At 45.5% G+C, this 281,231-nt stretch overlaps 4 protein-coding genes across 7 annotated transcripts; 1 reads left to right on the top strand and 3 right to left on the bottom strand.

Annotated features, from left to right (window-relative positions):
* Positions 1-13,030: 13,030 nt before the first annotated feature.
* On the top strand, positions 13,031-52,148 carry Stau1 (staufen double-stranded RNA binding protein 1). Of its 2 annotated transcripts, none has more exons than XM_057781806.1 (12): positions 13,031-13,272; positions 36,283-36,421; positions 37,286-37,451; positions 40,301-40,399; positions 43,202-43,432; positions 45,090-45,233; positions 45,932-46,078; positions 46,962-47,037; positions 47,194-47,513; positions 48,026-48,148; positions 48,969-49,054; positions 49,641-52,148. In XM_057781806.1, the coding sequence occupies exons 2-12, from the start codon at positions 36,342-36,344 to the stop codon at positions 49,654-49,656; spliced, it is 1,488 nt and encodes a 495-aa protein (XP_057637789.1). In that variant the 5' UTR covers positions 13,031-13,272; positions 36,283-36,341; the 3' UTR covers positions 49,657-52,148. The 2 variants fall into 2 exon arrangements, with proteins under 2 accessions (XP_057637789.1, XP_057637790.1); XM_057781807.1 differs by having other exon boundaries at positions 43,220-43,432.
* Positions 52,149-54,608: 2,460 nt separating this feature from the next.
* On the bottom strand, positions 54,609-104,571 carry Cse1l (chromosome segregation 1 like). Its single transcript, XM_057781805.1, has 25 exons — positions 104,453-104,571; positions 93,074-93,168; positions 87,368-87,510; positions 81,726-81,827; positions 81,499-81,644; positions 80,950-81,040; positions 78,414-78,521; positions 76,504-76,596; positions 73,598-73,765; positions 73,366-73,495; positions 72,581-72,646; positions 71,727-71,929; positions 70,966-71,050; positions 69,170-69,231; positions 66,435-66,571; positions 65,363-65,466; positions 63,941-64,038; positions 60,563-60,713; positions 60,240-60,448; positions 59,671-59,768; positions 59,485-59,570; positions 59,035-59,116; positions 57,649-57,795; positions 56,156-56,387; positions 54,609-55,135 (listed from the first exon to the last, which is right to left on the bottom strand). Exons 2-25 carry the CDS (start codon positions 93,156-93,158, stop codon positions 55,046-55,048), a joined length of 2,916 nt encoding a protein of 971 aa, XP_057637788.1. The 5' UTR covers positions 93,159-93,168; positions 104,453-104,571; the 3' UTR covers positions 54,609-55,045.
* A 7,584-nt stretch (positions 104,572-112,155) lies between these two features.
* Positions 112,156-192,912, bottom strand: Arfgef2 (ADP ribosylation factor guanine nucleotide exchange factor 2). Of its 3 annotated transcripts, none has more exons than XM_057780218.1 (39): positions 192,628-192,912; positions 178,607-178,637; positions 177,901-178,024; positions 171,920-172,066; positions 170,580-170,759; positions 169,948-170,203; positions 166,119-166,187; positions 163,108-163,256; positions 159,392-159,522; positions 156,433-156,667; positions 155,654-155,753; positions 153,966-154,105; positions 152,198-152,306; positions 151,190-151,373; positions 148,462-148,573; positions 147,802-148,007; positions 145,548-145,632; positions 145,273-145,444; positions 144,260-144,411; positions 142,470-142,598; positions 141,302-141,460; positions 140,229-140,376; positions 138,869-138,968; positions 138,673-138,713; positions 138,410-138,579; positions 136,808-136,959; positions 135,829-136,001; positions 134,860-135,020; positions 133,909-134,039; positions 133,649-133,778; positions 132,955-133,090; positions 131,775-131,913; positions 131,618-131,672; positions 128,920-129,034; positions 125,318-125,448; positions 121,109-121,277; positions 118,952-119,090; positions 116,427-116,544; positions 112,156-115,620 (listed from the first exon to the last, which is right to left on the bottom strand). In XM_057780218.1, exons 1-39 carry the CDS (start codon positions 192,746-192,748, stop codon positions 115,444-115,446), a joined length of 5,376 nt encoding a protein of 1,791 aa, XP_057636201.1. In that variant the 5' UTR covers positions 192,749-192,912; the 3' UTR covers positions 112,156-115,443. The 3 variants fall into 3 exon arrangements, with proteins under 3 accessions (XP_057636201.1, XP_057636200.1, XP_057636202.1); XM_057780217.1 differs by having other exon boundaries at positions 163,108-163,259; XM_057780219.1 differs by lacking the exons at positions 112,156-115,620; positions 116,427-116,544; positions 118,952-119,090; ... (2 more) ...; positions 128,920-129,034; positions 131,618-131,672 and having other exon boundaries at positions 131,800-131,913; positions 132,969-133,090; positions 163,108-163,259.
* A 9,208-nt stretch (positions 192,913-202,120) lies between these two features.
* On the bottom strand, positions 202,121-205,605 carry LOC130880926 (EKC/KEOPS complex subunit Tp53rkb-like; the record flags this gene model as incomplete). Its single annotated transcript, XM_057780105.1, has 1 exon — positions 202,121-205,605. A coding segment is annotated over one exon (537 nt), but the record flags the coding sequence as incomplete, so codon positions are not given.
* Between the last annotated feature and the right edge of the window lie 75,626 nt (positions 205,606-281,231).

The raw sequence follows: 281,231 nt of genomic DNA on the forward strand, positions 1-281,231 counted from the left end.
AGAGAACACGCCCCTCTACACGCACAATAATAGTAATGAACGGGGCTGGAGACCTAGAGGGCTGGTTCGGAAGTTAAGAACCCTGGCTACTCTTGCAAAGGACGCTAGTTCGACGGCTAGTACTCACATGGTGACTCACAGCCATCTGTAATCCCAAATCTAATGCCCTCTTCTGGCCTCCGTGGACGCTAAATGCACCTAAATGCACCTGGTACACAGGCATGCAGACAAAAATACCCGTACATAAAAATGTACATAATAGATAATATTTTTTTTACTTTTTTTTTTTTTCGAGACAGGGTTTCTCTGTGGTTTTGGAGCCTGTCCTGGAACTAGCTCTTGTAGACCAGGCTGGTCTCGAACTCACAGAGATCCGCCTGCCTCTGCCTCCCGAGTGCTGGGATTAAAGGCATGGGCCACCACCGATAATATTTTTTAAATAACTTTTTTTTTTGGTATTTGAGACAGGGTTTCTCTGTGTGGCTCTGGTTATCGTGGCATACACTCTGTAGACCAGGCTGGCCTAGAACTCCCAGAGATCGTCTACTTCTGCCTCCCAAGTGTTAAAATTAAAAACCTGCACCACCACCACCCTGCTGTATTTTAAATTTTTTAAATAATTGCCGCAGAAAACACAGGAACAAATAATTGTCTTGGAGTGGTTGAATTGTAAGAAATTTTTATTTGCTTAAGTTCTTAGATTTTTCTTTCCCACAACAAGAACACCTTGGGTTTTTTTGTGATTGTTTTCAATCACATCCTTTTTGTTTGTTTTTGTTTTATGAGACAAGATTTCTCTGTGTAGCCTTGAAATTGGCTCTGTAGACCAAGTTGGCCTCGAATTCACAGAGACGCATCTGTCTCTGCCTCCAGAGTGCTGGAAATAAAAATAAAATGCTTTATAAGATTTTTTGTTGTTGTTGTTGTTATTTTGAGACAGGGTTATACTATGTAGCCTGTAGCTTGCTACATAGACCAGGCTACCCTGGAACTCACAGAGATCCTCCTGCCTCTACTTTCAATTTGATTAAAGGCTTATCTACCACCAAGCCCAGCCAGATACCATTTACTTTTTGTTTTGGTTGTTGTTGTTTGGGTTTTTTGTTGTTGTTGTTGTTGTTGTTGTTCATTTGTTTGTGGGGGATTTTTTTGGTTTTTGTTTTGTTTTGGTTTGGTTTGGTTTTTTGTTTGTTTTGAAACATGGTATCTCTACATAAACTAGGCTATCCTGGATCAGGCTGGTCAAGAACTCACAGAAATTCACCTCTGCCTCCTGAGTACTAGGATTAAAGGCATGCACCACCAAACCCTGACACCTTTAGTTCATTCTTTACAGACTAGGGATATCTTTTTAAAAATCTTAGCCAGATGGTACAAAAAGCTACAGAGAAACCCTGTCTCAAAAAATAAAATAAAACAAAACAAAAACAAATAAAAACCTGAACCAGGGGTTTAGCACCTATAATCTACACTCTGAGACAGGAAAATCCACAAGACTTCCTGGCCAGCCAGTCTAGCCAACAACAAGCAACAAACTCCTGGTTCAGTGAGAGACAGTCTCAAAATATAAGGTGAAAAGAGAGAGAAAGATATCTGCCATGGGTGCTGGAGAGATGGCTCAGCGGTTAAGAGCAGTGACTGTTCTTCCGGAGTACCTGAGTTCAATTCCCAGCAACCACATGGTGGCTCACAGCCATCTGTAATGAGATCTGGCGCCCTCTGGCCTGCAGGCATCCATGGAGGCAGAGTGTTGTATACATAATAAATAAATAAAATCTTAAAAAAAAAAAAAAAGATACCTGCCATGGACCTCTATCATCCACACATACCTGGGTACACACACACACACAATCTGAAGCCTGGTTGGACTTAGTTGGTAGGTTGCATGCCTAGCGTGAATTCAGTTCCAGAATCACAGTATGTGTTAGTATGCTGTGAGCATGTGTTACTCTTATTGGTTGATAAATAAAGCTGCTTTGGCCTATGGCATGGCAAGATAGAGCCAGGTAGGAAATCCAGGAAAGCCAGGCAGGAGAAGAAGGGCAAAGTCCAAGAGACGCCAGTCAGCTGCTAAGGAAGCAAAACGTGTAGAAAGTGAGAAAAGAGGAGGGCAGTGGTGGCGCATGCCTTTAATCCCAGCACTTGGGAGCTAGAGGCAGGTGGATCTCGGTAAGTTTGAGGCCAGCCTGGTCTACAGAGTGAGTTCTTGCCCACCTCCCATCTCTCTCTCTCCCCCTCTCTTCCTCCTCTTTCTCTTCTGCCACTTTTGTCCCCAGGGACTGATCTCTATCCCCTTCTCTTCCCCCTTCTCTGTCCCTTTTTCTGTCCCTTCTCTTTCCTCTTCCAATAAACCTCCCATGTGAGCCCTGTTGTATGATGTGACTCCTCTCCTCCCTGCTAATTTTCTTTTTTAGTTACCTTATATTGTATTATGGAAGTTTCTAAGTTTTTTATTTTATTTTTTTTTAAATATCTCTTTCACTTTATATACCGCTCCCAGTTCTTGCTCCCTCCCCCACTCCCATTCCCTCCACCTTCCCTCCCACTCCACCCCATCCACTCCTCAGACAGGATAAGGCACATTGCTTTGAGGATGGACCAAGGCCCTCCCTACTATATCTAGGCTGAGCAGGTATCCCTCAAAGAGAATGGGTTCCAAAAAACCAGTACAAGCAGCAGGGATAAATCCTGGTCCCACTGCCAGTGGGTCTGCACTCTGCCCCAGCCATGCAATTGTCACCCACATTTAGAGGGCCTAGTTTGCTCCTCTGCTGGTTCCTTCCCTATCTGGCCAGAGCTGGTGAGCTCCCATTAGCTCAGGTAAGCTGTTGCAGTGGGTGAACCCATCATGGCCTTGACCTCTTTGCTCATATTCTCACTCCTTCCACTCTTCAACTGAACTTCGGGAGCCCAGCCCAGTTCTCCTCTGTGGATCTCCGCTTCTGCTTCCATCAGTTGCTGGATGAAGGATCTATGGTGACATTTAAGATAGTCATCAAAGCCGGATCTTTGTGAGTTCGAGGCCAGCCTGGTCTACAAGAGCTAGTTCCAGGACAGGCACCAAAAACTACAGAGAAACCTTTCTCAATCCCTTCCCCCAAAAAGATAGTCATCAATCTGACTACAGCACTAGGGCAGGTCGGGCACCCCCTCTATTCCCACCAGTTTTTAAATAAATTATAGCATTGGTGCCAGAAGACTCTGCAGGCCCTCCTGGTGCTTCCTCCTGCCTGCCAGAGGCGTGCCAGGACCCTGAAACTTGGTCTACATATGACAGCCTTACTTCTCCAACTAAAGGATCATGGTCCCTCCATCCAACATCAGCATGATTGGTGAGCCCCCTCTTCTCCACCTCTGGCCATTTCCCATGAGTGAAGGCTCATCTCTCGAGCCTGGTTTCTCGTCTTTTGGCTTCATCAAGTACCAGGCAACCACAGCTCTCTTGGGCTCAGAGCTCTTGGCCCCTGTTCTTTACATGATGACAATCAGGATAGCCTGTGTCTACTTAATCCGATTTTCTCTGAATTCCTGGGACACTAGGAATTGCAGACTCTTGGGTCTCACTTTTCTGCCTCACTCATGGGAACTGCAACCACCTTTGTAGTCAGACATGGTCTTAATACCCCTTAGATATCAATCAAAATGGCTGCTTCTTGGCACCCTATATCCTGATATTTTACAGGACCTTGCAATATTCTCCCAATGATCTGGAAGATGGAAGGAGATATCACTCTTTCACTCTTCTGCTTCCCCCTCCCCCAATAAACCTCTTACACTAATTCTGTTGTGTGCGGTATATTTGCTTAGTGGCACGACCCACTGAAAGACAATAACTTTGTGCCGCGACCCTACCTACCTGCTCCACCCTCAAAAGATCTGCTTTCTTCCACCTGCAACAAATCTGCTTTCTCATTCACTGGCGGCTCTGCCTCCCGTTCAATACTGGTAATTGGGTCTCTGGCAGGGCTACCCACCTCTGACCAGTCCCCTGGATGTGAGGCTTCATTTCTTTTTTTTTTTTTTTTTTTTTTCGAGACAGGGTTTCTCTAGCTTTGGAGCCTGTCCTGGAATTCCCTTTGTAGACCAGGCTTGCCTCGAACTCACAGAGATCCGCCTGCCTCTGCCTCCCGAGTGCTGGGATTAAAGGCGTGCGCCACCACCGCCCGGCTTGAGGCTTCTTTTTTTTTTTTTTTTTTTTGGTTTTTCGAGACAGGGTTTCTCTATGGTTTTGGAGCCTGTCCTGGAACTAGCTCTGTAGACCAGGCTGGTCTCGAACTCACAGAGATCCGCCTGCCTCTGCCTCCCAAGTGCTGGGATTAAAGCCGTGCGCCACCACCGCCTGGCCGAGGCTTCATTTCTTGAGCACAATCCTCTCCTCACCTTCTGGCTTTTCTTGAAGTCCTGGTACCAGGCTTCTACATCTCTCTTGGGCTCAGAGCCCTCGGCCCCCAGTCTTGTATGATGATGCACAGGACAGCCTGTGCCTACTTAATGTGATCCTCTCTGAATTCCCGGGATGCTAGGAATTGCAGACCCTTGGGTCTCACTTTTCTGCCTCACTCATGGGCTGTGTCATCGTCCATATCTCCTCGTTCCCATTGGGGTGTCTTTTGGAGACCACTGACCACTCATTTCAAATTAAATCTGGCCTCAGTATTCCTTGGACCAAACAGTCATGGGACCAAGAAAGAATTCTCCATTTTCTTTTTTTTTTTTTTTTTTTTTTTGGTTTTTTTTCGAGACAGGGTTTCTCTGTAGCTTTGGTGCCTGTCCTGGAACTAGCTCTTGTAGACCAGGCTGGCCTCGAACTCACAGAGATCCGCCTGCCTCTGCCTCCCAAGTGCTGGGATTAAAGGCGTGCGCCACCACCGCCCGGCTCCATTTTCTTTCTTTTTCATTGTTCCAAACCTGCTTGTGTCTGTCTGCTCTCTTTCTCTAAATTGTGTTTGTTTGCTGCAATATGTGGGTCAGATGGATAAGCCATCTTCCTGTTGCTCAGCACACACTGGTTCTCCCTCCACCACCACCCCCCCTTTTTTTTAACTCAACTCCTGTTTCCATTTGACCCTGGTGATCTTTCCCATTGCTTTTCCTTGTCTTCTCAGGAGACAGCCTTACCAGTGTGGTACAGATTGTTCTGTTTCACTTTTTACTATTGACTGCCCTCAGTGATCAACCACCTGCGTCTCCTGGTGAATTGGAGAGAAAGAGTTCAGGTGATGCTGTAGTGATGGGAATGGGAGAGGTGCTTTAAGTTCCTGTGAGCTCCGGGGAGTCGATTGGATCCACCTCAAACAGGTCCAAGAGGCACCGAACGGCCCCACACAGCATGGACAGTGAATTGAAACCACCAGCTACCTCAGGACATGGCCAGCACCTCAGCTTTCTCAAGCTCCCCCAAAGATAGTCGGTGCCCCCAGGTCAGCAGGAAGCAGTCTTGAGAACATGGCATCCTCATCCCTGCCTCACCTGCTACCCCTTTCTAACTCCTCACCTTTTTATGATAAGCAAACGGGAGGATTGTTAGTTAGTACTCAGGCATCTACACAGGCCTGCCCTCGGGGTCCTGACAGGATACATCCATCCTCAGCTACAGCCACTAAGAGCACCCCCTGTGCACATTTGCTACATTCCCTTATAAAAGGCGGGCCTTGCTCACCTCCCCCTCTCTCTTCAGCCACTCTTGTCCCCAGACCGATATCTGCTCCCCTCTATTCCCCTTCTCTCTCCTCTTCCAGTAACCCTCCCGTGTGAGTCCTGTTGTATGGCATGACTTCTCTTCCCACCACTTTCTAAAATTATAACAATATTAGGCCTCTGAGCGGATATTTGGGAACTGGCGGGTGGGAGAGAAACCTCCGATTACATTAGTGCACACCTGCAGTTCCGACATTTAAGAGGTAAGGCAACAAGAGGATAGGAAGTTCAAGGCTATCCTTTGGAATTCAAAGCCAAAATGGGCTTTAGGAGACCATATCTAAACAACAACATGACCTGGGCTCAGGGGATGGTTCAGTAGAGAGAAAGTGCTGGTTTTTCGTTCCTCCCTCAAGAATGAAGGACAGAATCCATGTAGTATTTGAGCAGGCATAAAAGTCATCTGTAGCTGGGCAGCTGGGCGCACACCTTTCATCCCAGCATTCAGGAGGCAGAGGCAGACAGATGTTTGAGTTTGAAGCCAGACTGCTCTACAGAGCAACTTCCAGGACAGCCAGAAGCACACACAGAGAAACTCTGTCTTGAAAAACCAAAAAAAAAAAAACCAAAAAAAAACAAACAAAAAAAACCTGTCACCTGTAGTCCCAACACTTGAGAGACAGAAACACAGGATCCTGAGTCCAAGCTAGTCAACTAAACTAACCAGAGTCAGAGAGGTCTAGGTTTTGTGTGAGACTCTGCCTCAATATATAAGGTGACACCCAGTGTCAACCTGTGTCCTTTACACACGTGGACCCCTGTGGTGGTTTGAGTAGGATTGGCTCCCATAGGATCATTGCTTTGAATGCCTGATCACCAAGACTTGGCCCAATTTTAAAGGTTTAGGAGGTGTGGCCTTTTGGAGTAGGTGTGGCCTTATTGGAGGAAGTATGTCACTGGGAGTGGGCTTTGAGGTTTAAAGGACTCAAGCCAACCACAAAGTCCATCTCCTTCTGCTGCCAATGGATCAAGATGTAGAATTCTCAGTTCCTTCTCCAGCACCATGACTTCGTGCATGCTGCCTTGCTTCCCACTATGACAATGGACTAAACCTCTGAAGCTGTAAACTTTGGAACTTGTCCTGGAACTTGCTCTGTAGACCAGGTGAACTCACAGAGATCCCTCTGCCCCCCAAGTGCTGGGTGGGATTAAAGGTGTGTGCCACCACCGCCCAGCTAAATGCTTTCTATAAGAGCTGCCATGTTCCTAATGTCTCTTCACAGCAATAGAACAGAGATGTGGTAGTTTGAATTTAATTGGTCCCCATAAGCTCCTAGGGAGTATCACTATTAGAAGGTGTGGCTTTGTTGAAAGAAGTGTGTCACTGTGGAGGTGGGCTTTGAGGTCTCATATGTGCTCAAGCCACACCCACTGTTTTAGTTAATTTCCTGTTGCCTGTCATTCAAAATGCAGGACTCTCAGCTCCAGCACCTTATCTACTTGCATGTTGCCATGTCCCACCATCATGGTGGGATACAATAATGGACTAAACCCCTGAATTGTCAGCGGGCCACCACAATGAAATGTTTTCCTTTATAAGAGTTGCTGAGGGGCTGGAGAGATGGCTCAGAGGTTAAGAGCACTGCCTGCTCTTCCAAAGGTCCTGAGTTCAATTCCCAGCAACCACATGGTGGCTCACAACCATCTGTAATGGGGTCTGGTGCCCTCTTCTGGCCTGTAGGCATATACACAGACAGAATATTGTATACATAATAAATAAATATTTAAAAAAAAAAAGAGTTGCTGAGCAGGGCGGTGGTGGCATATGCCTTTAATCCCAGCACTCAGGAGGCAGAGGCAGGCGGATCTCTGTGAGTTTGAGGCCAGCATGGTCTGCATAGTGAGTTCCAGGACAGGCTCCAAAAAAGCTACAGAGAAATCCTGTCTCAAAAGAAAAAAAAAATTTTCTGTAGAAATCCTAAGACAAGAGAAACCCTGTCTCGAAAAACCAAAAAAAAAAAAGAAATCCTAAGACAGTGACCAAGACACACCCACATCCATGATGTGCATGTGCATACACAAATGCATATGTATACACACACACACTACACATGCATACAATTAACCAAATAAATGGAAGAAAAACACTGACTAGTGCCGTGGCCCCTGCACACTACACATAGAACATAATCCCAATCCAGGCAGCAGGCTTTACCCACCCGCCCCTCCAGCTTTAACTTCTGTCTCTCATGTGTGCCCCCTACACTCACACAAACCAGTCTTATTATTCCCAAAGCCTTTGCATAGTCTGTTCCCTCTGTCTAAAATACTGCTTCCCATGTTTAATACAGGGTTGGCTCCTTTTCATGGTAAAGGTTCTGTTCCCATGATGCCTCCTTGGGGTGCTGTGCTCCGAGTACTTGTATACTTCTGTTCTATGTGAGCTGTGAGGCAGCCTCCACAGGAAGGCCAGGCGTAGAGATGGAGTGCTGGTATGTGGCTGTAACCACATGCCGGGAGGAGGGAAGCCGGGCAGAGAAAGGTGGATGAGTGGAGCTCACTGGCCATCCATCCGGTCTAGTCAGTCAGTAAACGTTGTTTTTTGTGAGAGTTCATGCTGCAAAAAATAGGTGGAGAGCCGGGCGTGGTGGCGCACGCCTTTAATCCCAGCACTCGGGAGGCAGAGGCAGGCGGATCTCTGTGAGTTCGAGACCAGCCTGGTCTACAAGAGCTAGTTCCAGGACAGGCTCCAAAGCCACAGAGAAACCCTGTCTCGAAAAACCAAAAAAAAAAAAAAAAAAAAATAGGTGGAGAGCAATGGAATAAGAGTCTTTTCTTTACACACCCGTGCATGGGTGAACACCCAAAGATATACTTACAGAAACACACATACATGCACACACCCCACAACAAAAACAAATAATATGCCAGGCAGTGGTAGCGCACGCCTTTAATCCTTCCACTCCAGAAGCAGAGACAGACAGGTCTCTGTGAGTTGAAGGCCAGCCTGGTCTACGGAGCTAGTTTCAGGACAGCCAGGGCTGCACAGAGAAACACTGTCTCTAAAAGCCAAGAGTAAATAAACATATACATACATGGTAGGATTTGGTGACAAGGCTTAGCAGCTGTAAGCACTGTCTGTTCTTGCAAAGGACTGGGTTTGGTTCCCAGCACCCAGACCTGGATCACAATCACCTGTAATGTCAGCTCGAGGGGATCCAACACCCTCTTCTGAACTCTGAGGACACAAAGCACGTGCATGGTGCACATACGCACCTGCGGGCAAAACATTCATACACATAAAATAACCAAAATAATTACAACGAAGATTTTTCTCCATCTTAGCACCTTTGACATTTGTGGCTGGTGGGAGCCTGTCTCTTGTGAGGTGCTTGGAGCATTTTCTACCCATTAATAATGTCAGTGGTACCCCCTTCTCCCCTGCTCTGAATATCAACCAAGGGTTCAGATTGTGGCCCACAGCCTATAATCTACTGCTTGGAGCGGAGTCAGCATTTTCACATCCCCCAGGTTTTGTTTTTGTTTTTGTTTTTTTGTTTGTTTGTTTGTTTTTTTTTTTTGGTTTTTCGAGGCAGGGTTTCTCTGTGGTTTTGGAGCCTGTCCTGGAACTAGCTCTTGTAGACCAGGTTGGTTTTGAACTCACAGAGATCCGCCTGCCTCTGCCTCCTGAGTGCTGGGATTAAAGGTGTGCGTCACCACCGCCCGGCTATCCCCCAGGTTTTTGTACCAGGATTGCCCATGTGTGACCTGGTTATTTGGCCTGCTGGTACTAGAAACAGTTTTATTTCTGTGTTCAGCCTGGACTCTGGTCTCAAAAGAACAAAACAAAAACCCAAACAAACAACACAACAAAGAAAGAAAGTTTTGTGCTGGGCAGTGTGGGCACACACATTTAATTCCAGCACTCAAGAGGCAGAGGCAGGCGGATCTCTGTGAATTTGAGGCCAGCCTGGTCTACAAGAGCTAGTTCCAGGACAGGCACCAAAGCTAAAGAGAAACTTTGTATTGAAAGAAAGAAAGAAAGAAAGAAAGAAAGAAAGAAAGAAAGAAAGAGAGTTTTACATCATTGTCATTACCATCATCAACAATAACAACAGAAAACATGTTTACAGGTTACTTGTTTTTAATCTTTTAAGCGAGTTTCCCATTTTGTTCTGGGATTTCATAGTGGGAGTTAGGACAAACACATTGGGCAACTAAGTGTAGCCAACTTGATGAACAGATGGGCCCCAAGTAGTGTAAGTGGAGAGTGCTCGTTCCCTGCCCACCCAGACCCAAAACAATCACACAAAAACTGTTTTATTACAACACTGCTTGGCCCATTAGCTCTCGTTTCTTACTGGCTAGTTCTTACATCTTAAATTAACCCATTTCTATTAATCTGTGAATCACCATGTGGTTGTGGCCTACCAGTAAGCTTCTGTCCAACGCCCCGTGTCGGTCTCCTGTGGTGGCTATGTGAGTTCTTTTTTACTCCACCTGCTCTCTCTTTACATCTATCTGCCTGGAATTCCTGCCTTGCCCTATTCTGCACTGCAATAGGCCCCAAACAGCTTCTTTATTAACCAAAGATATTCCCAGCATACAGAGGGGAATCCCACATCAATGCAGTAGGCCGAAGAGGAGTTTATTCTCAGATACAAAGTTTATTCTTTATTCTTGGCACTTTGTAACAAGTCTTTCTCTGTCCTGCCAGCTCCAAAATAATTACATGAGACTTACTATGAAAGCTTGGCCTATAGCTTAGGCTTGTCCCACTAGCTCCTAAATGTAATTGGAAGTCTCTCTTCCACCCACCAGTTTCCAAATAAGCATTCAGAGGCCTAATATTAATTACAAACTGGCCTATTAGCTCAGGCTTATCAACTAGCTCTCATAACTTAAACTAACCCATTTCTATTATTCTACATTTTACCACGAGATTCGTGGTTTGTTACTTCACATCTTGCTTCCCCTGTAGCTGCTGGTGTCTCCCAGATTCTGCCTTCTTTCTCCCTTTATTCGGTTTGCCTTTCTGACCTAGCTCTATTCTGCCTTGTCATAGGCCAAAGCAGCTTTATTCATCAACCAATAAAAGCAACACATATTCGCAGCATACAGAAGGGCATCCCACATCACTTACAATTTAAATGAAGCCATTTATATTAATCTACATTCTGCCACATGGCTAGTGGCTGTTACCTCTCTTCCTGCACATTCTTGCTCTGTCTCCTGGCATCTCCCCCTTTCTTCTTCCCAGAGTCCTCTCTGTCCCTGGAAGTTGCACCTATACCTCCTGCCTATCTAATGGCTATTCAGCTCTTTATCACGCCAATCACAGCAATGCATCTTCACACAATGTACAAATATCCCACAGCAGCAGTTTGCTTTGTCTTTAAGAAGACACTCTTTTCCGGGACCCTTGAAGGAAGTTGGGGACACAACAGGGCATTTTCAGTCATTACGGGTATTATATTCTTTTTAAAAAAAATATTTATTTATTTATTATGTATACAATATTCTGTCTACATGTATGGCTGCAGGCCAGAAGAGGGCACCAGACCTCATTACAGATGGTTGTGAGCCACCACGTGGTTGCTGGGAATTGAACTCAGGACCTTTGGAAGAGCAGTCAATGCTCTTAACTGCTAAGCCATCTCTCCAGCCCCAGGTATTATATTCTTTTGATCAGTATTGTGCAACAGTTCCTTTTGAAGTTGAAACATTCTATCGTGCAGGGAGCTCCTTAGGCAGGAAGGTAAGGAACTCAAAATAGATTCAGGAAGCCCCTGAACCTGAGAAGATCTACTAGGCCCCACCCTGCCAAAATAATCAGTAAAAGCTTCAAAGAAGAGTCTCAGACAAGCCAAGCTACAAAGACTGAAACCTGACAGAACAGCTACCAGAAAGAAGCAGAAACCAGTCCAGTTGCTCTAAGAGGTTTAGACTGACGGAGGCACCTGGAAAGAAGACTCTCCAACCTATGCAGTGTGCGCCAGGTTCTCAGCTTTTGTGAGTTGTCGCCCATGCTGTGGTGGGCCCTGTTGATGGAGCTGCGTTTGAGTCATTTCTGCTCCTGTAAGTGACCCCAATAAAATCCATTGGTTTACCAAGTTGACTTTGGTGGTATCTTAGCTCTGTGGCGGATTCCTTACTAGGGTGAGTGGACATGTGTGTTGTGTTGCCCCAGGAAAAGTTTTCCACGTGATAATCAGGGCAGTTACAGTGGCACACGCCTTTCATTCCAGCACTTGAGAGTGTGAGGCAGGAGGAACTCTGTGAATATGGGACCAGCCTGGTCTATAGTGAGTTTCAGGACATCAAGGACTATACAGAGAATTCCTGTCTTGAAAAACAAAATAAAACACTTTCTCTTTATTACTGGACTGTCCCAGGCAGTCTTAGTCCGGCAATTTTATTTTTATTTTTTTGTTTGTTTGTTTTTCTTTTTTCTTTTTTTTTGGGGGGTTTTTTTCGAGACAGGGTTTCTCTGTGGTTTTGGAGCCTGTCCTGGAACTAGCTCTTGTAGACCAGGCTGGTCTCGAACTCACAGAACGCAGACCTGGAGATGGGAAGCAGACGGGAGAATCTTGTAAGCTTGTGGGCCAGGTAGCCTGGTGTACTCAGCGGGAAGAAGCAGAGATGCTGTTGGCCAGACTAGATGTCTTTATCCCAAAGCATCTGCTGCCAAACTTTTTTTTTGTTTGTTTGTTTTTTGTTTTTCGAGACAGGGTTTCTCTGTGGTTTTGGAGCCTGTCCTGGAACTAACTCTTGTAGACCAGGCTGGTCTCGAACTCAGAGAGATCTGCCTGCCTCTGCCTCCCGAGTGCTGGGATTAAAGGCGTGCGACACCACCGCCCGGCAATAAAACAAAACAAAAACCTACATGGTGAGCGGGTGATAGAACTCAGTGGTAGAAGTTTGGTCCAATCCCCAGGACCACATCAAATAAAACCGCACCAGCCTCTTGTCCACGGAATCTCACTCTGTTTAGAGTCCTGTGCCAGCAACCAGTAAACACCTGTTCTGCACTAGAATGTAAACTCCACGAGAGCACGGACCTGTGCACTCTCGCCGTTTTCTCGGCTTCTGACCTTACACACGGCAGCAGGTTCACAAATGTTGACATAAAGGAGTGTCTGCATAGAAGGAAACACAAAGCCGAGAGAGAAAGGAAGATAGGCCTGCTTTCCCGGCCCAGCTTGAGCTCCTGCAAAACTACAACTCCCAGCATGCCCCGACAAGACGGAACCATGCCGGCCCCTGACGCACCAGCATGTCTAGAGGGCGCAGGCAGGCTGCGGCGCCCGCCGGGACTTGTGGTCCCGGCCGCGGTGGGGGTGGGGCCGGTATGGAGGCGGGCGGGGGCTGGGGGCGGGCGCGGCCCCTCCCCCGTCACTTCCTGCCGGGCTGCGGGCGCCGGAGCCGCTCTTCAGCGTTTGCGCTGGCGGTCGTCGCATCTGTGTCGTCTCCCCCTTCTTCCGATCCCCGGCCTGGCGGCTCCTGCCTCCTCCGCGGCTACACTGCCTCTTTCCTCCCCGGTCCCTTCTTCCTCGCCCTCCTCTTTTGCTCCTTCTCTTCCTCGCCGCCGCCCAGGACCGCCGGCCCGGGTACGAGCTCCGGGGAAGCAGCCAGGTGAGGCGGCCGGGCCGGGCCTCGGTAGGGCCCCGTAGGCACGGCGGCAGCGGGAGGTGGGCGGCGGGTGGGCGAGGCCTCGCGGGCGCGCGAGCTGCGGCCCAGGCCGGTCTCCGCCCGCGGGGCCTTCCCGGAGGAGGCGGGCCTTCCGCGGCGCTCGTGGGCCCGGTGCCCGAGTTAGGCGGGGGTGCGGGCAGGGGCTGGGTCGATCCGGAGCCCCCCAGGTCTCGGCGCCGTGCACAGTGCACAGTGCTGCGGCCACTGCCGAGCCGTGGGACATGGTGCCAATTCCCGGCTCTGCCCCCTTCCCAAGTCACTTCATACTCTTTTGTGTTTCAGTTGTGAGGGAAAACGGGGGGAGGTAGAAGACTAATCCCGTCCCAATCCTGTCCCTGCCTCTTCAGAATGTGAAGGTGCAGTGAAATGGGGCGTGTAAAGAGCTTATCAGCGTGCCAGACCCACACCGTGTCCCAATAAACGGTTTGCATAAATTATTAGCGTGATATGAAGGTATAATTTAGGGTGCAGACTGGACAGAAGTTGACCTACCTTCCCATTTGGGTTTCTTCCGAGGCAGAACTCGCGTGCCCACTGCCAGCGCCTGGGCATTGTGCTTGCCTAGCATCAGAAAGGGGCGCGCGCTTAATGGGGGACACGGTAGCGGGCAAAGTATGGATGTAGACATAGCTGTCCTTTCTGGAGAACCAGCTGTGGGGACTTCGTCGGTTCCCCCAAGCTCAACAATCTGTCCCATGTTTCCCAGTCACCATTCAGAACCTTGTGATTTCTTTTTCTGTGGAAGTTGCTGGCACAAGCGCCCGTTGGGTTCAGCAGACCTTTCTGGAGTCCTCCTGTGTGTTAGGCTCTGGAGATGGAGTGTGCAAAGGTGTGAAAGCCCTGCCTTCCTGGTCGCATCCACAGCTCTTCACGTTCTTTGACTGAACTTCTCTTTCACTCCGGGGTCGCATTTAGCAGTTTCCCGGAAGCCCTGGCCGCACCTCCCTCCCTGTGCCAACACTGCTGGCTCTTGTGGAAGCTTTATTTTGTTCCGTTTTACCCGGCGTGATGTGGGGGCCCATTTTCAGGTCCGTCTGTTTTCATCTGCTGGCAACTTTAATTCTTGAGAAGGTGTTAGCAGAGATAGAAACAAGGATCTTGGTCTTTTAGGCATCTCTGCCTACCAAATGTAAATTATGAACGACTTCGTTACTTGTTGAAGGGAAAACTAAAAACTGTAGTTGGTGCGTGTGGACGGACCAGTCTCGGCGTTCTAGTGAGTTTTAGAGGACCATCTTTCTCTTCTGACTCAGCCTTTCTCTCTTTTAGTAAGATGAAATTCTTTTGTTTTTATTTTTGAGTGTAATAGCAGCAGCAGCTGTGTGGACTTCGGAAGACAACTTTTGGGGTTCAGTAGGTTGTTGGGGCGCCTTGCTGTGCAAGCACTTTATATGCTGAGCTGTCTCAAAGTGTCTGCTTTTTGTTTGCTTGTTTTAAATCTGCTTAGTGACATTGGCGTATCCTTCCTTAAAGACAGGCACATGCAGATTTACGGAAGTAATATGGTGTGTTTGCTGTGCTCAACGACTTTTCTATACCTTAGGATTATTTTGTGTATGTTAGTGTGTGTGTGTGTGTTTTACCTTTGTGTTTGTGATAGAGTGTACACATGTGCATGACCCTGTGTGCCTGTGGAGACCAGAGGTCAACCTCTGGTGTCTTGCTGCTCTTCCGTGGTGGCTCTCTACCTTATTTTCAGAGACAGTATCTCTGTGTATGATGCTTCTCCTGACCTGCCCATCTCTTCAGCCCCTCTGCCACCAGATTGTTTGGGGCAGTCAATTTCCTTAGTAATTGGAGATGGTTATATCATAGCCATCTCAATAATGCAAGGCAGCCTCTGTGTTTTCCTTTTGACTCTTCCTAAAATTTGTAACAGTTGGGAAATAGTTTCTAGCATAAATTGTTGAGTACAATAGCTTTTTTTTTGGTTGCTTGGTTGTTGTTTTTTTTCAAGACAGGGTTTCTCTGTGTAGCTTTATAGCCTGTCCTGGCACTCGTTCTGTAGACCAGGCTGGCCTCAAACTCAAGAGATCCACCTGCCTCTGCCTCCCGAGTGCTGGGATTAAAGGTGTGCGCCACCATGGGCCCTGGCGAGTGTAATGACTTTTTAACAGCCCCTAAGCAAACGATTCTGCAAGTAGCTCTGAGCATATCCTTTACTACGTCAACAATTAAGGCAGTTCCAGGAAAGGGATATGCTGTGGTGGAGAACCTGAAGTTATTTTGTTTAGCTTTTTTTTTTTTTTTTTTTTTTGACGGTACGACGTCTAGTTTAGGCTGACCTTGAACTATCAGTCCTCCTGTCTCATCCAAGTGGTGCAGAGATTACAGGTGTGAGCTATCAAGCCTGGCTTCTGAAGTTATTTTTTTTTTTTTTTTTTTTTTGGTTTTTCGAGACAGGGTTTCTCTGTGGCTTTGGAGCCTGTCCTGGAACTAGCTCTGTAGACCAGGCTGGTCTCGAACTCACAGAGATCCGCCTGCCTCTGCCTCCCGAGTGCTGGGATTAAAGGCGTGCGCCACCACCGCCCGGCTCTGAAGTTATTTTTAAGTATGAAAATTGAACACTATACAGGGCGCTGTAAGTTGGTTGCCCAGTTTTGGCAATTATCAACTCCTAGCTAAGATCAGTCTCCTATTTTCTTGAACTCCGTCCTTTAAGATGACTTATTTTGAAACAAACCCTAAACCTACCTATAATCTTACTCATTTTGACTTTAACCAGATCACCTTAGGTTAACTGTTAAACTGTTAATAAAATGCCATTTCTCAGTATATTGGAACTGACAGTCCGTCCCCCTTCCCCCCCCCAAGACAGGGTTTCTCTGAAGTTTTGGTGCCTATCCTTGAACCACCAGCTCTTGTAGACCAGGCTGGCCTCTTAAGCTCACAGATCCACCTGCCTCTGCCTCCTGAGTGCTGGGTTAAAGGCGTGTGCCACCACCCTCTTTCTTTTGTCTGGCTTCTTTGTTGACCTGTGCTTTATGCACAGCAGGGAAGCAGCTGTAGAGTTAGCAGATTCCCCTCCTCAAGGTAGGGCCCAGATTTCAGTCTTTCTGTTGATGACTAATTGAAATGCTGAGCCGTGGTGAATGCCTTGGATCCTAGCACTTGGGAGACCAAGGTGGGCAGAGAGACCCTGTCTCAGAAGTAAAAAGAAAAGGGTTTGGGGGCTGTAGCTCAGTGGTGGGATACTTGCTTAGCACGCACAAGGCTCCAGGATTAATCTCTAGTATTGCAAAACTCCAAACCATTGTTGAATTGCTGTCTGAAGGGCCCCTGCAGTGTTTACAAACAACGCATTGGCTGAGTGTTAAGGTCCTTAGCTTTGTGAGCAGTGTGCAACCCCAGGTTAGGGATTGGTATTTCCCTTGTCTAAAAGCAGATCTTTTCCAACGTTGAGGTTGACCAGAATGTTGTGAATGTTTGCTGCTGTTACTCAGTTTCCCTGTGACTGTTACTTCTGAGCTGCACGTGTCCATCAGAGTTTGGTCAGTGCCAGTGCTCTGCCGCTCCAGTTGTCCCAGCCTGAGTGGCGAAGAGGGGCTGCCTCTTCACATCAATTTAAGAGCCTGTTATTTATTTATTTTTTTATTTTTATTTTTTGGTTTTTCGAGACAGGGTTTCTCTGTGGTTTTGGAGCCTGTCCTGGAACTAGCTCTTGTAGACCGGGCTGGTCTCGAACTCACAGAGATCCGCCTGCCTCTGCCTCCCAAGTGCTGGGATTAAAGGCATGCGCCACCACCGCCCGGCTCAGAGCCTGTTTTTAAAAATAATTTATTTATTATTATTTTATGTACATTGGTGTTTTGCCTGCAAGTATATCCATGAGAGGAAGTCAGATTCCCTTGAATGGAGTCACAGATGGTTGTGAGCTGTCATGTGGGTGCTGGGAATTGGACCCAGGTCCTCTGAAAGAGCAGCCAGTGCTCTTAACTGCTAAACCATCTCTCCAGCCCCTAGGACCCTCTTCTTAATCCCTGAATTCCATGTCTAAGAAGGAAGAAAATATTTAAAAACACTTGGTCTACCAAGCATTTGGGAGGCAGAGGCTGGTATATCTTTGTGAGTTTGAGGCTAGCCTGGTTTACAGAGTGAGATCCAGGACAGCCAAGTCTACACAGAGAAACCCTCTCTCAAAAAACCAAAACAAAACCTGTTGCAGTATGAAAATGTTTTCAGTAGCCCAGAATGGAGTATAATAAAAGTGTATTTATTAGGGGTAAACTCACAGAATTTATTAGGGGATAAACTCACAGAAAGAGTAGTGATCTGCAGTCCTCTGTGTGTGTGCTGGGGGGGGCTGGATTCGACTTCAGCAGTCAAGCCCCCCTTTTTGTCTGCATATGTAGTACATAAGACCATGCCCAAAGTAGGCCAGTATCGTAAAGGTTTTTGGTTGAAGGAGTTCCCACAGCAAAATCCCAAACCCACTTGGTCTTTCCCATTAGACTTAAAGTAAAACTTTGGTGTACTTATAATTTTTACTGTAGTCAAAGTACATGTTCTTATGTTTCAGCCATAAAACATTTATATATAAATTATTTTAAGTTTAGCCATGAACTTGATTCCTGGATCCCCTGGCTCGTTGTTTAAACCAGAGCATCATTTCTGTTGTAGTCATGGCAGCTCAGACAGCAGGAACCAGTGTGGGCACCTTTCTGGAGGCTCTTTACCCAGCCTCGGGGGAACAGGTGTCTTCAGAGTTGACCTGCCTGGTTTTCCAGGCTGCAGGTTTTTGAAAACCATAGAACTTTTACTAGTTTTCTTCTTTGGTATTTTGTGTGCGCTGCAGTCTGACTGCTCTCCTCACGGGTCCCTCCCAGGGGTGTTATGACCTCCATGCTGTATGGGGCCATATTAAGTGATACTGTTGCTCCCTCAGTTAACAGCTTTTGGAGTTGCTTGCAAGGCCTTCTCTTAGCCTGGAGTTTTAGAGACTTCAGAACTGTCAGTGGGGACCTGGAGAGATGGCTCAGGAGCACCAGAGGACCCAGGTTCAATTCCCAGCACTCACATGGCAGTTCACAACTGTCTGTAACTCCAGTTTTCTGGGATCTGATGTCTTCACACCAATGCACTTAAAATAAAGTTAAATAAATTATTTAAAAAAACTATTGACAGGATTTTCTTGACTTGTTTCACAGTAGACCTGTTAATGGATAACGTCTGTGGAATTTTCCGTGGGTTTTTTTTTTTTTTAAATACAAAAGCAAAAACTCCTTACTAGACTCAAAGCTGTCGTGTTGTGTGGCTCTAAAGTACAGAAACTGCAAACTAAAGGACTGAACATGAGAAGACCTGTGAGTTGCTATGGTTACTTTCTCCCAACATTTTATTAGAAAGTTTCCAACACATACCGAAGTTTCTAAAATTTTAGTCTTGGCGCTTTAGGTCCTTCCTACTGTACCATTATCACCGACCCCACTTGCACTAACATGCTTGTCTGTCTCGCGGCAGTTGGTGCAGCAGCACAGGATACGCTTCAGATGATGGTCACTGGGATTTGTGGGTTTCGCTGTGCTGAGGGTGGGCCTAGCCAAATGCCCACCGCTTAGCTCCATCTCAGCTGTTAAGGTTGATTTTATTTTATTTATTTTTTAGTTTTCTCTTTTCGAGATAGAGTCTTCCTTTGTAGCCCTGGCTGTCCTGGAACTTGCCATGTCAATCAGGCTGGCCTCTAACTCACAGAGCTCCACCTGCCTCTGCCTCCTGGGTGCTAGGATTTAAAGGTGTGCCCAACTATGCCCAGCCTTCATCTTTTTTAAAAGTCAAGAGCTTCGTTGATTTTTACTTCCAATTAGGTTTTGACTGAAAAATCTCTGTTTTTAAGGCTAATTGTTTGTTGAACTTTTGCACCAGAAAAATGTTGACCAAATCTTTTGTTCTCACCCTCAGGAAATGGTAGGGTTAGAAGTAGCTCATGGGGGCTTGTCAAAGGGTCCAGGTGAGGGCTCGAATAGCTCCTGCTGGCAGCTCAGTGCTCTGAACTAAAAACCACTGAACTGTTTTCAAGGGAGTTAAAGGAAATTCGTGCCAGTACCTAATATTAATATTTTCATTCTCACACTAGTGACAGGTTGATTTATTTACTTATTTTGGGCAGACTGATTTAAAACTGATGTCACCTTATAAGTGGAGGTGACAAACCCCAGGGGTCTTGTGTTCATTTCTTTAATAAAAGTACACCCCAAAAGCACAGATGGGAGGCATTTGCATCTCACTACCACGCGTGGTGGCACACATTTTTATTTCAGCACTTGGGAGGCAGAGGCAGGCAGATCTCTGAGTTCGAGGCCAGCTTGGTCTATTAAGTGAGTTCCAGGACAGCCAGGGCTACACAGAGAAACCCTGCCTCAGACAAAACAAACCAACCAACCAAAGAAGTGCGCACTCAGAAACAACATTCTTGTGTTCTGTTTGTTCAGTGCTTCATCCTCAGCACACAGGCGCTGTCTAAACACTGCCGCAGTGACGTTTACTCTGCAGCGAACTAAAAGGACCTTATCTCCCTGACTACTTGCCTGTCACCCAGGTAAAGGGTCATGGTGCGTCAGGGGGTGGAGTTGGTAAATTGGGCAACAGAACTGTAGGCTTCAAATCTAATCTGCCTTCGCTGGGTATGTTAGCCTCTGACAGAGAGGGCTGCCCAGCATTCTGTACATTACAGCATCAGCAAGCAGTATTCCCATTTCTATCAGGGAATTCTGTAAAACATAAAACTTCATAAAAATTCTACTTATGGAAAGCATGGATTTCAGGCAAGTCTAGTAACCTAAGCTTGTAATCCTGGCGTCTGGAAGGTGGGGTAGGAACATCAGGAATCCAAGGCCAATTGTGACTGCATACCTTGGGTGAGATTGTTCCAGTTTCCATGAGACCTGTCTCTCTCACTCCTCCAAAAAAGATGTTGTGGAGCTGTGCAGGGGCGCACACCTCTAATCCCAGCACTCGGGAGGCAGAGGCAGGGGGATCTCTGTGAGTTCCAGGCCAGCCTGGTTTACTGAGTGAGTTCCAGGACAGCCAGGGCTATTACACATAGAAACCCTGTCTTGAATCCCCACCCCCTCCACAAAAAAAAGACATGGAAAAATAAGGCAAGACCTGCGATCACAAGACATGTTCCCGAGGGAAGGAGTTGGTAGCAGTATTGTACACACACTTCATTTGAGAAGAGAACACCTTCTGTTGGGTGAGGCACACTCATCCCTTGTGATTTCACTGTAGCCTCTGAAACGTCACCCATCACCACCTCAGTGGCAGCACAAGGCCAAAGGTGGTAAGTGTCACTGATCCAGACGACTGACTGGATATGACTGCCACAAGTCCTAAGACAGCCAGGGCTACACAGTGAGACCTTGTCTCAAAAAAAAGTCATGTGGTGCCCACCTTTAATTCCAGCCAGCATTCAGGAGGCAGAGGCAGGTGGATCTCTGTAAGTTTGAGACCAGCCTGGTCTACAAGAGCTAGTTCCAGGGCAGGCTCCAAAGCTACAGAGAAACTCTGCCTCAAAACAAAACAAAACAAAAAAACAGAAAAACTTTCTTTTGAATTGTAATATTCTGCTTTATTGGAAAAAGCACTAAGATTCTAATTAACTTTTGAAGGTTGCTACTTTTTTTTTTTTTGGTTTTTCGAGACAGGGTTTCTCTGTAGCTTTGGTGCCTGTCCCGGAACTAGCTCTTGTAGACCAGGCTGGCCTCGAACTCCCAGAGATCCGCCTGCCTCTGCCTCCCGAGTGCTGGGATTAAAGGCGTGCGCCACCACTGCCCGGCTGCTACTTTTTTTTTTGTGATGATACTGAGGAATGAATTCCAATTAACTTTTTTCTTGGGGGGGGCACCTCGGTTTTCCAAGTACAACGAATTTTCCAGGGTCAGTATCTATTGCTATCTTTCCCACCTGCTCTAAGAGCCCGGCTGATGTAGTAGTTTAGTGTTCACGGGTAAGCTGCTTTTTGGACCATTTCTCTCCCACTTCCTTTTGAATCGCTCATCTCCTGAACTACAAGCCTCTCTGGCTCCCCTTGAATTTACAGAGATCTGCCTGTCTGCCTCCCAAAAATTAAAGGTATGTACCACCATGCCCAGCTGAAAGTAAGTTTTTTTAGCAAGAAATAAGTCTATAGGCAATGTATCACTTTTAGTAAAGTCCAGTGGCAGATGACAGCTCAGGAGATAGCTGGTGTTCTTTTTTTCTTTGTTTTTCAAGACAAGTTTCTCTGTGTAACAGCCCTGGCTGTCCTGGAACTCATAGATATCCCCCTGCCTCTGCATCTCAAGTACTGGGATTAAAGGCGTGCGCCACCACCACCACCCAAGTGGTGTTCTTCAAGAAAGGGTATAACATAGGCTTCTCCCTATTTAGCGTTGTTGTCTATCCTGAGCCCTTACCCTGGGTCAGCAGTTCACAGCCACGGCAGCTTTTCTGTTCCATGTGTCTCTTTCAGTAACCAGGTAATGTTTATTATGAGTGATTTATTATTTTTCATTTTTCACACACACACACACACACACACACACACACACACATATATTTTATAATTTTCGAGACAGGGTTTCTATGTAGTTTTTGGAGCCTGTCCTGGAACTAACTCTTGTAGACCAGGCTGGCCTTTAACTCACGGAGATCTGCCTGCCTCTGCCTCCTGAGTGCTGGGATTAAAGGCGTGCGCCACCACCGCCCGGCTACTGCTATAGTTCTTAGACTTTAGTGATAGCTTGCCATGCTGGTCACTGCTGTAGTTCTTGGACTTCACAGTGGGATGGAACTGTTGGTTTTTTCCCCCTCCCTTGACAGCTTGTACAGCACCTTCCCAGACTGTTGGGTTAAAGGTGTGCGCCCCTGGTGATGCCTAGCTTTAGAATTAAATTATTTTTTTTAAACTTTTGTTTGAGGTAAATGGTTTTTCTGGGAGGAACAATTAACGATGACTTCTCATTTATGATATGTATTTTTATGTAGATGTATTTATTTTATTTGTATGAGTGATGTATACATGTGTGCACCACATGCTTGCCTGGTTCTTGTGGGGACCAGGAGACAGCATTAGATCTCCTGAAAATGTGACATACCATGTGCGTGCTAAACATCTAACCTGGTTCCTCTGTGAGAGCAACACGTGCCATCTTGTTGTGAGCCATCTCTCTAGCCCAGCGACTCAGCCTGTGTGGTGTGACCCCATTCACAGGGGTCACCTAAGACCTTTGGAAAACATATTTACACTACAATTCATAACAGCAAAATTATAGTTACAAAGTAGCAATGAAAATAATTTTATGGTTGGGGGTCACCACAATATGAGGAACAGATTAGCACCTTGCCAGTTTGTAGCATATTACGTGCAATTAAAAAACAAAGAAACAAGGTTTTTGTGAGGTTTATATGCTCATGTACTTTTCTCCATACCAGAAAAGGTGCTTTACACTGTAAAGTGGTATCTTTCAATTAAGGTGTGGCTCTACTCTTGTTTTTATTATTATTTCTTTGCATGTGTGTTTGTATGTGTGTATATATGTATATATGTATGTATGTGTGTATAAATCTATTTATTTTAGCTAAGACCTCACTGTGGAGTTCAGGTTGTCATCAAATGAGTCTCTTGTCTCAGCTGTGTTGTAGGAGGCCGCTTGTTTGTTCCTAACTGCTTAGCCCCAAAATAACCACACAGAAACCATATTATTTGCAATACTGTTTGGCCAATAGCTTACACGTATTTCTGGCTAACTCTTAAATTAACCCATCTCCATTAATCTGCATATTGCTAGGAGGTTGTGGCTACTGTGTAAAGTTCCGGCATCTGTCTCTAGCAGGATTACATGGTGTCTCTCTGACTCAGCCTTCTTTCTCCCATAGTCATTTCTCTGTGGGTCTGCATGTCCAGTTCATACAGCATAACATTAAGCAGTCCAGGCAAGAGTAGTTTCCTGCCGAAATGGCTAGCAAACTCCATAAGGAGCCTCTTCGATGCCCATCATCATTTTGATGTATTGGTGCTGCCAGGAGCAGATGTGTCTCATTGTCGTGAAAAGCCCTAAATTCTTTTTTTTTTTTTTTTTTTTTGGATTTTCGAGACAGGGTTTCTCTGTGGTTTTGGAGCCTGTCCTGGAACTAGCTCTTGTAGACCAGACTGGCCTCAAACTCACAGAGATTTGCCTGCCTCTGCCTCCCAAGTGCTGGGATTAAAGGCGTGCGTCACCACCGCCTGACTCCTAAATTCTTAAGCATTTTAAATGCCATATTCTGTAGTCTTTGAAAGGTTTGAAGAATGCCATCTGAAATATATCTCTGTACACTTAGAAAATCTGACATGACTACAAGCTTGACTATTATAGATGACTATTAACCTACATTTCTTAATTATATTTTACATTTTTAAATGAACTGCACAAACAAACTACCTTAATCAAGAGCAGAAATATACAGATAACAAAATTGACCTGAAATTAGTGTCAATAAACCTAGATCTATACCAGTGCAAAGTATTGATCTCTATATCATATCCCCCTTTAAATGTAAAAAAAAAAAAAAAAATTATAAACAACCATTTAGGGAATTTGGGCATAGTTCTCTCCAAACTGCTTCCTTCTTTTTGTTGGGCAAAGTATTTTTTGGGGTGTCACAGAGACCTTTTGGGTGGTCTTCGTTCATCAAACCACATTAGTCTGGAAGGATTCTATATGTTTTCATCTTCTGTGGAAACAAAAGAACAACCTCTTTTCCAAAGCAACATATCCTTAGACTCAAATTCTGAAGTCAAGATGCCTTTATGTTAGTTTAACTTATCCATACAGTGAAATGTCTCTCATTACATAGCTCTTTAGCAGTCAAAAAATTCAAAGAAAACACAATAATATACATAATCCAGACTCTCTGTGAATTTTCCATCTTTAAGTGGCTTGTTTTTACTCTATTACTTTAATATTTATTTTATTATCTTTATTTCTTTAATCTATGACTAACTGTACTCTGTCTCTTTAAAGACTTTGTTTTATTGTTTTAAAACCATTTACTTCTTTTTATAACTCTCTATACTCTTTTTCTTCTTTCCCAAGCCTACGTACATTTTTTAAAACACACTGTGAGCCATTTAGAGGTCTTTTTCATTTGAATCTGCCTTTATTGTATATCTGTAATCCTTTTCTGACCAGAACTACTTTTTTCTTCTTTAATTAAATGCTAAGCAGGCATGGCTAGTGCCAACATGGCCCTGGCTGTTGGCTCCACCTGGTCTAACATGGAGGAAGCATGTTTACTGCCTCTGAGACTGCCCGGTGGGAGCCATCCTCACCACCTCAACTCTGGTAACCAGTGGGCCCATGCTGCCCACAAATCCTATTTAAATGCTTGTCCTCTTGAAAGAGCCAGAGTTCGCACTGGCAGCATGGCCCAGAAAGCTGTTGTTTCAAAAAGGCACGGCTTTTTTTCTGCTACCACTGCATCAGAAAAACCTCTCTTAAAGGAGCTGTGGTGTTAAGCTGTGTTTAACTCTTTTTTAAAGTTATTATTTAAATCACTGCTTGGCCCATTAGCTCTAGCTTCTTATTGGCTCTTACATCTTAATTTAACCCATTTCTATTAATCTTTGTATTGCCATGAGACTGTGGTTTACCAGGTAAAGTTCCTGCGTCTGTCTCCAGCAGGGCTACATGGCTTCCTTCTGACTCTGCCTCCTTTCTCCCAGCATTCAGTTTAGTTTCCCCTGCCTAGCTCTGCTCTACCCTATCACAGGCCCAAAACAGCTTCTTTATTAACCAATGGTATTCACAGCATACAGAGGGGAATCTGCTCTACCCTGTCATAGCTGAGTCCTAAGACTATGGATGCCTGTCATTTTTCCCAGTGAGACTGTATGAGGCTTTTTTTTTTGTTTTTGTTTGTTTGTTTGTTTTGAGACAGGGTCTCTGTGTAGCCCTGACTGGCCTCAGTGCTCAGATGAAAGATACATGTTTTTGTGATACTCTGTTGTCAGCAAGTTCATGTGAGGCCCGGGTGTTCGGCAGATGAAGATCTTTTGAAAGAAGTGCTCTAAGCTCTTCCGTGTCATTCTTCTGTGTTGCGGTGCTTGTGTGTAAGTAAATGTTGGCCTGAAAGGAAGACTAGCATATTCTCCAGCTGGGCTCTGAGGCCCTTCAGTAGATGATGCGGGACAATGGAGGAAGTTGGACTCTTACAGTCAGGTGCCCAGTGAGTCCTAAGGATACTCGTGTTCCAAGCTTCTAGCCTCCTTTGTCTATGAGTGACAGTTTGATCTCTCATAAGGCCCTCATGTACTGGATAGGAAACAACCCTGAAAGGCAGGTTTAAAGGAAGGTGGTTTGTGTGAAGGGTTATAGGTGCAGCGGTGGAGATGCTAAGATGCTAACAGCAATTGGAATGCCATGGTCCTCAGGACTGCTTTGAACTCGACAGTGGAAAGCTTTGTTCTCTGAGCGGCTGACTGACTACATGGCATATTTTCCCATTTACAGCTGTGGCGTTGTACTGGTGCTCCGGTTCCTCTACCCTCTAAATATATGAGGTCACTTTTACATTGATCAGATGTGACAATCAGAAATACCCAGCCATTGCCAGATGTTCCTGGAGGAACAGAGTTGTTCTCTTTTTTTTTTTTTTTTTTTTTTTTTTTTTTATTTTCAAGACAGGGTTTCTCTCAAGTTTTTGGTGCCTGTCCTGGAACTAGCTCTTGTATACCAAGCTGGCCTCGAACTCCCAGAGATCCGCCTGCCTCTGCCTCCCGAGTGCTGGGATTAAAGGCGTGCGCCACCACCGCCCGGCTCAGAGTTGTTCTCTTAACAGCATTGCCTCTCATTCTCTCTTCAGGCTCAAACATGATACCCAGGGTTACATTAGTAAGTAATTAAAGAGTGGCAAATGAGTATTGCTTGGTGTCTTTTATTATTATTATTATTATTATTATTATTATTATTATTATTATTATTATTTTTGCCTGGGTGTGTGACTGAATCTAGAGATCTCCTTATGTATGCACAGTAAGTGCAGCTTCACCAGCCTCCACCCCAGCCTCTTGCCTGGTGAGTTTTAGTGCTGACTGTGTGAGAATTTAAAGCTTATAGAGTTGTTGTATATTATGGTTTTTTATTTTGTGTTTTTGTTTTTTGAGACAGTGTTTCTCTGTGACACAGTCCTGGCTGTCGTGAAACTCACTTTGTAGACCAGGCTAGCTTTGAACTCATAGAGATCTGCATGCCTCTGCCCCAAATGCTGGGATTAAAGGTGTCCGCCACCACCGCCCAGCTGTATATTATATTTTAACTGCCCCCGTCCCATGTGTTATGAGAGGCAGTGGTGGCCAGGCCAGAGCTTGACACTTGGTGTCTTCCTTTTTGTTTTGATTCTGGAGTTTGCTGATTGGCTAGACTGTCTGGGCAGCAAACCCAGGGTTCTTCCCCAGCACTGGGATGAGTAGCTGTGTTCTGCCACTGGTCTTGACTTTTTGAGTTCTGGGGATCAGATTCAGGTCCTCATGCTCATGTGGCACGCACCGCTCGCTGAGCCACCCGTACTTTTTTTTTTTTTTTTTTTTTTGGTTTTTTTTTTTTTTGGTTTTTTGAGACAGGGTTTCTCTGTGGTTTTGGAGTCTGTCCTGGAACTAGCTCTTGTAGACCAGGCTGGTCTCGAACTCACAGAGATCCGCCTGTCTCTGCCTCCCGAGTGCTGGGATTAAAGGCGTGCGCCACCACCGCCCGGCCCCCCGTACTTTTTAGCTGCTTATTTCAACCAGTCGTTAACTCTGTGAGGTGTATTTGAGACTAGCATTTTGGGGGCAGTCTCATTGAAAGCCTGTTTGTTCTGAGCTTCTAAAATCCTCACGTATTTATGACTGGAGCTGGAAATGTTGTCATTGGGCCTGCTTTATATAGTAGGAGCCAAAAAGGCTTCCTTTGGGCCCCACCCTTTCTAAGTTTAGGCATTCATTCAGTCTAAGTTCTGCCACAGGTTGGGATGATCCTGTTGGGACGGGCTTTGTTTTAGTTCATTTTCTGCTCTTGACTCTGGTTGGTGTTTACGATAGGAGTAAACTGATTGGCTCCTGCCAGTGAGTAAAGCTTTCAAGAAAGACTTTAGGGAGACTAGGAGTGAGCCAGGGAAAGAGAGGGAGCTCTTTCTCCAGAACAAGGGCACACTCGTGAGTCAACACTTGGAGCTTGTCTGCATCTTGGATGGGTGGGTAACTTTTTTGTTCCACTCCCGGAGTAAACTGGTGCGGTGCAGCAGCACTGGGGACTGAGGGCGCGAGGTCGTTTGAGCTAGGCCCTGTGGCGCTTCTCTGGGGGTTTGCTTCAAGTAACTTACTTGCTCTGGTTTATCTGTGGGAGAGGCATGGTGGTAAAAGTCATTGTGTGGTTTTTCTGCCAGAGCACGGCTAGTTAGTTGGTATGTGCTGGAGGCCTGCCTGGCTGCCTGTTTCCATAAAATCCTAGCACTTTCAGCTCCCTTCAAACTTCCTCTGCTTTGTGAAAAATGGTCATAAGTGTGTATGGAATTGTTCCTACGCTTACATTTTTATTTTATATGTCTATGTCTTACTTGCATGTATGTTTGTGCATGATGTGTGTGCAGTGCCCACGGCAGTCAGAAGAACTGGAGTTATACGTGGTTGTGAGCCACCATGTGGGGCGCTGGCCACAAACCGGACCTCTTAATCACTGAGCCAACTCTCCAAACCCCCCAATTTTTGTTTTATTTTGTTTTGGGGATAGGGTCTCTGTAGGCTTGTTAGTCTAGAACTCATTGTGTATACCAGCTGGCCTCCAACTCAGAGATCCACTTGCCTGTGCTTCCTGAGTGCTGGGATTGAGGGTGTGAGCCTGACTTTTTATTTTTGAAATTATTTTATTGTATTTTGCCTATAGATTGATGTCTGTGCCAGCTATGTGAGCATGGTAGCTGTGGAGGCCAGAAGGGATGTTGGACTTCCTGGAGCTGGAGTTAGAGCAGATGTGAGCCTCAATGTGGGTGCTAGGAATAGAACCTGAGTCCTCAGCAAGAGCAGCCACTGCTGAGCAACTCTTCAGCCCACCCCAGCCTCTATTTCCTGCAATCTTGCCATCCTGCAGTCCCCTGGGCTCCCATCCTCTTCATTCAGGGCAGCACAGGGTCTATTCAAGTCACTCCAGGATTGTGAGCCTTAAGGTTGGTGCAGTGATTTTCTGGCTTAGAATCTATAATTAGATGAACCTCCTAATAAAGAGAAAGAACCAGCAACAGTGAGAAATGCCTCCTCTAAGTCAAATGATGGAAGACAACAGCAGTTCCTAGTGACCTGCTAATGGTGTCAGTACCCAGGTTGCTTTCAATTTCTCACAGGTTTGAGACAAGGAAGTCTTTCCATATCCTATAAATATTAAGCACTACACATCGCCAATTCTCTTTACAATATGACCATACATTGCATGGGTATGGCAAACCACCTTAAATCACTGCAGGAAATGCAAACCAGGATGCAGCAGCATGAGAAGGAGCTGTAGACTTTTTTTTTTTTTTTTTGCTTTTTCGAGACAGGGTTTCTCTGTGGTTTTGGAGCCTGTCCTGGAACTAGCTCTTGTAGACCAGGTTGGTCTTGAACTCACAGAGATCTGCCTGCCTCTGCCTCCCAAGTGCTGGGATTAAAGGTGTGCGCCACCACCGCCCGGCGGAGCTGTAGACTTCTAACTGATCAGCATAGCTACATGTTGCATGGACTGTTTTGTTTTTTTTTTTAAAGATTTATTTATTATGTATACAACATTCTGCCTCCATGTATGCCCGCACGCCAGAAGAGGGCGCCAAATCTCATTACAGATGGCTGTGAGCCATCATATGGTTGCTGGGAATTGAACTCCGGACCTTTGGAAGAGCAGCCAGTGCTCTTAACCGCTGAGCCATCTCTCCAGCCCCTGCATGAACTGTTTTTGTAACTGAGGTAATGCCAGGATTGACTGGCATTTCAGCAATTACTCTTCTGCCTCTGTAATTTAGCTTTTTATTTTCTTTCCCTCGCTACTTTCATGTAGAGATTTAGATTCCATTGCTCTGGCTTAACTGCATCGAAAGCTGTTAGTTTTTGCATGTTGTTCATTTTGCTGAGAGTGGCCTGTCTCATCGTGAAGTTCTAATTCAGACTGTCTGCTGCTCTTTCTGGGAGCCAGACACTGAACAAGGACAGGCATCTTCTCGCTGCAGGCTTTCTGCTAGCTGCCTGCTCACCACACCTGCACTTAGACCAGCTCACAGCCCTGCAGCATGTCCTCCAGCACAACAAAGAAGAGCTCGGCCCCTCCTCATCTGGGTTCCCATCTGACAGGCAGCTTCCAGAGGGAGTGCTGAGGTGCTCCACTTTCCTTTTAGGAAGCAGAAGGAGGTATTGCTGTCTACACTTCTGTGTCCAGATAGGGAACCTTGGATGGATGTGGGGTAGACAGCCATGTAACTGCTCCAACCCAAACCTCCTCTGTTTCAGAGTCTTGGAAGCTGGCAGAAAGACATGAACAGGAAATACCACTTGGAATGGTCATTGTTCTATCAAAATTTTGCCTTTTGAATGACTTCTCAGAACTAATGAACTCTTTTTCTGTCTGAGTCACTTTTCAGGGCATCAGCAAAGTTTTCACCAAGAAAAAGGGGTGGCCAGATTTACTACAAGACCAGAGTCATTAACATTTATTAATTTTTTTTTTTTTTCGAGACAGGGTTTCTCTGTGGTTTTGGAGCCTGTCCTGGAACTAGCTCTTGTAGACCAGACTGGCCTCGAACTCCCAGAGATCCTCCTGCCTCTGCCTCCCAAGTGCTGGGATTAAAGGCTTAATTTTTCTTGAAATCTATCTATCCGTCTGTTTGTCTGTCTATCTATCTATCTATCTATCTATCTATCTATCTATCTATCTATCTATATCTAATTTATTTGAGACAGGGTTTCTCTGTGTAGCCTTGGCTGTCCTGGAGCTTGCTCTGTAGACCAGGCTGACCTCAAACTCAGAGATCTGTCAGCCTCTGCCTCTGAGTGCTGAGATTAAAAGGCATGCACCACTAGTGCCCAGCAAATATAAATATATATATATGTTTGCTTGCGTGTATTTACGTGTGTGAATATATATTGTGGCATGCATTTGGCGGTCAGAGGGCGACTTGGTGTCTCGTTTGGGTTAGTGTTGCTGTGATGAAATAACATGGCCAGAGCTGGGCGGTGGTGGCGCACTCCTTTAATGCCAGCACTTGGGAGGCAGAGGCAGGAGGATTTCTGTGAGTTCACAGCCAACCTGGTTTACTAAGCTAATGCTAGGATAGCTAGGGCTACACAGAAAAACCCTGTCTCAAAAGCAAGCCAACCAAACACAAAAACACATTAATTGATTGATTGATTAAATAATTCATTAATTAATTGAAGTACCATGACCAAAGCAACGTGGAAAGGAAAGGGTTTATTTGGCTTACACTTTCATAGTTACTGTTTCTCACTGAAGGAGGTCAGGGCAGGAACTCTAAACATGACAGGAACCTGGGGGCAGGAGCTGATGCAGAGGCCATGGAAGGGTGCTGCTTACTGGCTTGCTCAGCTTGCTTTCTTATGGAAGCCAGGACTACCAGGATGGTACCACCTGCAGTGTGCGGCCCCGCTCCCCATCAATCACTAATTAAGAAAATGCCCCACAGGCCTGCCTACAGCCCAATCTTATGGAAGCATTTTCTCAAGTGAGGATCCCTCTTCTCCTGTGTCATGTGACTCTAGCTTTTGTGGTGTGGGAGGTCCTCCTGTCTATGTGTTGCTTTTATTGGTTAATGAATAAAGAACTGGCTTGGACTATAGCATGGGAGAAAGAAGGCAGAGTTAGAGATGCCATGGAGCCACCAGAGACAGATGTGCTGCAACTTTGCTGGTAGGCCATGACCTCGTGATATACAGATTAATAAAAATGGGTTAAATTAATATATAAGAGTTAGCCAATAAGAAGCTAGAGCTAATGGGCCACGGAGTGATTTAATTAATACAGTTTCTGTGTGATTATTTTGGGTCTAAGCAGTGGGGTGGCCCTTTCCTCCAGCACTTTGTTAAGTTGTGTCAAGTGTCAACCAGGACACTTGATGAGGCTCTGTTCTCTCTTATCGTGTTGTTCCAGGCTTGGCGTCCAAAGCTTTTGTTCACCGAGTTGTCATGTATGTAGGCCCTTAATTTTTATTTTGAATTAAAGTGAGTTTAAGTCAGGAAAATTGTAGGGTAGTTCAGAGCCCGTAAGGAGGGCTGGTTAGAAACTAAAGAAAGAAACAGATTTCTTTTGAAAAGGGATGCATTTAAAGGTTTTCAGATCTGGTCACTAGGAAATGAAAAATAACTAAAGATGTCATGAGTTAGGAAAGTCTTGACACACTTGGAGGAAGAACGTACAGGTGGTTCCTTCTTCCCTGGTGTGACGAGATCATTGCACACATGCGTGTGAGTTTGGGTGCTTCCACACCGGGGTACCTGTAACAGACTTTACAGTCCTGCCTGGGTAGCTGCCCTTCTGTGGACACCGTTCTTGCTTGTCTCATTTTTTTTTAAATTTTATTTTATAAATCTGTCCGTTAAAAAACATTGTTTTACTTTAATAAATCATGTGTGTGCGTGAGTGGACACTTGTGTGAGTGTGGAGGTCAAAGGACAATTTAAGACTGGGGAACAGAACTCAGCTCATCTGGTTTTATTGGCAAAGGTCTTTACTCTCTGAACGTATTTGCCTGCTGTGTAAATCTGTTCTTCATTTTTTTAATCTGTGTAGCCCTGGCTGTCCTGGAACTCACTTTGTAGGCCAGACAGGCCTCAAATTCAGAACTTCACCTGCCTCTGCCTTTGCCTCCTGAGTACTGGGATTAAAGGCGTGCAGATCTGTAAAGATCCTGGCTCTTTTTTGCTTAGCTATTCCACAATTTGATCTGCTCCATCAGAATCCTTTAGCCTGCCTCCCAGGCTAAATGGCCGATTATCACCTTACTTCTCTCCAGATGTGTTTGACTGTCCTAAGGGAAAAGCACAGACCGCTGTACTCCCCTGGGATTTACTGCTTTTTCTTTTCTTTGTTTTTTGAGATAGGATCCCTTTATGTAGCTCTGACTATCCAGGAAATATGTAGACCAGGTTGGCCTCAAACTCATTGAGACCCATCTGCCTCTATTTCCCAGGTGGGATTGAAGGTGTGCATCACCATACCTTTCCGCCAAGTCTTTGCTTGCCTGGAGAAGTGCCTTATCACAAAGCCCAGGTTGACTTGAACTCTAGGTAACTTAGGCTGTCCTTGAACTCAAAGCAGTTCTCCTGAGTCAGCCTCCTGAATGTTGGGATTACAGTTGGGTTTTGTTTTGTTTTCTTTCTTTTTTGAGATAGGGTCTCATTATGCAGTTCTGGCTACACTGTAACTCACTGGGCAGAACAGGCTGGTCACAAATTTACAAAGCTATGCCTGTCTTTGCCTCCCATTTGCCAGATTAAATGCCTACATCTCTATGCCTGGCTACAGGTATAGTTTTAAAGATCTAAATTATTTATTGTGTATCCTACATGCATACACCTATGCCATACCTTGCACGTGGAGGTGAGAGGACAGCTCTGTAGAGTCAGCTCTCTTCCTGCCTTCCAGGCCTCAAACTCAGCCTTCAGCCTCACTGAGCTACCTTGCCATCCGTGTGTGTGCTGTTCCCTTTGCATGTGGTTCACTTTGTTTTTGTTTGTTTGTTTTTGTTTTTGTTTTCAAGACCGGGATTCTCTGTGGACAGCTTTGGGGCCTGTCCTGAAACTCACTCTGTAGACCAGGCTGGCATACGTGGTTCACTTTGTAAGACTCCCACAAGGGCCATGACATTTTACTTAGTAATTGTCAAAAGTAGATCACAGTGGAGAACAGCAGTCTTAAGAATGTTCAAGGAGGGCTGGAGAGATGGCTCAGTGGTTAAGAGCATTGCCTGCTCTTCCAATGGTCCTGAGTTCAATTCCCGGCAACCACATGGTGGCTCACAATCATCTGTAATGAAGTCTGGTGCCCTCTTGTGGCCTGTAGACATACACACAGACAGAATATTGTATACATAATAAATAAATAAATATTTAAAAAAAAAAAAAGAATGTTCAAGGAATGAGAAGCCAGGTTTGAGAATGGCAGTCATGACTGGGAGATAGCTGAGCTTTGGCATGGCAGCCTGCTCAGGGGCCCTGCTTGTGGGCTTTCAGGCTGCTCCAACAGCAGTGCCTTGTCAGGCTCCGGTTGTGCCCGTCCTAGGTGTGTGCTCTCTCCTCTCTCCGTTGTTGTTAGTTTGCAGTGCTGGGTATGGCACCTAGCACTTAATGTATGCTAGGTCAGGGCTGTTTCAGTGAACGGTAGCTCTAGCCCTATGAAGACACAGTACTCACTCATTTTCCTAGGTTTCTCGGCTATAGGTGGTTCAGGAATGATTCTGATTTTGTCTTCTCTAAGCATACACTCCCAGCATGCTTTGCAGTTTTCCATCCCTGGGAAACTAGAAGTCATACTGCTGCTAATGTCCATGAATTTGGTTAATTTTCAGTCTCTTCCACCACGGAAAATCCAAGGAGAAGAAAAATCCAAATTTATCTTGTGAATGAGTCAGCTGTCAGCATGGTTTAGCCCGAATCAAGTTTGTGTCTGAACAAGGCCTACCTCTCTGGGGTAAATGATTGTCCAACGTTCTCTGATGACTTATACAGACAAGGTTGTCTGGTTTCTGTGCTACTGCACACGGGACTGTGGCTCAAAATACAAAATTTCAAACTGCTAAGAATAAGGGATACAAGCTCACAGTTTTTTTTTTTTTTTTTTTTTTGGTTTTTCGAGACAGGGTTTCTCTGTGGTTTTGGAGCCTGTCCTGGAAGGAACTAGCTCTTGTAGACCAGGCTGGTCTCGAACTCACAGAGATCCGTTTGCCTCTGCCTCCCAAGTGCTGGGATTAAAGGCGTGCGCCACCACCGTCCGGCCAAGCTCACATGTGCACCACTATGCCTGGCTCACTGAGAATTGCCTCCTTTTTTTTTTTTGTTTTTTTGAGACAGGGTTTCTCTGTAGCTTTGGAGCCTCTCCTGGAACTAGCTCTTGTAGACCAGGCTGGCCTTGAACTCACAGAGATCCACCTGTGCCTGTCTCCCAAGTGCTGGGATTAAAGGAGTGTGCCACCATTGCCCAATGAATTGCCTCTACTTTTACCCTTGCAAGGTAGATCAAGAAAACACATGCTCTCTTGGAGTATTTGGCTCTTCCTTTTCCTTCCGTCTTTCCTCCCTCCCTCCCTCCCTCCCTTCCTCCCCCGCTCCCTCCCTCCGTCCCCCCCTCCCAGATTTATTTATTTGATGTATGAGTGCTCTATTTGTGTGTACACTTTTACGACAGACGAGGTCATCCGATCCCACTGTAGATGGTTGTGAGCCACCATGTGGTTGCTGGGAATTGAATTTAAATCTCTGGAAGAGCAGCCGGTGCTATTAACCACTGAGCCATCTCTCCAGCCCGGAGTATTTGGCTTTTAAAACTCTAAATCACATGAGATTGTGTAGGATTTGGAGTAAACAATTTCCAAGTGCTATGATTGATTTGCCATAAATGTTCTAACCCTTGGGACCTCTTGTCTGCAGCCTTCCTCAGGTCTTTCCTGCTTGCTTCCCTTCTGGGGAAGGAGAGAAGGTGGGAAGTCAGTGAGGCTGCTTGTCAGCAGTCTGGGTGGGGGGCTGATGATACACGGGGAACCTTTGTCTCTAAGGAAGATTGGGCTTTCTCAGTTATCTTTGTTTTCTTTTTCAACCTTGGAGAATAAAAGACTATCATGCAAAACAGTTGTTACAGATTTAATATTTCATGTTTGTATGTGTGTACATGCATGAGTTTATGTGCACCATGTGGGGACCAGAGGGCACACATGGGGTTAGAGACAGTTGTGAGCTGCCTGGTGTGAGTGCTTAGAACTGAGTCTAGGTCTTGTGCACGAGCAGCAGGTGCTCTCAGTCTGAGCCAGCTCTCATCCCTTGCTTGAGTTGTCACTGCCTTTAGTTCTTGCAGTCTATCTGATACCTGATTAAAATCAGGAGCGAGAGCAGTGGCTTAGTGGTTAAAAGCAGTCACTGTTCTTCCAGAGGACATGGGTTCAGTTCCCAGCACCATATGGCAGTTCTCAACTGTTTGTCACCCCAGTTAGGGGATACTACACATTCTTTGGTCTCCTCGGGCACTAGGCACACGTGTGGTATGCATATAGGCAAAACATCCATACACATAAAATAAAAATCAGTCTTTACAAACAAGCATAATTGTATTTGAAGGGTCTCTCTGTTGGTTCATTACAATAATGTGAGATTGTCTCACAACGAGAAGTGGAAAACATCTTTCTACGTTGATGGGCGGTCCTTTTATTTTTTTTCTTTTTTTTTCGAGACAGGGTTTCTCTGTAGCTTTGGAGCCTGTCCTGGAACTCCCTTTGTAGACCAGGCTGGTCTCGAACTCACAGAGATCCGCCTGCCTCTGCCTCCCGAGTGCTGAGATTACAGTCGTGCGCCACCACTGCCCAGCTGGGCAATCCTTTTAAACCACACCCACCAGAAGTGCCCAGGGTCCAGGTTGGCAGCCGTCCGCAGCGCAGTGGGCTGCTCGCCTCAGCCCTGGAGGTGGTTTGTGCTTGTTCTCAGTACAGCTGCTGCCACGGCTGGGGAAAGGAAGGACTTTCTTTCTTTTTTATTTTTTTTTAATATTTATTTATTTACTATGTATACAATATTCTGTCTGTGTATATGTCTGCAGGCCAGAAGAGGGCACCAGACCTCATTACAGATGGTTGTGAGCCACCATGTGGTTGTTGGGAATTGAACTCAGGACCTCTGGAAGAGCAGCCAGTGCTCTTTGCAGTACATTCTCTGAGTCTGATTTACAGGCACACTCATCAGTGTCCAGGGCCTGAAACTGTTCTTTATATGATTTTGTGTTGCAGAAAGTATAGCTCCTACCACTGAGCTCAATGCACTTTGCGTGAAACTGGAAAGAAAACCAATGTATAAGCCCGTGGACCCTCACTCTCGGATGCAGTCCACCTATAGCTACGGCATGCGTGGAGGTGCCTATCCCCCCAGGTATGTGCTGGCGTGGAAATAGCTGGGATGTCTGTAAATTGTGACAGGAGTCATGATTTGACCTGACTGGGGTTAGGGTGTGCCATTGGTGCTGTCTTGGCAGATGGCCGGAGCAGGTTCCTCGGGAGCAGCTGCTCACACTCACCGTCCGGCCACCCTGGGCCCTGCAACACGTGCTTCCTGCCTGCTGTTTGTTGACTGTTGTACTTTGTCAGACACTAAGACTGATGAACACTGAGAAGTACTGAAACCTAGTGTGCTTCCAGAATGCCTGTAATCCCAGCGTCAAGAGGTGGAGGCAAAAAGATCACCTGCTGCATAGTAGCCTGGCCAGCCTGGGCTACATGAGATCCTGATGTGTTGCTGCAAGTCTTTGTTGTAAGGAGTGAGATGTTAGTGAATAGACGTTTTATTTTCCTCCCTTCCTCTGATGAAGTGGGAAGTAGCAAAACCTCAAAAATACAGACTTTGAAGTTGAAGGAACCGACTCTTGAATTTGGTGTTACTGAAATTTCAGAAATGAGGGTCCTTTCTAAAAGGCTTCACCCTTAAAATCCCCAGATTGCTTGGGAGATGTGCGAGTGCATAAAGTGAGCTGAGTTTCTCTGAGCACACGCAGTCCATCCTGGACCCTGTCAGTACAGCCGCATGGAGAGTCAGCCACGAGCTTGACGTCAGTGTGACTTGTCCCCTGCTTGTCTGTCTTTCCTCTGCAGCAGCTGCAGTTCAGTGTGAGCCTTGAGGCAGCCTCCACTGTGCTGCAAACACAGTGATGAGACCACAGTACAGGAAATGTGGGATTTGCTGAAGAAGGCATGGGTGACTTACCAACCGGAGACTGAAACCTCCACCCTCTATTTGTAGGTACTTTTACCCATTTCCAGTTCCGCCGTTACTCTACCAAGTTGAGCTTTCTGTGGGAGGACAGCAGTTTAACGGGAAAGGAAAGACGAGACAAGCTGTGAAACACGATGCTACCGCCAGAGCACTGAGGACTCTGCAGAATGAGCCTCCACCAGAGAGGCTGGAGGTGGGTGGACACAGGCCTGGGACAGCCTGCTGCTGCTGACGCTGTCTGTAGTCATAGGCTGACAGCCATTGACATTCTGTGGCCTGGAGAGGTCTCCTAAATGTCTCCGCAGGAAAGCTGAGCAGCCTTTCCTTTCTTTCTACTCTGGCACAGCCTGAGTGATGTGGACATGACGGGAGTGTGCTGAGAAGGCTGGGGGCTCTTTCTCAATGCTGACACCCGAGCTGTTGGAGCTGCTGATTGATGTGCGCGCTCTCTTTCTCTCTCTCTCCTTTCTTTCACTGTGTAGCTCTGGTTGGTCAGAACTGGCAATGTAGACCAGGCTGGCCTCAGACTCACAGAGCTCTGCCTGCCTCTGCCTCCCAAGTGCTGAAATCAAAGCTGTGAAGCCAGCACACCAGCTAGACCCCACTGATTTGTGGTATTAAGTTAGAGAATTGCTGTCTTTCTAGCACACTGTCCCAGAACACGGTACAGGTTTTTGCTCACCCTGCAGCTTGGCAGGGCTATAGGTGTGGCAACTTGTCCGCTCTGCTTAGTTTTGGCACAGGAAGTTCACCAGCAGTTGGGAGGGCCTAGTGACAAAATGACTCCCTCTGCAGGGACCTTAGTTCCTGTTTAGTTCCCTCTGCTGGGACTGTTTGCACTTCCTCACAGTTTGGTGACTGAAGAATGCGTGTCCTGGGGCTGGAGAGACGGGCTCAGTGGTTAAGAGCACTGACAGCTCTTCCAGAGGACTTGGGTTCCGTTCCCAGCACCCACATGGTGACTGTAACTTCAGTTCCAGAAAATCTAACACCTTCACAGACATATGCACAGGCAAAATACAGTGCAAAAGAGCATCCTTGAAGACAGGAAATGGAAACTGGTTCTTAAGGCTCATTCCCAGAAATCACAGCCTGGCTCCTGCCATGTTTTATAGGCTAGGCAGGCCTGGAGCCTCATGTTTTATGTTGTTTTTATTAAAGATCACATTAGATAAACTCACAGCTTAATTCTTGTACATGTATAATCCAACTGCTTCTCGGGCATTCTCAGTGTGGAGAAGCCACTTCTGGAAGAGAGGAGTGTTTATGAATTTGGGGCCTTTCTTTGTCTTGTTTTCCTATTGTGGAAGGTTGATGCTAATCATACACTGAGCTATGTTATCAGCCCTGGGCTGCAGTTTAAGACTTCCATTGTTAGGAAAAGAATCTGAATGGTTTTTCTTTTCTGTGACTGAAGAGTCATCCTTTTTTTTTTTTGGTTTATTTGAGACAGTGTTTCTCTCTGTAGCCTTCTCTGCCTTGGAACTCACTAGACCAGGCTGGCCTCCAACTCAGAGCTTTGCCTGCCTTTGCCTCCCAAGTGCTGGGACTAAAGGTGTGTGCCACCTCTGCCTGGCAAGAAGAGTAATTCTTAAATTGTCAGTCAGTAGCTGCTTGAGCAGCTCTATGCTAGTGAGAGAGTGTCTCGAAGGGTGGGGCCTTGGGTGATGTCTGAGGTGGCCTGGTTCCCTCACACAAAGTTAAATTTCAAACTAAACCTTTTAGATGCTCAGGTTTCTATGGCACTTGGTTGTAAAATGGGCTTTAAGAAGTGCCCTATAAGAAGCAAGCACAAGGCCAGGGAGTGATGTACCCCTCTGTTCCCAGCTGATTAGGAGGTTGAGGCAGGAGTGTCCCTCGAGTCCAGCTTGAGCAATATGGCCAGCCCATAAGCAAAAGAAGGCCAGGGCCCTTCCTGTTGAGGAGTTAGGACCCATCCAGGCACTGGGCACACGATGCTGATGAGGCTGCAATGAAAGGGCCCTCGCTAGGAAGGAAGCGAACACATTGTGGAGGAGCAGGAGAAAGCACTGATGTGGATCTGGAATAAACGTGTTGCTGTGGGTCTGCCTGGATGGTGTCTGTGGGTCAGTGGTCAGTGCCCAGGAGCTCTGCTTCTCTTATGACCTTTACGGCTCGCTCACTCTCTTGTGGGCGGGTCTGCTTGATGAACTGACCCACACAGCAAAGCCTGTTAGCAAGTTCAGCCAGGAGTTCCTCTTAGGGCTAATCCTGGAAACAGAAGTTGACAAATTTGGCAAAAGAAAGCTACAGTGCCAAGCTAGCAGCTCTGGCCAGGTCCGGATCTGCTGGTGCTGTGTTGAGCTAGCTGTCCAGAGTCTGCTAAACTCTGTAGAACCCATATTCCCAGCTAAAGAGAGGTGGCCTGGGCCCCTCTGAGCCCTCCTGCCAGGAATGAGGACTGGTGAACCTTGGTACCAAGGTGGACTCTACCCTGGTTGAGGATACTTTATTGGTTTGTGCCTTGGCTGTTTGCCTGCTGCACTGTGTGAGCCAGCGCTATTGGGCATTCTGGTCCTCTGCATTATTTACAGACATGGTTTCCAGGGCCTCTATAGTATGCCTGTGCGCCTACCACGGAGGGATTTTCCTCCGACTGACTCTGGCTTGTGGACTTGGCCATTCTTATTCTCCCTAGAAGCATTGGTGCCTTCTATAGCACCGCCAGGCCCATTGTACCCCAAGGCACTGCTGTGGCTTATTATAATGGGTTTACTAGCTGAATTTGGACAGTATTTGACATGAGGCTGAAGGTTCAGTTCTCCATCTCTGGTTCATTGCTAACTCTGTAAAACTGAGGTTCAGTTACTATAGATGGATTAACTGAAAATTGAGTATTTTTTTATGTTTTAATTTTTTTGAGACTATAAAGTTCTGGCTATCTTAGAACTCATCCTGTAAACCAGGCTGGCCTTGAACTCAGGGATACACCTGCCTCTGACTCCTGATTACTGGGATTAAAGGTGTATATCACCATACTTGGCTCCTCAAAGTTGACTCCTAACAATTATTTTTCTGTAGATGAATGGAAGAGAATCAGAAGAAGAAAACCTCAATAAATCAGAAATAAGCCAAGTGTTTGAGATTGCACTGAAGCGGAATTTGCCTGTGAATTTTGAGGTAAGACATGCACAACATTGTCTTTACCAGATCCTGTCAGGATTCATGATGGGATCCGCGTGCTCCTAAATCCTGGAGTAGTGCTCAGCTAAGGTGGCCCTTCACATTGATGGGCTAGACGGTCCCCTCAGAGCAGGGGTTACTGTGTCTTCCTGCGAGTGTCTGTGGGTCTCTGTCCCTAGGAAAGTGAACTGTGCCATACTCGTCTTCACACTTGCACACAGGCCCTGTCCCTCCCCTTGCTCTGGAAAGCAATGTTCCCTCCCAGATCCTGTCTCTTTAGGTGGAGGCTTAGTCAGACTGGCTGCGGGACATTGTACCCAACAGGAATAGCCTGAAGGAGGATTGTTGGTTTTTTGTTTTTTTGTTTCCTCTGACGGGGTTTCTCTATAGCTTTGGTGCCTGTCCTGGAACTAGCTCTTGTAGACCAGGCTGGCCTTGAACTCACAGAGATCTGTCTGCCTCTGCCTCCCCGAGTGTTGGCGGCGTGAAGCTGTTATCTTGTAGAATATTTTAATTCTGCATTTATAATGATCCCCTCATTTTATTTCATAAAATGCATATCTTCTCCTGATGCATGTTTCCCATTTACCCTTCATCCCATAGCCAGGTCAGAGTAACTGTCCTATGATCTGGCAGGTGATGTCCACTTCCCACCATGGGGCAGAGGCAGGGTGATCTGTGCTTGCCTCCCAGACCAGCCTGTGTGAGAACTGTCCTTGTTCCCTGCTTCAGAAATCAGATACTCCTGTCTTATATGCTGTCTTCCCTTGGGGAGGCACCATGTGGCTGGCTAGGGTAGGAAGGAGACATGGCATAGAGTGACAGGGCTAGTTAGTTGCTGGGTGGAAGCTGTATCCCAGACTCTCCCTGAGCGTTCCCTGTAAGGAAAGGAAAATCTGCCCTTTCTTAGGGTAGTATTGCACGAGAGTGCAGCTTTAGAGACAGGAGAGAGGATGGCCAATATGAAGGTGTCCGGCTCCCCAGATCACCCTTCAATTCTTGATAAGTTTGTCAGCCATTTTTACTGGTCACTGGCCTGAGTCTCAGAGCTTTTTGGAGCCTTTTATTGTGGTGGATCTGGGGATTAGGTTACCCCCCTTTTCCACGTTCACAACTTGCTTTTAGGAGTAGGTAGCATTCCAGAGACATGTCAAGCAGCCACCAAAGAGAAACCGTCAGGGTGCCCCCTAGTGATGGTCTTGTAAGGTGTACTACTTTTTTCTTTCTTTCTTTTTTTTAAAGATTTTATTTATTATGTGTACAACATTCTTCCTTTATGTATGCCTGCATGCCAGACGTGGGCGCCAGATCTCATTACAGATGGTTGTGAGCCACCATGTGGTTGCTGGGAATTGAACTCAGGACCTCTGGAAGAACAGTCAGTGCTCTTAACCTCTGAGCCATCTCTCCAGCCCCTACTACTTTTTTTTTTTTTTTTCCTACTACTTTTTTCTTGCTGTACTAAGATACTACAACCAAGGCAGAGTCTGTTTTGGCTTCTGCATCCAGAGCAGTAAGAGTCCATCCATCATGGCAGCAAGTGGGTAGGCGGGGCTGAAAGAGCAGGTGCTGAGTCTGTGTCTTCAGTGGCAAACATGAAACAGAGAAGTGGAATAGGATGAGACTCTGTATTCGCAATGCTTATCCATGGTGATGTGCTACTTTCTTAGCACCTCCTTGACCTCTTCAGACAGTGCCACCAACTGGGTACCAAGTGTGTTCTAGTGCTTAGGGCTGTGGAGATATTTTCATGCAAATAAGTACATGAGGTAATGATGTGGAACCATCGTGGTTCATCTCTAGGTGGTGCTGGTTGAAATATTCCTGATGAGTGACTGTCAGGTCAGAAGGGTCACAGCGGCATCTGTTGGTGGATTGAGCAGGGCCTGCCTTTTCTGATGCTTGTGGCAGATTGTATGGCCCATACTGGATTCTCAGAAAGTATTGTTGAATAAATGAACACAATAGTTAATTTCCAGTCAGGTTCAGTGTGGGCTGTGAGGTCAGAGTAAGCCAACATATATTTGATCTGAGGACGTGTGCACCTGTGGGCTCCTCTCCCATGGACAGCTGTTTCTTTGACAAACTTTGTTTCCTGGGCATTTCTTTCAACTGCTTTCAAAACTGTCAGATTTGACAGGACAGCCTGAAGCAGGACAGATGTGTGACTGGAGGGACTTTAAGCTCATGCCGTGGTCGTACAGGAAGCTGAGCTCTGCTGTCACCTCACACACCCCCTCTTCCTGCACTCCCCACTGTTCTTGGGGGTGTTTTTACTGTTCTGCTGTGCAGCCCAGGGCCTCCTTTCAGTCTTATCTTTGTGGTCACCTTTCATCTCTGACAGTCCTCAGCCTTCGTGAGCTTGGTGAGTTGGTAGTTGAGTGCTCTCATTCTGAGGGACTAGATTCAGGATGTGCATCTTTTCAAAGGTAGAGTCCTTCTCAGAGCCCCGTGCACCACCACTGTCCCACTGGTGCATTGGGTCAGGGCTCTACAATGGATGGGGTTCTTGCAGAGAGTCTCTTTCTTCCCTTGGGATGTGGGACCTTTTGAGGACACCCTTGAGTCTGGGAATTAGTGAGCATTCCCATTGTCATCTGTGGGGTTGTCCCTGACAACCGTCTGAATTTCTAAGCCTCTGCTCTGCTATCAATTAAACCTGTCCTTTCTCTCCCCTCTGATATTCTGCATGTGTTCACAGATGGTTATTAGATCCCTCCACATGCATTTCTTTGAAACACGTGTGCCAAGCAATGTGCCTTACCACTTTTAACAAGTGTCTGTCACGCTTTCACTCAGTCTTTCCCTCTGACACAGGTGGCCCGGGAGAGTGGCCCACCCCACATGAAGAACTTTGTGACCAGGGTTTCAGTCGGGGAGTTTGTAGGGGAAGGAGAGGGCAAAAGCAAGAAGATCTCCAAGAAGAATGCAGCAAGGGCCGTGCTGGAGCAGCTGAGGAGGCTGCCACCTCTGCCTGCTGTGGAGCGAGTGAAGCCCAGAATCAAGAAGAAAAGTCAGCCCACATGCAAGGTGAGAGCCTGTATGGCAGGCAGGGCTGCAGTGTTGCAGTGGTTGGGGTAGAAGCCTGGCTGCTGTCCAGCACCACAGTTTGCAGTAGATGCTTCCCAGGCAGCACATGAGCCGCAGGTGGAGTAGAGATGGTTGAGAACAAACATATCCAAGTGTCAGGTTAACATGGGGGTGGGCATCAAAGCCTGTTGGTCTCTGTGGAATGGGTGGGGCAGTAGACCACCTGTGGATTGTCTTGAGCCACCTCTAGTTCAGGGCTCAAGGTGGAATTGGCACACACAGGGCTGGGTCTTGGGTAGCAGAGCCCTTAGAGACTGTTCTGGAAGAGTTTTGGATATTTGAATGAAACAAAACAATGATCAAGCCCATGTCTGGGGGCGGGAGGGAGACAACATTGACCAGCTGGGTAGTGGTGGTGCCCTCCTTTAATCCCAGCACTCGGGAGGCAGAGGCAGGTGGATCTCTGAGTTCAGGGCCAGCCTGGTCTACAAAGTGAGTTCCAGGACAGCCAGGGCTGTTACACAGAGAAACCCTATCTCTGAAAAAACAAACAAACACAATGAAAAACATTGACCCAGGGGGCTGGAGCAGCAGTTAAATGGCTCAGCAGTTAAAAGCACGGCTGCTCTAGCAGAGGACCCTATCTCGGCTCAGTGCCACACGGTGACTCACAACTGTCTGTAACTGCAATTCTAGGGAATGTGACTCCTTCCGTCCGTGGACACCAGGCATACATGTGGTAATACATGCAAACCAGACATTCATACACATAAGATAAAAATAAATTTTTATTAAAAACAAAAAGAAAATGTTGACCCCTGTTCAGCACTTGAAGACAGGACTTGGGTCATCCAGTGCCCATTTTCTTAATTTACCATGCCTCTGCCACTTACCAGTTCTCACCTGCGGTGTCAAGTCACTTAGTCACCTGACAAGTGCTTTGGGGAAGGAGCCTCCTTTCCCAGGCTTTTCAGCTGGCGTGTGTTTAATTCATAATATTGTTTTGTTTTTGCAGTACTGGGGATTGAATGAGGGCCACAGGTTTGCTGGCTGTGCCCTCTACCACTGAACTGCATCTTCCAGTTAAGGGCTTACACAAGTTTCAGTGGTTTCTAGGTTTTAGTGACTGAGAAAGCTAGATTGTGGGCCCTCTGCCTATTCAGCCAAACATGGGTAATGGCCCTGACTCCGTCTACCCTTTCTGTCATTCTCGACCAAACACTGTGGTCCCATAGCCCTTTACATGGCAAATCCCAGTAGGTGAATGTCCCAGTCATGAGGAGTCCTCTTCATCGTGCAGGACACGTGTGAACACTGCATTTGTGCCGGGTTGGGGCATGCAAAGGAATTTTGTCCTTGGGGGATCCTGGAAGTTTTCTGAGCAAATTTTGGGGGAATATATATATTCGTTTTCATTTACAGTGAAGTCATGAGTGCTTTCCCCTCACAGTGAAATGGTTGAAGTCCATTTTCTATGACACAAAAATTGTTTTAGTATGACTATAAAGCACATTCAATTTTTAAAGGGTTTGGTTCTGAGCCATTACACCAACACTGAGATTTTTGTCTCCTGTCAACTGCTGACTCTGGGTGGCTGATTTCTTGTGAAATAGAAACTATAACGTAGCACACTGTGTCTGCACTGTTTGCTCTTCAGCTACAGACAGCCCCGGATTATGGCCAGGGGATGAATCCTATTAGCAGACTGGCACAGATTCAGCAGGCCAAAAAGGAAAAGGAGCCGGAGTACGTGCTCCTTACAGAGCGAGGCCTTCCACGTCGCAGGGAGTTTGTGATGCAGGTGGGTTGGTGCAGCTGTGGACAGCCCTTCCCCAACCAGATCAGTCCCTGATGGTCCATACTCTACCAGCACACACTGTCAGTAAGGCCATGTTGCAGTTCATTGGGCCTGGCGATGCATGCATTTAATCTCAGTACTCTCCAGGCAGGTGGGTCTGAGTTTGAGGCTGGCCTGGTCTACACAGCAAGACCCTACCTCAAAAACCAAACAGAAACAAAGGCAAGAAAATGAGGATCCACATGGTAAGAGAAAGTTAGACTGGCAATTTGTCTGAAGTGACTGGTCTAGGCCACTCTGCCTACCTAGGCCAGAGGAGTCCCTGTTAACCCTCTCAGTGTTCTGGCAGATTTTTATTTTAGCAGCCAGATACCTGTGGTTGGAACAGCTTTAAAAGAATATGCTGGAACTTGTCCAATAGCCAGCCCTCAGGAGAGTGGAGGAGGTTTCACTGTGGTTAGATCTAGACACATACCTGTCTTTGTAAATATGCTGTTGGAAGGCATTGTGGCACACATTTCCATATAGTACTCTTTAGAATAGATTTTAAACATTTCTAACTTGATTGTGGCCATCACAGGAATAGTTTCAGAGTACACGAAACATGTAGCAAAGTCATCCTCAGGGGCTTTTGGCAGCAACCAACCAGTTCCTGTTGTGTCTTAGAAGGTTTAGTCACAGGTCTTTGATGTTTTCTACAGGTAAAGGTTGGGAATCACACTGCAGAAGGAGCGGGTACCAATAAGAAGGTGGCCAAGCGCAATGCTGCCGAGAACATGCTGGAGATCCTGGGGTTCAAAGTTCCCCAGGCGCAGCCTGCCAAGCCAGCACTCAAATCAGAAGAGAAGGTGACTGCTGGGACTCTCACTGCCAGGTGGCCTAGCTCCCTGCATGGGCAAGCCTGGGGCAAGGCTTCATCTTCCCTGCAGTAAGCAGCCTGCCCCCTGGGGTTCGTCCGTTGATAGTGTTTGCAGGAGGGAAGGTTCCTGTCCAGTTCACCGTGTCCCACGCGTGGTTTGAAGTCTGTTTAGTGTCCCTGTGGGGTGGATGTGCATTTCTGGAGGATGTCCTGCTCTCTCCTGACGGGTAGTTGGGATTGGAATGAACAAGTATGGCTGTCATTTGTGCTTCACAGGGGTCTGCATGATCTAGTCTTCTGCTCTTGTGGATCTGGTTTTGGTTTTTCTGGGACTAGATAGCGTGGTTAATAACAGGCCAGATCTATAGTTTGGCTCCAGCCATTGTCCTGTTGGGGTTGACTAAAGTAGGACTGAGTCTCTTCTGAGCTCTGCCATTTCGTGACCAAGAAATAGCTCCCACTGTGCCTGTGAAGTCAGTACCTGGGACCCAGACATTCCATATGGAATTTGCATAGACCTGGATTTGGCCTTCAGATTTCTCATTTGAAAGCCTTGTAGAGTAAGCACCCTTGCCTTGTGTCTGACAGTTATGCACTAAATGCCTGTGTCCTTTGTGGAAGTACTGTTTCTGGATGTTAGTTCTGGGTAATGTAAGATATACACACTTCTTAGCACCAGTGTAGACCCTACTGGGCTGAGCACTTTGAAGCCAGCATTCTCTGGTCCTTGGCAGAGTCAGCTCTGCATTCATGATCTGCTCCATGTGATTGCCATCATGGGCAGACATGAGAGTTTGTGTGGTGGGGGACATGAGAGACTGCACACAGACCCCAGTGCTTGTCTATGCTCACTGCCATTTTTCTTTCTTAAGACCCCAGTAAAGAAACCAGGAGACGGAAGGAAAGTAACGTTTTTTGAACCTAGCCATGGGGATGAAAATGGAACTAGTAAGTGTAACCCTCTTGGTCCAATGTGCTCTGGGTTTGCATGGTTCTTGTATGACAGTGTGAAGCACCAGTAGGCACCACCTTCCTAGTACTGGGATGGTGGGAAGGGTGGCACTGAAACTTCTTAGGTGGCTGTGACCTCTATGTCCCTTATAGGTAATAAGGAGGACGAGTTCAGGATGCCTTATCTTAGCCATCAGCAGCTGCCAGCTGGAATCCTCCCCATGGTGCCGGAGGTTGCCCAGGCTGTTGGGGTTAGTCAAGGACACCACACCAAAGATTTCACCAGGGCAGCTCCGAATCCTGCCAAGGCCACGGTAACTGCCATGATAGCTCGCGAGTTGTTGTACGGGGGCACCTCGCCCACAGCCGAGACCATTTTAAAGAGTAACATCTCTTCAGGCCACGTATCCCATGGACCTCGCACAAGACCCTCTGAGCAACTATACTACCTTTCCAGAGCCCAGGGATTCCAGGTGACTGTTTGTCTTTTTAATAGCATCTTTAAGTTAGGTTCTCTCTGCATAAGATCACTTTTGTAGTGTTTGCAAGATCCTGGGTTCTGTCCCCAGCACCACAGAAACCAGAGAAAGTGAGATCATACGCTTTGTCTAAAAGATCAGAAGTACAGTATGGTTTTGCACAGAAGTAAAACAACAGGAATAGTTGTGGCGTATGACAAAGTGGCTCATCATGTAAAGGCGCATCATCAAACCTTGAGTTTGGGGGCTGGAGAGATGGCTCAGAGGTTAAGAGCGCTGGCTGCTCTTCCTAGAGGATCTTAGTTCAATTCCCAACAACCACATGGTGGCTCACAACCATCTGTAATGAGATTTGCTTTAAAAACAAAACAAAAACCAACTCCAGCAAGTTGTCCTTTAGGTCTACAGGGAGAGAAGATATTTTTCCTTAGGAAGCAGCATTTAAAACCTAAGTAGGCTCCTGAAGGACTCTGGGCTGTGTCCCACATGGTGCTCTTTCTCCTTAGGTTGAATACAAAGACTTCCCCAAGAACAACAAGAACGAATGTGTCTCTCTCATCAATTGCTCCTCGCAGCCGCCCCTCATCAGCCATGGCATCGGCAAGGATGTGGAGTCTTGTCATGATATGGTACGTGGGCCCCAGAGGTGCCTCAAGAAGCTGACTGGGGGGGGGCTGGAGAGATGGCTCAGAGGTTAAGAGCATTGCCTGCTCTTCCAAAGGTCCTGAGTTCAATTCCCAGCAACCACATGGTGGCTCACAACCATCTGTAATGAGGTCTGGTGCCCTCTTCTGGCCTGCAGGCATACACACAGACAGAATATTGTATACATAATAAATAATTAAAAAAAAAAAAAAAAAGAAGCTGACTGGGCACCTGGCACATTCCTTCTTTGGGCTGTTAGGTCTCAGGAAGAGAGACAAAGTTCTGTAATCTTACTTAAGCCCCTTTTTTAGGGAGTCTGTTCAGATAAAGCTAAACCCTAAGAGAAGAGCCTGCACACATGCGCTTTGTCACTTACTGGATGATAATGCTGCATGGAGCGGACGCCTCTGATTTAGAGGGAAACATGGGAGTTTTTTGTTGAGAGCATGGTAGGTCACTGTCAGGTGAAAAGCCAAAAGTAAATATGTGGTACCTGGGTAAAACAGTAGTTTGGTGCCTTATCTTAAAAATTCAAACATTTTATCTGGGCACGCATGCCTTTAATCCCAGCACTCGGTGGTGGATCTCTGTGAGTTGAGTTCAAGGCCAGTCTGGTCTACAAAGTGACTTCCAGGTCAGCCAGGGATACAGAGAAACCCTGTCTTGGTTGTTTGGGGTAGGGGACTTAAATATTTTATTGGGAAGAAAAAAGTTCTAAGAAGTTGCTAGCAGTTTGTTGACGTCCCCTTTCCATGTGAGTTTAGCCTGTGTTCTGTGATTTGACTGTTCCTTCCCCTCTCTTAGGCTGCATTGAACATTTTAAAGTTGCTGTCTGAGCTGGACCAACAGAGCACAGAGATGCCGAGAACAGGAAATGGACCAGTGTCAGCGTGAGTGAGCATATGCACAAATTTCTGCCACTGTTGGTTGACTCCGAGGAAGTATTTGCCAGAACTGCATTCTGGCTTTAACACCTGCAGGGCCCCAGAAGTACCCTTCTTTATCTGACTCTCAATAGTCACATGATCACATGATTTTAATGGTACATGGTGACACACCTTGCCCTCATTCAGTCCTTTCTCCAAGGGTCACCTCTTCTTTTTATTTACTTTTTAATGTGTAAGGGTATTTTGTTGGCACAGGCCAGAAAGGGTATTGGAGTTATAGATTGTTGAGATGCCATGCTCTGTGCTTTTGACCAGTGAAGAGACTCCAGCCTTTCCTATGTTTATGTAAATAACCCTTTCAACTAAATATTTTTCTTTATGGAGATGGTGGGGACTAAACCCAGAGTCCTTGGTCATGTCAGACAAGTGTCCCCAGAGCACTGTCTCTTTCCTCAGACACAGAATACATTCCTTCCTCCCTCCAGCTCTAGGATGACTATTCTCAGCTCCTACAAATGGGAGCTACATGTAGTTAGCCTTAGTTCTCATTTCAACATTCTTGCCATTGTCATTTTTCTCTTCCTTAAAGGTGTGGGAGGTGCTGAACCTTTTCTGGCCACAAACCATTATAAATCCCAACATGTATACTGAAAATACTGAGAACTGCTTTCAAAATTTGGAATTTCTGATAACTCCAGTGGGCTGAGACACGAATATAGAAGGTGGCAGCAGTAGCAAAGAAGACACAGACTCCAGGTGGTGTGGCGTTGGTTGTGCTGGGCTGCCAGTGACAATGCTGTGCTTTGCCAGCCATCAAGAGAGACCAGCCCCATCACCTTCAATTTTTATATTGTGATAAAAGAGAAACAGAAAGCATGGCCTATTCTCGTGCTGGCTTATTCAGATACTTCGGACAACCCTGGACAGCCACACCAGAGAGGCCCCAGAGCTAAAAGCACCAGAGAAAAGCCAGTTCTTCCTGTTCTGCACAACAGACGCAGCGTGCTCAGCGTGCCACGTGTAGTGCCCACCCACTGGAACCACTGCTTTCTCAACAGTGACGCTGGCTCATTATTTCCTTTGGTTGATATGACACTATATAATTTTCTTTTCAGTTTCTCAGTTGCATCTACTTACCTAGCACAGTTTAGAAACCGATGCTATCAGTCTAGCAAAGATCACAGGCCTGTTTGATGCGTCTGTCTCTCAGGCTGGCTAAACAGATTTTACCAGAATCCTTTACAGCCCCACCAATCTCCTGTATAAATTGGACAGCTTAGGAAATTTAAACTTTAGGTGGTCTTTTTATTTTATTTTAAGCAGCAGACTTAAATGAGCCCAGACCTTTAAAGATTATTACATAAATCATCAGTGGGCATGTCTTTTAAGGAGGTAGCTTTTTACCACACTACAGGACATTACCTGTGGGTCCAGACCCTGCAGGCTGGTGTCCCTGGAGTGCCTAATGCAGTCAATTCCAACCTCCTTGGAGGGGAAAGGTTTCTTGGTGCTGTGCTGCTGTGCACAGATGCAGGTAGGTGAGCTGGCCCTGGTGGAGAGCATTGCAACCTCAGACTCAGCACTGCTTCCACATTTGGTTTAGCTGGAACCTTTTCACCCATGGAATGTAAGTAGTCTTTGTCAACAATAAATGGTAATACTAAATTTTTTTTTTTTTACTTTGGTTAATTTATTTTCAAACACCACTACTTCTAGATCAAACCTCTTCTGGTTCATTACCCATCCCACTTTTTTTAAAACAAAAAGAGAAGGAGAATATTTGTAATGCTTGTGATTCTGTCTGGGCAAAAATCTGAAGACCTAAAAATCTCTTTATATTAAACTATTGATCAATAAACAGCTACTAAGAAAGTCTTTTCCCAATTGAACAGTAACTGAAGAAGGCTGTGAGGAAGGGATGTGGCAGCTGGGAAAGTCAGGTTGGCAGTGACTGAAGATTAAAATAAGGGATTACTTTTTTTGTGTGTGGTTATTTGAGACAGGGTTTCTCAGCCTTGGTTTACTGTCCCGAAACTATCTTTGAAAACCAGACTGATTTCAGAGATCTACCTTCCTTCTGAGTGCTGGGATTGAAGTCCTGCCGGAATTTACTTTTAAAGGCTACATGTACACGTGCCTGTAGAGTATATGAAAAATTAATGGCACATATTCAACATGAATGCAGCAAAATGAGACATCTTCAAAATAAAAATCTGCCATAAGCCAGTAGTTCGCACACAGACTGTTAGGCAAATCACACTCAAATATTTTCACCAACTGGGGACCAAGTATTCAAATACATGAGCATGTGGAAGCCATTCTGATTCATACCCACATGGCTTACAGGGACACAGGTACCTTGCCAACTCAAGAATATGGCTAAACCACTGATGAAAATCGTCCTTCCTTCAGTAACCACTACCTGCCTATCCTTCTGCAGCCAGACAGCACGCCAGCCCAGCCTTCCTGCAGACCTCATTCTCTGTGGCCTATGCTGTCATGTTCTCTGAACTCTTTCCATGTCTCCATGAGTATTTATATGTCATATAAAACTAAACATGTGTTTTACCCACGGACATGCTTCATGGCTCCTGATGGGCTAGAGAGCACTAGAGGTTACATTTTTAAGACACTACACAGTATTTATGAGTCAGGGTCTCTGAGCTTCAGACACCAAGGCACAATGGCTACACAGGCCCCTTTACCTCTTTAGGCTAGGGATGGTTTTTTCTCCCTGCCCTTGCATGTTTTATTGTCCTATAAAGGTTATTTCACTGAACTGCCTCGGACACTTTTGACCTTGTCCTCACAGGATCTTTGTTGATACTTAAAACTCAACATGCTCACTTATTCAGAAGTATTCAGGTGTCCTTTAGAAACTTCGGTAATACTTAAAAATGGGGGGAAGGGGGACCCAAGAAGATAAAATGCCAGTTGACAAGTAAATGGATATTTGAATATTGTGGTGTATTTCCCAATATAACATACAAAATAAGAGCAAACTGATTATTGCCACAGTCAACAACAGATATGCTTGGGTAAGCAATGTTAAACCCACTTAAGCAAAAAAGTTTGTGTGTGTATGAAAATAACTCAGGCACGGCTTTGACACTCTTAACAGCAATAAAGTCAATACAAATGGAGTCTAAAATGTGACCTCATCTGCTAAATTTCCATGCTGGGAGAAGCTAGTATCAACACAATAAAGATGAGATGAAGAGAGCAGCATTAAAGCTAGCTCTAGTCCTACCCCTGGGTGTTCCTGGAGCAGCTGTTATGAAAGGAGGCTTTATCAAGAGGACTGGCATCAGGCAAGAAATACTATCACCAACAAACACTTATCAGCAAAGAATGACAGGAGCTCCGAAGACCCGATTTCCTATAAACTGTGACCTGGTCAGTTTTGGTCCCTTACTTATTTTTTGAGGCAGGCTTTCTGTGTATAGCCCTGGGTGTCCTGGAACTTGCTCTATAGACCAGGCTGACCTTAAACTCAGATCCATCTGTCTCTGCTTCCCACGTGCTGAGATTAAGAGATTAAAGGTGTGTGCCACCAATGCCCAGCTCCCTGTTTAGTTTTTTAACTAAAGAAATAAGTATAAGAGAGAAGAGCAAAGAAAGAACACAGAAAAGCTTAGTACACTGTGGGTTTTGGGCTGAGGATGCATTTTTATACCAATGGGCACAGAAAGGGAGGCTGCCAGCAATACATGCTTCTAGCATGAAAGTGGATAGGCAGCCCAGGACAGTGGAAGGAGTCATGGGGGAATCCCAGCAACTGAACCATTTAACTGAGAAAAGTGTGTCACCAACACCCAGCAAAAAGATAAATTTTAAGGCATAATTTTTACAGGGTACCGGCAGGGCACACTTAATCCCAGAACTCAGGAGGCAGAGGCATCTCTAAGTTTTGAGGTCAACCTGTTCTGCAGAGCTAGTTCCAGTACAGTCAGGGCTGTTGTACAGAGAAACCCTGTCTCAAAAACAAAGGCAAATGAAGAAAGGACTTTCAGTATCATAGAAAAAGACAAAAGGTAAGAACGAACCAAAAAAAGCCAAAGGGAGAATTTCTCATGATTGCAATGTTATGAGGGTACACCTGAATTCTGATCAGGGGGTACAGACAGGATCAGCCATTCAGAAAATGCCCAACTCCAGGTTTAGTGGGAAAACTGTGCTTCAGTAACATTATACAAAGATAAATATTTTGAAATTAGTTATTTTAAAAGTTCCTTTGTGTTTGGCAGTTTAATCCCAACATTTGGGGGGTAGACACAGATGGATCTCTGAGTTCAAGGCCAGCCTGAATTACAGAGCTAGTCCTAGGACAACCAAAGCTACACAGACACCCCATCTCAAAAAAAAAAACAAACAAAAAACAAAACAACACAGCAGTCTGTTTGCTAAAAAACACAGGATCACATTATCAGAGAAAGAATGGACCCAGAGGCAGCTATGAGGGACACTGACATTATTCTGTAAAGTAAGGAAGGCCCTCATTTGATGCACTTGTCGGCCGTGGTATCATCAGAAAGATGGGGTAGTAGTGGTCAGCAAGCTCAGTGAGAATGAGCCTCTGCTCACAACCTGTCCCTGGCCTCCACCAACAGATCATGGACCAGCAGCCTTCAGTGCTGGTTCTCCATAGGTTTGCTGCTTTCACCGCTGTATGCAGTATATGTCTCTCAGCCTGAAGGTGGCTATTGACACCTGCTTCTCAGTAAAGCACAAATAATTAAGAGGCCAAGTCAACTGTTACAGCTGACAGCTGTAGTGATATTTCATTTGTATTTTAATAAAGCTTTTCTAAAGTTCAGAAAATAAAACAGCTACAATGATCAACCTTACAGACCAGGCAGTGGTGATACACACCTTTAATCCCAGCCCTAAAGAAGAATGTAAGATTGGAGGACACAGTCTCATTCTGAGATTCCTGGAGGCAGGATTGGACTGAGGTAGAGGTAAGAACCTCTTTGCTTTTCTGACCTTCAGGTTGAGCTCCAAAATTCTGTCTCTGGGTTTTTATTAATCGTGCCACAGACAGCCAATGCAGACTTAACTTAAACCTCCTCTACCATCTGTCAGTGCACCTCACCACCTGACATGTTAGTGAGTCTGCTCACTGCATCTGGTATAAAAATGACGTGGCACAGTCCCTGAAGCTGTCTTAACTCCACAGGACCTCCAATGGTCAGCACACGGACACAGAAGCAGCAGTCTCCCTTCCACAAACAACCCCCAGACACACTTCCTCTGTGTCTACAGATGAACTGAGGAAGAAAAATCTGAATTGTCAGTTAGTTCTGGGTGCACCCGATGTCTCCCATGTTACTGCTCCACCTGTGCGAGTTGTACTCCATGATTTGCCAAGAGCTAATTACACAAAGGACTCTGAGCTACACTCAACAAAGCCCAGAGGGAAAAGTGGAAAGATTTAAAGAAATTCTTCATTTTTATGAAAGCACCAAAACCCTGTACTGAAGATGCTCTTAGATACACATTTTTGTGTTTTTAATTGCTGATTTTAGACTTCAACTATGAAATGTGCACAGCTTGGTAAGTCAACAAGTGATCCTTTACTTTTTCGCATTTCCAATAAAAGCTTAAAGAAACAGACAACAGTACAAATGACGAGAGAAATACGAGCTTTAAAAGAAAGGGCTTAGTTAGAAACAAGTAAGTGTCCACAGGGAAGGTCTGCCAAAAATCTGAAATAATCCAAACCGTGCAAATGCTCAACATAGACCCATGGCCATACATGGCATTGTAAATACTTGTCCCATGAAGCCACAAACCAGACAAGATACCAGTTATGTTGATGTTCAACACAAACAGCCTCGTTTACTTAGAGCAGTATTTACTGTCCTCTGTAAGATGGAGTTTGTCACAAATTCAAGAGGTTGAAAACCTGTACTGTTTCACCAGAGCTGTGCTGAGGAGTCCACATGGTTCCTAAGGAACCATCCTGGGCCCATGGGGTCAGGAAGAAGCTGTTCACAGCAGGGTAACGCTGGCTGCCTGCAGGTAGCCTTGAAGGTACTGCAATGCTTCTGCATTGAGGCTGGTGCTCACCATGGAGGGAACCTGTGAGGGAAGGAAGCACATGGTGTTGGAGGCTCTTGTGTCACACAGACTGGCACCTGAATGAATGCTTGCCGCCAGGTGGGTCCACAGGAGGTAGAAATAATTCAACTGACTTCATTCCTTCAAAACGGCTGGGCTTAGGGCAGGTGAGAAAAGGTACTGTATGGGTAGATGAAGTCTCATCCTTCAGTCGTTAAGTGACCTCTACAAACATCTCAAAAACTAAGGTAGACGGCCTTTGAAAAATCCAAGATTGCCCTCTGGCCTATACATACACACATATACATGGTAGACCCATAAAGAATTACTGTTAGGGGTGCTATGGTTGATAAGAGATTTTTGTTGTTTTTGTTTAAACGGGTTCTCTGTAACAGCTCTAGACGTCCCGCAACCAGGCTGTCCTGAACTTCTGCCTCTGCCTCCTAAGTGCTGAGATTAAAGGCTTGTACCACTAACACCTGATAAGGTTTTTATGTTCTTTTAGTTTACAGACAAATTATGTATCCCAGGTTAGTCTAAAACTCACAGCTATCCACTCAACTCAGCTGGGATTGCATGTTTGGCAAAAAAAAAAAAAAAATTAGTTAAAGCCTAATTAAGTACTTCTGTGTACTTATAAAACAAATAATTTACAAAATGTTGGTAATTATTTTAGCTGGGTTTGTCATGCTGTTTCTATAGGTGAAAAAGAAACTATAATATAGTAGAAAAATGCTGAAAGACTAGCTAATGCAGCTAAAAGGCCAGGATTAGATTGAATCCATGATTTCTTACCTAATTTCTGAGTATGTTGTAGGTTTTTTGTTTGTTTTTATTTTTTGGAACAGGGTTTTCTGTGTAGCCCTGACTGTCCTGGAACTCTGCCTTCTGAGTGCTGGGATTATGGGTGGTGTGAGCCACCATGCATAGCACGTTATAGTTTTTAAAGTTAAAGTTTCCTTAGAATCCCAAGGTGCAAGAGCTACTGATGTCCTGCCTGGCCAGTCTTGCCCCCAAGAATGAGACAGCACAGACACTCACCCTTCCCGGACAAGCCGTAGACAGTTTGTGAAGTGACTGTGCCAGGTGGATTTTGGGGTTGTTCACCATCTGACCTACAGGGTCATGTTCTTTTTTACCAGCAAATGCTAATTGTGAGAAGGCAGTCTGGTATCCTGGCGTATCTTCTATGTCGATAAAATGCTCTTCATCAGGAATGGTATCATCTTCAGGTAACTCAAAAAGGCCAATGAGAGATTGTAACAAAGGAGTCCTGGATGGTAAAAAAGAAAGAAAAGCACAGAAAATTATGTATTTATTTTTATTTTTTGTGTAATAGCCCTAGCTGACCTAGAGCTAGCTCTTGTAGACCAGGCTGGCCTCGAATTCAAGGAGATCACCTGCCTCTGACTCCTGACTGGGATTAAAGGCGTGCGCCACTACCACCCAGACAGATAGATGGCTTATGTACAAAATTCCAGAAATAAAAGAAATGAAGGCAAGCTGGGCAGTGGTGGCACACGCCTTTAATCCCAGCAATCAGAGGCAGGCAGAGCTCTGTGAGTTCAAGACCAGCCTGGCCTACAAGAGCTAGTTCCAGGACAGGCTCCAAAGCCACAGAGAAACCCTGTTTGGGGGTGGGGGGAGGGGAGGAGAAGCAGAGTCCAATTACTATAGCAATTCGGGTTGGTAAGGGCAGCCTCGGTGGCATCAGCAAGCTTCTGCTTGAACAAGAGACCAAGCCTCAAAAAAGTGTGAGTGTGGACAATATGCAAGAGAACCCAGACAGGTGTGTTCCTACACACAAGAACACATCTATAAACATACCCCTCCAAATAAAGAACTAAGGCCATTGGCTGGGGCTGAAAGATAGCTAACTGGTTAAGAGCAATGGCTGATCTTCCAGAGGTCCTGGGTTCAGTTCACAGCACCTACCTAGCACCTAACTATCTGTAATGGGATCTGATGAGTTCTTCTATAGAGTGCTCATCTACATAAGTAAATAAATCTTAAAAACAAAAAAATCAAGGTCCTAGTCAGAAGGTGGGGGTGCACTCCTTTAATCCCAGCATTTGGGAGGCAGAGGTTCGAAGCCAGCCTGGTGTACAGAGTAAGTTCTACAACAGCAAAACCTGTCTAAAAAAACAAATTAAGAACCAAAACCAGCCGGGCGGTGGTGGCGCACGCCTTTAATCCCAGCACTCGGGAGGCAGAGGCAAGCGGATCTTTGTGAGTTCGAGGCCAGCCTGGTCTACAAGAGCTAGTTCCAGGACAGGCTCCAAAGCCACAGAGAAACCCTGTCTCAAAAAAAAACAAACAAAACAAAACAAACCAAAAAAAAAAAGAACCAAAACTACCAGATCTACCACTAGCACTAGGAGCTGTAGGTAGGAGAACTGCTTAGATTGTAGTATGAGACACTGACACCAATAAAGTGTCTACACGTGGTGTTAAAACTGACTAGATCAGAACAGTCTACAGCCACAGACATTGGAACACTTCACTTTCCCCTGCTCTCAGAAGGGAATACTCACCACAGCTTGGTGTACTCAGTGTCCATCATTGGTGGACATTCGGTAAGTAATTTGGTTATGCCAACTGCACAGATTTTTTTCTCCACATTTCCAGATACTTTCTGAATCTCTGGAATAATGATTTTTTCCAAAACCATTCCAAACATTCTGTTAATAAAAGCAAAACACATCACTCAGTATCAGACAAGCACTAAGTGAAATAATTAGATGTTGTTTCTATTCAGTAGTTTTAAATGAATGAAATAAAGTACTACTGTCTCAACTGACTGCCACGGTATCTTGATTAACACAGTTACTAGAAGCCTTCCCTTAAGCAAAACCTTTGCAGCTTTTGTGGGCAGGGCAGGTGGGAAGAATTACTCAAAAATTGCCAATTTTTTTTTTGAAAAGCTACTCAAGAAATTTTTGAAAAATTAAGGACACAGCTAAGATACAAAAGCCAGAGCACCTACCACTGGCAAGGACCAGTGTGCCAGTTCTGGATTAAGAAGTTTCTGTCTTTCTTTGCTTAAACACCGATAAGCACATAAATGCTGACAGTGCATTTAATCAGTCCTTGAATATACTTTTGATAACATTCTGGAAGTAAAACTTCTCACATTCTAATTAATGCAAAATCCTTATTTTGTAGGTTTCAAATTATCTTAAGTCCAGAAATACAGAAAATAGATCAAAGGTGGGGGGGTCTTTACTGCCCTATATCAAGAGGACATGTTTTTGTTTTTAAAAAAGATTTATTATGTATAAAATGGTCTGTCTGCATGTATCCCTGCAGACAGAAGTTGGCACCAGATCTTATTACTGGTGGTTGTGAGCCACATATGGTTGCTGGGAACTGAACTCAGGACCTCTGGAAGAGCAGTCAATGCTCTTAACCACTGAGTAGCCATCTCTTCAGCCCCAAGAGGACATGTTTTGCTCTGTGTAAAAGGGTCTCAAAGGGCAGTGGATAAGCTTCAGACAATTCCCTACTATTAGAAATTGTATTTTCTTATACTACTTTCCAAGATAATTGATTTTAAAGTCAATCTGCACAGTTTTGGGATATTTTCTCACATGATTTTCCTCTTAACAGCTGTCCTCGATCTCTTCTCTGTTAGTCTCCTAGTTCCCTATAGGTCACAATATCAAACACACTCTGTGAAGTCAGAACCAAGCTTCACCAACTGCAAGGTTCTATCATTGCCACAAGCTGCTGCCCTTGAACAGTGCATCTCTTAGTAGATGCTAAGCTGTGTGAAGAATGTCAGAAACTTGGGAAATGAGGCCTTTCTATGTCCAAAACCTATCCCCAAACCAGAACAAAGTCACCATCAACACACACACAACTAGTTTATACTAAAGAGGTCAAATAATTTTCTTCTTATAAACAAAGCAGTAACTCACTTTGGTTGTATGCCATCAAATATTTCTTGTAATGCTAACGCTCCATACTTAATGCAATATAAATTAATAAACACTAAGAAACCTGTTGAAAAAAGACAAAATATTATTATTAGTGGAATTAACTGAAATTTTAAGAAATTTTTCTTTACCTGTCATGGGAATATATATAAATCAGTTCAGCACTTGCTCCCAAGACACCGCAGAGTGGCCTCCTTGTCAGGATCACAGTCTTATGCATCTCCACATCACTATTTCTACTGAAAAGGGTTTTTCTCCCTACACTTATACAAACCAAACGCCAAACTTTGGAACATAATACATTTCAAACTAAGCAATTGTTTGGGAAACAAACATTTTCCCAGATATTTCTATGTAATATTTATGACTGATAAAAGGTTTGCCCACCACCAAGAGTCTCAAAATCCTCAGTTTTCCAAATGATTTGCTTACTCTTGATAAACTTGGTGGTCTTGGAACTCTGCAGTCTCTGGAACAGTAGAATAAAGATCTGCTTCCTGTACTGGTCAACTGACTCACTAAATACCCGAAGAGAAGAACATAGATCATCAGGTCAGTCCTATGAGCATCTAACAACACAATCTTTAGTTCAATACACAGAGGGTTAATATGACTCACGGAGGCATGTGCTCTATTATGCTGTTGAGAAGATAGAAGCCTTGGTGATCATTTGCTTTGGATGCAATTAGCTTTTGGAAAACACCCAGTAACCCAGGCTGCAACAAATCAAATAAAAAAATGAGAACCCAAAGAAGTGGAGACTGATTCTACAAGTTCCATAGGCTGTTGTTTTGGAAAGTGGCTACCACTGAACAATGCAACCAGCCTCATTCTCTTGCTCTTACTAGTGGACTGAGAATCATGTAGCATTGGTTACATGGAGCCAAAGATAACTTTGAACTTTTAATCCCCCTGCTCCATCTACCCAGAACTGGGATTCTATGTGTGCAACCATTCCCAGCCTTTCCTAGCTCTTATTTTTGAACTGTAAAGGGGTGAAGATGACACACCCTCTTACCATAATAACCCATTCAAGGTAAACCTTTGAAATTTACCTACTGGCTTATTTTTCCACTACAGATACAATAACCAAATAATAGTTGATATCAACAAAGTATACATTACCATTCCTATTAATCACATCTCATTTTATTGAATTTAATTATTTTAAGGAAATCCCGACTCACAATTTTGTCAGCTGCAGCACTTGCTATGGTACTTGAGCCTCGTTCTAAGAATGCCTGGAGCAGCCTCACTAGAGCAGGAATGTTTCCTGTTCTTTCCCAGAGCACTGGCTGAAGGAGGTGCGGAAACAAGCCCATATATGAAGATGGGATATCATTTTTGTGTGTTTCCAGAAGCAAAGACATCACTTGAAAGACGTAGGGAATAAATTCTGTTGATGAAATTCAAAGAGAATCGTTACTGGCAGCCTGCACAGCTGTGGTATAAAGGGCAGCACTGTATAACCACAGTCTCATCCCATAAGAAGAGACTTCTGCTAGCTTACCTTGTACATCATTTTGTAAGATTTCAGTGAACACTAAGAACAGAGCCTCCTCAAAATTCACAACAGCAGCAGGGTTAGCTTTGCAGGTTATTCTTATAGACAAGCATATTGCTTCAAACATGTAGTGATTAAAATGAGGTTTGCTGGGATTCTGAAATAATAAAACCAAGGAAATACCATCTGAAAAATCCAAGTGACTATAGTACCTAGATAGAGCAGAACACACTTGACTCTCCTAAAAATAGGTAAAATAGATGTTAGCTCCTTTTAAAATGGCATCAAAGGGGGGGCATGAACACACCTTTAATCCTAGCACAAGGGAGGCTGAGACTGGCAGAATTCTCTGAGCTCTGGGCCAACTACATAGGTAGTTCCAGGCTAGCCATGGATACACAGTGAGACCCTGTCTTAATGAAATAAAAAAGTAGAACTCGAGCTATGACTCAGTGGTTCCGAACACTGGCTTTTACAGAGGACCTGGTTTTGTTCCCACCACTCGGAGTGTGGTGGCTCACATCCATCTGTAAAATTCAGTTCTGAGGAATCTGACACACCCCTCTTTTGAATTTGGTGGGTACCAAGTATGCACACAGTACAAACACTCATACACAGAAAAACAAGTAAATTACCAGTAAGAACAAAGGAAAAAGAAGAACTAAACCAGTGTTTGTTTCTTGTTTATTTCGGGAGTGTTAATGCTGGGAATGAAACCCACGGCTTGGCACACTCTAGGGAAGTGCTCTACCACTTAGCTAGCTAGGTCTTTCACAGCTCCATTTGGATTAGGTAAGCTGTAGTCCCCAGGTCTGTAAGCGTTATCTTAAAGCCAATTGTCCTCAGAGACCCACACTACAGGCAGTGGGAACACCCACTCTGGCCCTGCCCGGCCTGGACACCCGTGTGTTGGGGTTGCAGACTCAACAATAGCAGTCCGATCTTCTCAAGCGCTCTTGCAAAGTCACCATGAGCTGGCTAGAGCAGAAGGGAGCACACACAAGGTCTGTGTGTGCTCACACAACCCTGCCTTGTTCTCCCTCCATTCCCGAAGTCCCAAAGCAGTTCTACACTAAGAAAGGAGGCAAAAGATAATCAGTCTGCTGTCTAACTAATACTCTCTCACTTTTTTTTTTAAATATTTATTTATTATGTATACAATATTCTGTCTGTGTCTATGCCTGCAGACCAGAAGAGGGCACCAGACCCCATTACAGATGGTTGTGAGCCACCATGTGGTTGCTGGGAATTGAACTCAGGACCTTTGGAAGAGCAGGCAATGCTCTTAACCTCTGAGCCTTCTCTCCAGCCCTACTCTCTCATTTTTTTTGTTTTTTTGTTTTTTTGGTTTTTCGAGACAGGGTTTCTCTGTACCTTTGGAGCCTGTCCTGGAACTAGCTCTTGTCGACCAGGCTGGCCTCGAACTCCCAGAGATCCGCCTGCCTCTGCCTCCCAAGTGCTGGGATTAAAGGCATGCGCCACCACCGCCCGGCTACTCTCTCACTTTTTAAGAGAAAAGGTCTCACTACGCAATCTTGGCTGGCCTTAACCTTAGAGACCCTCCTGCCTCTGCCTCCTGAGTGCTGGCATGAAAGGTGTGAGCTATCATACCTCACCAACTCTACTATTTATGAATTCAAATACTTTTTCAGAGCATATCATGTGTGTGTCCCCATACTTTCATAAAAGCATGCCAGCATGAGGCCAGAAGAATGCTCAGACCTCCTTGTTTGAGCTGCTGCAGGCCATGATGCAAATACTGCAGATGGCAACTGATAATTCAGATGTCAACCCACCAGATGAATAATTCTCTGATTGAAGAGAACCCAGTTCAAGCAAAGCTTACAGGACTGTAGACTCTGAAAACTGGCTGCTTTTGTCTATAAATTCACATGTGCAAAAACAACTGTGGAATCTCTCCATTATTGTGCATTTTCATGTAATTTGTACATGTAATTTCATGACTACACCTCAATCTTATGGGCACATATATCTGTATATGAGTAGGAAGATAACTTCCTAAGCTGTATAATTCAGATAAACAGAAATACACTAAGATATGCTTCATAACTAGATCTATTGTTCCACGAGGACTGGAAAACACTTAGAAGCCTGTTTTGTTTCTTTACTCAGATTAATGTAAGAAAACCATTTCTCCCCAGTCCAAAACAAGCTACATACATTTAGCTGATTTAAAACCTCAAAATCAGTCGGGCGGTGGTGGCACACGCCTTTAATACTAGCACTTGGGAGGCAGAGATTAAGGCCAGCCTTGTCTACAGAGTTCCAGGACACGTTACAAAGCTACAGTGAAGCCGGGCGATGGTGGCGCACGCCTTTAACCCCAGCACTTGGGAGGCAGAGGCAGGCGGATCTCTGTGAGTTCGAGACCAGCCTGGTCTACAAGAGCTAGTTCCAGGACAGGCTCCAAAGCCACAGAGAAACCCTGTCTCGAAAAACCAAAAAAAAAAAACAACCAACCAAACAAACAAACAAAAACAAACAAACAAACAAACAAAAAAAAGCTACAGTGAAACCTAGTCTCTTAAAACAAACAAAAAACAGATAAATGAACAAACAAAACAAAACATTGAGGAGCAAATTCAAACTAGCCTGTCTCTGTAAACAGATCTTAAATTAAAAACTTTGCAGATATACACAAAGACAGAGTTACAGGTGTCTAACCAAGGTTATTAGCACAAGCAACCTAAAATACCATGCCTGCTTCTCTTGCCAAGTCTGACTTGTAAAGACCCACTCCCTATGCAAATTCCTCAGCAGGTTGTCTTGTCGGGCACACCCCCCCCCTCAGGTCACAGCCTACACACCAGAAACTCAGAAGCCAGGTGTTACCATAGTTACTCCCCTCAGACGTTGCTTTTGTAACCTTTTTTTTTTTTATTATTGAAAATAGTTTGTTGTTGAATGTGTACATAGGAGAGAATTGTACCTAGAAAACAAGATCTGGGAATAAAGAGCATGACCCTCAGAGATAAACGTGAGTCTCCTTCCCTCAGATAGACAGGACATTTTTGTAAGCCCTGCTGCTCTGAAGGCATTCTTTCTGCAACCGTGGTGTAACTCAGGGAGCTGGTCTCAGGCTGCAGGACCTCCTACTACACCTGGCCTGGTGCCCAAGGGCACTGAGCTCAAACAATTCACAGGAAATTTAAAAGCAATCCCATGGGCTGGCAAGGATGCCCAGCAGGGTGAAGGCACTTTCTGACAAGCCTGACAGTATGAGTTCAATATCGAGAATCAACATGGCGTAAGGAGAGAACTTCTGCAAGTTGTCCTCTCACCTCCACACACATCACAGCATCAGTGTGCCCACATACACAGTCAGTGTTTTTAAAATGCAATCTTATTCTTAAGGGTTGTTACCTTACTAACAGCTAACAGTTTCTGTGTGAGCTGAGTGATGAGAGTAGCGATATAGGGGATTATGGCTTCTTGCAGGAGGGAGAAACTTCTCATGATAGCTGTAAAATATAAAAACAGCACAAACGGTTTAGTTAATCATTAAAATAAAAGTGAATGGAGGAAAAGGCCACTACTTAATCAAATAAAAATCTAAGATGCTTAAATATTCCCTATATACCCTCCTCCATATAAAAATGTCTCCCTTCTTTTATATCAGGCTAAAGGTTGGCAACATTTAGGTGGAGAATATTAAAGCACATCTATGAGACCAAGGTTTAAATAATTCAACAGGGAACAATAAAAACATTACTAGATAAGTAAAGAAGCAGATAAAGGAGGAGGAAGGCACAGTGGGGTGGCAAGGACAGCAAACCAGAGCATTCAGTAACAGACCTCAATCTCATGATTTTCAATTAGAAACCACTGGAAGAACTATTAACCAAGATCTAAAATAAACAATCTCAGCTCACAGGAAAGTAGAAGAAAATACTGGCTACTGATCTCCTTAAAGACATTAAAAAGCTAAATACAGAGTCCATACTATATAAAAACTCTGCACATCAACAGGTGCCTAAAAACACGTGGCATAGGAAAGGCATACACTGGTAAGCTAAATATGACTATTACCATCACATAGACTAATTTTCAGATTCAGTGTTTACTAAAAAGCCCTGCTACGACATGCTAGTCCCAAGCAACAGAATCTATTATCTCTTGGTTCCAAGTTGTGCACAAGGTGTTTCCTCTACCTGAACATACACACACATCAACACAGCCTAAGTTAAGGCAGTCAAAGGATGTGACACTATTTTTTGAAAAGGTAATGTACCATGCACACTAGGAACATAGCAACAAAGACCACAGATCCCTTTGTTGTCCTCATGGTGTTGAAGCCCACATATATACAGTCCCAAAATCCTGATGGGAGCTGGAAGATCAGGGAGTCCCTTTGGCAAGCAAATGCCATGATCTAAGAGCACTAAGGCCTTTGAGGTGTGACAATGAGAAACACAGATTGTTCCCAGAAGATAAAGCTGGTACCAAGAAACTTTCCTAAGGCAGTGCATGGCAGATCACTACTGCTGCCACCATTCCCACTCAGCAGAACACAGCTGATCTTTGCCCTCTGAAAGTAACTCTAGGAAAGGAAAAATGAAATTTTGCTCCATTTTTTACACAAGGAGTAGCACTTTATCAACCTAAAGTAAAACATTTTTGAAAAACTGTTAGTTAATAAAGTAACAGGAAAAAAGAACAACAACTTTTTTTGGACAAACAGTACCTGGTTCTTGAAGTATGAAACCTAATGTATAACTAAAGTGTTTACCTTGTAATCTGAGGTTAGATACTTAGTTATGGTCTGTACACCAGGGAAATGCCTACCTTTCATAATATATTCATTTTCTGAAGAGCCAGGAAGTGTGAGAGCTTTGAAAAGGTTTGTTAGCAGAATCTCAACAAACGGTGCGATTTCTGCAGCTGTAAAACTATAGATGAAAAAACAGCTTTCAGTCACTGCCAACTGTCGAGCTTTTCAGTGCGGAGCTCTGGGCACCTACTGCAGCACACTCCTTGGCATAAACAAGCATCTCTAACCAGTGAGAACTGGTGCACCACACTGCTCACATGCACACGTCACATTCCTAATCCGGCATACCTGAGTAACTGAACACACACACCAGGTGAACTCAGTATCTTCTCAACCTGCAGTCTTCTTGGTTCCTATCTACCACCATGGAGAACAGCACCCACAATCAAGAGGGTTTCAGGCACCCTCTTTTCTTGGAGGTGCGGCACGTGCTCTCTGCATGCATATCTGGGCCTGAAGATGCCACACAGGGCAACCTATCATCCTGAGTGGTAACTGAGAGTGTCTGTGCTCAAGGCTGGGTGAAGAACAGGGCCTAAGACTGTGTTCCATGTCTTACCTAGAACTTGATTTCAAGAAATAACACTTGAAAAATGGCGTGAAAGATCAGAGAACCCCTCCTCTGCATTTCATCCTCATCAGGCCACAAGAGCTATTTTCTTGGCACCTACCGAATGACTCACTCAACTGATCTGTAAGTCTCAGCTGAGATCAAGGAGACACTGCAGAGACAGGCTGCTACACACACTGAGCTGCCCTCTGCTTTAGTCTCAATCTCATGGACATTGAATACTCAAGTCTTCCTCCAGCCACTTCATTGTTTAAGGCCCTCTGACATACCAGTTTCCATTAACCGCACTACTTTTATTTTCCTTTGCTCTAATCCATTATCACAATGAGTCTTTTTGACAAGTTGTGTTACATCCTTTTAGAATGAAAGAAGGTAAACAAACAAAAATTACACATATACATTTTTCTGAAGACTAATGACATTATGAACACATCCAAAGACATTTCAAAGCAGTAAGGTATACCATTGGCCCTAAGCTAGAAAGTATGGGGATGAATCAGAAATCAAATACTTACAGAGTGGCATTATTTGGACCTCTCATAGTAAACAGCCTTTCGAGAGCATGTGCAGCGTAAGTATGGACAACAATGCTTTCAGCCTGCAGATGACTAATCAACAAAGGAATAGAAACTAAAAGGTGCTCTTTTGGTACCTGAAAAACACATTAACAAATCTTCTAAATCCAATTATTATTTTTTAATAAAAGACAATGGAAAAATGGGGTGTACTGACATTAAAAACAGCACCCCCCCCAACTCTGCTGTACTGTAGAACGATATATTGTTAAAAACATGAAACATGAATGGTTTGAAACCCAGTAATTTTTAAAAAGTTTTTTTTTTTGGAGGGGAGAGTTCTGACAGGGTTTCTCTGTATAGCCCTGACTGTTCTGGAACTCACAGAGAACGACCTGCCTCTGCCTTCCCAGTAGCTGGGATTAAAGGCATGCACTATCACCACCCAGCTGAATAGATTAATTCATGTGTATGAGTGCATACTACATGCACACAGGAGTCCATTTGTCAGAAGAGGGAGTAAGATCTCTACGAACTGGAGTTACATAAACAGTTGTAAACCACTTCTCTAGCTACTAACCTCACTGAATTTTTTTCCTCTCCAATTCTTTTTTTTTTTTTAAGATTCATTTATTCGTGCGTTTTATGTATATGAGTGCTGATTCTGGTCCCATTATGGATGGTTGTGAGCCACCATGTGGTTGCTGGGAATTGAACTCAGTATCTCTGGAAGAGCAATCAAGTGCTCTTAACCACTGAGCCATCTCTCCAGCCCTCCAATTCTTTTCTGAAATCATAAAGGCAAAATCTAATAGATAAGTGAATACACCAAAATATGGAAAAACAGCTTTCAACAATTTGAAGAACTGGGTGCCTAGCTTGGTCACAGGTGCATGTCTTTATGCTTGAAGCATCTAATAATCTGCTAAGGGTATAATAAACACCACATATAAAAGCTAGAAATATGGCTTCCATAGGACTTGGGTTTAGTTTCCAGCATCCATATGGTGGCTCACAACCATTTATAACACCAGTACCAGAGAAGCTGATACCCCATTTCTGACCGCCAAGGGTAATAGGCATATATGGTCTACACATAAAATGGTGCATATTTATAATTCTTGGAAGGAGTATGTGGAATTTAAGGACAACCTGGTCTCATAGTCAGTCCTAGGCCAGTCTGGAAAATAGTAGGACAATGTTGTGAAGACAAAACAAAAAATATCAAAACAAGGGGAAAAATTATCTTATGGTGAATTTATTTCCTTTCCAATTCTCCCTATGAAAAAGCCTCGATCCAATGACATCTCACTGGCAATATCCCTGGAGCCACTGGGTGGTCTTCTCCAAGTTGCTGTTTGATTGAGACAAAATATCCCTAAGGAGCCTTGGCTGATATGAGCCTTACTCATGGAGATCCATGCTGCTTTTGCTTCTCAGATATGGGTAACCTGGCTTCAGATGGTGGTCTTTAATAAAATTATAACCTTTGAGAGGCGTTCTAGGAAGGAAATGTACAAGAGGAGCCTGGAACATTTTGTTATTTGAGAAAAACTCTCTCAGAGATTATAGAGTCTATATCAAGACACAGAAACCTTGTTGGCCAAAAATAGGCAGCTAAAACACCCTAAAGCCTGCATGTGCAACCCTACAAGAGTGTGTTCTTCTGTAGAGACTGATAATTATATTATCCATTGACGCAATAATGGTGATGTTAAGATAGAGTAAAAATCACAAGGGTACATGTTTTCAAAGAGTAAATTAAGATTACTCAAAACATATCTGGATTAAAATGTTATTAAAAATGAATTGGCAATAGCAATTTTTCTTCACATGAACCAACTGATAAATGTTATTTCTAAAAGTGGACAGCTGTGATTGTGTCTGCTCCGATGGAATGAAACAAAACGTATCTAATACATTTCTCTTCTCTTGGGAGGCTACATCCAATCCAACTACCAACAAGATCAAAATACAGATCAATTTTTGGGTAAAGGTGCTTGCAGCCATGCCTGATGTTTCATACACATGGCAGGAAGAGGGACCACTCCATCCAGTACCCCTCCGATCTCTGTATCTGTGCTGTGGCATGCCTACCTACCCAAAATAAATTTATTACTTCAAAATAGCAATACAGAGACTAGAGGAATACAATACTACCATAAGGATGCAATCAGCAAAGGCAGAATGTACGACTCTGCGATTTCAGTGACTATTCTCTGAAAGATACGGTAAGTAGAGCAGGTCTGTGACAAAGCAGGCGATATCAGAATTGTCAAATACAAACAACCTAGTTTGGGTCAATTTTGTTTTGTTTTGTTTTCGAAACTGGGTTTCTTTGTGTGGTCCTGGCTGTCCTGGAACTAGCTCTGTAGACCAAGGTAGCCTTGAACTCAGAGATCTGCCTGACTCAGCCTCCTGAGTGCTGAGATTAAAGGTGTGCGCCACCACCACCCAGCCAAATTTTTAATAAAACTGTTATAATACTAAGGTGGGTTATAGAGATCAACACATGAGAACGCTTGCTTGTTATCATGTGTGAATCCATGAGTTTTCAGGGTAAGAAGTAGAAAAACAAGACATTTAAGGGAAATTAAGCATCATCTGGAATCACAGGTTATTAAAGAGGATTTTTTTTTAGTTAGATGCAGATGTCAAATACTGATTACACAGGAGACTGGAGAAGTTGCTGCATAAAACTATTAAATGCCAGGTGGGGAAAAAGCACTACTTACTTGATTCCTAAAAATCATAATATATTTGATACCATCAGCTTTAAGAACAGGAAACTCATTCACTATTAAAAAAAAACAAAAAACAAAAACACAATTACATAAGATTACTCACAAATCAGTGACATCAGAGCTTAAACAATGGAGCTACTACTGGTCAAGTGACTGGAGTTTGGCTGCTGCGCAATGTATGTCAGTGTCCCAACAATTAAGCTGTTCTGAACTCACATCATTCAGTTGGGATTTGCTTTCAATTCCTCTAGTGAAAGAAAAACAAATTGGTGATAATAAAATACCAGCCAGCTGTTGCTAATCATAAAGCCAGCTGGACAATGGAGGCATAAAAGCTTATCGAACTACTGTTGACCCCTGTGTGTATATATACTTTCATTGTGTAACTCTGCCTAGTCTGCAATTTGATATGTGTGTATGTACGTGTGTATATATATATATATATATATATATATATATAGAGAGAGAGAGAGAGAGAGAGAGAGAGAGAACGAGCGAGCATGTGCGTGAGCAGGCTGTCCACAAACTCATAGAAAGTTGGCTGCCTTTTGGTAAGGGGATTAAATACATACTCCAGAGATATCCTGAGTTTGTGCATGGCACTGTACTTCCTATCATGGTTGCCATGGGAAAACAGCAGCCATGGCCTTGTACTACCCAATGGCCATGGGCCTCAGCAAGGACACTAAGGGGACAAAGAACATGAGCATGCCAACACACAGCCAGCGATAAGGGCACCTCACTAAGCACCCAAGTTCTTGCGGGACATGAGGCTTTGTAGCCTATGAGTGGTGTGCCATGGAGCTGTTCAAGTTGTCCAAGGACAAACTTGGGTATGCACATCTGTGCCAAGAGGAAGCAGGAAGAGCTAAGCAATGTGCTAGTGGCCATGGGAAGGTGGTAGCCAAAGACTGATGACTCTCACCCCTATAAATGCTGATGACACACCCATAAAAACAAAAAGGTATGCTCCAGAATGCCTGGCTACATACATTCCTCTTACCAAGAAAGTTTAAGGAATTATCTCAATTTACATCAGCATATTCATAAACATTGGAAACTTTTCTTACCAATTTCACATACTTTGAAACTAATTTTGACTTCTTTCCTTGTTTTTTCAAGGACAATATGATCCATCACCATATGGCCTTGAACTTGTCCTGTTGCTTTTGAAGTCTATGAACTCCTTAGTCTTCTTGCCTCAGCTTTGAAAATGCTGGGATTACAGACATATCCCACACCCACCTACCCACCTACCCACCTATCTATCTATCTATCTATCTATCTATCTATCTATCTATCTATCTATCTATCTACCTACCTACCTACCTACCTACCTACCTACCTACCTACCTACCTATCTATCTATCTATCTATCTATCTATCTATCTATCTATCTATCTATCTATCTATCTATCTATCTGTGACAGGGTCTCACTATGTAGCTGCAGTTAAATGTGTGCTGGAATTAAAGATGTTCACCACCACAACCATCTTAGAACTTTTAATTTACTTTCTTTTCCTTCCTATATGAAAAACACAATAAAAATGTAGCAGGATAACAAAGCCGAGTTTCAGTCTGTCTCCTTACTCCTAGTTTCTTCTAAAACAAAAAAAAAAGTATTGTCAGGTTAATTTTACATAGACAGGAGCTAAGGAAACCACGTCATTACTGCCTCTGAAAATTCCGGTGACAAGGAGCCCTGAACTTCTGCCATATTATTGTGGCAAAAACTGAAGGTACAACATTATAAGTTATAGAAAAGAAACAATTTCACAAAACTCACCATTATTTGACTTTAAATCAGGAAGTATGTGATTCACAAAAAATTCAGTTAGGTTTACAAGTTCATTGGCTTGTGTGATTCCATGCTGAAAAAAAATACATAACAGTAAAATAACACAAAATATCCGCATACAATAGCACAAACTTAGGAGATGAGCGCTTCATTTAACCCTCTATTGTTGCGTATAAATGCTTTACTTCATCTATGTCTATGCCCCACATTTTATGTCAGGTGCCTGAGGAGGCCAGAAGAGGATATCCGGTCCCATGCAATTTAAGTTACAGAAGGCATGAACCATGTAGATGCTGGGATTTGAACCAGGTCTTCTGGAAAAATAGACAGTACACTTAACCAAAAAGCTATCTCTTCATTGTTTTTCCTTTTTCTTTCATGAGCCAGGATCTCACTAAGTAGCACTGAGGGTCTTGAGCTCATGGTTCTCCTCTAGCCTCTTGTGTGCTGGTATTATCTTTTCAGCCCAGAGATGAACACTTCAATACCCAAATTTTTAGATATAAAACAAAACTGTCTTAAGATAATAAATGTTCCTAAACCAATTAGTTTAGCTAAATTAATTATGTTTTATACAGTGAAGTAAGAATGGGCAGTGTGGATCAAGAGGCAAGTACGCAGTTCATCCACATGAAGCTGTGCTGAGAGTATATTAAGAGCAAGATGCTGCATTAGCAGATAGACATTTCTTTTTGAGTCCTGTGGTTGCTAAGCTGTTTCAGAAACAAAACCAACAAGAAAAGATTTACCTTCTGTGTTTGGGCTTTGGATGCCAAAGACGTGACAAGGTAAATGGCTGCATCTTTGTGTTTCCAGTTGACAGAAGGATTTTTTGCATATTCCTGGAGCATAGAATTAACATAACCAGAGAAGATTCCTGTCACAGGACCTTCAAAAAATTTGCATAATCCTCGTACAAGATCACAAGCAGCCCTGCGTCTAGTATCAATATCTATAAAATCGAAAGAAAATGTATCTTGGGACAAAGAAGCAATCAACCAGTCCAATTTTTAAGAAACTGTCAGCAACACAAAGAACGTACTTTTTCCCTAAAAAAAAAACCCACAGTTTAGAATGAAACTAAAGTCGTTATAATATCATAAATTCTACAAAAAATAATTTGAAAAGACAAAAGATTTAAGACTTTTATTTTTACTTTTTGATAATGACTGAACCCAAGTAATCAATGTAGCAATGTAATAAATATAAGGGCTCTACTATGAGCTATATCCCCAGTCTATATCAATTGGATCTTTTGAGACAGGGTCTCATATAGCATACGATGGCTTTAGCTGAGGATGACATTGAACTTTTGTATGTGGTGTGTACATATACTTATGTGCCTGTGCACGCACAGGCATTTTTAGTGTGTACAGGCTAGAGGTCAATGTTGAATGTCTTCCTTGATCACTTTATACTTTTTTGTGTGTATGAGTGTGAAAGCAGATGAGGGGACAAAAGAGAGGAAGGAGACAGACAGACACAAGGGTCAGAGTTAGAGAAGGAAAAGACTATACTTATTAGCTATTTCCCACATTTATTAGAAAAAAGCCTTAAAATTGGCTTGCTAGGTGACTATTAACTAAAAAAACCAAATACATACCAGAGCCTTCTAAATCCCTTCTTATGTACTCCTCAGAATTATCTTCAAATGCCTCTTCATCAGCAGCTACAGAGAAAGTTGATTAATTTAAGGCAGCCTCCAGAGAACATGTCATCACAATCTACATCTGAACTGCTGTTCTAAAAGTATTCTTTCACTGTGACTTTAGCAGCAAACACCCCAAAAAGTGAGTAATCAACAAATCATGACTGCAATAAATATTCTTTATTTATTATTTATTATTCCTAAAACCCACCTTCATCTCCAACATTCAAAAGTTTAGGCATCATTCTGGGAATGCCTTCTATTTTGCCAGTAAGTACATTAAAACAAAACGCAACTGTATTCACTATTATTTGATAAAATATTTCATGGATAAACACAAGTAGCACAGACATTATCAGAATAAGGATCTGTCCTTCAGATGTACCTTGAAAACTCACAATTGAAACAACAATAGCTGTATGGTGGTGGCGCACACCTTTAATCCAGCATTTTAGGAGGCAGAGGCAAGAGAATCTCTGTGAGTTCAAGGCCAGTCTGGTCTACAGAATGAGCTCCAGGACAGGCTTCAAAGCTACAGAGAAACCCTTCTCAAAATACCAAAAGAAAAAAGAATATCCACACACAAAATCATTGCAATCAGAAGAAGACATCTTATTAAATTGATGTTAAGCACCTTTAAACAATAGGGGAGGAGGGGGATCTCATGCCTGGCTCACCAGCTTGTACTTTAAAGAACAGCTTTTAATCCCCTGAAAACCTTTCCACTTTCCCATAATTACCTCTAAATTCCATGTTAGGCACAATAACCTTTTCACAGATACTTGTCAGCGTGTTCTGGTCCTCAAAAAGATTCTTATAATGAGGTCTTTCGCAAACTGAAGCCAGAAATTGAATTGCATTGCTTACCAACTGAAACAAAAGACAAAAATAAGAATATATTTAAAAGCAAAAGTAATTTTTTAAATGAAATTAACAGGGAAGGAATATTTCTTGTCTCTAATATCATCTTACCAAATCGTATTTAACCTCTTGACCTGTTGTAACTAGTAAATTCCAAATGGCTGTGACAAAGCGAGGCAGGTACCGCTGAAACTCCTCATCATACTTTTGTGCATAGAGTGCAGCATTATCACAAATCTGAGACTTTAAAAGCTCCAATAAGCCTGCTTCCTCTTCATCCTCACATGAGAGAAAAGATAAAACTCAAAAACATACAACTTTTAGGTTGATATAAAGGAAGGAAAGAAGCTGTAATTCAGGCATAGGCATCTTTAAAACGTAATTAAATCCAAATCAACTATTGTACTGTATTTGTGCTGGCATCACATATGCAAGGTTTTCAAAGAAACAAGTGATAAAACCATTATTTACTAATCACTGACAGTAACTCTTAACACCTCCCACCTTTTGATTTTTTAAAATATTTATTTATTACACAATATTCTGTCTGTGTGCATACCTGCAGGCCAGAAGAGGGCACAGACCCTATTACATGTAGATGATTGTAAGCCACCATGTGGTTGCTGGAAATTGAACTCAGGACCTTTGGAAGAGCAGGCAATGCTCTTAACCTCTGAGCCATCTCTCCAGCCCCTACCTTTTCATTTCTTAAGACAAGGTTTCTCCATGTAGCCCTGGCTAACCTGGAACTAGCTCTGTAGGCCAGGCAGTCCTCAAATTCACATAACTCTGCCTCCTAAAGGCAAGCGCCACCACTGCCTATACCCCCCCTTAAAAAGTCTTTCAATATGTACTAGGCTAGCCTCAAACTAATGATTCTTTGACTTCAACATGCCAAGTACTTGAATTATAGGTGAGCATCACAACACCTAGACCCTCACGTATTTGAGCTGAGTTAAGCCTTTTTCTCCTTGTTGTTGATAATGAAGCATTTCACATATGAGACTGAAAAATATGTGGAGACTAGAGAAACATCTCAGTGTTGAAGAGCACTTCCCATTCCTGCTGAGGACCCAGGTCAATTCCTAGAAGCCAACTGTTAGTTCATGACCAACGAAAACTTCAGTTCCAAGATGTGATATACATTTGCATGTGTGAGGAAAACACACATACACAAAAAATAAAATTTAAAAATCTAAAACAGAAAAAATAATACTATAGAAGCTTGAAGAGTAATTATATATACTTTCTGTAGCATGGGTTTTTAAAAACTACATCATTTTCAAGTTCTATGTGCATGGGTGTTTTGCCTATATGTATGCCTGTGCTTCATGTATGCCTGATGCCAGTGGAGATCAGAAGAGAGCATTGAATTCCCCTAGAACTGGAATTACAGATGGCTGTGAGCCAGTATGTGGGTACTGGGAACTAAACACAGGTCCTCTGTGTCAGAGCTGCTGGTGCTTTTAACCATTAGGCAATCACATCAGTGCACTCCCATTTTACTATTATGTTGCTACTCCATAGAGGGTTATCATTTTATTACTAAGTATACGAATATGTGCCATGCCCTACCTCCAAACAAAGTAACACTATAAGGTTTGTATGAACACTTTGCTATAAAATATTTAACAGCTGGGGGAACACAATAGGAAGCTAGGAGCACTTGCTCCTCTTGCAGCCCTGGGTTCACTTGCCAGTATCCAAACAGAAGTTCATAACCACTAGCAACTCCAGTTCCAGGGGATCAAACATCCTCTTCTGGCCTCTGCAGGCATGGCACTAACACACATAAAATATTTTTAAAATAGCAGCCTTTAATTAATATAACTTTAAGTAGGGTTCACCAACTGCATTGAAACTGATTAGTGCAGTCTCTCCTTGTGCCCCTCACGCTTTGAGTCCAAACCTGAGTACTCTGGCACATTTTTGATTAGCTGTATGGACCAGTTTCTCCTCCACATACTATCTCCTTCACAGAGTTGGACATTTCTCAACTCTTATGAACTTTGCAAATATATGCTAGAAAACAAATTAACAATAAACTAAATATTGAGTTGGGAATGGTGAAGCATGCCTTTAATAACCTAACTTAGGAGGCAGAGGCCAATGCATGTGAGTTCAAGGCTAGCCAGGTCTACAAGTGAGTTCCAGGAAAGCCGGGCTACCCAGAAGAACCCTGCCTCAAAGAAAGAGAAAATAAATAAAAAAAAGTCACCAAGCATGGCAACAAATGCTATTATCTGCTGAGCTATCTTACAAGCTCCCCAACCCACTTTTTTTGTTTCATAAGGCAGGGTCTTGTAGACGAAAATAGGAACATATTCAATATAATTTAAGTTTGTATCAATATACAAAAATCTAAAATCAATGTAAATTGCCTATAAATAATAGCCCACAAGTATTCACTCTATTACTCGCTATTATTAGTATAGGCTCAGGGATCTCTTTAAAAAGGGGGGGGGATTGGATGGGATAATAGATTAGTGCGAGCTTACTCACATTAATAATAATAGTGAGTAATAGAATGTATGCGTTCTCTCTCTCTTCCAGCTGTGGGATTTGGTTGCTGTTCCCCATTGAGCAGAGGACTGTGATCTGTGAGTCTATCCCTAAATAAATAACCCTTTATTACACTCAATTCTGAGCTAGTGTGGGATTTCTTTTTAGCATCTGTCTTCAGGATCTCATAATCCAGGGTGTCCTCAAACCTGAGAATGACACTGAATAATTCCAAATCTTCTGACGCCGACGGTGCGGAGGTTATAGGAAAGTAGGCCCAATTACATTAAAAAATTTCCTACATATTACATAGTCAAATTTCTTACATTTGTGGAATTTTATCTAGTAATAATCCACGAGTAAGCAAGTCTTCAGACTAATTTTTTTCCTTTACTGCTGTTTTGAACCCAGTGCCCACTCATGCCAAGCAAACATTTCAACACTGCATTTCATCTATACACCAAGATAATTCTTAATGAAGGAAAAAAAACTTTGACAATATTTTAAATACTTACATCAGTCTGTAGGAGCTTATTATCCAACGTCAAGAGGGTATGAAAGTTGTTCATCCAAGTTTCCATATTATCTTCAAAGAATTCAGGGAGATCCTAAAAAATAATCGTGGACTTGAAACTTTTGATAAAATGGAGAAAGTAACCTATTTCCCCACTACGATAAAACATCTGGCCATGCCTTTGGTCCATCTGTGACTGTGGCAGCTGATATCTGTCCTGCAGCCCCAGGCCTCTGAAAATCACACCACTGTACCTACTATGTTTCTCCAGTCTATATCCACGTATTTCTTAAGAGATTCGACAAGGACTAGCATGAAGCCCATGTTCACAAAGTATACTCATTACCAACACAACCTCTTTCCCTCCCAACTAGTGAGTTTATTGTAAGATGACCACATCCAGACTCTGGTTTCTTGTACAACTGCTGATTTTCTCTAGCATAGATAGTACAGTACAGTCTTCTGAAAAAACGGGCTTCCTACCTGTGACAACTCAAGCTTATTTTTCCTGATTTTTCAGATAAACAAAACAAAACGACAACAAAAACTCAGTAGTACTCACTTAAAAATTTTGCTAGCCAGTTTAACACATACATTGTTTGAAGACATTTGTCACCTTCACCTAATAAAAATGGAATTTCTTTGGCGAAGGCTCCCTGACCACTGCAAATACTACCATGTTCTGAATGTTAAGAACAGGCAGAGACTACACAGTACAAAGGACAAATTCAGTTCCCTCTATCTTGGTGCATGAATGTGCACCAGTTAATACCCCTTCCTTGTCCTGAAGTTCTGATTCAAGAATCCCTGCATCAAGAACAGGCATACAGCATGTGCATGCATGCACACAGAAAAACAAACCTAAAGAAAGAAAGAAAGCTTAAGAGAAGCTCAGGTTAAGAGCACATCCTGATCTTAGAAGGGTCAGAGTCTGGGTCCCAACACCATGTGGTTGAGTCCCAAACACCTGCAACTCATTTTGGAATCCAAATCCAGTCCTGACTTCTAAAGACATCGCACTTGGCACATACTCAGACGCACAATAAATAAAAATAAAAAATAGGTAATTTTTAAAAAGCCCGAAAGGAATAACTGGAGATGGTATCCTGATAACAAGCACGACAGACATTTCTTGCTGTAGTGCAGTGGTCACCAGCGCTCCCTCTGACATATCTGTAGTTCTTATTCCTGTCAGAGCTCTTCCCCTCTCTCACAAGCCTACAATGAGATGGTTCAGTGGTTAAGATCGCTAGCACCCACATGGTGACTCACCACTACCTGTAACTCCAGCCCACTTCTGGCCTCCTCAGGCACCCATACACACACGGCATACTTCACACATACAAATAAACTCAAAAATCACATTGATTTATTAATTTTTGTCTCTGCCATGCTTTTAAAATTTAGGGCAGAGGTGTGAGGTGGAGGGAGGAGATGCTGAAGGGATTGTTAAGTGATTTTTGGTTCCCAGAATCCACAAAGGAACTCACAATTGTCTCTAATTCCAGTTCTGATGTCAAGTCATTTCTCCAACCCCTAACGTTAAAATGATGTTAAAATTTTTGAGGACTTTCTCTTGTTCACTGATATAAATATACAGTTTCTTAGAATTATCTTTATAGCTTGTTCAAAGTAGACCCGCTGTAGAGAGAAAAGGTCCTGACAGCAGTTTCACAGAAAAACAAAGCTGTTCCCCGTCACCACCCCCAAGAACTATTAACAAAATAGAGAAAAAAAAAAAAAAAAAAGGAAAGAAAGAAAGAAAAGAAAAAGGCTTAGGGGTGGGGGCTACAGAGATGGTTCAGTGGTAAGGAGCACTGGGGTAGACTGTATATTTAAAGTTGAAAGAGAGAGAATGAGAGTGAGAGAGGAAAAACGAGAACCCAAAGCAAAAAATCAAATGAAACTTACCTGAAAGTTTAAACTATAGAACAATTTTGAGATCAAGATCAAAGAAGAAAAAAGAATCCTCAGGGCAGAGGCATCATTTGCATGGGTGCTGCACAGTTCAATGGTAGCCTTGGAAGGGAATTTAGGAACATGGTTTTAGTGTATCATAAAATCAGCATGCTGAGCTTAATGAAATAGCTTTATACTATGCTGAAACTACATAAATTTCTTCTCCAAATGAGGCCTTTAAATAGCATATATTCACTTAAGAGATTCTGAAAAACAAGTTAGAAGTATGTATTTTTAATTTGACTGTAAGTGTTCAAATTGTAACACTCTGAGCATCTTTCCATCAGCTATGGGCACATATATAAATACTAAGCAAAAAAAGTTTCTACATGCTCTTATTAAGAAACTTTTACTGTTTGGCATTTAGATCATTTCCAGCTGAGCATTATCCTAATGCAGCAATGCGTTTATCTATACAATGTTCTGCATGCCTCTACTTCTGAGTCTGAGATTCTACATGAGTAGTGCAAAGCAGCACATAAACAGCACAGGAGGGTTTGGGAGGCCAAGAGATCTGCATAGAACCTAGACTCCATTACTCATAAGGAATATTACTCTAGTAGTGCGATACAGCTGGGTGTGGTGAGGCAAGTCAAATCCAAGTACAAGCAGAAAGATTCCAAGGTTCAAGGGACATTTGGTATATGATGAGGGTAAAACAGCCAAGACATGCATGACGCCAAGGGTTTGAGCTTCAGCACCACACAACCTTGTTGGGGTAGTGCATGCATGCAATCTAGCTACTTGGGAAGTGAAGACAGAATCTTCAGATGTTCAAGGTCATCACTGATTACACAATAAGTTCAAGGAGAGCCTGAACTAAAAGAGACTATCTTAAAAACAACAACAACAACAACAACAAAAAACCAATAGCCAGGTGTACCTCACACCTTTAATGCCAGCACTAAAAGTACAGGTAGGACACTGAGTTCGAGGCCAACTTGGTATACAGCAAGTCTAAGTTCTAGGCCTGCTGGGGCTACATAGTGAGATCCTGGGAGGAAAAACTGTGGTGGCACCCAACTTCTACTTCCTGAACTCAAAGACTGGAAGATCTCTTCTGTTTGAGGCCACAATGGTCTACAGAGTGAGTTTCAGGCTAACCAGAGCTACATAGAGTAGAGAGGAGGGCTAGAGAGACAACTCTGTGGTTAAAAGTACCACAGTGGATAAGAACCTACAGTTCCAGAGAATCCTACAGGCTTACACACAGTGCAGATACATGCAGGCAGGCAAAACATTCATGTACAAATAGAAAAATAATCTAAAAAAGGAGACAACCCGTCTCAAAGCCACTGAAAGAATGCCTATTGTGTAGAGAATGTATAAACATTAAACAACAGGATTTTTATATGCTAAAAATTCCTGTACTTTGCACATATATTCTATGTGTTACTTGCTTTATTCTGGAATGCAGAATTTAAAGTATTAAGGTTTTCTCAATGAACTGCAACACCCAAGAAAAGGGGCAACATTTCTAACAGAATATGCAGAACAATGTGTTCATTTTATACACTGTAATCTGGATAAAGCTTTTTTCTTTTCCAGACAGTCTCACCATAGAAACCAAACTGATGGGGAGGGAACCTGCTCATATAGCCCAGATGGCCTAAAATTTCCAATCCCCCTGCATCTGCTTCCCATGCACTGGGATTACAGACATGTGAACTATACTCAGTCCTTGACTAAGACTTTTTACATTGTTAGTAAATAAAAATCTTTACCAATCTAAAGTTGGAAAACTGATCATACTGCCTTAATTTTTGAAAAAAAAATTATTCAAACACTAAAAACCCTTATATATATAAGTTCTGTATCTGAGTACTGACTACGACACAACTATTCTCTGTGAAGGTAAGAAATGAAAAGCATTTCTGTCATCAAAAAAGTCAGACTTAAGCCGATGGGCTTAAGTTTCCTTTTACCAACAGTATTTGTGCGATCTTGTCTGAAAAAAAAAAAGGTTAAATTTCCTTTCAATTTTATAGGATTCTTATAAACACTAAGAACATTCTAAAGAAAGTACCCTGTGCTCTGTAAAATAACATAATTAATTCCATATATGTCAAAAATATCAATCTCTCTTTACAGATATAAATTCCTTACTTGGGTGAAATGATAGGATGCTTGGTTTTGTTTTTAAGTATCCCTACAAAAATAAGGGAGCAGACTAAAAAAGTGTCAGTAACATAATACTTGTACAACATGGAAGCTCACTCCTTACCATATCCATTTCTGCACAGGGTTGCAATTTTTCTAAAGGAAATACTTTAGCACTTGGGAGTCAGAGACAGGCAGACCTATGTAAGTTCAGGCCAGACTGGTCTACAGAGCAAGTTTCAGGACAGACTCCAAAGATACAAAAATCACTATCTTAAAAAAAAGGGGGGGGGGCACTATCAACCAAGCTTTAAAAAGAAAATCTCTAAAATGTATACAAATATTTCACCAATTTAAAATACTAGGTAATTTTCAAGACATACCATACCTTAAACAGATTAGTCAAAGGCAAAGCAAAGGCATCCAAAACAAGTTTAATTTCAGTCCATAACTCGTTTGACTTAAACTCATGCCGGTATCTAGAAAAGGAAGAGGAAGTATAGGAGTACAACTTTCTGTTAATTTAGATGACCAAGGACAGACGACTAGACACCTTCAACCAGACAGCCTTCTGAATTCAACGTACAAATATCTAATTACCTAATAGAAAATAGGGCAGTGTGAGATAAATGTCCTTTTTTGTTTGTTTGTTTGTTTTGGTTTTTCAAGACAGGGTCTCTCTGTAGCTTTCAAGCCTGTCCTGGAACTTGCTCTACAGACCAAGCTGGCCTTGAACTCACAGAGATCCACCTGCCTCTGCCTCCCAAGTGCTGGGATTAAAGGCACACAGGCACCAACCACTGCCTGTTGAGATGAAGATCCTTAAGAAGAAGCAAACACAATAATGCTTTACCACTCAAGGATGTTCATACTCATAGGAAGTTATACTAATGTAACAGAAAGAGTATACTAAAAGAATAAATTTGCATATTAATACCTTTTAAAAAGTGAATGTGCTGTGCGAAGGACTCCATTAATAACATGGAAATCTCCACTCTGAAAGCGATTCACCATTTCTGTCAACAAGTCAGGCCATTTCTGAGGGAAATCTTCTCTCCCTATGATGCTAATAGCGTCACTCAGCTAGGGAAGGAAAGGTTTAATTAGCAGAGAGCCTCAGAAAAGCGCACCCACCTTCATGGGCCTACAAGTAAGAAACATCACCTGCTTCTGAATCTGCTCTGGGCTGCTCAGCATCAGATGTACTATATTGGCTTTAATAGCCACTCGATCAGCCTCACAAATTTTATTTGGTTCATCTTCAACCTAAAAGAGAAACATCAACAAGTAAGTGATGCAGGATCCACATTCACATTCATCTGAGTTCACAGGTAAAAGACAATTTTTTTTTTTTTTTTGATTTTTCGAGACAGGGTTTCTCTGTAGCTTTTGCTTCCTGTCCTGGAACTAGCTCTTCTAGACCAGGCTGGCCTCGAACTCACAGAGATCCACCTGCCTCTGCCTCCCAAGTGCTGGGATTAAAGGCGTACGCCACCACCGCCCGGCAAGACAACTAATTTTTATTATCTCAGTTTACCAAGGAAAATGGAGAATGTGGCCATTCCTCAGACTCCTCCTTCAGGAATAACAAGATTTTAATAATCTGGCAAAAGCATGAACTCTTTCCTTAGAGAAATGTATATTTTGATGATACCAGAGAAGTCTATGCTGAGGGTCTATCTTTCCAAGTATCTCTTTTTCTCTTAAGCTTCATGCTTAAATTCTACATTAATTTTTTTTTCCTTTTTGGTGTTTTGAAACAGGGTTTCTCTGCGTAACAGCCCTGGCTGCCCTGGAACCTGCTCTGTAGACCACGCTGATCTTGAACTCAGAGATCTGCCTGTCTCTGCCTCCCTAGTGCTGGGATTAACGGTATGTGCCACTACCACCTGTCTTAAAATATCTTAAACTGTTTCAAAAAGAAAGAGAGGGAGGGAGGAAGAAAGGAAGGAACCAAACGTATATTCTTTTCTAAATGTAATATCTGGCATAAAAACTACTGGGCTCTCTGACTCCCTAATGACAATTAAGAATTCTGTTTCTTGCCAGGCATGGTGAATCCCAGCACTTGGGAAGTGGAGGCAGAGGCAGGTAGAACTCTGTGAGTTCGAGGTCATCTTGGTCTACAATGCAAGTTCCAGGACAGCCAAAGTTACACAGAGAAACCCTGCCTTGAAAACAAAACAAACCGAGGGCTAGAGAGATGGCTCAGAGGTTAAGAGCACTGACTGCTCTTCCAGAGGTCCTGAGTTCAATTCCCCGTGACCACATGGTGGCTCACAACCACCTGTAATAAGACTGGTGCTCTCGTATGGCTAGCAAGGAGACAGACAGAACACTGTATACACAATAAATAAATAAATCTTAAAAAAAAACCAAAAAAAACAAAAAATAATACTGGTTCTGAGCTGGAGATTGTTGAGCAGGTAAAAGCATGTACTATTCTTGCACAGTACACAGCCTTGGTTCTCAACATCCACAGTGGCTTACAACCATCTATAAATCTAGTTCCAGGGATCTGATACCCTTCTTCTGGCCTCCTTGGGTACCAAGTAGGCAAGAGGTATGCAGACATACATGCAGGAAAAACATCCACATTTTTTTTTTTTTTTTAAGAATTTTACTTCTGGGCTGGAGAGATGGCTCAGTGGTTAAGAGCACTGACTGCTCTTCCAGAGGTCCTCAGTTCAAATCCCAACAACCACATGGTGGCTCACAGCCACCTGTAATGAGATCTGGTGTCCCCTTCTGGCTTGCGGGCACACATGGAAGGAATGCTGTACACATAATATTTTTTTTAAAAAGAATTTTACTTCTTAGATGAAACATAAAAATGGACATCTGTAATTTCAGCATATAAAGGGTGACAGGTACTGCTTCACCGAAGAGTGAGTTTAAAGTCTATACTGTCCCTAAATAAAAAAATGGATGGATGGATGGAGATCGTTCAGTGAGATGGTACTGCTAACATAACAGTGAGTTTAAGGGTTAGGTTGTCCCTAAATAAATGGATGTATGGATGGAGATAGTTCAATGGGTATAAATGCTTGCCAGTCAAATGTGAGGACCTGAGTTCAATCAAGAAAATCCCCCAAATCTATGTAAGTCCAGATCTACAGCATGAACATCGATTATCCTAGTGCTACCCAGAGATGAGAGGCAGAAGCAGAAGCCCTAGAAGCCCAGGGCCAGTAGAACATGCGGAAGAAAACCAACAAAATGAACATAGAAGGTAAGGACCAAACTCAGATGCTATTCTCTGACCTCCAAATGTGTACTGTGGCCCTCTTGCACATGCACTTACACTAAGTGGCCAAGTGTGCTTGCATGTGCACGCTTGAGCCCACAGCATATGAACACGAGCGCGCATACACACACAGAGAGAGAGAGAGAGAGAGAGAGAGAGAGAGAGAGAGAGAGAGAGAGAGAGAGAGAGAAGGCTGAGAGCACGGATAATAGGAAGAATGCTTGCATAGCACACACAAAGTTCTAGGTTCAGTTTAGAGGACTAAATAAATTAGGCATGGTGATACATGCCTGGAATCCTAGCACTTAGGAAGTACAGGCAGATGGGTTAGGAATTTAAGGTTATTCTTAGGGACACAACATATTTTGAGGCCACTCTGGGCTATGTGAGACCTGGTATTAAAAAAAAAAAAAAAAAAAAGAGCTGGGCAGTGATGGTGCACGTCTTTAATTCCAGCACTCGGGAGTAGAAACAGGAAGTTCAAGGCCAGCCTGGTCTACAGAGATAGTTCCAGGACAGCCAGGGCTACACAGAGAAAGCCTGTTTTGAGGGGGGAAAAAATAGAGAGAAAGAAAGGAACATTCAGAAAATAATTTGAGGTCTAGGGTGTGGGTATATTCTGGAAAACATGACTAGGATGCATAAAACCTTAGGGTTGATCCCTAGTAACACCAAAAAGAAGGGAAGGAAGAGAGAAGGGGGGGGGGGAAAGAAGGTAAGTAGGCAGGAAGTAAGGATGATGTGGGATGCCCTTCTTTACGCTGTGATCATGTCTTATTACCACTGGCTAATAAAGAAACTGATTTGGCCAATAGGCAGAATATAGATAGGTAGGAAATCCAAACAGAGGCAGAGGGAGAAAGAAGGCAGGGTTGGGGGCTGGAGAGATGGCTCAAAGGTTAAGAGCACTGACTGCTCTGCCAGAGGTCCTGAGTTCAATTCTCAACAACCACATGGTGGCTCACAGCCATCTATAATGAGATCTGGTGCCCTCCTCTGGCATGCAAGCATACATGGAAGGAATGTTGTATACATAATAAATAAATCTTTAAAAAAAAAAAGGCAGGGTTGGGGAGAGACACCACCAGCTGGCAGGGAAACAACATGTAAGGGAACAAAATACAAGCCCAGGAGCCTCATGATAAAATATAAACTAACAGAAATGAGTTAATTTAAGAAGTAAAAGCTAGCTGGGAATATTCCTAAACCACTGGCCAAATAGTTGGTAATTAATTTAAGTTTCTGTGTGATTACTTGGGACTGGATGGCTGAGAAAGCACAGTCTCCAATTACAGAAGGAAGATTTCAGTTTACATGTAAGCTAATCAGCATGTGATTAAAATCTATAGATTTGTCAATGCATGTTAAGTAGTCATCTTGTGTTGTTGGGGGGTTTACTTGTTTTTTGAGATAGGGTCTCTATGTAGCTCTGGCTGGTCTTGAATTAAAAAGAGTTTCACCTGCCTGTCTCCCATGGATGCAATAAAAGGCACATGCCATCATGCTTGGTCTATCAAGAGTTACCTTTAAAAGCAACAATTTGATTCTCATCTTAAAGATCTGTCCTATGAAAACTATGAAAACTGTCTGTTACTAGTTAAGAGTATACTCAGAGGTACACCTCTTAAAGATTACCATAGGGGTTGGAGAGACGGTTCAGTTCCCAGCAACCAACCACAAGGTAGCTCACAACCATCAATAATGAGATCTTAATATAATGAGATCTGGTGCCCTCTTCTGGTGTGCAGGCACAACACTATACATAATAAATAAATAAATCTTAAAAAAGATATTATAGACACTCTTGTGGTTTTACAGACAGAGACAAACACTAAGGATGCTGAGGCACAAGGAATCCTCATGAGTTTGAGGACTGCCTATGCTACAAAAAGAGACAGCCTCAAAAAGTCCTTCCATCCCTCCTACCCTATAGAAAAGCTAGCATGCCTGCAAACTGCATTGTCTTTCTAAGATTCAAAATTATTTCTTCACTACACAGAACAATATTTAATGAATAATATAAACTTTAATTGCATCCAAAATGGGGCATGTATTCCCACATAGAACCTGAGAAAGCTTAAAAGAAAAAGTTCCAAACACACAAATATAGTGATATTCTGTTTATAATTTATATATATTTATAACATTAAGAGCTTGCCTCAAGATCAGAGTGCAAAGCTAGCCTCACTAGTCAGTTATACAGGCCAGACAGTGGTGGTGCACACTTTTAATCCCAGCACTAGAGAGGAATATAAAGTGGCATGAAACAGGAAGGTGCTCTTCTCAGTCTAAAGATTTCATAGAGGGGCTGGAGAGATGGCTCAGAGGTTAAGAGCACTGGCTGCTCTTCCAGAGGTCCTGAGCTCAATTCCCAGCAACCACATGGTGGCTCACAACCATCTAAAATGATATCTGGTGCCCTCTTCTGGGGTGCAGGTACATATGCAGGCAGAATGCTGTACACATAATAAATAAATCTTAAAAGATTTCGTAGAGGTAAGAGCTCTCTAGTGTTTGGCTGCTTTGCTTCTCTGGGTTCTCTGTAAGAGCAGTAAGTATTCTTAAACTGCCAGGCCATCTTTACAGACCTGTTTTATAAATTATTATGTCATCAACCCAAAAGACTGTAAATAAGAATTTTATCTTTTTTTTTTTAAAGATTTTATTTATTTATTATGTATACAACATTCTGCCTCCATGTATGTCTACAGGCCAGAAGAGGGCACCAGATCTCATTACAGATGGTTGTGAGCCACCATGTGGTTGCTGGGAATTGAACTCAGGACCTCTGGAAGAGCAGCCAGTGCTCTTAACCACTGAGCCATCACTCCAGCCCCAAGAATTTTATCTTTAGACAACACACACTATAAACAAATATTTAGGTAGGTAGGTAGGTAGGTAGGTAGGTAGATAGATAGACAGACAGACAGACAGACAGACAGTGATACAGTGAGTTCCAGACCAGCCAGGCCTACACAGTAAGATCCTGTTGTGAAATAATAAGTGAACGAATAAGGAAATCTTAATTACTTTAAATTTTACTTTTTTTGAGATGGGATTTCACTGTGCTACCCGGCTGTCAAGACCTTAGTATCCTTCTGTTTCAACCTCAGAATCTGGAGTTACAGAAACATAACACATACCCATCTTAAACTCCTTTAATTATCCATTTAAACTGTCTTCCCATCCTAGGTCTGTCTCTTAACTCTCTTAACAACCTGAGTAATAATAAAGTTTAAGAAAGTTATGTGGAGCTGGGTGGTGGTGGCGCACGCCTTTAATCCCAGCACTCGGGAGGCAGAGGCAGGCAGATTTCTGTGAGTTCGAGTCCAGCCTGGTCTACAAGAGCTAGTTCCAGGACAGGAACCCAAAGCTACGGAGAAACCCTGTCTCAAAAAAAAAAAAAAAAAAAAAAAAGAAAGTTATGTGGAACTTAAATAACAGGAGTTTTGGAGAAAGAGCCTGTTTATCATGAATCTACATCTGAACATACTAAGAGAATTTATATAAACCATACCAAATATACGAGTATTTAATTTTGTATAGCCAAAATACTTACAATTCTCCAGTTTCTTTTAATGTAGTTCTTGAAGGTTACTGAAGCACATACTTTTATGACGTTATCCTGTGACTTTTCCAGTAATGTTAAAAGCAACAGTGGGTAATTCTGATTTCCTTCTACAGATTCAAGAAATTTCTCAGCTGTGAAAGAATTTTCATGTTAGACTTGTTATAATAAAAACATTTACACTCTATACTTGTAATGAACTATGTCTTTATTTAAAGTATAAAAATAAGGCGGTGGTGGCGCACGCCTTTAATCCCAGCACTTGGGAGGCAGAGGCAGGCGGATCTCTGTGAGTTGGAGGCCAACCTGGTCTACAAGAGCTAGTTCCAGGACAGGCTCCAAAGCTAGAGAAACCCTGTCTTGAAAAACCAATAAACAAACAAACAAACAAACAAATAAATAGGGCTGGAGAGATGGCTCAGAGGTTATGAGCACTGACTGCTCTTCCAGAGGTCCTGAGTTCAAGTCCCAGCAACCACATGGTGGCTCACAACCATCTGAGATCTGGTGCCATCTTCTGGCCTGCAGGTGTACATGCAGGCAGAACACTATACATAATAAATAAAACAAGCCAGGCGGTGGTGGCGCACGCCTTTAATCCCAGCACTTGGGAGGCAGAGGCAGGTGAATCTCTGTGAGTTCAAGACCAGCCTGGTCTACAAGAGCTAGTTCCAGGACAGGCTCCAAAGCCACAGAGAAACCCTGTCTCGAAAAAAAATCAATCAATCAATCAATAAATAAATAAAATAAAAAATAAAGTATACACTCGGGAGGCAGAGGCAGGCGGATCTCTGTGAGTTCGAGGCCAGTCTGGTCTACAAGAGCTAGTTCCAGGACAGGAACCAAAATCTAAGGAGAGACAGAGAAACCCTATCTCGAAAAACCAAAAAAAAGGCAAAATCTAAGGAGAAACCCTGTCTCGAAAAATCAAAAATAAATAAATGAATAAATAAATAAATAAGATATTTTAAAAAGGGAAAGATTAGATGATGAATGATGGTCAAGATTTAAACTGAGCTCCTAGGAGAGGGTCTAGGCCAATCCAGGCTAAGAATTGAACTTCAGGCCAACTGGAGCTACAAAATGAGATCTGTCTTACAAACAAAACAAACCAGATACATAGATAAAAACCAACCAACAAACCACTGCAAAGATTAAAACATTTTTCCTACAGGGTAACATTTGTGTTAGTCATTAGTTTTACACATAGTATTAGATGAAATGTATACCAAAGCCTTTGTTTTCAAATGACCTCAACTCAATTCTCCCACATTTATGGATGGCCTACTCAGATGATTGCCCACCCAAAGTTGCTGCTTCCCAAGAAAGTACTAGATGTTACTGTAAGTTACACATCATGCTGCCTTCCACAAACATTATTAGATTATTAAGATTATTTATATGAACAGCTATTACCAGTGAGCTAAACTGTCACTATCACCCAGAAAGCCTGTGACTATTAGCTCATCTAAGATCACAAAACTAAGACAAAAGATTTTTCCTTCTTTTAAAAAAGACTTATTTATGCTCCAGATTAATGGTATACACACAGTTTTGATCTCAGCACTTGGGAGGCAGAGGCAGGTGGGTCTCTTTGAGCTCAAGGACAACCTGATCTACACACTGAGATCCTATCTCAAACAAATAAAACCAATCACCATAGCAACCCTGATGTCAGCATCAACCCTGATCACAGGCACTGCAGCCTGGCAGGTAGACAGAGGGAGACTGCCAATCACTGTGTTCTTCATCCCCCCCCCTTTTTTTGCATTTATCTATCACAAACCTCTAGTTTAATTAATTACTCCTACAAATATAGTATCATGCATGAATTCCCCTAGTCCCTTCCTAGGATTTAAAGCCTCCTAAATCAGTTCTTTTGACTCTTAATGCTGCCTGGGAGTCTTTCTAACCATGCCTTCCTGGGTCCATAAAGCAAGCTGACAAGTGTTATTTTGGGTAGTTCTCATCTGTTTTGATGGCCCTGAGAAATTCAAGCCTTGTAACTTTGCTATTACCAGAGAATAGCCATTGTGTGTGGGTGTATATATAAACTGGAAGCTTTGCAGCATAAGAGAATAAAGAAACTAGCATGAAGAAGTACAGAGTGAGATTCATTTTTTGCCCTCTGATCCCAAGCCTTCTGCTGGCTGTAGATTTCTTTTCTGAACCTTGAAGAGTGCCTTGGGACTGGACCTCAAAGGCTCTCGTTAGTCCTCTGCCACAAATACACTGTGACATATTATCTTATCTGTCCACCTACTCTAAATTAATTAATTAAAACTTTCCCATGTTGACATGTATCTGCATAATCAAGAAACCTCAGCCGGGCGGTGGTGGCGCACGCCTTTAATCCCAGCACTTGGGAGGCAGAGGCAGGAGGATCTCTGTGAGTTCGAGACCAGCCTGGTCTACAAGAGCTAGTTCCAGGACAGGCTCCAAAACCACAGAGAAACCCTGTCTCGAAAAACCAAAAAAAAAAAAAAAAAAAAAAAGAAACCTCAAAAGTCTTCCAATTCCAGGCTCCAGGCTGGGGAGATGGTTCCATCAGTACAGCAGTAAGCACGGTGATGACCAGAGTTTGTCCTATAACCCTAGTGTTTGAAAGACAGAGACATGAGGATCTGTGGGGCTCACTGGGTAGCAAGCCTAGCCAATGGATAAGTTAGGTTCAGTAAGAGATTCTGTCTCAAAAAAGGTGGTGCACGCCGGGCGGTGGTGGCGCACGCCTTTAATCCCAGCACTCGGGAGGCAGAGGCAGGCGGATCTCTGTGAGTTCGAGACCAGCCTGGTCTACAAGAGCTAGTTCCAGGACAGGCTCCAAAAAACCACAGAGAAACCCTGTCTCGAAAAACCAAAAAAAAAAAAAAAAAAAAGGTGGTGCACGCCTTTAATCCCAGTACCTGGGAGGCAGAGGCAGGCGGATCTGAGTTTGAGGCCAGCCTGGTCTACAGCAGAGTGAATTCCAAGACAGTCAGAGCTACAGAGAAACCCTATCTCAAAAAGCAAAACAAAACAAAACAAAAGGTGTGACAGAGGTAGAAACTTGGTGCTGACCTCTGGCCTCCATAGACAACAGAGTCTTCCAAAATCTATACACATCCATACAGCTGTTGCCTTCTAATAAGAGTTGGGATCCAGCACACAATGTGTCTTTATCACATCATAAAGATACAGACAGTCTAGCAAGCACGGAGCCTTGGATTCCATTCTCAGCACTGAGACAAGGGGGTGGTAGGTCTGGTCAGATACACACAGACTTCTTTTATCAATCTTTAAAAAATTTGCTTCCTAGAAACAGCAGTTTATTTCTATACTCTGTACTACATAAAGCTTTAGCATCCTAACATTAAAAGAACATGTTAAATTTTTTTCTTTTTTTGTAAGTGTTGACATAGGCTTTCTGGGAAATTCTAAGATTAAAGCAACTAATTTTCTTTTATTCAGGAACACATCAGGACATCAGTGTGACTTCTCAGAAAAACAGACTGGCCATGGAGGTGGCTCACTTAGGTAAGTGATTGTCACTCAAGCATATGGACCTGAGTTCCATTCCCATGGCTGTAATCCCAGGGCTATTCAATTAAGAACAGGTGGATCCTTGGGCTTGCTGGCCTGGATGGCCAAATCACTGAACTTCTGGTTCAGAGATCCTATCTGAAAAAATATCATGGAAAGGAATCAGAAAGCTGGCAGAGCAATTAAGAAGAGCCCTTGCTTCTCTTCCAGAGGACCAAAGTTCAATTCCTAGTACCCATGTGGTATCATACAACCATCTGTAACTCCAGCTCCAAGAGATAAAATTCCCTCTTCTAGTCTCCTTGGGCACCAGGCACACTCATAGTGTATATGCACACAAATTCAGTGCATATATACAAACACAGGAAAAACAGGTATACACATAAATCTTTTTAAAAAAGAGGAAGATAGCCAACATTTACTTCTGGTTTATGCATGTGCAAGCATGCACGCGCACACACACACACATATATACACAGAGATATCACAAAGGATGGGGTGATAAAGAGAAGGGTAGTCAGATACGGGGGGGGTATATGTTCAAAGTACATTATGTACTGGCTTGAAATGGCTTTGATAATCCTGTATAACTAGAAAAAGACATCATACGAACTTCTCTAGAATAGATAAAGCTAGGGATCTAATTCAAAAGTAGTTCCTGGCACTAGATTTCTTACCCAGCAGGGGGAATATGGCATGGACACAAACCACCCAGATAGTCACAATTCTATATTTTTTTTTTACAATTTTTCCCTCCACTCATGATGTTAATATTTGTGTCTTCATATCCTCTGAAGATAAACCCCCTCCACAAGCATGACATTATTATGTTCTGAACAAGGTTGGGGCATTTCTGGTTCACACAGAGTGGTATCAAAGATTACCAACTGTCCATAAGATCTTTCTGAACCACCACATTTCCAAAGTCTTTTGAAGTTGGCTGTCATCATTCAAAAATAAGGATAATTCATATCCTTATTTTTCAGGCAACGTTGCAAATGTGACCATATAAAACTGATTTGCATCATCCTTAGGGTTAACATATCCCAAACAAATCAGGTGGTGGTAACATACTCCTTTAATTCCAGTGCTTGGGAGGCATAGGCAGGTGGACTTCTAAATTTGAGGCCATTCTGGTTTACAGAACGAGTTCCAGGGCAGCCAGGGTTACACAAAGAAACTCTGTCTCAAAAAACAAAAACAAAAAAATATTCCAAACAATTACCTTTCCTTAACAAGGACACATATTTACATTCCAACCTGGCTAGAATCCCTTCATTTACTTTTGTATCTGACTCTTATGAACATCTGAGGTTGAAATTCCAAGTTTATGCAAGTTACTCTATGTCTCTGACAAGACTAATTAAAAGGATCTTGGTACTTGATTTCATTCATGTAATCACCTTTTGGGAATTACCCCTATCTTGATGCCTTTATGGTTATGCACCTAAACTTGGCAGATTTAAATAAGATTTTCAGAAAGTTCATGAGACAAAGTTTTCTAAACACACTAGCATTTTTTTTTTTTTTTTTTTTTTTTTTTTTTTTTTTTTTTTTTTTTTGGAGCCTGTCCTGGAACTAGCTCTTGTAGACCAGGCTGGTCTCGAACTCACAGAGATCCGGCTGCCTCTGCCTCCCGAGTGCTGGGATTAAAGGCGTGCGCCACCACCGCCCGGCACTAGTATTTTTTTTAAACCAGAAGATGTCAAATAAAACCTACTTTACAACAAATATTCCACCATGTGTTATAGCTACTGTAAACAGTCAACCATGTCACATGAGCCAGCCCTGAGAAAATAAGCAAACACACACACTTTTAATTATTCGTTTACTGATTGATTGATTGATTGGTTTTTCAAGACAGAGTTTCTCTGTAATTTTGGTGCCTGTCCTGGAACTAGCTCTTGTAGACCAGACTGGCCTCGAACTCACGGAGATCCACCTGCCTCTACCTCCCAAGTGCTGGGATTAAAGATGTACACAATCACTGCCCAGTCTCTTTATTATTATTATTATTATTATTATTATTTTTTTTTTTTTTTTGGTTTTTTGAGACATGGTTTCTCTGTAGCTTTGGAGTATTATTTTTTTTTAATTTACCATCAGGTAGACTGCACAAAAGCACAAAAGGTTTGTGCCATGTGTCTCAAAGAATGAATCAACTAAAGACATCTTTACCTGGACGTCTAATAGCAGGATCAGGATCCAAGGTTTTCTTCAAATACTCTGTTAGTGTCTGCAAATTTGCATCACTGAGCTCCATTGCTCTGTATCTAAAATTTAAAAACAGTCCGATAAGTGATCAATTGAGGAGAAAGTAAATGAATGATTATGAATGAAGAACATAAATGAATCTTTTTGTTACTGTTTTTTTCTATTTTGCTTTAGGCAGGTGAGTCTAGACCACTGTTAGCAGCAGGTCAGCCCCAAACTCATTAGACCAGGTGGCCTTGAACTTGTGCCATAATTCTGCTTCTGTATCTTTATAAACTCCATGAATCAGCACACTCGTCTATGAATACTTTTATATCACAACCCTTTTCTAAAATTATACAGTTTGGCCGGGCTGTGGTGGCGCACGCCTTTAATCCCAGCACTCGGGAGGCAGAGGCAGGCGGATCTCTGGGAGTTCGAGGCCAGCCTGTTCTACAAGAGCTAGTTCCAGGACAGGAACCAAAGCTACAGAGAAACCCTGTCTCGAAAAACAAAACAAAACAAAAAATCAAAGTAAAATTATACAGTTGGAGTGGGGTTTTTTTTCTTAAATGAAGTGGTAGGGGCAGGATCTTTGAAACAGGGTTTCCTATAGACCAGTCTAACTCTGAACTAGGTATTTAGCTGATGATGACCCAAACCTTTATAAAAAAAAAAAAAAAAAAGTTAAAATTTTGTTTATCTGGGTGTTTTGCTTGTATGTATATATGTGTCTGCAGGACATACATGATGAAAAGAGAGAACTCCTGCAAGTTGTCTTCGGACCTCTACATGACACAGCACACTTGCTTCCTATTCATGCCACTCCACACACATCAAAGTAAAATGTAAACCGGGCAGTGGTGGCAACCACCTTTAATTCCAGCACTTGGGAAGCAGAGGCAGGCGGATTTCAATGGTCTCAGAAAACCTCTCTCTGCCTCCCCAGTGCTGGCAATTAAAGGCCTAACACCTTTTTCTTAAAGCTTAAACCAAAACTAATCTTGCCTGGAACAATAATAATCAAAAAGAGACCATACACACATACACACATACATACACACACACACTCACACATACACGTACCCAACAATATGCTGGAAAATTTAAAAATAGGGGTTGGGCAGATAGTTCAGCAGTGCTTGTACACTACTAATCCTGCAGAAGATCTATTTCAGTTCCCAGTACCCATTCATCAGGCAGCTTAAACATCTATAATTCCAGCTCCAACAGATCTGATATATTCTTCTGGCACACACAGTCACATGAGCATACACATAACTATTTTATTAATTAAACATAAAATGAGGGGCTGGAGAGATGATTTAAGAGATTAAGGGCACTGGCTGTTCTTCCAGAGGTCCTGAGTTCATTTCCCAGCAACCACATGGTGGCTCACAACCATCTGTGATGAGATCTGGTGCCCTCTTCTGGTATGCAGACATACATGCATGCAGAACACCGCATACATAAAAAAATAAATAAAAAATTTAAAAAAACCATAAAATGAATTACAAAAAAACAAGTGTACAGGCAAGAAGATTTGGGGGAATCTAGGTTTGATCCCTGGAACTCATGTAAGAGGGGGAAAAAACCACATACACACAAAATTATCCTTTGATACCTATATGACATAGAATGTGATCCCCAAATATTTATTTAAAAAGACCAATGAAATAGCTATGTAAGTTAAGGCACTTTCTACTAAGCCTGATCAGAAGCAACACAGTAAAGAAGAGAACCAATTCCCTCAACTTGCCCTAAATTCCACACATATGCCATAGCATGTGCATGGATATGCACACAAACAGAAAATTTTTTTTTTGTTTTTTATGTTTTTGTATTTTGAGACAGGGTTTCTGTGTGTACCCCTGGCTGTCCTGGAACTCACTTTGTAGACCAGGATGGCCTCAAACTCAAGAGATCCGTCTGCTTCTGCCTCCAGAATACTGGGATTAAAGGTGTGCACCACTACTGCTAGACTGAGAAAAAAAATTAATTCTTATAATTCTCCTGTGCTAGAAATGAACAAATGCTAAACACACATACATTCCACTGAACTACATCCCCAGTCCTCACATTACAAAGCTAAATAAATGGCTGACATAGATATAGCTGATAAAGAAAAACACAGCCCAGGAAACTGCAGAGCATGTGACCACGGTCAACAATAGTGACTTTAGGCACAGAGAATAGATTTTAAGCGTTCTAACACATAAAACAGGAGGCTAACTAGAAGAATGAGCACTTGAGACTCTGGGTTCAGTCATACCACTTAGATTACAAAAGAGCTGTTAAGGCTGCAGGTGATTTCTAAAACCGGACTAGTGATGGATGCAGAGTAGTTAACTATTAAACTCAGTGGAACAGTGCATTTAAAATAGATGAATTCTATGGTAGATATAACATACCTCAATAAACCTTTTAAAAACCCACTTTTGGGGACAGCAAGATGGTTCAGTAGGTAAAAAGCACTTGCTGCTCAAATCTGAATTCCATCCAAACCTCACATAAGGGTGGAAAAAACTACACCCAACTGTCCTCGGACATGCACGCCATGACATAGGGTCTACCCCACTCCACCCCACCCATCATACACACAAAATAAATAAAAGTAAAAAGTGAAATAAAAAACCATACTTCTGTTTAGATTATGTTGCTGGTAGCTTGTAGACCCCAACACATGCTAGCAAACTGAGAAACGTAGCCTTTCCTGGGAAATCATACACCAAATTATCCTTAGGCTGCAGAGGAAAAAAAAATAGTTCAACTGGGCAGCCTTTAGTCCCAGCATTCAGGCAGCAGAGGCAGGCAGATCTCTGTGAGTTTGAGGCCAGCCTGGTCTACAAAGCGAGTTCCAGGACAGAGAAACTCTGTCTCAAAAAATAACAAATCTTTATAAATTCAATAAAGCTAAGTAGGAAAATGTCAAGCACACCATGATTCAAATTACATTAACTATACATAACTAATTTTACTTAATTTTGTGTAAGTAGAAGGGAACTAAAGAAATGGCTCAACACTGGTCTCTCTTTCTGGAAGACCCGGTTTTAATTCCCAGGACCCATGACAGTTCACTATTATAATTCCAGTGTTAGCGGAAACGACACCCTCTTGCCTCCTCAGACCTATACACACAATGAACAGACATACATTCAGGCAAATACCCATATACATAAAAATAAATCTCTGAAAAGAAAGGGGAAAAGAGTGGTATGATCTATTTATATGGTGGATACAGGGATTTTCATTGTCTTCCTAGTGGACTATAATTATTTTATATATTACATTCACAATCATAAAGTTTTAAATAGTTTTTTATTACTGATTTGTTTATTTATTGAGAAAGGGTGTCGTTTAGCCCAGTCTGGCCTCAAGCTTCGAATATAGCCTTGGATGATCTTGAACTTCCCAAGAGCTTGGATCACAGGTGTGTGCCACCATGCCTGGTTTGTGCAGTGTTGGGGACGGAACTCGGCTCTATATATGCTAGACAAGTTTTCTACCAACTAAGGCACATCTCCAGCCCTATAGTGACCTTGTCTCAATAAATAATCATAGTTGACCTTGAATTTTCTTCCCGCTCAGCTACCAGAAGAGCACCCAGAAGACACAATTTAAGAAACCAAACCTGGCCAGGCGATGGTGGCGCACGCCTTTAATCCCAGCACTCGGGAGGCAGAGGCAGGCAGATCTCTGTGAGTTGGAGACCAGCCTGGTCTACAGAGCTAGTTCCAGGACAGGCTCCAAGGCCACAGAGAAACCCTGTCTCAAAAAACAAAAAACAAAAAAAAAAGAAACCAAACCTGTAATCCCTTCTGCAGACTCAAAATCCCTCAATCAGTAAACTGAAAGGATTTCAGTTTCTTACAGACCTATTGTAATCTCTCTCTAGAGTCCCAACCCCCCCCCAATCAATTAATGGAAAGGGTTTTGTTTTTGTTTCTTACAAGTATGTGTCAAACTCATCTGGCAACAAAATCTGACCTCAAAGACCAACAAGATGGCTCAAAGGGTAAAGGTGCCTGTCAACAGGCCTGATGATCTGAGTTTTACTCTTAGTACCCATGAAGTGGGAGTAAAGAGACTGACTCAAGAGTTGTCCTGACTTCCGCACATGCACCATGCCACCACAAATACATATGCACACCCACTATCTATCTCCAAAAACAATTAAAAAAAAAATCTTGGCCTAGACTGCCTAAGACTACAAATATAATTAATAATCTAGTTTAGTACACCAATTTGTTTCACTAAAGAAATAATGTGTTGGTGGATGGTAGTGGTGCATGCCTTTAATCCACGTACTTGGGAGGCAGAGGCAGAACTGTGACTTCAAGGCCAGCCTGGTCTATAGAGCCAGTTCCAGGATAGCCAGGGCTACACAAGGAACCCCTCATACCCGATCCCACCCCACCCTGAAAAAAAGAAAAGAAATAACATGTCTGATGAGATAGTGAGCAGGCAAAATGTTGGCATGTAGTGGAAGGAGAGAACAGATTCCCCTTGACCAACTTCTACACATGCACTGTGGCATACCTCCCAATAAATAAATAGAGAGAAAAAGATCATGCCTGTTTGTAAGTGCTACCCTAAACCCCACAAGGTATGTGGGGTAAAAAAATATATTCACATGCATGTCAAAAAAACCTAAATTCTGAGAAACATTGTCCTCTGGAGTAAAAATGTAAAAGGGATCTACAGGCAGCACTTAACAGCTAGGAAAGTTACTGGAATATGAAGTCACCCAAGATTTACTAGGACTGAGTCCTGATTGAATATGAAGAATTGGAATCATCTTCCAAAGGAAAATACTATGAGTTCAGTACCAGTGCTAGGAAGATGCGAATATTAAGTAGGAGATTAACACTAGAACTACTGGTCCCTAGAAGCCAGCTGTTTCAGAACTTAAAATTTATTAATGGGAGCCACTAAAGAGTTCTTTGATTTTTTAAAATTTACTTATTTTATGTGCATTGGTGTCTTGACTTCTTGTATTTCTGTGTGAGGGTGTCCAATCCTCTGGAACTGAAGTTACAGTTGTGAGCAGCCATGCAGGTGCTGGGAATTGAACCTGGGTCCTCTAGAAGAGTAGTCATTGCTCATAACTACTGAGCCATTTCTCCAGTCCTTTTGATTGCTTTTTTTTTTTAAAATGAGGTCTCACTGTGTAGCTCTGGGTGTTCTGAAACTTACTACGTAGACCACCCTGGCCTTGAACGCACAGAGATCCACCCACCTATGCCTGTTGAGTGCTAGGACTAAAGATATATGTCACTATGCCCAGCTCACTAGAGATTTTTCAAGTGGGTGAAATTTAATTACAGCAGAGATTTTGGAACTTTGAGCTGGTAATAATTTGCAAAACAGAGGTTAAGGCCGTTCAGACAGTATTTTTAAAGCGGGAGGGGGTAATTTCTATGAACTACTCATACAGTGCTAGGTGATTTATTTGCTTTACCATTTATTTGTCTTTTGAGACAAGATTTTTCTGTGTAGCCTTGGCTGTCTTAAACTTGCTCTGTTCACCAGATTAGCCTTGAACTCACAGAGATCTGCCTGCCTCTGCCTCTCAAGTGCTGGAATTAAAGGTAGGTGTGCGCCACCATCACTTGGCACCATTTTCAAACAATAAAGAAGGAAACTCAGGGGCTAATTTACATGCCCACATTGATAAGACCTGCCTGATCCATTAACACTTTTTCTGCTCACAAGGCAGCCTCTGGATGGAAATGACAAGGCTGAACTGAGAGCAGGGTGTTTAAACGAGGGCAGCCTAGAAGCCAGGGAAATGGAGCAGCAGTCAAGGAGGATGATGAGATACCAACAGCACTTTTCTGAAGAATTAAAAAACCTTTCCACCAATGTTTTGTTGAGACAAGGTCTCACAAAATGACCTTGAATTTATAACAACTCGCCTAAGTGTTGAGATTACAAGTATAATCATAATCACAGTACTACCACCGTCTGCTAAGCTTTCACCTTGATATACACTCTGAAAAAGTGAAGCAGACAAGGATTCCTATCTAATGTACTTTCTCAGCGCATTTCCCAACAGCCAGAACCCAAGACCTTCAAAAACAAAACAAACAAACAAAAAACTATGCTGTTTGTATTCTTACCTTAATCCTTTCCCCTTAGCTATAAAAGGATTTATCCCAAGGGAAGTCAATACTGAGCTTGAGGATGGGTGGCCAGACCCAACACGGGGCACAGGCACAGGTACAAGTTATGGCCCACAAGTTTGATACACAACCTTGGGATCGCTGTCACCCACAATGCTGAGCTTATAGGCATTCATGCCCTACCTGACTTTAAATGAGTGCTATGAATCTGAGTTATAGTCCTTGTGTTTGCTCTGCTGAATCGTTTACCAGCCTCTAGAAAAAAAAGCAAAAGCAAAAAAACAGCCAGGCAATGGGAGGCAGAGGCAGATCTTAGTGAGTTTGAGGTCTACCTACCCAAGAGCAACTGCCAAAAAGACAAAACGACAGCCTACAGAATGGGAAAAGAACTTTACCAACCCCACATCAGACAAGAGGGCTGATCTCCAAAATATTCAAAGAACTCAAGAAATTGGCCATCAAAAGAACAAATAATCCAATAAAAAATGGAGTATAGACCTAAACAAGAGAACTCACAACAGATGAATGTAAAATGGCTGAAAGACACTTAAGGAAATGCTCAACATTCTTAGCCATCAGAGAAATATAAATCAAAACAACCCTGAGATTCCATTTTATACCTGTAAGAATGGCCAAGAACAAAAACACTGATGACAACTTATGCTGGAGAGGATGTGGGGCAAAGGGGAACACTTCTGCACTGCTGGTGGGAGTGCAAACTGGTACAGTCACTGTGGAAATCAGTATGGTGATTTCTCTGAAAATTAGGAAACAACCTTCCTCAAAACCCAGCAATACCACTTTTGGGTATATACCCAAAGGATGCTCAATCGTGCCACAAGGACATGTGCTCAACTATGTTCATAGCAGCATTACTTGTCATAGCTAGAACCTGGAAACAACCTAAATGCCCCTCGACCGAAGAACAGATAAAGAAGATGTGGTACATTTACATGATGGAGTACTACACAGCAGGAAAAAAATGACATCTTGAAATTTGCAGGCAAATGGATCAATCTAGAAAACATCATATTGAGGGAGGTTACCCAGACCCAGAAAAACAAACATCTTATGTACTCACTCATAACAGGCTTTTAAACATAAAGCAAAGAAAAACCAGCCTACAAGTCACAATCACAGAGAACGTAGACAACAAAGAGGACCCTAAGAGAGATATACAAGGATCTAATCTACATGAGAAGTAGAAAAAGACAAGATCTTATGAGTAAACTGGAAGCGTGGGGATCATGGAAGAGGGCAGAAGGGGAGAGGGGAGGAAGGAAAGGGAGTGGAGAAAAATATATAACTCAATAAAAACAATAAGCCGGGCAGTGGTGGCGCACGCCTTTAATCCCAGCACTCGGGAGGCAGAGGCAGGCGGATCTCTGTGAGTTCAAGACCAGTCTTGTCTACAAGAGCTAGTTCCAGGACAGGCTCCAAAGCCACAGAGAAACCCTGTCTTGAAAAACCAAAAATAAAAAATAAAAAAATAAAAACAATAAAAAGTTTTTGGTGTTGGGGAGATGGCAGTTAAGAAGAGCACTGGCTGCTTGCTTTAGTATGCTTTCTATTGCTGTGGTAAATACCACGCTCGAGCTTGGCACTCACCTTTAGTCCCAGTACTCAGAAGGCAGAGGCAGGTGAATTTCTTGAGTTCAAGGTCAGCCTGGTCTACAAAGTTCTAGGACAGCCAGAACAAAACAGAGAAACTGGGTCTCAAAAAACAAGAACAAGATATTGTTGTAATAAGAGCAGCGGCGGGGCTCGGCAGGGCTGCGTCCCTGGCACCCAGCCGCCCGCATGGCTAGCTTATGTCCCGAAATAATTACACAGAAACTGTATTCTTTTAAACACTGTTTGGCCCATTAGCTCCAGCCTCTTATTGGCTAGCTCTTACATATTGATCTAACCCATTTCTAATATTTTGTGTAGCACCACTAGCTGGCTTACCAGGAAAGATCTTAACCTGTGTCTGTCTGGAGTGGAAGAATCATGGCGACTCACTGACTCGGCTTCTTTCTCCCAGCATTCTGTTCTGTTTACTCCACCCACCTAAGGGTTGGTCTATCAAATGGGCCTAGGCAGTTTCTTTATTAATTAACCAATGAAAGCAACAGATTAATACAAGACCCACCTCCATCAAGATATCATGCTCAAAAAGCAACATGGGAAGAAAGAGTTTATTTTATCCCTATTGTAATATATCAGGTTGGGGAGTCAGGGCAGGAACTCAAGGCAGGAACCTGGAGGTAAGAAATGAAGCAAAAGGCACATGCTTCTAATCCCAGCACTCAGGTGGATCTTTGTCTACAGAGAGAGTTTCAGGTCAGTCAGAACTATTACACAGAGAAACCCTGTCTCTAAAAACAGAAAACAAACAAACAAAAAAAGTGAAACAGCAGAGGCCATGTAGGAGTGCTATTGATTGGCCTGCTCAGTTTGCTCTTATACAACCTGTCTAGAAGTGGCACCACCAATAGTAGGCTAGGCCCTTCTATATTAATCACTCATCAAAAAACCTGGCAACCTGATGGAGACAACCTATCAACTAAGGCTCCCTCTTACCCAATGACTCTTGCTTAGTCAAAGAACACAGTGCTTTAAGAGGAGGACCTTGATTTGTTCCTAGTACCCACACTGCAACTCACACCTGTCTCCAACTCCAGTTCCAGGGAATTTTATGCCCTTTCTGGTATCCTCAGGCATAAGGCACACATACCCGTGGTGCATGAAGACAAATACTCATACACAGAAAATATATACACACCTTTTAAAAAAATCTTGAATGAGGAGCTGAAAGTCTAGCCTCTTCCTATAGGTCCTCAGTTATAAATGAAGGTTTTGGGAATAAATACTATATCCCAAGGGCTATCTCACAGACACCCATAATAAAATGATCCAAGATGTTTGTCTTTTCCTCAGATATGTCTACTGCACTAAGAGAAGCCATTTCTGGGGAGAGGGAAAGAAACCCAATATGAAAACCCATAGTACACATTTAAGGGTATACTTACCCTTGCCTTAAAATTTTTACAAATTTATGTGTATATCTCTCTCTCCATGTTTCTGATTTTATGTATGTACACCTGAGCGCAGATGCCCAAGGAAACCAGAGGCCATCAGATTCCCTGAAGCTAGAAGTAGAGGCAATAGTAAGCCACCTGTGAGTTACTGGAAACCTACCTCAGGTCCTCTGCAAGGGGAATACATGCTTTGACTGCTAAGCCATCTCTCCTGTCCCCCAAAATTTCACCATATGCATTTATTGTGTGCCACATCATATGTGCAGAAATTGGAAGACAATGTGCAGAAGTCAGTTCTCTCCTTCCACCATGTGTATCCCAGGGAACGAACCCAGGTTGTCTAGCTAGGTATGGGTTACTACTTACCCTCAATCCATCTTGCCTACCCTATCCTTAGCTTTTTTAAAAGAACAGTATTAAGTACACTTCAAGAGAACAACAGAACGTTGGACAGTAACTTGAGTACCTACTACTGTCTTTCTCTGCTTCTACTCACAGTAATCCACCACTCTATCAAATAAATCCACACTCCTTACACTACCTACAAAGTCCCATGAGATCTCTCTTCTTCAAACTTACTGGATTTTCCTATAATATCCCAACATTCCCTTAGTTTCTGTCCTTGAAAATTTGCATGCTATTCCCTCTGCCTGAAATACGGTTCCCTCACTTTTCCCTAGATACTCTCTGTTCAAATGCCACCTGTTCAGAGACTTCTGTCACTTGTCACTATCTGAAATAATCTAATTCGTGTTCTCTCCCCCAACTAAAAAATGAGGTCCCCAAAGAGAGAAACCGTGTCCATTTTTGCCCCTTCACTGTATCCCTAGGGATTAAGTAGAATGAAGCTATTAAACAAATAAAACAATAAATCAATTCCACAATTAGAGTACTGTTCGCTCACACACCCAATCCCGGGTGGAGAATGGTTTCCCAAATCCCAACTAGAAATCTAAGCAGCCCAGAGGAGGGAAAAATTCCTATGTGCACATGGAACGGTGAAAAAGGGTTGAGTGTGGTAGCCTCCATTTGGAGAAAGATGAATCTGGGGCCAGCTTGGGCTATGTAAGACCCTTTATCTAAAACTTAAAAAAAAAAAAAAAAGGCCTTCCATGTCTTTATGAAATAACAACAGGGGCTTCCATCATGTGGCACGCGTACGTGGGACACAGCAACAAACAAGAAAGGTTATTCTCGAAGGGTTTACATCAGAGCAGACGAAAAAGACGAGGAACAAGCAGTAAGAACTACCTATAAGGTCAGTGCAATCTGGGTGCTGAGAGCCGAGAAGTGAGAACGGATGCCTAGGAGGGGAACCTGAAAGGCACGGAGGCAGCCTCCAGCCTCGCCCAGACCTAAGATCACGGAAGGCGGGGACGTCCGCAGCAGGACGGGGCCGAGAATCTTAAGAGCAGGCCAGCATGGCTACAACGCCGCTGGAGAGGAGGATGGGAGGCGGGCGGCAGCTCAGGTGAGCCCTCTGGGAAGCACAGCCAGCCATCGGGGGGAACCGTGAAGCCACATCACCCAGGGTGCAAGGGTTTGAGGTGCGGGTAAAAACGCCATCTCAGGAGAGATCGCCCAACCTCTGCGGGAACACGGGACCCACCCCCGGCATCACATCACCAAAACACGAAAATTTTCGTAGAGCGGCAACGACTGGCGGTGAATTACACGGCTAGGGAGACACACTAAGTGTGCAGAGGCCAGATTTTCCAACTCGAAAGCCGGTGTGCCCCAGGAAGGGGGAACCCCATTTGACTGTACTAGGAGCACGAACGACTCAGCCAGGCGAGACCCGAGGCCCAGGTCCACTGTGGTGGAGACCGAAGGCCCGCGAAGCCTCCTTCCAACCCAGGACCCGACCCACTCGGCCAACTCAGGCCTCGGCGCCCAACACCGTTCACACAGCGGGCCACGGCGCGCCGAGAACGGACGCGCGGGCGCGACCAATCAGCGGACGCCTACGGAGCGAAGGGCGGCGGCACGGCCAACCAGCGCGGCACTGGAGGGGAAGGGGCGGGAGCTGCGGAAGCTCGCGTGAGGCCGAGCCTCGGGCTGCCCTCGCTTCCCGGATCGGTCAGGCCCGGCCCTGAGGCGGCGTGCGGGGAGGTGCCGGCGCGCGGCCTCCAGCAGAGGCCCGGACTCACTTCCCAGAGCTCGTCCCCCGCCCTCAGCCGCGCCCCTGCAGCCACCCTGCTCACTCCGTGCCTCACCTCGTGCGGACACCGAGACCGAGACGGGAATCCCAAGCGAGAGCTGCAGCCGACGCTACCCACTCCTGCCGCTGCTCCGCCTCACATTCAAACCCCAGCAAAATGGCGCGGCGGCAAAGGTGGCGGTCACAGCGCATGTGCGAGCGAGGCCGAGACAGGGGGCGGGGCCAGGGATAGTTTTGGTTCCACCCCTACTGGAAGGGCCAATCGGAACCCCGCTCTGGTCTGCGGTGACGTCGCAAGACACCGTGCCCTTTGACGCACGCTGCTGGTTTGGATTTCTGAGCTCAGACCGTGGCGTGTTCTACAAGTGGCTCTTAATGGCTCTTAACTGTTGGATGGACTGTGCTCGTTCCCGTTAGAGAAGGGAGAGACCGTCCATCCTAAGACAAGCAGAATAACCGAATGAGTAAGAATTTCAAGCTAAGGGATAGCCGCGCAATTAAGACATAAAACTAGCCTGTGCCGCCTGACTAGTAATCCCGCAGAAGGGAAGTCAGATACAGGAAGATCCCTGGGGCTAGTTGGCCGGCCAGCCTAGCTAATCCGTGAGCTCCTGTTTCCATAAGAGATCCTGCCTCAAAAACTAAAGTTGGGAGGAACTGAAGCTGACGCGCGCGCGCGCACACACACACACACAAAACACAGGATTTTAGACAGAAGCTGGAGATGATAGCACGTGCTTGTTATCACTTGGCACGTAAGAGGCAGAGGCAGGAGAATCACCATATATTTGAGCCCAACGTGGTCTACATAGTGAATTTGAGGCCAGTCAGAGCTAGGGAGTGAGATCCTTTCTCAAAATATTTTTTTCAGGTGATGTAACCGGTGGCAGCTTGAAGATAACTGGGATGAGCAGGGGAGGCCCCTGGACAAGAGAAAACATTACCTTTTTAAAAGCCAGGAGACAGCGGTGTGATGTCGGCCTGACAAGCACTGGGCAGAGTAGCTGTTGGAAGCCAGCCTGAGCTAGACTTCGGGCTAGTGAAATGTAATAAGAAAAGATCAGGGCCAAATGCGGGGTGGGGGACACGGACTCAGCAGTCAGCTCAGCTTCCTTTCTCTGTTCCTCCCAGCTCCAAGCTTACCTCCATTTCGCAGCATTGATATTTGCTGCTACCCGGATGCTCTTCTAGATCCAACAAAGCCTGGCACCCTTTGCAGGTTGCAGGACAATGACAGCTCCCCAGGGATGCTTTACCCCTCTGAAACTGTCCACTCCACCTTAACTTGAACTCGACAGCACACCATATAGCCCTTAAAAGACTGCTCAACTTTACTTGAATTTCAGGGAACACTTATTTTTATAATGGATATTAATTGAGATCATTAATAACCCTAAGAAAGCATAATTTATATAAGGTTCCCATTAAGCTGGGCATATTTTGTTTTGGTTTTGGATTTTCTAGACAGGCTTTCTCTGTAGAATGCTGGCTGTCCTGGAACTCACTCTGTAGACCAGGCTGATCTCAAACTCACAGAGATTCACCTGCCTTTGCCTCCTGAGTGCTGGGATTAAAGGTGTGTGCCACCACCACCCAGCTGGATGTTCTGTGTCTTATCTAGCAGGCTTGATTTCATTATATCGTTCTTATTGAAAATGTTTTTAAAGATTTGTTTATGTAGGGGGAGGGGTACATGGGTGCGTGGTGCACGTGTGAAGGTCAGAGTACAACTAGTGAGAGTCAGTTTTCTCCAGCTTGTAGATTCGAGGGGTTGAACTCAGGTCCTCAGTCTTGGCAGCAAGCGCCTTTACCCTCAGAACCAGCCCTCATTATGCCTTCTGTCTGGTATTTATAGGTCTCTGCAATTAATTATCACCCACCAGCCCAAGAACTCCTATGAAAGTGCTCAGGGCTTACTACTATTGTTATAACTGTGACCCCCCTCCCAAACCTAGCCCAACCTAGCTGTTCAATAAAGATGTGTTGAATACTTTTTTAAAATAATATTTACTTCTTTTTATTTTCTGTGCACCATGCATACAGTGCCCGAGGAGGGCAGAAGTAGGCGTTTGTTCCCCTGGACCTGGAGGTTAAGGATGCTTATGAGCCACCATGTGGAAGCTGGGAACTGAACCTGGGTTCTCTGGAAGAGCAGTCAGTGCTTTTAACTGCTGAGTCCCGTCTCTGGCCCTGTGTGTTGGGTATTCACACAGGAATAGGTGAAATGCCATGTACAAATACAGCACATTTACTGTTGCGGCATTAATACAGATGATTGTCGCTGGAGCTGGAACTTGATGTCTCATTCCTGCTAGCAAGCACTCTGCCACTGAGCTACACCACCAGCCCATAAACAATTATCTTAATCATACTAACCTACTTCTCCCGAACAACTATTTTCTTTTCTAGCCCTGGGAAGTAGAAAGCTAATGAGTTGCTGTCTTTCATCTTTGAGGGCCGTTCCTAAGGCCTGGAGCTACAACTCAGTGACAGAGCAGGCCCTGGATTTTGTTAGAAACATAAGTACAAGGTTCTGAAGTCAGAGACCGCCCCTCCAGTTGAAATGTCTCAACAAGGCAAATTTTTACTTTGATTTGGAGTCTAGACCAGTGATTCTCAGTCTTCCTTATGTTGTGACCCCCAAACATAAAATTATTTTCTTTACTACTTCATAACTGTGATTTTGCTACTGTTATAAATTGTAAGGTAAATATCTGTGGTTTTTGATGGTCTCAGGCAACCCCTGTGAAAGGGTCATTGGAGCACCAGGTTGAGAACCGCTGCTCTAGGCTATGGATTCTAGAGTGTGTTGCTCACAGAAGAGCAAGCAAGGGGTAGCAGGCAGTAAGTGTGCTACATTTTCTTTCTTTTTCTTTTTTTTTTGGGGGGGGCGGTTTCGAGACAGGGCTTCCCTGTGTAGTTTTGGTGACTGTCCTGGAACTAGCTCTTATAGACCAGGCTGGCCTCAAACTCACCTGCCTCTGCCTCCCAAGTGCTGGGATTAAAGGCTCGCGCCACAGCTGCCCAGCATGTGCTATGTTTTTAATTCTGTGCAAGTGGTAGCTGTGTCTTTTCCTCATTGGCTGGGGTCTGACCACACATTCTTTCTCCACTGGCTAGTTTCAAAAGGAACTGAAGAGTCAGGCAAGGTGGCACACACCTTTAATCCAAATTGAAGTCAGTTTAGTCTGTAGAGCGAGTTCCAGAACAGCCAGGCCTAAACAGAGAAACCTTGTCCCCAAAAATAAAGAAACAAACAAAAAAATCAAAATAACAACAAAACAAAATGGAATGAAGGAAACTAAAGTAAATAAAGAAGAGGTAAAGAGATCTGAATTTTTTGTCATAAAGACAAATGTTACAGTGTATGATAAAAAGACTCTTAAGATTTCTTACAGGTTTCTTACAATTTGATGCTCAATCCCAATATCACACACACCACACATACAAATACACACACATACATATGTATACCACACACGTGCACCACACATACCCCGAATGCAGGCTGATGTTCTGCATCTAGAATCAGTCAATAACTCTGCAACTTTGGTAGGTAGCTCTCAAGCTGAGCCAAGATGATTGGGTCTGTGTAAGGATAAGCGCCCCCCCACACACACCATGTATGTCTCTGTAGCAACAGAAGAACCCTGCAGTTGGTGCCTCGAAAGACTGATCTGCATGCTGAAGCTTCACAAACACCAATACCTATGCTTAGTGTTGGCTAAAACTGCTAACAATTGTTACACAGGAAAACCCTGTCTTGAAAAACCAAACGATTATGTTGAAAGCAAAGACAGTAACTGAGCAGAATTTCCAAGTGTTCATTCATACTGTTATCTTTATTTCCAGATACTATCAAAGCAATCTGTCTGAAGTATGGAAAATCACCCTGCAAAGATGCATTTCCTACTGTACTCCATGGGAAAATCATCCTTACTTTATCTGGATTCAGAAGGGCGTGGGTATATCTGCTGTGCTTGCAGAGAACAAGCCTTCTTTTGGCTGCACCACACATTTAAAGCCCAACTATGATAAAAGAGTGCCCATCGCTAAAATCAAGAAGCATCCACTGGGGTTTTGTTTGTTTTAAATAGAGGCAGAGGACTAGAGAGAGAGCTCAGCAGTTAAGAGTTGTCGATGCTTTTGAAGAAGATGAGTTCAGATCCCAGCACCACTCAGTGCCTGACAACTGACTGTAACTCCAGTTCCATAGGTCCAACGCCCTCTCCTGTCTCCACAGGCACTGCACTCGTGTGATACACAGATACATTCACGTGAAACGCCCATTCGCATTGCATCAAATAAGAATAAATCTTTTAACAACAAAGAGGGGCCTTTAGTTCTTATTGAGTACAGTCAATGTGGCAGAAACACCCCCACTGTCCAGCTCAGAATGTGAGCTGGATAGAAAAAAACGATGTGACGTCTGTATTCTCTGCTTCTGCAGTTGGTTTTGGTTTTGATTTTGAGACAGTGACTTTATAGCCCAGGCCAGCCTTAAACTTGCTTTAGGTCTCCTGTCTCAGGCTCCTAACTGCTGGGATTGCAGGCCTAGGCCACCATGTCTGGCTTATTTTGGGCTTTTGAGGTCAGTTCTCATGACTGACTGACCTTGAACACCTGATCCTCCAGCTCCATCTTCCAACTGCTGGGGCTACCAGAGGCATGAGTGCTGTGGTATACTTGCACACTGTAAAGATTTGTCACTTGTATTAGTTTAATAAAATGCTGGTTTGCTAGTAGCCAGGCAGGAAGTACAGGTGGGGCAACCAGACTAAGAATTCTGGGAAGAGGAAAGGCAGAGTCAGTCATTAGCCAGATGCAGAGGAAACAAGATGAGAATGCCCTAGTGAGAAAAGGTACCAAGTCACGTGGCTAAACATAGATAAGAATTATGGGTTATTAATAAACCTGAGTTAATAGGTCAAACAGTGTATAATTAATATAAGCTTCTGTGTGTTTATTTGGGAGTGAATGTGTGAGCGGGCAGGACAGAAACTTCCGTTCACACCTAAGCTTGACTTTTCTGTTCCCTCATTTAAAAAATAAAAAATTGGGGCTTCTTACATGGCTCTGTGGCTCATGGCACTTGCCACCAAGCCTGACAACCAGAGTCTAATCCCCAGGATTCACATGGTTAAAGGATGGAACTTATTCTTGGAAGCTGTCCTGTCACCTCCACATGTGCCATAGCATACTTGTTGACATGCACACATAAAGTATACCTTTGCATGCACATAAAAAGTGTAATTAAAGACTTTTGTTTGGTGCTGGGCATGGCACTGCAGGCCTTTAACCAGCATCGGGAGGCAGAGGCAAGGGGATCTCTGAGTTCCAGGCCAGAGTGAGTTTCAGGTCAGGCTGGGCTACACAGAGAAACCCCGTCGAGAAAATCCATAACAACAACAAAAATATAAAACAAAAGCAAAAGTTTTTTTTTTTTGAAGTAAGGTGTTTTTTTTTTTTTTGTTGTTTTTGAGTTTATTATATTACTATTATTATTATTTGGTTTTTTGAGACAGGGTTTCTTTGTAGCTTTGGAGCCTCTCCTGGACCTCACTCTGTAGATCAGGCTGTCTTGAACTTAGAGTGCTGGGATTAAAGGCACGTGCCACCACCACTGTCCTGCCTTGAAGTTTACAGCTGCTGCAGCTGTAGTTCATTTGCTTGTCTACCATACACTAACCCTTGAGTTTCATTCCCAGTGCTCCATAAAACCAGGTCTGGGGTGTGTTCCTGTAGTTCCAGCATTTGAAAGACAGGGGTAGAGTGACTGCCATGAGTTCAAGGCCAGCCCAAGTTACAGACTAAGACCCTGTCACAACCAGCCAACCAAATAAATAAAGTAGTTGTGATTACAAGTATGCACCACCAGGCTGAGTTATTCTTGTTTTTTGTAGTGTTAGAGATTAAACACAGGATTCAATGCATGATAAACATGTACTCTACTGCTGAGCTACATATACCACCTCAGGCCCACGCCTAGTTTTCATGAAACCTTTCCCAACACCATCACTGCCAAATCCTCATTCTCACAGGTGGTGCTTCCTGAGACCAGCGCCTGCCTTGGAAGGCTTCATCCCAGCTCTGTTCCACCTTCTCCCTCCTCACAGCTAGTCTGTTCACAGGCAAAGGTTAGCTCATCCAGACAGTGGTCCTTTGAGGTCTCCCTGAAGTCACACGGATCTGTGGAGACAGACCTCTTGCTCAGCCACTTCTAGGATGTGTGTGCTAGGAGGGACAGACACATACACACACACAGCTTTGCAGTACTGACTAAAGATTGAGGAAATGATGCCGGCCATGGGCCAGTCCTCCCACCCTGCCATGTGTCGGTGTGCAGCCTGGTGGAGCCTGAGAATTCTACCTTTGAAGCTGTTGATATAGTTCATTGGTAAAGCCAGCACGCATGAAATCTTGGATTTGATCCCCAGAACTGCATAAAGACCAGTGCAGTGCACCCCTCATAATGACATTATGGGTATGTGAGGACAGGAGAATCAGACGTTCAAGGTCATCCTTTGCTACATAGCAAGTTCAAAGGCTAATTTGGGATATAAGAAATTCTCCCCGGGGGCTGGAGAGATGGCTCAGTGGTTAAGAGCATTGCCTGCTCTTCCAAAGGTCCTGAGTTCAATTCCCAGCAACCACATGGTGGCTCACAACCATCTGTAATGAGGTCTGGTGCCCTCTTCTGGCCTGCAGACATACAGACAGACAGAATATTGTATACATAATAAATAAATAAATATTTAAAAAAAAAAAAAAAAAGAAATCCTCCCCGGGGCTGGAGAGATGGCTCAGTGGTTAAGAGCATTGCCTGCTCTTCCAAAGGTCCTGAGTTCAATTCCCAGCAACCACATGGTGGCTCACAACCATCTGTAAAGAGGTCTGGAGCCCTCTTCTGGCCTTCAGGCATACACACAGACAGAATATTGTATACATAATAAATAAATAAATATTTAAAAAAGAAATCCTCCCCATAAATAAATAAACAAGTAAATAAATAAATGCTGAAAAAGATTGGGGACATTGCTCAGCTACAGCACCTGTCTTGCCTGACCTCAGGAGCTCACCCCTCACCATCATACACTCAAAGGGGTCATCAGTATTATCGTCTCCCTTCAATATTCAAGGACCATCATGGAGAAGGCAGAAGGAACTTAAGAGCTAGGAAAGGGGGCGTGTTGTGGAAAGCTGTCTCCTGGGCACTGCGTGGCTGTTGCACTCTGGAAATCACCACGGCTGCGCAAGAAGCATGAGGATGATAAACTGTGATGATCAGACCACCCTAACAATGGACCCCAAGAAATTGGAATCCTCCAGGGGATCTCATGCTAGGAAAGAAGGCATAAAGTCTGGGCAAGCCGGAGGGGACCCCACCACACACTTGACAGACTACCCTGCCAGTGGGCAGAACCGAGACAGTGACGGGTCAGAGATTGGTGAGACCATGCCTCGGCCAGGACTGCTGTTATGCAGATTTCTTGCCCTCTGCTTTCATTTTTATTTTATTAATGTGTGGGTGTGTGGAGCGTGAAGTGTGGAGACCAGAGGAAGCTCTGTGGATGGTCTCTGTCTCCACCTTTATGTGTGTTTCAGGGGTCAGGCTCAGCTCACCAGCCATCTCCCCTGCCTGGAGCCAAGTCCCACCACCAGCGGGGAATGAGAAGTTTGTATCTGCTCTGGCAACAAACTCAACCCAGTCCAACCTATACGGCTTGACAGAATATAAAGTATGACATTAGGATCGGCTTTACTTTTTAAAACTTTATTGATTTTCCACCTGATCAAAGCATGGGGTATTTAATAGTATTATACATAATATTTTTACATAGAAAACTTTACATAGCATTTCATATTATATAATTCTGCTTTATTCTTTCAAAAATGTTTACATCCATTGGGCAAGGAATGCTTTTCATTAAATTATCAACATTAAATGCACTTAATCATTGTGTATAGATGAAATCAAAGTAGCTAGTAACTAACTTTTAGGCATTTTCAAAGAGGAAAAACATACATTTGCACATAAAGAAATGTTTGATGCAGATATGCAAGATAAAATTTTTAAAAAAATTAGAACACTGAGAAAACCCACACATTTGATGAGTGTCATTTTCTGAGAGCAAGGATTTTCAGATGGAGTCATTCTTTACGATGCTCAGCTTTGGTTTTTTGTTTTGTTTTGATGCTTCCCAAACCACAAAGCTGCTAGTAGACAACTCCAGCTTCATATGAGCTTTAGCTGTGTCTACCCTCCCACAGACAGTGAAACAGGGTTCAGGCGGATCCAGTGCCTACTGCCACCAGTATCCACTAGCACTGTAGCAACAAACACCTGAGTGGGGCGGCCACATCTGCATGTGCCAGCATGTTTTTTTAGAAGTAGAAAGACAACTAAATATATAGCCATAATCACAAAAGAACAACAACAAAACTTTTTTTTGAAGGTGGTGTCTTTATAGTTTTTCTCATTTTTTTTCCACAAAAGTCACCTGTTGGAGGAAAGTGTTGTGTTTACAGATATCACTATACAACTTTCCTAATGTCTGCTTTAGTTATACAGGATGAGGGAAGGTGTGCTTGACTCTAGGGCGTACACCAGACATGCGCACACCAGACATGGCACTCCCACTCTCCGTTTGTTGCTCAGAAGCCAAAGCTGGTGATTTTCTTAACAGAACTGCTTGGAACTGCAGCTTGGGAACAGAAACTTCTTCAGAGACCAACACTTAAAGCATTCTGATAAAGAAATAAGGCCTTGGAAGATAAGCTGCTCCGCCCTTCCTCCTCTGCTGCAGCCGGGCGGCATCTGCCTGTGAGGGTACACAGCTGTTCCCACTCTGCACTGATGTCCAGTGGGCTCAAGCTACATTTGCCATGAGAAAGACTAGATTTGTTCATCACAAAGAATTTATACCGAATGGCTTGTTTCTGGAGGTCAGGGACACCACTGTCCACTGACAAGAAAAGTTACCCTGAATGATTTTACACTGCTTTTAAAAGAGCTATTGCTGTACAATTCAAATGCATCATTCAGAAAAATCAATCTTTTTACACAACAAAATGATAAAGAAATTCAAGCCCGGAAAAGTCAGTAAGAAAACACACTGACACACTCCCCACTCTGTAAGGGGCAAAAATTACAGAGGAGGCAGGGAACACTGGGGGCAAAGCGCTGGTGTAGATGGGTGGAATGTCACATGACGGGAGGAGAGTCAGGGACACAGCTCAGGCAGGATGCACCCACTGATTACATGTGTAGTACAAATACTGCAGGGACCACTGAGAGCTGAGGTCATGCTGAGTGGCAACACCAGGGAGGACATCTCAGGTGCAGGTTTGCGGTGCAGCAAAAGATGTAACAGACTCCAAGACACGTCAGTCACATGTGCTCACACTTGCACTTACACCAACATTCTCCCACAATCCCGCCCTGCGAGGTCATGGCCTTCTCAGCTGATGTGTTAGTAATGATCCCAACCTGCTACTTTTTCTTTGGTAGAGAAATTAAAATACTTTTTGGGAAATAAAAGCATAAACATAAGGTCTGCTGGCCAAACTGAGCATGTGGCGAGGCTGTCAAAAACAAGAGAAAAAAACAGCAAAAGCACCAGGGATCCCTCTCTAGAAAGAAAAAAGGGTCCAATTCCACAGACACACTCCCAAGGGCTGACTAACTTCTAAGGCACCAGAGTTGACTTGACGCAGGCAGAAGTCTGGATGTTTTCACTGCATTCATGACCCAACTTAGCACTCAGTGCTGCCCCAGGTGAACAGTGGGGGAGGGCAGACAAGGAATCGCGTGTTGTCTTTTTCATGGGCTCCAGATCGATTAAGCTTCCTCTAGTTTTGCTGCTGTGGGTGTTGGGAGCGCTCAGAATTCTCTCTATGCGGTTCTGGACCTGACACCATTACCAGTGTAAGGACCCCAGAATCTAATCTCGCCAAAGACACCAGCTCCTGGCTCTAGTTAACAGAAGCTCTAGGTGCCACCCCAGCCATTGTCACAGTCCAGCTGTGCTGGCCCCACAGTAGCTCCAGTTCCACTTATGGCAGGGTGGCACCGGAGTGACCCTTATTACACTAAGTTACTGTCCCCTCCTCTGATGGTCCCTCTAACAGGGACGGCAAAGCAGCCTCACTAACCGCCAGACACTCTGCTGAGGAAAAGCTACAAAGGTTTACTCAGGGATAAACAAACTCTGGGTCAGATGTTTCATTTTCATTACTACTTCATATTAGAGATTTCAGAGAGATGTGCAATGCATTCTGGAAAATTTATCTAGAAAATTGAACGGAACACTCACCCACAAATACTTCAAGGAAGGCTGACACCTTCATTAAATTCTCTTTTCCCTACAGACTTTGTCTCCCCACATTACTAAAACAGGGAGCCATGAGGCACTACGTTTTCTTCAAACCCTGCAAGCTCTTTACATCTACTAAGCTCTGCCTTTAATCAAATCTTCAATATAACTTTGTAAAATACTTTAGAAATCACTCAGACAATAACAAAACATAAGAAATAACATTCTTTTCCCTACCTTTCTTAATCTAAATAGGCTGACCCAAAACTGACACAAACATTCCAACTTCTCTAATACATTCAAACAACAAAACACCCAGCGTACTTAGGCGGCAGTTAGCCTTTACGAGGAATTTTATTAACACACTCTCCAATAAACACGAATCTATACAGCGATGTTCATTACATCCAAGGAGAACGACTTCCTCCAACAAAACATTTATCACCAGTCTTGGAACTCTGCGAGGAAACGGTGGTTTTTACACGACAGATGTGATAGTTCCGTCAGCGAAACGGAACGATGGATGGAGAACTGACTCTCCATCATTGTTACTGGTAGCAATGGGTTAATGAGACACCGTGAGCCTCTGCTGGGGACTCTGAGGAGGCCAGTGTACAGGTCACCACTATCCAGGTTTGAACCCCAACAGGGTGGGTGGCTCCCTGTTTGCCAGCCAGGATGTCATGACGGACACTCTGCAGAACCATAGCAGTAACCATGGGAGCCAGTGCTACCACGTTGATGACAGCGCTGCGGGCACTTGTGATGGCTCTTCTGGAATCCATATCTTATACACCAGGCCAATCCGCAGGAAGAACTTCCGGAGAACTGCTCGGAGCTCAGGGATCAGGTCAAACTGCATGATTTCACACAAGTAGGGGTAGTATACTGAAGCGTGTGCTTTGAACTTGCAGTGGGAAAGCAGAAAGCCAAGTTAGACACGGAACATTTCTTTGGTTTTGCACCAGTTTTCCAAAGGTATTTATCTCAGTCTAAACAAAAATATTCAACAACACTGCTGCAGCTTTTTCTTATTATTAAAACTTTTAGCTGGGTGACGTGGCATATGACTAAAGCAGAAAGACTGCAGGTTCTGGTCCAGTCTCAGCTACATAGCAAGACCTCTCATGGCCGGGCAGTCATAGCACACTCAAGAAAATGAGATCTGGGTGTGACTTAGTTGGTAGAGTGCTTGTCTAGCATGCATGGGGCCTTGAGTTCAATCCCAAACACCCCCAATACCACACAAATCAGTAAGTAAAAAAATCTTTTTTTTCCCCCTGGAACTCACTCTGTAGACCAGGCTGCCTCTGCCTCCTTAGTGCTAGGATTAAAGACGTGTGCCACCACTGGCCGGCTTGTAAATAAATCTTATAATGCTGCAGAAGTAGAGGCGGAAGGATCAGGTGATCTTCAGCTCACATGGAGTCCTAGGTAAGCCTGGGCTATATGAGGCCCTATCACAAAACACCCTCAATGAACCTGTCCATTTTAATGATACTGAGTTTTAGTTATAATAGTCTTGCTGTTCCCAACAGCCACACACATGGTTCACACTTCATCCCTTCTCATCTGGGAAAGGCTCTTTCCTGGGAAGGGCCCTGTCATCAGAAGACACCACTTTCCTAACGAGCTGTCTGCACAGTCATCTCAACTGGAGGAAAAGCACCTACCCTGACCAGAGTCTGCAGGAGACATTAGCATTCACTGTACCTTTTCGTCGTTAATTTTGAGGGTTTTGGTTAGGAGTAACAGCAGGAGATTCGTCCATGCTTCCCGATGGCTTTCAGAGTTCACAGTAGTGAAATAGGCAAGCGCTTCACTGCAAACCCTGGAATTAAGAGACAGGTGTGTCAAGACAGTAGTTGGCATTTCACGTCCAGGGAAGAGTCAGATTCCTTCAGTGCCCTACTAAATACCCACACTGGCTGTGCCAACCTGGGCAAACCACCAGGTCTTCATTTTTTTCTGTCACATGAAAGCTTGGCTCTGGCAATGGCCAATGTGAAGCTTGGCCAGTCTGTAGCACATGAAGCACTGAGGACTTATTCACTGTATATATTAACTGTCTCCCTTCTCACCCATACCACGTGAAATTGCTCCAGACATAAATGTTGTGCGGCAGCCCCGACAAGAGATGCTAGGAGCCTATGCTTTAGGCTTGGGTTAATAACAAGGGTATGGAGAAAATAAGGCGGGAGAATTATGAGTTCAAACTAGCCAGTTTTCGGTGGTATATAGGGAGATTCTGTCCCAAGGAAGGGTGGGGAAGAACCATTGTAGCTCCTTTAGTCAACTAATTCTTTCAGTCAAGACTTAGTGCTGGGGTTGGTGGAACACACCCCCAACATTTAGGAGGCAGAGGAAGGAGACCAGGAGTTCAAGGTCATCCTTGGCCACATGGTCAGTCTGAGGAAGCCTGGGCTACATGAGATCCTATTTCAAAAGATCAAACAAAAGTCTATTATAATATTCTCACTGTAAGTCATCTGGAAAGGGTATAAAATTAATACTGTAAGAAAGGAGAAAGGAACTCCATTGTTTTAAAGGACACATGACAATATTTTAAAGCTGATTTCTCCTCCTACATCTCTTTTTTTGGGTGTGTGTCCGTCCATGTAATGTTAAGAAATGACCCTATGATGTCTACCACTGCACTATGTAGTCAGCCCCTCCTCCCCAAATAGCTGTCAATATTTCTTTAGAGGAATATACCAAAATCAAAATATTGAAAATTGATACACCCACTTGACAGTTAAGATCCACAGAATGATGTTTCTGTGTGCTGCTACTAGTTGTGTTTGAGACTGCTGCCTTAGTGCAGGGAGCCAATGATGTGTGTTACTGTAGATTTCAGAAGAGTAAAAGAAAACCTGGGAACTTGAGGTGCAGCTCAGTGGTAGAGAATGTACTTAGCCTGTCGAGGTCAAATTCACACCCCAGCATCAAAGAGAACTACGAAATATGAGGCTCAGCAGCCTTTTGGTAATGGCCAGGAAGTGGGTGGAAACTGGCCTGCAGTTTACATTGCTACACTTCTACGTGTCGAACCTGCTAATTCTATGACCCTGTATCTTCCTGGAAAGAAGGAATGACAGGATGTCAGGGCTGACAGCAACTCCTTGGACCTCCTCACAGGAGAACCCTACCCAACTGGGTACCAGCCAGAGCCAGGACGTCCCTCAGTCTCAGCACTCAGAGGTCAGAGCACTTTTTACAGTTCGGGTTGGAATGCAGAGGAATAGCCCTGCCTACTCTTCTCAGGATTCTAGGATCTGAATGGATGAGGCAGTAGAAGGAAGCCAATCACGGAGTGATGTTGAGTAGGAATTTCTCTCCTATGCTTTTGTATGTAATTCTGGCTGGCCTGATACTCAAAGGGATCTACTTGCTTCTGCCTCCCAAGTTCAGGACAAAAAGTGTGTGCCACCACACCTGGCTTTTTTTTTTTTTAATTTATTATGTATGCAGTGTTCTGTCTACACATATGCCTGCAGGCCAGAAGATGGCACCAGTGGTTGTGAGCCACTAGGTGGTTTTTGGGAACTGAACTTGACACCTCTGGAAGAGCAGCCAGTGCTCTTAACTGTAGGGAAATATTATTTTCAGGTGTGTGACTTTTGTTTACACTGCATATGTTTAACTCCATGAAGCTGTGATTCTGTGCCGTCTGAAACACCTGATGGTCTAATAAAGCGATGAATGGCCAATAGCGAGGCAGGGGCCAGGACAGGCGGGGGCTGGTGTTGTGATCCAGCTGCCCCCCCCTCCCCTCAACACACCAGTCTCGGCATCCATGCCGCGATGGTGCAGCAGGCTAGCAGGCAGAGAGTAAAAATAGAAGGAGAAATCTGGGAGGAGAGGGAACTAGGAGCAAGAGAACAAGGAGAGGAGGACATCAGGGGCCAGCCACCCAGCCACACAGCAAACCACAGAGAAAGTAGTAAAGGAAGGTCTACAGAAATAAAGAAAGAGAAAAGTCCAGAGGTCAAAAAAAGTCAGGATAATTTAAGATAAGAAAAGCTGGCAAGAAACAAGCCCAGCTAAGGCTGCAAGTTTATAGCTAAGAATGAGCCTCCATGTGTGATTTATTTGGGAGCTGGATGGCAGGCCCCTCAAAAAAAATCAAAAGAGTAAAATACTCACAACATTTAATCCCTGATCTATCGCTCTGGCCCTCTCCTATTCTTTTTAATTCACGGAATTATTATGTAAAATTAATGGGAAAACAATCTTACGTTAAAAGTCGCTGCTGTATTTCACCCCAAGAATCCCTGCGGTCCTCGTCGACATACATTCTAAACAAGATCCTCAAACAACAGGCCAAGCTGCTGGTTTCTTGTTTGAGAAGGTTGGGTTTGGACTTGCCCTTGAAGCCTAGAGAGACAAGGCAGTCAGGTCAGCGGTGCACATCACCAGCCTGGACAGTCGAGACGCCACGGGAGAGGTAGTCCTCTAGTCAAGCAAGAGACCGTGAGGCAGATGGAGGTGGTCACGACTCTCCAGCGTGACCTGTGCAGGTGCAGTGCTTCTTCCATTTAGTGTGACAGAGATGTCAGTCTCATCTCAGACCCAACAGCTCTCTTTTAAGAATTCTAGCACTCATGCCAGGCGGTGGTGGCGCACGCCTTTAATCCCAGCACTCGGGAGGCAGAGGCAGGTGGATCTCTGTGAGTTCGAGGCCAGCCTGGTCTACAAGAGCTAGTTCCAGGACAGGCTCCAAAGCTGCAGAGAAACCCTGTCTCAAAAAACCAAAAAAAGAAAAAAGAATTCTAGAGTTCAGGCTGGCAAGAGGGCCCAGTGAGAAAAGGCACTTACTGTGTAAGCCTGGAGACCTGAGTTGACTCCACAAAGTTGTCTTCTGACAGCCACAACACACATGCTATGGTATGTACATACCTTCATGTTATGCACAGACAATAGTTTTAAATTTTAAGAAAGAATTTCCTTTAATCCCAGCACTTGGGAGGCAGAGACAAGTGAATTTTTGTGAGTTCAAGTTCTAGGAGAGCCAGGCCTACATAGAGAAAGCCCATATCATCAAAAAAAAAAAAAAAAAAAAAAAGATTGATGTGGGATTCCTCTCTGTATGCTGTGAATACCATTGGTTAATAAAGAAACTAGTTTGGCCTGATAAGGTAGGTAGGCGGGGCAAACGAAACTGAATGCTGGAGGAAGGAGGCAGGGTCAGAGAGAAGCTATGTAGCCCTACCAGAGACAGACGCCAGAACATTACTGGTAAGCCACTGCCACATGGTGATACAGATTAATGGAGATGGGTTAAATTTATATGTAAGAGTTAGCCAAGAAGAAGTTACAGATAATGGGCCAAGCAGTGATTTAGTTAATACAGTATCTGTGTAGTTATTTTGGGACTGAGCTGCCCCGCAGCTGGGAAAACAAACTAAGATCCTTCCCTTCGACAGATGATGATTTTGCCTACAAAGCATCCACAGTTTTTTTAAAAGTATGAAAATATGTTTTATATATATATAATAGATAAAATATTAATGTAAAATTAATAATTAGAATTAACAAAATGTTAGTATATAAAATATTAATATATATAAAAAACAATCAGCCAGAGATGTGCCAATTACTCTGGACAAAACCTTCCCACAGGCAATGGGTATGGACAACAGTCATTTAAGATGGGCAAGGTAGCGCATGCCTTTAATCCCAGCACTCAAGGTAGAGACAGACAGATCTTTGAGGTTCTACAGAGTGAGCTCCAGGATACCCAGGTCTACACAGATAAACCCTGTACCAAAAACCAAACCAAACCAAAACCAAACCAAACCCACATAAAACAAACTAAACAACAACAACAGCAAACCCTCAGGCCTAGTGGCCACAGCTGTAATCTTACAGGAGGCTGAGAAGGAGTCTACCATGTGTTTCAGGTTGGACTGAGCTACTAGCAGGTTCTAGCGTAGCCTGGGCTCATAGCAAACAATTTTTGTTTCGACAAAACAAGGTATCTGGGGAGAAGGTTAAGGGATCATAACAAAAGTCTGTAGAATGTTTTGGCAAAGTTCAGGATTGTAAGACACCTACAGTTTCTACCCCTGGAAAAATATGTAAGTATCATACAGGCTGGTGAGATGGTTCCGTGGTCAAGGCTGTTCTTCCAGAGGACCCAGCTTCAGTACCCAGCACCCACACGGAGGCTCACAGCTGACTACAACTCCATTCCGAGAGGATGCAGTGCCCTCTTCTGACCCCCTTGGACATCAGGCATGTGGTACACCAACATACATGCAGGTAAAACGCTCATACACATAAAAACAAACAATAAATTAAAACAATATTAACATCAGAATTCTCTCCAAAGACTTTAGCATTTTAGGATGGTGGCTGATATGGCTTGTCACAAGCCTGTCTGTGTGCCTCACCTGCTCTCCAGAGAACAGTTCGCTGCTCATAGTTGGAATTGAAGGCCTTGGAGAACGAATGGGACTCCTGCAGGCAGTCCAACAGCTTGAAGAGGTGCTGGGAAGACATGAACTTGTACATGCCCTGATTCTCCGTCTCGATGTGGATATCTGCATCTAGTGTGTCTTGCTAAAGGGGAGAGACAAGATGGCTGAATGAAGACTTTAGCAGGTACTGAGGCATTGTTAGGGCAGACAGACAAGACTGTCCAAGTCTCTCAGAATCACTCTTGGAGTGCTTCCACTCAGAGTCTGTCTCTGGCTGCATCCCTGAGGGGCTGTGTGGTGGTGGGCTCGGGGCCCATGTTTCCAAGCTGTCAGTCAGTACTGTCTGCTGCGTAAGCAGGGAGTGTGCTTCAGTACCTTGCTACAACACTGTGCTTTCTCTTTTCAAATGCAATCAAAGTGGCAGATGGCCAGAGTCCCAAGCTAACAAAGACGGAGAGGAGAGCTAAGCCTATGGCTATTGGAGCTCAGTCAGATGACCACTCAAGCCCAGCGATGGCCTTAAGACTGGCTAAACATGTGTGCAGTGCTCCAAACTGTTAGTCAATGTGCAGCCTGAAACCTGACACATGCTCAAGAGACTTTTATATTTCTGGAAATTTCTAGGAATTGGCCATCCTCCCGTAAGAGGATGAGGAGGAAAGACTGTAAAATGTCCTAAGTTGATCTAAAACTCTGGAGCAGTTGTTGTCAAAACCCCAGCTGATGCCAGATGTGCTGACACACACCTATCTGCTATACCAGCTGAGACAGGATGATCAGGACTAGCCTGGGCTACCCAGTGAGTTTGAGGCTGAGCTGTACAGTGAGACCCTATTTTTTTTTTTTTTTGGTTTTTCGAGACAGGGTTTCTCTGTGGCTTTGGAGCCTGTCCTGGAACTAGCTCTGTAGACCAGGCTGGTCTCGAACTCACAGAGATCCGCCTGCCTCTGCCTCCCGAAGTGAGACCCTATTTTATTTTATTTGGTTTTTCGAGACAGGGTTTCTCTGCAGCTTTGGAGCCTGTCCTGGAACTCCCTTTGTAGACCAGGCTGGCCTCGAACTCACAGAGATCCGCCTGCCTCTGCCTCCCGAGTGCTGGGACTAAAGGCGTGCGCCACCACCGCCCGGCGAGACCCTATTTTAAAGCAGATGCTAAACTCCATACAAGATTTGGATTGGTAGAGAAATCTTGAAAACATACAAGATTGGAGGGCTGACATTCCCAGCTTCTAAAACACTAAAAAGCTACAAGAACCAGGTTAGCGTTCCGCTGGCACACAGATGGCGATGAATTAAGCAGCATGGGGACACAGAAACAGGCCTTGTACTGATGGTAAAGTGGCTTCTGAGACAAATGCCAGGAAAGGAAAGACTGCATCCGTGCTGAGGGCGCAAGACCATCACACACCAGAGACAAAACTGGGTTCCCACCTTACACAGTACACAAGAACCAAAGCATGTTTGAAGATCTAAGGAAACCTCATGTAGAGCACTCTTTTGAGACAGGGTCTCTTTTATGTAGCTCTGGCCATCCTGAAACTCACTCTGTAGACCAGGCCAGCCTTGAATTCACAGAGCTCCTCCTGCCTCTGCCTCTAGAGCGCGACGGTAAGAGGTGTGCACCACCACCTCTGGTCACTTATATAAACATCTTAAAACAGCTAGAGGGGGGCTCAGCAGTTAAAGAGCTCTGGCTGTAACTCACATGTTGGCTCACAATTGACTGTAACTCCAGTTTCAGGAGATCTAACGACCTCTCCTGGCCTCCCTGGACAGCAGGCACTTTGTGCACAGATACATATGCAGACAAAACACCCATACAAATAAAATAAAAAAAAAAACCTCTTAATAGCCGGGCGATGGTGGCGCACGCCTTTAATCCCAGCACTCGGGAGGCAGAGGCAGGCGGATCTCTGTGAGTTCGAGACCAGCCTGGTCTACAAGAGCTAGTTCCAGGACAGGCTCCAAAGCCACAGAGAAACCCTGTCTCGAAAAACCAAAAAAAAAAAAAAAAAAAAAAAAAAAAAAAAACTCTTAAAACATGGTTCTAGGCTGGGCGGTGGTGGCGCACGCCTTTAATCCCAGCACTTGGGAGGCAGAGGCAGGCGGATCTCTGTGAGTTTGAGACCAGCCTGGTCTACAGAGCTAGTTCCAAGACAGGCTCCAAAGCCACAGAGAAACCCTGTCTCGAAAAACCAAAAAAAAAAAACCAAAAAAAAAACATGGTTCTATAGCTAAGTATGGTGGGGTGCACCAGTAACCCTAGCACTGGGGATGTAAAGGCAGGAGATGGAACACAGCCCAGCCTAAGCTAGGAAGCAAGTTCAATGCCAGTCTTGGCAGACATGAGAGCCTGTCTCAAAAAAAAAAAACAAAAAAAAAAAAAACAAAACCAAACAAGCCAGGTGGTGGTGGCACACTCGTTGAATCGCAGCACTTGGGAGGCAGAGGTAGTGGATCTTTGAGTTTGAGGCCAACCTGGTCTGCAGAGGGAGTTTTCTAGGACAGTCAAGACTACACAGAGAAACTTTGTCTTGAAAAAAATTAAAACCAAAACCAAAAACTGAAAACACACATAGAAAGGAAGAGGAGTTTCCAGTCATAACTGACAAGGAATGAGCATGTGTTATACACATATAACTTAGAGTTTAACAGTAAAGCAGTAGTTATAAAATGATCAAGTGTTCACCAAATCAGATGGTAGACTCTACTACTGTTAAAGACACCATACGAGGGGTGGAAATGGGACATTTTTCTTTTTTAGTAAGTAAGAGTACTGCTGTGTAGTGGCCTGTTTTAGCTTCCGCAGCACTGGGATTACAGGCAAAGCACCACCACACCCAGTATTAGTCAAAATGGCCAGAGGAGTAACTGTGCTATGGAATGGTCACAGGAGAATGTTATGTGGCCATATGTCAAAGAGATACTGCTGTGCTGTGTAATACAAATGAGCTCAAAACTCCCTGCTAAATTAAAGAATCACACCCCAAAGTTCACACTCTGTACTCTTTATATGAGATGCTCTCAACAGGCAAATCCAGAGACAGAAAAGCCGATGAGTAACTCGCAGGGTCAGAAAGAGGGATGATGGGGACTGCTGATGGCCACGGTACTGTTTTCACAGGAAAACATTCTCAAGTGACAGTGTCTGCACGCCTTTGTAAAAACAAAGGACTGGACTGCTTAGCTTAAAAAAATGAAAAGGACAGAACGTGCAGCTGTGTTAAATTCAGCAGTACTTATCCACTTAGGTGGTGACAAGGCTGAGGCTCTGCCTGGATACAGGTTGCTGGCTGACTGCAGCCCCTCACTCAGAGCATGCTAGCCTCAAGTTAGCAAAGTCTCCAATGCAGCATAAGGTTATTGCCTGGATGCTGGACACTAGTTCTGCTTCTAGAATCGTTTACATGCAGAGAGCCTCACATACAAGATGTGCTTCCTGAAGAAAAGCTGGGGATGCTACATTTATTTTGTGTGTGCATGGGTACCACAGCATGCGTATGGAGGTCAGAGGGAGTCGCTTCCCTCCTTTTACCATGTAGGCCCTGGGCTCCAACTCAGGTTGTCAGGGTCAGTGGCAAATGCTTTATTCACTGAGCCATTTCACTTGCTTCAGGAGTTTTTATATACTTATTGCTCCTCTCACATTTTTGTTGTAGTTTTCTTTGTAATCCCCTGGCTTGCTTTTGTTTCTGTTTGTGATTTCTGAGACAAGGTCTTATATAGCTCAAGCTAACTGCAAACTTACTGAGTAGCCCAGGCAGGCCTTGAACTCATGACAACTCTCTGGCCTTAGCCTACTGAGTGCTGGGATCTCTCACATGTGCCACCACACAGCCTTCTCAGTTATTGATGATAAAGCTGTACAGCAAGGGTAGGGCGTTTCCCTGAGATAAATAAACCTTTCCCTAGCACCAAGGGAGGGTGGTACCTGGGCAGTGCTATGCTGGTAAGCCAACTCTAAGGGGAATAAAAACCTCTGCCTTTCAGTGTTCTCTGTGGTGTATGTTGTTTCACTGTGCTCAACTGCCAGTGAGCAGCATGATGTTTCTAAATGTAAGGGTGGAAAGAGATGATCATGATGGGATTGGGACTGCCCATCTGTGCTGGCTCCAACATGTTGCTGCTACTCACAGCCTCCCATGGACAAGAGTGCCCCAGCCCAGGCCCTGGGGTAGTTACCTGGGCAGCAACCATGTGCTCTGCATCCTCCTTTTTGCTGGTCGCAGGGTAAAACACGATGTTGTCAATGGTCTGTATCAACTCCAGCTGAACCACACACTTGATGAGGAGGCTGGCCAACAGCTTCTGATCTACATAGATGATAAACATTAACCCTGACAATGATTCAGTACTCTTCACTGAGCTCTTCCTGTGTGCCCAGAACACTTGGTGCTGTGGCATGGCAATGAATGAAAACCCTGCCCTCCCAAACACCCACAGTACCCAAAACAACAGGTAGGACCTAAGAGTGGTGTTCAGTGGCATGACAGGGTAGAGAGAGGTGAACCACCAGGGTTGTATTGCAAGCTTAAGCAAAATGCCAAATGTCTCCCCCCAAAAGTGGTTATGAAACAACAAAAGAAAAAGGAAAGCAGAAAAGAAGGGAAATTCAGGAAAGTTGAAAAGGAAAGTAAGAACAATTGAACAAAGATCTGAAGGTGAGAGAATCGACTGCAGAACCTGTGTCTTTCAGCAAGTTTCACCGTCAGCCACAGCACTCCTACACTGCAACTGTGGGCTGCACCCTCATGGTGGGCAAGCAGGTTGCCAACACCAGCTAGCTTCTGAAAGCAGGCATAGCTCAGTTTATAAGGGTCCGGGGAGCTCTTCTAAGTTCTTAGTTTCTTGGCCACTTTTTTCCATCTTGGAAGTGGTGCAGCTTTCTGCATCTCCTACTTCTCTACATCTTTGACATGATCTTTAGGGCACTTGTACCCATGAGGTTCTAGATTTGATCCCCACCCCTGGAGTGGGGTATGAGGAGGTGCTCTTTTACCCTGTGGAATAGTGAACCTTTGCCTAATCACAGTTCTTTATTCTGACTGCTCCCTGTTCTACAATGCAGTCCTGCCATGAGAGGCTGACTCCATGCACGCTGTGTCTCCAGCTCGAGGGCTTGAGCATCTCAAAAGTGCTGTCTGATTCGTGGTCCACTAGGTAAAATGAAACTCTCCCTCAGCGCATGAGAGAACTAGAATGTTGGAAAGTCCAGTACAGCGACAGGAAGATGGAAAGCAGTTGTCTTTTTAAACGTGGGTGTAAAAGTCTACAACCGTGTAACAACTCTCTCTGCAGAATGTTCCAACTTTTGAGGAAATGAGGAGGAGTCAGTTCAGGGGTAGAATGTTTCCCTAGCATGTAAAGCCATGGGTTCAATCTCCAGAAACACCTAAAATGGGTTTTTTTTGGTGGGGGGAGGATTTTTTTAATGTATATGAATGTTTTCCCCGCACAGACATTTGTGCTGCATGTGCATTCCTGGTATCCAAGGAGGCCAGAAGAGGGCATCAAATCCCCTGGAGCTGGAGTTATAGAAGGTTATGAACCTCCAAGTAGAACTGGACCCAAATTTAGGTCCCTATAAGAAGAGGCAGTGCTCTCAACTGCTGAGCCACCTTATCTTTCCAGCCCTCTAATCAAACTTTAATTTTAAAAAATACAAAGTCGGGGCTGGAGAGATGGCTCAGCGGTTGAGAGCATTGCCTGCTCTTCCAAAGGTCCTGAGTTCAATTCCCAGCAACCACATGGTGGCTCACAACCATCTGTAAAGAGGCCTGGTGCCCTCTTCCGGCCTTCAGGCATACAAACAGAATATTGTATACATAATAAATAAAATAAATAAATATTTAAAAAAAAAATACAAAGTCATCTAGGTGTGGTGGCACACACCTATGATCCCCAGTGCTCAGGCAGCAGAGGCAGTGGATCTCCTTGAGTTCATCAAGGCCAACCTGGTCAAAGCAAGTTCCAGAAAAGCCAAGGCTACACAGAGAAACTCTGACTCAAACAACAGAAACAAAACAAAAACACAGTGACATTAGCTGGGCATGGTGGCACACCTTTAATTCCACACTTGGAGGCAGAGCTCTAAATAGCAAGCTCTGACCTAATAGCAAGCTCCATGACAGTCAGGACTACATGCAGAGAACTTGTCTCAAACAAAAATTACAAAGAAGTTGTAGCTGATGGTAGTAAAAAACCAAACTATTCAGCCAGGTATGGTGGCCATATCCTGGAGGCTGAAGCAGGAGTCGGGAAGACTGTAAGTTTCAGACCAGCAGGACTAAAGTTAGATTGTGGTTCACAAAACAGAATAAAACAAGAAATTGTGCAGACATTTTGGGCTCAGAGGGGAGGCTGAGTTGGGAAAGCAGGAGAAGAATTAACTGCTGCCTGCAGGCACAGCAGGGACTCCAGTCCCAAATACCTCTCCAAATGCAAATGTTGTTGAGAGGGTCTCCTACTCAGAGGAATTTATACCTGACTCTATCCAACTAATGACAAATCAGGAACCTTTAATCCTCTGGCTATGAGCAGTCACCAAAGGACAGGACCTCAGTCCCAGGGGCCTTCTCAGTGGGTTTCAAGGAGACTTTTATTCCTTCAAAAAGTAACAGGAATCACATATTGTCTTATCCTACTGTGGTGCTTCAGAACTCAAGTCCGTGTTTACTTCACAGCCTGGCATGTGGAGAATGGGGTGGGACTGCCCTGAAGACAAACGACGGGGACACCACTTCAGACAGAACTGGAACACTGTGAAGTGTCAAAACTGTCTGGCCTTGTCTACTACACATTGGTAAGTTATAGCACCTGCCATTCAAATGCAAAGTGGCATTCTTCAAAGGCCAGCAGAAAGACCAATGAACTCGCACATGGAACAGGACAGCGTCTGGCACATAAACAGGGCCATACAGTGCAGCCCTGGATGGCATGGAACTATCTACACAGATCAGGACAGGAGCGTCAAACCCAGAAATCCACTGCTAGAATTAAAGGCATGTGTCACCATGCTCAACGCCACAGTCCAGGTGTTTTTTCTTTGAAGTCACTGGAATTGGTTTGCAGAGTGCCTACAGCCCCAGGTGGGCATGACAGACACAGAGAGCAGGTTCTCACAGACATGGAAAAAGGCTCCGGTCAATTATAATTAAACAGGAAATCACTCTAGAGACATATAATTTTATTGAGGTATTCCCAAAGATCACACAAATAGGAGCAACCTTAACAGATAGCAACCTGGAAGCATCCATCAAAATACCAAATGTTCTTCTTACCCTCTAACCCCACTGCTAGTTAATTTCTAGGAATCTTCTAATGATGTGTGTTAATGCAGAACAGTACACGAGGGTGATAGTCACAAATGACAATAATTAAACAACAACTGTCCATTTTTAAGATTCATTTAAACAAAGATGCATCTACACACTGGGGTACAGATAACAGCAGGAAGGAATGTGAAAACTATGTATTGATAGTGAATGGTGCATTAGGTGAAAACACACTATCACATGCTATCCTATAACTGGTATAAAAGGAGAGGAAGACGTGTGTGTAGGTACATATGTGAATATGTACATGCATGTATTTTCAAGTATATGGATAAAATGACTTGAGAGAGGCTGAAGTGAGCCTGGCAACACTGTGGCACGGGAAAGAGGAGGAGCAGGAAGAGTAGTGTTTGTTGGCACTTCTGTGCTTTCCAAACATCTGCATCACATACATGTCTGGTCCAGTTAAAATAACTAAATGGCAACACACCCAGAACAAAAGAGTCTTACTTGCATATGGTGCACCCTTCCAGCTGTCATCAGTGGGGTTGGAGAACTGGCTCTGTCCTCTCTCGGAGGCATTTCTGTCTATGCTGCTCAAAGACTGACGGTCAAGGTCCAAATCCTAATGTAAATCAGAAAAAACAAAAAGACAATGTTTGTTTCTCTTTGGTGTCCAGCACAGATGTGACTTTTAACCAACTTTTAATACCTATGGCTCATGTTAAATTAGTTAAAATTTCACAGTTTCCTATTTAAACTCAAAACATTTCTCTCCACATTATAATGATGAGTGTGGCAGGTTTTTAATTAGGTCAAGTTCAAAAATAAACCAGCAATGTTGTAGCTTCTGATACTAAAATGAATATTTAAAGACAGAACTAAAATGATGAATGAACAAGATGGCACAGCAGGTAAAAGTGCTGAACCTTGTGACCCAAGTAAGTTGCTTTAGGTTTTTAGAGACAAGGTCCCCTATAGAGCCATGGTTGTTCTTGAGCTTACTATATGGACCAGGCTGGGTTTGAACTTAGAGATCCATCCACGTCTGAGCACCACCATACCCAGCAAACCCAGAAAATATTTAAATACCATGCTTTACTTTAAACTGAATAAACTCTTGGGCCAGTGAGATGGCTCAGCAGGTAAAAGCACCGGCTACTATATCTACTGTTCAATCCTTGGAATCCACATTATGAACTGAGAAGCACTTCTCCAAGTAGTCCTTTAGATGCAGGCGGGCACACAAACACACACAATTAAACAACCTAGGGCTGGAGGGACGGCTCAGCGGTTAAGAGCACTTGCTGCTCTTCCTGAGGTCCTGAGTTCAGTTCTCAGCAACTACATGGTAGCTCACAACCATCTGTAGTGAGATCTGGTGCTCACTTCTGACCTGCAGGGATACATGCATGCAGAACACTGTATACATAATAAACAAATAAGTCTAAAAAAATTCTGAAAATAAAAATTGAATAAACGTTGACTTCATCTATCTTCATGTTTAAGGCCCAAATCCTTTTAAAATCTAATGTTCTTGCCGGGCGGTGGTGGCGCACGCCTTTAATCCCAGCACTCGGGAGGCAGAGGCAGGCGGATCTCTGTGAGTTCGAGACCAGCCTGGTCTACAAGAGCTAGTTCCAGGACAGGCTCCAAAACCACAGAGAAACCCTGACTCGAAAAACAAAAAAAAACAAAACAAAAAAAAAAAAAAAAAAAATCTAATGTTCTTAGTGTTATTTGGGAATGCAAATGAATCACATGCCTTCCTGAAGTACTAAAACAAAAATTGTTTTTGTTTATTTTTGTTTTTCAAGACAAGGTTTCTCTGTGTAGCCCTAGCTGTCCTGGAACTTACTCTGCATTGGGAACTCACAGAGATCCGCCTGCCTCTGCCTCCTGTGTGCTGGTATTAAAGGTGTGCTCCACTACTGTTCAGCTCAAAACAAAGAATTTTAAAGAGAGATTTAAATCAGAATTTTTCGGTTAAGAGCATTTGACTGTTCTTTCAGAGGAACAGAGTTTGATCCCCAGTACACAAGTCAGGCAGCTTCACAACCACCTGTAACTCCAGTTCCAGGGGATCCGAATCCCTATTCTGGACTCCATGGACACTGTACTCACATGCACAAATCCATACTCATCCACACAGATATACACATATCACAGTTTTTTTTTTAAATTAAAATTTATGTGACTTCATACAAAAAATACCTGGGTGGTGGCGGCGTACGCCTTTAATCCCAGCACTCAGGAGGCAGAGGCAGAAGGATCTCTGTGAGTTTGAAGCCAGCCTGATCTACAGAGCGAGTTCCAAGACAGCCAGTTCTACACAGGGAGACCCTGGCTCAAAAAAACAACAACATCACAAACAAACAAACAAACAAATAAATAAAACAAAAAATAAGATGATCACTTCTTTGGTGAGCAGGGCACTGTTAATTCAGGACAACAATAAGCAAGGAGCTGTTTGAGGATTTCAACAGAAAGCTGGTCCCAGAGAGAACAAACTTGCAGTACTGCACAGCTCCTGAGAAGACCTTTTTAAAAAGACACAGAGACATGCTCACAAGGCTCTGCGCTCACCTACCTGCATAGAGTGCAAGCCCATGGCACGTGCAGACACAAAGGACAAGAAATGCACGTGGGATTTTACTGCAGGAGACTTATTTTAAAAAACACTTTTCTGTATTTTGTAGGAAATGATAAAGACCTACTTAGTTCTTGGGGAGACAAGGCAGAGGGGCTCACTATGAATCCCCTGGCTAGTCTGGAACTCACAGAGATCTGCCTGCTTCTGTCTTGAGTACAGGGATCAAAGGTGTGCACTACCACACCACGCAGGCATGTTAACAGTAGATCTTGTGAACCTTGTGAACTTTTTCACTCCTCTAAGAAAACTATAAAGCATATAGGTTGATCGTTTGATGTGGGTTTTTTTTTTCCCCAAGACAGGGTTTCTCTGTGTATTGACTGATGTTTTAAATTACATTTTATTTGCTTATTTTAAGTGTTCGGGTGGGCTAGGAAGGGGAGGGTGTGCCATGGTACACCTGTAGGAGTCAGTTCTCTGCCTCTACCATGTGAGTCTAGGGCACAGAACTCAGGCCATCAGGCTTGGTAGCAAGTACCTTTACCCACTGAGCCACCTTGTTAGCCTAGTCTGACTAACCTTATTAAGATACGAGAAGAAAATAAAGGAACCTACCAAATGTTTATCTGATGACTCTTCCTCCATTCCCGCAGGTCTCCATGTAAGCAAACTTAAGGGAACAGGAGACAAGGCAAAGATCAGCTTAAGTTGCACCTGGGAGACAGGCAATGTCCCCTGGACACACGAACATGGTAACCGCTTTAGCACTTACACATGTGGAATGGTGGTTTTGAAAATATCCAACATGCAATTGCAGGTTTCGTCCCAAACAGCAGGGCTGAACTTCTCTCCATTGGATATCACTAGATTCTCTAAGCAATTAGTACCTGATCGCGCCAACTGCTCATTATCTGCAAAATGCAACAGCATCTGCCATTAAACTTTAACTGCTGTCCTGACACCAACCAAATGGAATCCAGGTCTTTATCTGACACTGGGAGGTAAGGATTGGAGTTGGAGGTCTGTAGGTTTTAATGAAACCAGGCTATAAAGAATCACATATTATAGCTGAAGTATGCCATTAAGAGGCCCAAATTGGGGTTGGAGAGACAGCTCAGTAGTTAAGAACACTGGGCTGCTTTTCCAGAGAATTTGGGTTAAATTCCCAGCATCCACATGATAGCCCACAACTACTGTAATTTCTACCCAAGGGATTCCTCTCATGGCCTTCATGGACATTTAGCACACACTTGGTACACAGACATACATGTAGGTAGAATACTCATGCACATAAAATTTTAAAAATGTAAAAAAATGTATTTTTAAAGAAACACAGTAATCCAGTCAGTTTTGCTGGCAGGGGTGGAGGAAAATGAGGGTTTTATTGCTTTAGTTAACTGACTCACATACAGGAAATAGCAGAATATGCAGAAAAATAGTGTTTCTGATTTAATCACTAACAACATTCCAATTTTTGCCATCAAAATAATATAGCTGTTTGCTGCCTACCTTAAAATGGAGTCACTTTTCAAAAATCTTACCTGAATTTAATTAAGTTTGGCCTGGCCAAAATGGGATCCAGGTCTTACTAATCCATGATCTTTATCTGATATACAGCAACATGAACACACAACTACTCAAACGAAAGGATGTCCACAAAGTCCACTGATGAAGCTGTTGATTTTGATTCCAAAAATACTTTTAAAAATATTGTACTACCAAAAATTATAATCATATAAAATCCGAAAGCACAAAAGTACATCTCATCTTTTAGAACAAAACCAGTGAAATCCATCTCTAAAATGTGCTGTATAAAACAACCTGGGAAGGGACTATTGGATTAAATTGTACACGGTATCCCTTGGCATTACATCTATACTTTCATAGAAAGAAAATTAATTTTTCATTGGGCTCCGTAAGGAATGCTACCCCCTCCCCAACTTAATGAATACCTTGTTTAACGCACCACTGCAGCTGTGCAAACACATCGGAGAGAAGCACTTCATTCAAAGCCTCGTAGAACTGGGTGAAGACGTCACAAATAGCATACAGTGCGTGATTGCAGGTGGTTGTCATCCACTCTGATTTCTGGGGGGAAAAAACGACGAATCTTCAAAACCAACCTCTATAGTGAGATGACTATTCTTGTAGCTAGAACATCCTTTAGTGGTAAGTACTAACATCTCAACACCATCTGCACCACTCACTCAGAACCACCAAACGTGCACTGAGGAGGATGTTCAACACCATGGCAGTCATACTCAGAACTACTCAGGACAGTGTGACTGGAGAAGGGCTGGTCGTGTCCATGCTGTCCCTGGCTATATGTCACTGTGAGTCCTTAGGGACGAGGTGATAGGACAAAACAACAAAGGAGAGTGGCCAGGAGCCTGCAGAGCTGGCAGGCAGAGTCCAGGGCCAGGCGGGAAAACCACGAGTTACTCCTTTCCTTTCTCTCCCCAGAAAGGGATCTCCCAGGACTAGCTGACGCTGGTCTAGGAGGGACATCCATCTGTCTACTTGACAAAGCACCTTAAATATTCAGTGCTTTCAAACCCCTGCTATTTGGCAACGCAACCCCAGGAAGGTTGGCCAGGCTTTGGGCCTATTACATCCACTTGTAGGCAATGACCTAGCTCCACCTACCTCTGACTGTTGCTCAGGGAGTTTCATGTTGTCAAAAATCCGAAACACAATTCTGAACAGGTCCTGCCACCAGTGTTTTGCAAAGGTGTGGCCATAGCTCTTCATGATCTCAAACATGACGGTGAGTCCTCTGAAGGAAAAGCAAAGAAGAGCCGGTGGGGAAAACACCAAAACCAAGATGGGGGAGGGAATGAAGCCAGGGACAAGAAGCTGACTTATTTTAATGATGTCAAAGTCCAGCTGCCCTGAGGACCCGTTACCTGGTGCGCACATCTAACTTGCATCTGTTAATGATGCAGGAGAGCTCAAACAGGATGGGAAACCAGCCTCTGACCCAGACTCTGTCACCAGGAGCCACATTCATGTCATCGCTTGTGTATTCTTGGAGTACCTGCAATGAAAATCATTTCTCAGATGCAGCTGCAGCCTAAGCAAGCAGTAGGGATCAGAAAGGCAACCACACATGAACTGTGCTCCAGACAACCTTTTCCCCAAATTCTCTGTTCAGCAGCATTAAAGGGGAAGTCCCAGAGAGACTGAGAAAGATATCAACCTGCCCATTTGAGGTGTTATTCCCCTATGAACCTATGAACCTGAGTGAGGAAGCTCACAAGAGCACTGGGGCAGAGGGTGTTATATTAAGAACTGTGCTAAAGGGCTGGAGAGATGGTTCAGAGGTTAAGAGCATAGGCTGCTCTTCCAAAAGTCCTGAGTTCAATTCTCAGCAACCACATGGTGGCTTGCAACCATCTGTAATGGGGTCTGGTGCCCTCTTCTGGCCTGAAGATATACATACAGACAGAATATTGTATAATAAATAAATAAATAAAAATAAAAAAAAAAGAACTGTGCTAAGATCAAAGGCTGCTAACCAAGTACCCAGAATACCTGTGTCCAGAACATTACTGCAAGACACAACACTCAATAGCAGCGGCTACTAGTTACTGAGTGCTTGCTATGTGCCCATTTACTGACAAGCTGCCCAAGGTCAGGTAGCCAGGGTCTTGCAGGCTCTGTAGACCAGGATGGCTTTGAACTTAGAGATCAGTCTGCCTCTGCCTCCTGAGTGCTGGGATTAAAGATGTGCACCACTATGCCATGTCTTGGACACACTTTTCTAACACACTGATGGGAAGGGCTTTGTCAACAGCAAGGGTATTGGCCCCACAACTTTCTGGTTCTTCCCACAGAAGCAAGGATGGGAGACACACCCGAGGCCTCTCTGAGACATATTTCCCACAGAAGCGGATGAGCCGGATGGCCTCCATGCTGGTGTCAGGGAAAGCAGCATTGCAGGCAAACTCCGACAAGCACTTCACAGCATCCTGGAAGGAGTCGATGGCTGCGGGGAAGTGGTGCTGGAAGATGGTTGCTGGGGAGACATAAGGCAGTGAAGTTTGGAAATGGAGGTCAGAGCCAACTGTCTTCATGAATCAGGGCCTCTGGGGAAGCCTTTTCACAGCTGTTCTTTTTCTGTGCCCCAATTTCTTCTTTGACAAAGTGGAAAAAACAAAGGTTACTCATTGTAGTTCTGTCTACAATTTCCATGAACACCAACATGAAACGCTAAACATCTGCTCCCATGGGAAGTAGGAGCTTTCTGGGAGCCTGTCATGTTCTCATCAACCAGTGACCATGAGCCTTGTTTCAGCTCCTCTTGATGCCTTGTGTACTGTTAAGGTATCAACACTGAACCAACAACCAACAGCACTGCAACTCCCGCCTACAGCAAATTTGTCTTTCGGAACAAGACACATCAGTATATAGTCGGAGCTCAACACCATGCTCTAGGTCATTTCCAAACTGAAAGCACCAACAGAAAGCACAAACAGGTGAAAACTACACTTGGCAGACTGCAGAGAGGACCCCTGCTTGCCGTGAGGAGAGCGCCATCTTGTTCTACCTCAGTTCAGAGTGTGTCTTGAGTGGCTTGGGTTTTCTACACTGTAGTGAGTCTGTACCTTCAGACATGGGACTTGTAAGATTGAGAACTGGCTGTATCTCCTTCACTGGGCTGTTGTGAAGATGAACACATGCTTCTAACCCTGCCCAGCATGTTTATTCCAACACAGCAGAACTAGAGCAAGGAAGCTCCCATAACAGTAAGATGAACAGTTAAGAAGGGGTTACCTGCTAGACTTCAAGAGTGATGTCAGAGGGGAGGGAACTGAGACACTTACAGACAATGTGGCCAGTGGTTTGAAAGGCCAGTTCCACAATGTTCCCATCGTGGTCAGAGGCTGCCTGGTGGAACACAGCAAAGATGTTCTTCCATCCTGAGCGGATGTTGGCGGCTTGGGAGCTCACCATCTGGGCGATGCAGCGGATCACCATGTCCCGGATGGTCGGGGACCTTGGCAAGAGGTGGGAGGGTGGGAAGATAAGACACATTCTGCCCTTTCAAGCAGCACATTAGAAAACCATGTTTTAAAGCACATAGTAATGCATATTCGATTAGGCTCAGCTTCTCCTCCTATCCCACTGTGGAATTAGAGCAACTGACCATCCTGCAATCACAGAACCATAAGGTCAAAGAAAAAGTGCTACTTGGTGTCCAGCAGAAATAAGGAATGAACAAGTCTGGATTTATAAGGATTTGGGCAGTGGAACCAGAGTTGGGATTATTTCTGACTTCTTGTTCATTGACAATGAACAGGCTGCAAAGGCCTGTGTTCACTGACTACATGGCAGCCATTCAGAGAAGGCAGAGAGAAAGTCCACAAAGTAAAGATGCAACGTACAGCAAAGAAAGACTGACTGCTTACCTAACCAATTTCAAAATCCCAGGAAACAGAATTCCTGAACTTTTTTGCCACACAGACTTTTCAAACTTGCTGGAGATGTGTATGTGTATATGTATAAATATGTACTTATTTATACACATACATATATATTTATTTATACGCGTACATATACCAGTGTGTATATGTGGTGGTGCTGGGGAATGCATGCTCGGGAATCTAATAGGACTGCAGCCATTCTAAGCAGGGGCTAAGCTAATTCCAAGCCCATGGACTATGTGTTGATTAAAGAGGTTTTTACGCAGTTGTTCAACCAACTACCAGGAAGAAAAAGAATCCATCATGTGGTTGGTGGTGGGAGAGACTTTCAGACAGCAACAGGAAAGGTGATAAGGGTCTTTACAGTAAAGTACATTACCTATTTTTCTTCATTATATGCTCAAAAGGCCTCAGAAAATCCTTCTGAAATCTGAAGTTGGCTAATTCTCCTTTCTCTAGAAACTTCATGGAGAGTTGCCTCAGTGAATCAACAGCAAAGATGGCCACATCTTCATTGGGGTTACAGCCAACCTAGCAGAACAGGAAGTGAAAAGCAGGTTCAGTGGAAGTGTTGTGGATGTGGGGTCTACATCAAAGGCAGGCAGTCTACCTGCCCACTCTCTGGGAGGCACATCTACAAAGACAAAGAATGCTACTTCTTGGCTGAGGCCTGTCACATGTCAACTATGACAGTTAAAGACCAGCAAGCCTCCAGCCTCTCTCCCGGGCTGGGATTACAGGTGTGCACTGCACTCCAGCGTGTGGTTGTTCTTTCAAGTATTTATTTTTGGCATGTATGTGGTATATGTATACATGTGTGTAGGGTCGTGTGCAGTGCATGTGAAGGTGAGATGTTGACATCTATTGTTTTCCCCTTATTGCCTCAGACAAGGTTGCTTACCAATCCTGAGCCCACCAAGGGCTAGGACAGCCGGCCAATGAGCTCTACGAGCTGGTCTCTGCCACCACCTGGGGATACAATGTGCACTGCCTAGTCCAGCTTTTATGCGGGTTCTAGGGATCAAACTCAGGGGCATGATCATGCTTGCATAGCAGGACTTTGCAGACCAAGTCATATCCCAGTTCTCTGAATAGAATGAAATCTGGAGTGGAGAAATGAAGCCATGGCTGGCTTACTCCAGCACCTGCCTGTCTGTTTTAAAACAGCTGTTTGTTCTAGATGTCTTTGGCTTGTCTCTGACTTACAATAAATTGTAGTTTTTTCAACAAGGTTTTGGAAGAGGAGTAGCAATGGAGCCTGTGTATAAGAAGTTCTGACACTGAATAGTGTGTGAACATGGCTCTGCTATGGTCAGTAGGAAGGGACTGTAGAATTTCATGCCTCCAAGCATCAGCAGGTTTGTCCAGCTACTATAATGGTATTACCCTGTCCTGAATATGAGTTTATTTTTAAAACAGAATGGCAATAATATATGCAAATTGGCTGCAAAGGATGGTATATGCCTTTAATTCCAGTACTTGGGAGGCAGAGGCAGGCCAACCTGGTCTACATAGTGAGTTTCAGGACATCCAGAGCTACACAGTGAGACTCTATCTCAAAAGACCTTTAAAACAAAGAAAAGAAGAAAAAGAAAGGGTTATATCCAGGTTGGCCTACAACTTGCTATACAGCCAAGGATGACTGTCAACTCCATGCTGGATTAAGGCATGCGCCACCATGTCCTATTTGTGTAGTGCTGGGGACTGAACCCTGGGCTCTGTGCATGGTGGGCAGTCACTCTACCAAGTGAGCTACTGTTCCAGTCACGGGTATGGATAGGAAAGTATCTTCATACTATTGGACTTTAAATCATTTTACATGACTCCAATCCAAATATAAGCACAACATTTATTCCTATCAAGCTGTCCTTGATTTCACAGGGAAAAATGAATTGAGGGCAAAGCCCCCAAATGGAGCCAACTCTTCCCATTCCTGTTTTCTGTCAGTTGCTGTAAGTGCTCTTTAGAAGCGAGCAGTTACCTTGTTGAAGTGCTCTCCAATGACATGCCATATCCGAGACCACTGCAGCCGGATTCGGCTCATGTTGTAGTAAGATATCTCCACAATCTTCTGCAGGCTGAACATCCGGGGATGGTGAGGGGAGGCCAGCTCATCCATGGACACAGCACACAGCCAGCGGACAAAGTCAACTGGAGACAGCAACACATGGGAAGCCCGGTGAGAGACATTCACACCATCACAACAGGAGGCATATACAGTTCTCACAAGAGTAAGACACATACCTATTGCATTTCCATCCAGTCTGGTAGAGCCAGTAAAAATTCTAGGGGGGAAATTAAAATTTCTCAAGTACTCAGATAAGGAAGAGAGAAAACATTAACAACTAAACAGATTGGATTCACCACACCCAGAAGCTAATAAATGACACCAGGTGCAGGTGGTGTCCTGCATGGTGTCCATGGAGAACAAAAGCATTACCTGTCCACTGCAACAACCACACTCTGGGAGCTGGTTTCACCAACAGACTCCTGGAAGCTGGCCATTTGTCTTTTATCAACACCACCACTCACCAAATTACCTAAAATACAATGCACAAAATTTAGGCTGAGCCGGGCGATGGTGGCGCACGCCTTTAATCCCAGCACTCGGGAGGCAGAGGCAGGCGGATCTCTGTGAGTTCGAGACCAGCCTGGTCTACAGAGCTAGTTCCAGGACAGGAACCAAAGCCACAGAGAAACCCTGTCTCGAAAAACCAAAAAAAAAAAAAAAAAAAAAAAAATTTAGGCTGAGCACAGTGGGGCACACTAAGTGGGAGAGGCATAAGGATCACAAGTTCAAGGCCAGCCTCTGCTACAAGTAAGGTAGAGGCCAGCACAGGACATGGGAAAACTGCCTCAAAAAAGCAAAGCAAGTAAACAACAGGAAATACCCTTTGCCTCAGGCAAATACAAAGGACATAAACGAGAACAGGAATGCAAGTTAAACACACTAAGAACAAACAGCTCCACTGCTGACAGAGTAAAAAGCTTACATTTGGGGTTTAAAATACATCCTTGCTATGGCTCTCTTGCTTGTAGACCGGCTCCCAGTGCTTAGGAAACAAGCAAGGAACAGTCAAGAGCTCTAAGAACACACAACAGCGGGACACTAATGGGCTGTGCAGGGTTTCACTGCAGTCATCCTCCACAGCAAACAAGGACAGCTGCTGTCACCACCCGTGCCCCAGAACTAGAACTGTACTGGCTGCACTGCGCCACTCCACTGTACTTGGACCCAGCAGCCTCGGCTACCTCCCTACCACGTGACTCTGCTCAAGTCACTTCCCCTGTGCTTTAGTTTTCTCAGTTCTACACAAAGGGAAGGTAGCAGCTCCCATATCATTGGATCATTATGAGGATCAAATAAGCTAAAATACATAAACTGGATGCTCAGAATGTGGCCTGGCACATTTGCTTGACGTTTTGACTATTATAATCATTACAGAGCTGACCAGAGTCCTTCAGTCCATAGCAGAGATGGGAACAACCATGGACGAAGTGTAGTCAGGATCTAGCCTCTCCCAAGTAGAGACACAACAGTGAAGCCCCTACTGCAGGGGGCCCCAGCAAGGCCCCAGGTGGAGAAGAAACAGGAAAGCACCCTAATCATGGTGGAGAACCAGATGCTTTACTCAACTCGATCACACCAAGGCAGCTGAAGCAGCATGCCCATGGAGTCATATACATGGCTGCAGCTGCACAGGAAGAGGACGGACACAGGGTAATCCTGATGTGACAAGGAGAGCATCATCACTGTTAACCTGTGAATCTGTGCTGGCCAGCTGGGCCTGGTGTCTTACCGAGGCCAAGACCCAGGAATTCTTCTCCTGCCAATGTGTGGCCCTTCAGGCTCCCTTCTCTTTCCCGCCCGGAGCCAGACAGATAGCGAGTCTTCACCCCAGTTCCTATCAGCTGAGCGAGCTCCAGCTGGCTGATGCATTTCAAGATCTAAGAAGAAGGGGTGAGAAGTGAAGCCTTTACAGCCAAAGAGAGGACGCCTAAGTCTTCAGTCTCTGTGTTTCCTGGGACACACAGTTTTTCACACTAAGAATAAATCATAGGCCCTTCAGATGGCTTCCCTAAGGTCAGAATCGCTGGCTAAGCAGTAGTAAGAGTCCTGTCTACATAACTATGATTGTGGTTTTAAAAGCACACTATCAGACACCATTGTTTTCTAACTATTAAAAAGCAAACAAACAGCCAGTGGTGGTAGTGTATGACTTTAATCCCTGCACTCAGGAGGCAGAGGCAGGCGGATTCAAGACCGGCTTGGTCTACAGAGCTAGTTCCAGGACAGCTAGGGCCACAGAGGGAAATCCTGCCTCAACAAACAAACAAAAAGCAAACAATAAACAGAAGTATTGGTACAGCAGGGTTACACACACGGTCAAAAATACATGTGTATGTGTAAACCTTGATTGAAGCAGGGTGCTATTTGCCATGAAACTCAACCCGTGTGGTTGGACCTAGCTTCTGCTCCCCAACCTGTCTACTTTCTTCCTTGGACACTGCACAGAGCCTCCCTGGTTTCCACACTGTTCCTTCATCTTGCCCGGGGGTCTTTGCAGTTCTGTTTTTCATGTTTTGAATGGTACTTCTCCCAGTCCATTCCTTCAGCTGTGATCAGATATGTGCCCCACCAAAAAAAGTTTCTTAAAACTCTCCTGATCCCACTCCAACACCAGCCCAAGTTGCACTCGTTGCTGTCTGTCATTATGCCATCGGTGTCAAGAGGGCATAAACTCTGTACTCACGGGCAACTTTTAGACTCATGAGGTAAAGGAAGGATTTACTTAATCAACAGAACTAAGCAAAAGAGGAAAAGACATAAATAAGAGGCTGAGCTATCCCAAGAAAAGGCAGGGACGCATACCTCATGCCAAGAGTTGCCAAGGTAGTTGCCATCAGTGTGAGCCACGGTGATGAGCGTCTTTATGGTGTCAATGTTCTTCTGCTTCATTTCCGTGATGCTGGAGCTGGCTGTCAGCAGGGAGAAGCGAGCAAGTGCCTGAACATAGGCATCTCGTTCCAGCTGAAAGAGAAGCCCAGAGAGCACTGTGACTCCACCCTCAGTACAGCCATTCACATAGCAGGCTGGCACACTGAGCTTTCCTGCTGTTTCCAAATGTACACAGCAGGCTTTTGGCTCACCAGCTCTCCAGTCATCCCATGCTGGCATATGCTTCCATCACTGGACCACCCGAGGCTCTCTGTGCACAAACACAGGTGAGAACTAGCTCTTTGCAGTGACAAATCACACACTATCTGCCCTGTGTTCTAATCTCTCTGCTGGATGCCAAAACTGTCAAATAAATGCTATTATTTACAGCAATTCTGTAAGGTGGATATAAATGAGGAGCTAAACAGTGCCTCTGAGTTTGAAGGGGCAACATCACCTGGCTAGAGAAGTACCAGAGTGGGCTTTGAAACTTCAGAACCTCAGGTCTTGATACAAAAGAAAAATCCCTAGGAAGATGGATGGGGACTGAAGCTGTCAGAACAAACTAATGGGCACATTTTCACTGACCTAGAAGCAAGGTGTGGAACAGACACCAACCTTGTGACTGTACAACAGCTCGAGACTGCATTGATTTGTTCAATGTTTCAGGATTCAAACAAGGTTTATATCAATGTTGTATTCAACCATCTGCTTCCCCAGAGCAGGGTAGGAGATAGGGAAATCATAGTAAAAATATATATTATAAAAAGCAGCAGCAGCTGGGGGAATGCTGGAACAACACTGAGAGCTCCAGGCAGCTGATCACACCATGCACTTTACTAGGGAGTGATGCCCTCAACCAGACACTTAAGCCAGGGCATGTAAGTGCGGCACATGGACAAAGAGGCTGCTCTGTCATTGCTAGCTGAGTAGTTAGTTTTGATCTGGACCTACAGTATTCCCCCAAGCCACAGTTGTTTCTCAGTGGGAATGAATAAGCGGTTTGCTAAAACAGTTAACTGGAAATGCCTGGTAATTTCAAAGTTTTTACAGTCTGCAAAAACACCATGGTATCTCTGGAATCCCATTCACTTCTACCCACCTGCATTCCAAAGATGCAGGCAATGCGGACTGCACACCTGATGCCTTCCAAACACAGGGAGGCCACCTCTGTGTCATCACAGTTCTGCAGGCCAATGCTATAGGCTGCCAGCAGCGGCGTCCACACCAGCTGCCAAGGAAGCAAGTTTCAGTAACATCCAGAATTTCAGTATGGCAAAAGCACTTAGAACAGTGGTTCCCAACCTTTCTAATGCTGTTAACACAGTTCCTCAAGTTGTAGTGACCCCCAAACCATAAAATTATTTTTGTTCTTACTTCATAACTACAATTTCACTACTGTTATAAATTGTAGATATTGGATAGGCAGGATCTTTGATATGTGAGTCCTGCGAAAAGGTCAGTTGACCCCCAAAGGGGCCGAGACCCACAGGTTGAGAACCAATGACTTAGCATCTATTGTGTCAGTTACAAGAATAGCCAAGACGCCATGTTCACTATAACTTTGACTTCAGTCTATTCCATTTGCAATATAAAAACTGCTTATGAACTGTGATCACTATAATTGAATGTACTATTTAATAAACAGTGTCAGATTCCCATGAAACTGGAATTCTGGATAGTTGCTAGGAGTGAAACCCTGGCCGTCTGCAAGAGCAGCCAGTGCACTTAATGGCTGAGCCATCTCTCCAGTCCCCCAGAATCAGTTCTCTCCACAGACATTAGCGATCAGAATGGTGTATATAACAAAGCATGTAAGTGAGCTGGACTAGGTGGACACGCCTTCAAACCTGATCAAATTTAGTGGATCTCTGTAGTCAGAGGCCAGCCTGGTCTACTTAACAACCTCCTTCACTGAAATGAAAACAGCTAAGAGAAAAAAGATGTTGCAAGGTAAGCTCCTTGGGTAAAGAAGCTTCTGCCCAGCAGAAGACACAAGCTCAACCCAAGGACTCACATGGTGGACAGACTGATGCCAGCAAGCTGTGCTCTGACCTTCAAAGGCAGGCTGGGGCAAATGCATTTTAAAAATTACACTATTTGTGTGTGTGTGTTTTCTAAACATCTGAAAGTAGAGATCAACTGCTATCTCTTTTCTTCCACCTGTTCTTACCCGATAAACTAACCCTGAAGCTAATACGGTGAGCTCACATGAAAACTGGCCTTTTATGGCTGGGGAGAGGGCTTAGTAAGGGCACTCACACTCGCCTCCAAACCTGACAGCCTGAATTCAACCCCTGGGACCCACACAATAAAAAAAAAAGCACTCACTCCTCTCACCTCCCTAAACTCTATGGTGTGCACGCACACAATAAAGGTAATCTTAAAAACGAAATGGTCCTGCTGGGTGGTGCTGGCGCGCATCTTTAATCCCAGCATTTGGGAGACAGAGGCAGGCGATCTCTGTGAGTTCAAGGCCAGCTTGGTCTACACAGCTAGTTCTGTAAGGACAGCCAAGGTTACACAAAGAAACTCTGTCTGAAAACAAAACAAAACAAAACAAAAAACCCAAAACAGTCCTTTCATAGTGTCATGTGCCTGAACAATTATTAATTTGCTCAATCCCCATCAAACCATCCAAACAGTTAAAAGATGGAGAATGAGGACCTGACCAAGGCCAGCCACATGGCTACAAAGTAGCAAAGCCATGACTCAAACCCAGATGGTAGAGAGCAGAGGTCATGGCTGTGCTGGCATTTGCAGAAGGGACTCCCTGTTGAAGCTCCCCAGTTTTCCTCTCCATTCTCCCCAACTATGGTCTTGCCAGCTAATTTAGAGCAGACCAAGTGCAGAATTAGGTCTGGCAATATGCCAGTTTCCTAGGATACTCACTTTGAACATTGGCCGGACATGGTCCAAGTGTGTGGCACTGGTAAATGGAGCTTTGGCATGGCTCACGGCCTCCATTAGAGCTTTGGCCGTTTTAGCCATCTGTTCCATTTCCATATTGTACAGTAGTCGCCGCTGCTTTTCACTAGCTACGTCTGCAAAGAAGTAAGAGCACATACAGAGTGCTTGCCATGTGCCAGGAACTGCCTCAAGTCTTAATGATTAATTCACAAGTCTCCCAATCAGTTTGTAAGGTTGTTACAAATATCCCCATTTTACAGATGGGGATGATGAGGCTGACTGGTTAGGTGTCTGGGCTCAGAACTAACAGAGCTGCAGCTTGGTCGGAGTAACTGGGCTCCAGGTCCTGTGCTCTAGGCACTGCACCTGAGCTTTTCAAACACAGAGACTGACGGCACCACAGAAAGAATAAGAGTTCCAGCCACAACTGACAAAATCATCATGAGTTCAAGCTTTGTGGAGCACTTTGGGGAGGACAATTTAGCTCTTAGAATATGCATTTTAAATTCCTTCTTGTTCCTAATTAAAAATGTAGGAAGAATGAAGACCCACATAATCATAATTAATTTATTCACATTACTATTCAGGTATCTAGATATGCAAATTAAATTTATCACCAGCAGTGTACTTAATTATACTTTCTGATGTACTCAAAAGGCAGAGCTGAGCCCCACTCCGAGACAAAGACTTACAAGCAACTAAGGACTGCTCTGGGGAGAACTAGTTTCCCCAGGTTGAGGGGTTAGCTCTGAAATCATAGACTTACAAGCAACACTAACGGCCTCAGCAGGTTGTATTTATGTATTTGTATGTTTGTATGTATATGTATATGTAACAGTAACAATGACAGAAAAGAGGTCGTGAATCTGAAAGGGAATGGGGTGGGGGAGTCCTAGGAGGGGATGAAGGAGGAAAGGGATGGGGAAAATAATGCAATTATACTTTAATGACAGAAGTTAGTGCTGATGGGCAAGTCTGCAGAAGGCAAGCCTTACTCTGCTTGGTAGATTTGGTTGCAATTGTGTGCTCTTTTGTCTCCTTCATTGCAATCTTCTTGCCTTCTATTTCTTCATAGATGCTGGACAGATACTCCTCTGGTAGGTCTTTACTATCATTGATACCCCGGTTCATTTTAATGTATTGCTCTTTTGTCATTTTATTCTTTACCTAAAATTTAAAAAAATAAGAAAAACATTTTTAAAACACTGAAATACCCAAACAAATTCAGTCATGTCTGTGGCTATCATATAGGAATCACAAGGCATTTTACCTGAGGGCTGTGCAAATCCGTAGTTAACATAATAATGGAATATGCCAGGACGTACGCAGTGTCAGCACTAGCAAACAGGGTTTGCCTGGAAGAAAAGAGCCCAGATATGAAGCACGGCCACGGTGATGTCAGGCAGGAAAAATGGCAGTAGTGGGGACCTAGTCACCAAAAGCAGGCCTGCTGCACCAGATGATGTGGAATCAGGGAAGAGTCTTCTGAACAGGAATTATCACCACACAGGAGTTACCAGTCCAGCGTACAAAGGGAGCTAAACAGCTTCAAGTAAATTTTTTCTTTTTTTAGTTTTTCGAGACAGGGCTTCTCTGTAGCTTTGGTACCTGTCCTGGAACTAGCTCTTGTAGACCAGACTGGCCTCAAACTTACAGAGATCCACCTGCCCCTGCCTCCCAAGTGCTGGGATTAAAGGTGTGCGCCTACACCGCCCAGCTAAAGTAATTAAAAAAAAAAATAAAAGCTTTAAGGAGCACTGTGGGCGAGAGTGCAGGCTGCCAGGAGATGCCTGCAGGTACCAAGCCTGCTAGGGACCGTGCTGGGATGAACGACTCTATCCTTTGTATGCTAGGAGCTTCTTGGGCCTCCACTGAAGAGCATTACTTATGGCACAAGAGCATCACATAAATTCTTTCTTAGTTATTATTTATTGACTCCATTACCCATTGTGGTACTTAACAGCAGAAACACAAAGCAAAATATTTATATTGTTTTAAAGCATATGCCTGAGGTCTGACATTTTTGTGTTAGGCAAGGAAGAAAGGCAAAACTATGTAGACACTAAGCCACATTCCATGTGAACTGAAGATGGAAAAACTGATCTGTACACACTACCCTACCAGGAAAGTGCAATCCCAGGGTGGACAGCAAAAGGAGAGCCAATAGGATCTGATCAACTGACTAGAGCAAGGTCTCCAGGCCCATGGAGGGCACACTTAAAAGTTAGCTACAAACCATTCATCTTCACATCAAGTTGTCATGTCTGTTGGGGTCAGATGACCAGAGGCTGCCTGTTGGTCACACACTGGCAGGATTGGGACTGATAAATATGAAAATGGAGTTGACCTGGTACAAAAGCGTCATCAAAACATTTCCCTAGAGTCCCCGCAGTATGCTCACAGTGCACTCACTCACACTGCTCGTGCAGGGAGGCCATGAGGCCCTCAGACAAATTCAGACATCTTGGCTTGGCTAGTTTTTAGCTGACTAATTTTGGACTGGATTCTCAATCTTTCAGAGAGACTCAGTTTCCCATCCGTAACACAGGCCTGCCACTGATTCAGCACAGCAAACGAATAGCAGGGCTTAATGACACTTAGCCCTTTCTAAGTTTTGGGTCAGGACACAAAGCAATGGGTCTCACTAAGCTTCTCCGTACATACTTATTTCCCCATGCAGCTTGCCTCCTCCCAGCTGATTCTCTGCCTTCCCTAGTTAGTCTTCGCTTTTGCTATATGACACTGACATTCCAGCTCTCTTTCTGCCTCTATCCCAGTTAGGATCAAAGTTTCTCTAGTTCCTATAAAAACAGTGACTGACTATTAAGCAACTACAATTAGGGCTGGTGAAATGGTTCAGCAGGTAAAGGTACCAGTGTTGATGAACTGAGTTCAATTCCCAGAAATCACACTAAGGCAGAAGTGAACTGGTTCCAAAGTTGTCCTCTAGCCTCCACACCCAAGTCACAGCACTCGTGCCCCTCCACATACTAATATTATCATGCACACACATGTACAATAATGAACAACATAAAATTTAAAACATCCAAGATAAAATCAAGTACTTGTTGGAAGGTTTTATAATGTTACACAGTTACTTCTATAGTTTATTTATCAGCATGTAATCAAAAAACCCTCTGCATTTCGCACCATGCTAGCTGTTGTTAGAGAAGAGGTGTCACTCACAAGTGAAAGAAGACTTTACCTTAGCTTTGTAACCTGCTCCCTTCAATAATGGTATTGAACCATCCCTAGCCCTTGTTTTTGTTTTAAGTCAAGGTAGTTTAGGCTTGCCCCCACCTCTCACTTCCTTTCCTCTACCTCTTCAGTGTCAGCACGTCTAGCTAGCTACAAGATCTCAGGCAAGTTACTTAACCTTGTCTGCAGCACAGAAACATAAATAAGGTTGTTGCAAAGTCTTCTGGGGGATACTGCTTAGCAGAGCTGCAATAATTAAACCCAAACCCCAAGGGCAAAACCTCAAAGTGCAAAAAGGAGGAAGTAGTGCCATATCGCGCGCTCACCCTTGGTTACATTCTATATATCGAGCAGCAAACTTCTCCATTAACCGGTCAATCTTCTGCGCTTCCCCAGGCAGGCGGAAGCCTTCCAGGAATGTCCTCAAGGCTGAAACAAACTCTTTTTCACAGAAGTCCAGTTGGTCCACATAGGCATACATCACCTCCTTGTTGAACCTTGTGCTATCACCCAGAAATTCGCCAACCTGGGTCTGAAATACATAGATTCACATTTAGAAACTGTCAAATGTGGGTGATGGCTGTGGTGCTGGTGGCTGGAACACAAAGGCACTAAAGAGCCCAAAGCAGCTGACTGCTGGGAAGCAGGGAAAGATCGCCCCTGCTTCTGTATGCATGACAGTTTGTCAGACAGAGGAAGAGAAGGAGAAACATGAGGCTTACATATGGAAGGCAAGAGACATACCCAGCCAAAGAATAACTCCCAGCAGTCAAGGACACTTTGGACTCGGACACTGTCCCCCAAACTGTGGGTCAAAGTAGCATTCATTCTCATCAGAGAATGCTGTGCAGTGCCAGGAGAGAGCAGGACTGCAGAAGCCAGGGTACAAAGCAGTTTTCACTCAGGGCCAGTCAAGCTGGAGGTACAGGCCAGTGAGACATAATATCAGCCCATAGGGCCACATGCTGCGCCTAGCCCCGACTTACAGAATCTAGCCGCTCCTCCTGGTGCAGAAACTGGGCAATGTCCTCTACATCTGTCCCCAGCATGCCTTGCTCTTGGAGAAACTGGATTCCCCGCTTGGGCTTCTTGTTGAAGCTGTATCACAAGGAGAGGGGACAGGACACAGGTGGCTGACTTAAAACTCTGGGGCAGAGAGAAAGTTAGCAGGGATACAGCAACTGTCCCACAGCTTTCCCAAGTTCTACCATCAAGTTTTTTCAATTTATTTATTAATTACTTATTACATGTGTGCACATGTGATCAAGTGTGGACTTGGTCCTGAACCTTTTATGATCAAGTTTGACGTCAAGCACCCTCACCCACGGAGCCATCTCACCAGCGCTGTTCTGTTTTTGGTTTAGTCTTTTGTTTTTTTTTAAGATAGGATCTCACTTTGCAGTCCAGGCTGGCTTCAAATTCACAGGAACCCACCTGTCTCTGCCTTTGGAGTGCTCGGATTAAAGGTGTATATCACTATACTTGGTCTTATATTTTGTTATTTGAGACAAGGTCCTCACTGTATGATCCAACCTGGCCTTGAACCCATGGAAACCCTCCTTTCTAAGACTCTGGGGTACTGAGACCACAGTGAACCACCACACCTTAGCAGCCCTTAGTTTTTGACCCTCGAATTACAGACTTAGCTGCCTGTCAACCAAGTCACTCTCCCCATCTTTAACAGTAATAGAACTCTGGGCACTGAGCTGGGCAGAGTCATCTGGAAGACAGGACAGTAGTAACACAAAGTTCAAGCCACTGGTGAGACAGCGGCAAGTATGGGGACTTCTGACTCAGATAAGGGTGTGTTCTAGCATATATGTGTGATGGCCGATGCTGTCGTAGTCATCCGATATCAAAATGGGTCCTAGATGTCCAGAAGACTCATCATAACAGTCTCAAACTATCGCTTTGGCCCTCCCATCCTTTGCAAAGTAGGTACTGGATAGTTACTTTATGCTTTCTAATAAGGAGAGGCAAAATCAATGGAAGAGTTCATTTTGCCAAATCTTGCATGGGAGAGGGACAAACACAAATAGGCAAGAGCCATGAAGACACAAATGATAAGGACAGGGAAAATTGGACTTCTTTAATCAGCATGGCTGTGGGATGCCTCTTGGAGGAGGAAATAGTGTTCATGTCTGAGGGATTAGAACGACAAAGAGCACTAAGAATAGAAGGAGCTCTTCACCATGGTGACCAGGGGACTAACAACAGGCCATGTGTGCCAGTGTGCTGTCAGAAGAGGACAGGCAGGGAGGCAGAGGAGGGGTGAGGCTCATGTTTTCAACTATTATACCACTGTTCTCTCTGCAGGGAACTCCATAAAAACTGTTATTTTAGTTGCCATGGGGAAAACAAAGCACCCCAGGGATGGTGAGGCAGGAAAACACAGAACTCAGCACTTCCATGCAAAGCCTGAGTGCTTCGCTTCAACTGTTAAAGGGAGCTTGCTCATTATTCAAAAGTAAATAGCATAGAAGACAATGTGTTAAAGTACACAGAAGACTAGGAAGAAACAAAGACTGAGCAATTATCACAAGGATGGGTCAACATAATGCGTAGAATGTCCTTAAGTTTCAAACATGTGTGTTCAGGTATGGTGATGGCTACAAATTACAAATGGTTCAGAAAAACCTACACACAGCTAAAGCAAACACAGTGAACATTGAGTTTTCTGCTCAGGGAATAGACAGTGGCTTCTTCCAGATGCTTTTTGTTTTATTTTTTAATTTTTTTGAGATTGCATTTATTGTTATTTTATGCATATGAGCATTTTGCCTGCATGTATGTCTACAAGCCACATGCATGGTCGTGTTCCTCAGAGGCCAGAAGAGGGCATCAGACCCTCTGGGATGAGTTAACAGAAGGCTGTGTGTGAGCTATCAAACAAGTGTTGAACACTGAACCTAAGTCATCTGGAAGAACAGCTAGTGCTCTTAACCAATGAGTCATCTCTCCAGTCCATTTAGTTTTTGGTGGTTTTGTTTTCTCAGAGTTTATAACGTAGCCTAATCTCAACTCAAGGCTATCTTCCTGCCTCAGCCTCTCAAAGACTAGGATTACAGGCCTCAGTCACTATGCGTGGATGTTTTCTAAAGTATTTTTGTTGTTGTTGTTGTCAGAAAAGGCAAAAAAAAAAAAAAAAAAAAAAGCCTCCTGAGCTGCACAAAGCTGCTCTGTACAAAGCAAGTCTCCTCCTTTCACACCCCTATGCTCTCTCCACGCCTAGTAGCCAGGCAGGGCCCTCGACACAGGTATTTCCCCTGCAAGAGTCAGTTTCCAGTTCCTTGCTGTAGAATAATCCCCTGGAACACAATTTATCACTTAAATTGGTATAATAAAACACTGACTGGCTAGTAGCCAGGCAGGAAGTATAGGTGGGGCGACCAAACTAAGGATGATGGGAAGGAAAAAGGTGGAGTCAGAATAGTTGTCAGCCAGACGCAGAGAGAATAAGATGGGCATGATGCACCAAGAAAAGGTACTGCCACATGGCAGAGCATATATAAGGACTATGGATTAATTTAAAAATGTAAGAGCTAGTTAGTAATAAGCCTGAGCTACTGGCTGAACATTTATAAGCAATATTAAGTCTCAGGGTGTTTATTTGGGAGTTGCTGGTGGGACAGAAACTTCTACCTACAGGTCCTAGAGAAAATGTAGCTTTGTCAAAAGCCCTGAGAGATGGCACAGCCCAGTAGCCACACTCACAGCTCGATGCCATGCTCAATGATTTCCTTCTGTTGTTTGATGACCTCAAACTGCTCTGGGTCATCCTGAATGGTTGTCTGAGTCCCTGAGGACACTGTGGACTCCACTGATGTCACACTGCATCGTCTTGCCATGTCAAGGCCTTTTCCGTCTCCCATTTCCTGATCTGGGAGCCTCTCCTGACCTGCAGTGACATAAAAGCAAACAAAACCAACTAAGCAGATAGAATAGATGTGGCTGAGCAAGCTCCAGCTTTGGTGCCCATTCCTCAGATCTACCACAGGTTTGCATTCTAAGGGGCAAAGATGCCAAGCCTATCACTTAAATACTTTCCTCAGTATCACACAGAAATTTATTTAACACAGAACTCAAACTATTTCTAAAATTCACAAGCAAAGAAAATGCCAAAGCAAGTAACTTAATAATAAAGTAAGGACTTGCCTTACCAAAATCCAAACTTCCATCACTCTATATAATTCAGGAGTATGGTTTCTATGCAAGCATGGACAATTAGAAGAGAACAAGAAGACTCAGTGAAATTCTCTAGAGCCAGGCTTGACTCAGGGTGGTAGCAGGAATGAGTCAGGAACAGAGGCCCAGGTAGGGCCAGATCATGGAACAGAAGAAGAAGCCTGCAATGTCTTCATGAAACTCCAGCTCCAGAGATCTGACACCCTCTTTTGGCCTTCTTGGGTACCCGCACTTGTGTGCACAAACTCATTCACAGAGATGCTCAGCAGTTAAGAGCACTTCCTGCTCTTCCAGAGGGCCCAGTCTCTAGCACCAAAAGAAGCAAAGTCCTTTCTTTCTTCCGTGCTGTTGTTGGAGTATCTTAGCATAGCTACAGGAAAAGTGTACGAACACCCACATGTATTAAAAAGCACAAGCTTTACAGTAACTGCAGGAATTTAGGAAACACGACAACTGTCTACCACAATCCCAGAATGACGTGTCCCCGCCCTGGTGAGCTGCACCTGAAAGGAGGAGTCGCACACATTGCTCACTTACCCAGGGTGGCCTGGTGGTTGGGGTTCACGTACAGATCCTTGCTCCATTCCACCATGCACTTCAGAATGGACACGAGACATTCCAGGCCTTTCTTCCTCAGACTGAGCTCCTAGAGGCCCAAAGTGAAGAGTACAGAGCCTTACCACACTTTACAGTGAGCAATCTGGGGCTCCTGGGCAGTCCTGTGAGGCTGCCAGGGAATCACTAACAATCAGCACTACTACAAACAAACCCAGGGAACTATTAAGAGCTGACATGTGCTAATGGTACTTCAAAAGCCCTAGTCATCTCTAATAGTGTCATCATGGTAAGCATTCAAGTATGACCTATGTGACTTCCTAAGTGCAAAGGGCTATCTGTATCTTTTTAAAATTCTCTGTGTGCATGCATGAATGCCAGAGGACAACTACAATATCATTCTCAGAAATGCCATTCACCTGGCTTTGGGTCTCTCATTAGCCTGGGGCTCACTAACTGGGCTAGACTAGCTGGATAGCAAATTCCAGGACTGCCTGTCTCTGCCTCCACAGCACACTGGGGTTATAATGTGCGCCATCATGATCAGCTCTGTGCATGAGCTCTGAGGATCAGACTCTGTCTTCACGTTTTCCAAGCAAGCACTTTACCAACTGAACTCTCTTACCAGCCTCTTTAGTTGAATTTTCTAAAGAAAGTTTAGGGCTGGAGAGATGACTTAGTAGTTAAGAGTATTTGCCATGCAATCATGAGGACCAGAGTTTGGACCTCAGCAGCCGTTAACAAGCTCGGTGACCTGCCCATGCCTGAAATCCTGGCTTTGTTAGGGGCAAGATGAGGCTTGCTGGAGATGCAGGCTTCCTGCCTAACCAAGAAAATATAAGAGCTTCAGCTTCAGAGAGACTCTGCCTCAAAGGACTAGGCAGGAAGGAGGGAGGGAGGGAGGGAGGGAGGGAGGGAGGGAGGGAGGCAGGGAGGGAGGGAGGGAGGGAGGGAGGCGGACTACCCTATTCATTGCTTGTGGAATAAAATACTAGCAAGAAAAACAAAACCTGATATTTTAAATAACAGTCTTAACTTGTGATCTAAAGAAAATTCAATTACTTAGCACATAAATAATTCTGGATAGAACATATACCCTAAATACTGACAACTGTATTTCATTTTAAGGTAAACTACAGATAAATAAGAATACTAATTTTACTTAAATAGGATTTTTGTTTTTTTGAGATAGAGTCTCAATATATATGCCAGGCCTGCTAAGAAATTGTGACCCTCCTGCCTCAGCATCCTGAGTGCTGGAATTATAGGACTGTGCCACCATACCTGCTACATAGTTAGAATTTCTTACATTTAAAAAATGAACACAAGTTATAGATGATCAAAAAAAAAAAAAAAGGAAAGGAAAGAAAAAAAAGGGAAAGAAAAAAAAAAGCCAGTGTTTTAGACTCACAATACTTTAGGCAACACAAATCTTCCTGTGGCCTTAAGGACGGCTCTGGCCTTCCTCCAAGAAAAAGCCCAGATGCCAAGATTCTGCACATGTCACTCAGGCAGTGAAAACTGCTTTTCCCCCAGGGTACTCTAATGGAGCCTTAACATAGGCACTCTCTTCTCCACAGCACATCAACTGACAACTCACCTCTTTACTGTCCTTTCACAACAGCAGAAACTGCGTGTCTGTCTTTTGTCCCTTAATGTAGGTAAAACCCAGTGAAAACCGTATGGCGGCACTCTATGATGTCTATTTCAGAGTAAACTTTAAAGACAGCATGTACCTTGGTATTTTTACCTGTAGAGGCGTCATCCCCAGCTCATGTCCACTTCTTCCCTGAGCGATTTTGGATAAATCATTTACTAGACGCTCGAAAATGTTAGCAGCATTTAAGTCACAGTCATAGTTGACATAAATATCCACAACACACTGGGCATCTTGGAAAATAACACACACATATTAGAAATCTGGATCAAACACAAACGATTAACTTTCTTTCTTTCTCTTTCTTTTTTATTGTTGTCAGTATGGGAATGGAACCCAAGGCTTTATGAATACTAGACATGAACTCTACCGCTAAGCCCAGCTATACTTTCTTTGCTAAAAATAGACTCCGTGAACTTTTGCCCAAGGTGGCCACACATTAAGCAAGAAATACGCGTCAGAAGCATGACAGTCTACTGTTCTGAGGCCTGCCCACCTCTGTTCGCTCAGGCACTCCGTTTCACCCTGCAGCAGGGGTCAAAAGGCAGTGTTTGCCTGTCTGCAGAGTCCTGGGATGTCAGAAGATCCATTTAAATTCACCTCAGGCCCAGAGGACAGCAGCACCAAAACCAATCTGCCATGATTACTACATTTCTAGAATTTACAAAACCTGGTGCTAACATCAAAGGTCCCCTGAGCCAGTTCTTCTACAAGACAGGTCAGTATGAATGAACCTTTTTAAAGAGATTAAGGCCGGGCAGTGGTGGCGCACGCCTTTAATCCCAGATTAATCCGCGGAGGCAGGCGGATCTCTGTGAGTTCGAGACCAGCGTGGTCTACAAGAGCTAGTTCCAGGACAGGCTCCAAAACCACAGAGAAACCCTGTCTCGAAAAACCAAAAAAAAAAAAAAAAAAAAAAAAACAAAAAAACAACAACAACAAAACCCAAAAAAGAGATTAAAAGGCATATATTTTGCTGTCAGTAGTGGTGTACACCTTTACACCTTTAACCCCAGCACTTGGCAGGCAGGGGCAGGGGGATCTCTGAATTTGAGCCCAGCCTGATCTACAGAGTGAGTTTTAGGACAGCCAGGACTACACAGAGACACCCTGTCTCTGTATGGAAACTCCCATCCCAAAATATATTTTTTTATTCATTTTTTAAAAAGTATGTGTAAGCCAGGTGGTAGTGGATCACACCTTAATCCCAGCACTTGGGAGGCAGGGGCAGGTGGATCTCTGTGAGTTTGAAGCCAGCCTGGTCTACAAGAGCTAGTTCCTGGACAGGCTCCAAAGCTACAGAGAAACCCTGTCTCAAAACAACAACAACAACAACAACAAAAAACTATGTGTAAATTGGGTATGGTAGTACAGACTTTAAACCCCAGCACTAAGAAGGCAGAGGCAGGGGGATCTCAAGAGTTTGAGGCTAGTCTGGGCTACATAAGTAAGACTCTGTCTCAAAAGGGAAAACAATGTGTATATGTTGGTTTGAAAGTTTATGCATATGGATGTAGTGCCTAAAGAGGCAAGAGGATGTCAGATCCCCTGGCAGTTGTGAGCTACCTGATGTGGGTGCTGGGAAGCAAACTTGAGTCCTCTATAAGAGAAGGAAGGGCTCTAAACAGCTGAGCTATCACTCCAGCCCTGCAAATGAACTCTGTAATGGAAGGACTTTCTCAATCATTCACAAAACACTACAAAGAGGAACTGATGATCTTGATACGTGCTTGGCAGACAAAAGCTTCAGAAGCTGTTATGAGTGTCCCAGGTGAACGTACCTGCACAAATCCTCGTCAGGGTCTGAATGACCATCCAGCGGTGCTCAAAAGAACTTGTGGATGTTTCTAAAATGTTTAGGAAAATCTCTTTGAAAAAGACCTGTGTGACATGAAGACAAGGAAGGAGCAATGAGCAGTCTCCATTTAGGACTCAAGATGCCAACACCTTTGGGCCAGGCAGCTCTTTGCTATGCAGAGCAGCTGGGCAGATGCAAAGTGGGGCGTGCACTTGCTGAGGAACACGGGAGTCCAGCCTGGATGGTTAGCAGGACCTCTACCTACAGCTGAGGAGCTAGTACAGGGTCCGCATGTGTTGTAACTTGAGAAAATGATGAAATATAATGTATCAATCTGACAACTAATTCAAATTATTTCAAACAGTTTGAGCCCAGACAAACACTGGAGTGGGGATTGGGTGGGGTCTGAGCTGAGAATATAGACCATGACTTTAAATCGCTGGTGAACATAACTTTTCTGACAAGGTCTTTCCCACTCAGGTTCCACTAGGAGGGCTAGCTAGTAAAAGGGGTATTTTACTATGGTGGCTAGGCCACCAGCAGCTTATTTGCTTGCTTTTTCTGGAGACAGGATCTCATGTAGCTCAGGCTGGTCCCAAGTGAACTACATAGCTTAGGCTGTCCTTGACCTCCTAATTGCTTGGCTTCTAGTGCTCATAAGTGCTAGGATTACAGGCCTGTGTCATGCCTGACTCACAAGCAGGCTTCTCATCTGGCATTAATGTCCCCAAATAAAAAACACTAACTGAAGTATGTATGTACCTCTATCTGCATTTTCAAGTGCATCTTGAAGTTTGAAAGAAGAGTAAGAAAAATAGCAAGTGAGAGCTCAAAGACATCAGGTACTGAGGACACGCCATTCTTGGACAGGGCCACACACAGGTACTGCTTAATGGCAGTGACAAACATCTCATGGCTCCTGAAGACTGGGCCAGCGTTCTGCAGCACAGAGAGCAGCAGCTGCAGGGAAACAACCTTGGAACGCAGCTCGTGGGACCTGCAAAGGCAACAAAAGACAGTGATGGTGTGCTAGTAGGCGGAATGTTAGACAGGACGATGCTTTTAGTTTTGTTTTGAGACAGAGTCTCACTGTGTATAGCAGACCTGGAACTTGTGATCCTGCCTCTGCCTGCCAAATATTGGGCACAGACTGAAACAGTATGTTACTTGAAAAGCCTTTGATCTTTTACCAGCTACTATGTGAGCAAGGATGACCTTTAACTCCTGATCTTCCTGTCTCTGCCTCCCAAGGTTCGGTACTACAGGGATGCATACCATGCTCAGCCACGCAGAACCTCCTGAGGCCAAGATTTAAGAATTGGAAATAGCAGAGGTTGGAAAGATGGCTCAGACGTTAAGAGCATTGGCTACTTTTCCAGAGGTCCTGAGTTCAATTCCCAGCAACCACATGGTGGCTCACAACCATCTGTAATGAGATCTGGTGCCCTATTCTGGCCTGTAGGCATATATGCATACAGAACATTGAAAACATAATAAACAAGTCTTTAAAAAAAATAGAAACAACATCTACATGCCAACAGGATGAAGGCAGAGAGGATAAGATGGGCCCCTCAGAACCTGTAGGCCCTCTGAAAAACAAAAACGACTCCTTTTTGTCTGTTTCCAACACAAAGTGGATAACGGGCAGAACAAGGTGAGAGTTGAGCCTGGAGAGCCAGCTCTAGGATGGATCCATGCAATTATTTCACAATATTCTGCTGCAGATTCAGCCCCATACTCTTCACTCTCCATCTGCATGAAGACAGGGCTGTGATAACACTGTTGCCCTCACAGGATCTAGAATCATCTAGGAGATAAGCCTCTGAGTGTGACTATGGGGGGGGCTAGATTAAGTTAATTAAGGGCAAGACCAACCCTTACGGTGCCATGCCATGGGCGAGGATACAAGACTGAATAGAAAGGAGGGAGGAGCCAAGCACCAGAACCCAACATTCTCTACTTCCTGACAGTGGATGCAAAGTGACCAGCTGCCTAAAACTCCTGCCACCATGCCTTCCCCACCATAATGAACTGGACCCTCAAACTGTGAGCCAAAACAAACACCTTGTCTTCTGTCGGGAATTTGTCATAGCAATTAGAAGAATGTCCAATCCAGGGCTCTTTATCCACCAGCCTCACAGACTCCTCCTACCACTAGCCCAAGGCAGGGTCGTTAAGAAAATTCACCAGGTACCATGGTATACTTCTTTAATCCCAGCACTAGAAGAGCAGAGGCAGTTGGATCTCTGTGAGTAATCAGTCCAGCCTGATCTACATAGTAAATTCCAGGCTAATCAGGACTACATGGTGAGACCCTGTCTCAAAATACAAACAAACAAACAACCACAATTAAAAAAAGAGCAGGTGGAGAGATGGCTCAGTGGCTAAGAGCACTTGTTGCTTGAAGACTCAGGTTCAATTCCCAACACCTATAGTTACGGGGAATCTGGAACTCTTCTGATCTCCAAGGTCACCAGGCACATACCTGGTATACATACATGTAGGCCAAATAATTGTACACATAACATAAAATAAATGAATCTTCAGGGTTGGAAAGATGGCTCATAAGTTAAGAACACTTGCTGCTCTTGCAGAGGATCCAGGTTCAGTCCCCAGCACCCACATGGTGACTCACAACCATCAATGACCCCAGTTCCAGAGGATACAAGAGGCATCCACATGGTGTACTTACATGCATACAGACAAAACATTAACATGTACAAAGTAAAACAAAGCTAAAACAACAATAAAGAGAAAATAATTTTTTTCTAGCTGGGTAGTAATTACTGTAATCCGATCACTCAGGAAGCTGGGGCATGAGGATGCTGAGATGAATTAGGTCAGACTAAGTAACATAAAGAGAAGCTGTCTCAGAGAGCAGCTGTTGGGAGAGTGGGTGAGTTGGGGGAGGAAATGGCTCAGCAGGTAATGGCACTTGCTGCCTGAGGACCTGAGTTTGGTCCCTGGGACCCAGGTAAAGGTGGAGGAGGGAACTGATGCTACAAAGTTGTATGATGATTTCTGTGCACACCAACACACATCACACACACATACAATCATAATAAAGTTTGAAAAAATGGAGAACATTCATTAGCCCTTTTCCTAATGGTTGTTACGATGCTCAACAGAAAGTCTGAGGTTATAAAGATGAGCAGTCAGGATTCCAACAGCAGAAACTGGGAAGTACACCGCCTTGTACTTAGAACAACATCTACTTCACTTCACCGTTTTCACTGCAGTTCATCACTCGGGCAGCCCTGGAGTTGCCCTGCAGTGAAGGACATAAGAACTAGAATCAGTTTTCTGGCTCTAAATAAAGCTGGTTTTCTTCTCTCCACAGTACAGCACTGTTGGCCAGCCACTTCACTAGGAAGAGACACTAGGCTTAGACACTAGGCTCTGGGACTTAAATCTTTGTTCATGGAGCTGAGGTTTCCAGTCAGGGCCAGGAATGGAGTCTGTAGGCATCTTGTTCCTTCACAGCCTCACAAGGAAATTAAGCCCTTAGTCAGTACAAGACATACAAAGCAAGAACAAATCTGGGCAAGATTCTGGATAGTGGAGACATGGCAGGGGTATGGAGAGGTGTAGGAACTGTTTGAGTCTGGAGAAATGTGAAACCATCCCACACCTACACTGTGGGAAACAGGGGAAGACAAAGCACAGAACACAAACGCCCAGGTCACAGGGTAGCAGATGACCATAGCTACTGTGAGCTTACTTTGGATCTGGGGGTCCTTCCCCAAGAGGTTTCATGGACAGCTTGCACAGGGAACGAAACACCAGGAAGGCATCCTTCTGCAGAATGTGAGAGAACCTAGCAGCCACTTGATGTCCTTGAACATCTGGTTCCTAAAGTTAGAAACAAAGGCAAATTCAGGAAGAAAAGAATTATGCCATGGAAACCTAAATTCCTGTATTTATTCAACTGGAAGGTGGGGTGGGGGGAGAAGACACAAAATAGATGTCCCAGTTGTGTTATCAGAGAAACTGTAGACCTTGTGAGGCCAGGTGGAGACACACACACCCCTGTCGTCCCAGCACTGGGAATGGAGGCTGAGGAGCAGGAGTGTAAAGTCCTCCTCAGCTACACAGTGAGTTCCAGCTCATAGAGGCTGTTCAAGAACCCGTCTCAAACAAACAAATAAACAGCCAGGCAATAATGACACACGCCTTTAATCCCAGCACTCAGGAGACAGAGGTAGGCAGAGCTCTCTGAGCTCAAGACCAGTCTGATCTACAAAACCAGTTCCACGACAGTCAAGGCTACTTACAGAAATCCTGTTTTTTTTTTTTTTAAAATTATATATATATATATATATATATATATATATATGTTTATTTATTTATTATGTACACACTGTTTTGCCTGCATTCCAGAAGAGGGCACTGGATCTCATTACAGATGGTTGTGAGCCACCATGTGGTTGCTGGGAATTGGACTCAGGTCCTCTAGGAAGAGCAGCCACTGCTCTTAACCTCTGAGCCATCTCTCCAGCCCCAGAAATCCTGTCTTGAAAAACAAACAAAAAAACCCAAAAAACAGAAACCCCTCAAAACCCAAAAATCACAGAGGCCAGCAAGATGGCTGAATGGGTAACAGCTCTTGCCATTCAAGCCTGAAAAACTGAGTTTGATCCCTGGAACTCACATAGCAGTAGAAGGGCAGAGAGCCAACTCTAGAGCTGTCCTCTGATCTCTTATATGTGTGCTGTGGCACCAATGCCAAAAAAATAATTACACACAATATACACATACGCTCTCAAGAAATGAAGGAAGGAAGGAGAGAGGAGAAAGAGAGAGAGACTGGGTAATGGTGGTGCACGTCATTAATCCTAGTATTCAAGAAGCAGAGACAGGCTAATCTCTATGAGTTGGAGGCCAGCCTGGTCTACAGAGCAAATTCCAGGACAGCCAGGGCTATATAAAGAAACCCTGGTGTGGGGGAAGGAGAAGAAAACAAAAACAAAGAAGATATTTGTAAGAACTCTAAAGCAGAATGATTGGGGAAAAAATGACATGTACTTCAAAATCGCCTTAAAAATATTACATTTAGCCAGGTGTGGTGATGGAGGAAGGTCATTGGTTAAATAATAAAGAAACTGCTTGGCCTCATAGGTTAGAACATAGGTGGGTGGAGTAAACAGAACAGAATGCTGGGAGGAAGAGGAAGTGAGCGAAGATGCCATTTCCTTTCCTTTCTGGGGCAGACGCGATGAAGCTCCGACCCAGGATGAATGTAGGCTAGAATCTTCCTGGTAAGCGCACCTCAAGGTGCTACACACATGAATAGAAATGGGCCAGGCAGTGTTTAAAAGAATACAATTTGTGTGTTGTTATTCCGGGGCATAAGCTAGCCAGGTGGCCGGGAGCTGGATGGCAGGAACACAGCCCGCAGCTCCTTACAACAGTGTGGTAGTGCACACCTTTAATCACAGTATTCAGAGATGCAGGCTGGCAGATCTCTGTGGCTCTGAGGCTAGCCTGATCTATACAGTAAGTTCCACACCAGCCACGGATATCAGACCCTGCCTCAAAAAGTAACTAAGTAAATAAATAAATACATTTAGGGTATATACAGAGAGGTGGCTCATTAGTTAGGAGAACTTGATACATTTCCAGAGAACCAGTTTGATTCCCAGAACCAAAATGGAAGTTCAAATCATGTGTCACTCTAATCCTAGGGAATTAGATGCCCTCTTCAGCCCTCCCCAGGTACCAGGCATGCACATGGTGTTCAGATATTCATGTAGGAAAAACACTCAATACACATAAAAATAGATTTTAAAAATTATTTTAAGCATAATAAAGTAAATATATACAACATATATCAAAGATCAACAGCCTTTATACAGAGATTCTTAGAATTGATTATAGAAATGTAGAAACCCTCCTCTAAAATGAAAACTGGGCAAAAAAGACGAGTAAGTAATCACCAAGAAAGCCAAATAGAGGGCTGGAGAGATGGCTCAGAGGTTAAGAGCACTGGCTGCAGTTCCAGAGGCTCGGAGTTCAATTCCCAGCAACCACAGGGTAGCTCACAACCATCTACGATGAGATCTGGTGCCCTCTTCTGGCATGAAGACATACAGTAAGGCAGAACACTATGTACATAATAAAAACTAAATCTTAAAATAAAATAAACCTAGCAGGGTGTAGGATCACATGTCTTTAAGGCCAGTATAGGCAGAGGTGGGCATATTTCTATGAGTTTGAGGCCAGCCTGGTCTACAAAGTGAGTTCCAGGACAGCCAGGGCTGTTACAAAGAAACTGTTTGAAAAAACAAAGAAAAGAAAAAGAAAAACTAAACTTAAATAATGTTATTAGGGTGGGATTGTTCTCTTGTCAGAATATAAGGATTCAAACGAATGCTGTCACTCAGTTTTAATGTAGGAAGAGAAAATGGTTTTCAACAGACTACAGGAGGGAGGGTAGGATCTGAGTGGTACCTTCCCAGTTGACTAAAGGCATAAAGCTTTCAAATCATTCATTTGTTGGTTAACAGTCTACACACACACACACACACACACACACACACACACACACACCCTTCCCTACCTCGGTACTGCTCAGCCTCCAAAATGCTGGCCTGTCAGGCATGTGTTAGCATGTTCATTTAAAACATTTCCTTTCTTGCTTTGTGTGTTATGTGTATATGCACTTTTTTAGTAATTAAATTTAGTTATATTTCACTCTGAACCAGAGCCTAGTTCATGCTAGACAAGCACTCTGCCTCTGGGATATTCCTCGGCCCAGAACTACCAACTCCTAACTCAGTGACACTGAGGAGATGGCACACAAGCATGAGAACCCGAGTTCAGATCCCCAGCACTCATGAGAGTCAGGTATGGTAGCAGGTATCTGTAACTCAGGTGTTGGGAGGTGTAAACAGGCAGATCCTGGGCTCGCTAACCAGCCAGTCTAGCCAATCACTGCCTTCCAGACTCAGAGACTTTCTTTCCAAAAAGTAAGGTGGAGAATAACAGAGAAAGACACCCGGCATTGACCTCTGGCCTCCACATAAGCATAGGCAAGCACCTGTACATATATGCATTTGCTTCTCTCTCCTCTCTCTCTCTCTCTCTCTCTCTCTCTCTCTCTCTCTCTCTCTCACACACACACACACACAGGATTAGGCATATATATTCATAAAAGAGGCAGAAGCAGAGAGATCTCTGTGAGTGTGAGGCTAGCCTAGCTATATAGTGAGACCTGGTCGCAAAGAAAAAAGTTCAATAGTGACAGTGCATATAACCAACATTAGCAAAGGCAACTGTGCTTCACAGAGTATGAGACCAGGCCTGTGCGACAAACACCTGCAGGGCCCTCGTGCATAGCCATTTCTCTGACAGAGATCTAATTCTGTAACCTCTAAAAGCGTGCAAATGAAAGGGTGTCCGTATGGGATATGGAATATGAGATGCACAATGACATACCAGATTATCTGCTGAGGACAGTGACTGCCTGTCGTCGGCTATGCCATTGGTCTGTGAGTTTTCATCAACTCCTGGGTGAACAGCGTATTCCTGGCATTCTAGGGTACCCAGGACTCGGTCAGGCTCCATCAGACCATGCTTTTCTGCTGCTTCTTAAGACATAAGTACAAAGTCATTGCCCGGTGAGTGTACCCCAAAAGGCTGCATGAACCAGACAGCATTTGCTCGCTGACTCAGTTCTACATGCCCCCTCTCCCTAATCCCTACAACACAGTGCTGCTTAGGCTTCCTGCCTGAATCTTACCCACAACCTCACGGCCAGGGCCACAGCAGTGCCTAACTCCCTGCAGGGTTCACTCACAGCACCTGCAGAGCTGTGAGCTACAGCAGTTCTGCCCACCCATCCACTTCTGAAAAAGACAGGAAGTAGCAAAACATGAAAACCAAGATTTTATTTAAAGAGTTAAGGTTAGTAACACAAGAATTAAGACACAGTTTAGAAAAAAAAAAAAAACAAAAGCCGGGCAGTGGTGGCGCACGCCTTTAATCCCAGCACTTGGGAGGCAGAGGCAGGCGGATCTCTGTGAGTTCGAGACCAGCCTGGTCTACAGAGCTAGTTCCAGGACAGGTTTCAAAACCACAGAGAGGCCGGGCGGTGGTGGCGCATGCCTTTAATCCCAGCACTTGGGAGGCAGAGGCAGGCGGATCTCTGTGAGTTCGAGACCAGCCTGGTCTACAAGAGCTAGTTCCAGGATAGGCTCCAAAAACCACAGAGAAACCCTGTCTTGAAAAACCAAAAAAAAAAAAAAAAACCACAGAGAAACCCTGTCTCGCAAAACCAAAAAAACAAAACAAAAAACAAACAAACAAACAAAAAAACTTAGTCACAAGGAAAAACAGACCTGAGCTTCCTGGAAATCATGTAAAAAACAGAAATCACATAAATGTTATCATTCAACTAAAGAAAACATATCTAATCCTGAGCAAAACAATGACTGTGGGAGGAATCTATTACATAGCTCTTCATATATGCACATGACACTGAAGAACTCAAGCAGTCTTCAAAATGTTTTTTGTTTTGTTTTGTTTTTTGTTTTTCGAAGACAAGGCTTCTCTGTGTAACAGTCCTGGCTGTCCTGGAACTCACTCTGTACACCAAGCTGGCCTTGAACTCAGAGATCCACCCACCTCTGCCTCCTGAGTGCTGGGATTAAAGGTGTGCGCCACCACACCCAACTTCAAAATGTTTTTCTAAATAGAAAATATCTTAAAATTATATTTATTTATTGTGTGTGGGGGCCAGAAGACAACTTGTGGGAGTCAGCACGCTCCTTCCACCATGAGGGTCTCAGGGACTGAATGCAAGTCCTCAGGATTGGTGGCAGATACACCTTTCCCTGCCAAGTGATCTCAATGGCCAGTAACAGTTTTATAAAACCTATATTTACTGGACATGTAATTGACCCAGTGCTACTGTACAATAGGCTGAGGTGTGACACGGGTGACACGGACTGTGTGATGGATGGCAGGAGCTACTGTGGCTCTTTAAGGGCCTTGCTACAGGGCTAAGTAAGTTCTGGGCTCTCTGGAAGAGCTTGGCTACACCCTAGTAAACAAACAGAAGGCTCAGAGATGTGGCTTTCAAACTATGACATGAGGCTGGATGTAACTCAGTGGCAGGTGGCATGTGTAAGGCCCTGGACTTAAGTCCAGCTTGGAACTCACTATGGGTTCTCCTGCCTCAGTCTCCCAAGTGTGGAGTATAGGCATGGGCCACAACACTCATACAGAATGTAGGAGGTGGAGAGATGGTTCAATGGTTAGGAGCACTGGCTGCCTTTCCAGAGGACCCGGATTCAAACACTCCCAGCACCCACATGATAGCTCACAACTGTCTGTAACTCAGTTTGGATCAGGAATCTAACACCATCACACCAATGTGCTTAAAATTAAATAAATTTAAAAAAAAAGAATTGAATGTAAACCATGCCCCAGGCTGAACATAAACACATAAAAATCCTGCAACACGCCAGGCGGTGGTGGCGCACGCCTTTAATCCCAGCACTTGGGAGGCAGAGGCAGGCGGATCTCTGTGAGTTCGAGACCAGCCTGGTCTACAGAGCTAGTTCCAGGACAGGCTCCAAAACCACAGAGAAACCCTGTCTTGAAAAACAAAACAAACAAACAAACAAAAAAACAAAAAACAACAACAACAAAAAAAACCAAAAAAATCCTGCAACACTGTATGAAAAGAATGAACATTTCCATGCCTCATGTATCCCAACTACATAATTGTTTGTGTTCTATTCTCTCTCTCTCATTAAAAAAGAAAAACTCTTGATTGCAAACTGCTACCATTTTTTTTTTTTTTTAAGATTTCTTGTTTGGGGCCAGGCGGTGGTGGCGCACACCTTTAATCCCAGCACTTGGGAGGCAGAGGCAGGCGGATCTCTGTGAGTTCGAGACCAGCCTAGTCTACAAGAGCTAGTTCCAGGACAGGCTCCAAAACCACAGAGAAACCCTGTCTCGAAAAACCAAAAAAAAAAAAAAAAAAAAAAAAAAAAAAAAAAAAGATTTCTTGTTCAATTAATGGCACTGGAACAGTGTTCCACATGCAGCCACTGACTGAGTTTGGAGTAAAGACAAAGGAAATAGCATAAAGGCTAGCTCTATAAGCTGACCAGCACTGAGCGCACCATGAGATGCAGCACTGGAGGCTCCCAGTGAGCACCACCTTCCTGTGTGCCTAACACCTACTGCTGTGTGGACTGGACATCTTAGCAGTTCTGCAGCAGAGGACATATGGAGTGGACCCCTGTGTCTCCAGGTAGAGCATCTAATACTCCTTTACCTCAATAGAACAGAACCAATCACTGTGTGTCAAGTGCAGGCTGGGAGGCAACAGCAACTCAGTTTCCAAGAACTCCAAGAGTTCACTGAGGAGAACCAGATGCTACCTAAGGGGCTCCACACACAAAGAAGCGTGAGTAAAGGCAGGGTTGTCCACTCACCTTTCACAGCAGATGTGACCACATCCTCTAAGATGTCCTTCACCACCTCCTGGGCTCCATCGTCAGTGCCTACATACACCCCAAACACGAACACAGACAGGGTGTTTCCAGGGAAAGAAAGGAAGGAGAAGACTATGGCGATGGTCTAGAGTCCTGCTCTAAAGCACTGAGGTCAAATGTGTCCCCTCCACGGCCATCTGCCAGCAGATGCAGAACCCAAGGGAAGAATCTGCTTAGATTTCAAGACTCACTCTCCAGAGCACTGAAACCCTGTCCTGTCCTCTGCTCCTTCCTACGACCCAGCTGCTCAATCCAGGCCGTCCCAGCCCCAGTGAGAACCAGAGTTGATTGGGTTTCTCTGTGCCTGCACTAAGCTCCTAACCAAGGAGAGGAGCTCTGGCGAGTGCCATGTTAGACTCCCTGAGTCAAGCCTGCCTAGAACTCAGCATGAGCTTCCTAACCTGACACTTGAGGATTGACTGCATTTCAGATGAAATTATTGGGCCAAACGGCAAATGTTTAACTGGAAAGGGTCCAACATCTCTAACTATTAATTGCTTATTTTTTAGAAAATTAGTCCCAGAGAGGCGTTTATGGAGTGAACAGAATGAACAACCTCTGACTAGAATATGGAAATGACATCACTGGTTAGAAAACACCATATTAAGCAAAGGCATCATCATGAATGAACAACAACAAAGAGCGTCAGAGTGCTTGCCTCAGTGAGGACTCTCAGTTCACTACCACTTCTGCCAGACCTGAGCTTGGTCTTTGAGGTTCTGGGGAACAGTGCTAAGCATGTTCATCTTCAACTGTCACTGAACACCCATAATCAAATCCACTCACATGAGATTACTGACGTCATATCCTTCTTTTGGAGCAAAGAGCCCGAATGGAAACTAAGAAATGACCCAGTCACAACTAACATCTTCTAAATTCATTTCTCTATCTCAAAACCATGATTTAGACTGGATTACAGTTACCCAAGCCTCTGGTTGAGTTTTCACACCGTCCTTCATGACTTTTGCCTCATTTATGCTCCAATGACATCATCACAATACAATGACATTCAATCTACCTTAAACAGTGAACAAATATCAACGTAGCAGGTGCTAATTATACTGTAGTAATACATGCTAAAGTGTGTAACTATTAAAATACAAATTGCTCACTTACCGCCCATATAATCATCTACATTATGATCTGTAAATATTAACACTAGATATTCCAGAACTGGCTTTTCCACCTTCTGGTACGGGGGACTGAACCAGGGCCTCACATATTGGACAAATGCTCTACCATGAAGCTCCACTCTAGCCCTAGGCATTTCTTTTTGTTCATTCTTTCTTTCTCTCTTTCTTTTGCTTGCTTTTCAAAACAGGATTTCTCTGTATAGCTTTGGAGTATGTCCTGGAACTTGCTCCACAGACCAGGCTGATCTCAAACTCACAGAAACCCACTCTGTCTCCCGAGTGCTGGGATTAAAGGTCTGCAGCACCACTGTCCAGTGACTAGGTATTTCTAGGTCCCTGTTTAGTTCCAACACACTGATGCTAGGACTTCATAAAATTATGCTGATCATTTCTAAGCTGCACTATCTGCTGCACAGCACCTTGTTCACAGTCAATGTCCAAGAGACATGTAGTCATTTTATCAAAAAGGCTTGGGTGGCTCAGTGTAACCAGAGGCTATAAAGTGATAGCTGACAGAAGCAGGCTTGCAGGTGTGTCATTTCCTTGTCAATTGCTCATAAAACCTTTGAATCGGTGACTAATAATTGTTAACCGAAAGACTGTTCAATAAGTAACACATTTGGCATCTATTAAAAAACCTGATGCCAAAGCTGGGTGGGTGGTGGTGGCACATGCCTATAATCCCAGCACTCAGGAGGCACAGGCAGGTGGTTCTCTATGAGTTTGGGGCCAGCTTGGTTTATATATTGAGTTTCAAACAGCCAGGGCTACATAGTGAGACCTAGTCTCAGGAGAAAAAGAGAAAAAGAGACCCTGTCCCAAACAAACAACAGTAAAAACATCTCTGAAGTCAGGCCTGGGGGGACAGGGGGTGTTAAGGCTGCAGCACTAACAATAGGGACTTTTAAAGCAGAAAGATCACAAATTAAAGAACACCTTTAATTCCAGCACTTGTGGGAGAGTAAAAGCAGATGGAGCTCCGTAGGTTCCAGGCCAGCCTGGTCTACTACACAGTAGGTGCCAGGGCAGCTGGAGCTAAAAAGTAATACTCTTCTCCAAAAAAGGAGGAAGAGGGGGAGGTAGAGGAGGAGGCAGTGGTAGTAGAAAGTAGAAGAAAAAGGTTTTTTTTTAATAAAAGACTAGCGAGAACTGTTTCGTACAGAAGTAGGTTCAATAGGGGCCTAAGGTGAAGGCTCTGGGGATGGTGTACTTGGCCTGCTTCCCAGTGTGGGGATTTAAGTCCCTCAAGCTCCCAAGCTTCTACTCTTCACCTGTAAACTCCAAATGAGTGTGTTGGGAGAAGGCACTCATGCCCCTCCTAAGGAGGACTGCTCATTCCTGTCACTTCTCTGGCCCCAGAGACTAAATCCATAATGAAAATTTCCAATTAACCAAAAAGAAAGCACTTTCAATTCGCTAAAGCCTTCTCATTTCCAAAAAGTTCCACATCGATATTGCAGACTTTCTATTTAGACGGCAGCAGGGTCGCCCTTTGGCTCTGTATCCAAGGACTCCACACCCACTGTCAGCGACATGCAGCCAGGGAATAGTCAGGGAAAGCACAACTGTACTATCAGGCAGAGGTACCAGCACCATCATCACTGGTAAAACAATACAATTCACCATCTGCACAGCACTGACTTGGACAGGGTAGCCTGATTCACTATGAGGAGAATGAAGCTAACATACAGAAGAATGACACACAATGATGTTCTTTATCACCATGACAGACAGCAAGAAGGCCAACACCAGAAGACCCGACTTCATCCTTGACCTTGGTCCAGGACTGTGAGTCAAAATAAAACTCTTTTTTTCTTTATAATTTAAAAAAGAAGCTGGGTGGTGGCGGTGGCATCATCAGTCATGTGACTGAAGCAGAGATGACATCAGCTGAAAAGACAGATCAGATACACTATGTAGAGCAAAGGCCATGAGTGAAGAATTAGAATCATCCTAGAAGACAAGCTTCTGAAAGCCGACGGCTTTTGAATCTGGTTCAGACCACTGGCTCAAGAAGAAAGGCAGATATTCCTAGGTCATCACCATTTTTTGCTTAATAAATCATTTACTATCTGATTATAACCATATCTTGGCATATTATTTTGTTTAAAAATTGGAAACAAAAGGCCAGTGAGATGACCTCCTGCAAGCCCGACCCCACAAGCAGGAGTCTAGACTCCACAGGTGCTCTGCGGCACATGCATAGCCGCGCTCATACAGAAGTGCACACAAACACACAACCAAACAAAAAAAATTAAAGCAAACAAAAAAAATCAAGTGAATTTTGTTTGATGACTAGAAGACAACAAAGCTGTCTCCATGCCATCAACCTACCTGCCCATCTGGTGTCCTAGCTCCTCACAGGGGCTATGCATGGCACCAGACTGCCAAGTACTAATTAATCACCTAGTTAACTCCCTGTGGAGATGAAGGGCCCCAAACTGCATCTACTGTGCTAAGGCTGACAGGAGCAGCAGCAGGCAGTTCCATTTCAGAATGTCCATCAGGCCTCAATGGCCATGCCCCACGTAGTCAACAGAAAAGGGGAGGCCAAGAAAAAGCCCAGAATAGACAAGCTGCACCCAGGGGTTTCCTTAACTGCTAGCCCACACAACCCCAGGAGGATGCCCACTCACCCCTGGAAGGCTCAGTGGAACCAGAGAATGATGAACCTCTTTCTCGGTTAGCCTCTCCATTTTCTGAGCTCACTTTTCCTAGGCCATTCCTGGCATGATCACCGTTGGGCAATTCTGTTTTTTCAGGAGTCGTTGGTTTGCTCTGGGCATGGCTCTGTTTCAATCGGCTGAATTTGGGAGATCCTGCTGTGGCCTGGATCACAGGGGACTGAGGTTTAGACTGGATTGGTTTTTCCAATTCTCTGGCTTCCTGTAACTAAAGCACAATAGAGAAGGATTCCATCTAAATGGTTCTAGCATCATAGTAAGAAACAAAATTATGACAGCCTATTGTTTCAAAACTTTCAACAAGCTAATAAAACTTCTGTGCTGTTTTCCTGGGCACTGGGGTTAAACCTAGGGCCTTGTATATAATAGGGAAGGGCTCCACCACTCAGCTATCTCCCCAGTTCAGGGAGTTAAGTCTAAAGCAGACTTAGAATGTGAGGACCAAACTATAAAAATCCATGCTCGAGCTGCCCCCTGGTTTTAAAATCTAAGTCTCAGGAAGGGATAAACTTCCAGGGCCAGTGGCCCTGCACATGCATGAGTTGATATCGACAGGATACTTGGCTAGCCCAGCTGTCACTCACCACTTGGTTTTCCATGCGGGTAAAGATGACATTCAGCATTTGGGTAAGTGTGGCCTTGGCGGTGGTTTGATTGATGAGGTTTTTGCTGGCCAGATAGATATTGTAGCATGTCCTCACTGTTTGCAGGATAGTGCCCTCATGGATTTCAATGTGTGGGGACGTCACAGCAGTCAGAAGAGCCTGAGACAGCAAAAATGGTCACCTTCTAGAATGCCCATATTCCCCCTGGTCAAACCTTTCTAGAATAGTTGAGATGTCCTGAAACTTGTTATATACAGGATGCCCTCAAACTTTCAGCAACCCTCCTGCCTCTGTTCCCCAAGTGCTAAGATCACATATTTGTACCAACACACTCAGCCTGATTTATCTCAATTCTCAGATAGTCCTTCAAAATCATCTGGATGATTAATACCCAGAGCCAGTTTCCTATTGTTCGGAGTTTAAAAAGCAACTGCTAATTCCCTAAAATTCACATCATTTGAAGTAATTAAGCTGTGATGAAATAGGTGTTCTAGTGGCTAGTTTAAAAAGAAAACTAAGTGCTTGGCAATGGTGGCTCACACCTTTAATGTGAGTGAGCACTCAGGAGGCAGAGGCAAGAGGATCTCTTAGTTTGAGGCCAGCCTGGTCTACAGAGTAGTTCCAGGATGGCCAGGGTTACACAAATAAACCCTGTGTTGAAAAACCAAAGTTAAAAAAAAAAACAAAACCCCAAAACCTGCAAATTCTAAATGCTAATATTGGTTTAAAAAAAAACTAAAATGAAAACCAGACTGTTCCCTCACAGAACACACTCCCTGACTTTATCCACAGGAATCATAAGTACCAATGTACCGAGGCTCCCAGTTTCCTACCGGGTTCAAAAAGATTTAAGACAAGTTCACTCCCATACAGCTGAGATACTCAGGACCTAAGATCTGGAAGGAGGTCTTTATCCATCCCTCTCATTCCCTGACACACTGGTAGTACCAGTTCATGCCAAGCCCTTCCTGACAGTAACCATGCAACAGGGAAGAAGAGCTGGGAAGAAGACATGAGTGGGTTCTGGCATTAAGAATACCAATGAAGACTTACAGAGCAATGGTTGGCTAGAACCCAGAATCTCCAGAGAATCTCAAGCAACTAAGTTCACAGGTGATTAGAGCATTGTGGGTGAAACTGTTTACTAGGGACATACCTGGTTCTATTCCTCTGGGCTTACGACATGCTCATAAGTCATGATGCTAACAGGAGCTCTATGTAACTCTTCAAATCTTCTGTTCCAGCTCAACATCACCCAACCAACACATGGTAAATTAAAACCCCACATTCCCAAACCCAGACCCTGCAAACAGAAATACCTTAATTATTTGTAGCTGAACCCCTTCATCCGTCTGAGGGCCCTGAAAACAATTGCAAATGGTTTCAATAATCCTGTCGATCAGCCGCTTCCCAGGAGCTCCACTGTCAGGGGCGTTGCCAGTGATGTGCCCATATGCGATGAGTTTCTACACAAAGAAAAAACAAAGGTTACAAGTTTCTGCTGGCTAAATAAGACAGAAGGGATGATGGTCTTGAATGATGGTTCATATAGCAGCAGCTGCTCCCAGGAGCCAGGCAAGCACAGCTGTTCTGAGTGGAACTTCTAGCTATTTCCCAGGGGATGAGCTGCCTTTCAGAGGCTACCTGCCTGTAGCACCTTATACTCGACCTGGACCATGGCAAGAGAGAGATGCATGAGACAAAAGTCAGGGTGAGCTCTACACCTGGCTGAGATTCAGACCCATGCAGAGGAGCCTGTAAAATCGCAGTCTCCTGGACCTTGACCCAGACCTACTGAACTGAAGTTATGGGGCAGAAGCTCAGAATCTGTTCTTTTCTCAGCTGTCTAGGTCATTCTAGAGGTCAGCTGCCATAAGGGCCAGGCTTCTAAGGCACATTGTGCTTCCAGGAGCTGGTAAGGATGTGAATGTGCTGCTGTTCCAGATGTAGATGTGCTTCCTGCCTTTGCCTACACAGGTAGACACGTGTTCCTGAGGTTGCCCACAGAGCCCCCACCACAGTATTAGGACGATGGCCACCCTGCAGAAGCCTGCAACATTTCTGAGTGGCTTTCTTCACCGCTAGCTACAAAGCACCTTCATGCAATAAGCATAAAAAGATTAAGAGTGGCTTGAACCGGGCAGTGCTGGGGAGGCAGAGGCAGGCAGATCTCTGAGTTCAAGGCCAGCCTGGTCTACAAGGATACACAGAGAAATCCTGTCTCAGAGAGAGAGAGAGAGAGAGAGAGAGAGAGAGAGAGAGAGAGAGAGAGAGAGAGAGAGTCTTAAAGCAGAAACACAGTATACAATGGGATTACAGAAGGAACAGAATGTCTGCCCCCTCTGCTGCTCAAGCCTAATTCTGGCGCCTGGAAGGAAGGGGGTAGAATGGAAGACAAACAAGAACTGTTCACCCCCACCATGACCTGCTGCACTGGGCAGGCTCCTGAGAGGGTGGGGCTGGCTTCAGGTGGACAAGTGCTTGTCTCTTGACACTAGGGTTCAAGTTGTCAGAGCACTAGGATATGAGTGGATGAGTCACAACTCCCAAAATAACAAGGTTGGAAAAGAGAGTCCCTGGACCAGAAAGTAGCTTGCTGCTTCAGAATCACACCTGGGTTCCATGCTGAGCACCAAAACAAGAGAAAACAGGCTTCCAGTTGAATTGTAATCCAAGCACTTGGGAAGTTGAGGCAGAAAGATTATGAATTTGACGCCAGCCTAGGCTACATAGCAAGCAAGAGCTTGTATCAAAACCAAAAACAGGGCCAGGTGTGATGGTCACACATTTTGAATTCCAGCACCTGAAAGGCAGAGGCAGGCAGATCTCTGGACTACGTAGTAAGCTCCATGCTAACCAGGAATAGATAATGAGATCCTGTCTCAAAAATAATAATATTAAATATTTAACTTTAATTAAGGGCTGGGGAAACAGTTCAGTTATGAAGTGCTTGCCACATAAACATGAAGACCTAAATTTGATCCCCAGCAAAAAGCCAAGTGTAGTGGTTGACATGGCCTTGTAATTCCAGTGTCAGGAGGTGGAGACAGGCAGATCCCAGAGGCTTGCTGGCCTGACAGCCTATCCTTATTACTGAGCCCCAGTTGCCACTGAGAGACCCTGTCTCAAAGTAGACAGCTCCTAAAGAACAACTCAAGGATCATCTCCTGCCTCTACATGTACCCACATACATGTGCACAACCCACCACGAACACACATAAAGCCAACCAACAGAAAGATCTGAAACACAACATCTGTGACATAAATAGGACAGCCCAGGCCAACGATTTCCTATGGGCTTCACTGGGATTTAAAGAAAACAACATTCTACTTTTTATCTTTTTTCTTCTGAAACAGAGACTTATCTACACCAATCCTGAACTTTCAATCCTTCAGTCTCTATATCCTGAGTGCTGGGATTATAGGTTTGCATCACCATGTCCATTCTATTGTGCTGGAGACTGAATCCAGAATCTCATGCAAATTAGATAAGCACTCTACTAGCTGAGTCATATCCCCAGCACTAATTTTGTATCTAATTTTTAAAAAATTATTTATTGGCCAGGCAGTGGTGTCATACGCCTTTAATCCCAGCACACAGGAGGCAGAGACAGGCAGATCGCTGTGAGTTCAAGACCAACCTGGTATATACAGAGTTTCAGTACAGCCAGGACTGAACAAAGACATCCTGTTTTGAAAAAAAAATTATTTATTATTATTTTTTATGTGTGGGGGTGTTTTGCCTACACATACGTCTGTGCACCATGTACATGCCTGGTACCTGTGGAGAAGAGGGCATCAGATTCCCTGGAACTGGAGTTACAGATGGTTTTACCCACCATATAGGTACTGGAATTGAACCTGGGGCCTCTGGAAGAGTAGTCAGTGCTCTTAATCACCCAGACATCTCTCTGCTCCACTGTTCTTATTGCTTTTGAGAAAAGGTCTCACTGTGTAGTCCTACCTGGCCTCCATCTCACAGAACTCCATCTGTCTGTCTCTACACAACTTGCATTTAATTTTTATCTTGACCTTTAAAAAGTTCTATAGCAAACAAAATTTAGTAAGTTAAAATTTTAAGTTAAAATATACTAAACTATATTACAAAAATATTAATATACAACTAGAAAAACATTGGCTTGGTCAAGACAGACCCTGCCCTGGGGTAGTGTGGGCCACCACATGCAAAAGGAAAGGAGCACAGGACTCCTAGTATTGTAGAAGCTGCAGCAGAGAAGTCTCTAGGCTTCTTCCAGCAGGAAAGAACTATGCCAACTGTGCTTATCACAAAGCAAACCCTAAAGCACCTTTGTCCTTGTCACCTCTCCAAGATAAATGAATGATAAGGCACAGTGCAGGTAACTTCAGCTGGCTTCACTTCTCTCAAAATCAGACTTCATCCCTAGATTCTGGCCTTTGGTTTCCAGAACATGAGTTTCCTCAACTGCCAGGAAATTCCAGTCAAGCAGGCTTGACAAGGCAGCAGAGGGTGAGCTCCCTTGCCATTCAGTCTTCCAGGGTGCCCATCCACTTCCTAAAGTCATAAAAGGATAGTACACTTTACACCTGCATACTAAACAAAGAGACCCCAGTAAACCTACTAAACGCTGAAGAATTCCATTCAAAAGGAGAACCAAACACCTTAAGCCTCAAGACTCCCTGTGAGCTGAAGGTGTTTGAAATCATGGACACACAGAGTTCCAGGAAGACACTAATGTCATCATTGAAAAGCCAGGTCACAGGGTGACAGCTAAGCAAGGCTGATAGGCGTAGTCCCAGCACTCAGGCGGCAGAGGCAGGTGAGTTTGAGGCCAGTCTGGTCTACAGAGTGAGCTCCAGGACAGCCAGGGCTACAAAGAAAATCCTTTCTTGAAAAACAAACAAACAAAAGAGCAAAGTCAGCCATCTATCCATAGAAGACCAGGAACTGAGCACACAGGTCAGGTGATCTCCACTGCAGCTACTCAATGAAGCTCTGTGTTGCTATGACTGGAAGCTATGTTCCCCAGATCCATATTCTTTTTTTAAAATGTGCATTAGTGTTTTGCCATGGGTTTCTGGTTCCCTAGAGCTAGAATTTAGAGACAGTTGTGATCTGTCATGTGGGTGCTGGGAAATAAACCTAGGTCCTCTGGAAGAGCAGTCAGTGCTCTTAACTACTGAGCCATCTCTCCAGTTTCCCGGATCCATATATTTTAGTCCCAGAACCCAGTGACCATTGTGGGGCCCTCACAATGGCCTCTGTGCTTTATAAGAAAAGACCAGAGGGCTAGCTGGTACTCTAACACACTAGGGCACAGTGAGAATACGGCAGTCTACAAGTTGAGCCAAAGTCCTCACCAAATCAGCCAGGGCCTTCAACTTGGACTGCTCACCCTCTGGAGCTACAAGAGAGCTGGAGTTCTATAGGGCTCAGTTATCACAGCCCAAACTGAGACACACTGTGCTCCAACAGAACTATCCACAGAGCCTGCTTTCAATAAGATCTTAAGTGTGCGTTATAAAGTCCTACATACCCACCAACCCTGTTACTTAGAGAGCAGGCGATCTTGAGCTTGACTAACCACCTTTTTAGCTAAGCCTCAGATTCCTTGACTCTAAACAAGAATGAAAACGGACACCTCAGAGGGTTCTTGCGAAGCTTAAACAGGTGATGGAAATGAGGTACCTGGGCCAAGGGTGGGTTGAGGCGAGAAACAGCCCTGTGAAGGGTGTGAGCTATCAATGTCTCAGGACATCGATGTGCTAGCCATCAGGACCAGTTCCCAAACTAAACCTTGTCATGGGGAGAAACAACTAAAATTAAACTATGTCAGATTTCCTTGGGAGACATTCACAGCATCAAATATCTTAGGACAGAAGTAGGACTGAGCCTGCTATTTAAGAATTCTTGGCTCATTAGATGCTTCACATAGGACAATCTGTACAGAATTATCTGGAATGAAAGAAATAGTTTTTCATTTGGAAGAACAGCTTTTGTGGGAAAAAAAAGAACCCTGTCATCAATTCTAAAGTGTATGCATATTAAAGAAAAGAGATTAATTGGGTGAATACTAGATCGAGGATGCCCAAAACGTGGTATGCCCTGCCACTTTGCAGTTCTTTGCCTTGGCAGACAGAACTAATCAATGATAACATTCTTTCTCAAGAAATGTGGGCCTTCGTGAGGCTTCACGGCCCTTTTAACACACTCTCTAGACAATCCTAACAGCATCTGTTCACAGCTCCCTGCTCCAGGATACAGCCAATACTTCTGCACTGGCAGGACTGCCCACTAAGCTAAGAGGTGGTCAGGAACCTGGGGTAATCTATAAAAACAAAAATCAAAAAGTATGGCTTAGGAACTAAGGCACCTGAGCTGTCCCATCTCTTATGACATTGTCACTTCTGCATTTCTATGTCCTCAGCAGTTGGAGATCATCTGAGGACACATGGAACTCTAACTGCGCTCAATCATCATTTTCAGACTGCTGCTTTCAAATACACTCACTGACTCCTCACTCAACGTATCTGAAAGCCCCCAAATCAGAAGGGTGGGACTTCTGTGGTCACTTGGAGGACAGTGACAACCCCGAATCATAGCAGAGGATAAGATGACACTGCTTTCTTTCAGGTATTCACGGTTTTTTCTGTGATGTTTTTACTGCAGGGTTCTCACAGGCTTGTTCTTTATGCTCTTGAAAATGCCCCCCTAGTATGTGAGAAAGTGCTTCCTAGCATTAAGGAGCAAGAAGGCTGGGGCTGCCTTAGAACTATAGGTGTTAGACTTGGTTCAAGAGTGCTCTCAATGCTTCTGGCTGTGAATTCAACGTTAATGAGCCAATGGTACATATTAAGAGGTATCCTTAAATAGACGCATACAGAAAATGAAGTTATAGACTCATCAGCTGGCCCAAATTGGAGACCTGGGAAACCCAAGCCTTCATTTCTCAGGGATGGCTAGTTGATGTTCATAGAGACTGTAGATCGGAACTACCACAAATAATCAGGTATGACTGTACCTGTTTCTACACATACTGATCCTGCACATTAATGCCATCAACAATGAGGCTGGGAGCACATCATATACCCGTGTATATCAAACACAATCAACCTACAAATAATACACTTCTGGGGAAATGTATATTGTAACTAAACACAGACCCACCCCTTCCCACCAACATGAGATCTTCACAAAGGAGGATTGAACACTTTTGCACCACCACCTCCAAGGGCATCCTCGGTGCCAGAGCAGCATGGCTATAGGTAAGGAGAGCCTGTGGCTCTGAAGGGCCCCTTGCACCAAGTTTACATGTGGTACCTGCAAGCAATCCAGGGATGTGCTGACCACCCGGGGAGACTTGGACTGGCAGGCCAGCTCGAATGGAAGGAAATACTTGTCGGCTTCAATGAAGTTTGCCTTTGGCGGAGCTGCAGCACCAAGCCTGGAAAAGCAGGAAAGGGTGGAAAGGAAAAATGAAAAAAAAAAAAAAGAAAAGAAAAGAAAGCTCACTTCTCTCCACCTTACTCTATTTTCCCACTCTGCTTGTAAGCACTCAGCTCAAAGTACTCCAAGCTGACTACATGTAACCTGAGAAAGAAAACTCCAGAATGTCATGTGTAGAAAGCAAGAGCTCTGACTTATAACGGACTCACTGGCATCATGGTCTGACGCTGCTGCAGTCATGCCAGAGCCAGGTTTCTAAACTCTGACTGGCTGACTCCCACCATCGAGATAAGGAGCAGGCACCAGTGCAAATTTCCCCTCGACACACAGGACAAGGCTTCTGCCTCCTTCTCAAGAGAAGGTTAAAGGCATCAACTTGACCTTCTTTAATCTCCCTCCAAGTACACAAGACCACAAGCCCCGGGCCTGTCACCTGCCCAGACCAGGAGTTCCACCCATGCGAGCACTGTGCTAACAGGGGTGTGCTGTCCCTTTAAATATAAGGGTAAACATGCGTGGAAAGGGGTTCCTATGGCCGCCACCTGCAGTATTCCCAAAAGGAGGAAGCACTGCTGCTTACCTCTGCTTTTCTATTTCTGCTTTAATTTCATCTGGTGGAAGAAGAAAAAGCATATTAGGAGCATGTAACACTTACAGAAAAGGAAGATTTGCTACAGGTATCTGGAAACCACTGGAAAGAGTACTTATGAGACTATGCAACATTCAAATATACTATAAAGTGAATCAAGGACTTATCACAGCAGCAACTGCCAGCCCATGGGAGTTACTGTGCTAGGCATGAGTTCACTTAACACCCACAGGACCCTGTGGGTAGGCACTACTGACACCCTGGAGCCATCCTGTGCATGCCTCTACCCAGTAGATAACAGCAGCACTTCCCGTCCCTGGTCTCCTGCGTGTGGTTTGTGATAAGGTCTTTTTATGCAGCCAATGTTAACTGGGAATTCAGAATCCTCCAGCCTCGGCCTATGGAGCACTACTAGCAGGTACTAGCATGCTCCCTCACAGTCCTGAATACCAAGCAGTCCCTGAGCAAACTCCCTCCAATGAGAATGAAAGATTTCAAAGAGGAAACTCAGACAGTGAGAACAGAGAATTTCCCCCACGTTAAGAACTGGGGGTAACTGCCAGGGTGGTGGTGGCACACGCCTTTAATCCCAGCACTTGGGAGGCAGAGGCAGGCAGATCTCTGTGAGTTCGAGGCCAGCCTGGTCTACAAAGTGAGTTCCAGGACAGTCAAGGCTGCACACACACACACACACACACACACACACACACACACCTATCTAAAAAAATCCAAAAACAAAACTGGGGGAGTCAGAATTTGAACTCAGGTCATGGCTCTGTGGTCTACAATCTACCTTCTCTGCATAGCAGGTGTATGGTAAAATAGTTAACACAAAACATCTAACTATGCAAAAAAACATACACAGAAGACTGGAAACAGGATAAGAGAATACTGAAACAAGGCAAATATCGGAAGTTATCTAAATAGTGGAGTAGTGATGTTTTATTTATTCAGTTAATTGGGGGAAGGGCAACAGTGTGTATGTGAAAATCAGAGAACAACTATTGATTGTCTGCTCACTACTTCTACCAAGTGGGTCCCAGGGATTGAACTTAGACCACCCAGGTTTGGCAGCAAGCACCTTCACCTGATGAATCATCGTGCTGGCCCATGTTCCGTTTTTTTCCATATTTTTTTTTCTTCTTCTTTCATGTGTATGAGTGTTTGCCTGCATATATATCTGGGCACATGCATGCTTGATGTCCAAAGAGGCCAGAAGAGGGCAAAAAAAATCCCCTGCAACTGGAGTTACAGACTGCTGGGAGCCACCATGTGGGTGCTGGGAATCAAACCCAGGTCCTCTGCTCAAGTCCAGTGTGGCTCAGCTAAGGGGCAACAAGCAAAGCAGGCCAGGATACAAGGCCAGACTCTGTATAAATCTTAGATTAGCAAACAAAAGCCAGAGAAGCTTCAGGTAGAGGAGGGATGAATCCAGGAAATCAGTCTAGAGAGCCCGTGTTCATAAGCTCGTATGTCCCCAGCTCTCAAAGCATGCATTGAGAATTAATCTGTAAACTATAAAAAAAAAATAAATGTAGTTTTGTTTTCACTAACACAGACCACAAAGGAAAAACACAGGCACTCTTCCCACTCTGGCAGCTCTTCCAGCCAGGAGCTGGTTTACAACTCAGGTATGGAATCTCCCAGTCATCATCAGGACCAGGGTAAAAGTACACTCTGGTTTTCCTAAAGTGCTAGGGAAGTCTCCGGCCTCCCAAGGACAGCAAGCACCCTACCACTGGCATATATGCTGCAGCAGCAGCCTGGGGAAACATGAGTCCTCTCCCATGAGCAACGCTACCAGGGAGTTCAAGAAATCTCCAATGGCTGGGCATGGTGGTGCACACCTTTAATTCAGCATTTAGGAGGCAGAGGTAAGTGGATCTCTGTGAATTTGAAGCCAGCCTGGTCTACACAGAGACTTCCAGAACAGCCAGGGCTAGGTACAGAGATCATGTCCCAAAAACAAACAAACAAACAAAAAGTAAAAAGCAAATCTCAGATGCAAATCCCACAATCACAGACTTTTAATTTGATCCTTAAGTGTTAAGAATTAGGAATCGTTGCACTTCCTAAATGACTTCTGTTGAAGAAAAAAAAAACCACCCTGAAATCCTGTCCACTCAGCACAAGGGCACAGCACGGCACAGATAGTACAATACCTTTGTAGAAGCAGGAAGCTCCTGAGCCTGCCTACCATGGGGCAACTTAGACTGGCCATGAGTGTAAAGAGGAAGGCAGGACAGAAGGCAAGGTTAGCCAAGAAATAATTACACAGGCCAGTTAGAGTGCTGGGTCCATGTGCAAATCATCCAGGCAGAGAAGCAGCAGCAAATAGGCTGCCAGAGCCTTTTTCACAGGCTGGACATGTCCAAGAAACGGTTCTGGTGTCCATGGTTCTAGCTGACTGATGGGCCCTGGATATACCATGGTTCTAGCTGACTGACGGGCCCTGGATATGCCATGATTCCAGTTGAGAGATGGGCCCTGAATATAATATGGTTCTGACTCAGACAGGCCTTGGATATACCATACTGTGGTTCTGGCTAAGACAAGCTCTGGGTATATTTAGAAAACACAACTGTTTTCTCACTAAAAAGAGGGAGAATAAGGAACCAGGGCAAGTGCGTGGTAGACCCACACTGACAGTCAGTGAGTGTAAGATTCAAACACAGCCAGGTACCAAGCTAGACATGGTGAAACCTGTCAGCTGAGTGACATCAAACCTCCTGAATCTTGACTTCCTATTGCAAAAATTTTGGATGACAAGAAGCAGCCCTAGACCCCAGAGACTGCAAGATGACTTGGGTGCAGCTAACTGTATGAGCAACCTCAGGAAAGAAGTCTTGCCACAATGTGGCAGGGGCAGAGCAGGCACACAGCACACAGCCAGTGTCACTTTAGCTCTTAACTTAAATCAAAGCCAGTGGGAATGCACACTCTGTAGTGCCCTGAAAGAAGAGAATACTTGGGACAGCTGCTTGCAGTACTACCAACAATGCTGTGTACTCTGCAACCCAGGGTGGCAAACAAGATCCATTCATCAGCCAGTGTTACATATATGAAGCCCACAGTCCTTTCAGTGGGGACCTCTTAGCAGGCCACCCAATCCAGGGCACACACACCCCACCCACTTAAAAAGATGACAGGAGAATGACAGGGAGAGAGGGCAGCTGGTGGGACTCTCACCCCTGCACTTCACTCCTCCACATGCTAATACCACTGCATCTCCCAGTTGAAAAACTGGCAACCAGCAGCAGTAAATGAACAGGTTGCAAAGAGGGAGACAGGGCTGAGTGCGGGCAGCTGCAGCTAGAAAGCCACAGAACTCCCCAGAGATCATTTCTGGGTGTTGCCATTACCTACAGAAACAACACCCCCATTCACTAGCAACCTGGCAGCAGGCTCACACTCTCCTTCCCAACAATGACCATCACAATCCTCACATCCAACCCTGCCCAACAAGTCCATCATCAGCCAATGCCCTCAGATCCCAGAGCATCTCTTCTAACAGGACAGCCACACATCCCTGCTATCCTAATCAGTCCTGCCCCCCTTTAAGTCTCTCTCAACCACCTGTTCCTCCACCCCAAATCCACCTACAATGGCTGGTTACACTCTGAAGCTTGGCCCTGTGAGGAACTGGAACACTTGCTGCTCCTTGCTAGCCTCTGTACATGCCCTCCTCTCCTTTCAGCTAGCCCACCTATCCACATGCTCCCAGAGGACCATACTCTGGCCTGCCAGCCCTTCCCATGACTGAGAGACAGAGAGAAAGCTAAGCATCAGCAACCACTGCTCTCTGCTTCCTGGTTGTGGACATATGACCAGGGTCTCGAGCTTCTGAAATAATCAATGCACTGGACATCAAACCCGAAACACACTCTTCCTTCCAGAAGCTGCCTGCTGCAGCAAGGAAGTAAACAATGTGGGAAGTGCCTCACAGAGAGGAGCCAATGATCCTCATTTGCTCAGCTTTCTCCCATAGCACAAAGTAAGCTCAGAATGCTTATGGCTGCCAAACCTCTATGATTTGACTCCGGTAACCCCTCTGGCCTCCCCATCCACCACAACTCTGGATACCACCATCCACCCCAACCATATCCCAGGGCTCTCCGTTAGTCCTAGGATCACATGTTACCACTCTAAAAGGCCTTTCAGCATCATTAACAACTGCCACCTGGTAGCACCCTGCTGCGCAGCTCCCTAACCCTTTCTGTTTCACTCTGGTTTCCTCTTCTCATCTTTCTTCAGAGTACTGGTCACCCTTGACACACTATGTGTCAGCTCCTTTACACCCGCTTCCCCAGCAGGGAAGAAGCCCTACGACAAGCCCGTCCACAATGCCCACGAGAATGTACAGCCGACAGAAGCAGGCCCTCTGTGTGTGCTCAACACCTGTGCAAATCGTTCTTTTCCTTTCCTGTATTATTTAACCTCTCCCTCCGTGGATCCCTTTTCAATGACATTTAGAAAATCCCAAGTGCCTAACGAGACCAGAATTTATCCCTAGTGCATGAACTGGCTTTTTGGAGCCCATTCTCTATGGAGGGATACCTTGCTCAGCCTAGATATAGAGGGGAGAGGCCTTGGTCTTGCCTCAAAGTGATGTGCCAGACTCTACTGACTCCCATGGGAAGGAAGCCTTACCCTCTCTGAGGAGTGGATGGGGGGGAAGGTGGGGGGAGTAGGAGGAGGGGAGGGAGTGGGAACTGGGATTGGTATGTAAAATGAGAAAAGATTATTCTAAAATAAATAAAAATTCTAAGCATCTTCTACCTTAAAGAAAGAAAACTAAGTCGGGTGGTGGTGGCGGCATACGCCTTTAATCCCAGCATTCGGGAGCCTGAGAAAGAATCGTCACAAGTACCAGGCCCACCACCACTAACTACATAGCAAGATTGCTTCAACACCAAAGAAAAGAATTAAGCCTTCCATGGGCCACCCTCCCCCTGACAGCAGCCCAAACAAAGCCTGCGCTCACTGTTTCCTCATCTCCCACACTTACTTCTGACCACAAGGATTCCACCTGCAGCACCCCAAACAGTTCAAGAGGCCACCGATGACCACATGTCCCTAACCTGATAAGCATGCTTCCAATCTCCATCTGACTGGCCTCCCTCAGCACCCAGAATTTTTCTCTGCATCTGCCCTGCGATTCTCACCAGTTTCTGCTCTAGCTCCCTCTGCCCAGGCAGGAAGAGCTGGAGATCCTCACACCAGGCCTCCACCCACAGACTCCAGTCTCTAGACCAGGCCTCTTAGGGATCTCAGGCTTATCTATGCAGTCGCTTCCTATTTCAGGTGTCTAACAGGATGATGCTAGATATGGTCTGTATATAGCATGTCCTCAAAAGGGCCAAGTTTTAAAGACGTGGTCCCCTGATGGTAGAGCCAATCACTGAGAGGTGATTAGCTTGTGAGGGTGTTAACTGCACGATAGGTTAATCATGGTGAGTTCATCAAAAGTGGGCCTGGCTGGAGGCCAGTGGAGGGAGTGGATCACTCAGGGATGTGCCTCTGAAGGCTGGCTTCTTCCTGGTGCCTGTTTCTCTCACCTTCCTGGCCAGCTCTTAACCCACCACATCCTTCTACCCTGATGCTCTGCCTCATCTCAGACCCAAAACAATGAAACTAGCCACAAACAGTCTGAAGCCTCTGAAACCATGACCCAAAGTTTTCCTCCTTTAACCTATTCCTCTAAGACATTTGCCACAGCAATGAAACACTGACTAATGAAAGTCCAAAGGCAGATCTGGGTTCCAGCTCAGATGAATCTACCCCCTCTTCCTGCCCATATGGTCTTCCCTCTTTCCATCTGATAGTTCAGATCACTGAGTCAGCAATCTGGAGCTGGATGAACAACTCCAGTTCTTATGCCCTTAGCCAACTCGTCATCAGATTACCTTAGCTCTACTTTTCAGGCAGGCCAGCAATCATCCACTTAGCTCTGTTTGCGTTGTCATCAGCCCAAACCACCCACCCACTCACCAACATGATGCTAACAGCCTCTTAGTTGATCCCAAGCAATCCCTTTAGCCTCTCTGTAATATGTGAACACTGGTCAAAGAGACTTCAAAACACAAGCCTGACTGTGCCAGCACATTTCCCGTTTCGGGCTCTTCCATGTCATCCCACTGCTTTTGATCATGATCCTATGGGTCTCTGACCAGCCTCTCCTACCTTACTCCCAAGTATACTGTGCCTCAGACATATGCTGCTCTGTCACAAAGCCCTTTCTTAGGCTGATCCCTCTCCTGAAGTACCTCCCACCCAACCTCTGCGTCTGCATTCATCATTCAGATCTCACTCAAGTCAGTGTCCAGTGCTCTGAAACGGCAGGCTTCTTGCTGGCATGGTCCAGAGGGTGTGACTCTGGCTGCACCAGAGCACAGTTTATTTTATTCCCCTTGTTTATTTTACTCCTCTGGCATCATGATTCCCTAAACGAAGTTAGACTGTCTGGACAACAGACAAAAACAAAATAAACTGCAACAGATATGCAGCACTGAGGGAAAAAGCCTTTTTTGTTTGTTTGTTTGTTTGTTTGTAGACAGGGTTTCTCTATGTAGCTTTGGAGCCTGTCCTGGAACTTGCTCTGTAGACCAGGCTAGCCTCGAACTCACAGAGATCCGCCTGCCTCTGCCTCCTGAGTGTTGAGATTAAAGGTGTGAGTCACCACTGCCCGGCAGTGGAAATCCTTTACATCCCATCACAGAAGGCCTGTTCTCCCCATAAACCGTAAAACCTAGAATGCACACTAACCAAGACTAGCCTGGCAGAAAGAGTCCAAGAGTGAATCAGCAAATGTAAAACTATTTTCCAAGCTAACCTCATTGGAAAGGAGACCAAGCAGTCTCCTGGTGGGTCACTTGCACCTGCAGAGAGCCATGATAAGGAAACCCACCCGAGCTACTCAAGACTCCGCATCCTGTGATGAAGCACATGCTCTCACAGGTCTGTTCTTCTCTGTAATCGCCCTGGCACTGCCTTAACTCTCCCAAGATTTACAAGTACAGAGCACAGGTCTGGATTCATTCGCTCAGCCACAGTCCTGAGCTCTACAGACCAACTCATGAGGCAAAGAAGGGTGAGCACCCAGGTCCTCCTCCTTGGCCACACAGACCTGAGAATCAGCAGGTCACCACCTGCTCCTGTCTGTGCCCCTTCTTCATGGCACTAGCTGTGCTAGCTCACTTCAGCTGGGTCAGAAACAAGGCACCAAGAAGCTAGATTAGCTTACTTGTATAAGCAAAGGGTCAGCCTTTCCCACCGATCTTGACATACCTGTTAATTACCAACACAACACAATGTTCAGCTGCTGTTGCTCTAAGGTGAGCTCCCTCCTAGAAATAATACAAAACTTTTCAACAAAGAGTAATCTTCAGGAAGCTGGAGGGATGGCTCAGCAGTTAAGAGCACATTCTGCCCCTGTAGAGATATGAGTTTTGTTCCTAGCACCCACCCATGACAGGCACCTATAACTCTTCTTCCAGGGGATCTGGTATCCTCGTCTAACTTTCATAGGCACTTATACACATACATGTGCACACACAATAAAAATAAAATAAATCTATTTTTAAAAATGGAAGTTTATATTTTAGCTATTTTATTATTTTGTATGTATGGGTGTATTGCCTGCATGTCTGCACACAATGTATGTGCAAGGTACTGAGAGCGCATCTGATCCCCTGGATCTGGAGTTACAAATGACTATGAGCCACCCATGTAGATCAAACCCAGGTCCTCTTACAGTCTGTGGTTTTAACCAATGAGCCATCAATTCCGTTTCCTATGTTTTGGTTTCTTTTTTCTTTTCTTTCTTTTTTCTTTTTTTAGCTTTTTGGTTGTTTGTTTTTCAAGACAGGATTTCTCTATGTAGCCCTGGCTGTCCTGGAGCTTGCTCTGTAGACCCCACTGGCCTCAAACTTACAGTCTGCCTCTGCCTCCTTAGTGCTGGGATTAAGAGCATGCACTACCTATCTTGGTCTTTTTGTTTGTTCAGTTGCTTGTTTTAAAGAGTAATCTGTAGAGGCCATGAGCCTTGCCAGTTCAGGTTTTATTTTGGTTTTTGGGTTTTCAAGACAAGGGTTCTCTGTAGAGCCTTGGTTGTCCTCGAACTCACTCTGTACACAAGCTGATCTCTAACTCAGAGATCCACTTGCCTCTGCCTTCCAAGGGCTGGGATTAAAGGTTTGCACTACCACCTCCCAGCTTCCAGTTCAGTTTTTAATGTAGTATATTACTTGTAGACAAACTTCCTAATCCAAACACCAGAATTTACTAAAATTGAAGGCTTTATTATAAACAGTTTCGATTAGTTATTCTATTTTTTGATTTTGAGATAAAAGTTTGTCATAGAACCTGGGCTAGTACAGAACTCACTCTGTAAATCAAGATGGCCTCAAACTACAGCAACCTTCTGTTCTGGCTCTCAAGTTTTGGGATTAGAGGTGTAACACCCTGATGCATCAAATGTTGTCATTTCTGAGACAGAATCTCAATAGATAGGAGAGCATGGCTTCCGACTCATGATATTCCTACCTCAGCTTCCAGAATACTGGAATTACAGGTATATGCCATATTAAACAAGTCGCAGTATTTTTAACATTTTTCAAATTTTACACTTAAGGTTCTTCCTAACAGTGACAAGAGGATTTTTGTGCTGTGAATAGGACTTCACACATGCTAGACAAACACTGCACTGAGCACATCTCTAGGCCTAAATGCTGACTATTCCTACACAGCTAGAGCTTATAAATATATCTGGTAACTGTTTCTTCTGAATGACATTTAAACAAGCTCAACCAACAAACCAACAGACCCACCCACACGCCACTTCCCCTTCGTCCTCTTCACAGGACAGCTAACCCTGGAGAAAGCCCTGCTTGTGCTTACTATGTCCCCATCTCCTCCCACACCAGTCTGCCTTTCACCTGCAGTGTGCCACTCAAATAGCTCAATGGATGGCCACCCGTGACCCACAAGTCTCTAAACTGGTATCAAACAGAGAAAGCAGCATGCCTGAGACTGGACTTCATCCTCCACAGGTTAGATAAATGAGAGCTGCAGCTTCCTTTGTCCACCCACTGTGTAGCTGTGGGCAAACCACTCTCTTTTGTTTTCCACTGCACAGGTATCCCAAACAGTCATCATTCTGTAGGACAGAGCTCAATGTGGCTGATGCAGACAGACATCACGAATCAGAAAAAGCTAGCTCAATGATGCTCATATGAAACCACCTACCAACACAACAAAGAGTAAAATGCTACAGAGAGAAAAGATCTTTTGTAGCAAATGCCTTTAATTCCAGCACTCAGAAGGCAGAGGTAGAAGGATCTCTGTGAGTTCGAGGCCAGCCTGGTCTAAAGTGTCGGTTCCAGGACAGCCAGAACTACACAGAGAGAGACCCTGTCTCAAAAAAAAGAAAGAGATCATTTTGACCATAAACTTTCAAATGTATCTCAGAATTCAGCTACAGAAAACAATCTCTTCACTGAAACGACACCAATGTAAGACTGTTTTCAAAGACACGTAACTACAAAGTCAGTTTTATATGAAAAATAGATACACGTTTGTTCTTAGATTTTCATGATGACTGAGCATGACAGTTAGCATTTACAGAACACCTTGACCCTTTCATAGTACTTTCTGCATACTAAATTATTAAATACTCTATGTCTCACACATACACAGAAGGGGGGATCGTTAGGATGATTCAGTTAAACTGTAGATAAATCTTTCCATATTCAATTTAAAAACACTTAAGATTTTTTTATTCCTTTTGGTCAACCTTCCAAATGTCATACAATTTAAGAACAGAAATATAGAGACATCATCGAGAAAGGGGCCCTAAGTAAGACAATTATAAAAGGAAGGCTTTAAAAATGGCATTAAATTCTCCAATTGAGGGCTGAAAGGTTGGAGCTTATTAACACAATCCAGGCATCATTAAAGAGACAAAGCAACAATGTCCTTGAGTGAAGAATACTCTCACAGGCTCTTGTTTTCTCCTGACAGAGTTAGAAGGACACCACCCCCGATTTGGATCGCCATCTATGTGTTTGATATTTAGAGAGATGACTCATTAGGTCACTCCAATCTTGTTCCACCCTGATCATCCCTGCTTTTACAAGATACAACTCCTGTCTTCACTGTACTTAGCAAGTTAATGATGTAACAAGCATAGCCTATCCATCATGTAATCACATTTTTTAGAAAAGATTTATTTATTTTTATTTTATTTAGATGAGTGTTTGTCTACATGTAGATATGTATACCATGTGTGTGCCCACAGAGGCAGGAAGAGGGTGTTAGATCTCTTGGCACCCATAGTTTGTTGTGAGCCACCATGTGAGTAATAGGAATAGAGCCCAGGTCTGCAAAGGCAGTCAGCATCCTAACACTCTTTAACTGCTAAAGCCAGGTCTCTGGTCCCATAATTACATTCATTTATTTTATCTACAAGCCAAGCAGATCAATAAGTGACTCCTGAAAGACCTAACCAAGGCTAAAAGCACCACATCAGGGTGCTTAGATTCTGTGGTAACAATCACGGCAGCATGCATCTGCTGAGCATCCAGCTAACTTCACCTTAACAGTAACCCTGGCAAATGTGGAAGATTAAGAACAAACACGGCAAGTAAAGGCAGATGATTTGAACCCAGATGATCTTGAATCCCAGAAGGCTCAGAGTTTCTCACAGACATGAGGTACAGCCCTGAAACCCTAACACTGCTTCCCATCCTCCTCACCCCACTGTAACTGGTAGGAACCTGTCACAGAAACAGTTTCTGGTAAGGACTCTTTACCATCCAAGCACTTCAGCTTTCGTTGGTCACTTACAGTTCTTACCAAAATTAATGATAATCTACACATTATCTTTAAAAAATATTATACTTTTTGGGGTTGGAGAGATAGTTTAGTGGTTAAGAACACTGGCTGTTCTTGAGGACTGGGGGTTCAATTCCCAGCAGCCACATGGTGGCTCACAACTGTCTTGTTCTGTAACTCCAGTTTTAAGGGATCCTACACCCTCACACAGACATACATGCCAGCAAAACACCAATGCACATAAAATAAATCACTTTTTAAAAAGTAAAGCAAGAGAAAAAATCCTGCTTTAAAAATAAATAAAGCTGGGAAGTGACCTTTAATCCCAGCACTCAGGAGGCAGAGGCAGAGGTAGGCGAATCTCTGTGAGTTCGAGGCCAGCCTGGTCTGCAGAGTGAGTTCCAGGACAAGCTCCAAAGCTACAGAGAAACCCTGTCTTGAAAGACAAAAATAAGCCGGGCGATGGTGGCGCACGCCTTTAATCCCAGCACTCAGGAGGCAGAGGCAGACGGATCTCTGTGAGTTCGAGACCAGCCTGGTCTACAGAGCTAGTTCCAGGACAGGCTCCAAAGCCACAGAGAAACCCTGTCTCGAAAAACCAAAAAAAAAAAAAAGGAAAAAAAAATAAATTTAAAAAAAGCATTATACTCTTTACCCACTTCTACACTCAGTCATTTTTCCTTATTTCTTCCTCTTTTTTTGTACATACATGTGGTACACATTCAGAGTATGCATGGTCACGTGTGGGAGTGTATACTCTCACCCTTGTGCACGGAGGCCCAAAGTTGATGCTGGATTTCTTTCTTGATTGCTCCCCAGTTCCCCAGGCAGTGTCTCCCACTGAACCAGAGCTTACCAATTCAACTCATTAGCTAACCAGCTTGCCCCAAGAACTCCCTATCTCTACCTCCCAAGTGCTTGTGCTATAGGTAGTCACCACACCTGCTTGTCTTATATACACGTGGGTTGTGGGGAGCTGAACTCTGGTCTTCACACTCATGCTGCAAGCACTTTATCCACTGAGCTGTCTTCCAGCCCTACACATTTCTCTTCTTAAATGGAATTACTTAAACCCAAGACAAGGTCTTGAGATACAGAGTGAAGGAACCCCACATACGCTGTGATGTTTTTACTGCTCAGAAATGAAAGCAAGTCTTTTCACTAACTATGCACACAGTTACTCTCTTAAAGGATGGTTCCCTTAAAGCAGTCCTGTGTGAATTCCCTAATCACTGGTAACAAGGAGCCTTCCCTCCAGTTTCCCATAACCTGGAGTCAATTACTTCCTGTTGAGCCATTTCTTACATACATATGTGTATGTAGTGTGCATGCACGCTCACATGTGGACACACATGTAGAGTAATTCAAATGTGCATTTCTACATCCTGACTTGCAAAAATCTGAACTTCTAAATAAAAACATGATCCAAGAATATCTAATAATGCACCAATGCTATGGCCCACAGGATGATTTTATAAGTAGGTCCTAGCAGTATGATATTTGATATTAAAATTTCTAAACAGGAAATTAAAACTATGGGTAGAATGGAGTCCAGGCAGGTTTCACCCCGAGGCTCCTGCCATTATAACTCACAGGCTGCTTTTCCAATGCTTTCCCTACATTCCTGACAAAACCAATCCCAACTCTCAGCCCTGCTTTTTGAAACAGAAAAGCTTTAAAGCTTTAGGTCTGAGTAACTGCCTTCCACAGAGCCTGAATTCCACAAGATTAGCTGCTTCTGGATTACACAGGCAGCAAGCACCTCCTCCCAACAACAACAGGACTCACAAATGCTTCCCGCAAGGCCTAGACCTTCCACAGGGAAGTGCAAAGATCCCAAGTCCATTCTGAGGTCTCAAGTGAACTCTCTCCTTGCACCAAACGCAGAAATTTGACTGTAACAGAAACGCAGCCTTTCTATTTGCTCAATGTGCTAGGAAAATAGTCCCTTTAGAAAGACCCCACAGAGCGCCAGGCACACACCTTTAATCCCAGCACTTGTGAGATTGGGGCCAGCCTGGTCTACAGAGTGAGTTCCAGGACAGCCAAAGCTGTTACACGGAGAAACCCTGTCTCTAAAAACAACAGCAGCAGCAGCAAAGATCCTAACATGGAACTGCACGGGCCTTAGGGTGGTGAATTAGTAGGAAGATAGATCTGGTCAAATGTTCTGGTGCTTTCCACCCACAACTTTTCCTCTCGAAACTCCACATGGTAGACAACGACTTGCTTTTTAGAAGTGGGCTCAAACGTCACATCCCATCTAAAGCAGATCTCGGGTCCTCTGGATCACTTTCGGCTCTTTCATCTCAAGGCAGTAACTGTTAGTATTGTTTTGTCTGCGCTCCCAGAATGTAAGCGCCACAGGAGTCAGCAAGGACTCCATTTCCCCATCATGGCCATGTCCTCAATGTCTGGTACACTAGCACTTGATAAGTAACTAAGACGGGAGACTGACGCTGGTATTAACTACCAAGCTTTTACCTAGTTAGACGCTAGAGACGTCTCTCTTTCCATAATCCATGGGTCCATGCAACAAGCAAATATTTACTGAGAAACTATTATATGCCAAACACTGTCAGAGGTGCACAGGGCACCGCATTGAACAAATCAGACAAGTATCTTTGCTGGGCAGAACCTTTATTTTAGGAACCCACCCTAAAATGAGGCGATGTCTTGCACACTGTCCAGTGCCTAGAATATAGATCACCCTGCACGCCTTCGAGGCGAAGAGCTCAGAGTCCGGGTGTTCTCCAGTGGGACATTTTCAGATTAAGCCTCTGGGGCTCCTCAGCACCAACTGGGCAGCTCTCTCACCTGCTCTGCTCGCTCACGTGGGAGAACCCCAACCAGAACAGCCCAGGTAAAGGAAAAACTTAAGAGCAAAGGCGACTGCTTCTGAGGACTAGGAGATGGTTGAAGGGAGGAACCAGGAAACGGGACAAGAAGTCGTGGCAAGGCCCTAGGCAAGGAGGCTGGAGAACCAGCTCTGGCTGTCACCAAGTTGTTAGGTGACCTTGGGCCAGTCTCTGCCGCCCCGACACCAGCTCCCCCGTGGACAGGAGGCGAAAGAAGCCGGGAGGGTGGGATTCGGGTTGGGGAAAGCGGAGGCCAGCAGGCCGAGGGTAACGGCCGGCGCGGGGAGGCCGGGGCGGGCCAGGCCGGGGCGGCTCACTCACCGAGCGCCACCTGGCAGGCCCTACGCAGCTGGGAGTGCTGGGGCCGCTTCACCTCCTTGTCGGCTAGGATCTTCTCCAGGGCCCGGGACACGAACATGCTCTTGGTCTGGCTTTCCTGCATGGCCCCGGCCGGCGGGGGCCGGCAGCCCCGCAAGCCGGCGGCGCGAGCGGGCAGGAGAGCGAGGCTGAGGAACCAGGCGTCCCGGCCGGCACTGGCCGCGTCTGTGCGCGCCGCCCTGTCAGGAAGAGACGGCCCGGCCCCACGGCGCCGCCATGTTGAGGCGCGTCACGTGACCACGTGACGGGAGGTGTCGCTACGTCTGCTGTGCGTCGGTCGACCCTATGACCCCAAGGGCGGGGGCCAGCCCGGGGGCGGGGTCAGAATAAGGGCAGGGCTCTGCGGGGGCGTGGTGGGAGGGAATGTGGGGGGCGGGGCGGTGGGGGGCGTGGTCTTGTGGTTGGGCGGGGCCTACACCGGTTGGGGTGGGTTGATGATAGGCCATGGGATGCAGGACTGGTCCAAGTGGGATGGGTCTGGTAGGGGGCGTGATAATCACTGATGAAAGGGTGGAGAAGTGGGCAGCCCTGAAAGGGAGAGGAGGGAAGAGGTGACAGAGAGCATGAGACAGATAAACTGAGAAAAAAGAAAGAGGGAAAGAGTAAAAAGTTGTAAAAAAGAATTATTGAGAGTGATAATAAGCAAGAGGTCAAAGGGGAGAAAAAGGAATGAGGTGACAGAGAGTAGGGACAGTGAAGAGAAAGGAGTAGCCAGGCGATGGAGGATAGGAAGATGACGAGGAGGGGGATGCAGGAAGGGCAGAGAAAGTGTGAGCAGAAAGAGGAGGCTCGGAGTAGTGAAAACCGGGGCTGAGGATGAAGCCAGGAGGTGAGGGTGGGTATGAGAGGAAGCAGGAAGAGAGGGAATAGGGCAGAGCGGACGGGAACAGAAAAGTAGGCAGAGAGAAAAAGTGGAGAAAGATGGCACTGGAATGGATGAAGGGGAGCAAGCGAGGAAATCTGGAAAGAACTTCCTGGGAGAGAGGAGGAAAAGAAAGGGAGTGAGAAGAGGAGTGGTGAGGTGAAGGGAAGGTCAGGTTTATTAGTAGCGGACCAGCCCTTCAGGATTGCATCCCTGTCAAGAAGCCAAACCAGTCCTGTTGCCCCAGGGGAGACAGCTCCTAGTTGGGTAATTTGGAGGCTTCAGCTTGATTTTTTTGTTTGTTTTTGTTTGTCTGTTTTGTTTTTGTTTTTACACAGGGTCTTACTTTGTAGTTTAGGCTAGCATGAAACTCTGGACCAGGCTGGCCTTGAATTTGCATTAATCCTGTCTCTGCTAGTGCTGGGATGAAGGGCACACAGCGCCATCTTGGTTAGGAGTTTGTTTACTTGCTGCTTTGGGGTTTTTGTTTGTTTGTTTGTTTGTTTTTGATACAAGCCCCACTATGTGCCCCAGGCTGACCTTGACCTTGAACTCAATGTCATATCACACACACAAACACACACACACACACACACACCACTCAACTGGGATTGTAGGAGTTTGCCAGTACACCTGAATGTCTGCTTTCTAAGTGGCAGTCTTTGGTGATACTGCCAAGAAGGACCCTCTCCCTTTTTTCCTGATCAGTTTTCATCAGCCTCGCGTTCTCACAGGATGGAGGACAAGACAGGAGCCTTTGGAGCACTTGACAGGAGAAGAAACTGACTCAGAGGGCCGGTGTGGCATGGGCTGTACCCGAGTAGAAGATAGGGGCACTGACCCCAGGGCAGTTTCCACTCCATGGCTCAACAGTACTAATGTCTTGGCAGTACTGATGCCCCCCGCCTGCCTCCCCATAGGGCAGCCTTGATTCTTCGGCTCACAAGCAAATGGTTATTCCTCATGGTAATTTTGGGAATGACCCATGCCAGCACGTTCAAATGCTCAGCTCAAACATCCCCTGTTACCTGTGTCTCCCTAGCTGGTGTTTCTAACGGCATTTGCAGACCTTTAGTGTTTGCCATTTTGTTGGGCTCGGTCCCTGGACGTGGTCCAGAGCCAGGCGGAACATTTCAAGACTGCAGAGTCCATTGATTCCAATGTGACTTCGAAGCTCCTGTCAATAGGAAGCAGTCCGTTTCTCCACGCCCCTGAGCCTGGGCTCCCCTCATGACTGTCCTGACCCACGGAGAGGCAGGGTGTGAGGCTGGGCACAGGGAGGCCTGGCCCGTACCTTCCTTGGCAGGGTGTTGTATGATTCTCAGAAGAGTCCCAGAACAAAGGGCACATAGAGAGAACCCAGTTTTCCCAGCTTTAGCCAGCCCTCAGCCAACCTGTATTCAGCAGGAGAATACAACAGCATGAGACACTCTAGTGAGATCAGCAGAGTTGCTCAGAAAACCCATATACTACTCGGGAGGCAGAGACAGGTGGATCTCTGTGAGTTCAAGGCCAGCCTGGTCTACAAGAGCTAGTTCCAGGACAGGAACCAAAAGCTACGGAGAAACCCTGTCTCGAAAAACCAAAAAAAAAAAAAAAAAAAAAAAAAAAAAGAAAACCCATATACTGGAGGGAAACAGCAAACACTCGGTCACTATAGCTTGGAGGGTGCTTGTTACACAGCAGTCAACCACTGGAATCTCTTGATCCTTATGCCTTGAATAAATGAATGAGTGAACGAATGAATGAATGAACAAATACATGGATGTGTGAAATTCTCAAACTACAGCACCAGGTGGAAAAGTTACGTTTTGAGCTGTGTATCCTGCAGGGAGGTCAGACTGAGACATTTAGGGCTCAGTGTGAGGGAACCAAAGGCAAACAAGCTCAACGTCCTTAACTGCTGGTTGTTGAGAGGATACTTTCAACAGCCTTGACAAGACACCAGGGAGAGTGACAGACCCTACACCAGGGAGGGTCACAGGCAAACAAGCAAAGACGGGGGCACTGTTGCCAAGGGGGAGCCTTGTTCCATACAATGCCCTTCGAAGCCCCCAGATCAGCCCAGAGAGCACACAGACAAGCTCTGAGGACAAAAGTCACCTGTTGAGCCGGGCGGTGGTGGCGCACACCTTTAATCCCAGCACTCAGGAGGCAGAGGCAGGCGGATCTCTGTGAATTCGAGACCAGCCTGGTCTACAAGAGCTAGTTCCAGGACAAACTCCAAAGCTACAGAGAAACCCTGTATCGAAAAACCAAAAAAAAAAAAAAAAAAAAAAAGTCACCTGTTGGTTGACCTAAATGTCATCAATTTTGGAGCGATGCATTATGAGCGTCCCCATAGCTTCCTTGCGGATGACACTGCTGTGTGCCTTATGGTAACAGTTGCCTGGTTACTTTTGAAGACACCCAAAGGCCACTTTTGCTACAGTGGTGACTCCTTACTAGAGCTGCAGGACCTGATGGGTATCTGAGATGGAACAAAACTCTGGGTAGCTCCAGCTTCAGACCATATCTGGCCCTGTTAACTAACTCAACCACTGAGCCAGATTCTATTCAGTTAATAAGCTGGGAAATGTTTTATCCAAGACAACAATCCAAGACGGACTTGACCTCATGCCCACTGGACAATATGTGATTCTTGTGTTTCACCCTTCACAAATCAAACACCCCCAGTCTTTCAGCCTTGTTATATGAAAGGCCCAGACTCAACCACAGCTGGAAGAGGACAGCTATGAGAGCAACACAACACTTCCTGAGCACTCTGTGCCCGCCAAACGCAAAGCCAAGATGTGTGTGGGCAAGAACATCTCTCTTTTATCCCTGAGACAGGGTCTCACAAAGCTCAGGTTGGCCTTGAACTTCTGATCTTCTTGCCTCTTCTCCACTGCTGGGATTCCAGACACATGCTATCGTGCCTCGTCTACATAGTTTTGGAGCTCAAGTCCAGAGTTCCTACATGCTAGGCAAGTACTCTTATCAGTCGAGCCACACCCCCAGCCCAAAAATTGCATGAATAATGAACGGACAACTGCCAAACTTTAACCCTGTTCCCCTAAGAAAATCAATAGAGACCTGCACTTCCCTTTGTCAGGCAGGTGTCTGGGAACCTCTGGTTTCCCTAGGCTTGAGTGACAGTAAAGAAACCCTGCCTGTCTCATGCCTTGGTCTCCTTTCTCCCTTTATACACTATATGATCTGCCATCCACTATGAAGATCATGCCACCCCTCTACTTAAAACCCAGAGGTGGCTCCCTGTTAGCTGTGGAGCTGACTCTCAATACCATTCTACGGTGACAAGCTGGCATGGGCCCCCTAAGCTCTCAGACCTCATCTCCCATCTTTTCCTCTTTCTTGGGGATGGCAGACCGCTCTAGGCTCCTTCGTGTCCCTTTAAGACTTTGGCCTTTAGCCAGGTGATGGTGATGCATCCCTTTAATCCTAGGAAGGTGGAGTCTGAGTCTGAGGGCAGCCTGGTCTACAGAATGAGCTCCAGGACAGCCAGGGCTACAAAGAGAAGCCTTGTCCCAAAAACTGAGAGAGAGAGAGAGAGAGAGAGAGAGAGAGAGAGAGAGAGAGAGAGAGAGGGAGGGAGGGAGGGAGGGAGGGAGGGAGGGAGGGAGGGAGGGAGGGAGGGAGGGAGGGAGGGAGAGAGAGAGAGAGAGAGAGAGAGATTGGCTTCTGAACTCCTGCGCCTTTCAATCAGTGCTTCTCTATAAAGGCCAAGGTCTCCAGAGGTGTTTTGAAATTTGGGGGTGGGGTAATGGGGGTTGAACCCATGTATGTGCTTGGCAAGTGATATATCAGAGAGCTACACCCTCAGTCTTTGTTTTATATTTTACTTTGAGACAGGTTCTCACCAGATTACATAGGTCTTGAACTCAAGGTGGGCCTGAAGTTGTGATGTCCTGTCTCAGCTTCCTGAGTAGCTGGGGCTGCAGGCCTGGGCCACAGCCAGCATTTTGCCGGAATTATACCATCCAGATCTGGGTCAGCCCATAAAACAAGGATTGCATGTGCCATGTGGCTGGACAGCGCTGGAGCTGAGGAGTGAATTAACAGGGACAGGACCTAGGAACCGAGTCTACGTTGCATAAAAGCACACAGTATATTTTGCATAGCTTGGGTCCATCCTCCCTTCTAGAGACAGGGTCACATGTAACCCAGATTAGCCTTGAACTCGATATGTAGCTGAGGATGATTTGAACTCTCGATTCTCCTGCCTCTGCTCCCCAGGTGCTGGGATTCCAGGTGCGTCCCATTACTCCCAGCCATAATTTGAACACTGTAAAGCTCTCCAGAAATACAACTCTCATCGTAAGTCAAGGGGCCATGACATTTTGTCTGGAATCTCACCGCACAGTGCTTGCCACCTGATGTGTTTGAAAGCACAATGATCATGTGTTTCAAGTGGGGGCCATTCCTTTCAGAAGGCTGAGCCATCTTTAAGGTGGAGCTTTGCTGAAGGAGTGGAAGTGGGGGTGTAACAGCCCTCCCTGTCTGCCTTGGAACTTGCTCTGTAGACCAGGCTGGCCTCGAACTCACAGAGATCTGCCTGCCTCTGCCTCCTGAATGTGGGGATTAAAGATATGTGTGACCACCACCAGCTGGGGCTCGAGGTTTTTTTGTTTTGTTTTTTGTTTTTCGAGACAGGGTTTCTCTGTGGTTTTGGAGCCTGTCCTGGAACTAGCTCTTGTAGACCAGGCTGGTCTCGAACTCACAGAGATCCGTCTGCCTCTGCCTCCCGAGTGCTGGGATTAAAGGCATGCGCCACCACCGCCCGGCTTGGGGCTCTAGGTTTTATAGACTGGCCTCTCTTCCTGTCTGCTCTCTGCTTGTGGACTACCAGTGTGACATGATGGACTGTAGCCCTTCTCACATTGGAGGCTGAACAAACCCTTCCTCCCTTCAGTTACCCCTTGTCAGAGACTGAAGTAACTAACCATCACCTGACAACTGAGCACCATCGTTCCTCCTAGTGACTGGTGCGGTACTGGTGGGTCCGTAGCTGCAGCTGCAGTGGGTGGGGCTGGCAGATGCTGCCTGTGGGTGGCAGCTCCATCCTGTCTTCCAATGTAATTGTGCCTGTTGATCTATTAAAATAAAATTAGTAAATTATACACTGCTTTCTTTTGGCTTATCTTTTAAGGTCATTATCATTTATTAAAACTATGAGTGTAGGAAGATGCTATTATCTATGAGTTTCTTTTCAAATTTGTTCCTGGAAGTATGAAGTGAGATGCATACTACCTACTGAGACTGTGAGCATGCCTTTAACCCCTTCCTGTCATCTCTGTTCTCAGCTCAGTGTCACAACAGGAGGCCTCCCATCCCATCTGAAAACCCTCCTTCATCACCTGCTTCCACATTATCCTGACCACTTTCTTACTTGCGATGAGCTTAATTTGAAAAGACAGTATCTAACTGTTGTGTACTATTTATTGCTATACAACAAGTGATATGAATAATTAATGGTTTAAAATTATGCATCAGAGCCAGATGCACATCTGTGATGCCACCTACTCAGACGCCAAGCAGAAGGAGAGTGAGTTCAAGGCTAGCTTGGGCAACTTGGTCAGATTAAAAATTAATAGTTATAATAACTGCGTATGGTGATGTATGCCTTTAATCCTAGCACCCAGGAGGCAGAGGCAGGCAGATATCTGAGCATTTGAGGTCAGCCTGATCGGCATAGTGAGTTTTAGGACAGACAGGGCCACGGAGAGAGATTCTGTCCCAAAATAAACAAATAAAAAGAATAACCTAAATGAAACCAGACATGGTAGTTCACACCTATGATTCTGGCACTCTGGAGAGCTGAGGCAGGAGAACCGCTGCAAGTTTGAGGCCAGCCTGGGCTACATAGCAAGACACTGCCTTAAAAAAAACTGTGAATAAAAAAGAACAAAATATGAGGCATTTATCACCTTCTAGTTCCTGTGGATTGGAGATTTGCGGCACTGTGGACACTTCTCTTGGGAGGGTGAATTCCCAGAGTGGATGGAACCAGAAGTGAGGAGGTTTTTTGTTTTGTTTTGGTTTGGTTTGGTTTGGTCTGGTCTGGTTTGGTTTTTCAAGACCAGAGTTTCTCTGTGGAACAGCTCTGGCTGCCCTGGTGATTTGGGCCATCAGACTTGGCAGCAGGCATCTTTATCTGCTGAAGTCATCTCACTGGCCCGCCAGCAGCAGTCTTAATTGAACACTCTCCTTCCTCTGGTGCTGGGTGGGACTTTATTGTGTGGAGGCAATGACCCCTTAGCTCTTGGTGGACTAGGGGAGACTGCGGCTGCTCCCTTTGATGCAGCCCCTGGATAGACTGCTTCCTTCCCAGCATTTTCCTCCCTCTCTCCTAGTCCAGGTCAGTAATCACTGGCTCCTCTCCAGTCTGCCTTTTCTTACTACATGCTATCTGCGATCACGTTGTTGTTTGTCCATCTCTCCCTTGTTCTCCGTCCCTGTCAGTCAATGTTCATTGTCAACTTGATTGGAGTTGGAATCACCTATGAGTGATGTGGGATTCCCCTCTGTATGTTGTGAATATGTTTTATTGCCATTGGTTAATAAAGAAGATACTTTCAGCCAATGGCTTAACAGAGTAAATTCAGGTGGAAAATCCAAACAGGGATGTAGAGAAAGAATAGGCAGAGTCGAGGAGACGCCATGTAGCTGCCGAAGGAGAAAGCAAGCTGAACACCTGACCCCATCATTACAAAAGCCTGCCACCTTCACTTGAGGTCACTACTGTGCCTTCCCACCATGAACTGCATCCTCTCAGCCTCTGAGCCAAAGTGAACCCTGTCGGAGGCCATGGAAATATATAGCATATGGCAACTGATAATTCAGATTTCAACCCACCAGAGGAGTGACTCTCTGATGGAGGGGAATCCTGTCCAGGAAAGGCCTGCAGGACCGTTGACTCTGGAAACTGATGCTCATTTTTGTTAAAATAGCTTGGTGTCTCCCCAATACCAGCACTGTAGTGTGTAATCTCGTGTGATGTATATATGTAATCTCATGATGACATCTCATCTTATGGGCACAGGTGGTCAGGAAGATGACTTTTCATTAAACTGCATGATTTTGATATATAGTATCTATACTGGGACATGCCTCATAACTAGATCTATTTGCCCGTGAGGACTGTAGTACTTAAAAACCTGTTTTATTCCTTTTGCTCAGACTCACTGCACACAATCAGCTCATTTTTACCTCAGAAAAATTTCAAACTAGACTAAAGGCTTTTTGTAAATTGATCATAAGTTTAAAACTTTGCAGTTACGGGGGCTGGAGAAATGGCTCAGAGGTTAAGAGAACTGGCTGCTCTTCCAGAGGTCCTGAGTTCAGTTCCCAGCAACCACATGGTGGCTCACAACCATCCATTATGAGATCTGGTGCCCTCTCTGGCCTGCAGACAGACATATAGGCAGAACACTGTACACATAATAAATAAACCTTGGGCTGGAGAGATGGTTCAGAGGTTAAAAGTACTGACTGCTCTTCCAGAGGACCTGAGTTCAATTCCCAGCAACCACTTGATGGCTCATAACCACCTGTAATGAGATCTGGTGCTCTCTTCTGGCCTGCAGGTGGACATGCAGGCAGAACACTGTATACAGAATAAATCTTTAAAAATAAATCTTAAAAAAATCTTTACAGGGGGCTGGAGAGATGGCTCAGAGGTTAAGAGCACTGACTGCTCTTCCAGAGGTCCTGAGTTCAATTCCCAGCAACCACATGATGGCTCACAACCATCTGTAATGAGATCTGGTGCCCTCTTCTGGTGTGAGGGAAGCAGAATGTTGTACACATAATAAATAAATAAATTAAAAAAAAATCTTTACAGTTTTGCACAAGGTTAGAGTCACATATGTCCAACCAAGGTTGCTACACAAAGCACCCTAAGGAAAACATGCTAATGTTTTGCTTGCCAAGTCTAGCTGATAAAAGACCTATGGACACTGTGCCACTGGGCTCTGATCACACTCTTACTCCTGAAACCTTGCAAGCTTGGTTGCCATAGTTAATGGCTTGGTTCCTTATCACTTACCCAAAAGGTCAAAAGGAATGTGCTTTTGACCAATGAGAGGTAACTCTTGTAATCTTTTTCTTTTCTTTTCTTTTTTTTTTTCTTTTCTTTTTTTGTTTTTTTAAGACAGGATTTCTCTGTAGCTTTTAGAGCCTGTCCTGGAACTCGCTTTGTAGACCAGGCTGACCTCGAACTCACAGAGATCTGTCTGCCTCTGCCTCTGCCCCCCAAGTGCTTGGATTAAAGGCGTGTGCCACCCATCCAGCTTGGAAACTTTTTCATTGCTTCAAGGTCCACATGGAGAGAGAATTTTTAGGCTAGAGGAGAAGCTAGGAGACACTAGAAGTGGGACAGGAGAATTAGAATAGAGGCGGAACAATAAAGAGACTGATTTGGGAAAACACAGCATGACAGAGCTCATTCATTATGTTATGCCCAAAGTCTGGAACTCCAAGAAACCACCAGGAGACCAAATCTGATGCAAAAGCAAAGAGTCTTTATTGTGAGTTAACTCAAGCCTTCCTGTCCATCTGAGTAGCAACAACAGTAGCAGGAGCAGAATAGGAGAGACCCCAAGAAGTGTGTGTGTGGGGGGGTTGTAGTAGGGAAAGTTTGGGGAATTCCAAGTTTACAGGCTTGGGATTGGCTGCCCCCTATGCGATGGTGCCTGCTGGTTGGCTCCTCCCATTTTAGGGATGACTCCATGATGTCATGGTTCAGGGAGAGGTTTTGCCTGTATACTAGAGGTAACTACTTCCCTGGGCTGAGGTCCAGAAGTAGTCATGGCATGTTTCTAGGCTAGAAGTTACTACTTCCCTGCTCAGGGATTGTACTAGGGCCTGAATCTCTTAGTTGCCTTCTGATATCCTAAGAAAAAAGTGCTTTTTACTTGCCGTAGCGTCTGATCTGAACCCTGAAGAGAATCTTGGGGCTGGACCCCAAAGAGACTCGATAGAACCCTTCTTACCTTAATCTCTTTGTCAGATAGTTAAAGCAATAAGGGAAGTAATTCGTAGATTTTGTCCCTCTCTTCTCCTGAGGTGATTAAGTATGCAAACATGAGATCCAGATAAACAAATACATTTTAATATGGGTTATGGTTTGAATGAGAAATGTCCTGAACCTGGGGAGGTCTCTGGCATTTTGGAAAGTTAGGCTGATTCTGAAGAGAATATCTCAGCATTCACACAAGACAGAATCTGGCACCTTTTTGTTTTGTTTTCTTCCTCTTGCATTAATGGATTTCTCCCTGGTCTCCCTTTCCTGAGTAATGTCCCCACATAGCAAGGAAGCCAGTCCTAAGGTCTGGTGTCTGGGCACATGCCTGACTTTCCAGCAGGCTGTCTGCTCCCTCCCTGGCACACAAAGGCTCTCCTTGTTCTCCTGCCATGCTGGACAGCCTGTCTCCTCGGGCCCTTGGATGCCTGCTCCTGCATCACTGCTCAGCTGCTTTCCCCACACTGAGAAACAGTTTCTTTGTTGTTTGTTTTTTTGAGACAAGGTTGCATTTTTTGTTTTAAAATTCTAAAATAATATTAAAATATTAAAAATATTTTAAGGCAGGCAGCAGTAGGTACACACCTTTAATACCAGCATACAGGAGGTAGAGGAGAGGTGGATCTCTAAGTTCGAGGCCAGCCTGGTCTCCAGAGTGAGTTTCAGGACAACCAGATGTGTGTCTGTAATGGACATGTGCACATGAATGAATGTGCCAGTGGGGTCCAAGGGGGTTGGGGGACACAGGAGGCTGGGAGCTACCCAATGTGGGAGCTGAGAACTCAGGTTCTCGAAGGGCAGCACATGCTCTTTATGGCTGAGACATCTCGACAACAGCAAACATACCCCTCCAGGCCCACCAGAGTTGAGAGCAGGCTCAAAGCAGAAACATCACTGTGACAGGACTTGCAGATTTTCTTCAAAGTCAGAGTGCGTCTGTTCTCATCACCCATCTTTCCTGCTGTCACGGACTCGTCCCATCAGCCATCTCAGCTGTGCTGTATTTGTGTGTGCCATCTGCACTGAGGACATGTTCAAATGTAACTATTTCAGACACTGCAGAAGCCAGAGGTGTCAAGATGTGGTTTCTGTTTGTCTTGGCAGGGCCTCTCCAGGGCTGCCGGAGCTGCCTCTGCACACAGTGTAGAATAGGAAGGGAGGGCGGTTTCTTAAGAAAATGAGCTACTGTGTCAAATGAGAGGACGGGAACACCAGGAGCTGCTGTAGCCTCTAAGCCCCTGCTTCAGCCGAACTTAGCCCAATCCCCACCAACAATAACGATGATCAAAATGATAATTAACATTATGTCAATCCAGGTTGGTTATCTCTTCATTTGATTGTTCCAAATTTAAACCATGCATTGTGTAAACATACAGACTTAACTCTTTCCATTGTAACAGTGTTTCCCATTTTTTAACGTGGGAAAAAAAACCTCTCTTTTAACTAATTCCTCCCTTTAAGACAGTTGTCTCATCAAATCTGATGGTGACGGCAGTGGAGCCGAAGACTGTGCAGCACATCTAACTGGAGCACACAGGCGGTGCACAGCCTGGCTGGGGACAGTGCAATTGCTGGCGTGCAGCCGTGAGCTGAGAGCGTGTAGTGGTCCCAATAACAGCAGAAGCCTGAGCAGGTGTCAAGGCAGCTACCTAGTGTGCCGGCATCAGTCCAAGGAAGGGGTATGGGGGAGCCCACAACCCACAGGGGAGAGGGGGCCGGCTGTCTGAAGAGTGGTGGGAGCCTGCAGCAGGAGCTGCCTAAAGCCAGAGCCAACTAGTATAAAGGAGTAAGTCTGTCTGCAACATTTGAAGCCCACCTGCCTCTGGCGCTTGGGGCCTGTGGAGTTTGCTGCAGAGAGGCTGCAACAAAAAATTCCAAACTTGCTCAGAGGCTTGGGGAAAATTGGGAGAAAAGCTTAGCCGGTGAGACAGTAATTCCAGTGGGAGCCCCTGCGTGTAGTTCTGGTGTGTGCCAGTGGCTGCAAAGCCATAGGCAAGCGGCCTTTTCGTGAATTCATGCCCTAAAGTTGGGCACTAGATATATCCTGAGTTCTAATTGATCTTAATAATAAAAACCCAGAGTCAAACACTAGAGGGTGAAAGCTGAAAGATCAGAGAAGCAGAGCAGTCAGCACTAGAGTTCTTACCTCTACAAAATCCTTAACCAAAAGGGCTGAGCTCCTGTCTCCTCTCACCTTATAGTCCTCTCTCTCTCGGCCCAGCCATATCACTTCCTGTCTATACAGACCTCCAGACCTCTATGGTTAACTAGTGGCTAGCTCTGCCCTCTGACCTTCAGGCAAGCTTTGTTAGAATACAAAGAAGATATCAACACCCAGTTCTGCCTAGACCAGGCCTTGTGCACATTAAGCTCCTGAGAACAGTGAACCGCAGGTGACGGTGACACAGCACGATCGCAGGCCACTTAACAACGACCCCACTGCCGAGCCCAGCCGCATCCACAGCATTCTCACCGGGAGACAGTTACTATAGCAACTCTGCTACCCGACCATGGACCGCTTTCTCCCTCTCAGGCGCACTTCATCTAACTTCTTCAGCACTGGACCGGACTTTTTGGATGAAGTACCATAGCTCTTCAGAAAGGCTTCAAACACAGTCTCGGTGTGGGGGTGGGTGCTGAGGAAGGCCTTCTCCAGGACATAGAGGTTGACGCCTTTATCTTCCGGCAGTCCGGAAACAAAACTCAGCCCGAAGTCGAGGAGCACGATGTTCAGCTGCTCCAGGGGCCGCTTCAGGAGCATGTTGGAGGTGGTGAGGTCCCTGTGAATGAGGTCTTCGTCATGCATTCTAGCCAGAACCTGCCCGATTCTCCTGGCCAAGTCCAGGAGGCACTGGGGGTCTTTTTCGGTCTCCATAGTGGACTGAATATAATCTCGAACAGTCACCGAGTCTTCGATTTCTTCCATATATAAGCAGTTAGAAGCATAGTCCACGAAGAAGACAACCGGGGCAGCTATACCTGCAATGGCGACACAGGTGCTAGTGAGTGCGTTCTGTATGAAGGAGGCGTCACCTGCTCAGGTAGGGCCAGTTTTTAGTCTAAATCTACTTACCCTGGAGCAGGGTTGAGGAATATGGTGGGAATGATAGAACTTACCCAGAAGCTTGCCCAAGCCCTGCCCAAGCCCTGCTCAGGTCCCTCAGGACTATGGCCCAGCCCAGGGTGCGTCTGCAAGTGTCAAAGCTTGCTCCTCTTTCTCAAGTCACCTTAGGACTGGAATTCATTGCTACTCCTTTAAAAAAAAAAAAAAAGGAAACAGAATCCAGAAGGGAAAGCATTCTCCAGTCTGAGGGCCACCTGACTAGCAGGAGGCTAAGCAGCATGTCATCTTACAGACCCATCTTTTTCCCAGGACAGGCAGGTTCAAATCCCAGTTTCCTCCTTTTAGTGGTAAAACCTCAAGGTTCCATTAGCTTCTCTATATCTCGGTCTCTGACATTGTTAATGCAGTAACAATAGCTCCAATTAATTCTAGGAGTCTCTCCTGAATGCTAACCGCGTCCAGGACACTTTCCTAGAAACTGGAGACCTGTCAATAGGGTAGCCACCACCTCTGTCTGATAAAACTTACAAAAGAAGGTGAAACAGAAAATATGGACACTACTTTAAAGTTCCATTGCGTCTGCTAGGACAGGAAAGTGCTGGCCTGTTCACTGCTGAGCTTCCTTCCCAAGGCTCCTGGCACCTATCAACCACTAAGGAGAAAACCGAAGGAGTGTAAAAGAGAAAGGCCCAGATCCCAGCTACAAAGCCAGGACACTTGGTTGTCTGCGGAACTTTGGACATTTTCCCTCTTTGTGCCTAGTTTCTCTGGAGGACAAAGCTTTCTCGCGGGGAACCAAAAGATGTTTTAAAGAAAAAAATAAACACCCAGGAGTAGTGACTCACGCTTTAAATCCCAGCACTTGGGAAGCAGAGGCAGGCAGATCTTTATGGCAGGCAAGGTAGTGAGGTCCAAGAAAGGCACAACAAACAAAAAAGAAACTATTTAATGAAGTCTGACGTTTATTGAATGCCATGGCAACATACAAACGTGATGTACATCCTGAGATGCGACCTCGACTATGATTTCACATTACAGCTGAGGAAACTGAGGCAAGACAACTTACAAAAGGGCCACACGGGAAGCAGCACGGGTAAAATCTGAATCCTGGCTCCAGATACGCGCCTGTCAGGGCACCCGGTACTTTTTGTTTGTTTATTTTTCGAGACGGGGTTTCTCTGTGTAGTTTTAGAGTGTGTCCTGGAACTCGCTCTGTAGACCAGGCTGGCCTCGAACTCACAGAGATCCTCCTGCCTCTGCCTTTAAGAGTGTTAGGATAAAAGGTGTGCTCCACCACCTCCTGGGTCTCGGAGCCATATTCAGTCCCGTCCCGTCCCGTCCGCCCCATCTCCCGGGCCTCGGAGCCCCGTCCACCCCCTTCCCGTCTGCCTCACCAGCGCGAACAACGGAGCAGCGCCCGCGCCTCCTGCACCGTCCTCCGCCGGCCGAGCCGCGCCTCCAGCGCCGGATGCCAGAAGCTCTTGGGGAAGCGATGCTTCACCACCGCCGCGCGGCCCTAAAGCGGCCGCGGAAGATGCGCGCCTCGGCGCCCTGCTACAGCAGCTCCAAGCCGCTAAGGACGAGCCGGCTCTGCCCTCCCTCTCTGAGGACGGCTCGACCTCCACCTCCGGTTTGTCCCCCGCAGCACGGCTTGCGCTCGCTTCGGAAATCGTCGCTTCTGTGCCACACGACACCACCCCCGCTCCTCTTCTGCTCGGCCCGACGCGCGACTTGGCCCTTCCCGAAGCTCTTCTATCTCCGAGACCGCTCGGCAACTTTCGGTCAACAGCGTCTCACTTTCGGCTTTCCAGAAGTCGGTTGGTGATGCTCAGACTTTGGGAGCCGGCTCCAAGTTAGAGACATTTTAGGGTCTCCCTCCTTTCCAGTACCCTACCCTTCTCTCCTTTCTCTCTCCTTACTTTTTTTTTTTTTTTTTTTTTTTTTTTTTTTGAGCAGGGTCTCACTGTGAAACCCAGGTTAACATCGAACTCATGATCTTCCCACTTCAGTCTATGGAATCATTCTCTCTCTCTCTCTTTTTTTTTTTTTTTTTTTTTTTTTTTTTTGGTTTTTCGAGACAGGGTTTCTCTGTAGCTTTGGAGCCTGTCCTGGAACTAGCTCTGTAGACCAGGCTGGTCTCGAACTCCCAGAGATCCGCCTGCCTCTGCCTCCTGAGTGCTGGGATTAAAGGCGTGCGCCACCATCGCCCGGCTGGAATCATTCTCTTTAAACCAGGTGGGAATAAACAGGACCAAGGAAAAACACCCTGACCCTGACTTGGGAACAGGGATTGAAATCCCACTAATCCTAGATGTTCCTGAGTACAAAACCCCACCCCACCAATCCCTGACCATGTAATCCCACCAATCCCTGAGCCCCTGTGCACAAAAATCCACCAACCCCAAGCCACCCTGGAAAACTCTGTAACTCACCCTATCCCACCCCACCCCGCTTCCCAGAAATCCTATAAAGATCTATACCCTGTTCAGTTTGCTAAAGCCTCATCCCGGAGACAGCCACCCTCCTGAATTCTTCCTTCCCAAAAAAATCTCTTGAGTGAGGTTTGTTGTGTGGTATGACATTTTCAACTGAGCTAAACCCATCTGTAACAACTTTCTCTGGAGCCTGAGCCAGGGCAGAGCCAAGTAGACTGGTAACAGTTCCTTAACTGAGCAGAGTTGTTACACGCAGGGGAACCTAAGCAGAGCTGTAACACTGTAGCTGGGGAAACTTTCCCTTAAGCAGAACGGCGCTGTATGTAACACTTCACTGGACCTGGCCAGAGCTGTAGCAACGTCACTGGAAAACCCTCCCCCGCCCTTCCCGGGCAGAGCTGTTAACATTGGGGAAACCTTTCCCTGGAGCAGAGCTGTAAGCTGCTATGTTTACAATGACTTTGTGGCATTCCTTACCTCCCAACTGCCAGGATACATCACTGTCCAAGCTGCAAAGCTCACAGGGTGGAAGGGGCTAGGCAGAGCTCTCTGCCCAGATGACACCAGTGTCTGGCATCAGTGTGACAGCAGCCAGCACCATCCCTCTGTGTTCGGTTTCCTCATCTTCAAAATGAGGATGATGCCGGGTTCTGCTGGGGCCAGGGTTTATCACATTAAAAGAAGAGGGTGATTATGCAATGCCAGTGGACAGAGGCCCTCTTCACATGGCCTCTGACCTCCCTGCCTCTGCCCTATGCTCCTTGGGGTCCTGTTGAATATACAGAAGAGAAGCCCTTTGGACCAGGGTTGCTATGGCACCAGCATCCTGGCTCTGTGGTCCCTGGGTTTCGTTCATACTCATGACAGGACCCTTTTCACACATCAGACCTTTTGTGTGGGCTGAATGTTTTCCAGTAAAGCTCACCCAGAACCGGTTCCCTTTATATCCCCCAGTGCTCAAGTTTGTAGCTTCGTTATCATAACTGTTTGTGTCCACGCAGCCATTGCTATAGTGACCAAAACCATCTGAACCCTTTGCCTTAGAAATCTACAGTAAAGATGCTGACCAGAGCCAGGCTTGCTAAGTCAGGCTGGGCTTAGCTCTTTAAACCTAAGTCAAATGTTCAGTGACTCATCACTGTGCTGAGGATAAAGTGGCGCATGCCTTTAATCCCAGCACTCGGGAGGCAGAGGCAGGCGGATCTCTGTGAGTTCGAGGCCAGCCTGGTCTACAAGAGCTAGTTTCAGGACAGGAACCAAAAACCAAAAAGCTACGGAAAAACCCTGTCTTGAAAATTAAAAAAAAAAAAAAAGTTTCTACACCTTAATTCAGCCCATGAGGCCCTGCAGGAGGCTCCTGCATCTCTTAGAGACCCTTCCCTCACCAGACTGCTGCCCCCTATTCTCTGCCGAGAGGGCAGGATGTCTCAGCACTGAACTCAGTGCACCGAGAGCTGAGCCGAAGTGCCTGGTATTGCTGGTACAGTGATGTACAGAGCGGGGCATCTTGTATTATTTACCACCGCAGCAACAACCAAATGGCACGCTTACACGCCAGGGGAAATTATGCTAAACACAGCCACATGGGGGCTCATGTAAGGCTGTTCGAACTTCTATCCAGATGCTGCTCAAATCCTCCCTCTTCTCTGCCAGCTCTCTCCCCAATGGGAGTCACCTGAGGAACCGGCATCTGCTATCTGCACCCCTCAGTAGAGGGTGACCCTCCTTCCTCAGTTTTCAATGGTGGCCATCGAAGTCCCTGAACACTTCTCACAGTTATGGAGGTCAACAGTGTGGGTTGAACCTCCCTGGGGGAGAGGCTAGTGTTGTAAGGTAGGCCGCTTGGTCGTTCTGGCCGCTCTGCAGTTCAGACCAATAATAACTACACAGAAACTATTATTTGCAGTACTGTTTGGCCAATAGCTTAAGTGTATTTTCGGCTCTTACATCATATATTTACCTGTCTCCACTAATTTGTGTATCACCACAATGCTGTGGCTTACCGGGTAAAGTTCCAGCGTTTTCTCTAGCGGGGCTACATGACTTCTCTCTCACTCCATCCTTCTTTCTCCCAGCATTCAGTTTAGTTTTCCCCACCTATCTCTGTTCTACCCTATCACAAGCTCAAAACAGCTTCTTTATTAACCAGTGATATTCACAGCATACAGAGGGGAATCCCACATCAGGCCAAGGTGCTAACAGTGCTATCTCTTTGTGGATGCTCTGAGGACCATGTTTCCTCACCTTTTTCCTTTTTTTTTTTTTTTTTTTTTTGGTTTCTAGTGCCTGGTAGCCTTCCTAGCATACAGGAGGAAGTTGATAGATTCAAAGAACAGGTGGATAAGAAAACAAGGAAACATTCTGGTGTGCTGATAAGCAGGACCTGATGGCCTTGAACTCAGAGATTAGCTTGTCGCTACCTCCCTAGTGCTGAAATTAAAGGTCTGCAGCACCACACCTGGACCAGAGAAATTCTTTCTTTTTTGGGGGGCATTTTTTGAGACAGGGTTTCTCTGTAGCTTTGGTGCCGGTCCCAGAACTAGCTCTTGTAGACCAGGCTGGCCTCGAACTCCCAGAGATCCGCCTGCCTCTGCCTCCCGAGTGCTGGGATTAAAGGCGTGCACCACCACTGCCCGGCAAGAAATTCTTTCTTATTAGGAAAGTAAACTATGGGAATGTGAGTCTGGGCTACCCCAGAAACCTGTCTGACAACAGGCAGGGAGGATTACTGTGTCTATCCTTGGGACTGGATACAGCTGTGCCTGAAGCAGGTTTCAAACACAGATGAACCAAGGTATTTCTACTTTTCTTCCATCACTTTACATCTCTCTTACCTGCAATTTAGAGCATGTCATCTCCAGGACATCAGACAGGTGGCCCAGAGCCTTTGACAGACGAAAGAGAGAGACCCCAACCTCACACAAGTGAGGGAAGTTGCCTGTGGGCCATGCCGGAGGCGCCCCAAGTTGCAGTGAAAGTTCCAGGTGTCAGCCCAGCAGAAGGGAATCCTCTGATGGGCCAATCTCGTTTAGGCAAGTCCACAGAACTACAGACCCCCAAAGAATGTCTTTCGCTTCTGCTGTGCCTTTACATGTTTGCTGTGGCTCTCTTTTTCTGGTGTCTAGCATGGTGTGAGCGCATGTGGGGAGAGCTTCACTGCCTGTGGTGTGTTTATCTCTTGGAAACATCCTGTTCTACTGGGTATTTTTACCTGTGGATTGTCAGGAAGATGACCCCTCCCTAAGCTGTACTGTCTAATTTGATAATAATAATGATAACCTGTGCAGAGTTGTGAGGAATAAAATTAAATACAGGATATGTTTCACAGTCAGGGTCTGTGAGTCTCATGTAAGAAGCCGCATGGATTGTCGTTCAAGTTAATGACTAACAATTGAGTCCCCATAGCCCAGCTAGTTTAAATTCTTTTTACCTTAATGTTGGAAGATGTGTTCCCAGGTCTCAGCTGCAACAAAGCTGTGAAAACAGAAAAGTTAGACTAAGATGTTTTTGCTAAATAACTTTGAGGTGAAAAACCCAAGAAGACAATCTCAAGTTTCAGAAAGGCACACAGTTGAATGCGGGACTCTTTAAGGTCAGGGAACAAGAACAAAGCAGCCCAATTATTACTGGCTGACGTGCTCTCCTTGCTAGGTTTGGTTGGTGACCAGAGGTGATGATTAATTTCTTATACCCATTTCTGTCTGTGGGGGTCAGCCATGATAAGCTAAGTATGGACAGGTCACCTAAAGGAAGTTCTTTATTTCCAACCATTATCACCTGCCAGAGTAAAACTCTGGCCCTCGATACATTTAATAAGAGGCCCGAGTCTCAGTAGTTTACCCTGAAGCAATACCTGGTAGCAGGAAAGAACCACAAGCTGAGATAACCCGACCCCCACCCAAGAGCAGACCATTAAAAAAAATGCCACCTGCTGTCGATAGGATCACCTGCCAACGCACCTCACCAGGACACCCCTAGACAAATGTCAGCCAATCAGGGGTCCTAAACCTCAGAGACCCCTCACCCCCACCCTTACTACTATAAAAAGCCAATTCTACTTGAGCTTGGGGAATCTCTGGTTATTCCAATAAGTTGGAAACGCAGAGAGACCAAGTTTGCAAGCTTGATTAAAATAAACACTCTTAGCCCGGCGGTGGTGGCGCATGCCTTTAATCCCAGCACTCGGGAGGCAGAGGCAGGCGGATCTCTGTGAGTTCGAGACCAGCCTGGTCTACAAGAGCTAGTTCCAGGACAGGCTCCAAAGCTACAGAGAAACCCTGTCTCGAAAAACCAAAAATAAATAAATAAATAAATAAATAAAAATAAAATAAACACTCTTTGCTTTTACGTATGGAACTTGGTTTCCTTGCTGGCTTTTGCGGGGACTTTGCAGATTTGTGCATAACACTGTCCTCAATATCCTGATGTAAAAAACTATTAATGAATGGATATACACCCTAAAGATTTAAAGCAGAGCTGACTGATTATTTTCCATATATAAAAGTTTGGGTTTGTGATTTCTTTAAGACTCCTTATAAGATTACCTTTCAGGATAAGTAATAAAGTAATTGGCCCTTTCTTTGTAACTGCAAAATGCAGCCTGCCAGTAAAAGACTAGACAAGAACACCTTGCTTGCCACATGGTTATTCTGTAACAAGTTGCTTGGGTATGAATGTATGTGAGTTCTTGAGATAATTTGTTTTTCACCTACAATACATAAAATGTTTAAGCATGTGAGAGAGATAAAAGCATGTTTTTATCTATAATCATTCACTTGAAAAATGGAATGCAACTGTTTTGACTCTGTACTGCCTGGAAGATTCTGTTGGTGTATAAAAGCTGTAAAGCAACATGAGATGAGAGAGAGAATAGAGAGAGGATAAAGAAGAATAAGAATAAAGAAGGAGGGGCTGGAGAGATGGCTCAGAGGTTAAGAGCATTGCCTGCTCTTCCAAAGGTCCTGAGTTCAATTCCCAGCAACCACATGGTGGCTCACAACCATCTGTAATGGGGTCTGGTGCCCTCTTCTGGCCTGCAGGCATACACACAGACAGAATATTGTATACATAATAAATAAATAAATAAATAAATAAATATTAAAAAAAAAAGAATAAAGAAGGAAAATATCAAGAGAGTGAGTGTTTTTTTTTTTTCCTAACCCCCCTCAGATAGAAAAATTTAGCCTCGCTGACTTCGTGGATTCCTATCAAAGCCCTGTGCTGCTGGAGGCTGGTCCCCCAGACAGCAGTAGGAAGTGTTACAGAGTTTGTGAGCCCTGGGAAAAGACTATAGACTCAGCCCAATTATAATTAAAATTTCATTGATTAGCTGCTAACAGGACCAACAATCTCTGAGCCAAAGTTGAGATCGCTGTGAAGGAAGAGTGTGGCAGTTTGAAAGAAAATGGCCCCAAAGGGAGTGGCACTGGTAAAAGGTGTGGCCTTGTTGGAGTGGGTGTGGTCTTGTTGGAGTAGGTGTGGTCTTGTTGGAGTGGGTGTGGTCTTTTTAGAGAAGTGTGTCACTGTGGTGGGGAGCTTTGAGGTCTCTTTTCTCAAGCTTCACTCTCTGACAGTCAACTTCCTGTTGCCTGAGTCAAGATGTCGGACTCTGTTCTGGTACCACATCTGCTAGCACGCTCGCTGCCATGCTCCCCACATGATGTAATGGACTAAGCCTCTGAAACTGTAAGCAAGCCACCCCAATTAAATGTTTTCTTTAAAAGAATTGCCATGGTCATAGTGTCTCTTCACAGCAATAAAAACCATAACTAAGACTACCTAAGAGGTATGGGAAGGACTCTTAAATGGGAAAATCACGTGAAGACCTTTGTTATCTATGCAAGCAAGCAAAAACTGTTCTGTTCTGCCAAGTGAAGATGTTAAGGCAATTCAAAACAATCTTTGGGTATTTGTGCAAGCAGTTCACAGAAGTGAAAAAAAGCAGTTAGTCATATCACAAGTCATGGCTGTTGTTTTGGGTGGCCTCACTGAGTCAAAGTTACTGAAACTTTTCTTCCAGATGCCAGAGTCAGAGACAAATGGCTGGTGGATACCATTTATGGCTGGCATAAAACAGCTTCTTTAGCCATAAATTCCCCACTGGCCCTAGATCATATGAATCAAATTATTGATTCACATTTATGTAGGGGTAAAGGTTGATATTCTAATTAAGTCATGAAATCAGATCTCAGCTCCCATCTTGAGGAACCCTTTTTTGTAACTTTCTGATTTTAACAGGTGTTTGTAATACTGAAGGTACCTGGAAGCCAGCATGAGCTTTGGTATGCTCATGCTATGGTACCATAGACATCCCTTTGTTTTCTTTTGGCAGTGATAGGGAAAAGGTTTCTTTGGTAGAAGGAAACTGCTTTCCTTTGAAACTAACCTTCCAGCCTTTTGTTTATGATAAGGGATGATGTATAGTCTCTTCTGCAACAGCTTCTCTGATGACCTAGGACAGTGTTGTCAGGCCCAGGAAGCTGGAATACTGGTCAAAGACCTGGAGTGAACAGGGTGCATCTAGTTTGCTGTCCAGGTTTTGTTGGGCCATATGAGGCTAGTGAAGTATAGGTAGTTTTGGAGCAGTCTGGAATGCTGGTCCAAAACTGGGGCTCAAGCTGGTAGGAAATTTTGTGAGAAGCATCTGTCTTACATTGGCCTCGACTCCAGGACTTGCTAGTTTTGAAAGACCTGAGGCTGGTGTGTTTGCACTCTTTAGTTGATGGAAACCTGCTGGGATAAATATATAAACAAGGAACAGAAGTTAAAGTTTAGGAACTTAAAGGAAAACCTTATATTCGGAAGTTTTAGGCCTATTATCCTGGTGGTCAGGGGAGAGGAGGAGTCCCAAGATAAGGGGAGAGAGAGAGAAACCCCATCCTCAGGGGTAGACAGGGGGAAAATTTAAGCTGTGCTAATCTGGAGTCCGCTTGACCTATGAGAGGGATCCAAGTCTTATGACTCCCTCGATTCCTTGAGCTTACATGAATTTTACATGATTTTTTTTTTTTTTACAAGAAGAGATAAAAGTCTTACCACTGTTTGTAATCTGTGCTAAAAAATCTACCTTGTAGAAAAGGCAGGTTACAGGTGTCTGTAAGACAGCTGGAGTAGGCCCACACATCTGAGTCACAGCAAAAGCTTTAGATTTGGGTTAAAAAGCATGAAAATTTTTTCCTCTGTCCAGAGAGCCAGATATGTGTAGATTGGACAGAGATGTTTTAGTCTGAGGAGAAGCACCTTTAAGTCTATACTTCGAAGACATCCAAAGGAAATTTAAAATCTTGAGCTGGTGACTAACTAGTAAGTAATAAGAGGTCTACCAGCTTGTCATAACTCCATTGATCAAAATTAAAAACCCTTAACTTTTGAATCTTATTATAACACCCACATGGCAGCTCACAACTGTAATCCCAAGATCTGACACCCTCACACAGACATACATGCACGCAAAACACCAATGCACATAAAACAAAAATAAATAAATAATTCAAAAAAGTACATATATAAAAACAGAACTAGTTTGGAACAAACCTAAGGTAAGACAGAGCTTTCATAATTAATAATAAGTCTCCATGTTGCTATTTGGGAGCTGGGCAGTACAGAGAAATACTTGCTACATATGGCATCCAGCATGGGGGCTGAAATATCCAAACATAGGACCTGAGAAAGCCTAGAAAAGTTCTGGACAAGGAGCTGGATGTAGCTTCCTAGTCCTTCTGTCTCTCAGGTAGGCTGGCATTCGGTGGCTTTCAGTGATGTGCCTATTGGCTGCTGCCTGCAGGCTGGAGCCAGCCACCAGTGTCATGTGCTGAACTGAGCCACACAGCAGCTGACTTGGCAGCTCAAGATTTGTCTCATGAGGCTTAGTAAAGCCAGGTCCAGACACAGAAAGCCTCTAAAAAGGTACAGTTTAAAAATGTGCTCAGGTGCTGAAGAAAGAAAAGAAAATGGGTATAGACAGCCATAGGAAAAATAGTTTAAAAAGAATGAAGTCTTTAAAGAGGGGGTAAAATTGTTATGAGTCAGGCATTTACACTGGCCTGCTCCTAGGGACCTGATAGGACACAGCAGCAGCAGCTACCACCAAGATGTGGCACTGTAGCTACTGTAGCCACTAAGTAGAACACTCTCCCTATGCGCATGCGCTATATCCCATTATAAAAGGCAAGCCTTTCTCGACCCCCTTCTTTCCTTCTGTGTTGGCTCAGAGGCCATCTCTTCACCTCCCCCCAATAAACTTCCCTTGTGACTTTGTAATACCCCTTGGTTCCAACTCGCCAAGGTTGCCTTCTGCCACTATACTATTACAAAAATAATATTTTTTTGAAAGTCACATAAAGATGAAAAATACATTAACACAATGGAGTACTACACAGCAGAAAAAAATAATGATATCTTGAAATTTGCAGGCAAATGGATGGAGCTAGAAAGCATCATATTGCTGGGCGGTGGTGGCGCACGCCTTTAATCCCAGCACTCGGGAGGTAGAGGCAGGTGGATCTCTGTGAGTTTGAGACCAGCCTGGTCTACAAGAGCTAGTTCCAGGACAGGCTCCAAAGCTACAGAGAAACCCTGTCTTGAAAAACCAAAAAAAGAAAAGAAAACATCATATTGAGTGAGGTAACCCAGACCCAGAAAGACAAATATAATATGTACTCACTCATAAGTGGCTTTTAGACATAAAGCAAAGAAAAACCAGCCTACAATTCACAATCTCAGAGAACCTAGACAACAATGAAGACCCTAAGAGAGACATACATGGATCTAATCTACATGGGAAGTAGAAAAAGACAAAATCTCCTGAGTAAATTGGGAACATGGGGATCATGGGAGAGGATAGATGGGAATAGGGGAAGAAAGGAAGGGAGCAGAGAAAAATATATAGCCCAATAAAAACAACAAAAAAGGAAAAAATGTAGAGAAACCCTCAGGGCCAACCTTCTGAAGGAGGAAGAACGTCATGCATGTAGGAAAGGCAAGAAGGAAGAACCCAGAACCACCCCCCTTTCATCAGAGCAGGCTAAACTGCTTTAGTGACTCACTGACATGTGACAGAAAGAGGCACAAACTGTAGAGGCATTGCAACAACTTCCCTCAAGGCCTGGGTACCAGGCAGCCTGCAGCGTGGGAGCTGATCAGTCTGTGTTGTTTCAGTATCTGGGTGGGAGGGGTGCTTTGTTGCATGGTGGTTGTGTTGTGTGCTGTAAATAACAAGATAACATGCCTGACACTGAGTAGATAAAAAGCAGAAATCACTTGAAAAGAAAGAAAAAGATGAGAAATACACAGGACAGCTGGATCCTGGTATGGTGCTTTGTTAACTTTGAATTTTAAAATGCTAACGAATAGAGGATGACAGCCATGGAGAGACATTGGACTGTGGAAGGGACTGCTGAATTAAAGCAGTCTATATACTTTAGGGATATCTTGGCTTCAAAACGGAAGTCAGATGGTATGTTGCATTGGGGGAGAGGTTTTGCTTTTGTTTCCACGGGAAATGAAAAGTGATGGATTCTTTTAAAGTTAATTGAGACCAGATTTGACCAGGGGAGACCTCTTAAGAATCTTGGTTGCAGAGATGAGGGAAAAAGCCAAGAAAGACCACAAGACAGGTAACATATAAGTTGATTCCTCAACATGGGAACAGCTCTGATATTGGATGAGACATGAGAAATCTTGTTGGCTACAGAGTACTCATGAGTTATTATTACATACTGTTCTTCCATATGGCACAAATAGAGCTTTATTTATTATTTATTACAGTTTGCTCATACAGTCCAAACAAGCTTATAAAGTTAACAGATGCCTTTTATCTGCTCAGACATAAAACAAAAAAATCATCTTTAACTGACTTGTGCACACTGTGCATTGCATACTTGTGTTAATGCAGATAAATTTGTTGCCTTTAAAAGTTCGTGTGTTTTCAGAACAAAAGGACCAGACACCAACAAAGACAAGTAACCCAGGTGATCCAGCCTCTCAAAATGCCTCTGCTGCAGTTTCTTCAAAATTCTGCTTCCAGAACAGCTTCAAAGCTGCTAGCTGAGATGGTCCAGTTTCACAGACTTCAGATAAGCCTTGTACTCAGATAAGCATTACACAGAGACTGGACAACACATAATACAGCTAGTTCTCCAAGGACCTAATTTTCTCAGGGTCCTCTAAAGATGTTATTGCCCCAGACAACAGGAAGCAGTCTAGAGAACATGATACCCACATTCCCAAGAGGTGGGGTGGGTAATTTTCGGTCATTCAGTGGGTTATGGATGTTTGTCATTGTTTAGGGGGGGCTGATTACAAGTTATTATTAGTCATGACTAGGAAAAAAGTTTAATGAAGGAGATTAGATTCAGGAATCTCTTTCTGAAGGAAAAAAGGGGGACACAGTATAGAAATGGTGGGATAAAAAGGTGGATTGTTGAGTCTACTTTTGAACAACCACTAGTCTCAAATACTTTTATTGGTATGGGTTTTTGTATATTGATACAAATTAAAGGTTATTTTGTGTTATAATGTGTATATGTTTCTACTCTTATTTAAGGTATTCTACCTATGCAGCTCATTTAAAAATTTAATATAAAGTTTTAGTCTTTAAAAACTATTTAGGATATAAAGAAATACAGGTTAATAGTCATCTACAACAATCAAACTTATAGTCATGCTAGGTACATTTTCAAAGTCATACTGAGTTATATTTTAGATAGGTGATTTTCAAATGTGTCAAAGATCTACAGAATATGGCATTTAAAAGGCTTTACTATCATAAGACTTTTCATGGCAGACATGTCTGATCTGGTGGCATCAATTTATGGCAAAAAAAAAAAAGGATGATGGGCATCAAAGAACTTCCATACGGACTTTCTTTGTGACAAAAGCTAGCCATCTGGGCAAAAAATGGCCCTTTCCTCGACTGCTGACAGTCTGTTGTCCAAACTGGACAAGCAGGACAGAAAAGAAGGTGACTGCTGAACTTTGCCAAGACAAGGTGGGAATTTCCTTCAAAAGTCCTGCTTCATGGAAAAGTTTGTCAGATATTCTAGGCCTGTAGCCAAAGATGAATGCCCCAATCTTACAGAGGAACCTTAGGTGACTGTTCAGATATCCAGTTGTTTCTATCATTTCTCAGCGTTTTTGAAAGTTGCTTGTTCTACTCTTCCTGTTTACTTCTGTAACATTATATCCTTTTCAGGTCTTTGATGGCGTTGAAGATAATTGAAAGTAAATTATGTACAAAACTTTGGACTTAACAAGAGAAGATAGATAATAGAGTATTTTCTCTGAATTTGTCAAATTCAAATGGATTGGACATTGCAAATGTAATTCTTACCTGATAATTATTCTTATTATTTATAGTTTTATTATGTTATAGTTAAAAACCTCTCCTTTTTTTAGACAAAACTGGGGAAATGTTACAGAATATTTCTTTACACTGTGTGAAGATATGTCACTGTAATTGGTTTAATAAAGAGCTGAATGGCCAATAACTAGACAGGAAGAGGTTAGTGGGATTTCTGGGGACAGAGAGGAAGAAAGGCTGGGTCATCCGTTAGATGGAGAGGAAACAGGACGGGGAGTACAGAGCAAAGATAACCAAGGTACATAAAGAATGCAGATTAAAAGATATGGGTTAAGTTATAAGTGCTAGTGGGACAAACCTAAGCTATAGGTCAAACTTTCATAATTAACAATAAGTCTCTATGCCTTTTTTTTTTTTTTGAGCCGGTGACCCAAAGAAAAATCCGTCTGCAACTACTTGTATGCGTGTACCTTTATATGTGGGTATGCACATATTAGTCAAGCACATGTGGTGGCCAGAAGTGTCAGATCCCCGTGGGACTGGAGTCATAGGCCAGATGCCTACAAGTGTGTGGGGAATTGAATTTAGGTCTTCTGAAAGAGCAGTACACACTCTTAACTACTGAGCCATTTCTCCAGACCCTTCTTCTCCCCTCGCTTTATGTGTCTGTCCTGAACTAAGTGAGAATTTCAGCTTAACCACAAGTATGGTTTGTTAATACTAGTATGTGTTCCTGTTTGAATGTGAAATGTCCCTCACGGGCTCATGTGTTCTAACACTTGGTTCCCAGTTGGTGGCGCTGTTCCTAGGACTGTGACCTAGCTAATGGAAGTCAGTGCAGTTTGGCCAAGCTCTGCTCCCTCTGGATATGAGGAGCTTCCATCACATCAAACTGACCCACTCCCACCATGCTGCTCCCCTGCCAACCTGACTTGGGTGCTTCCCCACCGTGGTGGACTATATCCCCTGAAACAATGGGCCAAAATAAATCTTCCCTCCCTTAAGACCTTTCAGTAAGTTGGTCACAATCACAAAAGTTGGTCACACCACGCCCATACAGTGGTGGATCTGTAGTCACTGTAAAGCCCATTTGCTGAATCAAAATACAGCTGGCACTGACCACAGGACCCTCTGTCCTACAGCCACACTGCACCCATGAGTCCTGTCATTAAAACACAAATCGCTGCCATCAGAGACAACAGTGTGATCACCCTGTCTCTGGCCATCTGGAAGGCTAGGCTGATTCTGAGGAGCATATCTCAGCTTTCACAGGAGAATCCAGCACCTTTTATTTGTTTTCTTTCCCTTGCAGTTGATCAATAGTAGAGCTGTCTCCAGAATCTCCCTGGCCCCTGCTCTCCTCTGAGTAACATCTCCAATGTCTCCACTGTACACACGCCTGACTTTCCAGCAGGCTGTCTGCTTTTTCCCCAGCACACACAGACTCTCCTTGTTCTCCTACCGTGCTGGGCAGCTTGCCTACCTCCTTGGGCTCTGTCCCTGCATCATTGCTTAGCTGCCTTCCCCACATTTTGAAACCGGATTTTGAAAGTATCTTCTTTTAAGCAGGGCACACACTTTAAATTCCAGCACTTGGGAGGCAGAAGCAGGTGGATCTTTCTGAGTTTTAAGTCAGCCTGGTCTACAGAGGGAGTTCCAGGACAGTCAAGGCTGTTACACAGAGAAACTCTGTCTCAAAAAAAAAAAAAAAGTCTTTTAAATTTATTTTATGTGTTTATCCATTTTACCTGCATTTGTGTCCATGCACCTTGTCCTAAAGATGTCAAAAGAGACTGGGCAGTGCTAGTGCACCCCTTTAATCCCATTCCACTAGGGAGGCAGAGGAAGGTGGATCTCTGTGAGTTCAAGGCCAGCCTGGTCTACAGAGAGATTTCCAGGACAGCCAAAGCTACACCAAGAAACCCTGTCTCAACCCCCCCCCCGCGTGCGCAAAAAAATGAGGTCAGAAGAGGGCATTGGAGCCCCTACAACTAGATTTCCGAATGGCATGGGTTCTAGGAACCTAACTCAGGTCCTCTGCAAGAACAAGTGCTCTTAACTGCTGAGCCATGTCTTCAGTCCCCGAGACAGTGCTTTGTTTGTTTGTTTGATTGATTGATTTTGTGAAGTGTTTTCTCTGTGTACCTTGGCTGTCCTGGAACTCTTTCTGTAGACCAAGCTAGCCTTGAACTCACAAAGGTCCACCTGCCTCTTCCTCCTGAGTGCTGGAACTAAAGATATACATCAGCCCTGACCAGTTGAAACAGTGCTTTTTAAAATATGCACTTAAGGAAAACCTCAAATGCACCGTCCCCGGGCCTTCTAGGGTTCGGAGTAGTGTTTGAGGCAAAAGCTTCATTAGGTCGGGCCCCAATTAGGAACAGGAAAGAGGATTTGGGGATTTTCCCCAAGGCAAGATAGGTCTGTTCTCTATGTACCATTCATCTACCTATCCACTATGTATGTCTCTATCTGTTCATCCATCCATCCATCCATCCATCCATCCATCCATCCATCCATCCATCCATCCATCCATCCATCAATCTGCTTATCCATCCACTCACCCTCCCAACCACCCATTCATAGATTCAACAATTCACTCCCCACTCCCCCACCCAGTGGTCCGAGTTTCTTAGAGAATGAGGTAAGTGTAGGGCCATTTACCGAGTGCGGAAAAGGAGACTCGAGACTCAGGCCCAATGTTACACTTGCGGATGAACACTTCCAGAATCGATGCCACTTCTCCTAGCAGCTCATCTTTAGTCATGGCTAGAATTGGAAAGGAAGTCAATGTCCATTAAACCCATTTTCTCCATCTCACCGCCATTTCCATCTTGTCCACTAGAGGGCGGAAGTGCCCCGGCAGCAGTTCCTGCCTGCTCCACGCCTGGTTTTACTTTTTTTTTTTTTTTTTTTTTTTTTTTTTTTTTTTTTTTTTTTGGTTTTTTTGAGACAGGGTTTCTCTGTGGCTTTGGAGCCTGTCCTGGAACTAGCTCTGTAGACCAGGCTGGTCTCGAACTCACAGAGATCTGCCTGCCTCTGCCTCCCGAGTGCTGGGATTAAAGGCGTGCGCCACCATCGCCCGGCTGGTTTTACTCTTTAAAGGGCTGAAGTTTCTGGCTTCCTTTTCTTCTCTTAGACGCCAACTCAAAAGCCAAAGTAAAATCTGACGTCCCATCACGTATGAGGAGAAGTTTGCTACTGCCCTGTTCAGTGCGCAGAACAAAATATCTCCTGGTGCCCGAGCCCTTCTTGAAGGCTCCAGGAGACTAACGCTTAGTGATCCTGCGTGGCAGCCTTAGGTGAGGCGCTACAAGGTGTGAAACTGATAACTGGTATTTTCTCTAGGATACCTGTGATCACCCATGCACGATTTGTTCTCCCCAATTTTTGAGGTCCCTGGAAAGCCGGAGGTTGATTCCCTCACCGTGGCGTCAACCTCGTCTTCCTCCCACCACGTATTCATCAAGGGGACTTGAGAACTTGAGTGTCTCTGGGGGTGCCAGCTGTGCCGGTGTGTCTTCCTTTACTGGCGATTCCAAAGCCCCGCCAATTCCCTTCTCCATCTGCGCTGCAGGTGACTGAGTTGAAGTCATGAAAGCTCCTGGGACCGGAGGTGAGGGCACCAAAAGCCCCGAATGGAAGAGATTTTCCACAACAGACAATGCTCCAAAGTACCAAGCCTCTAGGAACTGCAGATCGTCTATGGTCTAAGTTATCCTCCAGACTGTGGGCGTGGAGATCTTCTCTGCCCTGGGTCTGCAGAAGCTTTGCTGCAGACCTGATCTCTTCCCCAGCGCCCTACACAGATCTCGCTCCTGCTCTCTCTGTGCCTTCATGAAAGCAGCTGCCCTGGCTTTTTATACTGTCAGCCCGAAAAGGGCTGAGGGCAAGAACTGTTTCCTGTTTCTCAGATTCTTTAGAACTGGGGTGTTAACCACCTCGCCCCCATTCTCAGTAGATTGCAGTCCATGAGGATGTTCTTTTGTTGGCTTTCCCACTTCGTAGTACTTTGGGAAAAACACAGTATGTGGCTAAACTTTTATAAACACCAAATGCTGTTTCATATTTTAATTTTCCATTGGTGGTAGTGATATTGATGTTATTTAAAACATTCTATTTAAGGGCCTGGAGAGGTGGCTCAGCTGGTGGATTTCTTGCCTAGCATGCAGAGGGACCTGAGCTTGATTCCCCAACAACACATAAAACAAAACAGCGTGAAGGCACAGCCTTATAATCCCAGCTGGGTAAGTGGAAGCAGGAGGGTCAAGGTCAAGGTCATTCCCAGTTCTACAGACAGCTTGGAGCCAGCCTAAGGTACAGGCAACACTGTCTAAAAATGATTCTGTTTTCATTTATTTATTTTCATTGTTTGAGACAAGATCTCTTGTAGTCCTGACTGTCATCAAGGCCTTTGAACATCCAATCCTTCTGCCTCTGCCTCCCAAATGCTGGGATTATATGGAATTATATGCCCTGCTCTTACATAGTCTTTCATTATGAAGTACTAGTGAAAATATTTCTTTCTTTCTTTCTTTTTTTTGAGACAGGGTCTCACTATGTTGCTCTGACTGTCTTGGAATTCACACTGTAGACCAGGCTAGCCTCACACTCAACAGAGATCCACTTGCCTCTGTGTTCCAAGTTCTGGGATCAAAGGTGTGCACCACCATGCTCAGATAGTACAAATATTTCTGTGCGTTTTGGGAGTTTTACCCTAAGCCTTTACTTGTCTATATAAAAAGTAGCCCATCTTTAAATTGACCTTCCAGGCCTGCATTTTGTTTTTAAGAATTATTACTGACCTTGAGACATCCGAAAGGCTACAGGCCATTGTCCTTTCATACCTAGCTCAGACCCCAAAGAAGAGCTGACATCAGAAAACACTGGATTGCCATATTATGCAACAACATTACTCTATTCCTGACTGTTTAGTCAAGAAAACGGAAAGCAAGACAGAAACTTATACACGAAGGCTCATGGCAAGGTTATTCCAAGGAGAGAAGCAATGCTAAGATCACGTGTCCGCAATGAGATGAGATGAATGGGTAAATGAAATGCAGGCCATCTGACTGCGCACGGTGGTGCACACCTTCAGTTCCAGCCCTCGAGAGGCAGAGGCAGAGACAGGTGGATCTCTGACTGCGCACGGTGGTGCACACCTTCAGTTCCAGCCCTCGAGAGGCAGAGGCAGAGACAGGTGGATCTCTGACTGCGCACGGTGGTGCACACCTTCAGTTCAAGCCCTTGAGAGGCAGAGGCAGAGACAGGTGGATCTCTATGAGTTTGAGACCAGTCTAGTTGACAGAGCAAGTTCTAGGACAGCCAGGGTTACAGGAAGAAACCCTGCCTCAAAAATAAAAACAAAAGGACAACAACAACAACAATAAAAAAACAAATAAAACAAACAACAACAAAAACCCAAGGAATTCTTTTTTGCTTCTAAAATCGTTCGGTTGGGTTTTCTATCCCTTGCAGTCAAGAGTCCTGGCGGCCAAACACGCCTTTCCGTGGCTAGGCGACTGTTCCAGCTGTTGACAAGAGTTCATCGTTCCGATTTGTTATGTCCTAGGGAGTCAAATTCTAATTAATGATCAGGTGATCCATCAGAGAAGCAGAGCTCCTGTGCTTCTCCAACAGACAGTGTAATTCAGGGAGTTGCCTATGGGTGGCAGAAACGAGGCAACAAACAGCATGCCAACCAGTGAATAGCCACAGAGGGCAGAAACGGCTGCCTTGGGTGGGGCAGGATAGGGTCGGGTGTCTGGGACCAGGAGAAGCTGCACGGCAGAGCTAACCTGGGGTCCTGTGATGAAAGCTGGAACCTTAAGGAGCCTGAGAAATGAAAAGCATCCTGAATATAGTGTCAGGGATGTAACACAGCAGCTGCTAAAGATAATGCGCACACACAAATATATATATATATATATATATATATATATATATATATATATATATATATATATATATATTTGACTGGTCAGCTCTTTATTAGATCAATCTAACACCAATCAGGTGTTTGAGGCAGGCAAAGTAACACAGCTTCACACAGTTAAACAAATACAACATAAAAGAATGCAATACATCTTTGCATCACTAAACAAGTGTTGTTCATCATAAACAAAGGCAACATATCTTTAATATTCTACAACACATCTGATATTCTACAACACATATATTTACATGCAAACACACACAAATATGCACACAAATCCTCATACTGCAATGCACAGATGCACAAGGCTCATACACACACGCATGAAGGAAGAGGCAAGTATTTTTTAAAGATTTGTTTTTATGTGCGTTGGTGTTTTGCCTGCACGTATGCCTGCGTGAAGGTGTCGGATTCCCCAGAACTGGAGTTACTGTGAGCTGTCATGTGGGTGATGGGAATTGAATCCACTTTTAACAACTGCATCATCTCTCCTGTACCCTCAACCCACAATGAATTTTACTTATTTTATGTATATGAAAGTTTTATCTGCATATACACCTGCATATCAGAAGAGGGTAACAGATCCCATAGGACTACAGCTGTAGATGGTTGTGAGCCACCATGTGGGTGCTGGGAATTGAACTTGGGACCTCTGGAAGAGCAGTCAGTGCTCTTAACTGATGAACCATCTCTCCAGAGAGGAGGGAAATATCCCCACTCCCCCCTCCTCTCCTTCCCTTCCACCACTGACCAAGCACCCTCAAAACTAGGCAGCTCCCACAGGTGCTGCTCCTCTCTGCCTCCTGTAAGCCTTTGGGAGCTGCTGGTCAAACTCAGATCTGGAGACAGCCTCCTCACGAGGTTAAGTATGGTAGTGGTGGTGCTGGCGTTGCACACGCAGGATGGGCTGTGGGGCTGGACCAGATGATGCATGAAGCATAAACAGCCATTAGCACACAGTAAGTGTTCGAGAAATGTGCTATAAAATAGGCCAGTCCTCACGGCTGCCATCCACTGCAGCATTGCCGTCATTATGGTCCCGTGTTGACAGTGAGGCTTAATTAGATTGAGAGCCCAAGTTTTCACTAGGGGGAGAACCTCCCTCCAGAGCCACTTTTGGTTATCACGAGTGGGGGCAGGGCACTGCTGGCATCTACAGGAACTTAGAGATGTGATGGCCAAATGCTCCAATCCAGGACAACCTCAGAAGGGGACTTGTCCACAGTGATAAGGTTGTGGCGAATGCCCCAAACAAAGAACTTAAAGAGAGTGAGCCCCCCAAGGTGTGTAGACCACATTCCTCCCAGGTCTAGCCCCTCCACTGTTCCGGTTAACATTTTGGTCCTCAGCAGGCAGCCACCCTCCTTGGAGACAGTCCCTCTCTCCTGTCACAGCTGCCCCTGAACACACTTGGTGCTTCCTTTTCCCTTCACGTCCCTTTCAATTCCCCACTGATGTCTTCTGGGAAGTCTGTCTTTCTGTTTCTAGAATGGGAGGCTTGGAGGGTCCCTCATCACGCCAGGCCCTCCGCAGGAAGTTGTGAGCGCACATGTCCGTCACCCCATCAGCTGTGCAAGAGCCCTGCGAAGGTTTGCAGAGATGGATTCAGGTCAGGGCTCAGAGAGGAGAATGAATGCCCACAGGCACACAGCAGAGAACAGCTGAAGTTGGGGATTCAAACCCAGGGCTGTGTCACTCTGCAGGATGGCTGCAGGCCACCCCACCTTACCAAGAAACTTCCAGAAAGATGCAGAAGTGGAAGGAACAAAAACAAAACAAAAATAAAAAAAAAACCCATCTCCTTTATCAGCCACTGGACAATAGGAAGACTCAAATCCTACAGCCCTCAGCTGGGGTACTGGGACTGCTAGGGACACAGGGATTCCTGATGAAAGGGCCCTGGTTGGCGTTGGAGGAGTCAGAGGAACTTCCCGAGGGGATGACGTTACCTGCAAGGAGGAACTTGCACAGTGCTGGAGAGGGCCCTTGCTGTCTGAGATGTAGATGCTGGGATGCAGGACCTGGCCATCAGAGGATGATGCTCACCTTTTCCTGGAGGGAAGGGCAGCTTGGGAAAGCTCTAGCACAGCCCCAGAGTGTGGCAGCAGGAGACTGCCCTTGCACATTGTAGGAAGAAAGCAAACCCTTACCTGGTAGGGGATGGGTGGGTGGCAGTTCCAGGGGATGGCTAGCTAGCCAGTCGGTGCTGAGCAGGGTTGGGTGTAGAAGATCCCAGTGCCGAGTGAGGTTCTCAATAGCGACAGGAAGGCCTCAGCTGGCTGAAGCCCAAGGTCATTCTTCCCCTGGCCTGGGGCACAGTGGCACCCAAAGTGAGTCTGGGAGAGTTAAGGCAGAGGCGCCCTCGAGCTGCTGGACAGCCAACTTTAATGCCAGTTCTTTCCCCTGTTGCTTATGCCAGCACAGTGACATTCATGACAACTGGCCTTGTCCCTCCCTGCTCCAAATTCATAGCGTAGATCTACCACAAAAAACACAAAAGCACCTCACCTGTTTGTCCTTTATAGACTGGCTATACCATGGCGTATCTGTCTTTGGCTTATTGCCATTACAAAGCCACTATAAGCAGGGCATAAGCGCATGTTTCCATGGGTGACCGGAGATGAGGAGATGACAGGAGGTGAAATAGCCTCACCAGGAGTCCGTTCTGGGCTACACTGCAAATTTGAGACCAACCTGAGCTATATGAGACCCTGTTTGTTTGGCTGTTTGGTAGGTTTATTTGTTTGTTTTGATTTTTTTTTTTTGTGTGTGTGTGGGTGACAGGTTCTGACTATGTAACCTTGGCTGGCCTGGAACTCAATACATAGATCAGGTCTTATAGAGTTCCATCTGCCTCGACCCCCCTGAGAGCTAGGATTAAAGTGCAGTCTACCATGCCTGACTGAGACCTTGCCTTTAAAAAGAGAAAGAGATTGGACTGGAGAAACGGCTCAGTAGTAGTTAAAAGCACTGGCTGCTCTTCCAGGATTCGGTTCCCAGCACCCACATGGCAGCTTACAACTGTTTGTAACTTCAGTCCCAAGGGATCTGACACCCTCTTCTGACCTCCACAAGCACCAGACACTCAAAGACCTGTGTGCAGGCAAAACACCCAGACGCATAAAGCAAACCTCAAAAAATTTAAAAAGAAGGAGAGAAAGAGAAGCAGGGGTTGGTGGGGGAGGAAACAGCACAGCTGAGGGCGATGCAATTTTAATTTCATAAAACCGAAAATTTCCCTCCAAAAGACGGTGTCAGCTTACCGGAACTTACGATCGTGTTTTCTGGTTGTCGCCAGCGCGTGACAACATGAACTTCCACAGTGTGGATTTCACAACCTTCGAGGCTGAGGCATCTCATCAACTCTCTGCCATCTGCTTCTCCCCTCTGGTGCTGCCTGGCACCCTCCCTTCACCTCCTGCTGTATCCGGCAGTTTGTCTCTCATGATACGAAGCTGCAACTTTGGCTCTTAACCCAGGGGTAGAACATTCGCCCAGAATGCATCAGGCTCTTTGTTCGATCCCTACTCCCCACCATCATCCCCCTCCAAAGATGTCTCCCATTGCTGTATGGGACATATTTATAAAACATTTTTGGGGAAGCAGCTATGGAGGGAACCTGGTACTCTGCCATTGAGCCACTTCCCCCATCTTATTTATAAAACACCTCCCCCCAGCTGCTTTTTAAGACATTAAAAAACATAATAATATTTTTATTATTATATAAAAATATATAATATGATAAAACCTGGCCCGGGCTAAAAAAAATCACTAAGTAGCAAAGGTTGGCCTTGAACTCCCGATCCTCCAGCTTCCATTCCAACGTGTTGGGATTACAGGTGTACGCCACCAGACCTGGTGTTATGGGGTGTCAGGGATTGAACCCAGGCTTTTCATGCATGTACCTGCATTTAATCCCAGCACTTGGGAGGCAGAGGCAGGCAGATCTCTGGGAGTTCAAGGCCAGCCTGGTCTACAGAGTGAGTTCCAGGACAGGCTCCAAAGCTACACAGAGAAACCCTGTCTCGAAAAACCAAACCAAACAAAACAAAACAAAAAAGGTGTGGCTCTCATCTCTAGCCTTTACATATCTAAATGTCCACTATCCACTGTGTAGCCCAGCGAAGCCTGGGGCAAAGTCAGTAGGTCAGCACCAGGGTTGCCCTGGCAATCCTGACCCAAAGTCTGTCTTTCTGAGGATTCATCTCATCTGGGCCTAGCTTCTGGTGCTTCCTGGGAGACAGGCTGAGGGTCACACAGTCATTGCTTCTGGGGGCCAGATCTGGCTGAACAGGGGCCAGATGGAGGCTGTTGACTCACAGAAGACAGGTCCTGAGCCTGGAATGGACCAGGCTTCTCTTTCACTGGATTGAGCAAGTGGCCTTGGTACAGCGGAAGGAAGTGAGAGGCCCTGTCTCAGGACAGCCAGTGTCTGGAGGCAGAGCTAAACAGAAACACTGCTAGGCACCTGGCCAGATGCTGGAAGCTTCCAGAGTCTCTTCCTACATCCACATTCTCTTTCCTTCTTATCTATCTATCTATCTATCTATCTATCTATCTATCTATCTATCTGTCTATTTTTCAAGACAAGGTTTCACTGCGTAGCCATCCTGACTGTACTGGAACTTGCTCTTGTAGACCAGGCTGGCCTCAGACTCCCAGAGATCCTCCTGCCTCTGCCTCTCGAGTGCTGGGATTAAAGGTGTGCGCCACCACCGCCTGGCAGCAGTCAATTTTCTTTAGGCTTAAAGATTGAGCGGTCAGAACAGACAGTCACACGTGCATGGCCACTCTATTGCTGAACCCTGAACCTCAGTGGTCCCCATGACACCACAAGGCTCCTACAAGGACACAATGTCACTGCAGGTCCATGTGTAAGTGCAGGTCCACTCTGTGTGCTGTATCCTTTTGTTAAAATGTGGGCAACCGGAGGTGGAGAGATGGCTTAGGCTTTAAGAGCACTGGCTGCTCTTCCAGAGGACCCAGGTTCAACTCTCAGCACCCGAACGGTGGCTCACAACCTTCTGTAATTTCAGTTCCAGGCCATCTGATGCTGTCTTTTGGCCTCCCCAGGCACTGAATGCATGTGGCACACAGACATGCATGAAGGCAAAACACCCAGACACATAAAATAAATGAATGGTGTCTTAAGATGTGAGCGGCTTTCTAGATGTGCATGCCATCCTTGTGAATCTCCTCTGAATCGTGCCAGTTCTAGTGTGCCTGCTGCCCAAGTGGGCATTGGACTTGTGGCTTTGATGGACTCCAACAAATGCCTAATGCCAAGCCACCCTGGGAGTGTGAGTGGTCACACACATTCATCTTTCTGCTTCAGTGCCCTCCACATCCCTCGGGTTCTCCTTCAACCCTGGCAACTGCTGATCTGTTTGTTCTTTTTTTGGGGGGGGGAGGTGTTTTTCCCAAGACAGGCTTTCCCTGTGTAGTCTTGACTGTCCTGGAACTAACTCTGTAGACCTGGCTGGCCTCGAACTCAGAGATCCACCTGTCTCTGCTTCCCAAGTGCTGTGACTAAAGGCATGTATCACCGCCACCTAGCTTGTTTATTCTTTTCTTTTGTATTGTTTTTGTTTGATTTGGCTTTGTGAGACAGGGTTTCTCTGTGTAGCTCTGGCTGTCCTGGAACTCGCTCTGTAGACCGGGTTGGCCTCGAACTCAGAGCTCCGCCCGCTCCACCACACCTGGCTTGATGTGTCCGTTTGTCACGGCTTTTGGTATTTTCAGAAAATTGTGGCTCGTGTGTGCATTAGTGTGTGGGTCTGTATGCATGTGTTTATGTGTGCATGTGTGTGTGTGTACACATGAATACAAGAGTTCACGAGGGCCCTAGGACAGCTCTCTGGAGAGCTAGGGTCCCTCTTGCTTCTGCCACTGTGCAGGGTGCTCCAGGCCAGCAGGCCCTCTCCCTTCAGCTAGTTCCCATCTGTCTCCCATCTCTCTGGAATCTTAGAATTACAGCTGTGTGCCACCACCTCTGGCTTTTTACAGAGGCTCCAGGGATCTGAGCCAGGTCATCAGGCTTGCATACCAAGTGCTGTTTACCTCCTGAGCCATCTCACAGGCCTCCACGCTGTTTCCAGACTGTCACGTGCTTGGGGCTGTACAGCATGCCGCTTTTCAGAAAAAGGCTTCCACTTGGCAACAGGCATTTAGGTCTCTGCATGGGCCAATAGCACTTGCTTTTCTTCTTTTTCTTCTTCTTTTTTCAAGACAGTTTCTCTGTAGCTTTGGTTCCTGTCCTGGAACTAGCTCTTGTAGACCAGGCTGGCCTCGAACTCACAGAGATCCGCCTGCCTCTGCCTCCCAAGTGCTGGGATTAAAGGTGTGCGCCACCACCACCCGCCCTTGCTTTTTTTTATCTTCCTGCTGAACAATATCCCACTGAGCGGATGCTGGTATCTGTTTCCACTCATCTATGGAGGGACATCTTGGTTGTGTATATGTTTTGGGCAATGATGAATGAAAAGATTTATCTGGAGTCCAGGTCATCATATGGACTTGCCTCTTTCATTTTGGGGGTAAATATCAAAACAAAGAGTATGATGCTGGCTGAGTGGGATGGTGCAGGTATGCTTCATTTTGTAAGAGGCTTCCAAACAGGCTTCTTCAGTGTCCTTAGGGCTCGGTACCCCACCAGCAGGGAAGAACATTCCAACAACTCCATGGCCTCAGCAGCATTTAGTGTTCTGAGCCTGCACCCTTAAGCAAAAGCCTTCCCCACTCATGGCCTTCTCTCTGCTCACACATTCCTTAAGTACCAAGTATTTATTGTAGAAATATTTACCATGCTTTTTTTTTTTTTTTTTTTTTTTTTTTTTTTTTTTTTGGTTTTTTGAGACAGGGTTTCTCTGTAGCTTTGGTGCCCGTCCCGGAACTAGCTCTTGTAGACCAGACTGGCCTTGAACTCCCAGAGATTGGCCTGCCTCTGCCTCCTGAGTGCTGGGATTAAAGGCGTGCGCCACCACCACCCAGCTACCATGCATGTGTGAGGAGATGCAGCCACTGCTTCAGGGCCTGAAGAGCCAACAACGAGACAGTACCATGCCCCTCTGAAATGGGCTATGGCAGCCATGATGAAGATGAATACAGACACGTTCCTGACTATGATGTCTGGGTTTTACTCCATTATGTTTTCAGGGAACCAACGCCAGGCCTTGTGCACACTAGACAAGGGCATCATCATGGAGCCGCGCACCCCCACCCATCATCTTGCATGTTATTGACTCCCCTGAAACCCTAAGGGAGATGCATCAACTTCCCTTGTCACTGCGGCAGAATGAATGCCTGACTGAACAGCCTGGAAAAGAAGAGTCTTACTTTGACCCCCACTGACCATCCACTGTTGTAGGACTATGCTGTGTGAGATCTGTACATCCTAGGGGATCTGGAAGCAGAGAGAGCTAGACCAGAGGCTGGGTCAGTCAAGTCGACCAGCTGAGCTCCATGTCAAAAAGGTCCTGCAACCTCCCGAAACAGTGCCACCAGTGGGTGGCTACGTATTCAAACACACGAGCCTGTGTGTCTCTGTGTGTGTCTGTGTGCACAGTCCAGACTCAAATTCTAATAGGAATTATTATTATAGTCAACTCCATCGTATTTATTTTTGTTTATGTGTGTTGTGTGTCACATGAGTGCATGTAACTGTGGAGGCCAAAAGAGGACGTTGGATCCCCTGGAGCTGCAGTTACAGGCAGTTGTGAGCTGCCCTAGGTCGGTGCTGGGACCAGAACCCAGGTCCTCTGGGAGAGCAGTGAGCGCTCTTAGCTACTGAGCCATCTCTCCTGCCCCATCTCCATTTTATAGATGAGGTAACAAAGGCACAGGGAGAGTCGAGTGATTTGCCTGAGATTGACCACCTGGTGAAAACGGGCCTGCGAGTAAAACACAGGTGGACTGACAACACACGCTGAGGCCTTTGGTCCAGGTCCACAATCGGGGCAGCTGGGCCTCATGAATGCTGCTCCTGCACAGTTAGCAATGGCAACTCCCACAGAGCTCATCCCTCCTACTTTGGGTAGTAAATGATGTGGTCATTCTGCATCTGGCGACTTGAAATCTTTTTGCATAAGAAGGTTTCACAGCTGGCTTATAGGAACTGCCAGCATCTAACGGGACTTCATAACCAACAAACAAATAAAAACCCAGTGAGTTCTTTCTTCTTTCTTTCTCTTTTTTCTTCCTTTTCTTTTTTTTTCATTCATTCATTTTTGTTGTTGTCGTTTTGTTTGTTTGTTTGTTTGTTTGTTTTTCCAGACAGGGTTTCTCTGTGTAGCTTTGGACCTTGTCCTAGAGCTCACTTTGTAGACCAGGCTGGCCTTGAACTCATAGAGCTCCACCTGCCTCTGCCTCCTGAGTGCTGGGATTAAAGGAGTGCACCACCACTGCCCTGCTTCTGAGACCTATGGGATTTACAAACACAGCGAATGTTCAGAGAAGCTGTGCAGTATAAAAAGCAATAAAAAACAGTTACTAGGCTGTGTGGTAGTAGTGCATGACTTTAATCCCAGCACTTGGAGGCTGAGGCAGGCAGATCTTTGTGAGTTCAAGTCAGTCTGTTCTACAGAATGAATTCCATGGTGGCCAGGGCTACACAGAGAAACCCTGTCTCAAAAAAATCCAAAACCAACCAAACAAAAAACAAAACCAGTGACAACAACAGCAGACATTTACTAACTTTTAATCCCAGCTCTCAGGAGGCAGATGGAGCTCTGTGAGTTCAAGGCCAGCCCGGTCTACATAGTGAGTTTCAGGACAGCCAGAGCTATATCATAGAAAGATTGTCTCAAAAGAAAACACATACCATTAATCTCTGTCTCTACACACATGCATGCACAGAACTTGCCCATGGAGGTTTGAGGCCATACTTTAGCCCCCCCCCCCAGTTAAAAAACACCCACACATCCATCACTTAGTGGCTAAACACTAAAAATATGGATACCGTGTGAGAGGCAGGAAGCTGACCTACTAGTAGGCAATGCATTGAACCTTGAAGGCGTTATGTTTTTTTTTTTTTTTTTTTGGTTTTTCGAGACAGGGTTTCTCTGTGGTTTTGGAGCCTGTCCTGGAACTAGCTCTTGTAGACCAGGCTGGTCTCGAACTCACAGAGATCCGCCTGCCTCTGCCTCCCAAGTGCTGGGATTAAAGGCGTGCGCCACCACCGCCCGGCTGAAGGCGTTATGTTAAGGAAGGAATGAGGCTGTAGCAAAAGGCAGGGTTTCTAGAACTCTACCGAGAGAAGAATGCTCAGTGGGGTGGGGGAGAGAGAGAGATAACGAGAGAGAGAGAGAGAGACAGAGACAGAGACAGAGAGAGACAGAGAGAGAGACACACACACAGAGACAGACACATAGAGACAAAGAGGTTCCAGATGAGTGTGGGGAAGTGGGAGTGAACAGAGAGCCGCGGGGGGTGGGCCTACAGGGCATTCAAACAGGGGATGGTACTGCAACACTAAACCATCAGTCGATGCTCTTTGAAAAAGCAGATTTATAACGGTATATGTGGAATCTCAGGGTACAAGTTAAACAAGTTAAAAAATAAATAAGGAAAGCGGATTTTTAAAAGGCTTAAACTATGAGGGCGTAATTACGACAGAAACTGCAAGTTTATGAAAAGGAACATTTTAAAAGCAAAGAAGTTACTGCATAATTGAACTTCTTTATTGTAGAAAAAAATTAAAGCCGGGCGATGGTGGCGCACGCCTTTAATCCCAGCACTCGGGAGGCACAGTCAGGCAGATCTCTGTGAGTTCGAGACCAGCCTGGTCTACAGAGCTAGTTCCAGGACAGGCTCCAAAGCCACAGAGAAATCCTGTCTCGAAAAACCAAAAAAAAAAAAAAAAAAAAAAAATTAAATACACAGCAAAATGAAGGCAAGGGCCAGGAAAACCCTGTCCCCCTCACTCAGTCTAGTGGCCGCCACTGCCCATCTGCTTTTAGCTACAATCCCACCCACTCCCTTGAGCTGAATTTTTGAAGTAAATCCCAGTATAACGTCACCCATAATTGCAGACATGCTGCGTGGATGTCACTCCCTGGTACCATGTCTTCCTCACTCAGCCGCAGGGGCAGTTTCCGTCCCAGCACCTGCCTTGGGGAAATGAGAATGGATTTGCTTTTCTTGTTAGCATTCGGTCACTGGCAGCCAGATACCTTAAAGTTCCCTAGGCTAGACAGTATTGTGAACCTGCTTAGATCCTGGCTTTATCTCAGTATCCTCCCTTTGCAATTAAGATAAATTCTGAGCAATTATAGGTAAACACATACATTGAAGTTTGTGGCTGAAACATTCAAGATGCTTCTTAAAAACAAAAAACAAAACGAAGCAAACAAAACAACAACAACAACAAAAACAAACAAAAAAAACGGTGGTAAGGGTTTCTCTTTTTCCCCTTGCTGCCTGAAAAGTAGCTGCAATTGCTGGAGCACTTGCAGTCTTGTTGGTGTATGAGGAAGATTTAACGGTCACTTTCTGAGAATAACGGAACAGGGTATAGAAGGACTTGACTTGGTCCTCAATTTTGTGGCACCGTTGGGCTTTCTCCCTCCAGATTTAACACATGCAGGAGGAAAACACACATCTGTGATGTTGCGGCTACTATTCTTTCTGGACTCTCTTAACTGCCGCCCAACACAATACCTCCCAGCTCTCTTCCTCCATATTTTAACTTCTCCCACACATTGATTTTTCCTTGTATATATATTTTATAACCCATTTAAGCCCTTTATAGACTTAGAGTTAAAATAAATAATTTATTGAACAATTACATTACACAATCAAGCCCTTAGCTTCTCATTTCAAAGACTGACAGAAGAAAACACTTCCAGACTGAGGGTCACTTTGCCTGGGAAGCACAAAACCAAAGCTCGAAGGAGAGAGGAAATCCGTCCCTTATTACCCCAAGATGGGCACCACATGGGAATTCAATTTGCAACAGAGTGAGATTTTAAAATTCAGAAAGCTGAACAAAGGCAGACCACATGTCCCATCGTGACGAGGGCAGCCAGCCAGTGGGCAGTAAAACAGAGTATCAGATCACGACTCTGACTTAGACACGAGGGCCTTGGGGCTGGACACGGTGAGGACGTGGCTCTGTCCCCACATACACCGTCACCCCTGGTATCTTCAAAGGTCAGCAAGGGAGAGAGAGTCACACAGTAGACAGGGGTCTGTGGCAGGCAGGGGCTGATAGTCCAGGGTTTCTATATAAATGCACTCGGACTGAGGAGTCGAAAGCCCGGGAACTCTCCTCAGTCAGCAAAGCCCTTGCCACACAGCACAAGGACTGGAGTTTCTGCCCTAGAATCCATATAGAAGAGCAGAAATATGACATCAGCCTGTAATTCCAGAACTTGAAAGGTGGAGACGGGGGGGATCCCTGGAGCTCACTGGGCTGGTATACAGGCTTTTTCTTTTGTGCCACCAACCAGCTCCCAAATCATGACGCAGAGACTTATTAGTTTTGATTGTTCAGCCATAGCTTAGCTTGTTGCTAGCTGGCTAGCTCTTTTAACTTGAATTAACCTGTTTCTCTTTACGTTTTGCCTTGGGTTTTTTTACTTTTTCTTGCTTTCGTCCTGTCTCTGTGTCTGTCTGGTGGCTGCTTGACTTCTAGCCTTGGGTGTCTCCCTGGTTCTTTCCTCTCTCCTTCTCTTGTTCTTCTTGAGCCAAGATTTCTCCTCCTACTTATTCTCTTGGACTGCTAGCCCCACCTATCCATCCTCTGCCTAGCTATTGGCTGTTCAGCTTTCTATTAAACCAATCAGAGGCCTTAGGCAGGCAAGGTGAAACAGATACAACACATCATAATCAGACACACATTCTTAAACCGTCAACTCCAAATACCGTATAAACAACTGTAACACACCTTTGCACAGTTAAAGTAATATTCCACAGCATAAGCAAATGTTGTTGGTGTGTTTTTTACTCTTTGATTCCTTGGTCTTTTGTCTTTTGGAGGGGCCTGCCACCCAGCTCCCAAATCATGACATGGAGGCTCAGTCTTTCTTATGAACACCTGGCCTTAGCTTGGCTTGTTTCTAGCCAGCTTTTCTTAAATTATCCCGACTACCTTTTGCTTCTGGGCTTTTATCTTTCTCTTGTTTCCGTAGATCTTACTTTCACTCTTATTCCACGTCTTGCTGTGTAGCTGAGTGGCTGGACCTTGAAGTCCTCCCGTCCTTGTTCTTTTTTCCTCTTTTTCCAGGTTTTCCTTCTATTCATACTCTCTGCCTGCTAGCCTCGCCTGTTCTTTCTATTGGCCTTTCAGCTTTTGTTTTGTTTGTTTGTTTTTCAAGACAGGGTTTCTCTGTGTCTCTGGCTGTCTTTGAACTCACTTTGTAGACCAGGCTGGCCTAGAACTCACAGAGATCCTCTTGCCTCTGCCTCCCTGGTCATTCAGGTTGTTTATTAGACCATCAGGTGTTTTAGACAGGCAAAGAATCACAACTTCACAGAGTTAAACAAACGCAGCATAAACAAAAGCAATATATCAGGGACCAGCTTCAACAAAAACACCTCTTGACAGGGTAGGGGTGTGGGAATCAGAAATATAAGTAAAGAATACAAAGACAAGTTTAAAACTAATAAAACAGAAAATACAGAATAGTTCCAGGAGGGAGCTCAAGTGAATACTGAAAATCGTCTGCCAGGACAACTTGAACAGTCAATTGCTTTAACACTTTGAGATATCAAGTCATTAGCATTCTGTTGTTTAGGCAGTGAAGCCACCCTAGACCAAGTATCCTGAAGGCAGCCATTTCCCAGGTAACCTCATATTACAAAAGGAGGAACAGATGTATGCTTGCATGTCCTGACCATCTGTCAGGATGGACTTGTATGAGTCATTTTAGTGTCAAAAAACCAAGTAATCACATCCTGAGTCAAGATGTGTAGTTACACTTGTCAACCATTTGAGCAGCTTCCAAACTCTCTGACCATCGGACAAGGGGGCAATAGGCTCACATTTGGGCCTCCACAGCAATACATCAATACATCATTAAACAAATGTTCCACAGCATAAGCAAAAGTAACACACCTTAAGATAATATTCTACAACAAATTATGGAATATTAATAAATATGTAACAATTTTTTGCCTAGTTAAACTAGTATTCCGCAACAGACAGGAAGTCTAGCTGACTCAGTGAGCTCCGGGTTCTATGAGAGATCCGGCCTCAAAAAATATGGTTGAGAGCAGCTGAGAAAGAGAGTTCAAACTCTAGTTTTTATGTGTATTGTGCACTTTTAAACACACAGGTCTGCATGCACACGTGATGGTGTACACACCACACACACACACACACGTAGCATGAACAGGGAGTCCAGGAGCCTCTGCGGGACCCTGCGGTAACCCCTTAGGCATTTCCTCATTGCATAAGCACATCTTGGAGAGCAGAGAGGTAGACAGGGTTAGAACAGAGCTGAGTGGAGCATCAGGATCAACCATCACAGAAACACTTCAGTATTTAAATAACCTGCGTGGTCACGCTGTCATCATGTGAGTATCAACCCCAGTCACACGAATGTCCAACTCTTTTTTATTTCATAAGTAAACATTTTAAAAGTAGAAACAGATTTGAATCTGCGTGTGAAAGATGAAATCATAAAATATTAATAATAATGACTTCCATTTGGGGGGAGTGCTTCCTACTAAATACTTCGCAGTTCATGGTCTAATGTAACCCTTGCTGGGAAGCGCCTGGACAGGGTTCTTCTGGCTACAAAAGACTGAACCCAGAACCTTGGAGGTGAAGGTGCTTGCTACCAAGCCCAACGACCTGAGTTTGATCCCTGGGACCTAAAGGGTGAAAGGAGAGGATTGACTCCCACAAGTTGTCTTCAGACCCCAATATGTGCACTGTGTCCTGTGTGTGCATGTATGTGCATGCACACACATAAATAATAGGCAGGCAACAGAAAAGTCCAGTGGGATTCAGGCACAGCTGAATCAAGGGCCTCAAAGCTGTTGTGGGAGTTCCGGCTTCACCCAAGGTGTTTCCATGTGGCTCAAGGCTTTCATTACTCTTCAGTACTCCCAGAAATAGAGTCTTTTATTTATTGTTTATTGTTATTATTTTGAGATAGGGTCTCATGTAGCCCAAGCTAGCCTCAAACTCAATATATAGCCAAGGGTGACCTTGGACAACTTCTTCTCCTTCTCCTTCTTTTGGTTTTTTTTCGAGACAGGGTTTCTCTGTGGTTTTGGAGCCTGTCCTGGAACTAGCTCTTGTAGACCAGGCTGGCCTCAAACTCACAGAGATCCGCCTGCCTCTGCCTCTTGAGTGCTGGGATTAAAGGCGTGCGCCACCACCGCCCAGCAACCTTGAACTTCTTTACCACCTCCCTGCTGAGATTACAGGTGTGTACCAGGCCCATTCTATGTGGTGCAGTGGATTGAACCTAGGCACTCTACTGAACCACATCCCTGACTCCAGATAATCTTTTTCTCCTAATAATCCCAGTGACAGCTCAGGCCTTCCCTGAACCAAATGCCAAGCCATTCAGAATGTTTCTTGCTCTGTGCTCTCATTGGCCAGGCTTGGTCACATGTCCACCTGTAGATCTGAAGTGGGTTAACACTTCCCAGAAGACAAGGTGGACAGGGAGGTGTCACTCATTGTTAGAAAACTTGGGAATGCCGGGAATGTGGGCAGACAAGAAGTGAGATATTTCCACTTCATTAGGAAACAAACCAAGGCTCTGGCTTTGCCTGGCTGTGGATCTGTGAGAACCTCAGGCTGTAAGAGAGTGATGAGGGGGAGTCTGTGGGAGACCTGGCCAGACAGGACCCCCTGGGGTAGGACCCTCAAAGCCTCAGGGGAGACTTTGGCTCAGAGAGGGAGTCAGGGTGCAGAGCAGAAGAGTGAAGTGGTTTGATGTGCGCTTCAGAAAGGGTCAGGTGCGAGGCAGGTAGACTGCACAAGACGCTGTCTCGAGGCACAAGGGCTGAGGAGGTGGCCTAGCCGATCTCTTGCCACTCAAGCAGAGGACTGGACTTCACACCCCAAGAACCCATTATACTGATGGGCACAGTGGCTTCCCTGTAATTCCAGTATCAGAAATAGAAAGTAGAGACAAGGATTCCCCAGCAATCTGCCTAGCAGGACCGTCTGTCCGTCCATATCTGTGAGCTCTGTGGGCTGGGGAGCAAGCTCCAGCTATGGAGTAAAGATTCTTCAATATTTTTTCTTTTTTCTTTCATTTATTTATTTATTTATTTATTTTTGTGAGACAGGGTTTCTCTGTGTAACAGTTCTGGTTGTCCTGTAACTTTGTAGACTGAGCTGGTCTCAAATTCACAGAGATCTGCCTGCCTTTGCTTCCCTAGTGCTAGGATTAAAGGCATGCACCACCACTGCTGAGCAGAATACAGGTCCTTTTTCGTTTTTCTTTTTTTTTTTTTCTTTTTTTTTTATACAAGGTTTCTCTGTAGCTTTGGAGTCTGTCCTGGAACTCCTTCCGTAGACCAGGCTGGCCTTGAACTCACAGAGATAGGGGTGGGGGAGTGCCTTTAATACAGATTCTTTTTTTTTTTTTTTTTTTTTTTTTTTTTTTTTGGTTTTTCGAGACAGGGTTTCTCTGTAGCTTTGGAGCCTGTCCTGGAATTCCCTTTATAGACCAGGCTGGCCTTGAACTCACAGAGATCCGCCTGCCTCTGCCTCCGAGTGCTGGGATTAAAGGCGTGCGCCAACCACCGCCCGGCAATTTTTTATAGAAAAGACAGTACCTTCTTCCTTTCCAGACCGCCCAGGTCTTAGTCCACTGTGGAGTGTTTGATGAGTGCCCCCTAAGCACTGCTCACCACTTAGCCTGAGGACACAATTTCCAACAAAAAGTTAAAGACCCAGGTCGGGTGGGAGACCTGCCTGCCTCCCAGGCTGCAGCTCACTCACCACCCCCACCGAGCAGACACCCCCGCCCTCCCCGCTGACAATCAGCCAGGAGGGGAGAAAGGAGAAAACTAGGCGGGTCCTATTCCTCTGGGTGCCTGGGGGGAGCTGGTTTGGTGAGAAGTCCCTGGCAGCCACAGCCAGCTCTTAAGTTACCTTGAGTTCCAGTCTGTCCTCTGCAGGACGGATCCCACAGTCTGACTCACGTTCTCCAGAGGCCTCGGGGGCGTCCATCTTGCCCACCTGACGACACAGGTTCCAACCTTAGTCTCTATAGCAACCAGCGGAGGTTTTGCCCAGTGAGGGGTGTCCTTCCTCGGGGTAAGGGATAAGTTTACTGAATCTGTCGCCCCCATCTGCCAGTTCTTCCTCCCCAAACGTGTGTGTGTGTGTGTGTTTGTGTGTGTGTGTTTGTGTGTGTGTATGTGTAGAAAGAAGAGGAGTTCCAAATCACTCACTGTAGTCCCTTGAGGTGAGAAGGCACAGTAGTTGACTAGGGCTGTTCCTCAGCTTCCTGTCTGAAGAAGGAGCACTTCCCCAGTGCCCCTGTCCTCCAGGGCCCCAGGCTCCATCACCCTTAAAGTTCTAGTTTATCTGTGGCCTTGTGATGCCCACACTCCCCTCCTTCTGCTGCCCCGCATCCGGGCATGGAACTCTGCTATGCAGTTAGGGGCTCTCTGGTTGCATGATTAGACCCCGCAGAGGATTCTGGGAAAGCAAGTGCTCTAGCACTGGACTCCACCACCGGTCCTGGCCTGGAACTTTCAGCAATCCACCTGCCTCAGCCTTCTGAAAGGTTTTGAGTGGGCGTTCAAGAGGGACACTGAAATGTGTTGGGTAATAGCCTCAAGTCATGAGGGATTGAGGCAGGCTGAGCTGGGCAGTAGTTCCTAGCCATGAAGAATTGCTGGGTCCCCAGGCTTACAGGTCTGCTTTACCTGCAAAAACAATATGCTCACTCTGGTATCAAAACACCCATCCTGCTTCCAGGCAAACCACAAAACACAAAAAAGGTAGCTGTAACTTCCTGGTGGCTCCCTGTGTGCACATGCAGGTCCCCCAGCCCCATAAATGTCTCAACCTCCATCCCACAGAAAGGTTGGGGCCCCTCGCCGCTCCAATAAAGCATTCTCAGCCTGTTGAATTAGAGTCTGTCTGACTCTCTGTCTCTTTCTTCTTACAGGTGGATTGTTGGGGTGTAAGAGGTTCATTAGCAGTAGTGTTAATGCCCTGGACAGGTAGACTGAGAGGCAACAGCATTGGAGGGGGAGGGGGTTCTGAGGAGAGGCGTTCAAGTCCCCAGCACCAGAGACATGGCGGACTCTGAAGAGCGAAATCAGACACTGTGGCAGAAGTGCCTTTGGGGCTGGTCACATGGTCACAGCACAAACTGTCGCCACCAGGATCTCTGATTCCCAGGAAGGAGGCAGGGGAGGGGGTGGGAGCCACATGCGTGGCCACCAATACCCCTTTGATGTAATTCACTTCCTAGGTGAGAGGTCCTGGCTCAGGGAAATCAATTAGCTGGGGACCCCCAGTGTCTCAGCAGGTCGTCTGTGGGAGGGAGGGGCCGCCGCACGTGTCCCCACACACCATTCTTCACACCTTCCAGGAGCTGGAATGGCAGAAGTGAGTCCCCATGCATAACCAACCGCCAGATTTGGAATTCTCAGTCCCACACCTAAGCAGACTTAGCGGCTCTAGAGTCTTCATATGATTGACACTAGGGCTGCCCTCGTCCTGCCCCAGAGCCGGTTACTGCCCTGACTGTTGGTTGCTCTCCAAGCTTGGGCCCTGGCAGCTTCAACAAGCTAGGCTCAACCACCATGCTCAACTCATCATTTAAAGAGACAAATGAGTAAAAATCAAAATAAAAACAAAACAGCTGTGTTTAGTGCGGCCATGTTTGGAAGAGCAGCAAATAAAGAGGTCCAGGAACCCGCCCCCACCCCAAGCCCATCTTCTGGTTTGGCACCAAGTTTAGGTTTAAGCAGAAGGTGGAAGGCTCCATAACCAAGTGCTCCTGTTCAAGGTTGGTCCTCTCATTACTGCGAGGTAGTTTAACCTGTCAGAACTGTGTGGAGTCTCTTCCTGGGGAGAGACAAGTGCCCCGCCCCCTCTAGGTGGCATGAGCCTGTCAGCTCCCCTCCCCAGGCATGGGTTCCTGGGACAGTTTTAATTCTTTGGGATCCATTGTGTTCCATAGCATAAGTCTCTCTCATCAGTATAGCTTCTGTCCTGCCTGGGGATATGGCCTTTCCCTTTTTCTTTTCGTGTTTTAGAGTTTCACATAGCTCAGGCTAGCCTCAAATATTCTGTGTAACCCAGGGTGACTTTAATTTCCTAATCTTCCTGCATCCACCTCTCAAACGCTGGGATTGCAGGTGTACAACTGTGACCAAACCCGGTGATGTCACCCCCCTGTATAGGAATGAAACTGCCTTCCTGTGGTCACATAAATGTGCCATGCCCCTGGCCACTAGCTGTGGTCAGCATTCTGCCTTTGCCCTCTTACCAACCTTCCAACAACTCTGAAGTTCAAGCCCCGGCCAAATGCCCGGCTTCCTCCTTCCTCCACATGCTCCTCCTGGTCCCTTCCTGGGGTGCTCAGCTCTCTGCTGTCCCTTCCTCGGGTGCTCAGCTCTCTGCTGTCCCTTCCTGGGATGTGCAGCTCTCTGCTGTCCCTTCCTGGGATGCTCAGTTCTCTGCTGTCCCTTCCTGGGGTGTTCAGCTCTCTGCTGTCCCTTCCTGGGGTGCTCAGCTCTCTACTGTCCCTTTCTGGGATGTTCGGTTCTCTGCTGTCCCTTTCTGGGGTGTGCAGCTCTCTGCTGTCCCTTCCTGGGATGCTCAGTTCTCTGCTGTCCCTTCCTGGGGTGCTCAGCTCTCTGCTGTCCCTTCCTGGGGTGTGCAGTTCTCTGCTGTCCCTTCCTGGGGTGCTCAGTTCTCTGCTGTCCCTTCCTGGGGTGCTCAGCTCTCTACTGTCCCTTCCTGGGGTGCTCAGTTCTCTGCTGTCCCTTCCTGGGATGCTCAGTTCTCTGCTGTTCCTTCCTGGGGTGTGCAGTTCTCTGCTGTCCCTTCCTGGGGTGCTCAGCTCTCTACTGTCCCTTCCTGGGATGCTCAGTTCTCTGCTGTTCCTTCCTGGAGTGCTCAGCTCTCTGCTGTCCCTTCCTGGGGTGCTCAGTTCTCTGCTGTCCCTTCCGGGGATGCTCAGTTCTCCATCCCAGCCCCAAAGGCCTCTCATTGGTTGTCCCTTTTGTTGGCCTAGATTTCATCTTTCTCATCTACTCCACACTCGGCCTCAGGTTTTGTCCCCTGCTCACAAGGTCCTCCCTGACCCCCCCTAGTCTAGACGAAACCCCAGTTGTGTACTGACCTCTCCCCATGTCCCCAGTGAGCGTGGCATTGGGCACCTTTCCCATATCCACCCATTTTCTAAGACTGTGGCTCCCCAGAGCCAGTGCAGAGACACAGTGATGCCTGAACTTGTCTTGGGTCCCCAGTTTAGAAGAACAGATATGACACTTCCTGCCACTGGCCGCACTTTAACCATCACAGCCTGCTTTGTCCTCTGACAGCCCCAAGGGAGCTCCTGATTTCTTTGGCTAAACTGTAGTGGCAGCGTGAGAAGAGGGTCTTTCCCTCCCAGTCGGGTTTCACAGAGCACCTAACAAAAGTCTTGCATAATGAACATGCTCCTTCACCCCGACACGCACTACCCAGTCATCCTGCATGTGTGCACACACACACATGTACACACACACACACACACATACACACACACACACACACACTCTTTCCGACATCCTAAAGAACGGGTAGGGAGCCATGTTATGGTTCGAATGGGAATGTCCCCACGGTTCCTGTTCGTCCCTGTGAGTAGGACTGTTTGGGGAGGGGGTGGTGAGACCTGACTGGCAGATGTGTGGCTGTAGCCGTAGGAGTTAGAGGTCAAAAGGGCCCTTCAGTGCTTCCTGGCCAGCTTCATTTGAACGAGCAGTGGCACACATTCCAGCCCCCATGGCCTTCTGGCTGTGATGAACCGTGTCCTCGCCAGCCTCAAGTTGCTTCTGTGAGATCTTTGGAAGACTTTTGTCATACTAAAGAGATTGATGAATAAAAGCTCGGGGATAGGCTCTGTGGTACAGGCAGCCTTCTTACAACTGGAGGCTTTTTTTTTTTTTGAAAGGCCTGGGTTCAAATCCTGTTCAGCTACTAATGAGGTAGGCAACTGTTTTTACCCCAGACCCCTCTTGTTTGAGAAGCAGAGCTAAGTGAGTGGGCAGCAATGCCTGCCAGTTAGGCTGTGTGATGGGAGCTCACCAGGTAACATCCTCAGTGTGTGGGGAACTTTAGCGGGCTACATCCTGAATCCTAACATCCTGGGACGGGGATGGGTGGGAGCTGCTGTGGGGGAGGGTTTAGGTCCTACAGTTTCTCATAGTCCCTGCACTCCTTAGTGTCCCAGTTCCCAGCATTCCTTGGTGTCCCTTGTCTCCTGACAACCACCGTTGGTTGCCCTGATTATTTTGCCTGCCATATTTTCCTGGGAACCGGACTAAGAGAAGAGGGACACACTGTGGTCACCAGAGTCGTCAGGGTCAGGTCTCTGCCCACCCTCAATAAGCCAGTAGAAGAGACAGCTTAGAGTGAGAGGCAGGGAAAGGAGATTTATTCAGTGTGGCGCACTGGGAAACGGAAAAAAATAAAGAGGTCCAGTAACCCCTCCCAAGGTGACCCCCCCCCGCCACAGGTGCATCCTTGGGGTCTGATGATGTTTAGGGTTAAGCAGTGAGCGAGAATCTGCAGAGTTCATCAGTGCTGGTCAAGATCTGGCCCCACCCATCACGGACACAGCATTGTTGGTTCTAGCCTGTCCTGCCAGGTGGTCTGGCAAGTTTTCAGATACGTGTGAATTCTCTTTCCAGGAGATAGCCCCTCCCCCACCAACTGGCACCTTCTCCTGCATGAGATACCTGGGGGAGTTCCAATTTCTTGGGGTCCATTGTCTCTATAGCCAACGGGAGGCACTTGTCCCATACCGTAATAAAGGGACTCTTCAGTCCTCTCAGGATGTTTACACTGCCTCACATGCCCCTAGCCAGGTGGTGGCTCTCTGTGCAGCAGTGTGAAGCTCTGTAACTCAGGTGTGCACACCAGGTGTGTACACAGGCGCCCTAGCTTTGCATGAAAATGTTGGGCTCTGCCCCTGTGGGTAGAGACTAAACCCAGGGGTCCTAGTGTGTCTCTGCAGACCATTTGTGTGTTCAAGTTTGAAGTTGGAGTAGGCTGGAGTCTGCGACTCTTTTGCCCCTAAGTGGCTGAGTTGCATTGGGCCAGCCTCTTGCCCTCTCTGAGCCTTGTTTAAGGGAACAGTTTAAAGAGGAAGATCTCCAGGGTCCTTCTGCTCTGGGAACCCCTTCTTCCTTGCTCTCGGAGAGAGCTGCAGTGGGCGGGGGCGGGCAGGGAGCAGAGCCCTGAATTCTTGGTGGGCTGTGTGGGTGGCAGTGGGAGTTCCCTTTTCTTTCTTCTTAACTTTCCTTTTTCCTTTCTTCTTCTTCTTCTTCTTTTTTTGGAACCAGAAGTTATTTTAAACCCTAAGTGGGGAGCTGCTAAAAGCCACCCGCCTTGGGCCTCACGTGTTACACCAGTTGCGGAGAAAGCGAGCAATTCTGAAATCTTGCATTTTTTGCTCTGCCCCCACCACAGGGAGAGGCCACCACTCCATCCATCCCTCGCACGACACAGGGGCAGAGTTCAGAGCTCTGGTTCTGGACACTTTTGGCGCCTATGAGGACTGCACCCACACACCTGGGCATGCTCTTGCCTTGGGTGCGCCTGGATGTGCTGTTAGTGAGGGTTCTGGCTCTGTGGACCTAGGGGTCACCTAGCCCGTGTGTGTGATGGTCATGAACAGGGCAGCCTGAACTCAGGGCCCAAGTCGCTTTTAGTTCAGAAAACACAGTTGGAAAATTGCCTGGCAACCATTCACCTGCTTTTTCTCATTCTGCTTTTGTACTGATCCCTTAGCATAGATACAATGTTTTTTAAAACATGTTTAATTTAGTGTGTGTGTATGTGTGTGCACACGCATGTGGAGGCCAGAGGTCGAGGCCGAGTGTCTCCCTCTCTTGCTCTCCAGCTTCGTTTTTGAGACAGCTTCTCTCACTGAACCACAGCCCACTCCATTAGACCAGCCAGCACAAGCCAGTCAGTGAGCTCCGAGGATCAACTTCTCTGGTGTTGCTGTGGCTGATTCCTTCCCTGATATCAGAACCAGCCTTCCCAGGTTCCATGGAGGACCAGCAGCTCTCCAGCCCTCCAGTGTCCAGCTGAGACACCCGGCCCTGTGGACTGAGCAACCACGGTCACAGTTCTCGACTTCTTGAGTATGAGATGACTGTTGTCACTATTTCAGTGTGAGTTGATGCAAATGTATATATTGGGAGTGGACTTGGGCATTCAAGCTTGTGCAGCGAGCATCTTCATCCACTGAGCCACGTCGCCAGCCACTGAACCACGTCACTAGCCCCTACAGTAACTTTTTACTGATGGTTTTCTAGCTCTCGGCACTGAGCTGACCCTCTAGCAAAGACCACAAATTGACCCCTTCCAAGCAGCCCAGGTCTACAGTTAAGGGGACCACAATCCAGCCCAGAGAGTCTAAGCACTTGGTGACACAGCACCAAGGCCAGGGCTGGGACTCAGCCCAGGGTCCTTGCTCTCTCTGAAACTGTGATGGCATGCAGAATTCACACACTTGCATTTTTCTCTTGACAATCTGACTTGAAGACGGTCCTGGCAGGACACAGAGGTACCCTTCCTGTAAGCAGCTGAACGGGAGTCCCTTGTGAGGAGGGTCCTTGCTTGTTAAACCAGGGACCTGTGTGGGTGCCAGAGGAAAAGAGCCAATCCAGTCCCACACTGCTGTTGGGCACACCATGGTTTCCCAGAGATTTGCAGGATGACTTGTCACTGGCTCTGTCCTTGTCAAGTGATGTTGTTTGCCAAAGACGTAATGGTGGCTCTAGGGGGGTTTTGGTGCTGATTTTGAAGCAGAATCAGGCAAGACCCAGCCCCCCACTTCCCTCATTGCTGGAATCACCTCCAGAGGTGTGCAGCTTCCAGTCTGCTTCTCCAAAGAGTGGCATTTATCAGGATGGATTTTGTAGTTTAAGATTAAAGGGGACAGGGCTCCAGTCAGCAGGGGCTCCTGCCCTTACCTCATCCACAGCTGAGGAACTAGATGGAGCCAAGAAGAAAATGGAGCTGGACTTCTCAGAACCTCGCAAAGCAGAGAGCCAGACAACAGGGAGGCAAGCCTGGGGTCCCTTCAGTCTGAGATGACCACCTCTGACTTTACAGAGGGCTGAAGTGCAGGCCTGTGACCTAAATTTAAATCCTGCTTCCTGCTCTTCCACATGTGGGGACCTTAGCTCAGTGGTTTCACTTCTCTGAGCTCAATTCCTCCATCTATAGCAGTCTAGAGATCAGCTTGACTCCCAGTGGCCTGGAGAGGGTTAATTGCCTCACTAGACACAGAGTTCCTACAGGAATGCCTGGTGTCAAAAGTCCACAATAAATAGTCGTTACTTCATTCTTCATAGAATTCATTGAGTACCTAGGTTTTCATTGGTTCAGTCTCTCTGGAGATAGTGTCAGAAGTGGTCCCTGCTCTGGACAGTGCATGAATGTGGTGGCCCCGCTATGAGAAGTTACAGGAGGAACAAACAAATGTATGAATGAATGAATGAGAGAATGAATGAATGAAGGGAGGAAGTTTCACACATTCCTCCTCAGCCACAGTTGAAGCAGTTCAGAAGTGGGAGGCTTTTAATTTTGTCCTCTGGGCTCTTCTATGTTTTTCTAATCTATAGCGATCTGGTGTTATTACTTCCTGCATCTAGAAGAGAAAGTGATAAAAAAAATGATAATTCCCAGCTGGGTGGTGGTGCAGGCCTTTAGTCCCAGCACTGTGGAGACAGAGGCAGGCAGATCTCTGAGTTCAAGGATAGCCTTGTCTACGGAGTTCCAGGACGGTCAGGTCTACACAGAGAAACTTTGTTTTGAAAACAAAACAAACCACCAACAGCAAAAATGATAAATCTTAATTCATAATGGTGCATTTGGAAGCAACCAAGATGTCCTTCAGTGGGCGTGGGGGGGCTGTTGCAGGGGGATTTAGTGAGACAGGCCATTGACTATCTGGACATCAAGCAAATCCTTGGGCACCTGTGGGAAGGGAGGATGCGTATAAAAGGTGGGGATGTTTAGGGCAGGAAACAGCTTCTTATGACAGCATACTGGTGACAACCACAGACTGTGAACAGAGGCAACACCAAGATAGACTGAGACAACCACTAACCATGTATGCAATCAGCTCATTGGTGGTCACGAGGGAGCCAGGGGCTGCAAGAAGCTTTCCTCCGGGAATTAGAAGCCCTTTCAAACTTTTCTGGAAATCTAAATAGACTCTGGAAATGGTGTGTCAGCTTAGTGTGTAGACGCAGGCCTGGCCTTCAGGTCTGCACTGTTTCTAAAACACATTCACAACAGACAGAAGTTTCCAGTCTCTTCTCTGTGTGCTTTGATCCTTAGGAAGAAGGAGCCATGCATGCCGTAAAGACTGCCTAGGACTGCATGCAGAACTTCAGCTGAGGAGAGAGGAGGTGCTGTTTCTGAGCCACAGGCACTCAGCCTTCCTGCCCTGCCAAGGGGGCTCCACCTTCACTCCCTTCTCTCTAAAGTGGGTTTCCAACAGCGCTCCTCCTTGGGTGGTTGTGAGGGTTAAATGCAGTATGTCCGGGACATAGTAAATACTCGGTTGAAGTCACCTACAGCGACCATCGCATTACAGAGACGGTAAGGAGGGTCCGAGGCCAATCTTTGTCTTTTCTGTTTAGTGTTTCAGAAGGATTACAGAACTTCAGTAAGGACAACTTCTAGAATGAATAAACGTGTATGTATGAGCAGGCACGTATTTCTGTGTGCAAGCACATGGAAGCCAGAAGTGGGTGCTAGATGTCTTCCTTAGTTGCTTTCCACCACTCGTCTTGAGACAAAGTCACTGAACCTGGAGCTCACCCATTGGCTAGACTAGCTGGACAGTGGGCTCCAGGGATCCTCCTGTGTCCACCTCCCCGGAGCTGGGATTACAGGCTCCACCACACCCGGCTCTTTTATGGGTGCTGGGGATCGAACTCAGGTTCTCAGGCTTGTGTGGCAAGCTCTTATGGACTAAGCCACTTTCCCAGCCTCAGTAGAGGTATTTTTGGTTTTGCTCTGATTTTCTGTCTTGAGATGGGCTGAAAGGGAGCTTATTGGAGGGAAGTCCCTAGAGCAAGGTACAAGAACCGATGGGGACTCCCTCCTATCCCCCTGGGAATTCCAGCGTAAAGTCAAATTGTGGGGTATCAGCGGGGATCTCCCTGCCTGATCTAGTCTATAAAGTCTGTGAGAGTGAAGCCGGAGAAAAGGGAGCAGAGAGCCCTAACCAAAAAAACCCCAGGTGTTTCCAGAGAAATCTCCACCCATGAGACCCTGGCTGAGCTGTCACTGAGGCTGGCCACATCATTTTGTTCAATTCAGGAAAACCCAGCCACATATGAAGCCCTGGCAGGGAAGGGTCCTACCCTTATGTAGGAAGCCTCAGGCGGCCTCGGTGGTGTTTCCAGACAGAGACGCTGGGATTCGGCAACAGCAGCTAGGCCTTCCAATGGTTGCTTCCAGGTTTTAAGTCTAGAGGTAGACAAATGAGACATGCCAGGAGCCAGACAGTTCAGACGCCTGGGCAAGTTCTGAAGTCTGGTCCCTCACTTGAAGAGATGAGGAACTGAGGCCTCTGGAGACCGAGAGACCTGTGCAAGATCCCCTGAAGTCTGTGTTAGAACTCTAGCTCGAAGAGACAGGATAGCCTGTGAGAGAACCGACTGCCTTCATGGAGGTTCAGTTCCCAGCACCCACATGGCGACGCTCAACCACCTGTAACTCCAGTTCTTGGGGTCATGATATCCTCTTCTGACGCCTTCCTCCCAGGGTATGACACATTCAGTGGTGCATGCACAGAGAAGCCGGCACGTACACATAAATATAATGGAAAAAGAGAAAAGAACTCCATCTCCACAGCCAATCCCAGCACACACTCATCCTCCTGCACACATACCACCCTGCACACTCCCACCCTGCACACTCCCACCCTCCTGCACACACCACCCCCTGTACATCCCCACTCTCCTGCACACACACACCCTCTCGCACACACCCCCTCATGCCCCCACCCCTGCAATCCCCACCTCCTCACACCCCCATCCCTGCACACACCTACCTTTCTGCACACCCCCACCTCCCGCACACCCTCACCCTTGCTCATCCCCACTCCCTGCACATTCCTGCCCCCACAACCCTCACCCCTGCACATCCCTACTCCCTGCACACCCCACCCCCACACTCCCCCACCCCCATACACCCACCCCACCACCCTCACCCCTGCACATCCCCACCCCCTGCACACCCTCACCCCTGCACATCCCCACCCCTGCACATCCCCCACCCCCTGCACACCCCACCCCTGCACATCTCCACCCCCCCACCCCCCGCACACCCTTACTTTCTCATACCCCCACCCTGCCTCAGCCACTAAGGTGATGTTCTGGAATCCAGCATCCTCACTGAGGTCTCACAGAAGCCTGCTCTGAGTGCCAGTGTGAGTGTGAGGGGGGCCAGGTGCGGGTGCAGGGACCTCGCTCAGGGCCCTGCCACAGAGGCAGATTTGCTCTCCAGACCCTCAGGGAGGCATCACGACCTCTTTTTTTTTTTTGACATGGGGTTTCTCTGTGTAACAGTACTAACTGTCCTGGAACTCGCTCTTGTAGACCAGGCTGGTCTAGATTTTTGTTTTAATTTTATTTTTTTGGTTTTTTGAGACAAGGTTTCTCTGTGTAGCCTTGACTGTCCTGGAACTCTCTTTGTAAACCAGGCTGGCCTGGAACTCAGAGAGCCACCTGCCTCTGCCTCATGAGTTCTGGGGATTAAAGTCATGCACCACCACTCCAGGCCTATTTTTTCTTTAAATTAAAAAATACTTATCATCTCACTCTTTTATTTTTTTGTTTATTTGTTTCTGTATATATGGTAGTGTGTGTGCATGTATATGATGTGTGTTCATGTGGTATGTGCATATGTTTGTATGTAGATGTGTTTGCATGTATGTAGTATGTGTGAATGTGTGTGTGTGTGTGTGTAGGCCAGAGGTCTATACTGGGTGTCGTCCTTAGTCGCTCTCCACCTTACTATTTTTTGTTTGTTTTCCTTTTTGGATTTTTGAGACAGGGTTTCTCTGTGTAGCCCTGGCTGTCCTGGAACTAGCTCTGTAGACCAGGCTGGCCTTGAACTCAGAGCTCTGTCTGCCTCTGCCTCCCAAATGCTGAAATTAAAGAAAGAACTACAGTCCCACAAATCCCAGGAATTTTCACTGCTCCGGGCCTCGGTTTCCTCATCTGGGGCCAGGGCCACGAGCCCCGCGTCTTCTCTATCTCCTAACTGGAACTGTGTAGATTCAAGAACGTTATGGGGGGGTGCAGGTGAGGGTGGGGATGTGGCCCACTTGCCTGCCTCCTGGGAGGTCCTGGGTCCATAACAGCACCACACAGACAAGCCAGAATGTGATGATGGCACTCTGGAAAACACAGAAGTTGAACCACAGCTCCTGTTGAATTTGTCCTGCAACGTGTCTTCCCAGCAGCCCACAGGGCTAATAGTAGGGAAATGGGAAGATCTTAAGGACAGAGACTTTTCTCCACCTGGGAAGAAGTGGGTCAATATTGTCACAGCCTCAGTCTGCTTCTGAAAGCTTTGCTCTGTCCAGAACTCACTTTGTGACCTGGGGCGGGTCTCCTCCCAGCTCTGGGCTCTGCTTTTTCCAGCCCTCAAATGAGAGGGTGAAAAATACACAGGTCCTCTCAGCCCCGGTATTTAGACTGATGAGGACTCACTTGCCAGAAGGGAGGAGAAACCACACTGTCCCAAAGTGCCCCTTGCGCAGGCTGGCCATCCATCCACTACTGACAGTCCTTCAGGCCGAGCTCAGCCTCCCTGGCACTTTCCCGTCCACTAGCTCCTGAGGGGGAGCAGGAGAACTGGCCTCTGTTCTCACTCCAGCTTGGCAAAGAAGAAAGTGAGAACAAGGCCTTGCCAGTTTGCCTTTCTTGCTCGTTCCCCCAATTAGCTCCGCCCACCACAGGGCCTTTGCATGACACCCGTCATCCCCGGATTCTCCCCCAGGGTCCTCACACTTCAAAAGCTCCCTTCTCAAACCTCTCCAAGAGGCTTCACCCATTCCTTCCTTTACACACACACACATACACACACACACTCTCTCTCTCTCTCTCTCTCTCTCTCTCTCTCTCTCTCTCTCTCTCTCACACACACACACACACACACACAGATATTCACATACAGATACACACACACAGATACACACACTCACATAGTCACACACTAACACTCAAACAGAAACACACACTTGTTGGGGGCTGCAGACCCCTGACCCCTTGACTTTCTTTGCCTGCCTCAGACCCTTTGCCTGCTGGAGTAAACAACTTGTTTTCCTGTGCCCGCTGCTTCTCTGAGCACGAGACCCTCATGAGTTCCTGATGGCAGGGGAGTGAATTCTGGCGGGTTTTACAGCTGGAAATCCCAAGAGCTGGGGCATGGCTATCATTTAGGGATCCCTATATAAGCTTTCCTGGAATGCAATAAAGTGGGCATTCCTTGTTTCAGGGATAACTAGTGTGTCCCCATGTCTTTGTCTGTGTGTGTGTTTTTAAATCTCCAGCTAGTTCCTGGCTCACATACAGTCCTATAGTGCAGGTGCTACACACACTCACACACACTGATACACACACATACACACACACACGAGAGATATACACACATTCACATACTTACACACAGATACACTCACACATACACACACACACAGATACACACACTCACACGCTCTCATACTTATATACACACCCACAGGAGGGAAAGAGGGAGAGACAGAGAGAGACATACACATATATTTCTTTTTTTTATTAATTTATTTTTATTTTAATATTGGTGTTTTGCCTGCATGTATGTCTGTGTGAGGATATTAGAAGCCCTGAAACTAGAATTACAGACAGTTGTGAGCTGCTATGTGGGTGGGGGGAATTGAACATGAGTCCTCTGGAAGAGCAGTCAATGCTCTTAACCACTGAGCTATCTCTCCAGCCCCACATATATTTCTTTTATTTTTATTTTCCTCTTTTCAAAACATAGTTTTCCTGTGTTTTCCTGGCTGACCTGAAACTCACTCTGTAGACCAGACTGGCCTTGACCTCTGAGATCCACCTGCCTCTGCCTCCTAAGTGCTGGAATTAAAGGTGTGTGCCACCCCCGCCAAGATATATTTCCTTTTTTAATTTTTAGCTTTCTTTTTTTATTATGTTATGAGTATGGGGGTTCTGCCTGCATGTATATACGCATACCACAGGGGTGCAGTGCCCACAGAGGCCAGAGAGGGCATCAGGATCCTTTCGAACTGGAGTTAAGATGTTTGTAAGTGGCCCTGTGGGTGCTGGGAATTGAACCTGAGTCTTTTGGAAGAGCAACTTCTCTTAACCACTTTCAATCGCCGAGCCATCTCTACAAGCCCCTATATTTTCAAACAGGGACTCATGTATCCCGGGATCAGCTCAAACTCTCTGTTTAGCCAGGATGGCCTAGAAGAACTATTTGATCTGCCCTGCTCCATATCCCTGTAGCAGGAGCTACAGGCAGGCACTACACATGCATTGCTGTGCCTGGTTTATGTGGTGATGGCCTCGTGCATGCTAGGCAAGAACGCTACTGATTCCTGCTCCTTTATGTTTTTTAGAGGGACAGGGTGTCCTGTAGTTCAGGCTGGCCTTAATTTGTTATGTAGCTAAGGATGGCCTTGAATTCCTGACCCTCTCGCTTCCCTCTCCCTGTGCTGAGAACACAGACTTGCGCCGCCGTGCCTGGTTCCTTAGTGGTAGACTTTTCACTGTGGCACTTCGGGAGCAAGTGCTTTTACTCAGGGGCCCATCATAATGCTTCTCGAGGCTCTCCACTACCACGCTAGCTCTGTAGAATGAAGACGTTTGTCTGTCCTGTCTTTTGTCTGTCCTGTCATCTGTGTTGTCCCAAGTCCCCAGCAGGCACCTAGCAGTTCCCAAGGGATACAGAAGTGAAAGTGGGTTCGAAGGAAACATTTCCTTTGCCCCTCCTGTCACTGCCTGGGCTCAGGGCCTTGGTGGGTCCCCTCTGTGAGACTATCTTCAACAACCAGGATGTTTAAAGCGGAATGAGGTGGCTTCCTTGTGACGAACAGCTGCAGACTGTGTCCGGAGGACTTTTCACACAGAAACAGTAGAAAATGGATGACAGGAACCGGCCAGTGAGAAGAGATGTTTGGGTCTGGGAGATGGCTGTACAAGTGTGAGGGCCGACTTTGAACCCCAGCACCTTGTAAAAGCCAGGCATAGCAGCGGAGTCTGGGGCTCACTGGTCCAGCCAGTCCAGCAGAATTAGCGAGCTCCAGGTTCAGTAGAGACCCAGTCTCAAAAAACCAAGAGGAGAGTGACAGAGAAAGACACCACAAGTCAACTTTCTAGTCTCCACACAAGTACACACACAGTGAGACACAAGAGGTGTGTGGGGGGGGAGGAGCAGGAGGGGGAAGAGGAGGAAGAGGGAGTTATTCCTGCTATCAGGTCCAGAGGTCTCCCTACACAGCTCATCCAGCAGAACTGGTGAGGAACAGAGGCCAGTCATCCCGGGGAAGGCCTGGAGGACTTCACTGCTGTTCTTCAAGGGCTGAAGCCCCTGGAGCTGAGGTAGGGGCTTTGGGGCAGGATCTGTCTGACCCCGAGCTGCGTGACCTCAGGTGAGGGGACATTGCAGCTGTCTGCCTGCATGTCAGTATGGGGGAAGGGTCACTGAGCTGAGCCTCTGTGGAGGTGAGGATGGCGGTCAGTATGTGTGGTACTCGGCACACTCTAGTTAGTTCAGTGGCGCCCTTTCACGCGTTTCTCTCTGCGGCTCCTTACAAGCCTGCACATACCCTGTGGGCTTCCTGGAGGAGGAGGTATGAAACCTCCGACACCCTGATCACTGCAGCCCCACACCCAGGTCATGTGCTGTCCCTCTGTCTGCTGATGACTCAACCTGACAGCTGAACAGATGGGAGACCGATGGAGTTTGGCACTCACTGCTCTGCTCCTCCAAGCAGCTGCCTCAAGCAAAGGTCAAGGTGTTGGGTTTCCACCCTTATCCTGAGGGTGTGCAGGGAGGGCCCTGGGAGCCCAGGCTAGGGCCACCCCACCCCGGCTCACCCTTGTAGAGCTCTCACCTTATGCGCTGGGCAGATGGTGACGGCCTCTTTCACTCAGGGCTACAGGCGCCAGCACTGCTGGTTGAAGTGGGGCTTGTGAATGCTGGCTGCTGAGCTTGACCTCCCTGCTGAGGCACAAGGGTCTGTGAAGGGTTTGCAGAACTCAGGCCTGTTTGCCTCCCGAGCACAGGGGCAGAATGTCCTCAGATGTGCGTGCATGGAGTTTGCACAAGGGGTGTGGACATGGGCAATGACCTTCCCTGTGACATAGCAGTTCAGCTGTGTGATTATGCTCACCTGACCATTAGATGGCGTGATGTGAGCTGGGCATGGTAAGCACGCCTTTAATTCCAGTACTCAGGGGTAGAGGTAGGCAGATCTCTGTGAGTTTGAGGCCAGCCTGGTCTACAGAGTGAGTTCCAGGACAGTTAGGGCTACACAGAGACACACTGTCTCAAACAAACAAACAAATAAATAAATAAAAGATATAGTATGGAGCTTGGTGATGTGCTACAGGTTTCGGAGGCAGAGGCAGGAGGACCAGTGATTTAAGGGCAGCCTCGACTATATAGCCATATGGAGGTCCACTGGGCCTACATGTGGTATGACTTTATTTGTATACCATTATAATTAAATCAATAATTCAGTGTGTGTGTATGTGTGTGTGTGTGTGAGAGAGAGAGAGAGAGAGAGAGAGAGAGAGAGAGAGAGTATCATGCAGATGCAGCCCTTTGGCTTACTCTATAGAGTCCTGGAGTGCTGGGATTATATAGTCATGCATTAACACGTCTGATTTTTGCTGTGCTGTGCTGGGGATCAACCTCAGGGCTTTGTGTTGAGCTTGCATCCCTGACTCTTCACTTACTTTTTTTTTTTTTAAATATTTATTTATTTATTTATTTATTTATTCAGAAGAGGGCACCTGACCTCATTATAGATGGTTGTGAGCCACCATGTGGTTGCTGGGAATTGAACTCAGGACCTTTGGAATAGCAGGCAATTCTCTTAACCACTGATCCATCTCTCCAGCCCTTCACTTACTTTTTAATAGGTGTGTTAGCATCGCTAAATTCAAGCTCCAATGAAAGCCGGGCGGTGGTGGCACACGCCTTTAATCCCAGCACTCGGGAGGCAGAGGCAGGCGGATCACTGTGAGTTCGAGACCAGCCTGGTCTACAAGAGCTAGTTCCAGGACAGGCTCCAAAACCACAGAGAAACCCTGTCTCGGAAAAAAAAAAAAAAAAAAAAAAGAAAAACTCCAATGAAGTATATGTCTCCCTCTCTCCTGGCCACTCACACAGTCCATCCTCCTCCCACAGGTGCTCACTGGCCTCTGTCTTCTGCTAGGTGACCGGGGTTCGACCATGAGTGTCCCTCCCCTACCTCTTTACAAATGGTGACCGAGAACCACTGTTCCTCATTACTGCTCTGTTTCTCTTTTTGTTATTGTTATTTCACTTACTAATAAGTACCAGGATAAGCAGCTGCCTGGATGCCTTTCAAGGCTGTGCAACACTCTGAATTTGCAGGAATATGTGTCATATTTTGACTGGTGCCTTATGGATGGATACTTAGGTTATTTCCAATACTTAAAATTACAGACTATGGTACAATGAATCATTGTGGTAGGGGTGGGGTCTAGAGTTTGCCTGCTCAGAATATTCCATAACTAGCAACTGAGGGGGTTGTTAGAATCTCAGTGTTATTGGTTCTACCTCTTCCCCAGATCTGCTGGGTTGGGACCTTCTTTCTTTTTTCAAGGCAGGGTCTCATGTAGCCCAGGCTGGCTTTCAATTTACTCAGTAGTTGAGGAGAACCTTAAACTCCTCAGCTTCCTGCTTTTACTTCCAGATTGCTAGAATTATATGTGCCCCCTGGCACGCCCAGTCTATGCAGTGCTGGGGAATGGAGCCCAGGACTTCATGCAAACTAGGCAAGTGGCCTACCAATCTAGTTACATTCCTGGTCTCTGGGATCTATATATTACAATGATGTCCTGGGACCCAGATATATATTGAACTTGAAGAATAAGCTGTCTGAAAAACAAATTCCTAAAAGTGAGGTTACTGAGCTGAGAGATGGGTGCACATATAATTTAGACAGGTGCAGGCAAATGGATGGCAAAACATGAGTCAGTGCACACACTCCCTTCTCATTCTGAGAGACCCTTATAAAGCTTTTATGCCCAGCTTGGTTCCTAGCTGGTGGCATTGCTTTGGGGAAGCAAAGACGCTTTGGGGCAGAGCTTAGCTGAAGGAAGTAGGCCATGGGGGGATGGAACCAGATCTGCAGTCTCTCTGTCTGGCCTCCTCATGCACACACTCCTGTTGTCATGATGCTCTGGCAGGCAACATTTGGGCTGAGGTCATACCTCAAGTGCTGGAGCATGTGACTTATCCATTCTCCAAAGATCTTTTTAATGTTCATGAGGACAATCCCACGTAGCCTAGTGAGGTCTACACAGTGTCAGAGATCTTGGGGGGATCAAGGCTCCCACTTCACAGATGAGAAAAATGTGCTCAGAGTGGCTAAAAGGTGGCCTCCAGTATTTAAATATTTAAGAACGACCAGATCAATATTTCCCAGTAGGAGGTAAGCAGCTCAGTGCAGGCCTCCGTCCCTAAAGGTGAGGAGGGCAAACATGGCCAGCAAGTGGATAGCCAACCAGTTCACACCATGGGACAATGAGCTGGTTACTGGTCTTAGGCGGTTCAGGGAACCAAGGGAAGGTCACACTGGAAAGATGTCACTGTCATGGGGGCGATGGTCTTTCTATGGGATCCTGTGGAAGTAAAATGATGGTTAAGTTCCGAGATTACTGTCTGGTATAATTGCAAATAGTCTCTGAGTATTCGGTAGGGTTTTTCTGAGGCTCCTATTTGGAGTTCTGGCCAGAACGTTGTAAAAAAGTTCACCATTTCAGCTAAGTGATGCTGGTTTTAGACTTGGGTTTAGCACACATTTCATGTGTGGAGCCATGCATCGAACATTTTGTATGTTGCGGGGCACACTGGTCTCTGTTTCAAATGCCCACTTGGGCCCTCTAAGTACAAGAACAGCCCCAGATGGTAGGTAAACGAGGGACCATGTGCCAATAAACCTTTATTTATGGACACTGAAATTTGAATTTCATATTGTGTTGTCTTGTCACAGACTCTTCTGAATTTTCTTCCCAGCCATCTGAAAATGTAGAAACCATTCTTAGCTCACAAGCTGCACAAAACTGGTGGTAGGGCTGGATTTGGCTGGTGGCCAAAGTTTGGGACCCCAGAAGATGAGAGAGTGGGAAGCAGACAGGCAGGGCAGCTGGGAGGTGACGGGGCAGTGAGGTTTAAGGCGGAAGATGGGATCACAACGCCAGGCTCCCTACCTCCGGTCCAGCCCCACTCCAGCTCCTCTCGACTCTGGAGAGATCTCCCTTGAAACAGGATTTACCCTTAACTCTGGGCAATGCCTTTTGTCCTTAGCAACCAGCATCAGGGCTGAGGGACAGCTCCATCAGTCAAGTGGTCATGAACACATGAGTACGAACCCCAAACCCCCAGAAATACCAGGCTCACAGGGGGGGCCAGACACAGACTCACGGGACTTGCTGGTCAGCTTGTCTAGCCAAATTCAGTTCCAGGTTCAGTGAGAGATTGTCATGAAGAAAGAAGGTGACAGACCTACAAGATGGCTCTACAGGTAAAGGTGCTTGCTGCCAAGCCCGATGACCTGATTCGATCCCAGGAGAGTGACTAAGAAAGATACTTGACTTCTGGGCTGTTGTAGAGTATTATTCTAAGGCATGCTGCTTTTGTTTATGCTGCATTTGTTTAACTCTGTGAAGCTGTGTTCTTTGCCTGTCTAGAACACCTGATGGTCTAATAAAGAGCTCACCAGTCAATAGCAAGGCAGGAGAGAGAAATAGGCGGGCTGGCAGGCAGAGACAATAAACAGGAGAACTCAAGAGAAGAAAAGATCAGGGAATGAGAAAAGTAGCCAGAGAAGGAGGAGGACATCAGGGGCCATGATGTGGGAGTGATTTCTTTCTAATCTGTTGCTTTCATTGGTTAATTAATAAAGAAACTGCCTAGGCCTATTTGATAGGCCAACCCTTAGGTGGGTGGAGTAGACAGAACAGAATGCTGGGAGAAAGAAGCCGAGTCAGGCAGTGGCCATGATTCTCTCACTCCAGACAGATGCAGGTTAAGATCTTTCCTGGTAAGCCAGCTCGTGGTGCTACACAGAATATTAGAAATGGGTTAGATCAATATGTAAGAGTTAGCCAATAAGAGGCTGGAACTAATGGGCCAGGCAGTGTTTAAAAGAATACAGTTTCCAGCCGGGCGGTGGTGGCACATGCCTTTAATCCCAGCACTCGGGAGGCAGAGGCAGGCGGATCTCTGTGAGTTCGAGGCCAGCCTGGTCTACAAGAGCTAGTTCCAGGACAGGAACCAAAAAAAGCTATGGAGAAACCTTGTCTCGAAAAATCCAAAAAAAAAAAAAAAAAAAAAAAAGAATACAGTTTCTGTGTAATTATTTCGGGGCATAAGCTAGCCTTGCGGGCGGCTGGGTGCCGGGGACATAGCCCACCGCTCCCATCACTACAGGGCCAGCCCCCCAGCTATACAGCCAGCCACAGAGTAAGGGTAAGATTTACAGAAGTAAGGGAATGGAAAAGTCCAGAGGCAAAAGTTAGGTGGGATAATTTTTGGTTAAGGAAAACTGGCTAGAAACAAGCCAAGCTAAGGCTGGGCACGTATTAAGAATAAGCCTCCATGTGTGATTTATTTGGGAGCTGGGTGGCGGGCTCCCAAAGGAGGAGAGTGAAAAGATCAACACTGGTCTTCACGTGTACACACACAAACACATGCAATACACACATGTGCATCTAAACTAGCACTCACATGAACACACATTTGTGCACACTAACAGACACCTGCAGAGACACCAACACATACACACGCACACCGGCACGCACATGCCCATGGTAACACACATCTGTATACACTAACACACACTTGCACACACACAGTAAGCTGCAGGGCAGCATGTCTAGTATTCTGTCCCAGAGGTTTATGGAGTGGCCCACACTGGGTTGGACACTGTTCCCAGCACCAGGGTTGTCACCGTGAATGGAACACACGAGCTCTGGCTGCAGTCACGCTAACGTCTGAGGAGGGTAATGAAGCAGTAGGCCATAGCTGGAGAGAGATAACGGGAGATAGTTTTCTTTCTGGGTGGATGCTCTCCCTGACTCACACTACATTTGTGTGTGGACTTAGGGATCCTGGGTACTGAGTGATTGTGCAAAGGACTCTCGGCCCTCAAGAGAACCTGCTTGTATCACTTTTGTAAATGGAAATTGACACCATGAATCCCCAGAACCCTGGTGGGAACCTAAAGTGGTACAGACCCTTCAGATAGGGTTGTCAATTTCCTATGAAACTTAGCCACGTGTCCCAGCAACTTCACTTTTAAGTATTTGCTCGAGGAAAATGAAAACCAGCGGTGTTGGTGCACACCTTTAATCTCAGCATTCGGAGGCAGAGGCTAGTGGGTCTGTGAGTTCAAGGCCAACCTAGTCTACCTAGTGAGTTCTAGTCAAGGGCTACATGGTACAACTCTGTCTCCAAAAAATAAAGAAAAGAAAGTCAAATAAAACTCCTCATGCTAACTCATCTGTAAATACCCGAATATTTACATGTCATCCGTGGAAGCCCACAGCGTGGACAGGCTAAAAGATCATCCCAGGGCAAATGGCTGACACACTCACACCGAGGAATACAACTCAGCAGGAAAGAGGACTGAGCCCCAGAGCAGCAGAAGTGGGGACATCGCTATGCGGAATGAAAGAAACCAGATGGTAGAAAGTGCACGCTGGGCCATGTGATTCCAATTACGTGACAGGCAGGACTAATCTACAGTGACAGATATCAGAAGGATGGATGCTTGTGGGGATTTAGGCAGGGCTGGAAGGGGACCCCAGGGGGATTTCTGGGGGCAGTGGCAATAGTCTTTTCTTGCTTGGAGGGGCATACATACAGGCCCCAGGAATCCATCAACATTCTCTAACCCCACATCTTCAGATCTGCCTATTTCACTGCAAGGCAGCCAGCCTTACCTTAGTAATAAACCAGCCAAACCCTGCAAAGCGGGCAGAGGCACTCCGGGCAGACTCAGCTCAGACACAGGCAGCCGTGGAAGGCTGTAGGGAAACAGGTGATTTTCATTTTCTTCCCTCTGCTCCTCTGGGTTTTGGAAGGAGTCAGAAACCGTGCGTACTTGTGCCTCCAGAGACCAGGAAGAAAGCTTCTGAAGTCATGTGATCTGTGTGTTTATGGAAAAGAACCCACGGCTGCTTTTCTGCATCTTTTGTTGTTTAAGTCTTTTCAGAAAGGGCTTTTTTCTTACATTCTTTTAAAGAAAGCAAGGGGCTAGAGAGGTGGTACAGTGGTTAGGAACACTGGCTGCTCTTTCAGAGGACTTGAGTTTGGCTCCCGCACCTGTGTTGGGCAACATGAAAACCTCTCATAGCTCCAGCTTTGGGGGATTCCATACCCTTCTCGGGCTTCAGAGGGCATTTGCACACATGTGGCAAAATACATGAACACACACACATGCACACACACATACAAGTAAAGTAAAATTAAAAACAGTAAAGTAAAATAAATATTTAACGAAGGCAAGAAAGTCAGGCATCATGGGTCATGCCTGTAATGACAGCCCATGAAGAGGCTGAAGCAGGAGGACTGCCATGAGTTCAAGTTTCACAGTGAGCCCTAGAATGGCTTGGGATACTGGGAGACTGTCTTTAAAATTGAAAGGAATAAAGAAAGAAAAGAGAAAGAGAAGAAAGAAAGAGAGAGAGAGAGAGGGAGAGGGAGAGAGAGAGAGAAAAAAAGAGGAAGAAAGAGGGAAAGAACCACAGGAGGCTTGGAGAGAGGGCTCAGTGGTTAAGAGCACTGTTTGTTCTAGAGCCGTGGTTCCCAGTCTATGGGTCATGACCCCTTTGACAAACCTCTATCTCCAAAATATTCATTACTGTTCATTACAGTAGCAAAATTACAGTTGTGAAGCAGCAGTGAAATAATTCTATGGTTGGGGTCACCACAACATGAACAGCTGTATTAAAGGGTCACAGCATTAGGAAGGCGGAGAACCAGGATGATAGAGGATCCAAGTTCAATTCCCAGCACCCACATGAAAGCTCACTGCTGCTGGTAACTCCAGTTCTGGAGATCGGAACCCTCTTCTGGACTGTGGGCACTAAACACATGTGCAAACACGTGCACACATATAAATAAATATAAATGGAAGAGGAGGAGTGCTGGGGATATAGCTTGGTGGTAGAATATTAATGTTCATGATTTTCATCACACACACACACACACACACGTGTGCACGCATGTACGCAGCAAGGAAGAGGGAGGACAGTGAGCGAACAGCCCCCTCAGCCCTTTGGGTCGCTGTTTCTGCAAGGCTGGGGATCAAGCCCAGGGTCCTGAGCTAGTCAGGCCGGTTCTCCACCCTGAAGTTGCAGCCCAGCCCTTTCCCGCCATGGGGCAAAGCTGACTCCTCCATGAAGTTCTCCCTGATTTCTCCCTGAGACCTGCACTTCCGCCAGCCTCATTCCTATCCCTGGAGGACTGGGTACTTTCCTTGGGTCTCTGATTGTCATGCCATTGCCAGGTGTCCCTGACTGTCAGCCACTGCCTGGTCCCAGGGCTGATGAGGAACTGAGAGGTGACCTCGAGCTCCTGTGGGGCAGGAAGACACCCATGGGAGTTTTTAGAAACCCCAGACACCCTGAAAAAGGTCAGGCGATTTGGTTTTGTCACAGGGCCATGGGGCTCCCTGAGGCTATCTGGTATAGTGGGGTAACCTTTGACCCACTGCCCAGAAGTTCTGCAGGAGCCCAGGAGTGTATGGGAAATTTGGGCTGCAGAATGACACAGGACAGGGAGCCAGGTCAGTGCTGGACTCAGGTCCCAACTGTGGGCACAGCGACAGGCCGTTCTAGGGGGCAGGAGGGGATTCATTTAACATGCACAGTGGATGTGCTGTAGGGTAGGTGGCAGCAGAGACACCCACACATAGAAATGGTCAGGGACCCAGCCTGGTCTACAGAGCTAGTTCCAGGACAGGCTCCAAAACCACAGAGAAACCCTGTCTCGAAAAACCAAAAAAAAAAAGAAATGGTCAGGGAGGCCCCGAAGAGGCCTCCAAGACAGAAGCCACTTTGGGATCCTTCCCCACCCAGAAAAAAGAATCAGAAGGGACAAAATACGCCCCCACCCACCACTCTTCCTTTCCATTTTATTTTTTCGTTTGCTTGCTCTTGAGGCCGACTTTCACCATGCAGCCCGATGTAACTGCCTCTGACTTCCCAATGCTTCAGAGCTTGGATTAAAGGCATCTGTTGCCATACCTAGCTTGGTCTGGCACATAAAATCTTCCTGACAGGCAAATGCCACCAGCCCCAGCCTCGCCTTTCCACAGCTGCCTCCAGGCTGGAGCCGTCGAGTGTCACTCTGAAAAGTCCAGCTTCTGTCCACAGCAGGGAGACAACAAGGGCACAATCTAGGGCATCCTGGCAGGGCATGAGGTTGGAGGGTGGCTGAAGGAGCCGTGGCTTTGCCTGGTTGATATCTCCTTCGCCTAGTCCCACTGTGGACCCCAGAGGCTCCCAGTCCCTCCCCTCCAGGAACAGGAGCTCCCCACTCAGTCACAGTGACCAGCATATGGAACAAGTCTAGCCAGTCTTCCTGTGGGAAAGGGGCAGTTCTGTGGACACCTGGACCTGCCTGGTTGAGATGGGTCAAGATATGCTCTCCTCTGATGGTCCCGGCTTGAGCTGTGTTTTGCCGTCTTGTCATAAGGGTTCTAGAATATCACAGAAGCTAAACAATGAGAGGGCTGAGAGTCCTGATGTGGATCACCAAGGAGTCAAGGATGGCCTTGAAGGCATCTTCCCAGAGGATACTGGGCCTTCTAAGGTTAGGCAGGTGTGAGAGGCCACCATCCATTTGTTCATCCGGCACACACTCGTGGAGCTACAATGTTGGTCCGTATTTGTATCACAGTATTGGACACAGCAATTTATAAACAACAGACAGGGCTGGGGTCTAGAGAGGACCCTCCCCTGCTGTGTCATCCCAGAACAGAAGCACAGGAGACGGCTGAATGTGCTTAATGTATGTGTCTCTGTGTGAGCTTATGTGGAGGCCCGAGGTTTTTGTTTTTGTTTTGTTTTGTTTTTGTTTTTTTTTTTTTTTTGAGACAGGGTTTTTCTGTGTAACAGTTTCGGCTGTCTTGGAACTTGCTTTGTAGACCAAGTTGGCCTCGAACTCACTGAGATCTGCTTGCCTCTGCCTCCCAAGTGTTGGAATTATAGGTGTGCATCACTGCCTGGCCCAATTTATTTCTTTGTGTGTGTGTGCGTGCGCACGTGCGGGGTGTATGTGTCTGACTCTGTGAGTGTCTGTCATATACGGGTCAGAGAGGTCAGAAGAGGACAATGGATTCCCTGAAGCTGGCATTATACATGCTTAGGATCTGCCAAACTGGGATACTGGGCACTAAGCTCAGGTCTTCTGCAAGAGCAGTCAGCTCTTTGAACTGCAGGGACGTCTCTCCAGGCCCTACCACTTTATGTGACATTATCTCTCCTTGAACCTGGAGCTCACTGATTCAGCCAGACTAGCTGGTCGGAAAGCACCAGGTGTCCTCCTGTCTCCACTCACCTGTCTCTGGGGTTATAAATGCACATGGCCATACCTGTTTTTTTACATGGGTGTCAGAGATCCCAAGTCAAGTCCTCAGGCAAACACATTAGTCCTTAGGTTAGCATGTTACCCCTGAGCCATCTCCCCAGCCCCTACTTTTATTTTATTTTATTTTATTTTTTTGGAGACTGGATGGTTTTGAACTTCTATGTAGCTGAGGATGACCTTGGATACCAGATTTTCCTGCCTCCATTTCCAGGGTGCTGGGATGAGAGGCCTGTGCAACCACACCCCATTGAACTTTAATGACAGACTAATCCAGTCTGTGGTCTAAGCCCCTCCCACAAAGACATCATCAGGCCATGCAGGAGTCCAGAATCTTCTGGGACTGACCTCCTCTTACAGACCCTGCCATTGCCCTAGGGATAGAGCTTCCAGCACAAGGACTTTGGGAGACACACACAAAGGCAACAGGTCCCTTCAGGCTGGGTTCTGTGCTGGGGCTCAGATGTCACAGTAGAGAGAAACCCGTCATACTTAGTCAGTGAACCGCCCAGGAGAGACAACCTGCGTCTATTCCATTACCATGGCGACCACCGTCCCCATTTACACACGCAGGAGGACAGGCCCCAGACATGAAGTCACACAGCCAGTCAGAGGCCAAGAGCCGATCTGACTTATGATTTCATAATTTCCAAGTCAGCTGTGCTTGCTACACCAGGCTGGAGAGAGAAAACACAGCCACGTGGAAATGACCTCACGTGTCTCCTGCTCCTCCTCAAAGTGAGCTCGGAGTTGATTGAAAAGCTGCAGCAGGACATACCAGGACAGCTGTGTGGGCGGCAGAGGGGGCTTCAGGATCAGATTAACGAAGGTTTTCTGAACGGAGGTGGTCAGGGCAGGGAAACCATAGACGGTAGAGGGTAACCTGACTGCCTGACTCACTTCACGTCCCCACACAAAGCCTGCCTCTCCTTTATTTACTGGATGCTGGTGATATGGGAAAGGAGGGCTGGTGAGCGAGACGTGACAGCCTCTGTCGCTGCAGCTGAAATCCTTAGCCCCCTGCCAGCAGCACCCAGACCTGCGGGTCTGCACTAAGGAGACAGACACACAAGGGTACATTTGAAAACACTCTCTGGCGAGAGCTGTGACTCACGCTCATTACTTCAGGACTCACGAAAATGCCAGGAGTGAGGGATGGATTCGTCACTTGGAGCAGCTTGCTTCTGAGAACTCGGCCCCCCTGTGGCTGTCCTTGTTCATTAGTTTGGCGAATCTGGAGAGCAAGGCGTTCGACTGATGTCTGGTGTGGGTTGGGGGCTGGGAGACCGGATAGTCTCCATGGAACAAGAATGAGTCTCTGTTCTGGGCCAGACTCCCCTGGGGCATGAAGGCTTCTTGTTCAGGTTGTGCCCAACTTGGTATCTGCTGGGTTGTTCACTGGGACCCCTTCTAAATCAGATCCATCCCTTCACTCACTCTCATCCATTCATTCAGTCACTCTACTGAGGTGGGATTCCCCTCTGTATGCTGCGAATATGTTTTATTACCATTGGTTAATAAAGAATCTGCTTGGGCCTATGGGCAGCACAGAATAGAGCAAGGCAGGAATTCCAAGCAGAATAGAGGAGAAAAGCAGGTAGTGTCAGAGAGATGCGGAAGGAGACAGATGCCGGAACATTACCCTGTAAGCCACAGACTGTGGCAAAACATAGAATAATAGAAATGGGTTAATTTAAGATATAAGAGTTAGTTAATAAGAAACCTAAGCTAATAGGCTAAGCAGTGTTTTAATTAATATAGTTTCTGTGTGATTATTTTGGGTCGGGGGGAACAAACGAGTGGCCTCTGTCAACACTCTATGATGTACTAAAGAGTGTGTTGGGCTCTGTGATTACTCCCTGTATAGGTAAGGGAAAAATGCTTACTAAGCAGCTAAGACCAGGAAAATGTGGCCTCCATAAAGATTTAAATAGAGGGAACACTTTCTTGCTCTCTCTCTCTCTCTCTGCTTAAGACTCAGCAGCCACAGGTTCTGGGGCATTGTTTTTGTGAATAAAGCTTTATTGAAAGCTGGCCATGCCCATGCATTTCCAATCCCCTTGACACTTCAGAGCTAAGCTATGGAGTAGACACTGCACATCCATGAAATGAGAATGATCTATTGTCTGCCATTCATGGAAGTTAGTGGCACAGTTCAGCATAAAAGAGACCACAGTTTTGTGGGTAAAAATGCTAGCCATCAAGAGTGATGCTCGGGGGCTGGAGAGATGGCTCAGAGGTTAAGAGCATTGCCTGCTCTTCCAAAGGTCCTGAGTTCAATTCCCGGCAACCACATGGTGGCTCACAACCATTTGTAATGGGGTCTGGTGCCCTCTTCTGGCCATACATACAGAATATTGTATACATAATAAATAAATAAATATTAAAAAAAAAAGAGTGATGCTCTTAGAAATGGGTTCATCAGGGTCTCTTAGCGACCACATGTTCACACGAGTCAACCTGAGAGCCAGAACCCGGCTATCTGTGTCTTCAGTTTCCCTAGTAGGTCAGACTTTGGTCAGGTGGGCGTAATCTATACACAGAGCCATCTTGCTCTCCTGTGGATGGATGGCAGATACTTACTCACTGATTCAAGGGGAAACGGACACAAGGAGGCTGACCCAGAGCGGGAGGCTGATCTAGAAGGACAGGAGACATTGCTCCCAGCACTGGGGAGGGGAAGTACAGAGCACAGCTCTCTGTTGAGAGTGACCTGACCTGACCCACTGTGACCAATGTAAAACACTCAGCTGACTGGTGGCTTGGCTGTGCACAACAGTGAGACCCTTTCAGATCAGGCTGTTGTGGCTCCACCCTCAGCCTCCAAGGTCATTCTAGAGGTCACCAAAAGGGCAGGATGGAGGGTATGTGGGAAGGCTTCAGGGATTTGGCCTAGAAGGCCAGGCACAGAGGCCGTAGGCTTCTAGGAGCTTAAAACCCAGTCCCGTGGTTCTGCCCACCTACAAGGGACACTGGGAAATGTAGTCCTTAGGTGTGCTAGACTGGCTGGTGGTCTGTACCAGGTGGTCCAGGCTCGGGATGGAACCCTAAGTGATCCTCACAGACAGGACCAGGAGTGACAGACACAAAAGAGAGAAGATGCTGAGGGAAAAAGGGAAGAGACACAAAACCAGAAACACACAAAACAGCCCAGCACAAGGTCCTTCTCGCCTTTGTATTTCCCCCCATGTCTGTTGGATACACATATATCTAAACAAATGTATGGCAGATGGGCAGAAGGAACACGCTTTAAATACACCTGAGTGGGTGTCTGTGGGGGACGGGACTCTGAGGAGTGGAGAAGAAAGAAGGCAAAAATAAGACATTAAAATCAAACCAAGCTAAGGCTCTAGTCCATGTTGGGGTAGTGGGCTGGGGCAGAGTAGGGGTTCAGCTTGGGAGAGGATTTGCCTAGAATACAGGGAGTCCTAGGTTCAATAGAGGTGGTGGGGCAGGAGAAAAAGAAGTGAGATAAAGAACAAAAGCTACTACCATCAGCCAGGTGGTGGTGGCACACACCTCTTATCCTAGCATTAGGGAGGCAGAGGCAGGCGGATCTCTGTGAGTTTGAGGCCAGCCTGGTCTACAGATACAGAGAAAGTTCCAGCACGATCAGGGTTATGCACAGAGGAATCCTGTCTCAAAAAAACCAAAAACAGAAAAAAAAAAGTTATATCCATTGTGGAAAATTTGGGAAATATATAAAGAAATCAATACCCATAATGCAGTATACAGATGTGACTGTGTGTGTGTGTGTGTATGTGTGTGTGTGTGTGTGAGCCACAGCATACATGTGGAGGTCAAAAGACAACTGGCAGGAAGTCACTTCTCTTCTTCTACCACGTGGGACCTGGGGACAGAACTCAAAGTACCAGGCTTATCAACAAGCCCCCTTGCCTGATGAGCCATCTCGTCTACCCTTTCTGTTATTGTTATAGAATCCCTTACTGTCTTTTCTGCTTGGCTACACAGTGAGCACAGGCCAGGCTACAGCGAGTTTATTTACGACGCGCGTTCCCACTCTCTTCACAGTTCCCATTTCTCACAGCCGTTTTCCCCATTCCACTAAGTATTCTTTGAGCAGATGGTCCGGTGGCTGAATAGTTTCCATGCTGTGGCTGACTAGTCTGTGATTAACTGTTTGCTGACTTGTGGGGATGCAGGTTCTTTCTGGGGCGGGCTGGCGCAGGTGACACCATGACAGCCCTCTTTGGGCAGCAGGTTGCCTGGATGGGTGGTTATTCCTGTCATGCAGATGGCCAGAATGAAAATAATTTGGTCAAAGAACATGAACCTAAGTGTGTATGTTTTTATGTTTAAGGCTTTGGGGGCATTTTTAAATTAGGGAAGAAAAGAGAACCCTTTCTTTAAAAAAAAAATGCTTAAATAATAAAATGTGGGGCTAGCAAGATGGGCCAGTGGGTAAAGGAGCGGCTAAGTCTGAGCTCTTGTGTTTGATCCCCAGGATCTACGTGTGGAGAGAAATGACTCTCCAAAGTTGTCCTTTGGTCTCTACATGCCGTACCATTACCCTCCCCCAAGCCAAGGTTAAAAAAGAAAACAAAAAGCATAAATGTCACAGATTATTTTAAAGTTAACACATGACATCTCCACCCTCTACGGGGTCTCACAGGCTCATCGGGATGCTTAGACCCTCCCCAGCCTAGAGCAAACCCATGCTCAGCTTGTTTGTCCTAGTCCTTTGCCATCTGCCTCTGTCTGTTACTCTGATAAAATGCCCAGCGGGCCACCAAGTTCACAGGTCACACTGTTGCACCAGCAGAGTGCTCGCCCGTGACCACCACAGTCTTGCCGTCTGCTTCTGAGCTCTCTACATGGACTCATGTCACAGATTTTTGTTTTCTTTTACGCTTTTGGGCCAGCAAGGTGACTCAGTGGGAAGGCATCTGATCTTGGGACTCATTGGAGGATGGAGAGAACCAACGTCCACAAGGCCTCTGAACATCACCCGGGCTCCGTGTCAAGTGTACATGTAAATTCTCTCTCTCTCTCTCTCTCTCTCTCTCTCTCTCTCTCTCTCTCTCTCTTTGGGCTATCTCATCCCCTTCAGTAGCTTTGACATCACCCATTACTCACCTTGACAGTATCTCCCCTGGACCTCAGAATTGATCTTACTGTCTACAGAGCATCTCCCTGTGGAGTTTTAAATTGACATCTATAACAGTCAAGCTTCAGTATCAACATGATTGGATTAAAAACTACCCAGCGTACTAGAAAGGTACTCCATTGGATGTGTCTGTGAGAATGTGCCCCGAGAGGGTGAACTGAGGGAGAAGACCTGCCCTCAATGTGAGTGCCACTATCTTATGGGCTGAGAAACTGGACCAAGTACAAAGGGGTGGGGGAAGGGAGAGAAGAAGAATATCCGCTTTGCACCAGCAATCCTGTCTCTGCTTCCTGGTCCCTACCCCGATGTGAACAAACAGCCTCATGCACCGGATGCCATGCCTGCTCTGATGTGAAGGTCCAAATCTCCTCAAACCCAAAGGCAAATAAATCCCTCCTCCACTAAATGCCTTCTTAATTGGGCATTTTGTCAAAGCAACACAAAAGCAGCTAATACAGAAAGTTGGTGTCAGCCGGGCTGTGGTGGCACCTGTCTTTAACCCAGCATTTGGGAGGCAGGGGCAGGCAGATCTCTGTGAGTTCGAGGGCCAGCCTGGTCAGCTAGGGTTGTTACAGAGAGAAACCTTATCTTGAAAAACAAAAACAAAACAAAACAAAACAAAAAACAAGAAAGAAAGAAAGAAAGAAAGAAAGAAAGAAAGAAAGAAAGAAAGAAAGAAAGAAAGAAAAAGACGTGGGGTGCTGCAGAATAACCTGACCAACTGGTTCGCAGGCTTTCGAACTGGTTTGGGGAAGAATGTGGAAAAACTTAGAACCCTGGACTAGAGAAACCCTGGAGTCCTGTAGGCAGCTGGCTGGGCCTTTGTGGCGGGAGTGCTGAAGACCAGACTGCTGATAGGAATGAGGATAGCACAGACTTGCTCATGTGGCGTCAGAGGGAAGCAGACGCAGCAGGAATCTGGCTAGAGGCCACACATGAAACAGTCTGACAAAGACTCTGGCTTTGTTCTGCTGAGTAAGGTTGATTTGACCAATTTGTTTTGTAGCGGAAACGGCAAGACAACAAAGCAGTCTGGCAGTGGCGTGGTTGCCGCTCACGGCTTTTGGTCAGATTTATAATGTAAAAAGAGTATAAGGTGAAGATTAAAAGGAGATTTTAAAAAAGCCAAAACCAGTAACAAAGTTGAGAACGGGACACAGAATTCAGCTGTATTGTTAAGAGAGCACTGCATTTACAGGGGAACCTCAAGGTTTGTACAGAGAAAGGTGCCTCGAGGGTGAGACTTTGACCACCTAAACCTCCAGGGCATAACAATGCAAATTTGTTCAAAAGAAGACTCCTGGTGGCCGGGCGATGAGGCAGAGGCAGGCGGATCTCTGTGAGTTCGAGACCAGCCTGGTCTACAGAGCTAGTTCCAGGACAGGCTCCAAAGCCACAGAGAAACCCTGTCTCGAAAAACCAAAAAAAAAAAAAAAAAAAAGAAGACTCCTGGTGAAGAAACAGCCTTCAGGGTACTCCAGGGGAGAACAGATAAATAAGGAAAAACTTTCCTAGGTTCAGCTGCAAAAGCCACTGCAGCGGTACAAATGGGGGTCATGCTACACCTCAGCCGACAAGGCAATGTTACAGCAGCATCCTTGTGATGCTGGTTGTGCAGCCATGCAAAATGCAAGACCTGCGGGGTCAGGGAGGATTGCCTCAGGTTCTGGAAAGTCACCAAGGCCAGGAAACACACAGCAAGGCCAGAATTCCTGCAAGGGTGCCCCAAGAGGCTTTTTTTTGTGAAGCTGTGGAGACAAAGCTCGAGTGGAAGAATGTTAGAGACCCGGAGGACAGCTGTAGGCACAGAGTGGAGCCAGCACAGAGACGTGCTCTGCAGGGGACAAAACTGGAAAGGCAAGCTACTCAAGCCCTCGGAGCCCAGTGATTCCTTCATGAAACCAAGGTGCCAAACATGGAGCTACAGGATATTCAGTGTTTGCCATCCTGGGCTTCAGAAGTCTTATCTGCCCTGATCTCTCCTGGCTGTGCCCCCAGCCCTCCATTTTTGAAAGAGAGGTGTTTACCTTGTGTCAACATATACCAGAAGTATGCTACTTGCCTTTTAATTTTACAGGGATTAAGAGTTTGTCTTGGGCTGCAGAAGGTTGGGGCTATTAAAGCCTATGGGGACTTCTGAAGTTGGACTGAATTTCTTTTGTATTATGAGATGACCGTCACCCCGTGGAGATCAGAGATGGAAACCTGCGGTTTGAAAATTACGTGCTGGGTTGGTAAGATGACTCAGTGGGTAAAGGACTTGGTACGCAGGTTTAACAACTTAAATTAGATGTACCTGGACCCTCCAGTGGTAACAGAGAACTGACTCCTGGAAATTGTCCTTCAGCTTCCAACAAAAATGATGCGTGTTGCGTATGGAGTTTTCAAGGGACTTGGGAAAGATGATCTTTACTGTGACTTGATTGTTTTAAAAAATGTCCAGCACATCAGAGAAGTATACCTTTGGATGTGCCTTTAAGAACGTTTCTAGAGAGGCAGAGGCAGGCGGGAGGCAGAGGCAGGCGGATCTCTGTGAGTTCGAGACCAGCCTGGTCTACAAGAGCTAGTTCCAGGACAGGCTCCAAAACCACAGAGAAACCCTGTCTCGAAAAACCAAAAAAAAAAAAAAAAAAAAAAAAGAACGTTTCTAGAGAGTTTGATTGACAAGGGAATTCTCATGCTTAAGATGTGCTCCAGCACCCAATGGGTTGTGTTCTGGACCAGATAAACAGGGGATGAGGAGAAAGCTGGCAGAGTGCCAGACTCTCACCCTCCTGATCTGCCCACATGTGAGCAAGCAGCCTTATATTCTGCCGTCTGCTTTCTCCCCACCTCCACTGTGATGAACTGTGTCCCTTTAAACTGGGAGCCAAAAATAAACCGTCCCTCCTCTAGGCTGCTTCTGGTCAGGCACTTGGTTACAGCAATGAGGAAAGTAGCTATCATGTGACGATTTGAAAGGAAACCCTCACAGGCTCATAGACAGTGGCACTATTAGGAGGTGTGGCCTTGTTGGAGGAGGTGTGTCACTGGAGGTGGGCTTTGAGGTTTCAGATGCTCAAGCCAAGCCCAGTGTTACTCTCTTCCTGCTGCCTGCAAATCCAGATGCAGAACTCTTAACTACGTCTCTAGCACCTTGGCTGCCTGTATGCCAGCATGCTTCCCACCATGATTGTAACGGACTAAACCTCTGAACTGTAAGCCAGCACCAATTAAATGATTTCCTTTATAAGAGTTGCTGTGATCATGGTGTCTCTTCATAGCCAAAGTCTCTCCCTGTCTATTGTGTATGCTTGTCTGTGGGTACAGTGCCCATTTAGGCATGTATGAAGACCAAATATAGATATAAGGATGCCTTTTTTGTCCTCCACCTTACCTTTTGAGAAAGGCTCTTTCATTGAATATGGAATTGATGTTTCAGCTAGTCAGCCTGGCCAGCCAGTCCTTGGCGTCCGTCCGTCTCTATCTCCCCACACTAGGGCTGCGGGTGTGCCCCACCATGTCTGGCTCTGACATCCATGCATCTCTCTTCTTCCCCACTCTAGGGTTGTAGGTGTGCACCATCACATCTGGCTTTTACACAGATGCTGGTGACATGACTTCAGGTCCTCCTCATATTTCCTTCACAAGCATCTCTCACCCAGGGAGGCGTCTCCCCAACCCCAGATGTAACAAGTCTTTATGATCATACTCACACCTGACTTGCCTCCTTTTCACAGCTCCCCCTATCGTGATTCCTTACAGTTTCCTGAAGATGAGGGGCTAGCCTCTAGGCTCTGCTTGCTGTTCCTGCCGGGCCTCAGGCTCCCGCTTTCCTGGCCTTTTCAGACATAAAAATGTTGGTGCTAGCTGGTACCTTTCATCTGATGTTCACTGCTCTCAGTGCTGTGCCAAGAACACACCAAACATTCAGGGTGAGGTTTCTTTCAAGCTAGAATCCAAAGTGTTTACTGCCTTCCTTCCTTCCTTCCTTCCTTCCTTCCTTCCTTCCTTCCTTCCTTCCTTCCTTCCTTCCTTCCCTCCCTCCCTCCCTCCCTCCCTCCCTCCTTCCCTCCTTCCCTCCATCTGGTTGACATTTACTTGCTGGTAGTGTTCCTGCACAGAGGTCACAAGGTTCCCACAGGCCACTGGCAGCATCTTTGAAGTGACAGGTGGTGTGGTATGGACTTGGGTTCTGACATCGGGGAGGCCAAGATCTGGTCATAGAGGTAGGCGCATAAGAGACTTCTGGATTCCTTCTTTGAGTACCAGACTCTCTTTCTCAGAATTTTCTTTTCCTGCCGGGCAGTGGTGGCGCACGCCTTTAATCCCAGCACTTGGGAGGCAGAGGCAGGCGGATCTCTGTGAGTTCGAGACCAGCCTGGTCTACAAGAGCTAGTTCCAGGACAGGCTCCAAAACCACAGAGAAACCCTGTCTCGAAAAACCAAAAAAAAAAAAAAAAAAAAAAAAAAAAAAAAAAAAAAGAATTTTCTTTTCCTTTCTTTTTTTCTTTAAAAAAAATTTTTTTTTGAGACAGGGTTTTTCTGTGTAGCACTGACTATCCTGGAACTCACTCTGTAGACTAGGCTGGCTTCAAACTCAGAGATCTGCCTGCCTCTGCTTCCCAAGCGCTGGGATTAAAGGAATGTACCATCATCATCGGCTCTCTTCTCTTTCGTCTTCTTCTCTTCTTCTTCCTTCTCTTTCTCATCCTCTTCCTCTTTCTTTGCTTCCTCTTCTTCTTTTTGAGAAAGCTTTTATTTTTTGTTTTCTGTGCACTGGTGTTTTGTTTGCATGCATGCCTGTGTGAGAGCATCAGATCCCCCAGAACTGGAGTTACGGACAGTTGTGAGCTGTCATGTGGGTGCTAGGAATTGAACCCAGGTCCTCTGGAAGAGCAGCCAAAACTTTTAACTGCTGAGTCATCTCTCCAGCCTGATTTTGTTGTTTTTTCCCCCGAAACAGCATCTCTCTGTGTAGCTCTGGCTGTCCTGGAACTTGGTCTGTAGACCAGACTGGCTTTGAACTCACACTAGAAGCTGGATTCCCCACATCTGGGTCCCCTATGCCTGTCTTCTGCCTGCCTGGCATGACAGAAACATAAGCTTCTGTAGCTTTATTTTATTGAGACTGGATCTCACATTGCATTAACTTGCTATGTGGTGAGGATGACTCTTGAACATCTCACCTCTACCTCCCAAGCAGAGGCCTGTGCCAGCATTCTCTCTCTCTCTCTCTCTCTCTCTCTCTCTCTCTCTCTCTCTCTCTCTCTCTGAGACAGAGTCTTACTGTACAACCCAGATGGCCTTGAACTCACGACAATTCCCTTGTCTCAGCATCTTGAGTACTGGGATTTAGGGCATGTGCCATCACGCCCAGCATAAGCTTCTATTTGAAAAAAAAAATTAGTTACTATCTGTGATTGCACATTAGCAAGCTTATGTCCCAACTGCCAGAGAGACACAGTTCAGGTTTCTTCAGAGCCCCTTCTCACCTGTGAAACAGGAATGTTCATGACTCCACGAAGGGAAGAAGGGACAAATCCGATGCATGTCTCAGTTATGCCTGGTGCATGGCGAGGCTCAGAAACACCGATGACGGGGCAGGTATGACAGAGGGGCTGGGAATAGCCCCAGCACAGCCCCAAAGAAGAAGAAAACGTCTGTCTCTCAACTGCTCTTTCCACAAAGACTCCAGGAAATAGGGTTTGCCTTCAAAATTTGGGAGCCAGCTGCTGCACAAGCGGCATTTGGCGAGGGTGTGGCAATTTGTGTGGAACAAACTGTTGGCCCTCGTCAGAGTTGCCACGGGGCACTGCTGGGAATCTGGGTTTGGACTTGGCAGCCTTATTTTCGATCTCTAGATCCAGGAAGCACACTGGGATGAGGGGAGCCAGACTTGTAAACGTGTATCCCTGCATCTGCTGAAGCTATCTGGTGGGCCCACTGCGGAATTCAAGATGCACATGGTTCAAATCCAAGAATTCTTCTCTCCCTTGGAAAGTGGCGTGCTGATCAGTACTCCTGACAACCGTCTGTGTTTTCAAAAAGAAGGAGGGAAGCGGGGCTGTGGCTCAGTTAGCAGAGTGCCTGTCCGGCATGCACAATGCCTCAGGTTCCATCCCTAGTACTGCGTCCCAAGCCAGGTGTGGTGGTGCATGTCTGTAATCCTAGCACTTGGGAAAGTGGAAGCAGCAGGATCAGAAGTTGAAGGTCATCCTTAGGTATGAACTGGGTTTGAGGCTAGCCTGGGGTATATGGGACCTTCTTTCAAAAAAAGGGAGGCGGACAGGTAGATGATGACAGTGCTTCTTTGGAAGATGAGGGTGGCCATATGGTGTGTTATTAATAACCGTGCTGACACAGCAGGCCTGACCTGGGGTTGACTCTACAAACCCTGGCTTGTTGTCTTTACCCTGGAACAGAGGAATCAGCTCATCTAAGTGGGGAGCAATTGAGGAAGAGAAGGCAAGTCAATTATTGTGCTGTAGCTACAGATCAAGGATACTGCCCTTGATTAACTTAAGAAACAAAGACATTTAAAAAATTATAATACAAAAGGTTCAGAGACGGCACTTCTGTAGTTCATTAATTCAGGAAGTCAGCGGACATTGAAGATAACAATTTCTTTCCCATCCGTCTTCTTCCTTTTTTTTTTTTTTTGGTTTTTCGAGACAGGGTTTCTCTGTGGTTTTGGAGCCTGTCCTGGAACTAGCTCTTGTAGACCAGGCTGGTCTCGAACTCACAGAGATCCACCTGCCTCTGCCTCCCAAGTGCTGGGATTAAAGGCGTGCGCCACCACCGCCCGGCTCCCATCCGTCTTCTTGCATCTGACCCATTGCACATTCAGCAATGTCCTTCCTCATAGTCTCAAGAGGGCTGCCATACCTCCAGCCATCATGTCCTCACCCAATTAGAACAGCTCATAGTCAAGGTAGGACTCGGCAGCAGTATAAGCACTTTGGATCTCACAAGCACTTTAATCCACGCAACAGCTCTGTGAGGCAAGAAACTCCTATTGGCCCAGATTGGAACCTTGAAACTCCAAGACATTAAGACATTTGCACAAAGTCACTCAGTTAGGAAGTAGTAGTGCTGGGTTTTGAACCTAGGTAGCTGATCTCTAGATCAAGCACCCCCAAAGGCTCGGAAAGAAGACAGGTACGAATGGAGGCAGTAGGCATTTCCCTTCTTCCTCCAACAAGTGTTTGCACTAATATGATTTGACAGAGCATGGGACCCTGATTTACTCTGAAATTCTTTGGTTGTTGTGTGGCAAAACTTTCCCTAGAGAGAGGCAACAGCCTTGTCTACTCACGCCATAGGGAGCCCATGACAGACCAAAGTATGAAAACCATCAAAGTCCAACTTGGTGAACCAAAGAATTTTACAGGGGTCACTTACAGGAGCAAAAATGACTCAAGCACATCACTAGAGTCCATCCCAGCATGGGTGACGGCTCATGGGGACCTGGAGCACAGCCTGCAGACAGTCCACAGGCTACAGAGCGTCCTTTCTAGGTGCCTTGGTTGTCTAAACCTCTTCTTTGGAGCTCAGCTGGTTTTTGCTTCTTTCAGACAGTGGATTTGGTCTCAGTCTTTGTACTTTTCTCCTCTGAGAGTCTTCTTTGCAGCTCAGCTTCAGTTTGTCTTGAGGGATTCTTGGCTTTTAATCCTGGGGTAGGGAGGGGCCTAGTGAACCTGGTGGGTTTCAGGAACTTCCTGAAGCTATTTGGAGTTGTTTGCCTTGAAGTTTAAAGAGCTTCTCTTTATGGAAACTGCCATATAACAGTGATGATCCTATTACATCTTGAAAGAAATTTCCCAGGGACACCTGTGTCCATCAGGGAGGCTTCTCTGGAGCAGTTTCTACCAAGACAGAGGGAGTAGACTAACCGTATGACTCTCTGGGACAGAGTCAAGCTTTAGCCTGAAGCAGGGAAGCTGAGTCTACGTGACCAGCATGGAACTGAGAGTGGTACAGCTGTCTTTCCAGTTCCCAGGGCAGAGAGACCTCTCCTCTCTTCAACAAACTGTTTAAAGATGAGTGGGAAAGATTTCCAATTATCCCGCACAGGGTCACACTTAAGAAATGACCAGTCCTAGTTCAGAAAACTGTGATTCACTCTTGGTCCATTTGGGATGGGGTACAAGGCTCAGCCCTGGTTTTGCTTTTTCCTTAAAATTTATTATCATTTTGTGTGTGTGTGTGTGTGTGTATGTGAGAGAGAGAGAGAGACAGACAGACAGAGAGAGACAGAGAGAGACACACACACACATACACATACAGAGAGAGAGAGACAGAGAGAGAGACAGAGAATATAAATGTGCCTGTGGCGGCCAGGCCACATGGGATTTGGTTTTCTTCCTTCTACCTTTCTGTGGGTTCTGGGGATCAAACTCAGGTAGTCAGGCGTGGTGGCAAGCACCATTGCCTTTTGAGCTGTCTCCCCAGTTCCTGATTTTCTTTGCTTATTCCTAGAGAGCCCAAATTGTTAATTATCATTTCAATTTTCTATCATCCCTATATCCAAAGAGTTTGGAATGTTAAATTGGGAGTGTAGCCCCCAGCCCCCGGGTCTGAGAGTTGTATTGGTCTGGACTCCAAATCCCACAGAATATTTAAGTGAATTCCCAAAAGAGGATCACGTGGTCCCTTTTTCTTCCTCCTGGTTCCCCCTCGGGGCCACCGAGAGTGCAGGACTCCCTTTAAACCTGGATATTTCTTAATTTGGCTTGTTTTGATTTGGCCAGCTGAATTTGGCTGGCTCATGATGTTGTCGTTAGCTAAGGAGCAATGATTCCAAGTCAGGGGCCACTAAACTCAGAAAGGTGCTGGGTCTCCCTAAGAACAGAAACAGTGCTATGCCAGGGAAGTTCCCGGACCAGAGACTAATGGCCTTTCAGTGACAGTCGGCTCCATGACGCATACCCGATGGGCTTACCAGTTCACAGCTGAACACCCAGGATACCTTGCTCATCCAAGGCCCACACCAAATGTCACAGTGCCCAAGGCCCCAAAGGAACAGGGCCATAGATGGCAGCAGCTACCACACTCTCCTCTACCCTAGGACAAACGGCAGCTTTACTCCATCTCTAGGCATCCTGAAGGGGACTAAAAAGGCAATAATGGTCCTGCCGGAGGTGATGACAGTCCAGAGGGGCTATTATATGAAACAGGGACTGAGTCCACAGGAGACAACAGATCTGTGACCGGCCAGGTAGGACTGAACCTACGTTTAGACAGGGGCCAGGTCAAGAGGGCAGTTGACACACGCAGGATTAATTAAAAACGGAGGTAGACTTTCTAGGCAGTTACAAACAATTCCCAGGGATTATGGCACAGCCTTGTTCAGTCCCTAAGAGCTGGTCGTTATTGTTCTTCCCACTGTATGGAGGTAAACCGAGGAGCTTTAAGTGGAGGTGGGGGAGGTGGATACCAACCAAGGTCACCAGTGAGGGGCTGCCCCTTGACGGTGCACACTTTGCTGTAAGAGGAGTGAGCATGTTAGATGAGCTCACGTTAGATTGCAAGATCAAGGTCACACGGAGCGGTCGGCTGGTAGCGGAGTTCTCACGGCCTCATCTCGGGTGGGACACGGGCTACACCCTGCACCAGTCACCTGAGTGGGCACCTTTGATGGGGATGGGGTGAGCCGAGAAAGCAGGCGCAGAGATCCGACAGAAAGAGAAACAGAAGAACGGAAAAAGATGCAGCCAGGGTTTTTTCTTCCAAGGTCGCCGCAGGCCCAGGATACAAGCGGCCGGGCGGCAGGACGTCGAAGG

This window comes from Chionomys nivalis, chromosome 9, assembly GCF_950005125.1.
Source record: "Chionomys nivalis chromosome 9, mChiNiv1.1, whole genome shotgun sequence".
Classification (NCBI taxonomy): Eukaryota; Metazoa; Chordata; class Mammalia; order Rodentia; family Cricetidae; genus Chionomys; species Chionomys nivalis.

Coding starts and splice junctions, on each gene's coding strand:
- Stau1 (XM_057781806.1), top strand. CDS start 36,342: ATGTATAAGCCCGTGGACCCTCACTCTCGGATGCAGTCCACCTATAGC. Junction 40,400..43,201: donor ATTTGCCTGTGAATTTTGAG/GTAAGACATGCA, acceptor GCTTTCACTCAG/TCTTTCCCTCTGACACAGGT. Junction 48,149..48,968: donor TGGAGTCTTGTCATGATATG/GTACGTGGGCCC, acceptor CCCCTCTCTTAG/GCTGCATTGAACATTTTAAA.
- Cse1l (XM_057781805.1), bottom strand. CDS start 93,158: ATGGAGCTCAGTGATGCAAATTTGCAGACACTAACAGAGTATTTGAAG. Junction 81,828..87,367: donor TTAAAAGAAACTGGAGAATT/GTAAGTATTTTG, acceptor TTTCTCTTTTAG/GTTGAAGATGAACCAAATAA. Junction 73,496..73,597: donor AAGAGGTTAAATACGATTTG/GTAAGATGATAT, acceptor CTTTTGTTTCAG/TTGGTAAGCAATGCAATTCA.
- Arfgef2 (XM_057780217.1), bottom strand. CDS start 192,748: ATGCAGGAAAGCCAGACCAAGAGCATGTTCGTGTCCCGGGCCCTGGAG. Junction 159,523..163,107: donor TGTCCTCAGCAGATAATCTG/GTATGTCATTGT, acceptor TTCTAACTTTAG/GAACCAGATGTTCAAGGACA. Junction 145,633..147,801: donor TATATAGAATGTAACCAAGG/GTGAGCGCGCGA, acceptor CTTTTCTTCCAG/GCAAACCCTGTTTGCTAGTG.